The following is a 252,782-nucleotide window of genomic DNA, read 5'->3' as shown; positions in this document are numbered from 1 at the left end:
GCTAGGCAGAAGACAGACTGAGTCATAGAACCCCCAAACTTCTGCAGCCAGCTCGGTAATTTTCAAAGCGTCCGGTGGCCCAGTGACTCGGCCCAAGCTCTCCCGCCACCGTCTGTGCACAACCCAACCTCTGAGCGTCTGGATTGTAACTCTTGAGTAGAGAGGGGTCTTAGACTCACCGTGTGGGAAAGAAGAGAGGAGAAAAGTTTTACCCCTTAGACTGAAGTACACTAATCAGATTCATTGGAGAATTATAAATGAGTCAGGACTGTAGTTTATATCCTGTTAACAGTGGTTATACACTTAGGGAAGTTAGTGTAGGGAGAAGAATTGAATTTTTTCCCTATACATTTTTTTATCATGTAATTACACAGAGAATATATCCGTGTGTTCCTTATTTTAAAAACAAAGGAAGAAAATAAGAAAAAATAAAAGAAAGATGCTTCAGATATCAGTGCAGAAACAATGTAATTGGGAAGGGGGAAGGAGAGCCTCTTTGGGGAGAGAATTCTGAGAAGATCCCAGGGGTAAAGCTGGAGCTTCACTCCAATTGTGGCAGTTGGTGCCAATTGGGGCAGAGGAAGGAGGTTTGGCCATTGAGCTGGGCAGCATTCTACAGGTGAGTTCTTCTGAGATCTATCCCCATCCTCTTACTCTCCTCTAAATGGCTCTCAAAACCACCTGAAGAACCATGTTTAAGAATGACCAAGTCTTACCTACACACAATGGAGTACTTTGTAGCCATTAATATGAGGAATATTTCTGTGAACCAATATGGAGTTACTGCCAGGATGTATTTTTATGTGAAAAAAAAAAACAAGGTACAAAAGAATATATATACAGTATGCTATTTCTTGTGTAAGGAAAAGGAGAAAAAGATATGGTTGTGTTACCAGAGGTTCGGGGGATTCCATCAGAGCGTAAAAGAAACTTTCCACTCCAAACAAATGGACTGAAGGTATATTTTATTATACAGAGGATAGTAAAGGCGATAGTCCAGAAACAGATCCAAATAGGTCAAATATTAAGAGGGAAAAACATCAGCTCGACTGGAAAGGGAAAACATCCTCATCTCTTGAGATAGCAGCAGATTCGAATAGATCTTATAATGCAGGGGAAAAACATCAGATGGACTGGAAAGGGAAAACATCCACATCGACTGAAGGGAAATGACACAAATCAACTGGAAAGAGAAACACCAGGTTGACTGAAAACAGAACACATCAGATCAATTATTCACAACAAATTAATTACTTCACAACAAATCAATTACTCACAACATCCATGCCCCACTGCCAGGAGAGTCCTTTCAATCAACACGGCTGGGTGGGGATCACACGTCCTGGGCAAAGTGTCCCTTCCACAGGTGGAAATATCACCAGGCCTCAGTCTCCAGCAGTTTTTTGTAGCATCAATAATTCCCAAAGTAAGCAGTTACAGAGTTTTTTTCAGAGCAAGCATTCAGTGTTCCCAGGCACAAAACGGTTATCAGTGGCATACGTGCACTGAGTCTCCTGGCTATCGTCCCAGCCTGGCGGTTGTGTACATGCATTGTTTACCCTGGTTATCGTCCCAGCCCAGCACAGATGGCCAGTCTGCCCCGGGCTGCGGCACCTGAAGGGCCTTGAAATTTTTACACATTGCAACTATCTCCATGGGAGAAGGGCCAGTTCCCAGCACACAGAAAGCATCTTTTATATTTCTTTTTGTGCTGGTGGCTGTAGGTCAATGGAGCGGCCAAACATGGCTGTACTCATGTCAAGACAGGTTGTTTTGCAGATAAAAACATAATGAAAATGTTTTTATCTAGGGGTGCATGGGCATGGAGTCTAAGATATAGAGAAGGGAGAGGCTTTTCTAAGTGTATCTTAATATAGTTTTTTTTTTAAACCATATCAATGTTTTACATATTCAAAAAATGAAAACGCTAACCTTAAACCTGAAAAATAAAACCAGAACAAATGAATTTACTATATATCAAATGGTAAAATAACCACATAGAATATAATTAATTCAAGTAAATTTTGAAGGCAGTGTTTGTACACCCATAGTGGGGTATATCCTAAGGATATCTTGAACTTTACTTAGTAGTTTATTGTTGGTAGTGGAATTGGTACAATAATTCTGAAACTGTTTTGTGTGTATTGTCGGATAGATCAAATTAGTAAATGCGTTGATATTGTCAGGAACCAAAGCTATCAGTTTAAGAGGAGGACAAAAATATGAAATGGGAAAAGTTGAGGAAGAATCCTGCTGAGTTGGATTGGAATTAGAGATATCCATATCAACTCATCATACCCACTGATAAAGTTTAGAAGCAATGATACCCCATCATCAATGAGTGCATCTACTGCTTGGTTTCTAAATACCATTTCCCACTAAAAGAAACTAGGAGTCCTTATAGAAATGCCTGACTTGGGGTTGAGGAAGTAAAAGTGCAAGGTGAGCCTGGAACATCTTATTGTGCCCGAAGATTAATAGGGACATGTCAGAAGGCACAGACGCCAGCTTTAAGAGGTCCCCTGGTCAAATTGGAGACTATTGGAGCATCAAAAGAATAATGACTCTATTGTATTATAACATATTGAATAAGAAAGGAATCCATGTAATATACATGTATATATACACATGTAGTATAACCCATGTAGTATACTTAAAGAAAAGATGGAAGAGGGAAAACTGTATTACATAGAAGGATAGCAGCTAGTAAGTGTGGAAAGAATAATGAGATTGTTTCTGTTAGAGAAACGGGCTTACAGGAAACATTTAAGTTTTTATCTGTTGGAGGGACCAGAGCTAAATAGGATGACCTTGTTATTTTTTGCTTACCTCAGGTTTTAAATGCGTTTATTTTCTTGACTGTTGAGCATGGTGTACATGTTTATTCATAATGGCGGCAATGCAAAATGTCAATTTTACTACCCTAGTTCCGCTGTTAGTCAAATTTACACCCGTAAGGCGTGGTTTTATTCACCTAAGTGCTTAGCAATTTTCTGATTCAGTACCACTATTTTGAATTTTATTTTATTTGACAAGTTTTATTTTCATAGCTGAAAAAGAAGTATTGACTAATACCCATAAACATTCTTGTTAAAATATATTATTATAAATAGATACTAAGGCCGAGAGTTAACTTCTTTCTGGAAGCTTTGTAAAGCCTCTAGGGTTACAATTTATTTGGGGGGAGGGGTGCAAGAATTATTTTATCCTCTTATCAGCTTTACTGAGATCAAGAAATAGTAATCATCCAGACTGCCTTTACCAGGATTTACCTGCTGCATCTAAAACTGTATGGGTCCTTTTTCCCTAAGATCCCTATATTTGTTTATGTTGCTGGACTTAGGAAGGGACATCTTTTGGTATCTGTAAGTCTGGGATTCTATAAACCATACACCAGGTAAGAGGCCATTTTCCTGAGAGGACTTTGTAGGCATCATATCTATAGTGAAGTATGTTTGTTATTCCATAATAGTGGGCTTGCACACCAAATTTAACAAGATTTTTGGCATGGTTGTGGTTGTACTATGATATATCTAAATTATATTCTGGTAGAAAGAGTAAGGATTCTCACTGAATATTTGTAAGTAACTACAAGATCATGAAAAGTAAAGAAATTTCATAGAGGCACTTTGCATTATGTTTAATCATTCTTATATTGTGCTGAATAGTTTCATAGGCCAATAGGTATTATTTTCCATAGAATCATTATTCTTCAATCTTGATGATTAGTTTACAATCTATATTAAGATTTCCACAGGATGTTTTTTCACTAACCCAAAAACTCAGTTGACACAAAATGTCATTTAAACAATGTTTCATTCCAGTTTGTACACATAGACCCTGTTAAACTGAGGAGTCAGTATATTAAAAAGAAAAGGGGTTTTCTCATATGCCCAGTAAAAACAGAACTTTAACCACAATTTGATTAGTTCTTTTGGTCTATTTAGCCCTAATAATTAATTCATGTTTTATTGATCTTGAGGTAAATAATCTACTCCCACAATGTCCTCTGCTTTTGGGTAAGGGTCCTGGAAATCCTGTTGCAGTACTTGTACAGTCTGACAAATGTCCATCTGAGGTGATGATGTTAGGTTACACTGGGAAGTTGTACCCATGAGTCTATTTGCTGTACTATTAATAGTTAAGAATACTAGATACAGTCTTTTACTAAGGCCTTTTTGTTGCTTCTTTCATAAATCTCCATTTCTAATCTGTAGTTTGTAGAAGGGCTTTGTGTGAGGGAAAAGCAAAACTCACTGTGTGTGATGAGACTGAATGGCTCTGGATAATTCTGTATCATAACCAATAATCTTAGCATGGCTAAGAGTGAAATTCTCTATAGAAGTATACACAAAACAAATTAATAGTAATTTGACCAGTGATTACTCTGAGACTTATACCATTTAAGGCATTAAGTTATAAGTCATCCTTGCTGACATAGGGAGTTTGACAGCATGCATACTTGGGGACGTACAGATATAGTGGTGTTAAATCATTTATTTTCTCTCTCTCTGTCACACGCGCACACACACACACACACCTTCCTCATTAGCAGAGATTTGGTATAAATAGCATTAGGCATGTAGTAAATTACAGGCCAATAAATTCAACTGAACAGTTGTGAAATCTAATGTGCAAGAGCTTTTGAAAATTTAAGACTTAGTGATCCACAATGTATCCAACATATTTTCAACTGGTTAAACAGAGTATTTAGTTTCCTTCTTATTTCAACCTGCAAACTGATAAACTCTGTTTATTTGACTAGCTGCCCAAGGAACATATTTCATGTTGTTCTTTTCCATTTTTGTGCTTGCTTTTGGAGCAGAAACAATATGACTTGCATGCACTTAAGCCCAACAAAGTTCTCATGTTTTTGTTGAGTAGTTTCAATGCCTGTGCAAAATACTTTACTGAAAGGTCAAGATTTTCAAGTCTACATTGTTTATATTTAACTTCAGCATCCTAGATCTGACAATGTAAGTGTTGTGTGGATTTGTCACTATATGCTCCTCTAAACAAAAGGCTTTTTTTGCGTAGTTGTGTTCATTGACATACAATTCTGGAAGTTCATGCCATGCTTCTTGGTTCCCAAGAAACTGTTCTAAATACTCATTCATGTTAATCCTGAGCAGTTTCCACATTTCCCCTGGGGCGTTTTCAATGTCAGTCTTATGTTTTCTTGCAGTGGTATCAGTTGGATCTTCTAAAATAGGGTCACACAGCGGTATAGCATCATTGTATCTTTCCATGGCTTCAGATTTTGATTGACCCTGTGACTGCCAGAAACTTCAACTGCTGAAGGTAAAACAATGCCAAGGCATACTGACTATAGCCTAGGACTGATATCATCACCTGTTCACATATTATCCAAATATCATCTCCAAGCTTAGAAGTATGTTCATTAATTTACTCTTCAACTTCTACCATATGATGACTATTTCAGGAACTTTCTTCTTTCCTTTTTCTCATTTTATCTCACATTTCTTCCCAAATGACATCATAAACTCTGAGACCGTTGCCATCTTTCCAGAATCTAGTGCTTGCTATGTGAGAGGGTGAGGAGACCCATTTGTTCTTTCAGTGCCAAGGGCCAGTTATTGAAAATTTAATCATCATGAAGATGTCTTTTTGTTGGTGCACAGCATTGGCAGTGTTCTACCTTGAATTCATGCCCTGTTGTCTCACTGCCTGACATGAATTGTTTAAACTTCATCAAACCACAAGATAATGCTGGAATTAAAAGAAACTTTGTGGTCATCCACACACTATCCTCATTTTGTAGCTGAGAAAATTGAGGCCCACAGAGGAAAAGTGACTTGATCAAACTTGCACAATAATCTATGGCAGAAGTAATGCTAGAACCCTGGACTCTCGGTGCACAAAACCATCATCCCTTTTCCCTGTACCATGTACTTTGAAAATTATAATCTTGTGATCATTTTTGTTTCATGTCACCATTCTTAATGCCAGTCCTTTTATCCTGAATCATCACAAAATGGCTTGCCTGGCTTGAACTCTAAACAAACTTAGGTGTGTGATATTTTGGGCAAGTAAAATGCAGCTTTGTTCCCACATTCAAACCTACAATTGAACCATATAAAGATATTATGATGGATTATTTCCTTTATTTCCCAGAGTTACTGACCTGAAACACCAATCTTTCCCATGGTCTTGAGAATCTCTGATAGTGCAAAATATAGAATCTCCCTAATGCACAGCCCTACCTGTCAAGGAGTTATCATTGAGCTTTGCTTTCTACAGTCTGTGTCACAAAAATAGTGGAGTTTTTTCCTAACCATAAAATTATAGTATTGAATATCCTTTCTGAAACGATACACACACCTCTTTCTCTCTCTCCTCCACCCCAATATTGTTTCAATACTTGTCCTCTCTTCTCCCTTATTGAGAAACCCTGTCCTAGTTATTCTGTTCCCAATTCCTATGTTTCAAAACATTTTTCCTTGATGTCACACCAATCACTGTACTCCCTGTTCTGAGACTTTGGAATCCTGAGAAACATAATTTAGGGGCTGAGCTGATCACTGATCATCCATGAGATGATTCTTCAGATTTTGAACTAGCTATTTACTTTGCTTCTTCAGTGGTTATATAAGAATTACCTAGGAAATTTGTGGAAAAAAAAGGAAGATTCCTGTGCCCTATCCCTATGCCCAGATGTTCTTAACAAGTTCTTATGTGATTTTGGTGTAAGTGATCCCTAGATCTAAAGCCAGTGCACCAAGGATTGGAGGATGAGGAATTCACATTAATTGAGTGATTTCTCAGACACTGAGCTTAGTAGTCTGTCTCTGTCTCTCTTTATGTGTGTGTGTGTATATATATATATATATATATATATATATATATATATACACACACAGACACACACACACATTTAAAATCATCCAAAAGCTCTATATGTAATATTATATTCTCCCTTTTGTAACATAGGATAATGAGGCTCAAAGAGATTAAAGAATTTGTCTACTATTGCATATTTAGTTAAGTGGTGGATCTGGTATTCAAATCCAATAATGTCTTTTCCAAATCCATGGTTTTATTGCTTCAATCCAGCCCACTAAAGGATTTGGTGAGGAATACTCTTGGATCTAAGAAATATTGGTAAAAATTAGTTGCTTTTGGGGCTGGCCCAGTGGCACAAGCGGTTAAGTGCGCACATTCCGCTGCGGTGGCCCGGGGTTCACTGGTTCGGATCCCGGGTACGCACCAACGTACCGCTTGTCAGGCCATGCTGTGGTGGTGTCCCATAAAAAGTGGAGGAAGATGGGCATGGACGTTAGCCCAGGGCCAGTCTTCCTCAGCAAAAAGAGGAGGCTTGGCAGATGTTAGCTCAGGGCCGATCTTCCTCATACACACACAAAAAAAGTAAAAAAATAAAATACAAAAAAAAATAGTTGCTTATAATGACTTTTATTCATTCATTCAACAAGTATTTATTGACTGTTGTATGTGGCAGGGACTTGTGTAGTGGGGATATAGGGGGAATAAGACAGTCCCTACTCACATAAAGATTATCTTCTAACAGCCAAACATTATACAGATAATTACTAAATACATTGTAATTGTGATGAATGTTAATTATTACTTGCATGTTCCTTGGTCCAATTTCAACAGCTAGGGATTGAAAGCTGACTGAGCATAAAAAATAGACCTATAGAATCCATGAGAATATATTTTTCCTGGGCAAGAATCTTCCGATTTTTTGTCTTAAAAGTGAGAAGATCATTATTTTTTCACAGGCCCCAAACATTCTCTTAGGAGACTGTGTGGCACAGTGCAAAGAGCACCGACCTGGGAGTCTCGAGGCTCCCAAATTTGTAAAGGTAGCTCTGCCACCAACAAGCTGCAGGAGCTCTAGCCAGTTTCTTAATCTTTACAAGTCTCAGTTTCTTCCTCTATAAAATTACATTATTGTCCTTAATTTTTCTAGTCTTCCAAGTTTCCTATAAAGGAACAGCCCCACCATGATGCCCTGGAGACCTTGTATATATTCACATAGGCCACACAGGCAAAGGCTTGAATTGCAGCTAATCTGAGTCTTGGCAGAATGCCTTTTCATCCTCTGTAACACAAGAGGATGGAGGCTTGTGAGAAGTTGCCTTGAAGATCCCACTCACCTCCCTAATTTCCCTGATAGGCTGTCATGAGATAGGCTATCAACACCTACCAAATTTTGATGAGAATTAATGCTTTCTGCCTGCGCTGCTCAAGGTATGACTGAGACTATAAAACCATTTGGCTACAGTCTAGAATTGGCTCCTCAGCAATGGGTATTCTACAATTCATATTGCAGTCATCAGTCCCTTTTGTTTGGGTACTATACTTTTTGGTGTGTAAGACAATGGCCCAAGAAGCTGGCATATTTGGCTACTCTTCCTTTCACTATATAAGTAATAAACTGAATCTAAAAGTGGCTCGTTGTATTTTTGTCAGCTGAATCAGTCTGGCCTTGGCCTTGTCTTGTGTGCTTGACACTTCTTTCCTGCTCCAGTATTCTCTGATGAACTGAGGTGTGTGTTAAAGAGGCCATTAGGAATTGTAGCCAAAACCAGGCTGTAGTCCCTAGTGTATGTGTTTGCTGAATAAACATTGCGCTTAGCCTATGCCCTGAGAACACATAGCTGAGAGAGTAGTTGGAAGAGTGTCTGCAGGTTTAGAGAATGAGAACAACATGTAGAAGGATAAGCTGATGGTGCTGTCTTGGTAGCCAAAGGAGATGAGAATGAGGACAGTCTTCAGGCTAGGATCAGAAAGCTGGAGGGGAAACTAAGGGATGTCTACAACAACATCCATCTCCTTAAGGATCAACCTGATACTGAGCAGCGAGGACTGGGAGAGTAACTTACCCCACAATGAAATTGTACACCTGCTCAAGGAGGTCCACAAGATGAACCCAGGGGTCATCTATACTGCTGGGAAGCATCAACGCCAAGAGGAGGAGGATGTAACCATGAAGCTCTGCCGCACACCCCAGAACTCGACCTTAGGGCTGTCCTCACAGTAGATGCCCACCATAGAAGTGTTGGATTAGAAGGAATGAAAAATGCTTGAAGAAGTGTTGGAGAATTTTACCTTAATGGTTCTTCTCTTTAGGATCAGGAGGAGCTAAGGAAAAAAGACCATTGCATGTAAAGAAATAGCAATAATTATATTCTTCTGTACTTTCAGTTTACAAAGGGTTTTATACACTTTCTCTTGTGGATGTTTATTGAGTAATTAATTTTCCTGACCCCATGCTGGGTCCTGGAGGCACAAAGGTCAGTCAAGTTTTCCTTGAGGACCTCAAATTGGTAGGAAATAAGTGCTTAAAAACAGATACTTTATCAGGATGTGGCAACTGTCCTAACCTTTGGATATTATAGCAGCCTAGAGGAGGGACATGTAGTGCAAGACAAGAACTTCTCTTGCTAAAACGACAGTGAAACAGTGAGAATTTTCAAGGACAATCTCATTCTCATCAGAGCTCACCACAGGAGAATGTCCTAGAGAATGGTTGTTATAAGGCAAGGTCTTCTCTAAGGAAGGGCCTTTGCCACATCTTTGGAGAGTGCAGAGAATCCCTCAGAGGAATCTTGGGATAAGAAGGCAGGGAGCTAAAAGGCATCCAAATTGGAAAGAAAGAAATAAAATTATCTCTGTTCACAGATGACATAATCTTATATGTAGAAGACTCTAAAGATTCCACACACAAAATAGCTATTAGATCTAATAAACAAATTCAGCAAAGTGGCAGGATACAAAATCATCATGCAAAAATCAGTTGTGTTTCTATAACCTAACAATGAACAATTGAAAAAGGAAATTAAAACAATTCCATTTGCCTCAAAAAGTATAAAATACTTGGGAATTAACTAACTAAGGAAGTGAAGGCCTTGTACCATAAAAACTACAAAACATTGCTGAAAGAAATTAAAGAAGACATAAGTAAATGAAAAAATGGCTCATATTCCTGAATTGAAAGACTTAATATTGCTAAGATGTCTGTACTACCCAAAATGATCTACAGATCCAATGCAATCTCTATCAAAATCTCAACATTTTTTGCAAAAATAGAAAAATCCATCCTAAAATTCGTGTGGAATCTCAAGGGATCCTGAATAGCAAAAACAATCCTGAAAAAGAAGAACAAAGTTGGAAAACTCACACTTCCTGATTTCAAAACTTACTACAAAGCTACAGTAATCAAAACAGTGTGATATTGGCATAAAGACAGATATATAGACCAATGGAATAGAATAGAGAGCCCAGAAATAAACTCTTGCATATATAGTCAAATGATTTTCAACAAGGATGCCAAGATCATTCAATGGTTGAAAGGACAGTCTTCAACAAATGTTTCTGGGGAAAATGGGTATCCACCTGCAACAGAATGAATTTGGACTCTTATTTAACACTGTATATAAAAATTAACTCAAAATGGATCAAAGACCTAAATGTAAAAGCAAAAGCTATAAAATTCTTAGAATAAAACGTATGGGGAAAAGCTTCATGACACTGGATTTGGCAATGATTTCTTGTATTTGACACCAAAGGCACAGGCAACAAAAGAAAAAATAGATAAATTGGGATTCATCAAAATAAAAACTTTTGTGCATCAAAGGACTCTATCAGCAGAGTAAAACGGCAACCCACAGAAAAGGAGAAAATATTTGCAAATCATATATCTAATAAGGAAAGAATATCGAGAATATATAGAGAACTCCTAAAACTCAGCAACGAAAAACAAACAACCCAATTAAAAAATGGGCAAAGGACATGAATAGGCATTTCTCCAAAGAAGATATGCAAATGGCCAATAAGCACATGAAAAGATGTTGTCAACATGACTAATTATTAGGGGAATGCAAATCAAACCCACCGTGAGATACCACTTCACACCAATTAGGATGGATATTACCAAAATTTTAAAAACTCAAAAAATGACAAGGATGTAGAAAAATTGCAACTCTTGTGCACTGTTGGTTGGAATCTAAAATAGTGTAGTTACTAACCAAAATAGTATGGCAGTTTCTCAAAAATTAAAACTAGAATTACCATACAATCCAGCAATTCCACTTCTGGGTATATACCCAAAAGAATTAAAATCAGGGGAGTGATATCAGCATCATGGCGGAGTGAGCTTTCCCCATTGAACTCTCCCCCTCTAAGACACAACAAAAGGACATTCATATTCCAACAGAAGCTATTCACACAACACAGGGGATGTCTGAGGCACCCAGGCAGCCGTACACCCAAGGACTGAGGTGCTGGAATCTCCAGAGTAAGTGGAAGGAGCTGCTTCAGCTTGGCCTGTGTGCAGGCTCCAGCTGACTTGGCGCCAGCAACTTTGGCCCACTGCACTCCAGTTCCAGCTTCTTTGGCCCAGCGGCACTCCAGTTCCTCCTTCTTCAGCCCAGCACACTCCAGTTCCACCTTCTTTGGCCCAGCGCACTCAAGTTCTGGCTTCTTTGGCCCAGTGGTGCTCCAGCTCTCCCTTCTTTGGCCCAGCACACTCCCGTTCCAGCTTCTTCAGCCCAGTGGCACACGAGCTCCTCCTTCTTCAGCCCAGTGCACTCCAGTTCCACCTTCTTTGGCCCAGTGGCACTTCAGCTGCAGCTGCTTCAACCCACCCGCACCCGAGCCCCAGCTGCTTCAGCCTAGCTGTACTCCAGCTCCAGCTGTTTCCATGCTTCCCCCCCAGCAGCCTCCACTCAGCCACACTGCAGATCAGCTAGGGGCTGACAAGAGTGCCCAAGGATTGAGGCGGGCCAGAATACAGAGCCCTTGACCCCCACCCAGCATCAGCAAAAAAACTGCAACCATATATTTTCACTATACAGAAAGGTAAGCCAACACCAACAGGCAACATGCAAAAATATATTAAATCTCCAGACCAAAAAGACAATGACAAGCACCCAGAAGTCAACCCGGAAAGCACAGAAATGTATAACCTTAATGACAGAGAATTCAAAATAGCCATTATAAAAAAGCTTAATGAAATACAAGAAAACACAGATATACAATTCAGTGAAATCAGGAGTTTCTTCACAAAAGAGATTGAAACTATAAAAAAAAAATCAGAAATCTTAGAGATGAAAAACACAATAAAGGAAATAAAGACAAATCTGGAAGCCTTAAGCACCAGAGCTGACAATATGGAGGAAAGAATTAGGAATATTGAGGACAGCAATGCAGAAGTGCTCCAGATGGAGGAGGAAAGAGAACTAAGACTAAAAAGAAATGAAGAAATTCTCTGAAAAATATCTGACTCAATTAGGAAATCCAACATAAGGATTATAGGTATTCCAGAGGGACAAGAGAGGGAAAAAGGAGCAGAGAACTTGTTCAAAGAAATAATATCTGAGAACTTCCCAAACCTTGGGAAGGAGCTGGAAATACAAGTGAATGAAATCAATAGATCTCCTAAATATATCAACACAAAAAGACCCTCTCCAAGGCAAATAGTACTAAAGCTGGCAAAAGTCAACGACAAAGAAAAAATATTAAGGGCAACTAGACAAAAAAAAAAAATAACATACAAAGGATTTCCTATCAGGATCTCAGCCAATTTCTCGACAGAAACTTTACAGGCTAGGAGAGAGTGGAACGATATAGTCAAAATTCTAAAGGACAAAAACTGTCAGCCAAGAATACTCTATCCAGCAAAAATATCCTTCAGATATGATGGAGAAATAATAACTATCCCAGATAAACAAAAGCTAAGGGAGTTCATTGCCACAAGACCCCCACTACAAGAAGTGCTCAAGAAGGCCCTCATCCCTGAGGAAAAAAAGAGAAAGGGGATTCAAAGTTTTGAACAAGGAGGAAAATAGGTCAACAAAACCAGAAAAATTGCAGTCCTCTATTAAAATAGATTAGCAAACACTTAATTATAAAACCAAAGATCAAGGGAAGGTAAGGACCAAGCATAAATATAACCTCATAATGTTAAACACAAACTCCGAACACAAGAAGGAATAAGATGTGACAACAATAATATATAAGGAGAAGAGGAAAGGAATCGAATCGACTTGGTCTAAGGGAATAAGAGGCCATCAAAAAATGGACTATCACATCCATGAGATTTTCTATACTAACCTCATGGTAACCACTAACCAAATAATCAGAGAATCACACATGATAAAGAAAGAGAAAACTAAGAGAACCCTCATACAGAACTATCAAACTGCATTGGTAGTCTGAAACACATGGGACAAGAAAGAAAAGAAATGCAAAAGAACCAGAAAAAGAGTGATAAAATAACAATAACAAGCCCCCATATCTCAATAACTACCCTAAATATAAATGGACTGAACTCTCCAATCAAAAGACACAGAGTGGTGGGATGGATTAAAAAACAAAACCCAACAATATGCTGCCTCCAGGAAACACATCTCAGCTCTAAAGACAAACATGGGCTCAGAATGAAAGGATGGAAGACAATACTCCAAGCTAATGGCAAACGAAAGAAAGCAGGTGTTGCCATACTCATATCAGACAAAGTTGACTTCAAGATAAAACAGGTAATGAGAGACAATGAAGGGCATTATATAATGATAAAAGGGACACTCCACCAAGAAGACATATCACTTTTAAATATATATGCACCCAATACAGGAGCACCAAGGTACATAAAGCAACTATTAACAAACCTAAAAGGAGATATTAACAACAACACAATAATAGTAGGGGATCTTAACACCTCACTCTCATCAATGGACAGATCATCCAGACAGAAGATAAATAAGGAAATAATGGACCTAAGTGAAAAACTAGATGAGATGGACTTAATAGACATATGCAGAGCACTCCATCCAAACACAGCAGATTACACATTCTTCTCAAGCACGCATGGAACATTCTCAAGAATAGACCATATGTTGGAAAACAAGGCATGCTTATATAAATTTAAGAAGATTCAAATCATAACAAGCATCTTTTCAGACCATAATGCCATGAAGTTAGAAATCAACTATAAGGGAAAAACCAGGAAAGTGACAAAGCTGTGGAGACTCAACAACAAGCTACTAAACCACCAATGGATCATTGATGAAATTAAAGGAGAAATCAAAGCATACCTGGAGACAAATGAAAATGAAAATACACCGTACCAACTCATATGGGATGCAGCAAAAGTGGTCCTGAGATGGAAACTCATAGCAATACAGGCCCACCTTAACAAACAAGAAAAAGCCCAAATAAGCAACCTCAAACTACGCCTAAAAGAATTGGAAAAAGATGAACAAACAAAGCCTAAAGTTAGCAGAAGGAGGGAAAAAATGAGAATCCAAGCAGAAATAAATGAAATTAAAAAAAACAGTAGAAAGGATCAATGAAACAAAGAGCTGGTTCTTTGAGAAGATAAACAAAATTGACAAACCCTTAGCCAGACTCACCAAGAAAAAAAGAGAGAAGGCTCAAATACATAAAATTAGAAATGAAAAAGGAGAAATTACAACAGATACCACAGAAATACAAAAGATATTAGTATCTTCATCAATACTATGAAAAACAATATTCCAACAAATTGGACAATCTAGAAGAAATGGATAAATTCCTAGACTCTTACAACCTCCAAAAACTGAATCAAGAAGAAATAGAGAACCTGAATAGAGCAATCACAAGTAAAGAGATTGAAACAGTAATCAAAAACCTCCCAAAAAATAAAAGTCCAGGACCAGATGGCTTCTCTGGAGAATTTTACCAAACATTCAAAGAAGACTTAATACCTATCCTTCTCAAACTATTCCAAAAAATAGAGGAAGATGGAACACTTCCCAACACATTCTACGAGGCCAACATCACCCTGATACCAAAGCCAGGCAAAGACAATACTAAGAAGGAAAACTACTGACCAATATCCCTGATGAACATAGATGCAAAAATCCTCAACAAAATATTGGCAAACCAAATACAGCAATACATTAAAAAGATCATACCATGATCAAGTGGGATTTATACCAGGGACACAGGGATGGTTCAACATCTGCAAATCAATCAATGTGATACACCACATTAACAAAACGAGGAATAAAAACTATACGATCATCTCAATAGATGCAGAGAAGGCTTTTGACAAGATCCAACATCTATTTATGATAAAAAAAAAAAAAACTCTCAACAAAATAGGTATCGAAGGAAAGTACCTTAACATAATAAAGGCCATATATGACAAACTCACAGCCAGCATCATTCTCAATGGGGAAAAACTGAAAGCCATCCCTCTGAAAACAGGCATGAGACAAGGGTGCCCACTCTCGCCACTCTTATTCAACACAGTACTGGAGGTTCTGGCCAGAGCAATTAGGCAAGAGAAAAGAATAAAAGGAATCCAAATAGGCAATGAAGAAGTGAAACTCTCACTGTTTGCCAATGACATGATCTTATATATATAAAACCCTAAATAATCCATTGGAAAACTGTTAGAAATCATCAACAACTACAGCCAAGTGGCAGGGTACAAAATCAACTTACAGAAATCAGTTGCATTTCTATATACCAACAACGAACTAACAGAAAGAGAACTCAAAAAGACAATCCCATTTACAATTGCAACAAAAAGAATAAAATATCTAGGAGTAAATTTAACCAGGGAAGCGAAAGACCTATACAATGAAAACTATAAGACATTATTGAGCGAAATCAATGATGACATAAAGAAATGGAAAAATATTCCATGCACTTGGATTGGAAGAATAAACATAGTTAAAATGTTCTAAATACTACCTAAAGCAATCTACAGATTCAATGCAATGCCAATCAGAATCCCAAGGACATTCTTCACAGAAATAGAACAAAGAATACTAACATTCATATGGGGCAACAAAAGACTCCATATAGCTAAAGCAATCCTGAATAAGAAGCACAATGCTGGAGGCATCACAATCCCTGACTTCACAACATACTACAAAGCGATAGTAATTAAAACAGCATGGTACTGGTACAAAAACAGACACACAGATCAATGGAACAGAATTGAAAGTCCAGAAATAAAACCTCATATCTATGGGCAGCTAATCTTTGACAAAGGAGCTAAGGACATACACTGGAGAAACGAAAGTCTCTTCAACAAATGGTGCTGGGAAAACTGGACAGCCACTTGCAAAAGATTGAAAGTAGACCACCTTCTTTCGCCATACACAAATATTAACTCAAAATGGATCAAAGACCTGAAGGTGAGACTTGAAACTATAAAACTCCTGGAGGAAAATGTAGGTGGTACCCTACTCGCCATCAGCCATAAAGGGATCTTCTTGAATTCCATGTCTAACTCAGACAAGGGAAACAAAAGAAAAAATAAAAAAGTGGGACTTCATCAGATTAAAGAGCTTCTACAAGGCAAATGAAACCAGGATCAAAATGAATAGGGAACCCACCAGCTGGGAAAAAATATTTGCAAACCGTATATCTGACAAGGGATTAATCTCCATAATATATAAAGAACTCACACAACCAAATAACAAAAAAACATAAAACCCAATCAAAAAATGGGCAGAGGAAATGAACAGACACCTCTCCAAAGAAGATATACAGATGGCCAATAGGCACATGAAAAGATGCTCAACATCACTAGTCATCAGGGAAATGCAAATCAAAACCACACTAAGATATCACCTTACACCCGTTAGAATGGCTATAATCACCAAGACAAAAAGCAACAAATGCTGGAGAGGCTGTGGAGAAATGGGAACCCTAATCCACTGCTGGTGGGAATGCAAACTGGTGCAACCTCTATGGAAAACAGTATGGAGATTCCTCAAAAAAGTAAAAATAGAAATACATTATGATCCAGCTATCCCACTACTGGGTATCTACCCAACGAACCTGAAATCAACAATACAAAGAGGCTTATGCACCCCTATGTTCATTGCAGCATTATTCACTATAGCCAAGACATGGAAGCCACCCAAGTGTCCCTCGACTGATGAATGGATAAAGAAGATGTGGTATATATATACCACGGAATACTACTCAGCCATAAAGAAAGACAAAATGGCCCCATTTGCAACAACATGGATGGACCTGGAGGGTATTATGTTAAGTGAAATAAGCCAGAAAGAGAAAGGCAAACAGGGCATGATTTCACTCATATGTGGACGATAAACCAACACACACACAGATAGAACTGTATAGTGGTTACCAGGGGCTAGGAAGATGGGGGATGGGCACAAGGGTTGGAGGGATGCACTTATATGGTGACTGATAAACAATAATGTACAATAAAAATTTCGCAATAAAAAAAGAATTAAAATCAGGGACACAAACAGATATTTGTACACTGTGTTTATAGCAGCAATATTCACAATAGCCAAAAGATGGAAGCAACCCCAGTGTCCATTGATGAATGAGTAGATAAACAAAATGTGGAATATACATACAATGGAAAATTTTTCAGCTTTAAAAGGAAGGAAATTATGATACATGCTAAAATGTGGATGAATATTGAAGACATTACACGAAGTGAAATAAGCCAATCACAAAAGGACAAATACTGTATGATTCCACTCATGATGTACCTTGAGTAGTGAAATTCTTAGAGACAGAAAGCAGAATGGTGGTTTTCAAGGCCTAGGGGGAGGGGGAAATGAGGAGTTGTTTAATGGGAACAGAGTTTCCGTTCTGCAAGATGAAAAAAGTTCTGGAGATGGATGGGGTGATGGTGGCACAATAATATGAATGTAGTTAATTCCCCTAAACTGTACACTTAAAATGGTGAACACGGTCAATTTTATGTTATGTATAATTTTTAAAATGAATAATAAAAAAGAGGAGAAAAAGGTACTGTTTAAAACAAGCAAACAAACAAACAAGCATTATCCCAGCTCTTGAAGAGCTCTCAGTCTTGGAGCCATTATTTGAAAAATGGCATGAAAAGTGTTGTTAAAGAAACATGAATAAAAAATTGAGAGTTTGAAGTGGCCAGTGGTGTCTGGGGGATGACCTTTACTGACTCTCCTGATCCCCACACCTGCTTCTTCCAGTAGCTGAATGACCTGTCTCAGGCCAGTGACTCTGGGTCTCAGGCAGACTTCAGTCTCTCTAGAATTCCTCAGCACCTGCGCTCCCAGCTGGCTCAATGCAGACAAGACTGCCAAGATCTCCATGAGAAATTGCTGATGTCAGAAGCTAATGTATCTGCCCTGGCCAATCAGTGGAAGGAAAAAAGAGGCATATTTAGTGAGACTTGTAATTTCAGCATTCCTACAGTGATGAGTGATAATATATCTTCTTTCTGAGAAAATAACTGCTTTCCAGATTTCACTCTTATATTCCCAACATCAAAGTAAATGCAGTCTTGACCATTTTAGTAAGAAGGTAGATCTCAATTTTCGGATTAAAAAAAACTGAGGCACAAAAGAATAAAGCAACTTTCTCAAGAATGTAGGGTAGAATTGGGGTCAAAATCCAAGGTTACTGATTTCTACTACAGAAACTCAATTGCCTTACCTCTCTAAGGAACATAATCAGCTAATCACTCTTTCTGTTCTACTATTTACTGCATCCGATTTGACACACAATAGCATCTCTGCTGGTCTAGGTGTCTTGGGACTCTTAGAACTTAATTCAGGCATTTACTGAGGTCCTATAGGTAAAGTACTGTTCTAGTTACTTTGGGGGGACGCAGAGGTGACCTTATGCAAAGCCTGACTTAAAGGACCTTAAAAGTGCTTGTTTTCAACTGAGTCTATCTGTATGAGAACAGCAATGACAGGCTTATCCTGCTGGAGGGAAATCAAGATATCTGAAGAAAGTTATCTCTTCTCTCGTATGACTCCAAGAAGCCAACACTCTCTGGGTCTGACACTCCCCTGTTTCCTTATGGATCAGATTATGTGCTTCTGAGGTTGAGAGTGGTACCAAGAAAATTGTATACTCTGTAATACCCCCTCTATCTCTTCCTGAGCATGTATGTGAAGTTATTTTCTTATAGAATAGCCTCAAATTAAACAAAAATCTTTATGTTCTCAAAGACAGGGTTTTTTCTTACCTGGTCTAGCACTCTTAATCTTTTACTTGAAGATTTTAGTTCATTGAAATTTAATATGATTACTATTATAGCTGGGTTTATATCTACCACTTTATTACTTGGTTTCTATATGTACCATCTGTTTTATATTCCCCTTTCCTCTCCTTTGCTTTCTTTTAAATTAGACAAAAATGGATTATCCCATTCTTTGAGAGCTTACCTTAGGAATATCAACATGCATCTTTGATTTATTATATTCTTATTCAAATTATTACTTTCACAATATTGCTACAATCTTAGAAAATTGTAATTCTCTTTACCCACTTCTACTATTTGCATTGTTGTTGACAAACTATTGTTGTAAATTCCTGAAGTCATTAAATTTTTTTTGCCCACATGTCTACGATTTCCAGTATTCTTCATTCCATTTTGCATTGCCATGTTTCCAAATAGATTATTTTCATTCTTTCATAAAAATTACTTTTGGTGTATTTGTAATCTGCTTTGCTGGTGTTGAATTTCCTCAGGTTTTGTTGGCTAAAAACATATTTATTTCACTATCGTTTTTTACTTCTTAACATTTTTTCAGCTTTATTGAAGTATAATTAACATATAATTAACTACATATATTTAAAGTGCACACTTGATGTTTTGACATATATATACACCTGTGAAGCATCACCACAATCAAGATAATGAACATAACCATCATCTCCCAAAGTTTCATCCTGCTCTTTTGTAGTTTCTCCCTTTCTCCTATTCCTACCATTCATACCTTCATCCCTAGGTAATCATTGATCTGATTTCTGGATCATATGGTATATGCTCTTTTCTGTCTGGATTCTTTTATTCAGCATAATATTTCTGAGATTTAACCATGTTATTATGTTGTGATGGTTCATTTTATGTGTCAACTTAACTGGGGAAAGGGATGCCTGAATAGCCGGTAAAACATTATTTCTCTGTGTATCTGTGAGGATGTTTCTGGAAGAGATCACCATTTGATTCAGTAGACTGAGTAAAGAGATCCACCCTCACCAGGGCAGGTGGGCATCACCCAATCTGTCGAGGGCCCAAATGGAACAAAAAGGCGAAGAAAGGGAGAATTCACTCTCTCTTCTGGAGCTGAGACATCCATCTTTTCCAGCCCTCAGGCATCAGAGGTCCTAGTTCTTGGGCCTTTTGACTTGGACTGAATTGTATCACTAGCTTTCCTGGCTTTCTGGCATGCAGAGGGAAGACTATGGGACTTCTTCTTAGCCTCCATGACTGCATGAGCCAATTCCTATAATTTGTCTGTCTGTCTGCCTGTGTATCTATCTATCCGTCTGCCTGCCTATCTATCTATCTATCTATCTATCTATCTATCTATCTATCTATCTATCTATCTATCTATCTATCATCTCCCATTTGTTGTTTCTCCAGAGAATCCTGATTAATACCTACGTGAATCAGAAGTTTGTTTCTTTTTTTGGCTGAGTAGTATTTCATTGTATGGATATACCACAATTTTTTATCCATTCACTTATTGAGGGACATTTGGGTTTTTTCTAATTGTAGCTATTACTAAAAAAGTTGCTATGTGCAAGATTTTGTGTGAACATATGCTTTCGCTTATCTTGAGTAAATAGGAGTGGAATAGTTGGCCTATATAGTAGGTGTATGTTGAAATTTTCAAGAAATTGCCAAACTGTTTTCCAAAGTAGCTGTAACTTTTACATTCCTGCTAGCAGTGTATAAGAATTTCAGTTGTGGGCCAGCCCAGTGGCATAGCAGTTAACTTCACGTGCTCTGCTTTGGCAGCCCAGGGTTCATGGGTTCAGATCCCGGGCACGGACAGATGCACCACTTGTCAAGCCATGCTGTGGCAGCATCCCATATAAAGTAGAGGAAGATGGGTACGGACGTTAGCCCAGGGCCAATCTTCCTCAGCAAAAAGAGAAGGATTGGCAACAGATGTTAGTTCAGGGCTAATCTTCCTCACCGAAAAAAAAGAATTCCAGTTGTTCCCCATCCTCACCAACACCTGGTGTGGTCAGGTTTTTAAAATTCCAGCCATTCTAGTGGACATGTACTGCTATATCATTATGGTTTTAATTTCATTTTCTTAATGACTAGTGATGTTTAGCATTTTTCCATGTGCTTACTTCCCATAGTATACTTTCTTTGGTGAGGCATTTGTTTAAGTCTTGTGCCCTTTTTTATCTGTGTTATTTATATTCTTTATATTCTTATTATATACTGCAAGAGATATAAGAACTTTGTCAAATATATGTTTGGCAAATATTTTCTCCCAGTCTGGGATTTGCCTTTTCTTTTTCTTTCCTTTTTTTTTTTTTTTTTGCAGGGGAAGATTTACCCTGAGCTAACATCTGTTGCCAATCTTCCTCCTTTTTTTTTTTCTTCCTCAAAGCCCCAGTACATGGTTATATATCGTAGTTGTAAGTCATTCTAATTCTTCTATGTGAGCAGCTGCCACAGCATGGTAACTGACAGACGGGTAGTGTGGTTCCGTGACTGGGAAGCAGACCCATGCCACCAAAGTGGTGAGTGCCAAACTTTAACCACTAGGCCGTCAGGGGTGGCTCTGCCTTTTCATTTTCATAAAAATGTCCTCTTAAGAGCAAAAGTTTTTAATATTATGAAGTCCAATTTTTAATTTTTTTTCTTTCATAGTTTGTGTTTTTTGTGTCATATTTAAGAAATCCTTACCAAACCCAAGGTCACTAAGATTTTCTCCTATATTTTATTCTAGAAGTTTTATAGTTTTAGGACAATTAGTTCTATGAAAACTCTTGAGTTCATTTTTGTAAATGATATGAGGAAAGAGTTAGGTTTTGTTTGTTTTGTTTTCCATATGGCTGTCCAACTGTTTTAGTATCATTTGTTGAATAGATTATCCTTTTCCCCAATGAATTACCTTGACACCTTGTTGAAAATCAACTGACCATAGATGTGTGGGACTATTTCTGAACTCTTTATTATGTTCCACTGATCTATTTATCTATCTTTAGACCAATACCACACTGTCTTCTTGGTTTTTTGAGGTAACATTGGTTTATAACAGTATATAAATTTCAGGTGCACATCATTATATTTCACTTTCTGTGTAGATTACATCATGTTCACCACCCAAAGACTAATTACCATCCATTACCATACACATGTGCCCAGTTACCCCTTTCACCCTCCTCCTTCCCCACTTCCCCTCTGGTAACCACCAATCTAATCTCTGTATCTATGTGTTTCTTTGTTGTTGTTGTTGTTGTTATCTTTTATTTATGAGTGAGATCATGCAGTATTTAACTTTCTCCCTCTGACTTATTTTGCATAAAACTCTCAAGGTCCATCCATGTTGTCACAAATGGCAAGATTTCATCTTTTTTAGGGCTGAGTAGTATTCCATTGTGTATATATATATATATATACATCATCTTTATCCATTCATCCATTGATGGGCACTTAGGTTATATCCAAGTCTTGGCTATTGTGAATAATGCCGCAATGAACATATGGGTGCATATATCTTTATGCATTTGTGTTCTCATGTTCTTTGGATAAATACCCAGTAGTGGAATAGCTGGATTGTATGGTAGTTCTATTTTTAATTTTTTGAGGAATCTCCATACTATTTTAGTGGCTACACCAGTTTACATTCCCACCAGCAATGTATGAGAGTTCCCTCTTCTCTACATCCTCTCCAAGACTTGTTATTTCTTGTCATGTTAATTATAACTATTCTGACAGGCATGAGGTGATATCTCATTGTAGTTTTGATTTGCATTTCTCTAATAATTAGTAATGTTGAACTAATTTCATGTGCTTATTGGCCATCTGTATATCTTCTTTGGAAAAATGTCTGTTCAGATCTTTGCCCATTTTTAAATTGGGTTGTTTGTTTTTTTTGTTGTTGAGATGTATGAGTTCCTTATATATTTTGGATATTAACCCTTTATCAGATATATGGTTTGCAAATATCTTCTCCCAATTGTTAGGTTGTCTTTTCATTTTTTTGATGGTTTCCTTTGCTGTGGAGAAGATTTTTAGTTTGACGTAGTCCCATTCATTGATTTTTTCTTTTGTTTCCCTTGCCTGGTCAGACATGGTATTTGAAAATAGGCTGCTAAGACTGATGTTGAAGAGCATATTGCCTGTGTTTTCTTCTAGAAGTTTTATGGTTTCAGGTCTTACATTCTAGTCTTTAATCTATTTTGAGTTCATTTTGGTGTGTGATATAAGATAATGGTCTACTTTCATTCTTTTGCATGTCGCTGTCAAGTTTTCCCAGCACCATTTATTGAAGAGACTTTCCTTTCTCCATTGTATGTTCTTGGCTCCCGTGTCGAAAATTAGCTGTCCATAGATGTGTGGGTTTATTTCTGGGCTCTTGATCTGTGTGTCTGTTTTTGTGCCAGTACCATGCCGTTTTGATTCTATAGCTTTGTAGTATATTTTGAAATCAGGGAGTGTGATGCCTCCAGCTTTGTCTTTTTTTCTCAAGGATTCCTTTGGCTATTCAGTGTCTTTTGTGGTTCCATCTAAATTTTAGGATTCTTTGTTCTATTTCTGTGAAAAATGTCATAAGAACTTTGACAGGGATTGCATTGAATCTGTAGATTGCTTTAGGAAGTATGGACATTCTAACTATGTTAATTCTTTCAATCCAAATGGGTGGAATATCTCTCCATTTCTTTGTGTTTTCTTCAATTTCTTTCAACGATGTTTTATAGTTTTCAGTGTACAGGTATTTCACGTTTTTGGTTAAATTTATTCCTAGATATTCTTTTTGTTGCAATTGTAAATGGGGTTGCATTCTTAATTTCTCTTTCTGCTACTTCATCGTTGGTGTATAGAAACGCAACTGATTTTTTTATGTTGATTTTTATATCCTGGAAATTTACTGTATTCATTTATCACTTCTAAAAGTTTTTTGGTGGATTCTTTAGAGTTTTCTATATATAAAATCATGTCATCTGCAAATAGTGACAGTTTCACTTCTTCCTTTCCAATTGGGATCCCTTTTATTTCTTTTTATTGCCTGATTGCTCTGGCTAGGACTTCCAATACTAAGTTAAATAAGAGTGGTGAAAGTGGGCCTTTCTGTTCTTCAAGGGATAGCTTTCAGTTTTCCTCTGTTGAGTATGACATTAGCTGTGGGTTTGTCATATATGGCCTTTATGGTGTTGAGGTATTTTCCTTCTATACCCATTTTATTCAGAGTTTTTATCATAAATGGATGCTATATCTTGTCAAATGCTTTCTTTACATCAATTGAGATGATCATGTGATTTTTATTCTTCATTTTGTTAGTGTGGTGTATCACGATTGATTTGCAGATGTTGAACCTTCCCTGCATCCCTGGAATAAATCTCACTTGATCATGGTGTATTTTTAATGTATTGTATTTGATTTGCTAATATTTTGTTGAGGATTTTTCATTGATGTTCATCAGTGATATTGGCCTGTAATTTTCTTTTTTTTGTTTTGTCCTTGTCTGGTTTTGGTATCAGGGTAATGTCGGCTTCGTAGAATGAGTTAGGGAGCTTCCCCCTCTCCTCAATTTTTTGGAAGAGTTTGAGAAGGATAGGTGTTAAGTCTTTGAATGTTTGGTAGAATTCACTGGAGAAACCATCTGGTCCTGGACTTTTATTTTTGGAGAGGTTTTTGATTACTGTTTCAATCTCCTTACTGGTGATTGGTCTTGTCAAATTGTCTATTTCTTCTTGATTCAGTTTTGGAAGGTTGTATGATTTTATGAATTTATCCATTTCTTCTAGATTATGCAATATGCAATTTGTTGGCATATAGCTTTTCATAGTATTCTCTTATAATCTTTTGTATTTCTGAGCTGTCTGTTGTAATTGCTCCTCTTTCATTTCTGATTTTGTTTATTTGAGCTTCTCTCTTTTTTTCTTGGTGAGTCTGGCTAAAGGTTTATCAATTTTGTTTATCTTTTCAAAGAACCAGCTCTTAGTTTCATTGACTGTTTTCTATTGTTTTTTTGTCTCTATTTCATTTATTTCTGCTCTAATTTTTATTATTTCCTTTCTTCTACTGATTTGGAGCTTTGTTTGTTCTTCTTTTTCTAGTTCCTTTAGGTTCACTGTTAGATTATTTATCTGAGATTTTTCTTGTTTATTGAGGTAAGCCTGTATTGCTATAAACTTCCCTCTTAGAACTGCTTTTGCTGTATCCCATAGATTTTGGCATGTTGTATTTTCATTTTCATTTGTCTCCAGGTATTTTTTGATTCTCTTTTGATTTTTTTATTGACCCAACAGTTGTTCAGTAGCATTTTGTTTAATCTCCACATATTTGTGGCTTTTCCAATTTTCTTGCTGTACTTGATTTCTAGTTTCATACAGTTGTGGTCAGAAAAGATGCTTGGTATTATTTCAATCTTCTTTAAATTTATTGAGACTTGTTTTGTGTCCTAATATGTGATATATCCTGGAGAATGTTCCATGTGCATTCAAAAAGAATGTATATTCTGTGGTTTTTGAATGGAATGTTCTGTATATATCTAAGTCCATCTGGTCTAATGTGTCATTTAAGGCCAATTTTTCTTTATTGATCTTCTATTTGGATGATCTATCCATTGGTGTAAGTGGAGTGTTAAAGTCCCCTAGTATTATTGTGTTGCTGTCTATTTCTCCTTTTATGTCTGTTAATAATTGGTTTATATATTTAGGTGCTCCTATGTTGGGTGCATAGATATTTACAAGTGTTATATCCTCTTGTTAGATTGTTCCTTTATCATTATGTAGTGCCCTTCTTTGTCTCTTGTTACAGTTTTTGTTTTAAAGTCTATTTTGTCTGATATAAGTATTGCTACCCCAGGTTTCTTTTCAATGCCATTTGCATGAGTATCTTTTCCCATACTTTCACTTTCAGTTTGTGAGTGTCTTTAGGTCTGAAGTATGTCTCTTGTATGCAGCATATATTTGGAATACCACACTGTCTTGATCACCATAATTTTATAATATCTTGAAATCAGATAGTGTTAGTCCTCCAACTCTGTTCTTTTTCAAAGTTGATTCAGCCATTCTCGGTCCTTTGCATTTCCATATAAATTTTATAATCAGTTCATCACTTTCTCCAAAAACCTGCTTTTTAATTATTAGAAATTCACTTTAAATATAAAGGCACGTATAAATTAAAGTGTAAGGATGGAAAAAGATATACCATGCTAACACAAATAAAAAGAAAGCTGGAGTGGCTATATTAATATCTGAAAAAGTAGATTTCAGATCAAAAAATATTACCAGGATTAAAGATAGTCATTTCAAACTGATAATGGGGTCAATTTATTAAGAACCCATAAAAATTCTAACTCATTTGGCACTGAATAACAGAGCTTCAAAATACACAAAATAAAACTGATAAAACTGCAAAAAGAAAGAGAAATTCCACAATCAGAGAGATCTCAACAACCCTCTCTCAATAATTGGTTGAACAAGTAGACAGAATATCAGTAAGGACATAGAAGGCTTGAACAAAACTATCAACCAAAATTCCTAATTGTCATTTATGGAATACTACACTCAGAAGAGCAGAAAACGTATTCTTTTAAAGTACCCATGGAACATTTACCAGGTTAGACCATGTTTTGGGCCATAAAACAAGTCTCATTAAATCTAAAAGGATTCAAGTCATACAAAATATGTTTTATGACTGCAACAGAATTAAATTAGATATCAATAACAGAAGATATATGATACATGGAAAATCCTCAAATATTTGGAAACTAAATACAATGCTTCTCAATAACCCATGGATCAAAGAAGAAATTAGAAGGAAAAGTATAACTTTTTGAAACTGAATGAAAAGAAAACATAAAATATCAAACTTTGTAGAATCCAGTGATATTTTCACTGGCTATATCATTCTGGGTTGACAGTTGTTTTCTTTTAGCACTTGAAAAATGTGCCACTTCCTTCTGGCCTCCGTGGTTTCTAATGAGACATCTATTGTCAAATTGTTTTTCTTCTTTAGGTAAGATGTCATTTCTTTCACTGCTTTCAAGATTTTTTTCTTTTAGTTTTCAGAAGTTTGACTATGATATATCTTGCTGTGTATTTCTTTGGGTTTATCCTGTTTAGGGTTTGCACACATGCTTGAATCTGCAGATTTATGTATTTTGCCAAATTTGGGAAGTTTTCAGCCATTATTTCTTTGAGTACTTTTTAAGCCCCACACTCTTTCTTCTCTCCTGGGACTCCAGTGACAGGTATGTTAGATCTTTTGTTATAGACCCACAGTTCTCTGAGGCACTGTTCATTTCTTTTTAGTCTGTTTTCTCTCTCTTGTTCATACTGGGTAAGTTCTATTGTTCTGTCTTTCATTTCACTGATTCTTTCCTCTGTTTTCTCCAATCTGCTGTCTAGTCAATCCATTAAGATTTTATTTTGGTTATTGTATTTTTCAGTTCTAAAATTTCCATTTGGTTCTTCTTTACATCTTTTGTTCTTGGCTGAGATTTTCTATTTCTTTGATGAGACTTCCTATTTCTTCATTTGTTTTGAATGTGTTTGTAATTGCTCATTGGAGCATGTTTATGATGGCTGCTTTAAAATCCTTGTCAGATAATTCTAGCATCTGTGTCAATTTATTGTTGTCATGTATTAGTTATCTTTTCTCTTCAAGTTGAACTCTTCCTGGTCTTGGGACTTTTGATTGAAACCTGGACATTTTGGGCATTTTGTCATGAGACTCTGGATCTTATTTAAACCTATTTTAACTAGCTTCCTCTGATACAACTCCAGCAGGGGAAGTGAGGGTGTCAGTGAGGTAGAAGTCCAGGATCCCCACTCAGCTTCACTGACACTCAAGAGGGGCCTCCTTGTTAATTCTGGGCAGGGAAGGGAGTTCTAGCTCCCTACCAGGTCTCCACTGATATCCTCCACCCCTAGGCTGGGAGGGGTAAGTGTCTCCTTACTATTCCCTACATGGCCTCTATGTCTTGCTAGGTTGCCACTTTGCTGGTCTATGGATTAAAGAGAGTAGGGAACTCATTGCTGTCTCATTCCTTATGTCCTGAGGTCCCTCATCAGTCTGCCTTTTTCTATGTTTCAGTGTCTTCTTATGTTTATTTTGTAAATAACGTCCAGGGTTTTAGTTGTACTTAGTAGGAGGAATAGTAAAAAGTATGTCTATTTCATCTTCCCAGAAGCAGAAGTCACTCTTTCAGCTTTTTACTGTAAGAAAAAGTTCTTATTTCTCCTTCATATTTTGAAACATATTTTCAAGATAAATAATTCAAGGTGGCAGAGTGTTTTTCTTTCAATACTTTAAAGATCTTGCTCTGCTCTGTTCTAGCTTGCACTGTTTCCGATGACAAATCTGCTGTCATCTTTACCCTTGTTCCTTTGTGTATAACTAGTCTTTTTACTCCTCAGATTACTTTTACAATTTTCTCTTTATAACAGGCTTTGAGAGATTTAATTATGATTTGCCTTAGTTTAGCTTTCTTTCATGTTTCTTGTGCCTGGATCATTGAGCTACTTGGATCTGTGGCTTTATAGTTTTCATCAAATTTGGGAAAATTTTGCCACTGTTTCTTCAAATCTTTTTTCTGTCCCCCCTCCAATCTCTTTTGGGTACTCCAATTATTATGCCACTTAAAGTTTTTCCACAATTCACTGATGTGCTCTTTATTTTAAAAAGTCTTTTGGCACTGTTTTATTTTGTGTAGTTTCTATTTTTATGTCTTCAAGTTTATTCTTTCTTTTGCAATGTCTAATCTAACACTTTTCCCATCCAGTGTATTCTTCCTCTCAAAAACTTTCATCTCTAAAGGTCAATTTGTGTCTTTTTTTAATATCCTGAATGTCTCTACTTAACATGTTCAATCTTTTCTCTAGATTTTTGAACATGTGGAATAAAGGTACAATAATTGTTCCATTGTCCATTGTCTGCTATTTCTATCCTCTGTGTCAGTTCTGAGTCAATTTCAATTGATTGATTTTTTGTTTCTCATTATGGTTTGATCTTCCTGTTTCTTTAAATGCTTCTTTTTTTTTATTGGATGCAAGACATTTGTCTTTTTTGGTACTGAATATTTTTGTTTTCCTACAAATATGCTTGAGCTTTTTTCTTGGATGCAGTTAAGTTATTTGGAAATGGTTTGATCCTATGGCTTTTGCATTTAAGATGTTCAGTAAGACCATTGCAGTGTTGTATTAGTTTCTTATTGTGGCTGTGATGAATTACAACAAACTTCGTGGCTTAAAACAACACAAATTTATTATTTTACAGTTCTGCAGTTTATAAGTCCAAAATGGGTCTCACTGGGCTAAAATAAAGATGTCTGTGTTCCTTTCTGAAGCTCTATGGGAGAATCCATTTCCTTGTCTTTTCTAGCTCCTAGAGGCTACCCATATTCCTTGGCTCATGGTCTTCTTTTTCCACATTCAAAGCCAGCAACAGCAGGTCAAGTTCTTTTCACATCACATCATTCTGACTTCCCTCTTCCACTTATTAGATTGGGTCCACCTTAATAATCCAAGGTTAACTCCCCATCTCAAAGTCAGCTGATTAGCAACCTTAATTCCATCTGCAATCTTAGTTCTCCTTTGGCATGTAACCTAATGTATTCATAGATTCTAGGAATTAGGACATAGACATCTTTGGAGGGCCATTATTTTGCCTATCACAAGCATTTAGTCTTGAGATAATTATTCCCCACTACTAATGCAAGACTCTCTTGAGCACTGTGCTCATTATTCTGTAAATTATGAGCAAGAACAGGCGCAATTCCTGGCCCTGTGTGAGTTCTGAGCATTGTTCCCTCTGTCCTTTCTGAAGGTTCTTTATCCAGACTTAGAAAGTTTCCTTTATCACATGCATTGGTCAATACTCTGCTGAATACTCAAGCATAATCCTCTGCATATCTATTAAACTCTATCTCTGTGCAGCTCTCTCCTCCTTAGTACACTACCCTGTGCATTCTAGCAATGTTGGTCTTTGCAGACTCTTAGCTCCAGGTCCTCAACTCAGGCAGTTCACCAGCCTGAAAATTCTCAAGATAGTCAGCTTGGGCAATTAAAGGGTTCACCTCATTTGTTTCTCATGTTTCAGGGATCACTGTCCTTCATTGCTTGGTTTTTAATGTCTGAAAACCATTGTTTTATATATTTTGTCTGGATTATTAGTTGTTTTAGGTGGGAGAGTAAATCTAGTCCCTGTTATTCTATTTTGACCAGAAATAGAAGTCTTCTGGTAATTTTTGATTGGATGTCAAACATTGTGACTGTTTACCTTGTTGAACGCTGGATATTTTTGCATTCGTGTAGGTATTCTTGAGTTTTGTTTTGGTATGCAGGTATTTGGAAACCATTTGGCCCTTCAAGAATTTTCAGTATAGTTCTTTTGTGTCCTACCCCACATCACTCCAATACTTGACAAATGTCTTGGGACCATGTGCTTCAGTCAAGCCTCCTTGCTCTAGTTTAGTCTTCGTCACCTCAGCACCATGAGACTTTGAGTGATTTCATACTTTTTTTTTTTTTTTGGTGAGGAAGATTAGCCCTGAGCTAACATCCATTGCCAATCCCCCTCTTTTTGCTGAGGAAGATTGACCCTGAGCTAACATCTGTGCCCATCTTCCTCCATTTTATATGTGGGATGCCGCCACAGCATGGCTTGATAAGCAGTGTGTAGTTCCACACCTGGGATCTGAACCTGCGAACCCCAGGCTGCCAAAGCACAGTGTATGAACTTAACCACTACGCCATGGGGCCAGCCTCCACACAGCTTTTTATAAGCTTTTGTGTTAGCTTTTGAGCTTCTCATGCAGTCCAGACCTCAGTACGTGTTCTTTGGGGAAAACTAGCTGTGCATCTGAAGCCCCTCAAGTTTTCAACTCATCCCTCTATCAACACAACACTAAGGGCTTTGTTGGTTTCACTTTACCCCATCAGATAGCCTCTTCCTGGGCAAGGCTCAATCCTCATCTTATGCCTAGAATGAGCAAATGGCTACAGGGAATATGATGGCTAGTTCACTTGGGACAGTTCTACCTTCTCTCCTGAACTTTAAATTCATCTAGTCCTGGTTGCTGCCACAGTTCTCTGTTACATCTAAAAATAAGACACCACCTTCAGAAATCATTCTGAGCTCAGACTAGCTCTTGATCTGGTAGATACTTGGATTGTCAAACTCCTTTACTCCCTCCGCAGATATCCTAACTCTAAGTCACTCTCCCAGACAACCTATAGGAACTAACTCTGCTAATTGGGGGAGGAAAAGGAAACACCATCTTCAGGTTGGCACAAATGTTTCCATTTGTGGAAGATCCCTAACATTCAAAATATCCTCAGCCTGTCTCCTAACTCCATAAATATTTTCTGAGATCCTGTTGAATGCAATATCCATCCCACTACCCAATCCCAACACCTAACTTGTAATTGTGACTCAGAACTACTGTAATCAATAACTAAGATCCCTGAAAACAAGAACTAAGTTAGGACTGTAGGCCATAGTTTTGAGAATCAGTTGGCCTGGAGTTAAGACTTTTCCTCTTAAGATCCTGGTATACAGGTCTACAGTAATCTTCATGGCTCTTTCAGTTGCTTAATATTCTTACCTGATGTTCTCATCATAACTTATCACTTTCAGGACGGCTGTGGAAGCTGTAGTGAAGGGAAATTAGCTCAGGAGTAGTCGAAATGTCCGTGAAAACCAACTTTTGGTTTTAAAATATCTTACAGCATTTGGACCTTGGGTCTTCTCACCTCTGACAAAGAACCTTCCCTCCCCCCTAGGAAGTCAATAAAAAGAAAAAACTCTCAAGACAGGAGTCTCCTTCAGAGCACAACTAAGTACCTGAAGAATTTTAACTGGTAGGAGAGCAAGGAGAAGCTCATCTTCAGCCAGTGTAAGTGCTCTGGAGCCAGGAAATGGGTTAGACAAAGGGAGGTGGTACTCCAGACCTGCACATGTGCTGCTGGATGAACAGTGTCCAGATAGGCCAGAGAGGTGGGTAAGGAGAGAGACTCACTATGTCCCTGAAACACGTGTATCATGGGTAATTGCAGGGGAGGAGGGGGGTATGGAAGGGACACACAACAGATCCCAAGCCAAGTGGATCAGAAAGAAATGTGTTAGAAAGCACATGCCAATGCAAGTCTGGGCTTTCATAGAATTCTGGTGCCATTTTGTTGTTTCAGTGACCAAGGGACATGATGTGACCACTCTGCAAGAGAAGAATCCACATCACATCCACCACTCTACCTCTAGTCTGCAGGCAGTCTCTTGACCTGCTATTGAGGTTTGAGGTTAACTGTTTTGGTCCAGTTCTACTATCACAGTCTTCTTTATTCGTCCTTCTACTTTATATCTAGACTTCTTTCATCAACTCTCCCTATTTTTCTCACCCTCTAGTCACGCCCACAGTGTCATTCTCTTCTCTCTCTTAAGGAAATTTAACTCAGTTGAATCTTTAGTGCAGCATACATAGGGGAGCCTAGTTGTGTTGTTTTAGGAAATGCCCAGAAACCAGCTATGTTAAAATCCCGTGAAATAAAGGGATGAAAAACAAAAATCACATTACAATCATGGCCCTGAAAAAAGCCATCTGAGGTGAGTGATTTGCTGTCAGAATGAAGTATATAGTCTATTTTCATATATAATGTAGTATGTATCTACATTATACATGAATGATAAGTAGGGAGGGTCCACGATAGTGGTCCTCATCCCTCTTTGTATATTACAATTATCTGGGAGCTTAAAAAAATACAGATGCCTGGACTTCATACCAGAGATTTTCATTTAATTGGGGTGGAGGTAGTAGCCTGAGCATCAATATTTTTATAAAATCTGCACAGGTGATATGAATGTGCAGCCAGGGATGAAAACCATTAGTCTAGGCTCTCAGCTAATCCAGCACAGGATGATAGCTGAGTGTGCAGTTTACAGAAGTGCTGCAAATCAAATCACTAAGTTTGCATTCCTCTAGTTAATGCTGGCATAGCCTGGAACAAAACGAAGAGGAAAAGTGGCAGACGGAAAGACGACATCATTTGTGTCGCTACACCTATGACTTCTCTCTTTATTTACATTTACTAAAGAATTTACATTCTTTAGGTCCTGAGACTACTGAGGCAGATAGATCTTGATAATACAATCAATAATCAATGAAGAACTCAAATATTATTGCTGTATAATACTTTTATTCAACAGTTTTATGGAAAAAAACACAATTCTGTATGTGTTACATCACATAGTTTTCAGACAAGTCAGAGTCCAGTGACAAATTACACTTGGAGAAAACCTTTAAAATCCATTCTTGTATGCCACTCCTTCGTGAAATATTGAATAGCAGCTCTGTACCTCAGCACTAAAGGTTGCAAAAAGCACCATTTAAAGGAAGACTCTCACATATTTAATTCCCCTCAAATTAGAGTCTCATTCCCCCTTTATGACAGAGCTGCACTCATTCAAAATGCTTCAGTGTAATAACAACCAACATCTCCCAATTTACCAAAATTCAAACAAGTCTCACATATGGGGCCCAGTGTGGAGATTAGGACTAATCAACATCAGTGAGCTTTGGCTGTTCTAAACTCACACCCTGGGTAAGGTAAGTGTTCTGTAGATGGAAACAGAAAAGAAAATGATCAATATGTAATGTAATACTTACAGTAGGTATCCCTCAACTATTTAACTTGACTACAGAATCCAGAGCGTTTAGTATCTCACATCAATCTTGCTGCAAAACCACTGTGCTACACACAATTAGTTCAACTCCAACTAATGTTGAAACTAACAAAAAATTTAATTTTTAACAAAACTTATTCACTTCAAAGCACAATCAAGAAAAGCAAATCAAGACAAAGCCCACACTTGAATCCTAGAGGGATTCCATTGCTAAGACTTGGATTTCATAAGTATCGGACTCTTGAGTTTTTTTCCTTTCTTTCTTTTTTCTTATAACTTTAAAACAGATTTGGCCTTTTTACTCCAAGTTTGGGTTCATTGCAGAAATCACAGCCCTTCGACCTCCAACTGTGATTGGTGCTTAAGAAGAGACATATGCCTAGATCCAGAGTTTTAAAAGACCCTAACTCCTACCCCTCCCAGGTGCTCCATCCCATGGGTAATTGGAGTCAGCAGCCCCTGGCAGAAGACAGCAAGAACTTGGCTTTAAGGATGAGTCAGAACAATGTAAGAAGAAACTGAGTATCTTCTCAAGCTCATGCCCCAAATCACTAGAACGTGAGGATTTAGAAATCTCTGAGAATAGAATGTATTTCAAACACACACAACATAGACTATTGCATATCATTTTTAGTTGAGGTCAAAATTTTAAAAGCCCTATTTCCCCAATTAAAAGCAGGGGATTCTATCTTGAGTATGTCTCCTTCATTTATACCCAAAATTAATATAAGCCCAGTCTGGAGGTATCACTTCTTTCCAAACTTAACTTCATTTTAGCAGCATACATGGAATACCAACACTTTTCAAAGGTTTTAGCTCAGATCCATTAGGTCTGTAAGAGACTAGAAATAATGAGGGGGAAGTGAGCAGGCCTGGGTTTCTAGGATCCTCTCAGAAACTTCTCTTGGATTCTTCTTTTATAGGAGAGAATTGTTAAAAAGCCAACATTGTTAGAAAAAAGCCAACACTATTGAGGCCATGTATGCCTTTCATGGGTGTTGCCTACAATGATTAAATCCCATTCAATGGAAAGCTTAAAGCAAGCTAATAACCATGAGGCAGAAGCTCTCCATACCAGCAAGAGCACTAACACTTGTTTTAGGTAACGTTTGACTTGACGCCCGGGTAAAGTCTGCCTGGCAAATTTAAAGTTAAAAGTTAGAGTTAATGCAGCATATAGAAGAAACGGAAGAAAATAGGAACAAGAGAGAAAAGGAAGATGTTTTATACAGTAAGTTCTGTCTGATTTATTTTTAAAAAAAGGATATTCTTAGTTCTGAGTTATTTAAGCCTTTATTTTCCAGGTATCACTCCTCAGCTCAGCCACTCTTCTTTTTCCCACAACCCCAAAACCATGATGCAGTTCTTTAAGGATCAGCCCTCCCGAAGAGCTTTTTTCTTACTCTGCTAACTCTAACTCTGTGAAACGCCTATAGGCAAAAAAAAAAAAGCTAAAATAAATGTTTTGCCTTTATTCATTGTCAAAATCTGCCAGACTCTCTTCTGCAGCAAATACACTATCCCTTTAACCAATATAAAAGAATGAATAAGTTGTACTTTGGGCCACCTGCCTTCCTCCCTCTCTACCTTCTAGAACGGTTTCTTGGGGACAGAGTGTGATAGGGCTCCTCAGGGCCACAGGAAGTATTATCAGTACAGAGAAGGGACAGTGCTGAATGAGTCATCACCCAGTTCCTCTTACCCATCCCATACCAGCTGGTAGGCTTCCATTTCACATCTGGCTGAGAGATTACCTCAGAACTAGGGAAAGTGACACTCTCTGCACCTTTCCAGATTAGAAAGATCTGAAGGTCACCAGCACCCAAATCTACTGTCATTGGAGCCAGAGCCAGTTCACAGAAGCCTCTGGCCTGAGAGAAATGGAAAGGATCTCTTTTCCTGCCCCACTCTATTGATACATTTGTGTGGAGTAAAAATTTTAATACATGAACACATAATTATATTTCAATACTGTTGTCAAGAAATATGAGTACAACAAAATCCTCCATTAACAACCAAGATTTTGAATCCTCCTAAGTGGCCCACTTATTTCATGGGTATTCTAAATTCTAATATAACTGAAGACAATGTCAATCCTGAGAGTTGGTTATAATAGGTTTTGGCCTAGATTTTTCAAATGGCACACCATTCAAAAATTGGTTGGGACCATAAAAGGTTCTCCACAAAAGGCTTTTGCTGCAGAAGGTGGCCTTGAGTACTAAAGCAGTATTATTTTCAGCAATTAACCACCAAAGCACTTAGCAATTTGCATTCCCAGCAAAACCACAACCCCATATCCTATTACCTCACACCCAGGGTCTAAGAGGTCTATATACGAAGACAATTGTGTCATCAGCTTCGCATGGGAAAGACAGGAGGTAGCTAAACTGACCTGTAGGTGCCCTTTCAATGTGGCTGGGCTCATCTTAGCAGTCCAAGAGTCTCTTAAGCATCAAGTTTGAGATTCCTTCAGTTCAAAATTCCTCGAGTTTTGAATGTTTGACCTGCATTTATCTGTAATGGAACAGCCACAGATACTTGGAACAGCCACAGATACTTGGAAAAAAATGTTTTCTCTCTGAACCCCAAGAGTGGATTGAATAGCTACTTTTCATTCCATAAATGGAAATTACTGACTCCACTTCATCATCAAACACTTTTTTAAAAAAGAGGCAGAACAAAATGATCCTATTAGCACTTAGCGCAGGGAAGCAATATTTTTCATTTTGGGAACACCAAGGGTACTTTCTTGTTTCTTGGCCTAATGAATCTTTAAGTTGAGAGAACCTTTTAGGTGCATCAAATGAGCCTGAATGAATCCATATCTAGAGCAGTGTTTACTGTAATGATGTACACAGGGTTGGCCACATTAATGTAAGATCATATAGAACTAGACTAGGGAAGAAAGTCTCGGGAACCATTTATCAAGAGGCTTAAGTTTTCCTATGCAGTCTCTTAAAGACCAATGAAAAAGCATTTTTTAATTAAAGAAAAATGTTGACACATAAAAATCTTCCAAGGATAAAAGATACAAAAGTTTTCGCTGGTTCCACTCCCACCTTCAAAGCTGTCTGCTCTGCAAAAGAAAATATGGAAGCAGGGCCAGGCCAGGTGGGAAAACTTATGGGAATGTGCCAATACAGCCTAAGCTGTGGCACCAAACTAAAACAAGTAGACCTTGTGCATTCTGCGTCTCTTATAATGCTGAGCCATATTTTCTTTAGCAGAAGTTAAAACAAGCAGTAACCAAATGGCCAGCGCCTGTGCTAGGCTAAACAGGAAACTGTCTAGTAGCCCTAGTCTCTGAGGTGGGTCAGGTCTCACACAGCCTTTGAAAGGCGTCACTTACCCAATACATTTTGTGTTAGGGAAGGTTTGAGTATAGGATTTGAAGGAGGTTATCAAAGCAAGAATGTGAAATGAGGGGAAAAAGGGTTCTTGTGGAGCATCTGGTATCATATAAAAAACACAGATTGTGCCACATACTCTAGGAACACAGAGAACCCATGCAAGAAAAGCTGCCTTGCAAGGAGGCAGCTATAAGTAGGGCAGCAGTCTGGCACAAGTCCATCCCTTGGAACGCCAAGGTAGCAGTGACAGAATCTCCACCCAACAGGGATCCTGAGAGTTTGCTCTTCATTCATTTTAGGAAAAAAGCTTCCTGTAATGGTTCTTCCTGCAGCTCCCTTAAACACGTCTTGTTGAGTCCCCACAGGCAGAGAGAATACATCTAGATAGGAGGCTTCCATTAACCTTCCTCTCATATGCGTATATATATATATTTTTTTTCTTAAAATGAATTCCATGAACTCATAAGGCTCTCATCTGCAATAAAATGCAAAAGCAGAGCATCCTACTCAGAGGCTCTGAAACACACATATCAGCCTCAAAGCACATCGGCCTTCCAGTCTCAGGTAAGACTGGTCCAGTCCAGAAAGGCAAGGGAGATGCTTCTCCTGAATCCTGGGAGGCAGGAGGGGATCCCTTCAGATGGGCTTGTATAGCAGAGTGGTGACATACTTCTTCTTATAGCGATGGGTTGCACTAAGGACCATCACACTGTCCTGCAAGGGGAAGAAACATATGCAGCTAATTCAGTAGCTCAGGCGGTAGGCAGCTCTTCCAGCTATTAGTCCTTCACAGTCACTCACTTTGAACAGAGATAGTTTGATATTATAGAAAGAGGTTGGTTTTGGAGTCAAAGCAACATAAGTTCCAATTCTGACTCCTACTCTTACTCTATTTGTGGCCCTGAGTAATCTACTTAATGTCTGTCTTTTTTCTTATCATTACAAAGGATAATACCTGCCATTAAGGTGGCTCTGATGATTACATGAGAATATCTGGCACAGTATCTGATACATAATAGGTGCCTAAGAAATATTAGTCTCCTACCTCATTCCCTTCTGCACTTTAAATTAGAATACTTGACTTAAAACTAGCACAGAAGAGAAATATCCTGGCATCCATTTTTACAACAAAGTCTTGAATAAGAAAGAACAGTGATCCTTTTGAAAAACCATTTCCAAACACTGAAGCAAGTCTAATTTCCATTTAATACCAGGGGTGAACTTAGAAAAGTCCTCTCTGATCAAGAGAGGACTCAGGAATCCCCCTCTATCCTTAAACAAAGTGGACCCCAAAATACTCCTTGGAAAGACACTCAATCCAATGGATCAATTCCAAACAGTGTAAACAATCTGAGAGAACCAGGAATGAGTCAAGGCCAAGCTGAATCACAGCAATCAACACACTGACCTGAGTCAAAACCAGTATAAAAATTAAGAGGTACCATTTCCCAGGCTGTGTTACAGACCATGGGTATACCATAGGAGGAGAGACGGCAGGCCTGTGGACATCAACTGATAGCCAAAGAGCAGTTACAGGAGTCAAAATTCAGTTAGATCCCAAAGAACCCAAACAAATCCAATTGAGAAACCAGCGCATGTTCCTATTTTCTCCTATACTGTATTATCCACAATGACTGTTTCTCAGATTAACATTCTGTGACCAGAGTATGCTGATCATAGCCCAAACATGATAGAAGTAAGGCAGGTAAAAAATTCAACTCCAGGAAGGGTCTGGTAGAAATGAGGAGCAGGTGAGAGAAAGACCTACTTGGAAAGACCTGGCACAATGATCTCTAGGAAAGAACATGGAATGAGGACAAGGGGACTGGACCTCAGTCCTCTCTATGGTACTTACTGGCAATTTGACCTTCTCTGAGCCTTAGTTTCTTTATCTATAAAACAGGAGTTAAAAATAATACTTACCTCACAAGGTTATTATAAAAATTAAATTCAGTAACATTTTTAAAAAGTACCACATAATCTGTTAAAGCTGTATCAGGGACTTCCCTAATCTGGCTGCACATCTAAGAAATATAAGCAGCTTTAAAAAAATTACTGGGCCCCTCCTACATGCACTTACTCAGAATCTCTGGGGACAGAGCCTCTGATTCTGTATTTTTACAAACTTCCCCAGGTGATTCTGATGATGATCAGCCTAGTTTGGTAACTATAGAGCTATATAAAACTTTATTTCAACAGCCAAACCACAAAGACATGACAAGACTGATTGGATATTTTCAACCCAGACTCTAAAGCAGCAGAGAAAACAAGAAGGACTCTAAGAGTTGGAGGGGCTAGGGCAAATCTGGCCACATTTCTCCTTTACCCAGTGTATAGGAGAGATACAATCACTTGGGTGTATGTGACTGACGCACCTGAAAGCAGCTCGTGTCCACCTTTAAAAAAGTAGAAGCCTTACTATCACGTTCAAGCATTCTTTGAACTGGAAGCTAAACTTGCTTTTTCTGCGAATGAAATTCTAGTGCTATGAACTCAAATTTAAGTAGGTGGTACAAAGGTTATATGTACCCAAAAAGAAACCAGAAAGCAAAAACGTCCATTCAGTCACAGGGCAATTCAGCTAGCCAGAACATAGATATAGAGACTAAGATTTAAAACAGACAAAAAATCCAATCACTAGTTAAAAAAAAGAAAGTTCTTCTCCTATCATTTGACCATTACTGCCGCTTCAGCTTCAGCGAAGTAGCAGAGCAAGTAAACCACTGGAGAACATGTGTCACCTTTGTCTTCCCATTTTGGGGAGCTCTATGAAGAGCCAGGTCTACCACTTACCTTAATGGACAATGCATAGAGATGGTTCAGCATAACATGATTGGGCTCAGGGAGCAAGGCTGGGTCACACTAAGAAAAAAAAAATCACTAAATGGGATTAAATGCATAGTCTTAAATCAGACAGTTTACTCTTCTTCAGAGCTCTTCAGGACTATTGAGAAACTCTAAACTAGAATGTATTATTTCTTTTAAATAATGCACTCACTCTAGTATATATCAATAATACATTCTCATTACAGAGAATTAGGAAAATTCTGAGTCCAGGGCAGATACCCTAAGCCTCAGCATCTATTCATCTTCCTTAGTAGAGCTAAAACAAAAATCTTGCCCACAACACATACAGAAGATTTGTGTTAAGAGGTAAAATCATCTTAGTGGTAATCAAGTGAATTGACTAGAGATGTAAATTATATGCAAAAAAAAAAACCCCTTATACTTCTTTTGTATATCTCCAAATGATATATATTCCTTATCTTGTGTTGTAATAGAAGTCCCAGAAATTGATTCTAGCAATCCACAGCTCTGGGCCTGATTTATTAGGACTAGAAGACAACTATGAATTTTGATATCAGTACTTGGAAAAAGGAATCTGTAACACTACTGAGATGAATATGATTTATACTCTCAAACACATCTTTGTAATAATCTCAAACTCCAGGATTACTAAACTTTGGCTCAAATGGTCCCAGTGATCCCCAGATGTCCCAGCAGTACTCTCAGGATACTCACAGAAATATTCGTGTCCTTGTTAAGAATCACTTGGAGAAGGTGAGGAGGGAGGATAGGTGGGGATTTGAATCTCTCCTCGGATCGAAACACATACATTTCTTGACCATAAGGCCCTGGGGGTGAGCTGGAAAGGTCTGGAAGATATTTATCCAGATGTAAGGGAAAGTTGGAGCACTAGTAAAAATGCATGAAAATACTGTCAATACATGGCAGCTAACATTAAATATGGTAGAAGTCATGGATCATAAACTTGTGACCTGTTGGTTCTACAACTGTAAGGTAGACAAAGTAAAAGTATGAGTCATCGTGAACATAAACCATGAAGTTCCTCAATATGGCAACATGATGTGGAGGATAGAGGAGAAGATTAGGGGTAAAAGACATAGGTTAGGGGGAGAGCTACTCCATTTATCGGTTGTATGACCTGGGACAAATCCCTCCACTACGGTCAGTTTGCTCACTCATAAAATAAAAACAATAATCTCTGACCTATTTCACCATGTTTTTATAGGAATTAAATGAGATAATGGATGTGACAATGTCTTGTAAACTGTCAAACAATATGAAAAGATTAGATTTCTTCTTTTTTCCACCCAAGCAACAGACAACAAGGTTATAAAACTCTAAGACTACAGTCACGCACTGCATAACGACATTTTGGTCATTGATGGACTGCATATATGACGGCGGTCCCATAAGATTAGTACCATATAGCCTAGATGTGTAGTAGGCTATACCATCTAGGTTTGTGTAGGTACACTCTATGATGTTTGCACACTCTATGATGAAATTGCCCATTGACACATTTCTCAGAACATATGCCCATCATTAAGTGACACATAACTGTACTGATACTACAATGATTGCATCGATGAGGACAAAATTACTAACAACGTAGTTGTCATTAGGGAAATGCAAATCAAAACCACAATAAGATACCACTTCACACTCATTAAGATAGCTATAATAAAAGACAGACAGTAATTGTTGGCACGGATGTGGAGAAATCGAAACTTTTGTACTATTCCCATTGCTGGTGGGAACGTAAAACGGTGCAGCCACTTTGGAGAATAGTTTGGCAGTTCCTCCAAAAGCTAAACATAAAGTTACCACATGACCCAGCAATTACACTCCTGGGTATATATGTCCACACAAAAACTTGAACACAAATGTTCATATCAGCATTATTTATAATAGACAAAAGGTGGAATCAATCCAAATGCCTATCAACTAATGAATGGATAAATAAAATGGTACATCCATACAATGGAATTTTATTCAGCCATAAAAAGGAATTAAGTACTGATATATATTACAACATGGATGAACCCTGAAAACATTATGTTAAATGAAAGAAGCCAGACACAAAGGCCACATATTGCATGATCCCATTTATATAAAATGTCCCAAATAGGCATATCCACAGAGACACAAAGTAGATTTGTGGTTGCCAGGGGGACAGGGGAAGAGGGAATGGGAAGTGACCGCTAATGGGTATGGGGTTTCTTTTTGGGGTTATGAAAATACTCTGGAATTAGATAGTTGTGATGGCTGCACAACTCTGTAAATATACTAAAAATTACTGAATTGTACACTTTAAAAGGGTGAATTTTGTGCTTTGTGATATATCTAAAAAATGGAAAAAATGTATGCAGACAAGAGAATATACAGAAATGAAGAGAACTATACTTTTTTGCTTAAAAATGTTTAATAATGTTTTTATAGTCTCTAGTAAAAAAGATTTCAATTACCAATTCAGTATAAGAACTCAGATTTCAGTTAAATATACGTGAGGCAAAAGAGTAGTAATAATACTGTTCTATTAAACAATATCTTAAAAATACACAGAACTTGAAACTTCAAAGTACTCAGTTATTTTATCACATGATCTGCAAAACACCCTTAGGAAGTACATAGAACAGCTTTTATTTTCTTTTCATCAGGGAAAAAAAAAGTGGTTAAGTAATTTGCCCAAATTAAACCTTACCTCAGGGGCCTTAGATTTGCCAAATCTAAACCTTACCTCAGTGGGTCAAGAAATTGTGTAAAAGAGGGGAGAGAGAAATATCAAAAGTATGCTATTCTTCTAATTATGATTATCTATTCATTAGTCGCTTTGCCAGAATCATATAATACAAAAATTCAGAGTCACAAGTGGCCTCATCATTTAATTCAATATTTTTAAACCCTTTTTAATCACTGCCCCACCAGTCAAGAAGAATGTCCAGCTTTACTTTCTGAGCTTATATAATGAACACAATATTTTTAAAATTTTCTTAAACAGACAATTATTATACTATTGATGATTCTTTTAGAAACTGCATAAGCCTTGGCCCTGAGATTCTAATATGCCCCACTTAAGGTATTGTGTCTCCTCAGCTGAGAATCACTGCGAGTCTAAACCTCTGATTTTACTGAAAAGGAACTGAGAAACAAAAAGGTTGAAGGACTTGTCCATAATGGCAAAGCTATTCAGCGGCAGAGGAAGGCTCTGAACCCATAGTGGGGAAGTGTGCTCACTGGGAACACAGTGCACAGTTCTTTAGACAGTCACAGCCTTTACTGTAAAGTAACAAAATGGTAACTGTGAGTGCAGTTAGCAAATCACTCTTCTGGTGCTGTAGCATATGTAGTAAGGACAAAGGCCTTGGAAAAAATAATACTGGGAGAAACAAAAGGATACAGATCTTTTCCTCTACCAAGGATTTTTTTTTTACCAAAACTTACAAAATTTCATTTAACATACACACAAAAGAACTGTGAGGTTTTTTTTCCCCAAAGACTGCCACACTTGTAGGGCCCTATAAAATTGCAGAACTGACAACTGAGCTATCAAACTAGCAGGATTAAGCTGAGGCAGCTACGCAAGGCAAACCAGACACAACCAGCCTCTGCTGGGTGATACTGCCACAGGTCAGTGAAAAACCTGAAATATTGCTAGAAATAGCTTTTTAAACTATAGACCATAGCCCATTAGCGGCTTATAAAAGAAAGGATAAAATAGAAAATAAGAGTGCATCACATGTAATAAAGGTAGACATTGTGCCTGAGACTTGTGTTACAGTTTTGTGTGTGTGTATTGAGTTACAATGTAAAACTAATATCTTACTTAGATCCTGGTTAGAAAGTCTGAAATCAAATATACTAGAGTGAGATGTTTTTTGTCCTAGAGAAATTGACCTAAATGTTTTACAGGAGAAACATATATATATAGATTCCCAAGATTCCTGAGGATAAAATGAAAAAACAAATACCACTCTTGGGAAGGAACATGCATTATAAGAAAAACACAACAAAAGAGAGCAAATACTACAAAATTACCTCGACAAGATGTCTCTGAGCTTTCCATTGAATCTAGCTTTAAAGCATGAAACACCTCAAAATCAGATTTCTTGACATGGATCAAATTGTTAATCGTGCCAAGCTGACTGGTAACCACCGGCTGAAACAGTGAATGGAAAAAATTCATGAATCCCCATTTCAAATCCATCTCTTCCATCCAACTCTCCTCTTTTTAAAAATGATGATAGTTGGGGGGCCAGCCTGGTGGCATTGTGGTTAAGTTCGCGTGCTCTGCTTCAGCGGCCTGGGGGTTCATGGGTTCAGATCCTGGGCACAGACCTAAATTCCACTCATCAAGCCATGGTATGGCAGCAAGCCATATACAAAGTAGAGGAAGACTGGCATAGATGTTAGCTAAGAGACCATCTTCCTCAAGCAAAAAGAGGAAGATTGGCAACAGATAGCTCAGGGCCAATCTTCCCCACCAAAAAAAAGAAAGAAAGAAAGAAAGAAAGAAAAAGATGATACTCGGCACCTCCACCTTTTATCAAGAGAGAAATACTCCAGTGCAAGAGTCCATCAATCCTCACAGCAATGACATTTGACACCAAGAGGAATAATAACTAAAAGAAGACTGGTTAAGTCAATGATTACCCTTGGAGATCAAAGCCTTACCTCTGATGGATCATGAACCCACTGTCCATCCACAAAGAACTTGTACTGGTGCTCTCCCTCAGGGAGGTCCAAGATGGCAACAAAGTCATTATGGCTACAGAAGAAGACAGAAAGTTAAATAGGCCAAGTTCCTATCAGAAGACAATGCAAATGTAAAAAGCATGAGGCAATCACAGTATCATGCCAATGATCTCCCACACTCCTAAGCAATTGTACCCCCTGGAGCAAAAAATAATTTATAAACCCATTCTCCTTTTCTATATCACCTTTAGCATGTATTTGCCAGCCCCTCTCAATAACTTTAATTCTTAACTTATATCTAAAAAAGAATAATAAAGATGTTAATCCCCAAAAATGGTTCACCTTAGTACAACTACTTTGCTACAGCAGAACAGATCCCTCATAAGTGTAAATAAGATAGCAGGCAGGTTTAGGATACAGAAGTGTCTCAAGGTATCCTTTCCATATTTTGATGAGCATTTTCTGGAAAATTACCTACATACAAAGGGCTATTGACAACCAGTTAAATAATTCATTATTGCTCTGCAAGCAACAAATAACATTACTACCGAGAACTTCACAATATGTTTTGTTTTAGTGCAGAAGTCAGAGCAACTGGACTCAGCGAGTTACAGAACACTTCCCATAATCACAGAAAGGACCTGTATTAACAGAGTCCTAAGGAATGTACCCACAAAGCTGTTATAATAAGTCCCTCTGAGGCAATGATATTCTAAGTGGTAAAACATCTCTGACTATGACTTTAAAAAAAATGTTACACATATAGTTATTGGTCACAGAAAATGTTCTAGAGAGTCCCTAGCAGGTGGAAAGGTATAGTCCAACCAGGTCTCTCTCCTGAGAAAGAAAATCAGATCTCTACTCCTGGACCCTGTAGACTAAACCAAGACACTTGTCTTCACCTCTTAATCAGTGGAATCTTGGTGCTCCAATTGTTGAAGGACCCAGAGATGAAGACCTCCTTGCCTCCTTCAGACCAGCGGATAACAGTGGGCCGGGCCTGCTGTGTAGGCTTTACGGAGTCCTCCAAATCCTGCTGCCATGATACAAACTCTTTGTCCCCAGGGAGCTGTAAGAAGGATTAAGTCATCCCTAAATTGTGACCCAGGAATTCTTAAAAGGTCACTCCCCTCCCTAGGGCAGAGACAGGTGCTAGGTTTCTGCTAATGATCAATAATCCCAGAAATTAGCAGCTACGCGTGCTAGGTTTCTGCTAAGGATCAATAAGCTCAGAAATTAGCAACTACATCAGGTTTTGATCTGTAGAAAAAGAACTTATCTAGGACCAAAATGGTCAAATGGCTTATGCTCAAGGGCTGCCCAAATTACAGCCTAACTTCCAAGTCTGCAAACATCACTCACTCTTTCAGAGCCTTAGGATCTCCCTTAAAAAAAAGCTTACTCCCTGTTACCAGATTAACTCATAGGCAGGCATTTATGATATGCTTCTGAGTGCCACTTAAGAAAAAAAAATGAAAAGAAAGTATGGTTCTATAAAAAATAAGTTATCCATGTATTTTCCATATGCAAATATGAACAGCTCTCAACTATCAGTTGTAATGGAAGTTAGAGACACTGAAATTCATAATTCATAAACTCCATTTTAGCTAACAGCTTACAAAAGGAAATTAAAAATATAAAAATCAGATCCTTGGTTTCTTAAATTTTGAGAAGTGGTTATAAAATCTTACTTGCTCACCTATGCCAGGTTTATACTAATAATTTCAGGAGTAGGGATGAAAATCGGGAGCCTGAAGGAGCATGACATCAAAAACACAGCTTCAACAAAAGCAGTTCCAATATCAAATGAGGTCTGTAGGATTCTGAAAAAAACTGACTCCTTACTTAGTTTCTTTTCATTACCATCCTTTAGAACAGGAGTTGATGAACTATGGCCAGAGAGCCAGATGCTTTTATAAATAAAGTTTTATTGGAAAATAGCCACATTCATTCTTTTATTTATTATCTACAGCTGCTTTCATGCTACAGTAGCAGAACTGAGTAGCTGTGACAGAGACTGTATGGTCTGCAAAGTCTAAAATACTTACTATCTGGCCCTTTACAGAAAAAGTTTGCTGATCCCCACTTTAGATTGGCTAAAATGACTCTGCTAAATAAGACTGTGTACAATATCAAGTCAAAATATTACCAAATAAAATAATGAAGGTTAAAAAAAAGGGGGCTAGCTTCTTCATTTGGGCTTTATTTTCAAAATGGCTGAGGTAATCTACCTTCCATATTGTCTCTCAATATCCCTCAAAACTACACTATGAGACATCAGTAGCAGCATAATCCAAAGTACACGGAGAAAGAGAATTGAAGGGACTTTCACATTATGTAAGGAAGCGGCTTAAGAGAAAACCTTGACCTCCATATTCTTAAAGCAATGCAAGAGGCTTGACTGGCTCCATTAGAATTACAGAAATTTTCACATATGCCTAAGAATAACCCTCAGATTCTGATTTGGATATAGGACCTGGGAATCTATTTTTAAAAAGTTTCTCAGAAAAATAATACTGTGATTATTTTAAAATAAACAAAGAAAGAAACCTCATCTTTAGAGATATATCCTAAAATATTTATAGGTAAAATAATATTCAATGTCTGGAATTTGCTTCAAAATAATTGGTGGGGGAAGAATAGATTGGGGTATAGATGATATAAATTCATTCACAATTTGATCATTGTTTAAACTAAAAGTTTAAAAGTTTATTACACTTTCTCTCTACTTTGAAACATGGAAAATGTTTCAAATTTTCCATGAAGTGTTTAAACAAATTTAGGTAACTTTAATGTGCAATTGAGAACCATTGAACTAGTCCACTGAAGAAGGCTGGCAGTGGAAGCAATGTAGGCTCCACTGCCACTGTTTCTATCAGTTACTTTGATGATTTAGTATTTTCAGTTTAGAAGTTGAAAGCTACAAACTATTAATATGCCTAGCTTTGGAAGGAAGCCCTTCCACATATGACAGGACATTTCTGTGGTAGGCATGAGTGCAGCTGACTAGCAGAAAGATTGTTTACTCCAAGGTAAATAGTCAGCAAAATCATCAGGAAAAGAGACAAAACAATTAGAACTATAGTTTGAAAATGTTCAAATAAAACATTGAGGGAAGAAGTAAAGAAAGTAGATTGAGAACTACAAAATTTTAGATTTGGAAGAGACTTTAGGAATTATCTGAACTGATTTTCTTATTTCACAAACGGCAAGACTGAGGTAAGAGTAAGAATGATCCAAAAGAGGCTCCATTTCAGATAGAGCAACTTGGCTTTTATTCAGGACACTGATTACTGCGGTCACAGTTTGACAAATACACTATACTTAAATCCTGAGTCATCAATGTAGGAAAAGGGTAAAAATACAATGAGGTCGATCACCTTGAGAAAGTTCTGAAGAAGTAAATTCAGATGGCTGGGTAGACAGCCCAAATGATGAGGAAGTAGTCCTGAAGTGGGAGAAGGAAAAAGGAATGGAGAAGAAATACCAAGAAATGGTCCTTTCAATCACCCTCGCTTCTCTTTCTGTGATTATGTTCTCAATTGGGATCCAAGAAAACAAACAGAATCCAAAATCATGTGCTACCAACGAGGCAAATCATTCTCTATATACTTTCTAAAACCCAAGTTGGGTGCGAAGGGATGAAGTGACAAGAAACATCAAACACACCCCAATCTCCTCAATCTCTCCATTTTTCTACTTCATCCCAGTTGGACTACCTGGAGGAATTAATTTAATGCTGACAGCTCTAAAAGTGATGAGAAACATTCAGATGGTAATCACATTGTTGTTAGCTCCATCTATCCTTTCTTTAGGGTGAATACAAGTTGCCACTTTCCTGAAAGTCTTTGGAATTGAGAGCAAGGTCTTCAGGGCAGCTGTGGGTTGTCAGTTTTCAGCCATGTAACATTATGAAGTACTACTGAGAAGTGGAGAAATCCTGGAATCATTTGCTCTCCCACTTGAGGAGCAGCTGAGTGTGAAAGAAGCACAAGCTCAGCCACAACTATAAAGTATGGGATGAAAACGGAGCAGTCAGCGAAATGATGTCCTTTATTGTCCCCAAGATTAGGAGAAAGTATTCAAATAAGCAAGTGGTTGCTGCTCACTGCCATGCCAAAGGGGAAGAGGATCAGAAGTGCTGAGCTCCCAGTGGAGCAAAAAGGATACTGATACGTAGAAGTTGTCAGGAAAAAGAAATTCATTTAACCACCTCAGGGCAAATCTGAGACACTGCCGCCTACGGATAGCAACTCAGGCAACCTACCCTCTGAAGTTTTCCACCAGGGTTATAACCTATAAATTCACCAATAGTCTAGAAGTGAGCACCTGTATTCGAAGGGGGGGGGGGGTCCACTGTCCCCATCCTAAAAATGTGGCCAACAGATTAGTCGGAAAACAAGAACTCCGCCTCTATCCTATCTTAAGGCAGCACCGCAAGAGAATTACCATCCAACATCTCGTCTCCAAAAAATCCCTTTAATTCAAAAAACTGTAACCCAAGTCAGTGTGATAAGAAAGAACCAAGAAAGGGAGGAGGAGCCCTGACACCCAGCCCACTGCAGCATCGCCACCAACTGAAGGCGTGGGGACGCTCACCTTGGAGTCCGGCAGGCTGAAGACGCTGGGGTCGTCAGTGCTCCCCACCATAATCTTGTGCTCCTTGCCTGGAGCATGGCCGCCGGCGCCCTCGGCGCGCGCAGCCTTGGCGCCGTGGCGCTCCCCGGCCACCCTGTCGCTGGTGGTGTTTCCCATGGCTGCAGCTCGAGTCGGAGGCCACCTGCCGTAGGGAACGACAAGGAGCGGGGAACACCCCAGTGGCAGCGTCAGGGGCGCCCCCGGCCCCGCCCCTGGGGACCCAGGCAAGGGAATCCCCGCCCCAGGGCAGCGGCGCCCCGGGGTCCCCTCCCTCCCTTGGCCTCCAGTAGTGCCCGAAACCCCCGACTCCCTCGCTGCCCGCTGTTCAGGAAACCCGCTTTCGGCGACTCTCCTGCATCCCCGCGTTCCCGGCCCAGGGACGCCCCCACCCCCAATCACCTCCCGCGATGCGTGCCCTCCTCCCCCAGCCACTGGCGCGACGCCTGCTCTACGGATAACGCCACCAATAAAGTTATTAAAGTTGAAGCCGCGCCCCAGCTAGCAGACCGTGTGTCCTCCTAAAATGGCTACAAAGCCAGTGGCGCGGGGCCGCCCGGCGCGCGTACCCTGCGGCCGCGCCGCCGCGGCACCCGGGGCCCGCCGGCCTCTCTAGCCGCCGTCGCCTCGATGGTGGGCGGCCGCGCGCAGCCTCCAGCGTCAGGCGGGGGCGCCAGCTGCACAGTTAGCGGCGCGCCGGGCTGACCGGCAAGCCTGGCCAGCCTGCTCCAGGAGCCGTTCGTGTGTTGACCACTGGGCGCTCACTGCGGATTAGATGGCCTCGGAATGACGCTGGGGGCGGCCTCCCTGTGCTCGGGTGCCGGGTGCTCGGGTACCCGGAGGAGCAGCGCTGCTTTCTTCCCGGCCCCCTCCCTGGCCTCAGGTTCACCAGAACGTTTTCTGGGCAGCGTCCTTGTGATAGGCGACCGGAGAGGTGGGTTCCTATAGAGAATAAGAAAACAGACCTCCCACTGACGGCAGAAGGAAGTAGTGGTTAATTGCTCCAGGTTAAAACTAAGTGCTGGGGGAGCAGTCAGCCCTACTGGGGCCCCTGGGAAGAAGGAGTGATTAGGAGAGAAATTTTAGTCTAAGGAGAAGATGGAGAAAGCTATTTTAGGCTAAGAAACAGCATATGCAATGAGCAATCCCAAAAGAAGTACAATTCAAGAAAGAGAGCAACAACAAAAACATCAGAAGGAACACTAAAAGCGGAAAAGGGCAGACAGTCCTCTGGTTGGGACAGATCCAGGTTTTTACGCATAATTAATGGAACTTATGGTATTTACTAATTCTTACTTTGTAATAGGTGTAATTATATGCATGTTTCATTCCCTACTAGGTAAAGAAACAAGATGTTAGTCAATGCCAGCATAATTTTTCCCTTTAGACTCATTGCTGTTGCACCAACGTTCTATCTTTCCTTCCAGAGGGAAGGAAATGAAGGAGGTAATAGGCAAAGTAAGTGGTGGAAGATCTCTTGATGTTACCGTATCTCAGACATCATTGCCACTGGTCTCGGATCAGCCATTCTGCCTGATAGAGGAAAATAACAGAGAGCATGGGAGGCCTCACAGAACAATAAGCTTTTATGCACACTACTAAATGTATTCTACTTCCTCTGAGAGGTGAGGATGTGGGAATGGGGAAAGAGTATATTGGTGTTACAGAACTGGATGATAGGTTAGATTGGGCATCTGGAGGTTTACATTAATTACCATCTCCACTCTCCAGGTTCCATCCCCATTTGTGATCAGGGATGGGTATGACATCTCATCTTGGTGATTTACATTTCAAAAAACAATCTAATCTTTTTTATAAAGTTAAACATACATTTAAAATGCAGTTTAGTAATTTCACTCCTAGATATTTATTCAACTGAAATAAAGACAAGTTCACACAATCTGTACACAAATGTTTGTACAAAACACATGTGGCTTTATTCATATCTCCCTCAAAATGCACACAACACAAATGTCCTTCACCTGGTGCATCAATAAACAAAATATAGTATAGGCATAAATGGAATACTAAGCAATAAAAAGGATTAAACTCTTGATACACACAATAATGTGGATGAATCTCAAAGGCATTATGAGACGTGAAAAAAGCCAGACTCTATTTATATGACATTCTTGAAAAAGCAAGACTTAGGGTTAGAAAATAGATCAGTGCTTTCCAGGAGTTGAGGGCGAGAGGAAGGGTTGACTACGATGGGACAGGAGGGAATGTTGGAGGGGTTATGAAACAGTTCTATGTCTTGATTGTAGTGGTGTTATGTGTCTGTCAAAACTTACAGAACTGTGTACTAAAAAGGGTGAGTTTTATTGTATGAAAATTATACCTCAATGAAAAAATTAAAACAATTTTATAGTGTTTTAAAAAGTAGCTTTAGCAAGAGGAAAGATACAAGTTTATACACAAGACACTACTCAACCATTGCGGAAACTATTTTTGAAAACAAATACCATTGATTTTATTTTTAATTTTTTCTACGTTTATTGAGGTATAATTGACAAATAAAATTATATATATTTAAAGTGTACAATGTGATGATTTAATAAACACTGTGAAATGATTACCACAATCAAGTTAATTAATACATTTATCATTTCAAATAGTTACCTTTTTGTGTGTGGTGAAAACGCTTAAGATTTACCCTCTTAGCAAATTTCAACTATACAATACAGTATTATTAACTATAGTCACCGTGCTATACATTAGATCCTCAGAACTTATTCATCTTATAACTGAAAGTTCATACCCTTTGACTAACATCTCCCCATTTCCCCCACCTCCCAACTCTTAGCAACCATCATTCTACCCTCTGTTTCTCTGAGATCAACTTTATTTTAAATTCCATATATAAGTAATACCATACATTTGTCTTTCTCTGACTTATTTCACTTAGCATAATGCCCTCAAGATCCTTCCATCATGTCTCAAATGGCAGGATTTTATTCTTTCTCATGGCTGAATAATATTCCATTGTATCTTTATCCATTCATCTCTAGCCAGACACTTAGGTTGTTTCCATATCTTGACTATTGTGAATAATGATGCAATAAACATGGGAGTGCAGAAATCTCTTCGAGATTCTGATTTCATTTCCTTTGAATAAATACCCAGAAGTGAGATTGCTGGATCATGTGATAATTCTATTTTTAATTTTTTGAGGAGCCTCCATACTTGTTGGTATATTCCCACCAACAGTGTACAAGAATTCCCTTTTTTCCACATCCTCGCTAACACTTTTCTTTTTGATAATAGCCATTCTTATGGGAGTGAGGTGATATCTGTTCGTGGGGTTTTTTTTGTGTGTTTTTTTTTTTTTTTGTGAGGAGGACTAGCCCTGAGCTAACATCAGATGCCAATCCTCCCCTTTTTTCTTGAGGAAGATTGGCCCTGGGCTAACATCCATCCCCATCTTCCTCTACTTTATATGGGACGCCGCCACAGCATGGCTTAACAAGCTGTGCATCGGTGTGTGCCTGGGATCCAAACCTGCGAACCCTGGGCCGCCGAAGCCGAGCACGCGCACTTAACCACTGCGCCACCAGGCTGGCCCCTCTTTGTGGTTTTGATTTGTATTTCCCTAATAGTTAGTGATGTTGAGCATCTTTTCATGTGCCTCTTGGCCATCTATATGTCTTTGGAAAAATGTCTATTCAGATCCTCCACCCCTTTTTTTTGTAATCAAATAGCTTGATTTTTGTTATTGACTTGTGTGAGTTCTTTATACATTTTGGATATTAACTCCTTATTATATATATGATTTGCAAATATTTTCTCCCATTCAATAAGTTGCCTTTTCATTTTATTGATGGTTTCATTTACTATGCAGAAGCTTTTTAGCTTGATATAGTCTCATTTGTTTATTTTTGCTTTTGTTGCCCTTACCTTTGGAATCAAGTCCAAAAAAGCATCGTCTAGACCAGTGTCAATGAGCTTACTGCATATGTTTTCTCCTAGGAGATTTATGGTTTCAGGTCTTACGTTCAAGTCTTGAATACATTTCAAAGTAATTTCTGTGTGTAGTATAAGATAGTGGTCCTGTTTCATTCTTTTGCATGTGGCTGTTCAGTTTTCTCAACACCATTTATTGAAGAGACTGTCCTTTACCCATGTATATTCCTGCCACTTTTGTCATAAATTAATTGATCACATATGCATGGGTTTATTTCTGGGCTCTCTTCTGTTCCATTGATCTGTTTGTCTGTTTTTATGCCAGTACCATACTGTTTTGATTACTATAGCTTTGTAATATGGTTTGAAATCAGGGAGCATGATGTCTCCAGCTTTATTCTTCTTTCTCAAGATTGCTTTGGCTATTTGGGATCTTTTGTGGTCCCATACAAATTTTAGGATTGTTTGTTCTGTTTCTGTGAAAAATGCCAATGGAGTTTTGATAGGGATTGCATTGAATCTGTAGATTGCTTTGGGTAATATAGACATTTTAACAATATTAATGCTTCCAATCCATGAGCATGGAATATCTTTCCATTTATTTGTGTCTTCTTCAATTTCTTTCATCAGTGTCTTATAGTTTTCAGTGTACAAGTCTTTCACCTCCTTGGTTAAATCTATTCCTAGGTATTTCATTCTTTTTGATGCAATAGTAAATGGGATTGTTTGCTTAATTTCTCTGATAGTTTGTTAGTATATAAAAACACAACAGATTTTTGTATATTGACTTTGTATCCTGCAACTTTACTAAATTCATTTATTAGTTCTAATAGATTTTTGGTGGAGTCTTCAGGATTTTCTGTATATAAAATCATATCATCCACAGATAATGATAGTTTTACTTCTTCCTTTCCAATTTGGATGCCTTTTGTTTCTTTTTCCTGACTAATTGCTCTGGCTAGGACTTTGTACCATACTGCTTTGATTACTATAGCTTTGTAATATAGTTTGAAATGAAGAAGTGTAATACCTCCAGCTTTGTTCTTTCTCAAGATTTCTTTGGCTATTCAGGATCTTTCATGGTTTTTTATTTTTTATTGTTTTTTAATAGTTTTTATACAGGCTGAGAAGTGGTAGTGAAGTTCTTACATTCTGCCCACCCAAAGGAAAAGGGACCAGGGTCCAGCCCAGTGGCATAGTGGTTAAATTCACGCACTCTGCTTTGGCGGCCTGGGGTTCCCGGGTTTGCAGGTTTGGGTCCCGGGCACGGACCTGTACACCACTCATCAAGCCATGCTGTGGCAGCGTCCCATATATAAAGTAGAGGAAGATTGGCACAGGTGTTAGCTCAGTGACAATCTTCCTCAAGCACAAATAGGAGGATTGGCAACAGATGTTAGCTCAGGGCCAATCCTCCTCGCCAAAAAAAAAAAAAAAAAAAAAAGGAAGAGGGACTAAATTCAAGGGTCCAGAATTTTCCCCACATATTATCATAATTCTGTCTTTCATATTCCAAAGGATTTGCATATGAATTGTATCATGTTATACTCAAAACCACCCTGTAAGGGTAGGAGGAACAGATAATCATATCTCATTTTATAAATGAGGCTTAGCTTAAATATTTAGCCAGTATTTCCTGAAATGATATGTATAGTCCATTTATTTTAACAAACTTTGATGGCAGAACTGGTACTTGCTGGACCTATGTTAAGCAGCCCCTGCTCTGGAGTTGCTCACAATCTTGAAATCTCCAGGGAAACCACTATAACTCCAAATAGGTATGACCCCAAACCTGACACTTATAGATACATAAGTGTCTATAGTGACACTTATAACCTAACATTCACTGAAAATGTCTTTCTCCAAAATTATAGACTTACATTATTGGAAGAATTAGTATCTCAATTAGTATCTTAGTTAATATGCATTAATTGAGCACCTAGTATATATACAGCATCACCACATGAATATCGATTTGGTGCAAATAGATTGCTAACTGTAAATTGTTTGACTTAAGGCAAGTATCTTTATCTTTCTGATTATAAATTTTCTCATATGTAAAGTGAGAGGATTATGCATGTGATCACTAAATCCTAGATTAGAGTTGAAGACATCAGTATGAATTCATGTTTAGCTTAATATAGATACAGATGGATAAATATAGAAATAATTATAAATATGTGTGTATTCATGGGTTAGTATACACACACATATTTCCAAGCTCTGTGCTCTGAAGGGCATAGAAGCAATGACACTCCAGTAGCAACAAGCACACTAGCACCCAGTTTTTAGTTTCTGATACCATTCTCTAATAACTGGAACCAGGACTACTGGGAGAAATGGCTGCTTCTAGGCCTGGGACAGGGAATACACAAGATGAGTCTGGAGCATCTTGTAGTGCCAGAAAGTGAAGAAGTACTTAAAAAAAAAACCAAAGGGGGTATGTCAAAGGGACACGGGAACCAATGAAACAGCTCCTAATGGCTAAAGCTGGAATAATTTGAGCAATAAAATAAATAATGCAATATTGGATTATAACCCAACTTACAAATAAATATCCATGAGTCCATACTGATATAAATAAATGATTGAATAAACAAATAAACGGGGGAGATGGAGCATAATTCCCCACTCTTTAAGTGTGGTCTGAGCATAATAACTTCCTTCCAAAGAGTATAGGATGGAAAGGGGGAAAAAAATAAATTTACAGTGGAGAAAGCTGACAAATACTACCTCAGGTGATCAAGTTTAACATTATTAGTGATAAGTTATTAACAGGTTGTACCCTTGATATGTGATGAGAATGACACTTTACCTGTGTGGTCTTCCTCCTGAAAATCCATAGCCCCAGGCTAATCATGAGAAAAAATATCAGACAATCACAAATCAAGGGATAGTCAACAAAATACTTAACCAGTTCTCCTCAAAACCATGCAGATCATCAAAAACAAGGAAAGTCTGAGAAACTGGCACAGTCTAGATGAGAAATAATGTGGTTTCCTGAGTGGCATCCTGTGGCAGAAATAGAACATTAGGTATAAACTAAAAAAATCAGAATAAAGTATGAAACTTGGTTCTTTTAAAAAGTGTCAAGGTCCTGAAAGACAACAAAACACTGAGGAACTGACAAAGATTAGAGGAGATTAAGGGTACATAACAACTAAACGCAATACATGGGATCCTAGAGTTGTTCATGGAACAGAAAAAGGAAATTATGGGAAAAGTGGTGAAATTTGAATAAGGTCTATGGTTTAGTTAATAGTATTGTGTCAGTGTTCCTTGTTTTGATAATTGTTGTACATGATGTTATGTGAAGTGTTATCTTTAGGGAGCATGAGTAAAGGGTGTACAGGAACTCTGTATTATTTTTGCAACTTTTCTGAAAGACTGAAATAAGTTCAAAATAAGTTAAAAATATTACTAAAGTAATCAGAATAATAAAAGATATGAGGAGGTCCAGTGCCATAATTTACAGTCAAAAGACTCTTCAAATGAGAGAATCTGCACCCAAGGAATAGAGAAAAAAGAATGCTCTGAAGAGACCTTTAAAATAAGTTTATTTAAAATCCTCAGGGAAGGGAAGATGCTGGTTTGAATATACCCCAGCTCCACAGCATTCCTCACTCCAGCCCAATTTTCGTGAGTCAACAGCTGCTAATAGTACAGTAAAGACCTCAGGATCAGGGAAAGCAGGTACCGGTCCTCCTCATCTTTTGGCTAAATCAGTAGTTATCAAAATGGTTCTCAATGATGCAAATGTGGAAGATCAAAATTGGCCACCCTGAAATATGTCTCTTTACCTTGATTATTTTCTCTGACAGACATTTGACCTCCCCCACTAACTGCCTAAAGGAATTTAACTCTGGGTATGGACAGACTGGCAGGGTCCTCACTAAGCCCATTCTCATCCAAGTTCTGTTTCTAAACATTTACATTTGTAAAGGTATCTCCCTCTCTGTCCTGGGAAGAGGGGGGATGGCCTTATCTCTGGAAACTCTTTTCAGTTTGGAAGGAGAGGACTTAAATCTACATACTCTTATTTACTGTGCTTTTCTGGTAATATCCCATAACTGACTCCCTCCACCCCCAACATCCTCCTTTGTCTTTAGCTGAAGATAGTATTTAAGATGAGAAACTCTGCCATTTTGTTGAGAAACTCAGTTTCCCTGGTTTCTCCCATGTGTACATGTTATTAAACTTGGTATTATTTTCTCCTGCTAACCTGTCTTTTAATTATTTGGCCAGCCATAAGAGCCTTAAGGGGTGGAAGGGGATTGTTCCTCTTCCCCAACACAAACATACATCAGAATTACCTAAAGGGCTTATTTAAACACAGATCACTAGGCCATGTGCTCAGAGGTTCTGATTCAGTAAGTCTGGGGTGGCATCTGAGAATTTCTGTCAAGTTCCAGATGCTGCTGATGTTTTTGGTTCAAGGACCACAATTTGAGAAATGCTGGACTAGGCAAGAGCCTAGAGACCAGTATTGGAGACCCCTGATAAAAGGCAGTGTGCAGAAAAAGAGTTAGCTGACTCTTACAACTGTAATAATGCTTCCCATACCCCAAAAATAAAATAAAGAATTACAACCAACCAGGATGTGGGGGAACAAATCTCCTATGTAGAAGAATTCCAAATAATTTATGTAGATACTGCCCCTTTAAGAAGGTGGAGCAGGGGCCGGCCCCATAGTGAAGCAGTTAAGTGAGCGCCTCCGCTGCTGGCGGCCCGGTTCGGATCCCAGGCGCACATTGAGGCACCACTTGTCAGGCCATGCTGTGGCGGCATCCCATATAAAGTGGAGAAAGATAGGCACAGATGTTAGCCCAGGGCCAGTCTTCCTCAGCAAAAAGAGGCGGATTGGCATGGATGTTAGCTCAGGGCTGATCTTCCTCACAAAAAAAAAAAAAAAAGGTGGAGCATAACTCCAGGCCTGAAACTGCTTATCTTTAGAAAGGCCAGCTTCCAGGTTTGGCCCATGGCTGGTGTCTGGGAACTTGGATTTGGAGAGAGTTCTTACCATTCTAACTGATACAGGGCTTCAGTGCTTAAACTTTTTGTACAACCATGTGGTTTATGCTGAACGCCTGCTTTCCTTCCGGGAGTCTGGAATTTTGATATGTGCTAGGCAGAGGGTGCCTATGTGACTAGCCCCCATTAAAAAGTTTGGGCACTTGAGTGGAAAGATGTGAAAGTCTTCTGATTGCTTCTATTGGAGAAAAAAGAAGCAAGGTGATTAGCTGACTGTGAGGAGAGAGGACAGGTTTGAGTAGGTAGAAGGTATGAAATAACTAGGAGAGTAGAAGAGAGAATTGATTACAAAAATGAAGTGGGATTGGCAGGTAGCACTGAAAGCCCACTTGGGTTTGGTCATCATGAATTTAAGATGTTAAGTCAGCATAGTGGTATTTTTCTCTTGCCATGTTTAGCTGTTTTAGTGAAGGCACATAACCAAAGGTAAAGTTTAGCCAAGCAAGTATCAGAGGGGCAGGAGACAAAGAAGTTGAGAATGCATAGCAGGGTGTGATTATAATGTTGGACCATGGATTTTAAACCAGGTGGTCTGGGAAGTGAGGATAGAGAAGGTTGATGGAAGGTCCAGTGGAGTCAAAGAACTGTTGGAGTTGGAATGAATGAGCTGAAAAAATAAGAGATGGTTTGGAGAGTGGGATGCTTGAAATTGAAATTTTGGTGGTATTGGAGTTACTGGTAATGACAATGTCTTAGATATGACATTGTGTAGGTAGATAAGGTGAGGTAGATCATAAAATCACTGGAGTGAGAAGGTCATTGAACCGAGGTGGCAGAGAGTGTTAGAGGTTTACCTCAATACTCATAGTCATTCTCCCTCCTTAATAACAGAATCTTGATTTTTACCTGGGCACATTGCCTCTCTGTATAAAGACACATTTCTTAGCCTCCTGGTAGCTAGATGTATGTGACTAAGTTCTTCTAATGAGATCTAAATGGAAATATTATATGGAACTTCTAGTAAGTCTCCTTAAAAGAAAAGGGGTGTGCCTTTCTTCTACATTTCTCTTTCTTTCCATGTAGAATGCCCATATAACAACTAGAGCTCTAGCAGCCATCTAGGACCATGAGGTAGAAGCCACATGCTGATAGTGGAGCAGAAAGAGGAGCTGTTATGCCATCTCAGTACTATCTTCGTCCAGATTGTTTTATACAAGAGGGAAATAAATTTCAATTTTGTTTAAGCCATGGTTACTATGGGTTTTTCTACTATATGCAGCCTGAACCTAATTCTAATACATTGGATTGGTGAAAGTATTACCTACATTGATGTTAAAATCAACTATAGAAGTAGTTATCTATATATAGAGAGAAGCAGAGAACCTGGTGCTAAAACCTTCACTGAAGGAACAGAAGTAAACAGGAGGTCTGTAGATAACTTCAAACAGGAGAGGGAGTGGGTGCTTCAAAGAAGGTGGGGAATTTGGGAAAGCAGAAAGAAACAACAATGAGGATCAAGGCAGACATTTTTACCCCACCTTCTTTCCTGTGTTAAGATACTGATTTTTTAAATCTTGTGTTTGATTGAGGAAATAAATTATAGATGAAGCCGGGTACCTGAGGGTTACTGTAGATATTAAATCAATTTGCTGTTTTTCCTTTTAAGTTGAGAGGTGACTCAGGAGTCTAGAGGATTTGTGAGTTTGTTTTCCGAAGGATTTATAAGCTTGTTTTGCAGAAGAAAGAGAATGCCTTCGGGGAGATTGGCATCACCATGGCCCTCAGTAGCTCAGCAGCTGTAGAAGCCCAGAAGTCAGATTGCCCAGGGGCTTATCCAGAGTCACCCCTTTGTTTCCCTGAAGCTCCTCCTTAGCTCTATAAAACCCCCTGTTTTCTGTTCTTGGTGAGGTGGATTTGAGCGAACCCAGGCTCCTACCTACGTGTTTTGGCCAATTCAAATAAACCTTTCTCCATCTCCAAGCACCCATGTCTTAGTGTTTGGCTTGCTGTGCATCAGGCACACAAACTTTAGATTAAGAGGTTCGGTATCACAGACAGGACATATTATTTGTGTTTCAAACCAAACAGAACATTAGAGATGATATACTGACTCAGATCGATGATCTATTCCAGAATATTTTCTAGAATAACATGCTTGCTCCACAGACGTTTCAAAATGTTAAGCACTCCTGAATCTCCTTAATCACTATTTTTATAAAAGTATTATTCACTATTATTTATTTTTTTGAGGTATATGCACTATTTTATTTAATCCTTTAAAAACTCATTCATATTTTTATACCTCCCATGTTGAATTTATTCATTCAATTAATTATTAATTTACTGAGGTCTTACTACGTTTTAGGCAGCACTAGGAACATATAGATTAATTAGAAAGTATATTCCTCCAAGGAATTTACTGGTTTGAGGAGGAAACAGGTGAGAGAATCAATTGATATTATATAGTGTGACAAAGATATTCACCAAATATAATTGAGCAATATACCAGGTGCAGTGAGAGCACAAACGAAAGTCACCTATTTCAGGGGCCGGCCCCATGGCTTAGCAGTTAAGGGCACGCTCCGGCACTGGCGGCCCGGGTTTGGATCCCGCGCACACCAATGCACCGCTTCTCTGGCCATGCTGAAGCAGCATCCCACATACAGCAACTAGAAGGATGTGCAACTATGACATACAAATATCTACTAGTTCTTTGGGGAAAAAAAAAGGAAGAGGATTGGCAATAGTTGTTAGCTGAGAGCCGGTCTTCCTCAGCAAAAAGAGGAGGATTGGCATGGATGTTAGCTCAGGGCTGATGTTCCTCACAAAAAAAAAAAAAAAAAAAAAAAAAATTCACCTATTTCATACTGGAGATCAGGAAGAGATTCCTGAAAGATAACAAAGGAAGTAAATCTTTGAGGGTGAAATAGGTGGTAGCCAGCTGGGCAAGTGGAGAATTTACCAAGAGGAGGAGGGTACACCATGAGAATGTGTACAGAAGCATGGAAAAACCCAGCACTTTGGAAAATTCCAAGTAGGCAGTCTGGAGGATCATACTGTCGACGTGAATAATCATAATCAATCTATAAATCAAAATTGGGGTGAGTTTATTATGAGCCAACTTTTGAGGACCATGGCCCAGGACCTTCCTTCCCTAAGGTAGGGCACCGAAGAAGTGGGGTGTACAGAGCGGTTTTATACCGTCAAAGAGCATGTATCACATATGATTGCAATGTCCCTTTTACAATAGCCACAAGATCGCCCTGCCAGATTGCCCTGCCAGAATAGCTATTGATGGCCTTAAAGAAATGTCAAGGTGGAGGAAGTTGCATCCTTATCTTAAGGACATTTACTCTTCTCTTTGGGACATGGCAAAGCAGATACACATTGCAGGCGACAGGCCCTTTTGGAAAAACAAACTCAGGCCAAATTAGTTTTACCCCAAATGGCTTCCTCATATGCTCCAATATATCCTATTGCTTGCCATTTATTTATCATTTTCCCTCTTTTGATCTATAATCTTTCGATAGAAAGCATTGATGATCAAAATATTGTCCCTCGGCACCAGGGTGGTTGCTGCCTGCCCTGGGTCCATCATGTCCCTCAGTGCCAGGCTTTTATTTCATTTATTTGCCCAGTTGTCCACATTGGTGGGAATTAATTGGATATAGTGGAGAAGAAAAGAGGTATATATATATTAATAGAGGAAGCATTTCATGGGTTTTGGATTAATTTTAGGTTGTTGCACAAACATTGTATATGTGCTTTTTATGACTCCTTGTGTTTACACTATTCACAATTATAGAACAAGTACAGTAACGATAATAATTTAACATCTTTGAAAAGATTAGTTTAAAATGAGTTCTTAGGCATAGTCCTTATCGGAAAAGGAAATTTGTCCAGGGTTGTAAGATCAATCAACCATCTCAAGTTTCATCACTCTAGCTTACATGCCAGTCTTACAGCACTGAGTAAAGAAAACAGCAATTAGTTTAAATATTATGACTAATACAAGAATTCCAAGAAGTAATAGAGATAGGAATTGCAATCTGGATCGAAAAAGGGAACCAATACCAGAAGGGAGCCAACCAAACAACTCAAGACCAGGTGCAGGATCTCTTAAGGCATTCACCTGCTTTTTCATGTGCTTTAGCAGAGATGACACATTGGAAGACTCGTCAGGTATAAAAACACAGCATTCAGTTTGAATGATTGTACATGTACCACCTTGGGATGTAGTTAAAATATCTAAGGCCATTCTATTTTGAAGGACAGTCTTTTTTATTAAAGACATTTTAGTATTTAATAAGGCAATTTCTGCTTGACTGTAATTACGGGCTTCTGTATGTAATATGACATCTTTTAGCCTTAAAAAAGGAACAAATATAGCTAGTTGCTCGGTGGTCATACTAGTGAACACTGAGTGAGCCCGTGTGGGCTTAAGGAGAGGAAGGTTGGCAGCAGGTGTCACTGTGAATCCTTCCCTGCATTTAAGGGAAGCTTGGGGTGTAGTTGTTTCAGCCATGTGGCCGGTAGTCAAGGCCAGAGATTTGTTCTATATAACCATTAAGTTGTATTAGGAGTCACCCGATAAATGCCTGGACTTTAAGACCAGTCTGTTCCAAATCAATCACTTTCCTTAAGTATGATAGTATTCTGAAAATCTTAAATGTAACAATTATAAAATAGGTACACAGTTTAAGCATAACAAAGGTTTAAATGAGAGGATTTAAGGTTGGGAATACAGGCGTGGTCCGGAGTCATGGGACAGCTGTCTAGAACAGATGTCATCTTCTTCTTGTTCTGGTTTGGAGATATTCGTATTGGCCAGTTGAAGTCAGGTATCAGAAATAGGAACTGAAACCCACTCAGGTGGAAAAGCCTCTTTTAAAACGAGAAATGTGAATCTATGTCTTTTGATTTTGCAGCACATGAATTGGTTAAAAGTACCTAGTATGGTCCTTTCCAATAGGGCTGTAGAGTCTTTTATTTGATGTCTCTTCTGATGAATAAATTTTCCAGGTTATAATCCTTAAGGTCTGGGAGCTCTCTGTAAAAAGAATCGGCTACCAACTTCTCATATATATATATATTTTAAGTGTCTCAATAAGGCCTTGCCAATAATTAAGATATTTTCTTTAAGCAAAGTTGATTCATACATTTCTTTATCTAATTACATAGGCTGTCCAGTTATTATCTCAAAAGGAGACAGCTGATGTTTACCAAAGGGTGTAGATCTAAGGTTGAGGAGCATTAGCAGAAGAGCTTTTGGCCATAAGAGATTAAATGCTTCTGAAAGCTTTGTCAATTGAGTTTTGATTGTGCCATTAGTTCTTTCCACCAATCCTGAGGATTGGGGATGTTAAGCGCAGCAGAAATGCTGTCTCATTGGCCAGATATTACAAATAGACTTAATTATTTGTCCAGTGAAATGAGTTCCCTGGTTACTTTGTAACTCAGTAGGAATTCCCCAAACGGGAATTATTATCTCTAATAGTAATTTACCTACTATTAGAGCCGTTGCTCTTCTGTAAGGAAAGGCCTCAAACCAATGTGAGTCATTACATAGTCATTACAAGATATATTTATCCTTGAGATGGTGGTATTTGGACAAAGTCCAATTGCCATACCTCAAAGGGTCCCTTAGTAAAGGGAAAGTGGCCTTATGATTCATGTAGTAGTTTCCCTAGAGTATATTTTGGGCATATAACACAATGAGTATGGCTTTATGAGCCACTGTGGGAGAAGGTTTTTAAAAGCATTGCTTTTCCCGCAAAATTATCTTTTCAGGTGCCCAATGGGTTAATTGGTGTATATCCTGGAACAGTGGCGATTGTGCTCCAATAGGTACTATGGGTTTCTTACTGGGCACAAACCACATCTGTGAGGGGGTGTCAACAATTCCCCCTTTTGACTGCTATATCTGTTTCTCTTCTTCCATGGTGATTTCTTTTAAGCCTGTGGAAAGAAGTCTTTTACTGGGTTAGCAGAGTTAATAGGAATTAGCAGGCATTCTCGAGGCTGGACAGCATATCCAGCTTGGTAATGTCTTGCTTATCATTTAAGTAAGACCCATCTGTAAACCAAATTAAATAGAATGCAGTTGTGGTCCTTCCTCTTGTGATGTTGGAAGCAAGATAGCAGGGTTAAAATAGTAATATTTACCTATGCAGTATAACCTAAGAAGTTTTATCATTTACTTGACAATGCTTCCTGTGCAATTTAGCATACCAAACAAGCTTAATTAGTTTAGTATTTCCCTCTTTAGAGGAAATAAATTTCTTTGAGAATTGCCAGGGCCCTTTGAAAATTCTCAAAGAAAAAAGTTATAAGAAAGCCTTTATTCAGGATATGAATTTTGGGGAGCTTGTCAAAAATATCGAAGGGTTTTAAACACTTGGTCAGACAAGATCAAGGAGTTGCTGCTCTTGTCACAGTGAAACAATGCTTAGTTAACAAACAGCATTTAAACAGTCAAAAAGACCTTAATAGAGAGACCTCAGTCTTTTATTGTATTTATTTATTTATTTATTTATTTTTCGTGAGGAAGATCAGCCCTGAGCTAACATCCATGCTGATCCTCCTCTTTTTGCTGAGGAAGACCGGCTCTGAGCTAACATCCATTGCCAATCCTCCTCCTTTTTTTTTCCCCCAAAGCCCCAGTAGATAGTTGTATGTCATAGTTGCACATCCTTCTAGTTGCTGTATGTGGGACACGGCCTCAGCATGGCCAGAGAAGCGGTGCGTCGGTGCGCGCCCGGGATCCAAACCCGGGCCGCCAGTAGCGGAGCACATGCACTTAACCGCTAAGCCACGGGGCCGGCCCGAGACCTCAGTCTTTTGAACATAGGAAATTACCTTAACAAAACAGATCTCTGTCCATTAGATAAACTTAACTCAAAGGTAAAGAAAAACCTTTTTAGGTAGTAACCTCTATCAAGAGTAGATTAAAAGTAGAATAAAATTATCCTTTTAAAAGAAAGAAGACCAAATTTGAATTTTGTACCAGCTTACTTTTGATATTAAAACTCATTTACTTAACTGGATTTAGTTTAATCTTAGCCAACTTGACTGTATAAAACTCCTCAGGGTTTCTCTTCAACAAACCTTCTATAACTTTCTATTTACATTCAGAATTTGTCCCATGCCCTCCTTTTTTTTCCTTCTAGTACTTTGGGACAAATTTATCTTTCCGAACCAAACAAAAGTATTTCCATTTTTCATATCTTCTTAATGAAAACATACATCTTACTCTCCTTGAATACATACATATTTTTCTTAATTTTTAGTAGCATAATCACATATTAGAAATTTTTAACCCTTAGAAACCTTAATTTCTAAGTAAAAACTAAGCAATTATAAACTTTCTTTTACATTAGCATTTCGTGGCTTGACAAATTTATATGGACACTTTTTATAATTTCTGGAAACGTTACTTTATAGTACAATCTTTTAAATAAAACACAAGACATGTTTACCAATAGACCCAAAACACCTTTTAGTTTTTCTGTAATAAGCCAAAAGTAGATAAACCTATATTTAGCAATCAATGTCCAATATCTTATCTTGTTTGGAAATGATCTAGATACTCAATGAATTTTTATCATAAAATTTAGCAAAACTCTAAAGTTTTAAGTCACCAAAAAGAGTTTGGAAGCTATATACACTATAGCATATAACTATTGTTAAAAGTTCACTTAATACTCATCTTTTCCACATCTATTTAGTTACCTGTTCCCAATAATTATTTAGATCGCCTACACGACTTTATGAGACATTAGATAATATTAGCCATCACTTATTATTTTTGTTAACCAGTTTTGTAATAGAAATAACTTCAGTTTATTTGATGAATAAAGGTTCCACGTCTGCGTTATATCCAATGCTGAAAACTAACAAGCTTAAATAAGCTTTTATTTACCAAATATTATTTCATATCACATTAACTTGAAAAACATTTGGATTTAGAAATCTTTTGTAAGCGCTTACTTCAAGTTAATTGAATAGAGCTCTTAATTTTGACCATACCCTCTGGAGGTAAAATACTACACACACATAACATACATGTAGACACACACACATAAAGGACAGATGCAACAAAGATTTTATAGCCACTGTTTTGAAAATTTAGCAGTTTCCGTCTGCAAAAAGCTTCTTTCCCATTTTTTTTTCTTTCAGTCTTAGACCCCCTGCTGTTTAAGCACTTGCACAAGTCTCCGGAGTTCAGAGGCCAGGCCGCCTAGCCGGGAACTGGTTGAGCAAGCTCGATTTCCCACTTTTCTTTTAGTTTTATTTTGCTATAAAGTCTGAACAATTTCTAGGGACTGTTTAGTGGGTCAAAAGTGTGCTGCTTGTGAGTGTTACTCTCTAAAGAAAGGTTGTAATCACTCTCTTACGTGCCTCGGTTTCTCCCGCTCGCAGCCTAGGTACCACCGGGGTGGGGGGTTCGGTTTGGAGCGTGGGTGACCAACCCTCATGTGCGCATCCCCGGAGGAACCTGTCATTAATTAACGTGAATGATAGTGGAGCTCCCTATAGGAAGGACCACTACACATCATGAGGCTCGCCTCTGACACCCCTGCTGAGATTCTCAGTTGCCTGAGAATGCCCGAAAGGCCGGGAGGAGCGATGTCCCTTTTCTTCGGAGCTGAACAGATTCAGTCTCTCATTTCTCTATCAAGCAGTTTTGTTCAAACCTTATAAACACAATTCTTTCCAATTTTAAGCCAAATTAAAAAGGTCAGCCTGCCGCATTCACTCCAAAAGTTCCCCCTAGGACCCCCTGGCCTAGGACATTCCCCCTAGGTTTCTCTTTCCTAGGAAATCCCCCCTAGGTTCCTCTGACCTAGGGTATGTACCGGTACCCCCTTAAGACACCTAGTTTTAAGCCTTGAAATAAACTCTGGACTGTTGACTTAAGGAGGTCTGGGTTTCAGGAGAACTCACCAGGGTCACCTGAAGAATGCAGTGATCTGGGGGGCTTAATAGGCCCCTATTGGTACCGAATGCTGGTTCAGTGTAGATTACAGGTGGTCTCTGGTGGGTTTCTCTGAAATCCTGCCGCAACTACGCCAAGAAATGTCAACGTAAAGAATCCATAATCAACCTATAAATTAAAATTGGGGTGAGTTTATTATGAGCCAACTTTTGAGGACCATGGCCCGGGACCTTCCTTCCCTAGGGAAGGAAGGGCACCGAAGAAGTGGGGTGTACAGAGCAGTTATATACCGTCAAAGAGCATGTATCACATATGATCGCAATGTCCCTTTTACAATAGCCACAAGATCGCCCTGCCACATTGCCCTGCCAGAATAGCTATTGATGGACACAGTGGGGAGAAGGTCTGCTGTCTCGATGGGCGTGGCTGGTGTCAGGTCTGTTGTCTTGAGCTGGGTGGTCACAGGATGAGTGCAGCAGTCAAATCCTAGCCTAGGGAGAAATGCTTATCCTTAAGGAAATGTCAATGTGGAGGAACTTGCATCCTTATCTTAAGGGCATTTACTCTTCTCTTTGGGACATGACAAAGCAGATACACCTTGCAGGCGACAGGCCCTTTTAGAAAAACAAACTCAGGCCGAATTAGTTTTACCCCAAATGGCTTCCTCATATGCTCCAATATATCCTATTGCTTGCCATTTATTTATCAATACTATGATATATTGTATTCCTATTGCCAAAAGTATCAGGGAACAGACCCAGTATTAAGTAAAATGATCTCATTTATGAATGTACTTGCCATTAATATACCATAAATTTTGCTAGGAGACCATTGGCTCAATTTGCTCAGCCACAAGAAAGAACTTATACAAGTGATTTTAAGAAGATGTGTCTTTTGACCTTATATCACCATTTTCTCCACTCTGCAGTTGTAGTGTATACTTATTCAGCAAAGGAAACAAAATTACTTGAGTAAGTTATATTATGCTCTATTAGAACAACTTAATTTGTAGAGTAATCAAGGGAAAACATGGTAATTTAAATGAATGGTACTATCCAATATTCTTCCCCCCTGAGAAAATTCTACTAGATTGTGGTTCTGGGTCAAACCCTGAACCAAAAGAATACATTTCTTTTTTTTTTTCTAATTTTTAAATTTTAGATTAGTTTTAGATTTAAGAAAAGTTGCAAAGATAGTACAGAGTTCCCATATACCCCACACCCAATTTCCTTTATTGTTATGTTACATTACTGTGGTACATTTGTCACAACTAATAAACCAATATTGGTACATTGTTATTAACCCAAATCAATACTTTATTAATATTTCTTTAATTTTTACTTAACGTCCATTGTATGTTCCAGGATCCATCCAGGATGCATTACATTTACACATCAGGTCTCCTTAGACTCCTCTATGACAGTTTCTCAGACTTTCCTTGTTTTTGATGATCTTGGCAGGTTTGATATGGTCAGGTATTTTGTAAGATATTCCTGAACTAGAGTCTGTCTGATGTTTTTCTCATGATTACATAGGGTTATGGTTTTTGGGAGGAAGACCACAGAGGTAAAGTGCCCTTCTCATCACATCATATCAAGGGTACATACTACCAACATGACTTCACTGTTGATGTTAATCTTGATCACCCAACTGAGGTAGTATTTGTCCTGATTTCTCTGCTGTAAAGTTATTTTTCCCCCTTTCCATACTGTTCTCTTTGGAAGGAAGTCATCCTACTTAGCCTACACTTAAGGAGTGGGGAGTTATGTTCCACCTCCTTGAGGGCAAGGTATCTACATAAATTGTTTGGAATTGTCCTATATGGGAGATTTGTCTATTCTACCCCACTTATTAATTTATTCAATCATTTATTTATATCAGTATGGATTCATGGGTATTTTTTATACTTTATGATATAATCCAATACTAGATTATTGATTTTATTGCTCAAATTGTTCCTGCTTTGGCCATTGGGGCCACTTTCAGTTAGCTCCTGTGACCCTTTGACATACCCCCAACAGTTTGCTTTTTGAGCACTTCCTTACTTTCTGTCACTACAAGAATGCACTTTTTGTATAATATAATTGGGAAAATGATATAACCTTTTTTTTTTTTTTTTGATAAGATTAGCTTTGAGCTAACATCTGTTACCAATCCTCCTCTTTTTGCTGAGGAAGATTGGCTCTGGGCTAACATCCGTGCCCATTTTCCTCTACTTTATATGTGAGACACCTGCCACAGCATGGCTTGATAAGCAATGCATAGGTCTGTACCCAGGATCTGAGCCTGAGAACCCCAGGCCACTGAAGTGGAGTGCGCAAACTTAACCACTATGCCACCTGGCCGGCCCCGATATAACCTTTTAATATGATAAATAAATGAAAAGCAATAGGATATATTGGAGTATGTGAGAAAGTCATTCAGGTTAAAACTAATTTGGCCTGACTTTGTTTTTCCAAAAGGACCTGACGTGGCCTGTTGAGCATGCATTGTATATCTGCTTTAAATATTTACTATGTCTCGAAAACAAGAGCAATGCCCTTAAAGATAAGGATGTAACTTCCCCCACATCGGCATTTTTTAAAGATAAGCATCTCTGCCTAAACTAAGGATTAATTGCTCACCTGCTGCGATCACCTTATGACCACCCACATTGTGACCACCAACCTGCTGTGTTCACTGAATTGCTGTGTGGGCAAAGCAATCTCATGACTATTATAAAAGGGACATTCCTATCATATGTGATGTATGCTCTCTGTTCCAAGATGGTATATAACCACTCTGTACACCCCACTTCTTTGGTGCCCTTCCTTCCTTGAGAAAGGAAGGCCCTGGGCTAGTCCTCAGATCTCACTCACCCCAATTTTGATTTATAGATTGATTATGGATTATTTTCATTGACAAATATAATTTTAAAAGCAAGATATGCTAAATTGATCAATATTAGTACACATTCATTAGTAACAAAGGCTTTGTATCTTGAGTTGTTTTGAGTTCAATTTCCTATTCACATGTTACTTGTAGCTTGGTTTAGAAGTTAACCAATGATTTTTTTGTAACCTTGCATGTTATAAGTAGAATGAGAGAGTCAATGAATTTAGAATTACATGCTTTTTATTTAAGGAGGAAACTGGGGTACTTGTGCTGATAACTAGGAATTATATTATCAAAGGACTATTAATTCAACAAACTTAAATGCTAAAAGAAACAAATTTATATGTTAGAAGAAGGAAATGAAAAAGAAGCAAGCTACCTTCAATTTACTTTTGAACTAGAGTAATCTGCAGATTAAAAGATACTAGGTTCATTTTAATAGATGATAAATCCCCAATATCACAAGGATTAGGGAAGGAAAAAGACCTAAGAAGTAATACCAATTCTTAATTCTCTGATTTTCAAAAGGCATTTCCACAGGTAAATTAGGCCAAATGGCAGGCAATTGTGCAAACAGTTACATGATTAGGAGGAAGTTGTAGTTCTCACATTTCTGGTTCTCTTACAAGTATTTATATTAGGAAAGATAATAATTTCTAATTTTGTTCTTCTAGTTGTTCAAATTTATCCTTTTTTAAAGTAATAGGCCGCAATCCCAAAATGTATTGCACAAAAGCTTATTTATGAACATACACCTGGCTGGTACATCCAGTACCTTCTTCATGAAATTCAGTGTGGTGGACCCCTAACACTTAGTTAACTTCTCTGTGAGACAAGAACAGAGCAAAACTTCTACAGATGAGAAAACAGAATCAACAACAGCATCAGGACATAAACTGGAGTCCCTGCTTTTCATTTCATTTGCTCTGTCTTCCAGAAATACACTGTATGACATAAGAACTTTTATAAGCAGAATGCCCCCATATTTAGTTATTATCAATCCTAATTTAATACATAAATGACCTCTTCAAGTACTTATTACTTAGACTTTATGTGTGGGTGGGAGTGGAGGGGAGAAAGCAGGAGTAGGGGGAGACAAATCAAATCATATTTATAGGCTACACTATAACAGTTGGCAGCTAGTTATCATATTTCCTAAGGTAAAGTCTTGTTGGATCCTAATATGGGAACTAAGAGATCAAAAAGACAGGACAGCTCATTTAAAATCCCAAGTTTTTCAACCAACTCGAACCTACTGGCAGATGCTAGATTATTAGAACGACCCATGAGCCTAGAAAGTTGACGGTAGTTTCTTCACTGAGAAAATAAAGATGTGTTGCTTAGGGGAAAAGAGTAAAAGTGACGTGGTCTTAGATACACTAGTGAAACAAAATGTTTAAGTATCTACATATCTTATCTTAGATGCATACAACTGTTATAAGACCATTTTTTTCTCTTACTTCTCAGGAAACATACATTTAGTTAGAATATTAAAAACAAACAAAAGATTGGGCTTCTAATAGAAAACCAAATGCTATCAGAAGCAGAGTTACATGGAATCACCCATTTCTTATACAGATATTGACTTATGCTCCCCACCATAATATTTGGTAAATGACAGTCAACATTTATTAAGCACCTACCACAGGTCAAGAACTCTGCTAAGGACATACAAAGATGACTGAATGGGTACCTGAGCTCACAGTCCAGGGATTGCTTTAAGGAAAACGTGATAAGTCATTAGAGGAAGGAAGGTAAGCCAATATGAATGAAAAGCTGGGATTTCACTGTAGGGAAAAGAGGAAAGAGGATTAATGCTTTAGAAAGACAAAAAATAGATTTCTAAGCAATGTGAAGCTGAGAGTTGTTCAATCTCATCAGATTCTGAAGGCATCTCTAAATCCAGCTTCCCAAAGAAAACTAGGGCAATGACAATGGAACAGCTAAAAATAGGTGATAATCATAGCAAAGAAAACAACAGCCAGCATAAACCTGGCCATTGTTATTGTCGAAGTGGTGGAACTTTTGCTTTCAATTACTCTTGTCATCATAGGCTTCCTGATACGATCTTTTGTGGTGAGGATAGCTTTTCGAGCTCCATCCCACTTTCCTGGGCCCTGTAGACGATACTGGATTGGAGTACATGGTCCCACGAATAACTGTAATGCCAGTTTGGGGTCAGTGAAGGCCAGAGACAGCAGATTAGGCCTGACGCCCACCAGATCAGCAAGCTCTTCCATCGTATCTATATAGTCTCCTTGAATGGTATGACGTTGGCTCTCCACATACCTGAAGCAGAGAAGACAGAAGCCATGGCCTATCAACAATTCAATCAATTAATCAATGCTTTATTTTTTTTTGCTGAGGAAGACCAGCTCTGAGCTAACATCTATTGCCAATCCTCCTCCTTTTTTTTTTCCCCAAAGCCCCAGTAGCTAGTTGTATGTCATAGTTGCACATCCTTCTAGTTGCTGTATGTGGGATGCTGCCCCAGCATGGCTGGACAAGTGGTGCATCAGTGCGCGCCCGGGATCTGAACCCAGGCTGCCAGTAGCAGAGCACGTGCACTTAACTGCTAAGCCACGGGGCCAGCCCCTTATCAATGCTTTCTGAGTGCCTGTTATTGGCTCAGTATTGGGCTAGGAGCTGTGGAAAATAGAGAAGAAAGAAAAGACATTGTCTCTATCCTTAAGGACCTTATAATCTACTAGAGTAGATAAGATAGATACACATGAAGCAGAGAAAAATATAAGACTTGGTAAATCATGTGGTTTTAGACTGCTAAATAGAAATGTAGAAAAGGGTAGTTAAAACAGAGCTATAATAAATCCTTGAAGGATGTCAAAGATATAGATAAGCAGAGAACAAAGAGGAAAGTATTACAAGTCAGGGGAATAGCAGAGTGAAAGAACAAAGCAGGAATGAGTGTAGAATATGAACATAGAATATCTGTGGGTACTACCTACAGTAGAGAAGGCATGTTGTGGAAAACAAGGCTGGATATAGAGAGGCAAATAGAGCAGGTCTGATACAGAGGACTCTGATGTTATCAGAAAGAGAGAACCCACCACAAAAATTCTCAAGTTTGGGATCCTCAGTTGTTTTCTGAGGGCAGTGGTGGTGGGGTCCCCAGAGCAGGACTTCCCAGGGCCAATGTTAACTGGGAATCCTGAAAGGAGCAGGGAGGATGACTCATCCCACAAGAGGAAGTGGCCCTCCAAACAGAGCCAGATGGAATGATTACACCAAGTGCAGACTTGAAGAGCTAAAAGGACTTTTTAAAGGGAAAATGTGCTAACAGTGACACCTGTGGAAGGAGCGGGATTTAGAGAGCTAACTGGTGACTTTCTCTTTTTACTTTCTATAATGAAAATAAAGAACAATGGGACAGAAAGGAAGTAAGAGAATAGCCAAGTCAGGCTACTTGAGATTAGAGGTGCTTACTAGAGAAATCCAAAAACAAGGACAGGAAAAAATGATAGAAAATAAATTTGAGGTAGAATTGATGAGATGGAATTCCACAGGAACAGATAGCTGGTCAAATAGGAATTTATTGAAATGAGACTAAAGTTTAGAAGAGAAGAAGATAAGACAGGAAAACATTTGAGAGCTTTTCCGCAAGACAGGAAATTATTTGAGAGCTTTTCCGCATGGATGTTTTGTTGGCTCAACGGTTTGTAGGCATGCATTTATCCTATAGTAGAAGGTCAAGATCTATAGCATTCATGCAAGTTTCACAAAAGAGATTCACTAATATCTGCCTGGTGGGGTTGTTAGGAGGATTAAATAAACTCATACATATAAAACAGTGTGTGTACATAATTAACTCTCAATAAAGTTTAAATTATATCCTTGGGGACTGCTCATGATCAGAAGGTAGTTAGACAAAAATAAGTCAAAGGAAAGAGAGGAGGGAAGTTGAAATAGAATAGTTTAGTGCCAGAAAAGCAAGAAAAGAAAGCACTCCAAGAAGGAAGAGATGTGTAAAAGCACCGAACTCAGTGCTGAGAAGAAGGAAAATTAAGTTGGTCACGGATGATCTTCAAGAGAGCAGTTGCAGAAATAAGGATGGAAGTTACAATGCAGGGGGCTTAGGAGGGAGAAAAGGGTGAGAATTTAGAGCATATACTATAGAATATTCATTGTAGAAGTTTGGCAGTGAAAGAAAGGAGGAAAATAGGAGAGCACCTGGCAAGGGTATCAGAGTTAAATAAAAACTCTCCTCTCAGATAGGGAAGAGTTATGCTAGTATAGGCAATTGCAGAAAACCACCTCTTTGGACTTGGAATGATTGTGCCTCTGATTTTTCCACAAAAATTTAGGAATATACCATCAACTTGCATTTTGTCCAAATAAAAAATCACCCAGTAAATAAGCTCAAGTTCTGAAATTCGGACTTCTAAATTACTGTGTTCACCCAAGCACTAAGCCACTGGCTGATGTTACCACCTTCCCAAATCACAGAGACTATTCATACCATGAGCCGCTGTGACCTGAGTGTGCTGTCATATGATGACAGCCAGCCAAGTGGCCTCTGTAGATTTGTAAATCTACCTACAGATTTGTAATTCGACCCTATCTACTGTGCTTTAATTCATTGTCGCTTTTCCTTTCCCTGGCAGCTCTGCTAGCACTTCAACTAATCCTTTCAAAAACAATATACCTGATTTTCTCTCCAGATGCTTTTTCCTACTTGACTTCTCTTTTAGGCCCTAAACATAAGATTTTAAATTCTTTTTTTTTTTTTTGAGGAAGATCAGCCCTGAGCTAACATCCATGCTAATCCTCCTCTTTTTTGCTGAGGAAGACTGGCTCTGAGCTAACATCTATTGCCAATCCTCCTCATTTTTTTTTTTTTCTCCCAAGGCCCCAGTAGATAGTTGTATGTCATAGTTGCACATCCTTCTAGTTGCTGTATGTGGGATGCAGCCTCAGCATGGCCGGAGAAGCGGTGCGCTGGTGCACGCCTGGGATCCGAACCCAGGCCGCCAGTAGCGGAGCACGCGCACTCAACCACCAAGCCACGGGGCCGGCCCCTTTAAATTCTTTTCTTAGGTTTTTCTCTCCTTTCCCATCCATATTCAAACCACTTAGTGCTATTTCTTCATTCTATTGTCACAAAGTATTATTTCCTTTTTCTTCAAAATATAATCTAAATCCTTAACCTAACATGAGGAAGGTAAATACGGTACAATATTGCTCTTATTAAGAACTAAATAAGTAGAAAAATTAACCACATTATCTTCCTGGGAGAATTTCTTACCTTTTTGCCATTTCCTCTTGAGCCTTAGCTATATCTGTTGTCATTTCACTTTGTGAGGGCAATGTCTTTAGCCCTAAAGAGAAAAATCAAAATTTTAAGTGTAAAATTACCTCAGTAGGAACAATAATCCTATTAACAATTACTATGCTATGGAGAATTCAGAGAAATACAGGCTTGTTTTCTGTACTCAAGGAGGTTATGCCTTCACTAGATCACATTCACCCTACCACCACCACGATATAATGATATTAACATCAGTAGCTTACTCTGTTCTACTTTGTCTTTAGAAGATATTTCTCCTACTCTGCCTTCCAGCCAATAACTGCTTCCTTTCTAACATAGTCTTTCACTTGGGAAATGAAATATAGACATGAAGAAATGATAAATGGCCTTAAAAGTGTATGGAAAATGAGGTACAAAGTAAAAGGGCAGGGGCGAGGGTGGGAAACACACCCACACTCGTACTCTTAATAACAAAGAGGATTTATATCGCAGGAGAAGGAAGTAAAAATCAATTCTCAATCCCATTTGCCTCAAGTCCTACGGAAGATAAGACTCACCTTCTAAACTTTTTTATGTGGTGCGAGTGGGGGGTAAGGTCAAGAGCAACTCATAATACCCAATCTTGACAGATAAATTTAAGCACTAATGCACAAACACAGTTCCAGCAGTAGGAATTTAACACCAAGGACATGGCTAGACAAAGGTAGAATAGTATTTAAGTTGACGTAACTCTAAGCTTAAATGATTATCTTTATGCCCAGATTTACAGGCGCCACGCCATGTAGAAAATTTTAGCCACACCCAACTCTAAGATGTTACTCCATAAAATTCTGGAATGTATAATTTTACAATGGGAATATATCTTACCTAACATAAGCCTTCTCTCTATAAATACTCTAATCAAATGGTTATCTCATTCTTCCTTAAGCATCTCTGGTGATGAGGATCTCATTACCTTCTAAGGAGATGATTTGATTATTCAGCTGCTCTAGTTGCTGGAACATTATTCTTTCTCCTGACCCCAAAATTTGCCTCCATGCAACTTGCACCATTGGACTTAGCTCTGCCTTCTGGAGCCAAGGGGTCTAATCTTAACAAATGACAGCCCTTGTAACATTTGAAAACAACTGTCATAACTTCTTTAAGTCTTATTATTAGCCTAAACACTACTAGTTCCCCATATAACAGGTTTCACATTCTCTGCCATGTTGGTTGCCCTTCTCTGGACACACTCTAGTCACTATTCTAGGGTGTCCCTCTTAAAATTTGAGAGACATATTTCCCTCCCACTGGATCAGGGGGCCAACCCAGTGATGCAGTGGTCAAGTTTGCATGCTCTGCTTCGGCGGCTCAGGGTTCATGGGTTTGGATTGCAGGTGCAGACCTACACACCGCTCATTAAACCATGCTGTGACAGTGTCCCACATACAAAATAGAGGAAGATTGGCACAGATGTTGGCTCAGAGACAATCTTCCTCAAGCCAAAAGAGTAAGATTGGCAACAGATGTTAGCTCAGAGCCAATCTTCCTCACCCCCCCCCCCAAAAAAAGACTCAGAAATTCAACACTCAATAAATAGCCTTATATGTTTTCTCCTTTTAGCCTTGGAAATTATTGCTTATATTCATAAGTCAATGAGGAAACACTGAAATGCTTCATTTGAGATTAGTCACAGGTCTCTTAAGATGCTCATAGAACACATTTTGAGAGTTGATTTCCAAATTATTTCTCATAGCACAACCGTAACTTTTACTTCTATTAATGAGAAACATTATGGAGGAGGAGGTCTATTTCTTGCCTGTGAGAGGCAGCCAATTCATTAAAAAAAGACAAACAAAAACCCTACTATAGATTAGATAGATAGATAGATAGGAATGTAGGAAGATACATATAATATCCTATGGTGCAGTTGTTTCTTAATTCATTAATACTGTTCTTGCAGTGTTTCCTTGTTCAGACACATTGTTTTTTACCATATTTCTTATCTCCCTCCTTCCTATCTTGCCCTCCCTCCTTATATTACCAATTTAAATCAATGGCCACAGCACCTGAGCAGATTATTTTCTTGCTTTCATTTCCAGCACACATTCCATCACCAAATCTCAAATTCACCAATGAAATTTCATTCAAATATGTCTCCTCCTATTCTTTTACGTAGGTTTAAAGCCCTCATCGTCTTACTTGGACTTTTGCCACAGGCTTTTAAGCGACCTACTTCCTATTTCTCTCCCCTCTAACACATCTTCTGAATTACAAATCTGATTTGACTTCCCCTCACACAAGTAAAATCCTTCAATGTTTCTCTATTGCCTGCATTGAATGCAAACTTCTTGCATGGCACCAAAGGGTTTTTCTTGTTTTTGCCTCTATAAATATCTCTAGCTTCATTTTCCTTAATTCCTATGACACTTTATCTTCCAGAATTCTGAACTACTTGCAGTTCTCAGAACTTGGTTTATTCTGTCATTTTTCTCTAACTTTGTATAAATATTACTGTTTCTCTGTTATGGTCAAGATTTCCTGGTCCTTTTAGTAAACTTTTACTCATCCTTTACAATGGATTTGTAGTTGTAGGAAGAATTGGGTACTTATTCCTCACTGCTCCCATAACAACTCCTCTACATTCCTATTAGAGCACTTGTTTAGAATATAGTAAATATCTGCTGAGTGAATGAACACATTAAGTGTCTGTTTACTTGTCTATCTTCCTTGCTTGACTCAGTTCCATAAAGATAGGAATTTTCTGTTTGGTCATATTTGCATCTCCAGTACCTAGCAGAGAGCCTGGCACATACTAAAAGGTCAGTAAATGTTAGCTGAAGAATGTCATTGAAGAACAGTGAGGAACTGAAGTTCAGAGATTTTCCAAGGGTCTCAAGACAACATGGGAAAGAAGTGAGCCTGAATTACAATTCTATGGAACTAGGTCTTTCAGTCTGCTCTCAGGCCTAAGGCAGTTTGTATTTATGTAATCCTGACTTGTCCCTGCACTGTAAGTGTAAAGATAATGTTACAGGAGAAAAGAGATGTGGCTGCCATCCTGCTCTTTTAGTCCAGTCCAGCCTTTTAACATGCCCGGAAATTGGCTGAGGTCATCATAAACTGAGATCCTCAGATAACAAGTTTCTACTGTAGAGTTTAGAACTTCGTTTACCTCCAAAGCTAAACTGGTGTTCGTTTGAATTACCTCCTCTGTGCTAGGAACTGGTCTAGGCTTGAAATACAAAGACAAATAAACAGGATTATTTTATTTAAAGAGCTTTCAGTTACTACTAAGGGAGAGAGGAGATATACCTAGGCTTTTCTATCCAAGTGAGGAGTAAAGGGAGGGCATACCAAGCAGAGAGGACAGCGGAAGCAAAGGCACAGGGTACAAGAGTTCCTGCTGTGTTTGCTGCTTAGTTCGTTTGTCATTTAGGCATTTAGAAGATTGTAGAATGTATGATCAAGACTAGTGGAAGATGGGCCTGAAAAAGCAGGCTGTATCCAGTTTGTGGAGAAACTTGAATGCCATGCTATGACATAATATCTTCTTGTGATCCAGATAATTGGTATAATTTCACATGGTTTTCAAGGAAAGAAAGCTGCTGAGTGGAAGCAGAGCACTTGCAATGGCTTTGAGAGGGCTGCAAAAGAGGCAAAGAAAAAAGAAAACTAGATGTCAGTCAAGGCAAGGAAGTGGGTTCAGTGTCTAGAAAAGGGTGGAATATTTTTTTGACAAGAGAACAGTAATTCCAGAGAACACAGGAAGAAGGAAAATGGGGCTTGGTAGAGAAAGGACAGGCCAGGGAACTGGACTGAGTTGTGCAGGCATGAAAGAATGGGAGAAACTAGCTAACCTTAAGAGTTTAAAATTGGCAAAGTGAAGGCAGAATTCAAGGATGAGAAAAGCAAGAATTTCATAGGTAGACAGGAGGGCTATAGGTAGAACAAAAACCTCAGGGTTCCTGTTGGAAGTTTGATAAAGTTATAGGGATTCTTCTGATAAGTCCTTCCTTCTAGTGTTAGAAGAAAGCTGGAGGAATTAGCACTAGGCTTCTGCTAGTATAGGAAGCTGGGCTTTCTGTGCATTTCCCCTAAAATCCCCTAATCCCATAGCTGTAATGCAGACTTATTCAAATACTTATTTTTCCTGTTCCTCTCAACAGTTCACTTAGTCCTGGTAAAGTCTCAGTTGTTTAAAGTATAGTACTAAGATGCTGTGGCTTATTTTAATGCAACTTTTTCCCCTTACTTAATTAACCTAATTAAAAGATCAATTTACTATGACTGGAATTAATCCAACTTAATGGGTTACTTGCATTTGATTGCTGGTCTAGTGCTCTCAAGGAGTACATGATCTACTGGATAGAAATAAAAGGAATTAAGAAATAATACAATTTTGGGGAAATTTGGAAAGGTTTTTGATCTATCAACTCTTAACACCATTGCTTCATTTTTCTCTGCTACCATGAGGACCTTTACTAGGGAGGAGGAAGCTATAATTCCAACAAGAACTCTGAATACTTTTAATTAAACATTAGTAATACTAGCAAATTTTATTATAACAACCATAGAATCAAAGAATTTCTTCATTAGAAGGAACCTTAAAGGTCATCTGATTTCTCCCTGTTCTGAGGCTTAAATCTACTCCATGTTGCCTTGGCCAAATGGCCATCCAGCCATTTTCATCCTTTTCCTGTTCTGCTTGGATTCCTTACAAGTTCAGAGGCAGCCCATTTCATCCTGAAATGGCACCAGCTGATAGAAAAAAAGTTTGTTTTTAATGTTAAGCCGATATAACGCTAAGCTGCAACCCTCAAAGTTTCACTCCTTGGTTCTGGTTCAACCCTTTGAAATGATAGAGAGCAAATCAAATCCTTCTGTCATGGGACATCTCTTCAAATATTTGAATAGAACGTTCATATTCCCTGAATCTTATCTTCTCCAGGCTAAACCTCTCCACCTCCTTCAGTTGTATTTCAAATGGCACGTTTTCAAATGTCTTAACCATTCTTGTCTCTCTCCTTTTAAAGCACTCCAGTTTCACGTTTACAATATGTCTTCGGGTGTGGTCTGACCAGTTTAGAGAAGAACAACTGTAAGTTCTAGGGCATTATAATTTTTTTAATGAGGCTAGATATAATTAAGCCTTTTGGAAGCCATATCATTCTGCTGATTCATATTGAGCCTACTATTCCAAACCCTAAAGTTTTTTCTTATGTTCTCCTAGCCAAACCTAAAAGAAGGAATATAAAGGAGGGAAAGTAAGAATTTGAGAGGTTGAATCTTCTACATTCTGAACTAGTCTTTAACCAGGTCTTAATTTGTGGCTGAAATCAAATCACACAATTTCTATATTTGACTTTCTTTGTCTATAATGAAAGAAGATGAAATTCTTTTACTTCATAAATATATATCAGTTGTCTAAAATCTAGATGAGTGGATTCTAATCTGGAGTGCACACTGAAATCAGCTGGGGAACTGTTTTCTCAAAGATTTTATGGCTGTCCCACCCCAGATTTATTGAATAAACACCACCAGGCAAATCATGCCTACTTGGGGAAGATTTCTCAGGAAATTCTAATATACGTCCATGGTTATAAATTACTACTTTATATTCACTTAAAAATTAATTTTTTGAGCACTAATTTTGTGCCAGGCACTTTTGCAATCATACATACTATCTCAGCTATTTAAAAGCAAGGACATAAACATAATCAAACATACCACCAAGTAATTAAGCAATTAACTTGCATGGTCACTTACCTTTAAATACTTGAGTGGCCCAGCGTCCTTGGAGCTCTGAGATGGGCATAATGGCACCCAAGGGTTGGATCAAGCCTATGAATGCAAGAGTTGGCTTTTCCAGGTTAGGAGGGAAGACCTTTTTATACAGGGATATCTTGTTTTTGACTACTTTGACAGACTCTTCAAGAAAAGGAAAGGCAAAGCTATAGCCTGTGGCAAAGATAACAGCATCAATGTCATCCTCCCTGGAGCCATCTTCAAATATGGCAGCTGTTTCTGTGAATTCCTTCACATTTCCTTTCACCTTCACCAAGCCAGAAATTATACGATTTGGCAGGTCATCATTTACTGTTGGATGCTGATTCAGAGGTCTGTGAGTGGTAATCAAGACCAAAAGAAGAAGAAATGAGAGAGAGAGAGAGAAAGAGAGGAATCAGTAATATGTAAGTAAACAAGTGGATAAACAATATGCCAATGGCTCCCTCTTGGTCTATCCATGAAATTTAGGAAAGGTCTAATGTATACCAGCTTGGCACCAATCAGGGTCTCAGAGTAGAAGTTGGAACCCAGATGGCACTGAAGGGGAAGATGGAGAAGTGAAGGAAAAATGGTCTTATTTGAAGAATGCATGCATGGTTTCTCAAGGAATAGTAATGTTCTCAGTGATATGATAAGGCCACAGGACAATGGTTTCCATCCATATATCAAGAAGTCTACAGAACTGGACTATCAGCATTCTGTTGAGTCTCATTTCCACTTTCAAAGGCCCAAGAGCTAGACTTAGACCGTGATTTTCCAAACTGTATAATAAATTACATGTGTATAGTAATTTACAGTTATAAATTGATTTTATATACATTAACTTGAGTCTCACACAAACCCAGTGAAGGAAGCAGGACAAGTGTCATCATCCAGGTTTTAGAGATGAGGAAATTGAGGTCTAAAGAAGTTAAGTGGCTTGCCCAAGGTTACACAGCCTAGGATTTTAGAATTTATATCAAAATGGTTTTCTATGAACTCTTTTGGGATCCTCTGGGCCTGTTAAGTAGTATTTCCTAGAGACAGCAGAGGATAAGGGTGCCAAAAAAATAAGGCAGGGTTTCCAGCATCTTGGACCTTTCTAAAAAGCAGTCTGAATGCTTGGATCCTAAGTTAACAGGCTCTGAGAATCCTCAGCTGATCATGTTCAGACCAAGCTGGCCTAGACTCAGCAACATGATATGTTTAAACAACTATTGCTGGTTTGCTGCGTTTAGTTATGCTTTGACTCTAACCTTTAGGTACAGATTCTGTCCTCATTCTGACCTCATGATTTCATCTTTTGCCTCAAGTTTACTCCTTTTCACTAACAGTACCACCATCCACATAGTTGCCCAAGCCACAAAACTGTGAGTCACATCTGTCCACCATTTTCCCTTTCTCCTCTAACATCCTCAGAATAATTTTATCTATTCTCCATCTCACCTGTACTATTACGATTGTCTTTAGGGCCTCCTGCTGCATCCCCCTTCAATCTATCTTCTACATCATTTTTAGAGTGGTTGTTCCAAAATGTATTTATTATTATGTCATTCTCTTGCTTAAAATCTTTCAATGGCTCTGGACTGTCTTCATTCCAAACCATTTTTATTTAGCAGAGCATACAAAGGTTTTCATGTACCTGCGCAATGAACCTGGAGATGTACTCAATCACTCTTCCGTCTTTGCCAAATAGTCCAGCCAAACCAGACTATGTGCAAGTCCCAGAGCATAATGTAATTTCTGCTATTCCAAGACCTTGTATTTATAATTAGAATGCTACTTCCTTACCCTATTTGTTTGACTATCTTCTATTATTCCATAAAGCCTCAATTTATTTTATAATCACCAAATTTATGTATGCTACAATTTCCATAATTGGGTGAGATAAATTGGTGAAATGTTGTTGGGGGACACACTCCTACAGTATCACCCCACTGACTAATTTCAAAGGAAAAAAATATCTTTACAAAGGAGAAACCTGGTAGTTACCACCTTATCTAAGTGATCAAATTTAGCATCATTAACATGGGATAAACTGATATCATTGGCTCCTGATGTGGTCCACCAGGAAGGGACAACATAACCTATGAGTATTTGTGCTAAAAATGTTTAACCTGAATATAATAAAGGAAGAACAACTATGCAAGTCCAAATTTAGAGACTTTCTGCAAAACAATTGGCTTGGATTCTTCAAAAAAGATGTTCATGTCAAGAAAAATGGAGAATTATTTCAGATTAAGAGGGATTAAAGAGACGTGACAACTAAATGCAATCAATGGTGTAATACCTGACAGGATCTTGGATTTAAAAATAAAAAAGCTATAAAGAATATCATTGGGACAACTTGGGAAATTTGAATATGCAATATATTAGATAAGGATATTTTTTCAATGTTAAATTTCCCAAGTGTGGTAACCGTATTATGTTTATGTAGGAGAAAGCCCTTTTCTTAGGCAGTATATCCTGCAGAATCATGGGTAAAGTGTCTTAATGACTGCAAGTTACTCTCAAATGGTTCAGAAAAAATCAAGCATGTATGCATGTTTGTATGTATATATACTATATATGTATGGATCTATCTATCTCCAGAGATAGTGAGAGAGAGAAAGCAAACAGTAAACTGTTAATAGGTGAATCTAAGGGAAGGGTATATGAGTGCTCATTGCATTTACTATTTTGTAGTAAGTAAATCTGAACATTTAAAAAAATAAAAAGTTGGAGGGGAAAAAGGCATTTAAAATCAGCCTCTAGAAATGCTTTCACATTCTATCTCCTTGGCTGGGCGAGGACTCTCATCCTTCATACACTCATAGCACTCTATGCATTTCTTTATCATATTCTATTGTTTGTCTTCTCATTAGAGTATTTAAGGTCAGATCCATTTTTTGAGTCTGCCATTTATTACCTGTGTGATCTTGGGCAAATTAGTTTCTCCAAGTGTCAATTTATTTTTATACCTGAAAAATGGAGATAAAGCACCAACCTATTGGCTGTTGCGAGAATTAAATGAGATACTGCATGTAACTCATTTAGCAGTATGCTTGTCTTGTGTTAAGTCCTCAAAAACGGAAGGTGTTACTATTTGTATTATTATTACTATTAGGTCTTTATTCTCTGTATTCTCATGTCCAGTAGAATGCTTGGCTCATAAGAGGTGCTCAATGTTTGTTAGATGAGTGAATGAATGATGCATTGCTTTCTACTACCATTTTGTTGTTGTTGCTGGGCATCATGTAAAAATAACCAGTACCTTGGGGAATGATAAAATGGCTAATGTTAAGGAGAATCATAGACTAAAGATTACAGACCAGTAGATCTTGGACTTCTGGGGGGTCAAGGTAGAACTCTGATCTCAGATTCTTTGGATTTTCTTAATGTACATGCACAGATAGCTCTACTAATAGCCTATGTAAACAGTCCTTAGTCTTGTGCCTTGGCCATTACCTCCCCACTCCCACGCTGGGAACATACCTGTGTTTAGGCTTTAGGCCATACATTTCATGGTCAAACCTTTGGTTCACCTTTTTTTCCATATATGTGTTTACTAATGATTCACCACAAATCTTTGCCAAAAAACGTTTAAGTCGAGAAAGGAACAACACATCAAAAGGAAGGCCATTGTCTCCTACACGATTCAGGATCCAAGCCCCTCTCCTGGTGCTGAGGAATACCTGGGGCACAGGAAAAAATTGTTTGCTTTTACCATTCTCTGGCTCATAATCCTTTAAAAGCATCCCATTTTCTTCAAGATTAAGTTTAAACTCATTAGTCTGATTTTTTAGCCCCTGAACAATCTTTTTTTATTTCCTGCCATTTTCCTTCTCAAAAACTAAGCTTACAATTAAATTGGTGTATTCACTGACCAAGAATATGTCTTACTCTGAACCACCATTGCATTTCTATTTAACGTCATTATGGCTCCCTGAAAAGCCCCCTATCCTTTTAATTCTCCAAAACCTATTCATTTTTAAGATCTGGATCAAGTCTGCCTCCTCCATGAAGACACCATTGACTGTTCTGGCTGACAATTTTCTCTCTATCCGCTGATCTTCTCTAGCACTTATCACCTGTCTAGCCCATTTAAAATCATGGAATGGTAACGCTGAAAGCAACTGGAGATCATTCAATCCAAAACCCTCAGTCTTTTTTGCCTTTGACATTGTTTGCATTATTACAAAGAAAACTTATCACTTATATTGATATTAAATGTTTTACACTCTTATTTTCTGTCTCTCCAAATGCGTTTTCTCCAGGGTAGGAGATATAGCATACAATCTTTTAGTCTCCCCAACACATCATCATCATCACTTCCATTTATTGAGAATTGTGACCTGTAAGCCACTGTGCTGGGTCCTTTATCTATATTCTTATTTAATCAATACAACAACCTCTTGAGGTAGGTATTAGTATCCCCATTTTATGGATGAGAGGCATGGAGAGGATGAATAACTTGCCTGAGATTATACAGCTAGTAAGTGGCAGAGCTGAATTTCCAACCCAGGTCTGACTCCAAAGCCTGCGCTTAAGAAATGTCCCCTTGCTTATTTAATGGGAAAACTGAAGATTGCTAGTAGAACAACAGGAAGCTGGGCAGTCTTTCTATGTTCTCTGCTCTCTAAAGTCCACATTCAGAGCTAATAACATTTGATATTCAATTACCTGGCAAAAGCATCACATTCTCTACATTACAAAACTCTCTGGAGATAGTTTCCAGAGTTGTAAGGTTTATAAGTACATTGCTTTATGGTCTTTTGTCTAAGTTCTCACGTAAAAAGGTGACCTTTCTACAGAGGGATGATCATGTAATTCATTCATATATTCTCACTGATGGTGACCTTAAGCACTATCATAATTAAGCTCTTTTACATGTCACAGTAAAAGAGCATGCATGGTCTTAGGAATCGAACGGTTTTGTGCACAGTCTATATAACTTTTGCTATACAAGTATATGAGTAATATAAATGCTCAGATCCTAAAGCAAAAGGTCCCCTATATAGAAATAGTGACAATAATACATACATCACAAGGCTGTTGTGAGAATTAAATAGTGTTTTTGTAAAAGGTGTGGCCTACAGTAAACACTTGATAAATGCTTAATGGCATCATACATCTTATTTCAGTTTCCCATCTATACTTTGTTTTAAGCAAATAGCATATTTACAAATCTGGATTTATAGGGAAAAAAAGTAAGGAAAATTTTCTTACAAGAAAAGGATGTTTTCTCTTCATGAAAGCATTATACCACACGAATTATTATACCAAAACTTCCATGATACAACTGAAATTTATAGATTCATTTAAAATTTTTGATTTACAAACAACTTCTCATAAATACAATTTACTATGTAAAGCAAAAAGTTAGAACGCAGCAATTGAGTTTCTTCAGCTTGTATTAGTGGTGTGATGGTGCTGCCCCTGCTATGAGTTTTCCCAGACACAGCCACCTTATCTCTACTCATTCTGGATGCTTTGTTCTTTGGCAATTTACAATTCCACAATGCAGGTAAGGCCCAGCTCCCTCCTAACTGACCATTGGACAAGCCAATGATGTTAAAGAAGGCTAATGCCATGGGTCCCCACCACATACCTTGCATATTCTTCTATCATAACATCCACACACATTTTTACTCTTTCTTATTTATATACCTATTTCCTGATAAGTGCTTGATGAATTAATTCATGGAGTAACATATGAAATCACTTTTGTGATGATAAATGGGGTAGTACTAAGAAGTATTATTGAATGAAGTTTCTGGATAAGGGTCATTTAACAAAGTTGTGGCATTAAGCTTCTATTTTTTTTTAAATAATTTAAAACATATTTGTGGAGAAGCACAGCTTAATTAAAGTTACTGAAGAACAATCAGGCATTTACCTATTGCCAATAAAGTTAAGATTCAATAAAGACATGAATAACAAAATATAACAATAACATGTCTTTTTCTAGGAATTTATCATGAAGACACTTCTCAATTCAAAATATGTGATACAAAAAACAAAACAAACAGGGGCCGGCCCCGTGGCTTAGCGGTTAAGTGCGCGCGCTCCGCTACTGGTGGCCTGGGTTCGGGTCCCGGGCGCGCACCAACACACCGCTTGTCTGGCCATGCTGAGGCGGCGTCCCACATACAGCAACTAGAAGGATGTACAACTATGACATACAACTATCTACTGGGGCTTTGGGGAGGAAAAAAAGGAGGAGGATTGGCATGGATGTTAGCTCAGGGCTGATCTTCCTCACACAAAAAAATAAATAAATAAAGAGTGAGGACCAAATTCACTCACCATCCTGTGAGTGAGAAGTTTTCAATGACCCAGTGTGCTTTCCTTCACGTAAGAGCGTGGTACTTCTGCCGGCCAGCAGAAGATCCACACTCTGAATGCTGCATTCTAACAAGCTTTCCCAGCAATTACTTGGTCTTCTTCAAAGCCAGAGGCACACTCTGAGGAGAAGACAGCTGATTGGGATTATCAGCACAGTCTGTGGTCATAAACTAATTCCTAAGTATGAGGCCAACTGAATGATGGAAATCTAACTGGTAACCTTGGCTCCATCACATCATCAATCACGATGTTGCCAAATGAGGCAATGAAATGAACCCTACATTTGCCACTGGCACTGATGGGCTATGTGCAGGTATCCATACTCTCTATTGGGTTCACCTGCAGCTTCCTTGGTGAAGAAAAGTAAATAATTTACTGATTCCAACCTGCTTGGCTGTATGGCTAATCTCCACAGCAAGATCCCCTCCAGAATTCCCAATGCCAATTACAATGACTCTCTTTCCAGTGAAACTCTCTGGGTTCTTATAGTTTCGACTATGGAAGTACTGTCCTTTGAACTTCTCAATTCCTGCAAGAGAATGGAAAATAATTATTGGGTGATGGTTTATCTGATATCATTTGTGAAATCATTCATTCATTTTTTTTGCAGTGTGTAGCATCTATTCTCCATATGTTCTCATTTTACTCAGCTGCATTCTTGCATTTCTGAATATTTTTGCCTATTTTCTTTTCCCATAGCTTCAGAACAGAACCTTGTGATTGCCTATCCGAAGTAGTCTCCTTAACTCAGTATCTGTTTGCATTTTGGAATTGTAGACTTACAAATCCAAACTGCTTCAGAAAACCTCCATTCTCTTTTGTCTTTTCATCCTCTTTAAATACCTACTGTCATTTCAATTGGAGTATATATGTTTATACTCTATACAGTGCTTTTTTTTTTTTAAATGAAAATCCTGGCCAAAGACTGTAATTATATTCTATCTTTAAGTTTTGTGTGTGCGTGAGGAAGATCAGCCCTGAGCTAACATCCATGCTAATCCTCCTCTTTTTGCTGAGGAAGACCGGCTCTGAGCTAACATCTGTTGCCAATCCTCCTCCTTCTTTTCCCCAAAGCCCCAGTAGATAGTTGTATGTCGTAGCTGCACATCCTTCTAGTTGCTGTATGTGGGACGCAGCCTCAGCATGGCCGGAGAAGCGGTGCGTCGGTGCGCGCCTGGGATCCGAACCGGGGCCGCCAGTAGCAGAGCACGCGCACTTAACCGCTAAGCCGCGGGGCCGGCCCTATCTTTAAGTTTTAATTTCTTCCTTAGAAACTCAGTATTTCTGTTTGGTTCCTCGATTGCTGAAAAAGCCCTCATTCAACCTAATGCGGATCAACTCCACATTCTTTCTTCTGATCCTTAGAAAAATCAAAGCCATTGTGAAATTAAACATAGAGCCCTCTAATTTTCCTCTAGTCTCCAAAATTACCATTATCTCTGTCCCCCAAATGGCAGTCATAAAAGTTACCCCAACATCTTTCAGGGGAACATGCAGAATTAGAGTAAGCCTTATTTCATCCCAAGGTAGGATCACTCAGACCACAATCCTTCCATTCCTCAGAACTCAGGTCACAGGGATGGTTCAAAGGTCTTCCTTCCTGGTAGGCTACTCACCAGGGAAGCTTTCCAAGGGTAAGTTAGCATTGGTGTGATGGCCAGTGCAAACCATGACTCCATCGAAGACATTCACCTCCTTTTTCCCTTCAGATTCCGTGACCACCTCCCATTGGCCTGAAGTGGAGAAATCAGGTTGCTTCTTCACACTGCACACAGTGGTCTGAAAAGCAAAGTGATAGCCATAGGGGACTGTAACCACAGCTCTACAGTGGACATCTTCACTGACATGACTCTCCTTGCAGAGTGTTACACAAAGGGCTGATACTGCATAATAGGGCTCATACAGGGATATTTTATTTTCATACTCCACAAATAATAACTCTTTTGTTTGGGGCTGTGGTCAGAGTGAGAAAACTTTCATGAGGCAGGCTAAATATAATCGAGTTGGTGGGCTAATGTTGCACTCTCCTCTGCTTCTAGAAAAGTGCAATTAAGGCAGTGCAACATGTGAATAAAGCTTGGGCTTCTCTTGTGCTTCTAAGACACTGCATGCACTAAATGCCTATTCCTCCCCTGACCTCCAGACATCCTGAGACCCTCTGATGCCTTCTTACCCCAAATCCTGTTCTCACTGTCTAGCCTTAAACTTGTGACTGAGCTATAGGGCTCCCTTTCCTAGTAGAGTACAAAAACATCTCAGTGGCTCATATTTTATGTAAATGAACCTCTCTTTGGCTCCCATAAACGCCCATTTTACAAGTAACTATAAAGAAAGAGGCTGTGAGATGGGATAGTCAGTGGTATAATTTTTAGCTTTTTTAAAAAAAATAAATAATAAATAAAGGTTACTCTACCCAGCCTAAGGAAACATTAAGAATGTGGTCCTCTGTGCTTCTAGGTTCTATGGCCATATATCTTGGTGGACTAATAGAGACACCACCTCTGTATACCCTAGCCATCCTGCACTATTTATAGTTCCTCTCTATCATGTTCTTGCTTTTACAGCTGATGCTTCTGCCTGGATCATCCTTTTATTATTTTTTCATTTGGCAGATTCTAACTCACCCTTCAACGTTCAGCTTGGATATTATCTCCTCTAAGAAAACTTCCCTGGTGCCCGATGCCTCATGCCCTGATGGGTTAAGCATCCCTCCTCTGAGCTGCAATATGTAGATCTCTATGGAATTTACCACGCTGTAACACTTTGTTTTTATTAGTTATATTTATAATAAAATTTTCTTCATTTTTCTATCTCCCTAACTAGACTATGAAATCGCTGATTTTTTTATCTTTGTATCTTTACTGCTTAGTATGATAACAAACTTGTTCAATAAGTGTTTAAACAAGTGAAGGGAAGTACCACTGGGCTGTAAATGACTGACTTTGTAAGTTGTCACTGGATATTACCATTTTATTATTGTTGTTAAACAGAAAAGGCGTGATTCAGCAGAATGATCAGAAGGTAGAAGCGGGGTGGGGGTAGGGGAATTGGATGAAGGAGGTCAAAAGTCACAAACTTCCAGTTATAAGATAAATAAGTACAGGGATGTAATGTATAACATGATGACTATAGTTAACACTGCTGTATGGTATATTTGAAAGTTAAGACAAGAGATCCTAAGAGTTCTCATCACAAGGAAAAACAAAAAAGGTAGAAGATTTGGGCTATTTGCCAGCTGTCAGAAATATCTGTTCTTTTATGGCCATGGCTAAAAATAAGAAAAATTATGGGAGACTTTACAGCAAGAAGAAACCATTGAAGTGATCTAGTACAATCATCTTGTTTTCCAAACAAGAAAATTAAGACACATCAAAGTTGAGGAACTTACTTATCTGAGGTCACAAGTTCATTAGTGGTAGAGCAAAGACTAGAACTCAAGTTTTTGTTCCCCAACTCAGTATTCTTTCTTCTACACCAGACTTAACTTCTTTGCCTCCTCAATAACTTCTCAATAACTGCTTCACTGTGTTGTTGTGATCACATAAAATAATACATTGGAAAGTACTTCAGAAAGTATAAAAGGGCTAAGCAGTAATGGACAAGTTGTGAACCAGAAGTTTTAAAGTTCCTATACCTGTCAGTTCCCCTCATTTGTTGTATTGCAATCAAATAGTATAAAAGGAAGGCAATGAAAACATTCTGGCAGGTGGCTTCCTGGACCTGCAGCCAAAATATACAGAAGAGGGACGTTTCCATGAATATTTTTCAGGCACAGAGAAGACAAAGAGTGGAGTCTTTGGATAGGATAGATACATGTGCATATCAAACCAATCTTTACATGTAAGCACTGGTAAATGAAGCCACGTTGTTCATTTACTTGACAAACAACTTCAAACACAAAGATACCCACAAACTTCCCTACCTTCAATCGAATATACTTTAGAAGGTCAAATTCTTTGGCATACATCCTGAAATACTCCATGATCTGAGAGTTATGCATGAAGTTGGGATAATGATCTGGGATGGGATAGTCACTGAAGCACATCATCTCCTTAGAAGTGTTGATGATCACTGATTTGTAAATACTGGCCCTTCCTTCTTCAGGATTTTCCTGCAGTAAAGAAGCAGCATTCATAGCAACACGAGCATTACCTTTATGGTCTATAAACAGCCAATAAACATTTGAAAAAGTTTTCTGAAAGAAATGCCAATTAAAAGAAATTATACATACACACATATACCCCTCCACATCTCCCAGTATTTGCACCCTTGTGTAGTCTCTTCTCCTTGTTTCTGAATTGTCTTTATGACTTGCTTTTGACCAACAGCATGCAGTTGGAATGATACCGAATGGCTTCCAAGACTAAGTCATAAGTAATCTTGCAGCTTCTGCCTAGGTCTCTTAGAAAGCTTGCTTGGATGGAAGTTAGCAGCCATGAGAGAAGTCCAACTACCCTGACACCACCATACTATGAGGAAGCCCAAGCTAGCCACAGGAAGAGAATGTTTGGGATACAGAGATGTGTAGCCAGCCCCCAGAAATTCTAGTTATCCCAGTTGAAGTTCTACACATGAGAGCAAAGAGGCCATGGCAGATGTCCAGTCTCAGCTGTCACCTGATTGCAATGATATGAGACTCCAAGTGAGAACTGCCCATCTGAATAATATAGTCTTTTAAATATTTTATATATTCCAAAGCCTAGGTAAGTTTCAAAGGTTTTCAAATACTTGTGAGACTGCTTTCCAGGAAATATTGTTCTTATATTCTGTCCAGTATATGTCCCCATTTTACCTCATTTTTACTAACTTAGAAGACTTACTCAGTGTTAGCAAAAGTGGGGTGGAAATGGGAACTTATGCTAGAGAGAGTGTAAGTTAGTACAATGTTTTCTGGAGAGCAATGAGGCAAGTATATGAAAACCCTTGCAACTTACTTAGCCTTTTGAAGAAATATTCAGCATTGTAGACAAAGATTTATGTTAAAGGATGTTAATGGTAGCATTATATATAATATAAAAAGGAAATAAGCTAAACACCTGCAATATTGTGATTTATAAGAAATACACATTTGGTCATTCAGATGACCAAAATATACTTCCCCTATGTATTTGGTCTTTGTCTACAGTTTTTAGGTCATAGCTCCCCAAACTCTTGGAAGTTTCCAAGTGTTGGGAGTGACAAGGGTGTCTTTTTTTATGTCAGTGAGATGACTTTTGGAAAGCACCTAAGGATGGGGGCTAGTTGCCAATGGAGCCACCATGTGATTAGAGGGTTGGAACTTTCAGTCTCCCTCACTGACCTCCGGGGAGGGGAAAGGGGCTGGAGGTTGCATCAGTTGTCAATGACCAATGATTTAATCACTCATGCCTATGTAATGAAGCCTCCATAAAAACGCAAAAGGATGGGGTTCGGGGTGCTTCCAGGTTGGTAAATCCACAAAGACTGGGGAGGGTGGCATGCTTGGAGAGGGCATGGAAGGTCCACGCCCTTTCCCCATACCTTGCCTTATGCACCTCTTCCATCTGGCTGTTCCTGAGTTATATCCTTTTATAATAATGCAGTAATCTAGTGAGCAAACACGTTTCCTGAGTTCTGTGAACTACTCCAGCAAATTAAGTGAACCCAAGGAGGAGGTCATGGGAACCTCTGATTTATAGCTGGTCTTAGCAACCTGGACCTACAACTGACGTCTGAAGTCCGAAGTCCAAGGAGTGGGTCCTTGGAACCTCCAGTCTGTAGCTGGTGGGTCAGAAGCAAAACTAATAAACTGGGTTTGTGACTGGAGTCTGAAGTGGGGCTGGGGGGCAGTCTTGTAGTACTGAGCCCTCAACCTGTGGAATCTATGCTTTCTCTAGGTAGATAGGCATCAGAATTGAGCTGAAATCTCAGACACCTACAAGGTGTCTGGTCTCAAATCCATTTTAATGCACTAAAAAATACACTGAAATTTGAGAAGCACTGCTCTAGATCCTTGCTACCTAAAGTATGATCTGTGGACCAGCAGCAGTGGCATCACTTGGGAGATTGTTAGAAATGCAGAATCTCAGGCTCCACCCCAGACCTACTGAATCAGAACCTGCCTCTTAGCAAAACCTTCAAGTGATTCAGATGCATCTGAAAGCTGAAAAGCATTGCTCTAGATGACATGAATCCCCAATTCAGTGTTCTTCCCCCTACCAAGGTTAACTCATTTACTTCCTCAAAAACTTTCTAATAACTACCTCATGAGGTTGTTGTAGTGATCACATAAAATAATGCAATATCTACTCAGACTATTAGTCTGTCACTAAGATGTTACAAATGATGCCTTTTCAAATCTATTACATTTTTAAAAATTGTTTTGATTATAGAAAATCACCTTAACCATTTTGAAGCTCCCTTCCCTTTTTATTCCTGAAACGAGCAGATATTTGGATGCCGGGTATTACTGGCCGTTAAGTGTCCACAAAGGAGAATGTTCATTGACTTTGCCCACATTAGAGATAATTTTCCTCCCATTTGTATAGAAGAATTTTTCAGTCTAGGAATCTTGAATTGATCATTTTCATTTGTCTGCCCCAAACTCCAATATCTCATTCCCTTTGGCTGCTAATAACATTTTCACAAGTCTCTTTTCAAGTCTCTCCTTCTAATTTATCCTACCTGTTTCAACCAAAGCATTCTTTCTAGAGTATGGCTGTATCTCTGCCCTAATTACAATTTTGGATTGCCTCATTATCTATAGTTTATATTTTTCAGTTTAGGATTGAAAGACCTCCAAAATGTCTTACAGTATATTCTTTATCTCCCCCATTAGATTGTAAGCCCCTTGAATTGTATTCATAGTTTTTGACACAGCTTCTAAAATTACAAATAGAACTTAGTAAATATTTAATAGATGTATGTTGAACGGTATTCAGAAAGGCACATATATAAAAAGGAAGTAAACTGCACATAATGCATAACAAACTAATGAAATACATCAAAAATTTATTTAAAAAAGAGTTGAATAAGATATATTTATCTTATTACCAAAAATTTGTTATAAGGAAAATTGAAAAGTACTATAAAAGTCAAATCATAAAGATATCCATTTTGTATTATTTAAAATAGCAATTAATTAGAAACCACTTAAAACGCCCCCAACGTAGGTGAAAGGTATAGTAAGTTATGGTATCTCAATGTGATGAGAATTTATCTTCCACATTACTCCATAAATATCCTGCTAAATACAATGCCGATCCTGTCACTCCACTGCTTAATGGCTTCTACTGATTCCATCTGGAAAACCAAATTCCTTATTTTGAAACTCAGCATGTTTCACAATCTAGCGAAATCTATTTTTTAATCTTCATTTAGTGCTCTCCTCAATTAATTTCAAGTTTCTGAGCCATTAAATTGTTGCTGAAACTTTCTGTGCTCTTTCATAACTTTAAACTTTTGTACATATTACTGCTTCTTCATTTGGAAAATTCCTCTCTATCATTCAAGAGTCATGTCAAATGTCACTTCTTTGGAGAAGACTTTCCTGTTCTCCTCACAAAGTTGGATGTCCTATTCAACATCCAAGCTGCCAAAACTCTCTGCTCATATTGCCATTAAGGCAACTTTAACACACTATATTTTTCTGCATTTGTTTCTTTTTTTTTTTTTTTAATTTTTTGTTTATTGCAGTAACATTGGTTTATAACATTGTATAAATTTCAGGTGTACATCATTATACTTCTATTTCTGCATAGATTACATCATGTTCATCACCAAAATACTAATTACAACCCATCACCACACACATGTACCGAATTATCCCTTTCACCCTCCTCCCTCCCCCCTTCCCCTCTGGTAACCACCAATCCGATCTCTGTCCCTATGTGTTTGTTTATTGTTGTTATTATCTACTACTTAATGAAGGAAATCATACGGTATTTGACCTTCTCCCTCTGACTTATTTCACTTTGCATTATACCCTCAATGTCCATCCATGTTGTCACAAATGGCTGGATTTCATCGTTTCTTACGGCTGAGTAGTAAAGAAGATATACAGATGGCCAACAGACACATGAAAAGATGTTCAAAATCACTAACTATCAGGGAAATGCAAATCAAAACTACAATGAGATATCACCTGACGCCCGTCAGAATGGCTATAATTAACAAGACAGGAAACAACATGTGTTGGAGAGGATGTGGAGAGAAGGGAACTCTCATACACTGCTGGTGGGAGTGCAAACTGGTGCAGCCACTATGGAAAACAGTATGGAGATTCCTCACAAAATCAAGGATAGAACTACCATATGATCCGGCTATTCCTCTGCATTTGTTTCTATGACTTACCTGAGAGTAGGATCTCTGTCTTATTCTTCTTTGTATCTCTATCATCAACACAGTACCTGATATATAGTGGATGCTCAATAAATGCTTTGAAATGAATTAATGAATGAGTTATGGAGAATGAATTTGGAGACACCTAAAACTATGATTTTGAAATCAATACAGGAACATTGAAAAGGCATATGGTATAACTTTAAGTGAAAAAGTAATATTAAAAAATTAAATTCACATTCTAATCACCAAATATATAATATTTGTATGCATAGTGCAATTGTATACCTAAGTCTACTCATGTTTATATAATTATACATTGTATACCTAAGTCTATCCATGTTTATATAATTACACATTGTATAATCTCTTCCCTGTTAGATGGATATCTTTGACTATATTTTATTTATTTTAAATCAATAAGACTTGAAAATAGGAAAACCAAGTTGATTTATTAAGGAGGTAGGATTTTTTTCTTTTATTTTTGTGGAAATGTTTGTACAACACTCATTCATAATAAAAACCTTCAGCAAACTAGGAATAGAGGGAAACTTCTTCAATTTGATAACGAACATCTACAAAACACCTACAGCTAGCATCATACTTAATAGTGAGAAAACAGACAATTTCCCCCTAATATCAGGAACAAGGCAAGGATATCCTCTCTCACCACTCCTATTCAACACTGTACTAGAAGTGTGACTCCAAGTATTAAGGAACCAGGAGATTTACCTGGAACCTCCAGAGCCCTCCGATGTCATCAGTCCTTTCAAAGCAGATGGGCTCCAAGCCTTCTTCCAGGCAGCACTTGATAGACGAGAGCCCGCTCACACCTGCACCAATCACAGCAATTCTTTTCTTGGTCATCGTTTCCAGAGATCTTCACCGGGCCGGGTCACTGTAACCCGTCCTAAAGAAAGGATGACAAAGACAGAAAGCACACATCAGTTAACGCTTTTCAACGAAGACCTTGGCCATAGCATCCAAATAAATGCTGCAACAACAGGTGCCTTTGGGGAAGCCCGAGTCTGCTGTCCTCTTAGCCTTAAGGAAGCGCTACGCCAGCCACCGGAGAGCCCTGGGCCTGAAAGACGCAGAGCCTAGACCCAGAGCTGAGAGCTCTGCTGTGCTACCAGACCTCACTGCCTTTCTTGCAGCACCGAAGCACCCAGCAGATCCTTCAGCTGCGAGCTGGAGGCTACTCTGCACTTGCAAAGAAATCTAGAGCAACCAAGTGCAAACATCAGCCAGTAGGACGGGGCTGCTCCACTCCACCTCCTTTCAGCCAACACCCCGCCCACTCAGCGGCAAGCACTCCCTTCCCCATCGGGAATAAAACTCGGGCCAAACTTATTTTGGGTAGAAAAAAATTAATCCTACAGCCTATCTATTTTCCCGCTGCAGTTGCCCTAACTCTCAGCTACTCTCTCTGGAGACTGAGCGGCCTGTGTCTCTATCCCTCCCCACCCACTTTTAACTTCCTGGTATTTCTTTAAAGTGACAAACTCCTACTGGTGAAGTGAAACTTGTCAACAACCCCAAAGCAAGTCCTGCTACAAAAGCATAAGCGAAGAACACCTACCTTTCGGGACATCTGTTAAAATAGACCCTGGCCTCTTCTTCCACTTCCCCACCACAGCCCCCACCTCACAGTTTGGATCTTTGGTTCTAGGTTACTGGTAGAAATTGACTTCAATGGAGATTCCTCCAAAAATTAAGGATAGAACTACCATATGATCCAGCTATTCCACTGCTGGGTATTTATCCAAAGAACTTGAAAACACCAGTGCAAAGATACATGCACCCCTGTGTTCATTGCAGCGTTATTCACAATAGCCAAGACTTGGAAGCAACCTAAGTGCCCATCAAGGGAGGAATGGATAAGGAAGATGTGGTATATATACACAATGGAATACTACTCAGCCATAAGAAACGATGAAATCCAGCCATTTGTGACAACATGGATGGACACTGAGGGTATTATGCAAAGTGAAATAAGTCAGAGGGCGAAAGTCAAGTACCGTATGATCTCACTCATTAAGTAGTAGATAACAACAACAACAAACAAACACAGAGACAGAGATTGGATTGGTGGTTACCAGAGGGGAAGAGGGGAGGGAGGAGGGCGAAAGGGATAATTCGGCACATGTGTGTGGTGATGGGTTGTAATTAGTATTTTGGTGGTGAACATGATGTAATCTCTGCAGAAATAGAAGTACAATGATGTACACCTGAAATTTATACAATGTTATAAACCAATGTTACTGCAATAAACAAAAAATTAAAAAAAAAAAGAAATTTACTTTAAAATACCTATGCACTGAGCTAGGTGCTGGGGTATGGTGAGGAATGGATTACGTTCCCTACTTAGAGGAGATTACAGTTTAATGAAGAAAACCAAAAGACAAACAGGTAACTTCAATAAAATAAAAATACTTTTTAGGGGCCGGCCGGTAGCGCAAGCTGTTAAGTGCGGGCGCTCTGCTGCCGCCGCCGAGGTGTTTCGCCGGTTTGGATCCCAGGAGCGCGCAGATGCACTGCTTGTCGAGCCATGCTGTGGCGGCGTCCCATATAAAGTAGAGAAAGATGGGCACGGATGTTAGCTCAGGGCCAGTCTTCCTCAGAAAAAAGAGGAGGATTGGCAGCAGATGATAGCTCAGGGCTGATCTTCCTCACAAAAAAATAAAAACTACTTTTTAATAGTGCTTTCTCTCACACAATTACATGTGTTAAGTAGAAACACAAAATATCCATAACATAAAATGTAACTTAAAATTTTCAAATATAAAATCATTGGCAGAAAAGGCCAGTGTAACAGACATAGTACTTCACACACTGAGTCAGAATCAGGGCCTATCCAACCTAGTCTATTGTGACAGACGTAAAAAGTGGGAGAGGTAGCTTGTGGGTGATGCCATCCATCTTTGTTTACCTTCTACCACTCCCTGAGTCAACTTTGCGCAAGATGATTCGATGCCAATAACGCCAGGCCTGAGTTTTGACATACTGGCTTCACCCTAAAAGACTGACCTTCACAGGCCAATGATTATCATTTCTCAACAGCTTACCTTGGATGGTTCAAAAGGCTTAATGGGAATGGACCCACATGTAATCCTCTCAGCAACCCCGTGAGGCAGGTACTATCATCACCCCAATTTTGCAAGTAAATGGAAAGGCAAGGAGGTAAACTAGGCAGTCTGGCTTCAGGCCTGGGCTTTCAATTGCTATATATAATACTACTCCTTTATGAGGATATTTTTACTTCTTATTTAGCCACAAGTCCTTCTTCCGTTTCTCATCTCTCTATTACATCCCTTTTCTTTTTGCCTAACTCCTGCCTTTACATTTTACACTTTAGTTGAATTGCTTTTAGCTGAGCTATAGCTTGCCTTATTTCAACCACTTTAAAATGTTTAAAAATCATTTGACTCCATCAGGAAGATGCGTGCTCAATATATGGTCTGAATTCTATGAAAATATAGTAAACACACACTCAGTGAGGAACATATGACATCAACATATCCTAATGGGAGAATAAAGGGGAAGAGGCTCAAGGATGGAGTTTTATATATATTTTTCAGTAATTAAAAACATGTTTTTGCTTTTTGATGTGATTCTTATTTATTAAAATGTCATTAATCTCTCAATAGTCACATCAAGATGACCTAATCAAAAAGTTATTAAAAAAAAGCTGCTGTTTACTTTTGCTCTGGATTATCTTCTCACTTTGCTCCAGAAATCCTTTATTTAACTAGTGTCCTCACAGATTACCAGCAAATAGAATGCCTTTGGTCACCAAATATCTTTCCTTCTGTCTAATGCTACTTTCTCCTAGAAAGAAAAAGCAGGATTTTCTTCAGTTACCTAAATGTATCTCCCTTGAGATTTCAGAAAAATTAGCTTCTCATTCTATTCCTACCCAAGATTTATGGTAGTGAAAGGGCCAAGGGACACTTAAGAACAAGAACATCTCATATAATGATCCTGTTTCTATTAGACCATGGTTTATTGGATATTGGAGAACTTAAATGACTTCCTTTCAGTTAATGAGTTGCTGGACCACAAGGCGCCACATCTTTTTTTTTTTTTTAATCTTTTCCGCCCCCCTCCCCCAAAGCCCCAGTAGATAGTTGTACATCATAGTTTCACATCCTTCCAGTTGCTGTACGTGGGACTCGGCCCCAGCATGGCCGGAGAAGCAGTGCATCGGTGCGCGCCCGGGATCCAAACCCGGGCCGCCAGCAGCGGAGCGCGCACACCTAACCGCTAAGCCACGGGGCCGGCCCAAGGAGCCACATCTGAATCTGAGGGAGACCACTGCAAGTCACCTAGAGATCTCAGAACTTGAGCTGGGTTTAGTAACTCGATGGGATTTGGAGTTGTTTCCCTTGGCATGGGAATGACTATATCAGGAGAAGGATGAACATCTGTTGCCAGTCTTCCTCTTTTTTTCCTTTTTTTTCTCCCTGAAGTCCTAGTACATAGTTGTGTATCTTAGTTGTGCGTCCTTCTAGTTCTTCTATGTGGGACGCCGCCTCAGCATGGCTTGATGGGTGGTGAGTAGGTCTGCACCCAGTATCTGAACCGGCGAACCCTGGGCCGCTGCCAAAGCAGAGCACACGAACTTAACCGCTATGCCACCAGGCAGGCCCCTTGTGTTGTTTTTAAATTACTTGTAAAATATTTTGAAACTTGCCTCAAATTTTCCCTCTTTTTAGGCTAACTGCCAATTTGCAACTGAGTCAGTTTCTTCATTGGGCTGTAGCAATACATGCAAATTAATATACAGGCTCAACTCAGTTATCCTATTGGGAAAGAGCAATAATACAAGTGATTGATAACAGTAACTAGTGCCAAGGTAATATATATGAGGCTTTTGACGGACTGTGTGTGTGTGCATGTGTGTGCATATATGATTATGTTTACAGAGGAGTTTCTGCAAAGGTCTAACCCAGAATGCTCGAGCATAGCCTCACCTCTACTCAGATGTTCTCCCATTTTCTAATTCTTTCTGTTGTCTGCATTTTGCTTACATTCATTCAACTAATATTGCCCTTTGGAGGCCACTTCTTTTAAGATGGCAGCTTTATATGATAGAAGGAGCTTGGATCTTGTTTGAAGGAGAACTGCAAAGCAAAGCTGCCTGACAAGCTTGGGACTGTGACATGAGTAAGAAATATACTTTCGTTGAATTAACATGTGGAGATTTATTTGTTACCGTAGTAAAGCTTGTATCAGTCAATCCTAACTAGTGCAGCAGTTACTTACAGCATAGCATCTATTCTATACCTGCTACGTGCTAGGTATTTTGTTAGGCACAGAGGAGGGAGGGAAAAGGCATGTGGAAAGGAAATGAAGAGATAAATCATGGGCGTTATGTAGGCTGAAAGCACGGCCCCCAAAGAAATCCATGTTCTAATCCAAAGAACCTGTGAATTTTACCTTACGTGGCAAAAGGGACTTGGCAGATACAATTAAAGTAAGGATCTTCAGATCGGGAGATTTTCCTGGATTATCCGGGTGGACCTATTGTAATCACAAGCATCCTTATAAAAGGGAGAGTGAGGGAGATTTGACTGTAGAGACAGTCAAACAAGTGAAGCAAGATGCTATGCTGCTGGCTTGAAGAGGGAGGAAGGGTTCTAGGAACCTAGGAATGCAGCTCTGGAAGCTGGAAAAGGCAAGGAAACAGGTTCTCCCCTAGAACCTCTGGACGGAGCACAGCCCTGCAGACACTGTGATTTTAGCCCAGAGAAACCCATTTGGACTTCTCGTCTCCAGAAATGTAAGAGAATAAATTCGTATTGTTTTAAGTCACTAAGTTTGTGGTAATTTGTTAGAGCAGCCACAAGAAGCTAATACAGATATGATAAGCACTTGCACAAAATGAGGATACAGGGATTTGTTCAAAAGTAAGCTAATCTGAAAGATAAGTTCTATGAATCAGCTTATTTGAGATGAAATGTCAGTCAAGCAGCCATGCTGATTGTGCTTCCTGTGGGTCCAATGCTGCATGCCGTGCTCTCACACACAAAAACAAGCAATGGAAGAAACTGCCCTTCATGATTTTCAAAGACGATTGGAAACCCAAAATACAAACCCATTAAAAAGATTTAAAGACACTTAAAAAACCATAAAAAACAAGAGGAAAATCTCCGATGAGAAATGATTGAGTTCTAAAAAGTTAGTTTTAATCAATTGTTGAACATCAAAATACGTTTTCCCATAGAAACAATGTCGTATTCTGTGGTTAAGTCACCAGAAGTCATAAAAACCTATTGAATATTTAAAATAGCACAAAAGAAAATAAATTCAAGTTAAAATCCTGGATGACTAGAGAATGAAAGTTTTGTGGATGGCTCTGACTCATTCACATATAAGAACAACACTCATATCCGATGAGTCTCTGGGGGCTCTTGTCCTCCCATTCTCTCCTCAGGCAAAGGGTCCTTCTGGCATGCACATCAGAGACAGCCAAGATTTGGACTAGGGTGGGGACAGTGGAGATCATGAGAAGTAGATGATTCTGGGTGTGGTTCAGAGGTAGAATAATGGATACGGAGCAGCGGTGTCATACAGAGAGTTTTCTTGCGCACTTTCCCAGCCAATACCTACCTCCAGAGGTAAGCATTATTATTTATATCACTATATGTTATTTTTGTTTCTTTTTTTATTATTGAGGTATAATTGACATAACGTTATATTAGCTTCAGGTGTACAACATAATAATTCAATATATTTGTATATATTGTGATATGATCAACACAGTAAATCTAGTTAAAATCTGGTAGTTTTGTTTGTTCTTGAACTTCATATAAACAGAATTATGTTTGAACTTATTAATATGAACTTCATGTAAACAGTATGTACACTCTCTGCTTGGAATCATTGTACAACTTAATGTTTTTAAGATTTATCTGGGAAGTTGCATGTATCAGTAGTTTGCTCTTTTTTATTGTTTGAATATACAACTTGTTTATCCCTTCTCCTATTGATGAGTATTTGGGTTATATCCACTTTTTGATATTATAGAGAAAGCTTTTTATTCTTGTACAAGTTTTTTTTGTGGATGTATGCTCTCATTTTTCTTGCGTGCCTAAGAGTGGAATTGCTGGGTGATAGGGTAGGTATACGTTTAACTTAGTTGAAACTGCCAAAAGGTTTTCAACAGAGGTTGTACCATTTTACACACCCACCAGCAATATATGGAAGTTCCAGTAGCTCCACAGCCTCTCAACCCTTGGTAGTGGTAGCCATCGTTGTGGGTGTGTGTTATATTCTTATGCTATTTTTTAAATTTCCCTTGATGACTAATGATGTTGAACCTCTTTTCACTTAATTTCTTGGCCATTTATATATCTTTTTTGCAAAGTGTTTGTGAAAATCTTTTGCCCATTTTTTTAAAGCTTGGTTGTCTCTTATTATGATTTGTGAGAATTCTTTATATAACCTAGTGACAAATCCTTTGCAGATATATGTATTTCAAATATTTTCTTCCAGTCTATGACTTAAATTTTCACTTTCTTAATTGTCTTTTGATGAGTGGAAGTTTTAAATTTTGATGAATTCTGCTTTATCATTTTTTCCTTAATGGTTAGTACTTTTTACTCTTAAGAAATCTTTGCCTACCCCAAGCTCATATAGTCTCCTGTGTTTCTAGCTAGATTTATCATTTTAGTTTTCACATTTAGATTTATGATCCATTTAAAATTAGCTTTTATGACTGATGTGAGTGTAAAGGTCAAGGTTCATTTTTTTCTATCTGGGTATTGCGTTCTTCCAACCTTCCAGACCTTTCTTTCCCCTTGAATTGCATTGGTGTCTTTGTCATTGGTCAAGTAACCATACATGTGTGAGCCTACATCTAGACTCTATTGTGTTCCATTGATCTATTTGTTTATCCTTATGCCTATACCATACTCTATTAGTTACTTATCTTTATAGCAAAATTTGAAAACAGTATAAATCCTCCATCTTTGTGCTTATTTTAAAGATGGTTTGACTATTCTAGGTTTTTTTGCAATTACATATCAATTTTAAAATTAGCCTGTCAATTTCTACCAAAAAAGCCCCTGGGATTTCAATTAGGATTGCATTGAATGTATAGACCAATTTGAGGAGAACTGACATCTTTATTTTTTTGGTGAGGAAGATCAGCCCTGAGCTAACATCCATGCCAATCCTACTCTTTTTGCTGAGAAGACTGGCCCTGGGCTAACATCTGTGCCTATCTTCCTCCACTTTATACCGGACACCGTCACAGCACGGCCTGACAAGCGGTGCATCAGTGCGTGCCTGGGATCCGAACTCCAGCCACCAGCAGTGGAGCGCTCGCACTTAACTGCTGCGCCACGGAGCCGGCCAGAGAACTGACATCTTAACAATTAAATTTTTCAATCTGTGAAATAGACTATTTCTCCTTTTATTAGATCTTTGATTTTTCTGTGTTGTCATATTTTTCAGTGTAGAATCTTGCACATTTTATTTAGTCATTGTGTATTTTATTTTTTAAATCCTATAAGTGGTGGTGTTTTTACATTTTCATTTTCCAATTGTTTGTTGCAAGTATAAAGAAATACAATTGATATTTTTATATTGACTTTGTATTACATGGCATTGCTAAATTCACTTATTACTTCCAGTAGTTTGTAGATGCCTTGGATATTCTATGTACACAATCATGTCATTTATGAATAGAAGTAGTTTTACTATTTCCTTTCCAATTTTTAGATTTTTAATCCAACACAATGCTGAATAGAAGTGGTAACAGACATTCTTGTCTTGTTAGGGGGAAGCATTCACTATTTCACCATTAAGTGTGATGTTATTTGTATGTTTTAGGTAAATAATCTTGTCAAATTGAAGTTTCTCTCTATTCTTAGTCAATTAAGAATTTTTATTATAAATGAGTGTTGAATTTTATAAAATGCTTTTTCTCTATCTTTTAAGAAGATTATATTGTTAAAATTTTACTGAATGATTTTTTTAATGTTAAGCTATGTCTTTCTAGAATAAATTCACATGACTATGATGTGTATATAACACTGTATTTGATTAATATTCCATTTATAATTTTTTTCCATCTATATTCTTAAGGGATATTGCTCTGTAATTTTTTTTCTTGTAATGTCCTTGACAGATTTTGGTATTAAGGTTATGCTGGGCTCTCTGAAAAATTTTGCATAGAATTGTTAATCTTTCTCCTTAAAAGTTTGGTAGCATTTGCCAGTGTAGCCATCTGGATGTGGTATTTTTGTTATTGGAACGTTTTAAATCATAGATTTAATTTCATTTAAAAATATAAGGTTATTCAAAATATTTTTCTCATTTTTTGCCAGTTCTGTAAGTTGTGTTTTTCTAGAAAGTTGCCCATTTCATCCAAGTCATCAAATTTATTGGCATAAATTTATTCATGACATCTTCATATTATTCTTTTAATCTGTGTAGCATCTATAGTGATGCTGCCTCTCTCATTCCTGATATTAGGTATTTCTGTTTTCTCTCTCACTCTTTTTTCCCCTTGATCAATTTTGTCAATTTTACTAATCTTTTCAAAGAACCATCTTTTGTCTTCATTGACTTTCTCCATTTTATATTTTATTAACTTCTGACTTTATGTTTATTATTCCCTTCTTTTTACCTTCTTTTTTTTCTAGCTAGTTTAGATAGATAATTAATTCATCAAATTTTCATCTGAGAACTACTATAGCTGCATCCCACAAATTTTGATATGTTGAATTTTCATTACTGTTACTTCCACAATATTTTCTAATTTCTATTGTAATTTCATGTTTGATGAATGGGTTATTTAGAAGTAAGTTACTTAATTTCCAAATAATTTGGTATTTTCTAGATATCTTATTATTACTGATTTCTAGTTTAATTTTGTTGTGGTTCGAGAACATATTTTGTATGATTTAATCCTTTGAAATTGATTACTAATTTTATGGCTCAGCATATGATATATTTTGTTCAACATTCCATATGCACTTCAAAAGGCTGTGTAACCTGCAGCTGTTGAGTATAGTGTTCTACAGGTGTCAATTAGGTTAAGTTGCTTGGTATTGCTGCTCAAATGTTTTATATCCTTACTAATGTTTTTCTGCCTGTTCTATTGATTACCAAGAAGGTATGTTAAAATCTCCAACTATCACTCTAGATTTCTCTTTCTCATAAAATTCTATCAATTGTTTACATCATAAATTTTGAGGTTATAAAATTGGATGCATACACATTTAGGATTATGTCTTCCTCCTATGGAATTGATCTTCTAATTATTATGAATTTCCTTATTTTTTCTCTATTCTTCCTTAAATTTACTTTGACAGTTATTAATATAGACACATCAGTTTTCTTATGGTTACTGTTTGCACGGAATATCTTTTCCCATTGTTTTACTTCCTATTACTTATATTTAAATCAATTACTTATATTTAAAGTGTGTCTCTTGTAGGCAGGATATTGTTGGGTCTCTCTCTTTTTTTTTTTCGTGAGGAATATTGGCCCTGAGCTAACATCTGTTGCCAATCTTTCTCTTTTTGCCGCCACAGCATGGCTCGATGAGTAGTGTATAGGTCTGCGCCCGGGATCCGAACTGCAAACCCAGGCCACTGAAGCAGATGGCACAAACTTAACCACTATGCCACTGGGCTGGCCCCACTGTTGAGTCTGTTTTAAAAATAGTCTGACAATCTTTTTCTTTTAAAGACTGATTAGTCCATTTAAATTTATTGTGATTACTGATCTGGTTAGCTTTAAGTACACCATATTTTCAAATTTGTTCCATCTGTTCTTGTTTCTTTGTTCCTCCTTTCTTGCTTTCTTTCAGATTAATCAAGTATGTTTTAGTTCTCCATTTTTCCTCTTTTATTGTCCTTTTAGATATATTTCTTGTATTTTTAGTGGTTATCCTAATGATTACAGTATGCATCCTTAATTTATTACTATCTATCTTGAATTAGTATTTAACTGCTCCATAAACAATGTAAGAGCCTTACGACAGTATAATTATAATTTTATTTCCCCTGAATTTTGTGTTATTATTGTCATATATTTTACTTCAACATATTATAAACCCTCTAATACATTGATAGTATTATTTTAAACAGCATATAGTTTTTTAAAAAGAGTTTGAAATGAAAATTTTAAAAATACCATTTACATCACACCAAACTATCAAATTCCTGGGAATAAATCTAACAAAATATGTACAAGTCTTCTATGCAGAAAGTGGAGGAAAAAATATTGTAAGAAATTAAAGAGACCTAAATTAATGGAGTGAGATACCAAATTTATGAGTTATAAGAGTCAATATTGTAAAGATGTCACTTGACTGCAATTTAGTGTTCAGATTCAATGCAATGCCAATCAAAATCTCAACATGTAGGAGTGTGTGTGTGTGTGTGTGTGTGTGTGTTTGTGCATGTGTGTGAAGCTGATTTTAAAATCTTAGCCAAGACACCTGAAAAAGAACAAGGCTCACCAAAGAAGATATACAGATAGCAAGTAAGCATATGACAAGATATTCCACATTTGTCATCAGATAAATGCAAATTAAAACGACAATGAAATAACACTACATACCTATTAGAAGGGTCAAAATCCAGAACACTGATGACACCAAATGCTGGTGAGACTGTGGAGCAACAGGAACTCTCATTCATTGCTGATGGGAAGGCAAAATGGTACAGCCACTTTGGAAAACAGTTGGCAGTTTCTTACAAACTATACACACTCTTACCATACATCCAGCAATCATGATTCTTGGTATTTACCCAAAGTGGCTGAAAATGAATGTCCACACAAAAACTGCACATGGATTTTTTTCCTCCCAGCTTAACTGATGTATAATTAACAAACAAAACTATATATATTTATAATTTTATTTATTTATTTATTTATTTTCCCCCAAAGCCCCAGTAGATAGTTGTATGTCATAGTTGCACATCCTTCTAGTTGCTGTATATGGGACGCGGCCTCAGCATGGCCGGAGAAGCAGTGCGTCAGTGCGTGCCCGGGATCCGAACCTGGGCCGCCAGCAGCGGAGCGCGCGCACTTAACCACTAAGCCACCGGGCCGGCCCCAAAACTATATATATTTAAAGTGCACAGCATAATGATTTTCTATATGTACGTATTATGAAATCATTACCACAATCAAGTTAACACACCTGTCACTTCATATAGTTAACTTTTGTGTGTGCGTGTGTGTGTGATGAGAACGCTTAAGATTTACTCCCTTAGCAAATTTCAAGTATCCAATACAGTATTATTAACTATATTCACCATGCTGTACATTAGATCCTTGGAACTTATTCATTTTATAATTAAAAGCTTATATCCTTTGACCAACATCTCCTCATTTCCTACACCTTCTAGAACCTGGTAACCACCATTCTACTCTCTGCTTCTGTGTGTTCAACTTTTTTTTTTTTAATATTCCACATATAAATGATATCATACAGTATTTGTCTTTCCCTGACTTATTTCACTTAGCATAATGCCTTCTAGGTTCATCCATGTTGTCACAAATGACAGGATTTCCTTGTTTTTTATGGCTGAATAATATTATATTGTATGTGTATATACCACAGTTCATTTATCTATCTGTTGAAAGACACTCGGGTTGTTTCCATATCTTGACTATTGGTGAATAATGCTGCAATGAACATGGGAGTACAGATATCTCTTTGAGATCTTGATTTCGCTTCCTTCAGATATATACCCACAAGTGGGATTTCTGGATCATATCATAGTTCTATTTTTGATTTCATTTTCCATAATGGTTGTACGAATTTACATCCCCACCAACAATGTACAAGAGTTCCCTTTCTTCCACACCCTTGCCAACATTTATCTCTCATCTTTTGATAATAGCCATTCTAACAGGTGTGAGGTGATATCTCATTGTGGTTTTGATTTGCATTTTCCTGGTGATATAGATGTTGAGCATCTTTTCATGTACCTGTTGGCCATTTGTGTATCTTCTTTGGAAAAATTCTATTCAGGTTCTTTGCCCATTTTTTAATTGGATTATTTGTTTTCTTGCTATTGAGTTGCATGAGTTACTAATGCATTTTAGATATTAACCCATTACCAGATATATAGTTTGCAAATATTTTCTCCCATTGCATAGGTTTCCTTTTCATCTTTTTGATTGTTTGCTTTGCAGAAGCTTTTTAGTTTGATGAAGTCCCACTTGTTTATTTTTGCTTTTGTTGCTTTTGCATTTGGTGTCATCCCAAAAAATCATTGCCGAGATCCATGTCAAGGAGCGTCTCTCTATGCTTTCTTGTAAGAGTTTTATGGTTTCAGGTCTTACATTTCAGTCTTTAATCTATCTCGAGTTAGTTTTTGTGACTGATATAAGACAGGGGTCCAATTTCATTCTTTTTTTTTTTTTTAATTTTATTTATTTATTTTCCCCCAAAGCCCCAGTAGATAGTTGTATATCACAGTTTCACATCCTTCTAGTTGCTGTACATGGGACGCGGCCTCAGCATGGCCGGAGAAGTGGTGCGTCGGTGCGCGCCCAGGATCCGAACCCGGGCCGCCAGCAGCGGAGCGCGCCCACTTAACCGCTAAGCCACGGGGCCGGCCCCAATTTCATTCTTTTGCATGTGGATATACAGTTTTCCCAACACCATTTATTGAAGAGACTATCCTTTTCCCATTTTGTGTTCTTGGCACCCTTGTCAAAGATTAGTTGACTATATGTATATGTGTGGGTTTATTTCTGGGCTCTCTATTCTGTTCCATTGGTCGATGTGTCTGTTTTTATGCCGGTGCATTAGAGTTTTGATTACTATAACTTTGTCATGTAGTTTGAAATCTGGAAGTATAATGCCTCCAGCTTTGTTGTTTTTTCTCAAGATTGTTTTGGCTAGTTGAAGTCTTGTGGACAGAGAGGTTTATAGCAGCATTATTCATAATTGCCCAAATTTGAAGGCAACCAAGATGTCTTTCAGTAGGCAAATGGGCAAATAAACTGTGGTACATCTGGACAGTGGAATATTATTCAGTGTTAAGAAGAAATGAGCTACCAAGCCATGAAAAGACATGGAGAAAACTTAAATGCATATTACTAAGTGAAAGAAAATAAAATGAAAAGGCTGCGTGATGGTTAATTTTATGTGTCAACTTGACTGGGCTATGGAATGCTCAGGTAGCTGGTAAAACATTATTTCTGAGTGTGTCTGTAAGGGTGTTTCCAGAAGAGATTGGCATTTGAATTTATAGACTGAGTAAAGAAGATCACCCTCACCAATGTGGGTGGGCATTATCAAATCCATTGAGGGCATGTATAGAACAAAAAGGGTGAATTTGTTCTCTACTTCAGCTTCTATTCAGAAGACACCCATCTTCTCTTGCCCTCCAACATGGCCACTCCTGGTTCTTGTGCCTTTGGACTTGGACGGAGACCTAAACCATTGGCTTCCCTAAAGCATTTCTCAGTCTTTCAAATTTGGATTGGAACTACATGACTGGCTTTCCTTTGCCTCCAGCTGGCAGATGGCAGATCATTGGATTTCTCAGCTTCCATAATCAGTGAGCTAATCCCTCATAATAAATCTCTTTCTATATATCTATATATATATATATTGCATTAGTTCTGTTTCTCTGGAGAACCGTGACTAACTCAGCTATATTCTGGAAAAGGCAGAACTATGGAGACAGTATTATGGTCAGTGGTTGCCAGGGATTAGAGGGGAAGAGGATGAATAGGTGAAACGCAGAAGATTCTCAGGGTAGTGACAATACTCAATATGATACTATAATGATGGATACGTGTCATTATACATTTGTTCAAGCCCATGGAATGTACAACACTGAGAGTGAGCCCTAATGTAAATTATGGACTTTGGTGATAATGATGTGTCAATGTAGGTTCCGTGATTATAACAAATGTACCACTCTGGTGGAGGATGTTGATAATGGGGGAGGCTATGCATATGTAGGGGCTGGGAGTATATGAGAAATCTCTGTACCTTCCTCTCAGTGTAGCTGTGAACCTAAAACTGCTCTAAAAAATTTTTTTTTAATGGAATTTAAAAAAAGTTTTTAATAAATTTCTCTTCATAAAAAAAAAGCAAGGTGAAAAACTTGTTATACTAAGCTAGAATTGTGTTGTATTGGTGTAAGAATAGTCAAATAGATGAATAGGACACTATAGAGAACCCAGAAATTGGTCCAGGTACATAACAATATTTGATTTATGATGACGTTGTCACTGCAAAGCAGTGGGAGAAATAGCTTTTTAATAAATGGTGCTAGGTGGAAAAAAACCACTAAACTTGATTCTTAATATCCCACATAAAAGTTAATTCCAGTTTGATTATAAATGTACTGGAAGTCCTGGACAGTGTAATAAGATAAGATAAAGAAATAAGAGGTATTCAGATTGGAAAGGAAGAAATAAAACTATCCCTATTGGCAGAGAACACATTTGTCCATATAGAGGATTCCAAGGAACCTACACAAAAAGCTACTGGGACTAATAAGTGATTTAGCAAGGTCACAGTATACAAGGTCAACATACAAAAATCATCTTGAATTTCTACACACTAGCAATAAACAATTGGAATCCAAAAGTTAAAAACAGTACCACTTATAATAGCTCTTCAGAAATGAAACACTAAGTATAATCACAATAGGATATGCAAGATCCGTATTTTTAAAATTAAAAAATGCTGATGAAAGAAACCTAAGAAGACCTAAATACATGGTGAGACATACTCTTTTCATGGATTGGAAAATTCAATATAGTTAAGATGTCAATTCTCTGTAAGTTGAGATAAAGATTTAATGCAATCCCAATGAAAATCCCAGCAGAATTCCTTGCAGATATAGACAAGCTAATTCTAAAATTCATATGGAAATGCAGAGAAACTAAAGTAGCCAAAACAATTTTGAAAAACAAGAACAACGTTGAAGGACTCACAGTATACATTTTTAAGACGTGTAATAAGCTACAGTAAAGAAGACAGTGTGGTATTGGTGAAAGGATAGACACATAGATCAGTGGAATAGAATAGAGTCCAGACATAGACCTTCATAAATTCAGTCAATGGATTATTAATAAAGATACAAAGGCAATTCAATGGAGAAAGGACAGTCTTTTCAACAAATCTTGGAAAATTAGACATCCATGTGCAAAAAAAATGAACCTTGACCTACATCTCATACCATATAAAAAATTAATTCAAAATGGATAATAGACCTAAGTATAAAATGTAAAACTATAAAAGTCTTAGAAGGAAATATGGGAGAAAATCTTCATGACCTTGGGTAGGGCAAAGATTTCTTGGATATAAAACCAAAAGCATGATCCATAAAAGAACAAATTGATAAATTAGACTTTGTCAAAATTTAAAACTTTTGCTCCTCAAAAGGCGTTGTTAAGAGAATGAAAAGAAAAGCCATGGACAAAGAAAAGTTTACTAATCATATATCTGACAAAGAACTTGTACCTAGAATATATAAAGAACTCTTAAAACTTGAAAAGAAAAACACCCAATTTTTAAAATGTGGGAAAAAGATTTGAACAGACACTTCACCAAAGAAGATATTTGGATGACAAAAGCCACATGACTAATGTACTCAGTCATTAGAGAAATGAAAATTAAAACCAAATGGGAAACTATTACACACCTATTAGAATGGCTAAAATAAAAAATACTGACAATACCCAGTTCTGGTAAGAATCTAGAGCAACTGAAACTCTCATATGTTGCTGGTGAAAATGCAAAATGGAACAGTTGTTCTGGAAAACAGTTTGGTAGTTTTTTTATAAAGTTAAACAAACACCTACCATGTGACCGAGCAATCCTACTTGTATATATTTAGTCTAGAGAAATCAGCACATATGTCTACACAAAAACTTGTACACAAAGGTTCATAGTAGTATTATTCATAACCACCAAAAACTGAAAACAACCCAAATATCCTTCAACAGATGAATGGATAAACAACTTTCATGTATCCATCCACTAGAATGCCACTCAGGAATAAAAAGGAGTAAACTATTAATACAAAAACAACATGGATGAATCTGAAATGCATTATGCTAAGTGAAAGAAGCCAGTCTCAAAATGTTATATACTGTATATTTCCATTTATGTGACATTCTGGAAAAGATAAAACTGTAATGATAGCGAACAGATCAATGGTTTCTAGGAGTTAGGGATGGGTTGAGAGACTGATTAAAGAGTGTTGGAATTGTTCTCTATCCTATTTGTGATGGTGATTATAAGAATCTAAGTATATTAAAGCTCATGGAACAGTAAACCAAAAAAGAAAAAAAAAAAGAAAAAGGAATTTGCTGTGTGTAAATTTTAAAATAATAAGTTGAGATATATTAGAGGTTGGACTCATCATCTTGGGTCAAACTGAAGGTCCACATAGCCTACAATTCTATGGCTAGTAGTGCCATAAAATAAGATGGTTGCTATTTATCCTCTCTGGCCCCATATACACCAGCATCTTTTAATGGTTCTGTTAGGCATAACTGACTCATTCTCACTCTGAAAACATATTTATTTTACCTTTTTAAACCATAGACTGTAGATCACAGTAACATGCAGTAATATTTTTTTATAAGTGGAAATTTTTAAAAAACCCAAAAGAATCAACTGAATAACTTTCTACTAAAAAGAGAGTTCAATAAAGAAGCAGAATATAAGAACATACACAAATCAATGTCTTTTCTATATACCAATTAGAAAAAGTAACAGAATAAAGGAGTCCATTAACCAAAGGAAACCTAAACATTTCCTAAGAATAAACAAAAAAGTAATGTGCAAGACCTATATGAAGAAAACAATAAAACCTGACTGAAAGACATAAAATATGACTTGAATAAATATCTTGTTCCCAGATAGGGAATCTTAGCATTGGAGAGATTATTAAGTTTCCCAGTCTCCCAACATTCATTGATAATGTCAAAGCAATCCAATCAAAATTCCAGTTGAATTTTTTATGGACCTTGACAAGTTGATTCTCAAATTAATTTGAATACTGGAAAAGAAAATGTATTAGGCGCCGGCCCCATGGCGTAGTGGTTAAGTGCACGCGCTCTGCTGCTGGCGGCCCGGGTTAGGATCCTGGGCACGCACCGGACGCACCGCTTGTCAGGCCATGCTGTGGCAGCGTCCCACATAAAGTGGAGGAAGATCGGCACAGATGTTAGCTCAGGGCCAGTCTTCCTCAGCAAAAAGAGGAGGATTGGCATGGATGTTAGCTCAGGGCTGATCTTCCTCACAAAAAAAAAAAAAGAAAGAAAGTGTATTAAAAAATTAAAAGGAAGACAAAAATTGAAAAGAAATAATTCAAAACAAATCGTCACATTATAATGATTGAAACAGTATAGTATTTTTGTGAAAAAAGATAGTTTCATGTATATAAAGGAATTTAGTTTGCAATAAAGATGCTACTTCAAATCATTTGAAGAAAGGATGAATTATCAATAAATGATGTTTTCTTATTTATTTAAGGAAAAAAAGTCAGGTCCTGACTTTGCATTGTACAGAAAAACAAATTCCAGAGATAAATGTAAAAAATGAAACTAGATAAATACTAGGAGAAAACATAGGAATATATTTATATAATCTGGGCGAAAAGGAAGGCATTTCTAAGACAAAATCTAAGAACAGTGAAGGGAAAGTTTTACTCATGGAAACTCAAAACTTCTGTACATAAATAATACTAAACAAGGAATAAAGAAAGGCTATAAGCAGGAGAACATATTTGCAACATATTCAACAAAAGATTAAAATTCAAAATGTCTGAAGAGCTTCCACACAACTATAAGAAAAAGACAAAGAATACAATAGAAAAATAAGCAAAGAATATGAACAGGCCATTCAAAAAAGAAGAAATTAAAAATGGCCAATTAGTCTATGAAATGATCTTCAACAGGATGTGTAACCAAAGAAATTTTAGGCAATGAGATATCTGTTTTCCTCTTCAGATTGGAAAACAAAACAAAATAAAAAGATTGGTCATATTCAGAACTGGAGAGGGGTTGGAAATGGGCATGCTCATCCACAGTAGGTGGAAGATAAATTGATTAAGCCTTCATGTGGAACAATTTTATCGAAATTTTAAATTCCTTTGATCCACCAATTACTTTGCAGGATTTCCTACAGAAATAGTTGCACATGTGTATAGACAAAAATGTTTACTGCAGCATTGTTTGGGTATAGCTTTGGTGCTAGAGCCAGATTATGTGGACTCCGTCACTAACTAGTTTTCTGACCTTAAGCAAGTTAACATTTTTTGTCTCAGTTTTCTCATCTGTAAAATGAGGAATAGGATATTACCTACCCCATAAGGTAGTTGTGAGGAACAAAGAAGATAATACATGTAAAGTGCTCCGCACATGGCCTGGCACATAGAGTTCGACAAGTATTAGCTGGCATTAATAGTGAAAACTGTTAAATAACTTCATAAATATTCATCAAGATGGAAAAGAACTCTATTATGGGATTTCATACTATGGATTAATATATATATTTTATAATATAAATGTATTTTAAAAATTTATTTTTAATAAGATGAATTTATACTGACATGGAAAGATTGGGAAAGATTTGAACCAGCACAGCCCCTATTTGGTTTGTATAGTTCTCATGGCAAAGTGTAGGAACAGTCTAAGCAAGCACATTTATAGCTTTAGCTCATATACTGGAGTATATCACATCTACTTGCATTCCATTGGCTAAAGCAAATCATATGGACTCTGCCTGTCGGGAGGCACTGAAGCCACATGGCTAAGAGCATGGATGCACAATCATCTTATAGGCGAGAAAGTGAATAGTTGGGAACAGTAATACAATCTACCAAAGCTGGCTATCCACGACCCCACCATTGAGTAGATATCCCACACTGTGTGTGTGTGTGTGTTTTCTGTTTACCTTCAGAACTTGTATCTATGGGCCATACATATAAGAAAAACAGTAGGGAATATTTGCTTGTGGATTTCCCAAGCAAATGAGGTTATGATGGGACCTCAACAATGAGGGATAACTCCCAATTTCTTGTGTTTCCACTAGTGAGATGTAGATACTTGGGTGATCATCAGGCTCATTTCCAACTTAAGTTTTTCACAATACCCTGGACATTCAAATTTGTGTTTAGTTCCTTGTAAAAAAAATTATTTCATTTAATTTTCACATCATTATAGGGTAGCTATTATTATCCTCATTATAAATTATATGTATCAGAGGCCTTCCAGAAGCACTCTCTGATTGTTAAAACTCTTTGATTACGAAGATTAATTGTGCATGACAATTTTGAGCACTCCTGGGGGATGGAGGTAGGAGAACTTCCTTGCATCAAAGTTACAACAGTGCCTCAAGAATACAGATATGTGGTCAACAAATGTGCTCATTTTTCAAACTTATGACCCAGGCTTTGTGGAGTTGGGGCGTAAGATGGCTTTGGGCTCTTGTCAACGAGAGTAGAAGAGAATTGTTAGAATTGTAGCCTCTGGTAGCAAGATCACATTATCTAAAAATACTTCAGTGTAGGCTGAATCACGAGAAATATTTTGGCTTCATGGGTTTATTATTGAGATGTCCTATTCCTTCTATGGAACTATGTCACAAAAGTTAAATTCCAGAGTTGGCAAATTCAAAAGTTTTGTGGGAATAGCTAGGTGGACTGCATAAACATTATACTGCTGGGTAGAGAACAGAAAGAATGAGATTGCCTGTGACTAATTTGATGACAAGGCATGACAGTCAAAAGGCATTCAATTAAAAAGGAAAACAAATGCAACCCTGTCAAACAGAAAACCTGTGGGCGGATTTTGGTGCAGAGCTGCCGGTTTACAATCTCTAGACTTTGTCCTCAAAGATTTATTTGATTACATCCCAGTGTTATGCCCTTACCTTTGGTATTAAAGAGGAAGGGCAGTTTTCTGAAGTGACTGGGCAAGAGTCCTATAAAGCAGATTTACTTTGTTGATATACTTAAATGTGCGCTCTCTTTACTATATTTCCCCTGAATTTCTGGGTTTTAAATTTATTATGTGCTATTTGATGCCAAAGATGTATGATTACATCAAAAGTGAAAATACAGTTTTTCCTTTCTTAGGAGAAGGAAAAGTCAGGTCTCTTTCATCCCAGTAGAGTGATTTTTCCACTTAATCTAATCCTAACCTGAGTCCAGAGGTCTAAGTCTGTGTATTCAAGAAGTCTGTACAAATTGTCACCTATGGTCACAGCTGTTACTCAAGCTCCATATCTGACTCACTAGATGCTGCCAACTCGTGTCCTGTTGTTAACCAACAGGGATATAATGGACAACAAACACAACTTGTTTGCTAACCTGTACTTGATCATGCTTGTTTTGCCAGGGTTGACAGATTCTAAAGCTCATCACGGGCATGATTTGGTCACCATTAATCCCATTAAGTTGCTGTTGCTGAAGGTATACTCTCTCTGTGGAATAATAAAAAAGAATTAATGTGAACCCCATGATTATATAACCTGAGCAATGATTGAAAAAGGAGTTGGGGTTAGACTTTATTCTGGCAGTTAACATTGACTCACCAGAAAACAGACGAGTTGCCTAAACTTTCTGTGCCTTAGTTTGCCTCTTGGTGAAATGTCCTCTCTGTACCTCAAGGTAATAACAATTATAAGTCCTGGATTTTAGAATTGTTCTATAGGCACCTCATTCAAACATTCAATATTACTTATTGAGTGCATAGTATGTGCCAGGCACTGTTCTAGGTACAAATTTAACATATCCTAAAAGTGAAATCATTATCTTCCCTTCCTCAAATCAGCTTTTATCTCCTATATTCTGTCTCAGGGGTGGCATCAATATCCACCCAGTTATCCAAGGCAGAAGCCCCTGGGAGTCAATCTTAACATTTCTCCCTCCTTCAGCCCTATATCCAACCAATGACCAAGTCCCTTCAAGTGTACCCTCACCAATTTAAAAAATCTGCTGCTCCATTGATAACCCTGCCCAATATCTTTGCCCTTGTGGTCTATCTGCCTTAAATACTCTTCTTCCTGATTTCACATAGCTGGCTTCCCATCATTCAGATCTTGGTTCAAATGCCATCTTCTTAGTGACATGCTCTTCAGCCTATCCTATCCAGAGCTGCTCCCCAGCCCTACTCTTTCTGTTTTACTATCTTAGCACTAATACTACCTGATAACTTATTATCCCTCTCCCCCTTTTCATCTGTCTGCATCACTAGAATCTAAGCTCCATAAGTGCTGGGACCTTTTCTGCCTTGTTCACTTCTATTCTAGACACTGGGGATATGGCCAGTATAATCACTCTCCGTTGTACTCATCTGGCAAAAATGCTACCCTGGTAAAATCCAATTCTCTAACTTTTCCCCACCTGCACCCAACACACACCATGCTGACTGGGCTCATGACCATAAACCTCAAGTGTCCCTCGCTGCTGCTTGGCAATGCTACCACATTTCTTTAGTCAATTCACTTTCTACTTCCCCATATGACTATTTCACACCTTTCCCTCCTCAAACGTCCAAAACCCCCTTCTTCCTCCTTAAGCTCATCTGATGACCTTGTTTCTTATTTCGCTTAAACAACAGAAACAATCAGAAGAGCTCTTCCACAGGCTCTCACACCAGATCTGTCCATATACTGTGCCTCTGCCTGTTCCAGTGCATAAACTGTCTATGCTCCTATCTAGGCCAACCCGTCTCCTTGTGCGTTGGGTTCCCCCTCCTTTCACTCTAGGACATCACTCCGGCAGCATTGGTTTTTCTGTCCACTGGGTTGTTCCCATCAGCATTCAACATGCTCTAATATCACCCATTTAAAAACAAACAACCCTCCCCTTGACCCATAACCCCTTTCAGTTACTGTTCCCAGTTTTCTGCTCCACTTTACAGCAAAACTCTTTGAGAGAGGTGTGAGACATTTTGTCTCCACTTTCTTTCCTCCTATTCTTTTTAAAACCCACTCCAATCAGGCTTTTGACTCCACAATATACAGAAATCATTCTTGTCAAGGTCATCAGTGACCAGTATATAGCCCAATCCAGCAGTTATTTCTCTCTCTTATCTTTACTCCACCTCTCAGCTGCATTTGACACAATCACTCCCTTCTTCTTCTTCTTTTTTTTTTTTTTGAGGAAGATCAGCCCTGAGCTAACATCCATGCTAATCCTCCTCTTTTTACTGAGGAAGAACGCCTCTGAGCTAACATCTATTGCCAATCCTCCTCCTTTTTTTTCCCCCTAAAGCCCCAGTAGATAGTTGTATGTCATAGCTGCACATCCTTCCAGTTGCTGTATGTGGGACGCTGCCTCAGCATGGCCAGAGAAGCCGTGCGTCGGTGCGCGCCCAGGGTCCGCACCCGGGGGCCGCCAGTAGCGGAGCGCGCACTTAACCGCTAAGCCACAGGGCCGGCCCCTCCCTTCTTCTTGAAACTCCTCTTCATTTGGCTTCAGGGACACCATGCTCTTAGTTCTCATACTATCTCAGGCTGCTCTTCTTAACCTCTTCTACTCATTCCTCCTCATCTTCTCAACTTCTAAATATTAGTTGTCCAAGGCGTAGTCTCTTATATAGTTCCAGTCATCCTCTAGGGAGACCCATCCAGTACCAAAGCTTAAGGTCCATCCTAAAATGATGACTTCCATATTTTCATATTCAGTTCCAACCTCTCCCCTGAACTCCAGACTAATCTGATTATCTATTCAAAACCTGTACTTGAATATCTAATAACCATTTCATGCTACTCCGTCCAAAAATGAATTCTTGATGTTCCTCAAACCTCATTGTCAGTCTTTCCCCCCTCCATAAGTGTAAACTCCCTTCTATCATTTGCTCCAGCCAAATCCCTGCAAACATCCTTTATTCCTCTATTTTTCTCAGATGCTCAGTCAGTGTATCTTATAGGCTCTACCTTTTCAATATATCTAGTATCTGACCACTACTCACCACTCCACTGCCACCATACTGGCCCAACAACTATTGTCTCTTGCCCAGATTGCTGCAGTAGTCTCCTAACTGGTCTCCCTGCTTACACCCTGCCCACTTCTACAGACTCGTTTCATGCAGCATCCAGAGTAAAGCTTTTATAGGCATCATCTCACTAGCTGATTTGAAGTCTCTCAGCTACCCTTCTTAGCTGTATTTTAGATACCAGAGTCAATATACCTACAGAACATTTAGCTTATAGCTAGGACCCTATCTCTAGTATTGTGCCAAAACAAATATACTTTATGTTAAAAATAAAAAACAGCCTTTTGAGTGGCAGGTGGTTGGTATTGCTGCTTTAATGAACGTCTACCCACTGAGCCCAAAGGGGAAGAAATAAGTCAAACACAGAGACCAGGATGCAAAAACCACTCACAAGCAGCCACAAAGGACAGAAGCTCCTCCAGAGAAGCCAGCAAAGGATACAAATCTATCTGAAGTTTCTGAGAAAACACCCAAGTAGGAAATCAATGCAGCCCCATTATGTAACTCTAATTCTCTTTCAGCTTAACATTGACCACTACCTGATTTTTATTTGCTAATTTCCTGTCTCCTCCTTTTAAAATATAAGCTTAACTTTAAATATAAGCTTAATACAAATTTAACTTACTTAAACGTCCTATCGATGAGACTAGTGGCCTCTGTCTCCAGTGCTAAACGAGTGCTTGGCACATGGTAGGTGCTCAGTCAGTATTTACAGAAGGACTCAGGACACAGAATTAGCTTCACAAAACATTGCTTGGAGTTTTATGAATAAACCAACCTGAAGTCAATCTCTTTTGTAGCTCACAACCAATTTCTCCCTTTTGTTAATGGTAGGTAAGGATGGGGAGAAATGCAACTTTAATCTGCGGTTACTGAAGATGGAAGCACCAAGATTAACCTAAATGAGAATAGTATTCTGATGACGTTACCCAGAGGAGAATATGATGCCTGTTGCAGCTTTGCCAATTACCGAGTTGCAGTTCCCTCATCTGTAATGTGGGGACAATTGTAGTACCTATTTATAGGGTTACAACTGTGAGGGTTAAATGAGAAAACAAATACTTGTAAAGTCATTAGGGCAGCACTTGTAATGCATCAACGAAAGCAGCTATTTGGGTGTTGTTATAATATTTCTATTAGCAGTACACTACTAATCATAAATTACTGCATCATAAATCCACTCAAAGCGGATGTTGAGTCACGGTGACCCCAATCTAACACACTGCTTCAATTTGCTCCCCTTCATTCACTTGAGAAACCCATTGCGGAAACGACACCTTTCGTGATTTTAATTTACTACCATTCAGAGGTTCCTTATTTTGGCCTGCAACCAGCAGGAAGTAAGAGGATTTCAGGGCCTAAACGAATTTATTACCAGTGTAAACTGAACTGAGCACGCTGTCCTTTGCAATCTTGCTGTGAATCTCTGGAGGGCAGGGACGATGTCTTATCGAATTTTATAACCCCAGAGCCCAGCAGACTACCCGGCACGTGACAGTCAATGCTGATTAAATAAGTGAATGACTAGCACAGGCCGACCCCCTGACCAGATTTCAGGCCATCAGTCCTCTAGAGCGGGCATAAGCACAACCAGAAACACAAGGAGTGAGACTCAAGCGACCCTACGTGCGGCTGACCGCCAGAAATCCCGCATGTGCCTGAAGGGTAACTCAGAGCGTCGCTCGCGCGCAGAACTCCGTGCAGGGCGCGCCCTCTGGCGGCGGCTGCGCCCGCGGAGTCGGGCCGTGCGCGGCAGGAAGGAAGCGCGCGGGGCGGCGGAGGCGGAGCCTCTTCCGGCTCCATGGAGCGCGCGGGCGCCGCCACCCGCGAGGGCGACATGCCCGGCTTCTTGCTGGCTCTTCAGACCAAGAGCCGAGCCGAGGCGCCGCGGGCGCGGGTGCAGGAGCAGGACTTAAAGCAGTGGGGCCTGACAGGTCAGTGGCCCCGGGCGAACTTACGCCCGGCCGGCCAGCTCTTTGGGACTCCCCTCTCCCGGACCGGGACCCCGCGCCAGGAACGGTGCCGAGGCGCTGCGTGTGGACCGTCCTGTGGGTTTTTAACTTACGGGAAACAGGGTCTTCCTTTCCCGCCCCTGCGGTGGGGCTGGGCGGAGAGGAACCCGGCCTGGGGCCGGGGGGCCATTTTACCCACCTGCGCAGCGCGCGGGGCCGCGTACTCTGGATGAATGGGATTCGGGGCGGGAAGCGAGGCCTGCCCGCCGACCCGACATACTGGCCCGGGGCAGGGGGAGCTTGGTGAGACCCTTGTCCCAAAGGTAAGACGTTCTCTCTGAAGAAGCGGAGGACGTCCTGGCCCCAAGGGTGTGGCTTTCAAGTTTCTGTTCTGGTAGGTTTGGAGGCCTGGCGTGGGTGGGGTTTCATTGGTTGCTTCTGTGAAACTATCAGAACTTGTCTTCAAGCTTCAGTTGTTTTCGTTTACCGTTCATATGCAGTTCTGTGATAATTCCCCACTGGTTAATTCTCTCCCTATGATCTATTTTAAAATATGCACCTAAGCAAAGTTTATCAGCTCATCGCCAGACGTAACTTTTATTTATACTAGCCCTTTCTTGGAATCTTTGAAGCACGAAACTTGGATTCCTCTGAGGTCTGCAGGCAGCGAGGCCACCACATTTCCTGTGGATGGAGAGACCCAGGCCCTATTGCCCTTTTTCTGGCCTGCGCTTGACTCCCCACCTAACATCTACCGTCCTTGTTTTCTTTATTTATAAAATGGGGAACGCAGTGCGTGCCTTAACTGTATGACGGAAACTTGGATCAATAGTAATCAGTGATGTAGTCGTTAATTCATTGTTTATGGAGTGCCACTGAGAGCCACAAACTGTAAGGTTTGGTACAGAGATGAGTAAAATAAATATGGGCTCTGCCCTCCTAGAATTTCTACACTAGGTCATGCGAGTGCTTTCAAAAGTATAAAGAAGTATTTATTGAACTCATACTATATGCTAAATATCAAGGAAGTGTGAGGTTTTGTTATTCTCGAAATAAAACAAAAGATGCAGTTCTATGTGCAGCTTAGAAGAGGGATGGATAATGATGAATGGATAGGATACAGACATGAAAGAGAAAGACCTTTCCCTTCTTGAGTCTGAGTGTATACCAATGTGTTTCTGTGTCTGTAAGGAGTGCATGAATTTGTGGACTGATGTTTATATGTTTGATGTATCTCGACTAAAGTTTATATGTTTGTGTGTTTGCTTATTTCCTTACATGTGTTTTTAGGTATGATACTTTGAGAACATGTGTCAGAGAGGGTTAAAGTGTGCACATTGATGTTAGATTGTAAATAATACACCCAGAGAAATGTACACATGGATGTGTGCTGATTTAGTGAAAATGAGTAGATAGATGAGAGGCTGCAAGTTTTTGTGGATGAGTTAGAGTGAGTGAATGAAAAAGTAAATAGACAAATGTGGAAACTTGGTAGTGGGAATAGATAAGTTGGTAGTGGGGAGAAAGAAAGAAACAGAAAATAGGTATATTGAGAGGAATAACCATTGAATATTATGATTTAAAATTCCTATTTCTATTTACCAGAATAAATTAACATTCTGAGAAACTATGTGAGTCGGTTAAAAATACTTACTGATTTTTTCTTCTGATTACAGAAGTATTACATGTTCTCTGTAAAACAGGGTGATTTTCTATGCGTAAAGAAAAAAAATTTAATCTCCATAATCCTCTTACTGTTAACATGTTATTATCTATCCTGCTAGTCGTTGGTCTACGCATGTGTCAGGTAAGAGGGAGAATCCCCCTCCGCCCTTTCCTTTAAGGTTCTTATGGCTGGCCAAATAATTAAAAGACAGGTTAGCAGGAAAAAATAATACCAAATTTAATAACATGTATACATGGGAGAAAGCAGGGAAACTGAGTTTCTCAATACAATAGCAGAGATTCTCCTCTTAAATACCATCTTCAGCTAAAGACAAAGGCCGTTGTTGGGGGTGGGGAGGGAGACAGAAATCACGGTAATCAAGGGTATGTAGATTTAAGGCCTTATCCTCCACCCTGATAAGTTTCTAGAGAGGCCATCCCCCCTTCCCCCCAGAGTGGGAGATACCTTTACAAATGGAGATTTCCCTTATAAATGTAAATGTTTGTCTGGCAACTCCTTGCAGGGCCACCTAGAGAATGTGGCCAGAGAGACAGGAATTATAGTAATCAAGAGTATGTACATTTAAGTCTTCTTCTTTCGTCCTGATAAGAGTTTTCACAGATAAGGTCATCCCCCCCCTTCCCACTACACAGAGGGAGATACCTTTACAAATGTAAATATTTGGTAAACAGAACTTTGTTAAGAATGGGCTTAGCGAGGACCCTGCCAATCTGTCTACACCCAGAGTTAAATTCCTTTAGGCAGTTTGGGGGAGGTCAAATGTCTGTCAGAGAAAATAATCAAGGTAAAGAGATATATTTCAGGGTGGCCAATTTTGATCTCCCACAGTCCCGCCTTTGAAACTTAAAGTTTCACAGTCCTTTTGAAACTTAAAGAAGTTTCATAGTCCAGAAGCTGAGTTGGTAGATTGTTCCATCTCACTGAACACATTTCTTAGTCCTGATAATAGATCAGTTCAATTAAGTTCATTTTAAAAGGTGATGATGCAGGTGGGCTCCTAAAGTTAGGCCTTACATACTGTGGAAGTAAGCAATCAAGTATTTAATAAGAAGCATTTCTATGGAAACAAAAATAAAAACAAGGTTAATGGTTGGAGCAAATTGTAAATCGGTTTCTGAGTTCAGAGGACAGCCAGTTAAGATTTTTAGATGTCAGTGTCAAAGCATCTTTTGTAGTTTAAAATGTCTCTGATGATGTCATCGGGTAATCTCTCAGGCTTATATCAGTTCCATCAGCTTCAGTTTGTAAGGCTTGAGGAAAAGGGGCAGGTTCAGTTTTCAATGATTCCAAATGAAAATGATGGAAAAAGAAATCAAAATCGTTAGTTTGGAGATCTGTAGCCAGATATTTTAGGAGACTAGAAGAAATCAGGATCCAGTCCAGTCAACAGATACAAAATAAAAACCTCAAAAGACAATTAACAAAACTAGGATCTAATAGCCACAAATGTATATTATAGTTTCCATTGAAATAATTTCTCTCTAGAATCACCCTCATTTTTATCAAAGATAGCCAAATTAAGACTAGCTAGTTTGCAATATAAGTTTAGTTCTAATAAATTTTGCCCAATTATTTACATAAGTACAGCAGGAATAGCCATTGATCATATAGGCTCCTTTAAATCTGCCTTGCTAGAACTTTTTATAAGGAATCTCACATTGAACTTCAAAGGCCTCTGGAGGCCAGGAAAGCCAAGCCAGGGATTTTGTCATCAGACTTCGCCTGCAATACCTACAGATTTGGGTGAATTCCTCTCTTCTTAAGGTTTCCCCAAAATATTTCGAGGTTCCTTGTACCTGCCAGATAAGTAACATTCTTTACTTATCCAGTAAGTGCTGCTTGGAACATAAGGTACCAGGGCAATATTTACATGTGGCTTTAATCCATAAAGTCCAATCTTGGTTCCTCAAAAGCTGTATGGTTATATTGCAAATATGATGTTCCAGTCACAGCCTTGGTACTATAACCAATGTTTCCAATTGTGTCCTGTTATAAGGAGAACAGATTCTTATTGAACTTATGCAAATAACTATATTGCCATGAAAATAACAATACTCACTAAGAGTTTCCAAATTTTGGAGGGATCAGGTAGAGAGAAAAAGGTAAATATTTTAATTTTACTTACAAAGGTATCGTTTACCAAATTGTTATGTCATAGCTAGCTCAGGAGAAAAGAGAAAAAGTTCTACTTAAATCTGAAAAAACAAAACATTAAAAATTCAACAATACTTCAAATGAAAAATCATAAAAATTGTAATCATCCTTATCAGTTCATTCAGTCCTGTGTAATCAATTCTTGATCCCAATCTTTTTGTTAGCAGCTTCATGAAGTCATCAGTCTCTCCATCAGAGTTTTGTAATTTCTTACCAAGTTCGGTTTTATGATCAGAAAGTTTGTCAGAAACCTATATTCCAGAGTAAATGTTAGAGTCCTTTCCACGGACTTTTCTGAAGATGAACACATTTTGTAAAAGCATTAGAGCAAAGAAAAATAAGTCTGTAAACAAGAAGATCTCAAACGGCAATTGACAAATTTGGTGACATACAACACTTTAATAATAACCAGAATTGTGACTGATAACCAGGATGGATCAGAATTTCAGTAATGTTATACAATTTTAAAACACCTATATCAATAACATTTACCCAGACAATATCATCTAAGAAGGTTTATCATAAAGATCAAGTATGAAAACAATGTTCACTATGAAATAGTTGTGGGAGATCAAGATTTGGCCACCCTGAAATATATGTCTTTACCTTGATTTTTTTCTCTGACGGGCATTTGACCTCCCCCACTAACTGCCTAAAGAATTTGACATAGAAGATCTGTTCCAAGAAGGAGTTACTATCTGATGGCTGAATATAATGTAAAATAGGTGTTACAATAGGAAAGGCACCAACAAGCCCATCTTATCAAAAATTCTGTCTCTCTGGCCACATTCTCTAGATGGCCCTGCAAGGAGTTGCCAGACAAACATTTGCATTTATAAGGGAAATCTCCATTTGTAAAGGTATCTCCCTCTCTGTATTGGGAAGAGGGGGGGATGACCTCATTTCTAGACACTTACCAATGTGGAAGGTGAGGCCTTAAATCTGCATAATAACCTTACTATTGTTTACTGTGCTTTAGTGGTAATCTCCTGTAACTGACTCCCCCCACCCCCAGCATCCTCCTTTGTCTTTAGCTGGAGATGGTATTTAAGACTAGAATCTCTGCTATTGTGTTGAGAAACTCAGTGTCCCTGGTTTCTCCCATGTATACATGTTATTAAACTTGGTATTATTTTCTCCTGCTAACCTGTCTTGTTAATTATTTGGCCAGCCATAAGAACCTTAAGGGAAAGGGCAGAGGGGAATTCTCCCTCTTCCCCCAACATAGTCAAGGGGAGCAAGAGAGTTAAAACAGCAAAAAAAAAAAAAAAAAAAAAACACCCTTAATAGAGAGACCTCAGTCCTTTGAACATAGAAAATTATTTTACCAAAACATAGATTTTCTGTTTTTTAGGTAGACTTACTCAAAGGTAAAGAAAAACCTTTTATAGCTTCTTTATCAAGTGCAAGAAAATTATCCTTTTAAGAGAAAGAAGACCAAATTTTAATTTTGTACCAGCTTACTTCTGATATTAAAACTCATTTACTTAATTGGATTTACTTTAATCCCAGCCAACTTGACCATGCATAAAACTCCTTTCCCATAATTTCTCTTCCACAAACCTTTTATAACTTTCCTTGTATACAGAGCTGTTTTCCTTATTAATTTTTAGTAACTTTAATCACATATACTAATTAGAAATTTTAACCCTTAGAAACCTTAATTTCTAAGTAAAAACTCAGTAAGCAATTACAAACTTTCTTTTACATTGGCATTCCGTGGTTTGGAAAATTTATAAACACTTCATAATTTCTGGAAACATTACTTTATAGTACAATCTCTTAATAAAACATATGACATGTTTACCAATAGACCCAAAACACCTTTTAGTTTTCTTGCATTAAGAAGCCAAAAGTAGACAAACCTATATTTAGCAATCAACGTTTAATATCTTATCTTATTTGAAAATGATCTAGATACTCAACGAATTTTTATCATAAAATTTAGCAAAACTCTAAAGTTTTAAGTCACCAAAAAGAATTTGGAAGCTATATATATCAAAACAAATAATTATTGTTAAAAGTTCACCCAACATTTATCTCTTTCACATCTATTTAGTTACTTGTTCCCAATAATTATTTAGATTGCTTACAAGATTTCATGAGACATTAGATAATATTAGCCATCACTTAAGTTATTATTTTTGTTAACCAGTTTTGTAATAGAAATAACATCAGTTTATTCGACAAATAAAGGCTGCATGTCTGCATTATATCCAATGCTGAAACCAACAAACTTAAGTTATCACGTTGACTCGAAAAACATTTGGGTTAGTTGCATTTAGAAATCATTTACTTTAAGCCAATTAAACAGAGCTCTTGTTTTTTTTTAAAGATTTTATTTATTTATTTTTTCCCCCCAAAGCCCCAGTAGATAGTTGTATGTCATAGCTGCACATCCTTCTAGTTGCTGTATGTGGGACTCGGCCTCAGCATGGCCGGAGAAGTGGTGCGTCGGTGCGCAACCGGGATCCGAACCCGGGCCACCAGCAGCGGAGCGCGCTCACCTAACCACTAAGCCATGGGGCTGGCCCCTAAACAGAGCTCTTAACTTTAGTCCTACCATCCGGAGGTAAAATATCACACAAATAAACAACAGACAGATGTAACAAAGATTTTGTAGCCTCTGTTAAAAATTTTAGCAGTTTTTGTCTGCAAAACTTAAACATACTCAGGCAAAGTTGATATAACCTCTTTATATAAAGTTAGCTCAAACATTCCAACTTTTATAATCTTACACTTTTACATTTTCTCAATTGTAACCTGAGTCAGGGTCTTAAGGCTAGTCAAATTTTTCTTTTTCTTTTTCTGGCCTTTTCTTAGGTACCAATTAAACAATTATGTGAGAGCTCTCAAAAAAATTTTTTCCCCCAATTTAGAAGTTTGTCCAATTTAAATGATTCATCCTCTGGCCACATTGATGAGTAGGATCTTAACCTTAACAGCGGCTCATCCCAAGCTTTAACTATGGACGCAAGAGGCGTCCCCAAAAGAGATCCAGAGAATTCACTCCCCAAAATAAGAAAGCACAAGAGTGACAAAGGCCTCATAAAGCAAATGGGACCCCTTATGACAGACTTCCCTGAGAGCAGGCACAGCAGGACAAAGAGAGTTTCTCGGAACCTCAGTCTGTACGACTGGCCGCCGAGGATGCACGCCAGTACGTACATTTTCCGGATGGCGGAGACGAGAAAGGTCACAAAGCCAAGCTCACAAGACATAGAACAAGACAAAAGCCCAGACGACAGGCTTATAGAGATGCCTGTGTAAATCGCAAAAAGAGACAGAGAAAAAGACTGTTTCTGGGAGGAAAAGGATCAATTATCCAATGGGTACCCAACCAGATGCTAGAGTTGCTGAGTCCAAGAAGCTAGCTTCACCAGTATTTTCTCCTGCTAATCTAAATTTAGAAAGAGAAAACTCACCACTCTCACTTCCATTGGACCCTGCAGGCAGAGATCTGAGAGACTGACATGGTAAGAAGTCTCACCTCCTACCGGCTCTTGTCAGTGTCTGAGATCTCTCCTCTGCAGTAGTCCAGGAGCGAGCAGTGTCCAGCCAGTGAAATTTTTGCCCCATGTTGGGAGCCAAAACTGTCAGGGAAGAGGGAGAATCCTCAGCCCTTTCCCTTAAGGTTCTTCTGGCTAGCCAAATAATTAAAAGACAGGTTAGCAGGAGAAAATAATGCCAAGTTTAATAACGTGTACATGGGAGAAACTCAGTTTCCCTGGTTTCTCCGGGAAAACTGGAGAAATTTGGCCAACCAGAAGAACCTTAAGGGAAAGAGCAGAGGGGGATTCTCTCTCTTTCCTGACACATGCATATGTGTGTGTGTAATTTCTTTTTTTTTTCTTCCTGTGTGAGGCAGGGTGGGGAGCAAAAGAGAGGTGCAGAAATGGGGTTTCATGTATGTACTTTTTTGGAAACCATAATTTTTTTCTTTATTATCATTTGTTCTTCTTCAATATCATATTTAGTGGGTATAGAATATTTCACTGTATGGATGTGCCATAATTTAGCCAGCCTCTCTGCTTAGGTATTTAGGTTCTTACGTTTTTTGCTGTTATAAATAATACTAATAAATATCATTGTAATCAAATATTTGTTATATTTATGAATTTTTAATACCTCAAAAGCAACATTTTAAGACAGAGTATGCAAAATTTTTGCTCATTTCTCCACACTCTCTCCAACACTGATATTCTTTAATTTGAGAATTTAAAAATGCTGTTTTATTGTTTTATTTAATGTTTGTTTACTTGTATTGCTGGACACTTGGATATTCATCTTTCTTTTGTTCCTTGTCTATTTTTGCTCCTTGCCCTTTTTTTTTTTAGTGAGGAAGATTGTCCCTGAGCTAACATCTGTGTGCCAGTCTTCCTCTGTTTTGTATGTGGGATGCTGCTACAGCATGGCTTGATGAGCAGTGTGTATGTCCACGCCCAGCATCCAAACCTGTGAACCCTGGGCTTCTGAAGCAGAGTGCACAAACTTAACCACTATGCCACCGGGCTGGCCTCAGCCTTGCCCATTTTTTAATTGAAGTGTTTGTCTTTTGCTTTGTAGGATCTTTCTTGCATTGAAAGTATTAAATATTTGTCACATGTGTTGGGAATATGGTTTCTAGTTTGTTACTTGCCTTTTGACTTTGTTGTGTGTGTGTATTTCAGTGGTGAAATTGAAGAATTCTATGTAGTCAAATCTTTCAGCCTTCTCCTATGTGATTTTTTTTAATTGAGGTAACATTGGTTTACAACATTGCGTGTAGATTTCAGGCGTACAGCATTATAATTCGATGTCTGTGTATACTACAGTGTGCTCACCACCAAAAGTATAGTTTCCATCTGTCACCATATAATTGACCCCCTTTACCCATTTCGCCCTCCCTCTACCTCCTTTCCCCTCTGGTAACCACCAATCTGTTGTTTGCTTCTTTGAGTTTGTTTTTGTTTTGTTTGGTTTGGTTGGTTGCTTTTTTATATTCCATATATGAGTGAAATCGTATGGTATTTTTCTTTCTTCATGTGATTTATTTCACTTAGCATAATACCCTCAAAGTCTATCCATGTTGCAAATGGCAAGATTTCATCTCTTTTTATGGCTGAATAGTATTCCATTGTGTGTGTGTGTATATATATATATATATATATATTACATCTTATCCATTCATCTGTCAGTGGGCACTTAGGTTGTTTCCATATCTTGACTGTTGTAAATAATGCTGCAGTGAATGTAGGGGTACATATATCTTTTCAAATTAGTGTTTTCCTGTTCTTCAGATAAATGCCCAGAGGTGGAATAGGTGGATCATATGGTAGTTCTATTCTTAATTTCTTGAGGAATCTCCATATGTTTTCCATAGTGGCTGCACCAGTTTACATTCCCATCAGCAGTGTACGAGGGTTCCCTTTTGTCCACATCCTCTCCAACACTTGTTTCTTTTTGATAACAGCCATTCTAACAGATGTGAGGTGATATCTCATTGTAGTTTTGATTTGTATTTCCCTAATAATTAATTATGTTGAACATCTTTTCATGTGCCTGTTGGCCATCTGTATGTCTTCTATGGAAAAATGTCTATTCAGATTCTCTTCTCATTTTTCAATCAGGTTGTTTGTTTTTTCGTTATTGAATTGTATGAGTGCTTTATATATTTTGGATATTAACCCCTTATCAGATATATGATTTGCAGTGTCTTCTCCTGTTTGGTAGGTTGTCTTTTCATTTTGTTGGTGGTTTCCTTTGCTATGCAGAAGCTTTTTAGTTTGATGTAGTCCCATATTTTCTTTCTTTTTTTTGTAAGGAAGATCAGCCTTGAGATAACATCCATGCCAATCCTCTTTTTGCTGAGGAAGACTGGCCCTGAGCTAATATCCATGCCCATCTTCCTCCACTTTATGTGGGACGCCGCCACAGCATGGCCTGACAAGCGGTGTGTCAGTGCACGCCCGGGATCTGAACCAGGGCCGCCAGCAGTGGAGCAGGCACACTTAACTGCTACGCCACAGGGCCGGCCGCTGTAGTCCCATTTTTTATTTTTTATTTTGTTTCCCTTGCCTGAGGAAACATATCCAAAAAGATATTGCTAAGACAGATGTCAATGAGCATACTATGTTTTCTTCTAGGAGTTTGATGGTTCCAGATCTTATATTTAAGTCTTCAATCTATTTTGAGTTAATTTTTGTGTGTGGTGTAAGATAGTGGTCTAGTTTAATTCTCTTGCATGTGGCTGTCCAGTTTTCCCAACACCGTTATGGAAGAGACTTTCTTTTCTCCACTGTATGGTCTTGGCACCTTTGTTGTATATTAGCTGTCCATATATGTATGGGTTTATTTCTGGGCTCTCATTTCTGTTCCATTGATCTGTGTGTCTGTTTTTCTGCCAGTACCATACTGTTTTGGTTACTGTAGCTTTGTAGTATAGTATGAAATCAGGGAGTGTGATACCTCTGGCTTTGTTCTTTTCTCTCAGGATTCCTTTGGCTATTCAGGGTCTTCTGTGGTTTCATATACATTTTAGAGTTTTTTGTTCTGTTTCTGTGAAAAATGCAGTTTGGATTTTAATAGGGATTGCATTGAATCTGTAGATTGCTTTAGGTGATATGGACATTTTAACTATGTTCATTTTTCCAATCCATGAGCATGGCATATCTTTCCATTTCTTGTGTCTTTTTCAATTTCTTTCAGTAATGTCTTATAGTTTTCAGTGTAAAGATCTTTCACATCCTTGGTTAAATTTATTCTGAGGTATTTTATTCTTTTTGTTGCACTTGTAAACGGGATTATTTTCTTAATTTCTCTCTCTGATAGTTTGTTGTTAGCATATAGAAATGCAACTGATTTTTGTATGTTGATTTTATATGCTGCAACTTTACTGTTTATTATTTCTAATACTTTTTTGGTGGAGTCTTTAGGGTTTTTCTATATATAAAATCATATTCTCCACAAATAGTGACAGTTTTACTTCTTCCTTCCAATTTGGATACCTTTTATTTTTTTTTCTTACCTAATTCCTCTGGTTAGGACTTAGAGTAATATGTTGAATAAAAGTGATGAGAGTGGGCCTCCTTGTCTTGTTCCTGATCTTAGAGGGAAAGCTTTCAGCTTTTCACCATTGAGTATGTTGTTAGCTGTGGGTTTGTCATATTTGGCCTTTATTATGTTGAGGTACTTTTCTTCTATACCCATTATATTGAGAGTTTTTTTTTTTTATCGTAAATGATGTTAAATCTTATCAGTTGCTTTCTCTGCGTCTATTAAGATGTTTGTATGATTTTTTTCATTTAATTTGTTAATGTGATATACATTGATTCATTTGCAGATGTTGAACCATGCTTGCATCCCTGGAATAGATCCCACTTGATCATGATGTATGATCCTTTTAATGTGTTGTTGAATTTGTTTTGCTAATATTTTGTTGAGAATTTTTGCATCTATGTTCCTCAGAGGTATTGGCCTGTAATTTTCCTTTTTTGTGTTGTTTTTGTCTGGTTTTGCTATCAGGGTAATGTTGGCCTCATAAAATGAGTTAGGAAGCATTCTCTCCTCTTCAGTCTTTTGGAAGACCTTGAGAAAGATAGGTATTAAGTTTTTGAGTATTTAATAGAATTCACCAATGCAGCCATCTGGTCCTGGACTTTTGTGTTTTGGAAGGTTTTTGATTACTGTTTCAATATCCTTACTAGTAATCAGTCTATTCAGATTTTCTCTTTCTTCAGGGTTCAGTCTTGGAAGATTGTATGATTCTAAGAATTTATCCATTTCTTCTAGATTTTCTTTTTTTTTTTTTAAAGATTTTATTTATTTATTTTTCCCCCAAAGCCCCAGTACATAGTTGCCCGTCATAGCCGCACATCCTTCTAGCTGCTGTATGTGGGACGCGGCCCCAGCATGGCTGGAGGAGTGGTGCCTCGGTGCGCACCCGGGATCCGAACCCGGGCCGCCGGCAGCGGAGCGCACGCACTTAACCGCTAAGCCACGGGGCCGGCCCTCTTCTAGATTTTCTAATTTGTTGGCATATAGCTGTTTATAGTAGTTTCTTATGATCCTTTTTATTTCTGTGGTATCTGTTGTAACTTCTCCACTTTCGTTTCTGATTTTTTAATTTTTTCAAAGAAGCAGCTCTTAGTTTCATTGTTTCTATTGTCTTTTTCATCCCTATTTCATTTATTTCCACTCTGATTTTTATTATTTCCTCCTTCTCCTGACTTTGGCCTTCATTTGTTCTTCTTTCACTAGTTCCTTTAGGTGTAAAGTTAGATTGTTTATTTGAGATTTTTCTTGTTTCTTGAGGTAGGCCTGTAATGCGATAAACTTCCCTCTTAGTACTACTTTTGCTGCATCCCATAGATTTTGGTATGTTGTATTTTCATTTGTCTCTGTGTAGTTTTTGATTCTTTGATTTCTTTGTTGACCCAGTAGTTGTTCAGTAGCATGTTGTTTACTCTCCACATATTTGTGGTTTTTCCAGTTTTCTCCTTGTAGTTGATTTCTGGCTTCATAACGTTGTGATCAGAAAAGATGCTTGATATGATTTGAATTTTAAATTTATTGAGACTTCTTTGTGTCCTGACATATGGTCTATCCTTGAGAATGTTTCATGAGCACTTGAGAAAAATGTGTACTCTGCTGCTTTTGGGTGGAATGTTCTGTATCTATCTATTAAGTCCATCTGGTCTAATGTGTCATTTAAGGCTGATGTTTCCTTGTTGACTTTCTGTTTGGATGATCTATCCATTGATGTAAGTGGGGTGTTAAAGTCCCCTACTATTATTGTGTTGCTGTCAATTTCTCCCTTTAGGTCTGTTAATAGTTGCTTTATATATTTTGGTGCTCCTATGTTGGGTGCATGTATATCAATAAGTGTTATGTCTTCTTGAGGGATATTTCCCTTTATCATTATATAATGTCCCTCTTTGTCTTTTGTTACCTTTTTTGGCTTGAAGTCTATTTTTTCTGATATAAATGTGGCTACACCTGCTTTCTTTTGGTTGCCATTTACTTGGAGTTTCACCTTCCACCCCTTCACTTTGAGCCTATATTTGTATTTAGAACTGAGATTAGTCTCCTGAAGGCAGCATATTGTTGGCTCTTGTTTTTTTAATCCATCCAGCCACTCTGTGCCGTTTGATTGGTGACTTCAATTCATTTACATTTAGGGTGATTATTGATATATGAGAACTTACTACTGCCATTTTATTTTATTTTTTTAAAATTTTTTATTTATTGCAGTAACATTGGTTTATAACATTGTATAAATTTCAGGTGTACATCATTATACTTCTATTTCTGCATAGATTACCTCATGTTCACCACCCAAATACTAATTACAACCCATCACCACACACATGTGCCAAATTATCCCTTTCGCTCTCCCCCGTCCCCCCTTCCCCTCTGGTAACCACCAATCCAATCTCTGTCTCTATGTGTTTGTTTATTGTTGTTATTATCTACTACTTAATGAAGGAAATCATATGGTATTTGACCTTCTCCCTCTGGCTTATTTCGCTTTGCATAATACCCGAAATGTCCATCCATGTTGTCACAAATGGCTGGATTTCATCATTTCTTATGGCTAAGTAGTATCCCATTGTGTATATATACCACATCTTCTTTATCCATTCGTCCCTTGATGGGCACTTAGGTTGCTTCTAAGTCTTGGCTATTGTGAATAACGCTGCAATGAACACAAGGGTGCATGTATCTTTACACACTGGTGTTTTCAAGTTCTTTGGATAAATACCCAGCAGTGGAATAGCTGGATCATATGGTAGTTCTATCCTTGATTTTTTGAGGAATCTCCATACTGTTTTCCATAGTGGCTGCACCAGTTTGCACTCCCACCAGCAGTGTATGAGAGTTCCCTTCTCTCCACATCCTCTCCAACATACGTTGTTTCCTGTCTTGTTAATTATAGCTATTCTGACGGACGTGAGGTGATATCTCATTGTAGTTTTGATTTGCATTTCCCTGATAGTTAGTGATTTTGAACATCTTTTCATGTGTGTGTTGGCCATCTGTATACTTCTTTGGAGAAATGTCTGTTCAGATCTTTGCCCATTTTTTAATTGGGTTGTTAGTTTTTTTGTTGTTGACTACTGCCATTTTATTATTTGTTTTCTGACTGTACTATATATCCATTGTTTCTTTTCTCTTGTGTTTCTGTCTGCCATTTTAGTTTGGTGGTTTTTTGTAATGTTTTTCTCTCTCTCTTTTTTTTTTTTTTTTTTTTGGTGAGGAAGACCAGCCATGAGCTAACATCTGCTTCCAAGCCTCCTCTTTTTGCTGAGGAAGACTGGGCCTGGGCTAACTTCCATGCCCATCTTCCTCTACTTTATATGTGGGATGCCTGCCACAGCATGGCTTGATAAGCAGTGTGTAGGTCTGTGCCTGGGATCTGAACGCGTGAACCCCAGGCCACCGAAGTGGAGCATGTGAACTTAACCACTATGCCACCGGGCCGGCCCTTCTCACTTTTTTTCTTTTGTTTGTTTTGTTTTGTGTCTCTGCTCTAGATTTTTGTTTTGTGGTTACCATGAGGTTTGTATACAACATCTCATAGATAAAATAGTCCTTTTTCTGCTGATAGCATCTGATCTCCATTTGCATATACAGGTTCCATTCTTTTCCTCCTCTTTTCCTCCTCCCCTTTTATGTTTTTGTTGTCACCAATTGTCTTTTTATGTTGTGAATTCATTACTGTATTGAAGTAGCTTTAGTTATTTTTAATGCTTTTTTACCCCTTTAACCTTTATGCTGTAATTAAGTATTTAACACCTTATTCTGTAATAGCTTTGCAATTTTCTGTTTCTGTCTATTTATCACCTTACTCAAAGTTTTGTGTACTTTTGCCTTTTTGTTTCTGGTAGAAGAGCTCCTTTTAACATTTCTTGTAAGGCAGATCTAGTAGTAGTGAACTCCCTCAGCTTTTGTTTGTCTGGGAAAGCCTTTGTTTCTCCTTCATATCTGAAAGATAACTTTGCTGGATAGAGTATTCTTGGGTGACAGTTTTTATCTTTCAGTATTTTGAATGTCATTTCACTCTCTCCTGGCCTATAGAGTTTCTGCTGAGTAATCTGCTGATAGCCTAATGGGGATTCTGTTGTAGGTTACTGTCTTTTTTTCCCTGGCTACCTTTAAAAGTCTTTCTTTGTCATTGACTTTTGACAGTTTTAATATAATGTGTCTGAGAGAAGGTCTTTTTGCGTTGAGATAGTTAGGTGTTCTATTAGCTTCATGTACTTGTACATCCAGTTCCTTCCCCAGATTTGGGAAGTTCTCAGCTATTATTTCTTTAAATAAGCTCTCTGCTCCCTTCTCCCTCTCTTCTTCTGGAATACCCATTATCCTTATATTACTTTTTCTAATGGAGTTGGATATTTTTGTAGAATTTCTTCATTTTTAAAAAATCTTAGTTCTCTCTTCCACCTGAATTATTTCTAGTTTTCTATGTTTGAGCTCACTAATTCTCTCTTCCATATGGTCTGTTCTATTTTTAATGCTTTCTACTGTTATATTGAGTTCTTCAGCTCCAGAATTTCTGTTTGGTTCTTTTTTAGAGTTTCAGTCTCTTTGGTGAAATACTCCTTTTGTTCATTTATTGTATTCCTGATTTCATCAACCTGTCTTTCTGAATTTTCTTGTATCTCATTGAGTTTCTTCACAGCTATTTTGAATTCTTTATCAGTTAGATCACAATCTTCTGTGACTTCTGGTTTGGTTTCTGGAGAATTGTCATTTTCTTTTTATGCTACTGTGTTACTGTAGTTCTTCGTGGTGCTTGATGAATTGTTCCTCTGCCAGCTCATTTGTGGTAGCAAACACCTTTTTTATTTGGGTAAGGCTTTGGTTACTTTGATTCTGAGCTGTTTCTGGTTGTATTTGAGAGCCAGTGCTTTCCACCTTCCACTGCCTCTCCCAGAGGTGTCGTCACTGCCCTTGTCGTGCTGCTTGTGCCTCTGAGGTTGCTGGTGCCTTGGTGCTACTGGAGTCGCTGCAGTCACAGGCATCACCACCAGGGTCACTTGGCTGCTGAGCACCTCTGTTGCTTTTGGGGTTACCTGGGTTGTAAGTTCCCCCACTGTGGCAGGGGGATAGGGAGGGTGGGGTGGGGGCTGAATCATGCACGCCTCTGCCATGCTGGGATTGTTGGGTCTTCAGGCATCACTGCCACAGGTTGGGAGGCTGGGGTTGCAGGCACCACTGCAGCTGGGGAGACCAGAGTTACAGGCTCTACTGCCCCTGGTACGCAGCTCTCCAAAGCCTTGGGTGCCTGAGTCACGTGTGCCACCTCCACTGCTGCTCCCAGGTTTTCTGAGGATGCTGGCACTTCCGCTGCCAGGGGCAGTGGGTTCGTGGGTGTCACTGCCACTGCTGAGGGAGGCTGGGGTTGTGGGTGCCACCACCATAGGGTAGGGGAGTACCTGTGTCATAGGCACCACTGCAGTTCCTGGAGCCTCTAGTTATAGGTGCCACTGTGGTTCCTGGAAGCTAGGGGCACTGGGGTCTTGGATGCAGCCTCCGCTGCTGGGAGGGTGGGGTCGCAGTGCCTCCACCACTGCTGGGTGGGTGGTGGAGGGGGTCGAGGGTGCCACCGCAGTTCCTGGAGCCTCTGGTCATGGGTGCTGCCTTGACTCCTGGGACTTATGTTTGCCCATATTGCTGCAGTTCCTGGAGTCTCTAGTCTCAGAAGCTGCCACCACTGCTCTCCTGGTTCTGCAGCCTCCATGAGTTCCAGTCCACCCACCTTCAAATGTATAGATACATGGATCTCTCAGGCTTTCTGGTGTGCTGTGCAGAGGATCCTTTGTTGGTCTATGGATGTCCTACTGGTTGCAACTTAGAGGGGAGAGATAAAGGGAGCAACTTATGCTGCCATGGTGCTGATGTCACTCTTTTCCTGTATGATTTTTGTCTTTAGTGTTCTGCTTAGAAGGGACTTTACTACTCTGAATTTATCATTATTGGCCTAATACTTTTCTTCAAGTACAATTATGATTTCTTTATATTTTAACTTTTATTTCCCCAGAAATTTATCAGGAAGGAACTTGATTCCTTTTTTTCCCCTCTCAAAATAAGTATTTTGTTCTGTAGTATTTTCCCCAGTGATTCAAAAACTTTCCACTAGGTCTTCCTACCCTTAATAGTGTCATAGATCTATCCCCTACATTCCAGTGAACTTCAGAAACCCAAAATACATTGGAGTGTAAAGGTATGTTAGGACTGCTTTGGTTTTGGAATATGCAGACCTATTACTTCTTGCTGGTTTTGGCTGCTTTTTCACTACTTGCCATCCACCTGAGAGGTGGGCAAGAGAATTAAAACAACTGTGTGATGGATATTACAGAAGGGCACTCTCAAATTTATTCCTTCCCCAACCCCTAAGCCTGCCTTATTGCATCCTAGAAGCTAGAAAGCAAAAGACTACATTCCCCAGACTCCCCTGTAGTTTTCTTGTGCATGTGACTTGGCTTTGGCCAAACAGATGATATGGGAGATTTGGAAGGGGAAAGTGAGGGAGAGACCACAGTCTGGGAGGAATTTGGGTTTTTTACATTTCACTAGGCAACTTGTCCTAATTTCAGGAGGGTTAGGTGAGTACTGAGCATCCATTTAGCAGTCACGGATTGGGGCTGAGGCAGAAGGGTCCTGGAGCTGACAGTCGGGGTAATGACCCCCTAGTTTTTCTACTCTAGGTAACTCATATCATTTTCCCCTGGCTGTTTTGAAGATGTTTTCTTTGTCTTTAGTTTTTAGAAGCTTAATTATGATGTGTCTTGGTGGATATTTCTTTGGGTTTATTCTCTTTAAAGTTCACTCAACTTCTTGAATCTGTAGGTCTTTTGCCAAATTTGGGAATTTTTCAGCCATTGTTTTTTTGAGTACTTTTTCGGCCCCAACTCCTTTCTCCTCTCTTTCTGGGATGCCAGTGAATGAATGTAGATTTTTTGTTAGAGTCCTGCAGTTCCCTCAGGTTCTGTTCATTTGTTTTCAGTTTATTTTCTCTCTGTTTTTCAGATGAGTAATTTCTATGGTTCTATCTTCCAGTTCACTAATTCTTTCCTCTCTTCCCTCCATTCTGCTGTTGAGCCCATCCTCTGAGCTTTTTATTTTGATTATTGTATTTTTCAGAGTTAAAATTTCCATGTGGTTCTTTTTTATATTTTCTGTTTCTTTACTGAGGCTTTCTATTTTTTCAGTTGTTTCAAGTTCATAATTGCTTGTTGAAGCATTTTTGTCACTGCTGCTTTAAAATCTGTAATAATTCTAACATCTGTGTCATCTGGATGTTGGCATCTATTTGTTGTCTTTTTTCATGCTGTTTGAAAGCTTCCTGGTTCTTGGTATTCATGATGAGTGATTTTAGATTGAAACCTAGACATTTTTGTATTATGTTGTGAGACTCCGGATCTTACTTAAATCTTCTATTTAACTGTCTTTTTTTCATGCTGCTCTTGGAAAGGAAGTGGGTTGCTGTCTTTTTACTGCCAGATGGAGATAGAAGTCCAAGCTCCCCCTCTCGGTCTCTGTTGACACCTGGGGATAGGGAGGGGGCTCCTCCTTACCCCTGGGTGAGAGTGAGAGTACTGGCTCTCCACGTGGTCACCACTGACACTGCCGGAGGGGTGGTCTCATCACCTCTGGGCAATGATAAAAGTCCTGCATCTCCACTAGGCCTCCTGTGATACCACTTGTGTGAGGGTGGTGGAGGGAGTGCATTATGATCTAGTAGGAGTGGAATACAGGCATTTCTGTGTTGCCAGTTTCTTTACCTCCAAGTCTGGGATATATGAGGCAAAAAGAAACCCAGGGAACTTATCACCTTGTTATTCCTCAGCTCCCGAAGTCACTAACAGGTCTGCCTTCTTTGCTCCACCTTTTCAAAGTTGTCTTATGTCTGTTTTATTTGTAATATTCAGGATTTTTACTTGTATTAGCAAGTGGAATGGGGAAAAGAACGTCTCCATCTTCCCAGAAGCAGAAGTCTCCAGATTTCACATTTTAATCTTCTTTGATTGTCTGAATTTTCTAATCTACAATGTGGGGATAATACCAAGTGCATTGGATTGTTATCTGTATTAAATGAGTTATGTAAAGTGTTCACTGCTCTCCCTGGTATTTAGTAAGTGCTTAAATAAAAATAACTTGTTAATCTTTTTAATGTTCTACAGTTATTATATATTGATTAGTTTCTTTTTAAAGGTTATGAGTTCAAACTAGAAAGTTATATTTTTGTTAGTAGTTCTTGTATATAGTATATTTGGTGTCTTCCTTCTCCCCATGATATGACTATTTTCTGAATTTGGATTTTTTTTCAAGGGAGAAAGAAAAGAGAGGCAGCAGAAGCTCCATGTGGATTTCAGACATTTTCCTCTGTCCTTTGTGCACTGTTAAACACCTTTTATGCAACATCATTTCAATTCTTAACAACACTGCTTCTCTATCGAAGCATAATTTAATCTAGTCCTGTCGTGGTTTTTTCCTTTAGCACCCATGGCAAATTTAAATGGTTGCAGTTAAGCAGACACATGCACAATCCATGTGTTGTTGTTTGTTGTTGTGTTGCATCAGTAATGCCTCATATCCTAGAATGGACACTGGCATGAGATTCAGGCAGTATAGAGGCCAAATCCCAGGTTGACTTTCTCATCTTTCAAGTGGATACCGTAACACTAACAGGCTGTTTTAAGGCTTTGAATATAATGGTGACTAAGTCTGCTCAAAAAGTAGTTTGGAAGTCAGCAAATATTTACATCTTCATAACGTCCCAGCAAAGGCTATGGCCAGTAAGGTTTGGGAGTATGGGAATTTAGGCTGCTTTCTTCAGTCGAAGTCTTAGAACATAGCCTGTGTATGTGCTGAAATGTCTACTCCTTGGACAAATAAAATTTTTTATTTCTAGAGATTCATCTACGCTCTTATCAAGTGGAGGGAGTCAACTGGCTAGCCCAGCGCTTCCATTGTCAGAATGGCTGCATCCTGGGAGATGAGATGGGCCTGGGTAAGACCTGCCAGGTATGTTACTCTGGAGTGACCACTGTTCACCTCCACTGAGATACCTCCTTACAACTGATTACTATCTTTAGCTGCTAGGTACTGGTATGTATTTTTATACTAGGAGGTGAAATGCCTGAACCTTTATTAAGAAATCATACATAACCTTGGAGTTGACTTTTCTAGTCATGGGTATGGTTTTGTACTGTGTCGCTACACTTATCTAGCCCTTGACATATAGAATTGCAATTAATGGGCAGGGTTTGTCTCTATGTAAAGCCAATATATACCTGTTCCAGGGATCAAATTGACTCTGAACTCCTTAGCAATACTTTATCTAGTTAAGTTAACTGGATCACTTTTAATATTAATTTCTCTTCCTTGGTGGGTAGTGGGGCTACTTCCCATTTCTCTAACATCCTAGAGAAGTACAGAGGAAGTACTGTTTGTTTTCCAAAATGCCTTTGTCAGCAAATGGTAGGATACAGTCTAGATACCTGGAGAATCAGATATGACCTCCTTAGGCATTGATAAGCAGGTGGTGTATTGATAGTTGCTTCTGGTAGGTTGATCACCAGTATAGCCCTGTGTTGACAGATGTCTGTGGTAGGATTGAATCGATGGAAATTCCAGGCGTAGATACCCCTTGCGTTAATCACTCAAAGTTTACTCATCTATAGGATACCAAAGAAAGTCAGTGCAGTCAGGATATACAGCAGAGGCAATTTGATTGGAAACCATGGAAGTATAATTTTCTCAATACCAAAAAGTTTTCACCAGTGAACACACAGAAAGAGTGAAGGCCTCATCAGTCCTTTTAGAAGCTCAACTGCCTCCTCCAAGTCTATCCTTACATACATAAACATCAGGCTGGAGCAGTTATGCACATAAGCTAGTCTGAGCATGTGTTGGAAACTACTTTATTTAAGCCAGGTATACCTCATTAGTCTTGGGCTATTCAGAATACAGTATGACCGCTAAGTATGGTACTCGGAGGTACCTCATTTGTCATCCTCAGATTTCTCAGGCAAATAAACCTGGTTCTAGTACATTCCTGAAGTGAGAGCTGTGGAACTAGAACAAAGGTAGTTTTCCCAGATGTCTCTGGGAGCCAGGCTAACAAACTCTTGGACAAATTACAGAGCCTTCTTTGCAGTCTCCTTTGCCTCAGACATTGGAATTGCCCTGACTTCATTCAGAGCCAGCGAATTCTGCTTGTTCTTTGCCTTTCCCCAGGGTGTTTATATAGCTCTACTTTAAGTGCCCTAAAAATATCAGACCTCCAAATTCATCTTGCTAAAATTTTGTTTAGAATTTTTACATCTATGCTTATGAAAGATATTGGTCTGTAGTTTCCTTTTCTTGTAATATCTTTGTGTGGTTTTGGTATTGGGGTAAAGCTGCCGTCATAGAATGTGTTGAGAAATGTTCCTTCCTCTTCAGTTTTCTGGAAAAGTTTGTGTAGAATTGGTATTGTTTCTTCCTTAAATGTTTGGTAGAATTCACTAGTGAATCCAAATTTATTTTTTCCATGTATTTGGTTTACAGTAATAAAAGATAAATTTTCTCTAAATAGCATCCTCAGCAAAAGCTAGAAGAATGGTTTTAATCCAAGAAGCACTTATTGGGTGGTTGCTCTGGGTGCAGTCTGGGCTGGGAAGCCAAGGATCGTTAAAAAAGAAAATTATTTCCATTATAAAATTAATGTAATCTCTGTTAAAAAAAAATAACTGCCACCCCCTAACCACAGCAGTCTAATTGTAGCGATGAATGGCAATGTATGTTTTACATGGTTAAAATTATAATGCACACATAGTTTGTATTTTATTAATCTAACACTATCATTGTATTTTCTTTTTTTTTTTTTTTTTTTTGTGAGGAAGATCAGCCCTGAGCTAGCATCCATGCTAATCCTCCTCTTTTTGCTGAGGAAGACTGCCTCTGAGCTAACATCTATTGCCAATGCTCCTCCTTTTTTTCCCCAAAGCCCCAGTAGATAGTTGTATGTCATAGTTGCACATCCCTCTAGTTGCTGTATGTGGGACGCGGCCTCAGCATGGCCAGAGAAGTGGTGTGTCGGTTCACGCCCGGATCTGAACCCGGGCCGCCAGTAGCTGAGCGCGTGCACTTCACCATTAAGCCACGGGGCCGGCCCTCATTGTATTTTCCAATTTATTATATTCTTCCCAGTCATTATTTTCTACTGGCTGTGTAATATTCCATCAGGAGAATTGATCATAATTTACTTAAATGTTCTACAGATGAGGAATGGCACGTTCTCCTCTTGTGCTATTTAAATCAACCCTGATGCAAACATCTTTGGGCGTATAGCTTTCTCAGGATTTTCGATTGTATCTTTAGGATAGCTTTTCTGAGAAACGGTTCAGCATTTGGGGCTGGGGGCTCCTCGGACTTTTTGTTTTATTAAAGAATGCTGTTTTCTCTGTATATCACAGCAAGCTTTTAAAGAGATTTTTCTGGTTAAAAGTGTACACAGCCATATCCTCAAGGAGGCCTATTTTGCTTTACAAAGATTTCCATTTTATACCACGACTTAAGCTTAAGAAGCATTATTTATTGTTTTCCTCACTGGGTATGCTCCAGGAGAGGTAGGAGTTTGTCTGTTTTTTCACTATTATATACCAGAGCTCAGAACAGTTTTTAGCGAATAGAAGGTGTTCTATAAATGCACATAGGAGGGAGGAAGTTAGGAAGGAAGGAAATCATCACCTCTCAGGAGAGCCTGGCAAGCAGCAGAGGCCACCACGTGGTTGGTCATCTTTATAGTTGCATCTTGGCACTTCTTCCCTTATGTTCACAGAGTATCTTGTGCATTATTTGTGTTGTTTTCATTGATTTCTATTGTCTTTCTTCATTTTTTTTCTTTGCATGAGAGGTTCAGTTACCTAAATATTGAGCACCATCACTTGTTAAAGATTGATGTAATTGAGTAACATAAATTTCTTTGGCAATTATATTGAGGCTTCCATGATTTCACTCTGGGAATGGATAACCCTCCTAATATGTGGAAGATTGTACATTATCTTTTTGTAAACCAAGTCTTCTATAAGAGTTTGTGTTCCCTACAAGGTTGTGGGAACTTTGTGGTTGTTTCTCACTTGGAAGTATGATCAAAACTGCCTTCTTTTTCTGTATTCCAGACTATTGCTCTCTTCATTTACTTGGCAGGAAGATTGAATGATGAAGGACCGTTCCTGATTCTTTGTCCCTTATCTGTTTTGAGCAACTGGAAAGAAGAGATGGAGAGGTACAGAGTAGATGTAGATGAAATTTTATTTTTTGCATTGATTAAGATTTTTTTTCTGGTTGATATGTGAAATATGATAAAACAACATATTGTCCTAAGCAGTGAGTTTATTTCTTCCAGAAAACTCTGACCTGAGGCAATATAGATAGAGACTGAGGATCTGATGGGGGGAGGGTCCACTGGGTGTTATTATTACGATTTGGCAATTTGAAGGTCAGTACTCATTTTTAGTAAGTTTTGCTGAACTAAAGGAGAAAACATCTTTCAAAGTGACGTAGGAAGAAACCAACATGGAAAAAATATTTTCTTTTTAGAGTCAGCCCAGGCCCTTTTACATGTTCATCTGACTCTTCCTCCTATTCACATAGGGACTTACTCTTAGATTTGCCTATTGCTCTAGATAAGATTCCAGAGTCCCAGGACTCTTTCTGGTTACAGGGTATCCTGAGGTCTGCTCGTCTGCAGTCCTTCCATGAAATGTAATTTTCCAGATATGCACACCCTTTCTCATGTCTCTGCATTTGTGTTCATCTGCCTGTTTTCTTGGATTCAGATTTGCTCCAGGTCTTTCCTGTGTAACATATGCAGGTGACAAGGAGGAGAGAGCTCACCTACAGCAAGACCTGAAACAGGAGTCACGTTTTCATGTGCTGCTAACTACCTACGAGGTATCCATTTGTTTCTCTATAGCAAGAACTCTTAACCTGGGACCTTAGAAATTGTAGAATCCACTGGAATTATATTTAATTTTTTTGAGAGCACATATTTTTCTGGGAAGAAAGTCTGCTTCCATTAGATTCTCAGAGTGGGGCTGTGACCAAAGGAAGTGAAGGACCACTGTGCTCCAAATTAGTTAGATATCTCTCCTTCTCTTTCCTGGTGGATCAAGGGGGAAGGCTTCCCAGGGAGGTGGCACTTGAACTGCCTCTTGGTTGATGAATAGAAGGAGACAGGTAAGCAGGGGAAAGAGTTTTGTGGGCTGAGGCATCGTCTCCGTCACTAGAGAATGGGAATGGAGGACACTTAGTTCCAGTCTCGTTTGAAGTCCTTGTTCTTCAAGCTAAGACTGTTTGGGTCACTGTAAGCAAAACCTTCCACTTAATCATGCCTCTCTTTTGTTTGTCTGTAAGATAATGCTACTTAGAAATTATGCTCAGAACTTTTTTTTACTTAGTGAGTGAAGAAGACTTAGCTAAGTCCTGTAGTTGAGGAGAGTTAACAAGAAATTAGCTTATTAATACCATAGTTATATTAATATCAGCTTTTATAACGTGTCTTCCTTAATTTTTCAGATTTGCTTGAAAGATGCATCATTTCTAAAATCGTGAGTATGTTGCATTACTTCAGAAATTATGTGGAATGTGTCATGAAAGTGGTGTCTTTCCTTCACATTTTAGTGCTTTGCTTCTTTCCTGGTATGTCTTCCACGAGTCTCATTTACAGATAGGAGGCATGGCAGGAGTCCTACAATCTAACCTCCCCCCACACACACACCCCGGCCCCATAAGCTGTGTGCCCTTGATTAGTTACTGAATCTCCGTGAGCCTCAGCTTCTTCACCTGTAAAATGGGGATAATTAAATCTTACTTTGGATGGCTGTTATAAGGATTAAATGAGATAAGGTATACGTGGTGGGTGGTTGATATTAGATTCTTTACGTTGCAACTTGCGTAGACACCTTTCAAGGCTGCTGTTTGGAGATTTTACTACAATATATGAAGTGAGTTATTTCAGCTTTTTCCTGGAAATATCCTAAAGTAGCAATCAGTGCTATAAAATTAACTTTTTAGAAGGGAAGTTTTAAGTGTACTTAATTAATTATCTTTCAGGCCTCGTATCAGCTCATGAAGTACAGGAAACTTAGATCTAACTCTTAGTACCACCTGATAATAGGGATGACGTATTATAGTAGATGGTCAAGACAATGGTTACAATGTAAACTAAACAAAAGCTAGACTCTAGGTAGATGTGCTGACAGCTTCGTTCTCCATAGCATGTGTAGTTATGACATGGTCAGGTGGGGATTTGTATCTCTAATGTTCAGAGATTTTTGTTTTCAAAGTACTTTTTGAATATTTTAAATGCTATTTCTCATCCAGCTTCTTCTGAGTTGGATTTCTGTTTTCATCTTATTTTGAAATGCTAAAGGCTCAGTAGGATTTCATGACTCCCATCCAGTATTTTATTTCGCTTAAGTTTCATTTAAGTGAACATATTACCTTTTCTTAAGAAGAGGATATGCTTTTCCTCTCTTTTTCTTTTTTATGGTTAATATCCAATTTAATATTTGTTGAAGATCTCTCCGCTGGAAAGACATTGTCCTGGGAGTATCAGCAAATACCAGGAAGAAAACCATAGAGCTACCCTAAGAGGACATAAACTGCAATAGAGGGATAAGAAGTATACAGATATCCACGTTACAAGGCAATATATGGGAAGTCTCAAAAGATGAGATGATTGGGATGTAAATGTTATTGGGTCCTTTACATAAATTATCCTATTTAATCTTCATGAAAACCCTAGTAGGCAGCTATTATCATCCCTTTTATAGATGAGGAAAGTGAGAGATGAGGTAACCCATTCCAGGGTACGTTGCTAGTAGATGGTAAAGCAGACATCCAAACCCAGCACACAGTGCTGTGGAACTTCTTTTTAAGAGAGCTTCTCAAAGTATCTAGGTGCACTGGAGTTTCACATTATTCAGCAGAAGTACAGTCTTTCCATATCAGATCATCTATCTTGAATCCATTCCAGCTGAATTTAAGAACCTAAATAATAAAGGGACATTTATCTTGTTGACTCATAGTGTGAATCCCAAGATCACAGAGTATTCTTTCGATACATGTGGCAAGGTTATATTGTGTATTACTGTATTGCACACTCTGAGAACAGCCAGGAAGTGTAATGTAATCTCTGCCCTAACGAAGCTTATTGTGGAGAGTTAAGGCTGTGCACATAACAATTTGAAAAATATGAAATTTTTTTTATAATAACCAATAAACTTATAAAATCTTTGGATCAGAGGATTAGAAATTGCCTCATCCCGCTCTCCAGTCAGTGCTGGAATTCCCTCCACCTCTTCCTTTACAGGGAGCGTCCTTTAGAGTATCCTTTGATGAGTGAATCAACCTACTTCCTTTCCCTGAGCCAAAGTCCACCTCCCTGTAGCCTGTTTCATTGAACAAGCTTTTGTTAGATGCTTGCTGTGTGTAAGAACCTATAAATATCTAGTTCTCCACAAGGGAATAAGACCTAATCTGTTTTGAATGCTAATCCACACAGGGACCAGGCACTGTACTCCAGCCACTTTCACACTTATCTCATGACCAGTGTCCAACTTCAGCTGAATCCTTATTCCTTGTAATCCTTAACAGCACGCCCTGCTCATGCTACCCAGTAGGAATGATCCCAATTCCTGCGCTCTCTTTGGACTCCAGGTCTCCCTCTACCTGTAACATTCTTAATAGGTGAATGGTACTAGGTATCCACTTCTGTACCCATTTTCTGGATTTTCTCTGTAGCCTCAGAGGAAGAGAGCTTTTTCCTTATAAGGCCAACCCCTGCTCATGATCTTTAATTCTAGAAGGATTTTTATTTCCATACCCACTATCTTTCCAATATTCTGTTTTACTTATATATACATTTAGTTTTTTAAGTATAAAAATAATGGGATTACAGAATGTTTACAAACAAAATAAAAAGTTAAAAATCATCTGACTTTCACTTTATTATCTTTTGCATGGTTTTCACATTTGTGAAAAAGGATTTATAATATTTATCTCTTTTAGTTATAGGCCTTTTTTATTACAACATAATCATATTTACCATTTAAAATGCTATTTAATATTTCCTTACCTATAATTAGACCTATTATTATTATTTTTAGTTTTTTGCTGTTTTATATAATGCAGCTGGGAACATATTCATCCGTATGTATTTTTCCATATTTTGAATTGATTTTTTCTTTTGGAACAGCTTCCCAGGAGTGTTCATCAAAGGATATGCTTTTATGACTGAAACTTTTTTTTTTTTTAAATTTTATTTATTTATTTATTTTTCCCTCAAAGCCCCAGTAGATAGTTGTATGTCATAGCTGCACATCCTTCTAGTTGCTGTATGTGGGACGCGGCCTCAGCATGGCTGGAGAAGCGGTGTGTCGGTGCGCACCTGGGATCCGAACCCGGGCCGCCAGTAGCGGAGCGCGCGCACCCAACCGCTAAGCCACGGGGCCGGCCCTATGACTGAAACTTCTTGACAAATTGTTGCTGTAACCTACTGTGCTATAAAACATGCTCTACCAACAGCCACCAATGACTTCCATTTTAACAAATCCAATGGATGTATCCTCCTGGACATCTATAATATTTGGTCCTATTCAACACTCCCCCATTTCAAAGTCATACTTTTTTAGTTCCTGAGACACTACTGTCTCTTGATTTTTCTTCTGGGTTTGAATCTCAGCTCTATCTCATACTAGCTTTGTAACCTTGACCAAGTCACCTAACCTTTCTGTGCTTTAGTTTCCTTCTTGGTAAAATGAGCACAATAGTATCTACTCACTCTATTCTTTTGGATTAAATAATATACATAAAGCCCCTAGCTCCATGTCTGGCATGTAGTAGGTGGTCATAAATGTTTCTTTTTGCTTTCTGTCTCTGGCTTCTTTCTTTCTGCCATCAATGCATAGGTCTTCCCATCTTGGAAAAAAAATTCCCTTAATTTTACTACTGTATCCAGATATTGTCTTATGTACATGGTAGGCTCTCAGATAAGAAGGAAATCTGAGTGTGTTTCTTATAGAATGGACTTAATATTAGTCTTCCCCCAAACAGTCACAGTTTTGTAGTAAGATTGTTGGTTGTGAGATAGGTGTTTGAGTTACACAAAACTGAAAGTTTGAATTTTTCTCTCACAGCTTCCCTTGGAGTGTTCTTGTTGTGGATGAAGCTCACAGGTTGAAAAACCAAAGCTCTTTGCTGCATAAGACACTTTCAGAGGTAAACTCACAGGATAGTCTTAATTTTTATATAACTCCCTTTAAAAATATAGTAGTTTAGGCCTGCATAGGGTCACTTAAGGTGACCTTATTTTTTCAGTCAGATTTCTGCAGGGCTAAGTGAACGTTTTGTGGGTGACAGAAGTAGTACTTAATATGGCCTAACTTCTCCTTGTTTTCTCTCATCTTTTACACGGGAGATAACATTTACTAAAGTCTGGTTATCAAATCAAAAGACTCTATACCATAAAATACATTGTATTTTTGGAAATGTTTCAACTGTTATCTTTTCCAAAGGGACAATTTCTTTATAAAGTAATTTTATTATAATTCTTCTGTCTGCAATAGCAGATATATCTGACATTGTACCTCTCCCCTCATTGACCTGTTTAAAAAATTTGATAGTTCACATGGAGTCAAAAAGAGACTGATTTCATGTCGTTAAGTATTACCTCCAATCTCTCTTGTCTTTGTCCTACTTTTGAGTTTGACGCCTTTGATCTCATTCCCTTCTCTTGATCTCTGACATCATTCTGGCAAAGTAGATAAGTGTCATTGAGGCCCTAGATTTGCCCTCTCCTCTGAGGAGCTTGTGAATATGAAGTGCCCTTCTCCTTGTTGACCTAGTAAAGGCTTGTTCATTCATGAGACCATGTGTGCAAATTTCTGTGACCATCATTGACCATCCTTTCCTATAATAAATCAATTAATACATTTAGAGGTCATTTTGAGGAAAGTCTTAGTTCTGAATTCTATATTTACAGGCTAAAAGTTGTAATATTTTGTTTTAACGTAGATATGGTGACTGTCTATTATTAGCCCAGTCTCAAAGATTGCTGTCCACTGCTGGGCGCCCTTTGCTCTGTGGTGTCTCTTGCCTTCTTTTTAGGGACTCTTTACAGTGTATCTTTCCCAAGAGGTTGTCATATCCTGGTGCCTAACCTTATAAGAGACTGTTTCATAAACTACCATGCCAGTTTCCTAATTTACAATGGGAAGAGAGAAGCAGGTGTTGTGGAAGAACCCTGGCTTTGGAGCAGGGAAACTAAGTTCTGTTGCTGGCATCAGAGCCTTTTCTTTTTATTCATGAGGAAACTAAGGCTCAAAGGGATTAAGTGAGGAAATTTTCTGCATCATTTCCTTTGTAGGTGAGGTTTGAATTGCAGGCAACTAGTTGGTTGGAAAGAAAGGCTCACATGTATTCGGCTGAGAGGTGGGGAGAAAGGCACTGCCTTTTTTTCCCTTCCTAATATTGTTTTCAGGTTGTTTGTAAAAGTTGGAAGCAACCTAAAGTGAAACATAGGGAATTAGTTATACAATTTGTGCCACACTTATACAGTATATTTATAGAGTAAGGCTGCCATGAAAAATTATGCAGAAGAATATTTAATAACATGAGAAATGTTTGCAAAATATTTTACACAGAAAACGTTTACAAAATATTATACACAAACAGATATCATCTCTTGATTTTTTTTTACCCAATTTATAAGTTTTAATGCCAAAATGGACACCACTTTCAATAAAAATCTTATGTGATGGTGTAAGTTGATTGTAGAGACCAACAACCTTGATTATCTTGTGACCTCATATTCTTTGGTCACCTCAGCTCTTTGCTTGGTGAACACATACTGTTGAAAATGTGAGTCTGTTATTTGAAACATTTATTTTTGACAGTTCTCATACTTGAAATACTATGAAAACATTGCCCTACAAGCAGAGCAGTCATGAATGGGTGGACATTGATTAGACAATCAGACAAAAAAGGAAGATTGCCAAAAAAAAAAAAAAAGATTTTCAAATCAGTTTTAATTGTGTCGTTTCATTTATTACCTTTTCTCGATATAAAAGTATATATTCTTCTAACTCCCTCCCAAATCAAAGTATAGAAACACAAGAAGAAAAGTAAAATCACCAATAATCCTACTCCCCTGCATACATTAACATTTGGTGTTGGTTATGGATATGTTGCCATATCCTTTGCTGTGCATATGTACACTCAAACATATAAATACGTATATATATTATTTAAAAAATCAAAATATATTATTTGAAATATCTAAATATCGAAATACAGTATGTATGTATATGTATTTTGATATTTAAAATAACATACATACACAGGATATGGCTTTCCCTTTTTGCTGTATTATGTAACTCAAATAGTGTAAGTTCTTGTTCATGTCAGTTTAGAGTTGTCCTTTGCTTGACCTAATATCTGTTGTTATTGTTTTTCCTAACCTCTTACTTGCTTAGTTTCTTATTCTTGGTGCTCTCACTTGTTGCTCAAAATTTAAAAACTTTCTTTCCCTTTTGGGCTGTATATGGCCCAGAAACATCCAGAAGCCTTGAAGTCTTGCATGTGATACGCTGTAAAGCTTTACAAAATGACATTCTTTTAGTACGGGTCTTCTTGCTTGTAGTGATGGGGCCTGCTGCTATAGCTTTGGGCTTCTCAAACTGTGTGAGTATCTACTGTGTGCCTCTGTAGACTCCCTGGTACTCTGCTGGTACTCGGTAGACTCCCTCACGTAGGTAATGACACATACCTGGAATCCCCACCTAGACTGAATAACAGTAACCATATTGAATACTCATGCAGTACTTCAGAGTTCACAAAGTGATTTTACTTACATCCTTATAATGGTATCTCCTTCACAGGATTATTATCCCCTTCTTATAGTTGAAACTGAAGAGGTATATTTCCTACATCAAACAACTAGTATACAGCTTGAACATGAGCCTTCTGATTTCATGTGCCCATGGTCATTCCATTAAATCACGCCTCTTTTTGTATGGGTCAAGGTTGTGATGGGTAATTCAGTCTTGCTTTCCAGTATTATGGATTTTTTACTTTACTTATTTATGTATTTGAGTTCTCAGTAGTCTTCAGTCTCCTGTTGACCGGAACTCCCATCCAGAACAGCCTCCAAGAGCTCTACTCTCTGCTCAGTTTTGTGGAGCCTGATCTCTTTTGCAAGGAGCAGGTGGAAGATTTTGTTCAGCGTTACCAGGATATTGAGAAAGAGTCCGAGTCAGGCAAGTTCCCTTCCTACAAATCATGCCCCAGAGGTCTGGGCCGAGAAACTGCCCTAGTGCATAATAGATAGTGGTTATAGATAGAAAAGAAAGAATTGATAACTAGAGGACACCTTCCAGGGAGATAAGGAGCCACACAAAAATAAGGTGATGTTAGATCCCTCATGTTGTTCCCAGTTGTCTGCTATTCATGAGTCTTTTATTTGTTACATGATTCTACAATAGGCTTATTTGGGTTATTTTTGGAAGAAATAGAAAGGATCTACTGATTTTCAGACTTTTTTTTTATCCAACATGTAATTTCTATAAGGATTTTGTTAACTTTTTATGCTACTTCCTGAGGCATAAAATTACGTGGGTGCTATAGCCCCAAACTGCTGTTCAGCATTCACAGCACTGATGTCAAAACCAAAAGTCTAGGATGGATGGGTGGTAGAGTGAAGGAAGGAAGCCATCCTTATTCATTCAGCTGCCAGTTGTAGCCTTCTTCCTCTCATACCGTTGCCCCTCACCTCAAAGAATTACCTGTCTATCTCTGTAGTATTATCCCAAGATGATTATTCAACACAAATGGAAGGCATGCCTGCTAGTGGGTATGTATGTACTAGGTGAATATGAATTGAAGGGCTTCTCACAGCAAAAATCCCCGTACCACAGGCTGAGGGTTACCTGGGGAACCTGCTCTGATTGCTCCCAACACCCAGTAAAATATTACATGGGACATACTTGTATTAAAAATTGTTATTTATCTGAAATTCAATTTTAACTGGGCTCTTATATTTTTATTTGTTGTATCTGGCAACCCTCCATGCAGTGTAATTCCAATTTAGGTTAGTTTTTGAAGTTCACAGCACCTAGGGAAGGAACAAGGGAGTTGAAGTCGAAAGACCTAAGTTTGAATAATAGCAACATTAGCGTCTCGCTGTGTGACTTTGGATAAGGTGCTTAATTTCTCTGATCCTCACTTAGCAGTAAAAATGGGGACAATAATACTTACTTGCCCTACGTTTCTAAGCTGTTATGCTGGTCAATGAGATTAAATGCAAAAGTATCTTGGAAACAGAAAAGCTCATGCAATTGAGATTATTAGCAAGAATCTAGTTCTTTGAATGTTCCTAGTTCTTGAGTTAAGAGCCAGTAATGATTTCAGGAGTTGGGAAGAAGAACCTAATGGAGGAAGAAGTACTATGAAAAATTACCATCGTGACCTAGAGTGCAGAATTGCCATGAAAATTAGAAGCGAAAATAAATTGCTGTATGTTCTCTAGTAGTTCAATGCCTTGGTCTTGCTTTAGCCCCACACTACTTGTGTTTTTTTTTTTTTTTTCTTCTACAGCAAGTGAACTACACAAACTCCTGCAGCCATTTCTGCTGAGGCGAGTGAAAGCTGAGGTAGCTACAGAGCTTCCCAAGAAGACAGAAGTAGTGATATACCACGGCATGTCAGCGTTGCAGAAAAAGTACTACAAGGCCATTTTGATGAAAGACCTAGGTAATCAGAGGACACTTGTCCATTTAGAAACTAAATGAGGATGTGATTTTCATGGAGGGGAATATTTTATAATCATACTCGCTTTATATAGTAAGAATATGGGATGGAGTTTTGTATTCTAAATAATATTCAGGTCAGTGAAACTGTGGCAGAGTATCTTTAATATAACTCAGACTTTACTGGTTGTTGTGCTTGTGAAATTTCCCCCCCTCACCTCTCCACCAGTTTTCCTTATTGTCCCTAGTTAAGCAAACACTTCTAGGCATCCCAGTCATGCCTTTCATCTTCCTACCCTGTCAGATGTGTAACACACTGCAAAACTTTTGTGTTGAATCAAATTCAGTGGGAGGAATTGTGTGTGCGAAGGGAGAGATAAGAGTGGAACAGTCTCTCAGTTTGCATTATTTTTTCCTTTGGCTCCACAACAGCAATTAAAGAAGGAAATTTAGAATTTTCCAAAAGAGTAACAAAGTACTCCTGAGTTAATTTATAGTTAGGCTTCCTTAAAACAAAGTGATGGTTAAGAAAACTTCATATGGATGTGCTATTAATTCTTAATGCAATTCAGTGAAATTTGGGAGGTTAATACAGGTTTGAAAGATATATTATTGAAATGAGTAAGGTTATTTGTGGAGACTTGGAGGTTTTCTTGTTGTTGTTGTTCAATAGTCCATCTCTCTCTCTCTCTTTTTAAAATTTCAGACGCATTTGAAAATGAGACAGCAAAGAAAGTTAAACTTCAGAACGTCTTGTCCCAGCTTCGAAAGTGTGTGGATCACCCATACTTGTTTGATGGTGAGGCGGTGCCCTTTTTTCTCACATTACTTTTCATTAACATTTCTGTGGCCAACGTCATAGCAGAATTCTTCAAAAGAATTGCCTATATTTACTGTCTATTTTTCCTCCATTTTCTCTTGTTAATTTTTTATATTGATGTTATCTAATATATTGTTCATATTCATATTTCTTAAGTTGTCCCCTTAATGTTCCTTATGGCTTTGTTTTTCTTTTCTCTTTTTAAACCCAAGATCGAGTCATAGATCCTGCATTGCATTTGTCATGTCTCTCTATTCTCCTATAATCTAGAAACGTTCCTCAGCTCTTTTTGGGGGGGCAGGAGGGGGCTTTTTTTTTTTTTTTAATCTTTCATGAAATTGACAGTTTTGAAGAATCAAGGCTGGTCATTTTGTGAGGTGTCTCATGATCTGGATTTATCTGATCTTTTTTCTTTGATTAGATGTCTCTTTGTCTTGAACTCACTCAGTCAGCGTTTCATCACTACCCTTCCTAGTTCACCAGTGATCTCTATGTTGCCCGACCAATGGTTGTTAGTTCGCATTTTAATTAACCTCTCAAAACATTTGACACAGTTGCTCACTTTCTTCTTGAAACACTTTCTTCCTTTGGCATCTGGAGCAACACTTTCTCTTGCTTCTCCACCTGCCTTACATCTACTCCTCTGCCTCCTTTGCTGCTTTCCCTTCATCTTACAGATGTCTGTAACTTTCCAAGTGCTGCTTTAGCTGTATTCTACACACTTTGATGTGTAGTGTTTTCATTTTCCTTCAAACTGGCGATTTTTTGATTCACTCTGATTGTTCACTGATGATTCACTCTGATTGAGCCTTTGGGACAGTTCTAGGACTTTTGTGACTGTGGGGGCTCTAGTATGGATAGGAGCAATGCAGAGAGTTTGCTGTAGTCAAGGGAGTCTTTGCCAAGTAGCATTATGAATGATTTTAAAATGTCACAGAATCTTGATTAGGTGCATATGAGAACTTCTTTTTTTTTTTTGTAAGGGAGGGGCCGTTGGGAACATGTAGATTTTGAAAGAAGCCCTCTAGGTTATTCTGAACACCATCCCCCACCTTGAGAATTACTAGTTTATACATCTAAGTCTGTTTCTTGATTTGTTTTCTCGAATGAGAGCCTCAAGATTTAGATTTTGGGTTTCTTTGGCCTTTAGCATCTCCCTGTGCCTCAGTTTCTTAAAGAGTGGGTTTATCCCTTGGATAAGCATTTATTTGGCATATTGAGTGTGCCAGGCTCTGTGATGGATGTTAAGCAGCACTGAGATCATCATGCAACCAAATAATTGTAAAATGCCTCAAAGAGAGATGAGACTTGGGCCCATTATCAATTGGAAGGAGCTTGGCCTCTCGCTGTAACCTAGCCATTGGCTGCTCCATTCAGGGAGTCTACCCTGATGGAGGACTCGTCACTGGGAGTGGGTTCTTTCTTTTCCAGGTGTGGAACCAGAGCCTTTTGAAATTGGAGACCACCTGATTGAGGCAAGTGGGAAACTTCACCTGCTGGATAACCTGCTGGCATTCCTGTATTCCAGGTAGGTGGTATGCTTACATTTTCTGCTCTGAGCTGGTGACTCTTAAAACCAGAATAATGAGCAACTCACTGATCTCTTGAGACTAATTCCAGTTTTCCTTTTTTCAAGACCCTGATTCAGGTTCCACCTTCTCTGCAACTATACTCTCCACCCCGTTCCATCCCATCCTACCCCATCCCCTCTATAATCATCCTTTCCTTTCCTCAATTCCTGCAGCACTTAGGATCCTAACCAGCACTTGGCAATGCACGGCCTTAATCTGCTCTGTGGTTAATTGGTGTGTGTTAACTGTAACACTCCAGCTGTATTGTTCAGTTCCATAAGGACAGAGATAACATCAAGCATTTATTTTTTAATTGCCTGCTGGTACCTTGCATTGAATTGGCACATAATAAGAGCTTAGTTAATCTTCACTTTTGTTAACCTGTGGGGTTTGGTTTGCACTCAGGGAGAGCTTGGGGGACTCTTTCCCAGAGACATGAGATGGGTGTTGGAAAACCAAGTCACTTCTGGAGCCTCTAAAGGTTCAGCTGAGTGTTCAGTGGCCTGGTGTCCAGCCTATACCTGATCCTCCTAGTCTCAGAGAGACAGGGGAGTCTAGAAAAAGCCCAACTTCCCAAGGATTTCAAAGTTGTTCCTTTGGGACAACTGCCTGAACCAACCTAAAACCTGATTTGGCAAAACCGCCCAACGTTAGGAATGTGCAAGTCAAATAATTCCATGTATTATATATTTTATTAGCTCTGATAAATCTACTATAAGTGTGTTAGAGTTGGAGAAGGACCCATAAGTTGCTTTCTCCAACCTTTTCATTTCACAGGTGTTGAAACAGGCCCAGAGAGGTTGTGTGACTTGTCTGGAGGTCACACAGGCAGCAGATGACATAGGATTAGAATTGGGATCTTCAACTTCCAGTTCAATGCCTTTTCGACCCATATGGGGCTAGAGTTTTGAAGGAGTTCTTCGTAATTGTTCCTCTTATGCCCATTGCAAGCTCAGATTAACTTAGTATTCCTAAGGAGACTATTGTTTTGACAGTGCTGTGCTTCTTTGTTTATGCAAACTTAAAATGATGGCTGATAGCATGGAGCTCTAGGCGTGACTTTGTTCTACTGAATCCATTTTGCCTCCTCCTTTCCTCTCTCCTCTCCCTATACACAAGTTTTCTCACATATCCTATGGCATATAAGATGGCACCTGCCCCTTGCTTTTCTAAAGTGATGCTTCTCAAACTTTTCAGCCAATATAGCTGTTGATGAGAGGATAGTGACTTTACACCCCCAAGTAGAGAATAACTGTAGATGGCTGACTGCAAGCTCTTCATGGATTATAAAGGTGACATTCCTTGACCACTGTTGGGTTTCCAGTTTTTGGGTTTTTGTGTGCATTTGAATTTTGCGTTTTACTCTTCACATATGCTGTTAAAATAAAAGTGTATGTTTCTTTCAATTTAGTAAATTACCATTCCAGAAAGAGATACCTTGGTTATCCTAGGGCTTCCTATACCCACTGGTACATTGACACATGCTCCTGGGAATATCCCCACTCGAGACTGAGAACTACTGCTTTGAAGGATTCAGTACGTGTGGAGCTGTATCCTTACGTAAAGCATTTAGCATTTCTGAGGAGGTCTCTGCAAGTGATTAGGATATTTCTATTTCTGCTTCAGTATTTCATTTATTTATAAACTTGTATTCTTTGGTAAGTTTCATCTGAGAGAAACTCACCTAAATACTACCAGAGTTGGCAGTTTTTCCTTTTCTTTTTCTTGCCAGGGGCCATCGAGTTTTACTTTTCTCCCAGATGACCCAGATGTTGGATATTCTCCAAGACTACATGGATTATAAAGGTGACATTCCTTGGCCACTACATTGCCCCAGCCATTTTTAGACTTAACAGTCCAGTAGGTCCATGGAGAGTGATCTGGGGTGTGGGGATGTTATGGAGGAAAGCAGTAAAAGAACATTATGCAGAACCAAAAGAAGAATGAAAGTGAGGAGAGAGGTATGTGACGCAAGGATTGACAGCAGCGTAGGGACACATGGACAGAAATAAGCGTACATATTCCCATTGGTGATTCATTTAAAATTATGGGTACTGGAGAAAATGTGTGTTGCAGAAATGTTGAGTGTCTTTGAACATGTACGATAAAGCGAGTTTCAGTGACAAGAGCTTTCAGTGTTTTGAAACATTCAACTCAGCGGTTGAGTACTTGTTCAGGATCAGTAGAAAAGCTGAATATTGAAATGGTAGAGATCCCACATATCAACCAAGAGAAAGGGAGAGCAAATTTTTCTCTCTATAGACAATAGGGAGTCTAAGTTCTTACCTGGGACTCTGTTTAATATATAGTAAAATTTATGTGAGATGATGGGAAAAGGCTGTAACATTGGTTGATCTTGAGATCAGTGGTAAAGACTTACTATTTAAAAAATGAATCCAGAGTGGGTCTCTCAGAGCCACTTGATGCCCCTCAAGTACTACAATATGCCTGTTCCGTTGGATACTTGGAGGAAACGGCACTGGCACATTGAGAAATCCAGTTTCACAAATTTGGCTTGAGCATATAATTCCCCTTTCTGACATGGGTCTGTGGTGACGGGTGGAGAACCCTGAAGCTTCATTGCAAGGCAGCTGCTGGGCTGTCCAGCAGGCTCCCTCACCAGTTCCCAAGTACTTGTCCTACTGATTGCTGAAGTCAGAGTTGTGTCTTAGCAAAATCAGAAACTACCACACAGTGTGGTCTACAGTGTGCTTCAGGGTTGTTTGGGTTGGTCAGAATGGAATATTGACTCCACGAATGCCAAATACATCAACTACATGTATTTTAAAAACCCAGAGGAGTATATTATGGTGAAGTCTTTTGTAAAACAGTGAAATGTCCCCTAAATTTAGATAGTTCCCATGGGATTTGCTTAAATTAGGAGCATGCCTGTATATGGAATGGGACAAAATTAGCATTTGATTTTGAGCTGACAGTGTTTCATTCCCTAAAGAGTGCTTGAATAGGGTTAATATTTCTGTTTCCTTTCTCTGTATGAAGGCTATAGCTACGAGCGTGTGGATGGTTCTGTGAGAGGAGAAGAGAGACACCTAGCCATTAAGAACTTTGGACAGAAGCCCATTTTTATTTTTCTTCTCAGTACCAGAGCAGGTAAGCCGCATAGACGTTGACAAAAGGAGACAAATAAAGGGTGATGCAGTACTTTTACATCCCAACCATTAGTGTGTTTTTCCTTAATTCTCTGAAAGGTGATATCATTACTTAAGAGTATAAAAAAGGGGGAGTTGAGGTAGTTGACGTAAGTTTATCAAGGAACTGGACTTTGAGCGTGGTGTTCTTTTCTGTCCAACCTATCTTAAGCAGTCATCTTGTCAAAGAAGTAAGGCTGAAATCTGGGGGTTTGGGAAAGTAATTCTAATCTGCCTTGACCATTGACTTGGGATTGTCCTGAAAGATTTGTAGAGTTTTGTGAAAAGTTTTATTCACATTCAGTGGAGTTAGCTCTCCTTGCCAACCACGGATTTGGGAATTGAGATAACGACCTGTCTGCTAGTTGTCCCTCCTTCATATTAGCTCTGGAATAGTGTTGTAAAAGCTTAAAATACTCGTTTTTTTTTTTAAAATTGTGATTATAATGAAATTGCCAGCTGTTTAGAATTATTTGTAACATTGTCTATATATGACTTCAGTCATAAATATTATGTATGACATTTGTAGTGCTTTACCAGTTACAGAGTGCTTTCACATACTCTTAAGTAATTTGATATCAGTTCTTGAAGATTAAATTATTCTTATGTCACGGAGCATGCAGACCTTAAATTAGTTTTGAACTCAAAGAATCTTACTTTCATTATCTTATTTTTTGTAGATGTAAATCTTGATGGAATAGATGCAGGAACACTAAAGGGATGTATGTCCTCTATTAGAGATCAATATCTTTATAAAAATAGAGTTTGGTGTTATTTAGAAAGCATTTTTTAAGTGCCTAGTACTCTAAGGGTATATAAAAGAAGTGTTAGATGTAATCCTTGACCATAAGGAGATTGTTTTACCTGTGTATGTCTTATCTCTGTATTACAGAGATATAATCGGATTCTTTTGGTCTCACTCACGTCTAAGATCATAGACTGCACCCTGAGTCTCAGCCATTTTTTTCATGTCATAGTTGTATCAGGAGTTATCTTAGGAGAAACTGGAAGGATCAGGGCATATACATGATCAGCGTTGGAAAAACAACTCTATTTATGCTTTACTGATTTCATCATCTTCATATTCAGAGAGCAGCATTATGTTTGAAATGTCTAAAATTAAGAAGAAAGAGATCTCTGCTTTTCAGCTAGTCTCCTTGGAGTACTCAGAATCAGTCAAAACAGAGCAATCTTTTAGGAGCCAAAGCAGTCCTGGACATGAGCCTTTTCCAAACACTAACTGTCATATTTGCTATCATTTTTATCTGTAGATTTGCAATATTATTGTTTATTTAACAGATTTCCCTCCAATTTTCAAGTATTTCTGTGATTGAGTCGTATTGCCACCAGGTGGCAGTGATAGCTCATGAAAATGTCCCAAACTAGAATGGATATAGCTTATTTATAAAGTATCACCCCTTAACGAAGAAGAGCTGAACATAGACAACAATAACCCAAGAAGAAGATAATTTTTTGTGTGTGAGGAAGATCAGCCCTGAGCTAACATTTGATGCCAATCCTCCTCTTTTTATTTATTTATTTTTTTGTGGAGGAAGATTTGCCCTGGGCTAACATCCGTGCCCATCTTCCTCTACTTTATATGGGATGCTGCCACAGCATGGCTTGGCAAGCGGTGCACTGGTGCACACCTGGGATCCGAAGCTGCAAACCCCAGGCCGCTGAAGAGGAATGCACGCACTTAACTGCTGCGCCACTGGGCCGGCCCAGAAGAAGATAATTTTTATGGAGCACACTTTAAAGAAATAAATGCCTGGGAGGTGTTATGGTATAGAGGGTAAAAGCATAGACCATGTGGGTCTGAATCCTGGCTCTTTTGCTTTCTAGCTGTGCAACATCTGATAAGTCCCTTAACTTCTCTGTGCTTCCATTTCAACATCTATAAAAATGAGGGTAATAATAGGTAATTACTCATATGGTTGTTAGGAGGAAGAAAAGAGTTTATATATGTAAAGTGCTTAGAATAGTGCCTGGCAAGTGGTAAGCCTAGTACAAGAGTAGCTGGCATTATTATAAGGTATAATTTAGCATCTCTCAGTAATCAGTCTTTATTATCTCTTTATTCCAACTTTAATTTTATATGAAGGTTTTAATTAGAATATTCTTGCCTGACTTGTCTTGAGATCCAGCTTGGAGTCAGTCGCCCATCTCAAAAGTTCATCCTCAATTCAGGCTCTCGGAACAAGCCCTTTCAGGCTTGCTTGTTTCAGCAAAGAGCTGTAACGACCCTGGCAAGAGGGAGTCCGTTTTGTACTTGTTTCCACATTAATCAAAGAGAAGGCTGTAATTTGCCTTCATCGTTCTCTTAATTGATTCCCGTAGTCCAGGAAGCCTCCTCATCCCTTTTCCTGCAGCGCCGAAGAAAGACCGGAAAGTTGTCCCGTGGGGTGTTCTTGTCCTCTAGTTGGTTTTGTTACCTTCTCTTTGATTAATGTGAAAACAAGTACAGAAAAGACCTACTAAGGTTTCCTCCAGTCAGAGGGAGGTAATTTCCCTCTCTGCTTAGGAGTGTAATGAGTGTCATCCCCTCCTCTCGCTAACCCATGTCAGGAATCTTGCCGCTTAGTTGTAACTTGCAATGGATGTTAAGAGCTCTCCTCTTAACGGTGCCTACAGCAGGAGACCTCTCTCATATTTAAAACTATTTTCTGAAAGAGCATGTGTCCTTTTCCACAGACTCTTCTAAACAAAATCCGATCAAGATTTTTAAACAGAAGAGATGTAAAATGGCTTCCTGGCACTAACTTAAGTATGCACTTTTGCTGTATACCCCTGCTCCCCTCATTCTGTTACTTTCGGTAGTTAAATTTTCCCAAGTCAGGCAAAAGAGCTCAGGTAGCACTTTTAACCACGAGAAGGCTCTGGAGTTGGGGATGGGGTGTCAGTTTGAAGGACGAAGCCAATTGTTTTGACTGATCTCAGTTTATTTTTCTGACCACTGTAGCCTTGCGTCTTTATTTTCTAGTCCCTAGTCCACATGCTGCTGATCACATCCCTTTTTGCCTCGTTTTCAGGTGGAGTTGGCATGAACTTAACAGCAGCAGATACCGTTATTTTTGTTGACAGTGATTTCAATCCTCAGAATGACTTGCAAGCAGCTGCCAGGGCTCACCGAATTGGCCAGAACAAGTGAGAGATTTAAGCATCAGCACTTTTCAACTTCCTGGGCTCCTCAGCAGTTCTGGGTTGGAGAGGACGGTGAAGAATGCAGTCCTGGTGACAGTCCTGGACTGGAGGCGAGAGACCACTAGGTTTTAGCCCAGCCTTGCTGCTGACTTCTAGAGTAGTGCTGGGCAGGGCACGTTCTCATTTCAGACTTGCTTTGTTAAAAAGAACACAATCACATTGTTGAAAGGACTGGAAGGAACCTTTAGATGTTGTTTAACTGATTCTTCCTGAGTTAAGTTCTAATTCGGTTAAAAAAATAAAGTTATGCAGTTATGGAGCTAAGCTAAAAAGATAGGTCTTAACCCTTTGACCTGAGGATGGGTTAGATGTTCCTGAGATTTTCCTCCACCACAGATAAGAATCTCAATTATGGCCACTTCGTCACCCCTTCCTTGACTCTTTTGGAAAGGTTCAATGAGAAGTTGAGGCCAAACCTCTCTGACAAATGCTCAGGTCCACATACTACAATCTCCCTTTAGTTGTACCCCGAGCATGGCGTTTTGGGTTTGTTTCCTTTTAGGTGTATCAGCCTCGCATGCTTGTGCCCATCTTTTCAGACCTTACAGCACACCACTCTCCCTTTGACTTCTCACAGGTCTGTTAAAGTCATTCGGCTGATTGGCCGAGACACTGTGGAAGAAATAGTCTGTAGGAAAGCAGCCTCCAAACTGCAGCTCACCAACACCATCATAGAAGGAGGCCATTTCACTCTGGGAGCCCAGAAACCTGCAACCGATGCTGACCTCCAGGTATAATATATTGTTCTTCACTTTAGAATATGTCATGGTTTGTAGTCTGTGCTCTCTGTTGATTAGAAAGTAAATGAAAAGACATAGCATTAACCACCCACTCTCCCCAACTACACGTTTGTTCCCTGGCCAAACATACCTGCCGTAGGATCTACTGCATGCAAGCAAGGAGCTAAAAATGAATAGGATACATAAAAGCAACAGAATACAGAATAACGAGGATGGGCTTTGGATTGCTCTGACTTGGATTCAGATCCAAGCCTTGTCATTTTTTGACTGTGTAGCTTTGAGCAGATATCTTAACCTCTCGGATTGACTCTGTTTGCTTTTCTAAAAGTGAGGATACTGCAAGTTACCTCAGAGGGCCATTAAGAGAATTAGATGAAATAAAGAATTCAGATAGTAAATGATGACTAATCCCATATCTCCGCCTTAACCCCAGATCCTTTTATCAGTGATCTTCATACTCAGAGGAGGGTGAATGAGATAAGGAATTAAAAATTATGCCATAGGAAAAATGGATGAAAGAACTAGAGTTAATTGCTTGAAGAAGGGAATATTGGATAGGAAACAAATGTTGGCTTGGAAGACTTTAGAGAAAGCTCTCTTCTGGAAGAGGGCTTAGAGTTATTCTATAGTGGCCTTCGGGTTAAAATTATAATACCCAAATTATAATATATCCCAGGTTATTCCACTTTGCACTAGGGATCAGATTCACCAAAACAATTGGAAAGAAGCACTTCAGATAACACTTAACACACAGTAAACATTCCATAAATGTTTCCTACATCTGTATCTGCCTCTCTCTGTTTCTGCTGTGTTCTCCCTCTTTCAGGATCCTATACCTCTTAGATTTACCAAACCATAACCACATCTTGTATTACTGGATTCTTTTTATTTTACAAAAAGAACCAAACTGCCGCCTTCTGAGACAAGGGCATTGGGTTGTTATCTTTGTTTTTGGCAACCAAAGAGATAACTCATATAGTCTGGATGGGGAAGAGATACAGACATTAGAGCCAGAACGTAACCTTCCAGTAACCTTGAGCTGGGCAAGAAGTCCAACAGAGCCCTCTCAAACAGCCAGTGATCCATGTTCTCACTAGTATTTGGCTCACAAAGTAGACCATCTAAAGATAATTGACCCAGCCTGGAAGGACAAGATACGAACTAGGAGCCAAGATGTGAATCCAGCTTGGTTCAGAATCTCAGAGTTAGTGCTTAGGGAGGTGCAAAGCTGGAAGTAGGAAGCTAAAGGCAGGAAAATGATCTGAACTTTTTGGGTGGTTCCTGTAACCCCAGAGAATAGGCTAAGGGTATGTTAGAGAGAGATAAGGGAAGAGAAGCGGGACAGTGCAGTGCCAGAGAAATACCCAGAAAGAGTGGAATTGAGAAATGGCTTTCAGATCTAGTGATCAGGAGTTGTTACTGGTCTTTGCAAAGGTGATTTCCATAGAGCACTGTGGTAGGCAGCCAAATTGCCAAAGGAAAGAAGTCAGTTAATGGTGGAAGTGAAGTACCTTCTCTTGGTAGAAGTGTAGCCTTCTCTTTCCAAGAAGTTTGGCAGTGGGAGAGGTGAGAGAGTAGCCATCTGGGTCTCTGACTTGTCATGTGGCTGCTGGGAATGCCTATGAAAAAGACTGTGAGAAGTGCGAGAGATAATGTAGGAAATTACTGTTATACTTCAAAAAAAAATGGAGGCTAATAAATTTTTTTTGTTAATGAGAATTGTCAAAGCCAGCATCTCTGATCAATATTTATTACATCTCTGCTTACCCATCATCCAGCTACTGAATGGCCCTGTTGGTATCATCTACCATGGGGAGAGAAGAAACCCTGACCATCAGGGAAGGAATGTGTCTGGTGTCGTTAAGCCACCTAGCAAATCACTGATATTCCAATGTTTGATTTTAGGAGAACTAACTGGACTTTTTTGTTTTCTCCAATCAAGTTGAGTGAGATACTCAAATTCGGTTTGGATAAACTGCTGTCCTCTGAGGGGAGCACCGTGGATGAAATAAACCTGGAGTCTATCCTGGGAGAAACAAAAGATGGCCAGTGGATCTCTGATGCCTTGCCTACAACAGAAGAAAGAAGCAGAGAGCAAGAGGAAGGAAGTAAGTCGGGGGTGAGAGTGGAGCCAATGGCACACCTGCCCCAAGCCAGAACACCAGGGAGGTGGGTCCCCACGGAAAGTCCTGGATACTGTTCCCTGGGACATCTTTTTCCTGTGCAGCCCTATTCTTATTTGGGTACACTGTTTAAGACTTACTTGGTCCAAGAACTCTTCCTAGACTGACTGGAAATTGGCTGACTTTTCCCTTGTAGCTGAACTTTGAACCAAATTGATGATGTTGGATTTGTTATCCTTGTTGATCTGTATAGTTTTTATAGGATATGTGAAAAGATTGAAATTTAGGCAGCTGGCATTATTCTACAGGACACTGCTCTTTGACTTTTCTCGTATTTTATTCTTTAAATTTTTTTTTTGGTGAAGAAGATTAGCCCTGAGCTAACATTTGTTGCCAATCCTCCTCTTTTTGCTGAGGAAGATTGTTCCTGGGCTAACATCCATGCCCATCTTCCTGTACTTAATATGTAGGACGCCTGCCACAGCATGGCTTGATCAGCAGTGCCTAGGTCCACGCCCGGGATCCAAACCCACGAACCTTGGGCTGCCAAAGCGGAGCGTGTGAACTCAACCACTATGCCACCAGGCCAGCCCCTTAAATATTTTAATATTGGTATCCTGTGTTTATTCTTCAGTATTCTTTCTTGTTCTCTGCTTTTTAATTGTATCTTGTTCTCATTTCAGGGATATAATATCCTCTCTGAGGATATTTAATATAACTTTTAAAAAATATCCTAGGGTGGATATTTATTATATCTTTCTAAAAAGTATCCTCTGGGGGCCGGCCCCATAGCTTAGCGGTTAAGTGTGTGCGATCGGCTACTGGTGGCCCGGGTTCGGATCCCGGCGTGTGCTGACACACTGCTTGTCTGGCCATGCTGAGGCTGCGTCCCACATACAGCAACTAGAAGGATGTGCAACTATGACATACAACTATCTACTGGGGCTTTGGGGAGAAAAAGGGGAAAAAAAAGGAGGAGGATTGGCAATAGATGTTAGCTCAGGGCCAGTCTTCCTCAGCAAAAAGAGGAGGATTGGCATGGATGTTAGCTCAGGACTGATCTTCCTCACACACACAAAAAAGTATTTCTCTGCCCCTGGCATTGTCTCTGTTTCCTCCTATTGCTGCTGCTTCTTCCTTTTTAAAAGTTTGTTTTGGAATCTCATTCTTGTTGATAGTTTTCCTGAACTATCTGGTGTCCTCTGGCTGTCTGATCACGTGTGCCAGTGAAGTGCCAAAGCTGACGGGCTGCTTGACCTGAGCAGGTATATGGGCTCTTTGTCCTTATTCCAGCATCACTGGCTGGTGAGCCTGCTTTCGCATAGAGGGGACCTTCCCAGATGTCTGTATTTTTGTAGTCTTTTTGCTAGGCAACTCAGTTTCTCCAAAGATGAATCCTTTAGTATCTTTCTTAGAAGAAGTGGGCTAGGGGTTGGAATAAACCTGTTTGCTCAAATTGAAGAGAAAACATGAGTCAGGTGTTCCTGGTGCTCCCATTATTTGGTGTGCAGAATTTCTCTCAGTTACCCTATCCTGAGGTACCTTGTCCTTGTGAGTCCTAAGCTTTTGAAGGATTGAAAGGGTCTCTATTCTCAATAATCACTCTTGACTAGGCATCTGTGTTTTACTTCCACTGTTCTTAATCTTTATTAGTCCAGCCACTTTCCGTTTTCTAAAGAGTTATTGAACTTTTCATCCACTGTTGCCTCATATATCTTTTTAAAATCCCTTTACTGCCATTCAGTGGTTTTAGATGGGAGAAGAAATAAATGCATGTGGTCCTATTTTTAAGTTACATTTTGATTACAGTAAATACTGAAGCTTGCACCTATTTCGGCACTTGTCTAGATTAATTTCAGCCCATTTTCATGACGTTTACTAAAACAAAATAAAATTTCACTATTTTCCAAAAAGATAATTATAATTTTTTTTGGCGGTTGGACTGACTGAGAAATATACTTTTTCAAGCAGTCCAGCTGCCAGAAAAGATTTCCCAGTTGTATTAAAACCTGGAATTTTGTCTTTGATCAATGAGAACCTATGTTCACTCTGTGGTAGATGGTTCCACTGGCGGGACGTAGATGAGGGTCTAGGCCTGTGGTCTCCGACTTCCTCTTGACTGCAGAGTGAAGACAGGGAGCACAATTAAAAAGAATATAAGTGAATGTGAAAGACTGGTAATTAAAGTAGCCCCAATCAAAATTAAATAAAAAACTGCATTGCTTTATCTTGAATGCCAGGATTTTTTTAAAAAAAGTATGTTTGTAAGTTGAGCATTGCATGCAATATGAAGCTACATATGTTGATTGTATTTGACACTTCTCAGCTCTTTATTTTTTTCCACTTGTTGATAGAACACCTCATTGAAAGCCCCCTGCTGATTTAATTAGCAGATGCCAATTAGAATTACAGCTGGTTGGATTTGGGTATAAGTGTGAAGCAATTGATCTCTTGAGAATGAAAATGTTTTGCTTTCGTTCTCTCTAGAGAAAACATACTTATAGCTGATTTCATAATGCTGTGAAAATATATCTTTTGGTGACATGTGCTATTAAATACACTTCACTTTAGAATCATTCTCTCACCTCTCTGTGGTTGCTAGTATTGGCTTGTCATGGTTTCTCTTTTTCACTGATTCCTGATTTTGGCAGATCACCCAACCTCTTGAGCCCTCATCTGTAAAATGGTCCTGTTAATGTCTGCTTTATTCTTTTAAATAGTTGCAAAAATCAAATGTGATAAGAGATGTGTAAGTGCTCTGATAGCAGAAAATGCTTTACAAGATTACACTATTGTCATTATTGTTGACAATAATGACAGTAATAATTATTACTATAATTATTTGCTGGCCTGTTATCTCTCCATCCTTCTATATACACAGTAATATACTGAAAAGAGCACACTGGCCTTAAAGTCAGAAAATCCTGCCTTCTTGATTTATTAGCAATCAGCATTGGGGAGTCCCTTAATCCCTGTCTGAGCCTCAGTTTTCCCTTTCTTAAGTGGGGTTTGTTATACCAGGATTGTGGTGAGGCTCATGAAGCTGGTTCATGAGATCTGTAAAGAATATTGTAAATTTAAGGGATTATTTTTGTGATTCTCATTTTCTCATGGATTTGCTGCTTGTTCCTTTAATATTACAGAAAAGCAGGGAAAGAGTCAAGTATTAAAAGTGTGTTTGGAATAAAGAAGTATATTTTCAGTTACCTTTTATTAGGTAATCTTAATGTCAGTGAGATTTATGCTGAGGAATAGTGTGGAATGAATGAGTGATCCAAGAGTCAGCAGGGTGGAGGTATCCAGCAGAGACTCCCAGACCATAGAGAGAGGGACCAAAAGGGCTTTAGCTTTGCTCTGTCCTTTGAAAAGTAAATGTGTGAGATCCCCATGTGGATCCCAAACCCAGCAGTGTCAGTGGGATCGGAAATACAATACCTTCTTCACAAGCAAGTCTTAGCCCATTTAAAATACAGCCTGTTCTCGTTTGCCCTGGTTATTGCTTTGAATAGAATTAATACATTTTTCTTTAGTATCTAACATTTCTCTTTTTGTGTTTTATGTTCTTAGAAAACCATATGTACTTATTTGAAGGTAAAGATTATTCTAAGGAGCCTAGTAAAGAAGACAGAAAATCATTTGAGCAACTGCTAAATCTTCAGAAAACACTTTTGCAGGAAACTACTCAAGAAGGCCGGTTACTCCGAAATAAAGGCAATGTAAGAACTATTTATTTGTATAAAAGAATAAATTCTTCCAAACTGTCATCCTAAGAGAACAAAAAATGATGCTGGGAGTGATTTATAAGAAATAAGTGTTTAAGTATTTGTTGAAATGTAAATATAATTAACTGTACCCTAGTATAAAAACTATGTAAAAGGTTGCCAGAAAAAACATTACGAGGAGAGAGTACTTTATCATTTAATGCAGGTGAAAGCAGCCGTGTCCGTCTAAGCCACCCCTGAAGGGATCACTATATTATCACAAAAATACCATACCCTGCTGCTAATAATCATGACCCCATGGCACGCAAGAGGATGGCAGTCATAAAGGATATATGTAATGTCCACACTATTTGGTACTTAGTAGTGCTCGTTAAATGCCAGCTGTCGTTAAGATAATAATGACGTTGAAATATTCTGTTTAAGAAAGAATTATATAATACATTGTAGGAGGATTTCCATTAAAAATGGTTAAACCTAAAACGGCATTCTGCAGGGTATGCTTTCAGTTAAAAAAAAGTTATTTTTCTGAAGTACCTTATTCCTAATGAAATTAATCAAAATGACATATTGCTGTACCAACCATGCCAGTGCTTTGGTTGAGTTCAGAGCACAGTATCCTGGTCAACAGGGCTATGACATATATAATATGAACAGTAAATTGAAGTGTCTTGCGACCACTTCCTACCATACAAGGTGGCATGGAGATGCAGTGTTTTGTGAAATATTCAGCATGTTGCCTCCGTACAGATTGTGTTTTAGGGACAAATGAAACTCATGAAGGAACAGGCAGCCCCCAACCTTCCTGGTTATGGATCTTATTCTTCCTACAGGTTCTCATCCCAGGCCTTGTGGAGGGGTCTGCCAAGAGGAAGCGGATTCTGAGCCCAGAAGAGCTGGAGGACAGAAGAAAGAAAAAACGAGAAGCAGCAGCCAAGAGAAAGAGACTAATAGAGGAGAGGAAAAGGAAAAAGGAAGAAGAGGAACATAAGAAAAAGTATGTTTGATCAAAAAAGTGTTATTTGATTGTATTATTAATAAAGCTGAGGGTCACAGTTGGTAAAGGAATCATTCTTGTATAGTGAGTCCACAGTTGTACATCACTTTAAAATTCCAGAAAACTTCTATAAAGCTGGTAGTTCCTACTGGTAATAGAAAAGTTTTTTAAAGATTAAACTTTAACCTTAGCAGTTAGTCTGCTTAAGTGAAAAATCTTGAGTGCCTAAGGCAGAGAAGATGCATTCAGTTGAAGCAAGAAAATTTTAAGATTTTATTGTAGGTGTCTGACAAAGAGTGGTTTACTTGAATAGTACCTTTTAGTCACGTTCTTAAAAACAGGGGCGTCTGATGGCTGCTCATTACTGAAGTATAGTTAGGCAGTTAGGCTAATCAGTGGGACTTCTTGTTTATTTGCAAATAGGCAGAAAACCTCAAGTCAGAGTGAGCTTCTGACTGCATTTCCACTTGACACTTACTGTTTGTGAATAGCAGTACAAAATGCGTTCCAAGGGAAATTGGGATAGGCCTGGTTAATTTCCTTTTCTCTCTGGCCTATTGAAGGATGGCCTGGTGGGAGTCCAACAATTACCACTCCTTCTGCCTGCCTTCCGAGGAGAGCGAACCAGAGGACCTAGAGGATGGGGAAGATGAGAGCTCTGCGCGTCTCGATTATGAAGACCCAGACTCGACCTCCATCAAGTATGTTAGCGGTGATGTCACTCACCCACAGGCTGGGGCAGAGGATGCTGTCATCGTGCACTGCGTAGGTAGGAGAAGTGGTACAGGCCTGGGGTGGGTGCCTCAATCTTTATGGTGCCAAAAACTAGGGGAAGATGAGGCAGAACGCTGACCTAGGGGGGACTGATGGGCTCAGTGCAGCCTTGTGTGGTTAAAAAAAAGTGAATTTTAGAATTAGGAGACTTGGATTTGACTCTTGGCTTTCTTGTTTAGCTGGTTGAGTAACCCAGCCTCCCTGGACCTCAACTTCCATATTCGTATAGTGGGATAGTATCTGCCCTATTCTCTGCACAAGGTTTTTAAGAGGGTGAAAGGAGGCAGCATCTATAAGACAAATGAATCCTTTGAGAAAAAGCAAAACTCCAAGCATCTTCCCCCCCCATGACCTTTGCACTTTTTACTTCCTCTGCCTAGAACCCTCTTTTCTCAAGCATTGTTCAAATGCCTGCCTCTCAGAGAGGTCTCCCCTGATTACCTCAAATAAAACAGACCCATCCGCATGCCTCTATTACTCTCTATTCCTTTTCTCTATCCCTTTTCCTACCTTATTTTACTTTATTACACACATTATATACTGACATATTATGTATGTATTTGTTTATTTGACTGTCTCATTGCACTAGAAAATAAGCTTCATGAAAGCAGGGATTTTTTTTTTTTTGTCCACTGCTATAACCCTAGTGCCTAGAACAGTGCCTGACAAGTAATACATGCTAACAAATATTTGTAGTATGATTGAATGAATGAATGACCATAAATAAAAGGTGCTCCCCAGCTATGTTAGTACCAACTTAAACACATCATTTAACCTTTCCTCTTCTTCATCTGTACACAGTTGTGTGCTGTTGTATTACCAGTGCTTCAACTCTCTCTGTTATGTTACATCTTTTCTCCATCCTTCTACAGTCATCCCCCAAGAACTGCAGAAGTACCACAGAGATTTTGCTCTTTTAGAACACTCATTTTTTTGATGCTTTCCTGTTATGATGGCCAGGTATATTCCAGGAAACCTAAAAATATTTGAGAAGTTCAGCCTATGATATTCCTAGGAGATTAGATAGTTTTTTCTTTCCTTTGAAAAATCATTCCTCTATAAGTCTATTTGGTGTACCTTTGTTCTTTTAGACTGTGGACTGGACTTTGCCTCCTATAGATGAAAATTTTCTCTTTCTTTTATCAGATGATTCTGGCCGCTGGGGCAGAGGTGGTTTATTCACAGCTCTGGAAACACGATCCGCTGAGCCAAGAAAAATATATGAGCTGGCTGGGAAAATGAAAGGTAAGAAGCAAAGCAGAGAGAAGGGTTAGGGATGGAATAAGAGAGGAGAGGACACTTAGGACAGGTATCATGTGAGTTAAAAAGCACTAGATAATAAGGAGTTGGAGGAGCTGGTTGGAGTCTGAATTCTGTCATCAATTACTTAGTTGTTACGTGGCTTTGAGGCAGTCCCTTACCCTCCTTGTGCCTGTTTTCTCATTACTAATTTGTGAGTAATATTTATTCCACCTGTTTCATGGGACTGTAATGAGGATAATGAACGTGCAAGTATTTTGATAAATGTCCATCTTTGCATGCATGTTAAAGTATTGGCATGAAGGTCATTTCATTGTTTACCCAACTCACCCCATCTTTGTAAGGAAATGTCTCATGAAAATGTCAAACCTGTGGGAGAGAAATCAGACACACCATTAAAATGCTAACAAGAGCTCAGGTCGGGTGCTGAGGGGAAGGAGGTTGTATTATGAAGTTAGCACAGGCTGGGGTACAGCACTCCCTGGAGACAGAAGTAAAGCTGTTCAGGGTTGGGGAAACTTGGGAGGCTGGACAGTGGTCTCCCTCAGCATAGAGCAGGGGAAAGGGCACCTTCTTTTATGTGTAGAAATCAAAAAGTGGCAGGAGGAGTAAAATTATTGTGATCATTTCCTGGGGACTTTAGAGGCCAAAGGACCTTGTCCAGGAGAGAAGGGCCCTTCAGACTTCTTAGAGATTGGTTTTTCCTAATTCTTCTGCCCAGTTCTCTACAGTGGAAAGGGACTAAGGACTTAGAGTGAATACTCTTTCTACTAAAACAGATTACTGAAAGGTTTAATATGTGTTAAAATAATTAACTCAGATCTAAATATTGATTGGGCTGTTGGAAAAGCAGAGAATTCAGGAGAGGTCAGAGCTAGAGATGCAGACTGAGGAATCCCTGTTTGGATCCTTTTTGGAAACTGTGAGGGAGATAGGACAGAGAACAGAACATGGAAAACACTTCCGCTTAGGAGCAAAGGCAAGAAGGGGAGACAGAAGGAATTGCCAGATAAATAAGAGAACCTTGAGAATGTAATATTTTGAGGTACAAGGGGGGAGAGGGTATCAAGAAGTGATCTGCATTGTCAGACACTGAGGTGAGGATGAGAATTAGGAAAAGGCCATTGGATTTGCCCTAAGGGCAGTCACATGACCTTGGAGCACTTTGAGGAGAGTGTGAAAACTAAACCTTGATTGCACAGAGTAAAGTATAAGTGATCAGTAAGGAAACAGAGATGGGAGTGGGTACTCTTCTCTGAAGAAGGATTGAAATAGGAGAGCAGGGTAGATGAAAGTATGGGCTAGAATTACCAGGGAGGGCTTCATGGAGGTGGTGAAAGTTGGCCCTGGAAAGATGGGTTGAATTTAAGTAGGTGGAGAGAAATGGCAAGAGGATCCCTAATCACATCTCTTTCTTTCTAGTATTCCCACAACTCCGACCATTCCCAGTACAGGGTATTGAATGACCCAGGCAGTTACACAGCGAATGTGTTTGGGGGGTGGTACAAAGGCCAGGCAGGCCAGAGTAGAGGGTTTAGGCTGAGGACTAGAGGAGAGTTAGATTTTAAAGAGAGATTTGTGCCACATCATAGAAGACTTTATGTGGCTTGTCCACAGAGATTCTAAGCAGCACATTATCCGAGGGTAATGGCTAGTCATTTGGGAGATTTGAGTAGAAGAATGGCATAGCAGAGCCAATATTTTAGAATGACTTAAGAGATTGGGGGGTATAGGATGGATTAAGAGGACAAAAGGTTCAAACTGAAGTGTGTAAAGCCATAGAATTATTTTAGCACATTTTTCTAGAGCATCAGTTTGATTTGATTTGGATGAGGTAAGTGTACAAGTAGATATAGTAGAATACAATATTTGAATGGTTTAAGACAATCATAAGACTTCTAAAGGAATTTAGCTTCATAGCTCTCCCTTTCCCATCCCCCAGACTCCACTGGGTTTTGCATTCACTCTCCGATGCCTGCAGGAGTACCTCCCAGGTAACATTTAAGGGGCATTGAATTAGGAGATCATAAAAATTCAGGAGTGAAGGGCATGACACCAGCAACATGGCAATGTAAGACATTCCTCCTTTTTATCCCTCTTTTTAATCAACAAATTAAATATCCATACACAAACAAAAGCACCTTGGTGGGTCTTTTGGGACCCTTACTCCAAGGGACCTGAGAGGAGTCTCACCCTCCAGCTCAGCCAGTAAGAGACAGATAAACCTCCATATGGGCTGCAAAGCCAGTGAAACTCCCTCTCGCCACTGTCAGGCAAAAATCGGGTGAGTGCTGACCTGGGCAGGTACTCACACCTGAGACAGAAGTTGTAGAAGTCTAGCCTTCCCAAAGGGAAACTCCAGCCTATCATTGGAGGAAAAAAAGAAAATAATATGAGTTTGGTCACAGTGGAGATGATAAGAGAAACTTTCCCAGTGCCACCCCTCCCCCGAAGGAAACACTGAACAGGGCTGATTTATCTGGTGGAGGTGACGTCTCCCATGGGGAACAGGAAAGTGGTGAGTGAGCACCCAGCTATCCTAGCCAGGCAGGACACAATTGGAGAAACCCATTTCTCTCCACCAGCACCCAGAGTAGTAATACAAAGGTGAGAGGTCTGTGACTGGGGAGAGCAAGGATATTGGGAAAAAGGGAGATCCCTTTCAAATGGCATCAAAGGGATTGTGCTCAGCAGGAAGTTCACCCACGAGCCTCTGGGAGTACTACCCCTGGAGAGCTCCTTACTGGGCCCACGGGCACCCCAAGTGCACTGAATGTTAAACCCACACCTCCCCTGAGTCTGCTGTCAGCTCCTGAGTGTGTCTGTGTGAGCGAGCTCTGGTAGACAGGAAGCATGCTCAGAAAACAGGCCATGGTTGGTGGGCAAGGAATAAACCACAAATGTGAGCTATAGCACCAACTACTGGAAGGCAAAAGAGAGGTTTCCAATGGCCAGCCTGGTGAATTGTAACAACCAGAGAAGACACAAAAGCTTAAAAATTTGGCCACAAGAGAGAGCAAGAAGAGTGGAACACCTCACAATAACAATGCCATAGAACACAACACCCCTTTGCAGAAAGCAGTAAGCACAGAGTAAGGAGGTGTCTGCTACTTCAAATGTGAAAGGACCAGCGTGTAACTATGAGGAATCTGGAAAAATCAAGAAAATGACAGTTTTCCAGCAACCGAGTTCCAAGGCACAGAATATTGCGACTTAACTGATGAAGAATTCAAAATAGCAGTTATGAAGAAACTTGAGTTACAAGAAAACTCAGAAAGGCAATTCATTAAAATCAGGAATATATGAACAAAATGAGTTCTTTTCCAAAGAGATTGAAATTATTAAAAAAAATTCTGGAGCTGAAGTATTCGATGAATGAGACGAAGAATGCAATAGAGAACAGCTATTAATAGGGCAGATGATATGGAAGAAAGAATAAGTGACTTGGAAGATAGGAATTTTGAAATAACACAGAAGAGATGAAAGAATAGAGATTTAGAAAGAGCAAAGAAAGCCTGCATAAGTATGGGATTGGATCAAAAAGACAAATATCAGAATAAGCAGGCTTCTAGAAGGAGCAGAGAGGGAGAAGGGGGCAAAGAATTTATTTAAAGAAATATTTGCTGAGAACTTTCCAAAACTGGGGAAAGACTTGGACATACAAGGTCATGAAACTAATAAATTACCTTATTATCTCAATGCAAAAAGACCTTCCCCAAGACACAGTATAATGAAACTGTCAAAAATCAATGATAAAGAATCTTAAAGGAAGCCAGCCAGGGGCAAAAAAAAACATAACCTACAAAGGAACCCGCATTAGGCTATCAGATTTCTCAGCAGAAATTTGATAGGTCAGGAGAGAGTGGAATGACATATTCAAAGTTTTGAAAGATAAAAATTGCCAACCATGAATACTATATCTGGCAAAGTTATCCTTCAGCTATGAAGGAGCAATAAAGACTTTTCCAGACAGACAAAAGCTGAAGGAGTTTATCACCACTAGATCTGCCATGCAAGATGTTGAAAGGAGTTTTTCAAGCCAAAATGAAAAGTCAGTAATCAGTGATATGAAAAGATATGAAGGTATACAACACACTAGTAAAGGTGAAAAATAGACTTAGAAAACTGTAACTGTATATTAGTATGGTGCATTAGCCACTCAACTATAGTATAAAGGTTAAAAGAAAAGAGTAGTAAAAATAACTATAGCCACTATAAATTGTTAATGAATACACAACATAAAAATGGGTAAACTGTGACATCAATAATATAAAAGGGAGGAATAAGGGGGGGGGCCTTTATCTATAGGCGATTGAACATAAGTTGCTATCAGCCTAAAATGGACTGTTTTGTCTGTAAGATGTTTTACGTAAGCCCTATGGTAACTGCAAAGCAAAAACCTAGAGCAGATCCACAAGAGACAAAGAAAGGGAAACAGAGAATACCACCACAGAAAATAACCAATTTGCCAAGGTAGGCAGAAACAGAGGGAAAAAGAAACAATGGAAATACAAAACTAGAAAGCAATTAATAACATGACATTTGTAAGTACATATATATTAATAATTACTCTAAATGTAAATAGATTGAATTCATCAAGCAAAAGGTGTGGAGTGGCTAGATGGATAAAAAGATCCAACTATTTGCTGCCTACAAGAGATCAACTTGAGCCTTAAAGACACACATAGATACCAAGTGAAGGGATGGAAAAAGATACTCCATGCAAGTAGAAACCAAAAGAAAGTGGGGGTAGCTATATTTATAAGACAAAACAGACATTAAGCCAAAAATGGTAACAAGAGACAAGGAAGGTCGTTATATAATGATAAAGAGATCAATCAATCAAGAAGATATAGCAATAGTTTTTAAGCTTCTGATGTTGGAGCACCTAGGTATATTAAGCAAATAGTAACAGATATAAAGGGATAAATAAGCAATACAATAATAGTAGAGGACTTTATACCCCACTTTCAGCAATGGGTAGATCATCCAGACAGAAAAGCAATAGGAAATGATAGACTTGGACTAAATATTACACCAAGTCAGCCTAACTGATAGCTATAAAACATTCCATCCAACAGCAGCAGAATACACCTTCTTAAGTGCACGTGGAACATTTTCAAGGATAGATCATATGATAGGGCATAAAACAAGTCATAGCAAAATAAGAAGATTGAAATCATACCAAGTATCTTTTCTGACCACAATGGTATGAAACTAGAAATCAACAACATGAGGAAAGCTGGCAAACCTACAAATACTTGGAAACTAATCAGCACACAGCACACTCCTGAACAAGTAGTGGGTCAAAGAAGAAGTCAAAAGGGAAACCAAAGAATATCTTGAAATAAATGGAAATGGAAATACAACGTACCAAAACTTATGGGATCCTGCAAAAGCAGTTCTGAGAGGGAAGTTTATAGTGATAAATACATATAAGAAATCAGAAAGATCTCAAACAACCTAACTTTACACCTCAAGGAACTAGAAAAAGAAGAGCAAATGAAGCCCAAAGTTAGCAGAAGGAAGGAAATAAATATCAGAGGTGAGCTAAATGAAATAGAGACCAGAAAAACAGAAGAACAATGAAAACGAAGAGCTAGTTTTTCAAAAAAAAAATGAAATTGACAAACCTTTATCAAGACTAAGAAAAAAAGAGGACTCAAATAAAATCAGAAATTAAAGAGGAGAAATTACAACTGATGCTACAGAAATACATAGGATTATGAGACTACTATGAACAATTATACAGCAACAGATTAGATAACCTAGAAGAAATGGATAAGTTTGTCGAATTATACAAACCTACCGAGACTGAACCAGGAAGAAACAGAAAGTCCGAACAGACCAATAATAAGTAAGGAGATTGACTCAGTAATTAAAAACTTCCCAGCACAGAGGACCAGCTGGCTTCGTGGGCAAATTCTACCAAACATGTAAAGAATTAATACCAATCCTTCTGAAACTCTTCCAAAAAATTGAAGAGGAGGGAACCCTTCCAAACTCATTCTGTGAGACCAGTAGTACCCTAATACCAAAGCCAGATAAAGACACTACAACAAAACTGTAGACCAATATTCCTGATGAACACAGATGCAGAAATTTTCAAAAACATATTAGCAAACTGAATTCAAGAACTCATTAAAGGGATTACACACCATGACCAAGTGAGATTTCTCCCTGGGATGCATGGATTGTTCAACATGTGCAAATCAACAAATGTGATACACGCCATTAATAGAATGAAAGATAAAAGTCATATGATCCTCTCAACAGATGCAGAAAAAGCATTTAACAAAATACTGATTATAAAAACTCTCAACAGAATAGGTATAGAAGGAACATACCTTAACATAATAAAGTCCACATATGATACCCATAGCTAACATTATAGTCAATGGAGAAAAATTGGAAGCTTTTCCTCTAAGATCAGGAACAAGACAAGGGTGCCCACTCTCACTACTCTTATTCAACATAGTACTGGAAGTTCTAACTACTAGGCAAGACAAAGAAATTAAAGGGCGTCCAAATCAGAAAGGAAGAGGTAAAACTGTCATTATTTGCAGATGATATGATCTTATATAAAATCCCAAATTCTTAACTAAAAACCTATCCAGTAATTTTTTAGTTGAGAATTCTAATCAATGAATTCAGTAATGTTGTAGTATATAAAATCCATACACAAGAATCAACATCAAACACAACAAAATACCTAGGAATAAATTTAACCAAAGAAGTGAAAGATCTGGACAATGAAAACTACAAGATTTTGATGAAAGAAATTGAAGAAGATACAGACAATTTGAAGGACATCCATGTTCGTGGATTAGAAGAGTTAATATCATTAAAAATGTCCACATTACCCAAAGCCATCAATAGATTCAACGCAATCCCTATCAAAATTCCAATGGCATTTTTCAGAGAAATAGAAAAAACAATCCTAAAATTTGTATGGAACCACGAAAGACCCCAAATAGCCAAAGCAGTCATGAGAAGGAAGAACAAAGCCAGAGGCATCACACTTCCTGATTTCAAACTATACTACAAAGCTATAGTAATTAAAACAGTATGGTACTGGCATAAAAATAGACACATAGGCCAGTGGAACAGAATAGAAAGCCCAGAATTAAACCTCTGAATACACTGACAACTAATATTTGATAAGGGAGCCAAGAACATCCAGTGGTGAAAGAATAGTCCCTTTAGCAAATGATGTTGGGAAAACTGGATAAGTACATGCAGAAAAATGAAATTGGATCTCTATTTTATACTACTCACAAAAAATAACTCAAAATGGATCAAAGACTTAAACATAAGGTCTGATACCATAAAACTCCTAGAAGAAGGGAATAAGCTCCTCGACTTTGGTCTTGGTAATAATTTTTTGGATATGAAACCGAAAGCACAAACAACAAAGGAAAAAGCAACAAGTGAGACTACATCAAACTTAAAAGCTTCTACACTGCAAAATATAGTCAACAAAATGAAAAGGCAACCTACACAATGGGAAAGAATATTTGAAAACCATATATCAGATAAGGGGTTAATATTCAACATTTATAAAGAACTCAGACAACTCAATAACAAACCCCACAGTGTGATCTTTTTAACAATTTGATTAAAAAATGAGCAGAGGCAGGGCCTGCGCAGTGGGTGGCATAGTGCTTAAGTTCGCACACTCTGCTTTGGCAGCCCAAGGTTCACGGATTCAGATCCCAGGCACAGACCTACACACCACTCATCAAGCTATGCTATGGCGGCATACCACATACACAATAGAGGAAAATTGGCACAGATGTTAGCTCAGGGACAATATTCCTCAAGCAAAAAGAGGAAGATTGGCAACAGATGTTAGCTCAGGGCCAATCTTCCTCACCAAAAAAAAAAGGAGCAGAGGAACTGGATAGACATTTTTACAAAGAAGACATACAAATGGCCAACTGGTATATGAAAAGATGTTCAACATCAGTAATCATCAGGGAAATGCAACTCAAAACCACAATGAGATATTACCTCTCACCCGTTAGAATGGGTATCATCAAGAAGACAAGAGCTAACGAGTGTTGGCGAGGATGTGGAGAAAAGGGAACCCTTGTACACTGTTGGTCGGATTGTAAACTGGTTCAGCCACTATAGAGAACAATATGGAGGATCCTCAAAAAATTAAAAATAGAACTACTTCTGGATATATATCTAAAGGAAATGAAATCCAGTTATTGAAGAGAGATATGTACTCTCATGTTTATTTCAGCATTATTCACAATAACCAAAACAACCTGTCAACAGATGAATGGATAAAGAAGGTATAGTATCTATACACAGTGGAATACTATTCAGCCATAAGAGAAAAGGAAATTCTACCATTTGTGACAACGTGGATGTACCTTGAGGACGTTATGCTAAGTGAGATAAGTCAGACAGAAGGACAGATGCTGTGTGATATCCCTTATATGTGGAATCTAAAAAAACCAAACTCAAAAAAACAGAGTGAAATGGTGGTTACTAGGCCCTGAGGGGTGGGGGAATGGGAGAGATGTTGTTGAAGGGTACATACTTGCAACTAGTAGATAAATACACAGTACAGGAACTACAGACAACAGAACTTGTGTTATAAACCTTCAAATTGCTAAGAGACTAGATCTTAGTTGTTCCCACTATTAGAAGGAATGATAATTATGTGACACAATTGAGATGTTAGCTAATGCTACAGTGGCAATCGTATTGCAATATAAATGTGTCAAATTAGTATGTTGTTTGTCTTAAACTTATACAATATTATGTGTCAATTATATCTCAATAAAAACATAGAAAATAATAAATGTTGATGAGGATGTGGAGAAATTGGAACACTTGTACACCGACAGTGAGAATGTCAAATGGTGCAGCCACTATGGAAAACAGTATGGCGTTTCCTTAAAAAATTAAAAATAAAATTACTGTATGATCCAGCAATCCCACTTATCGGTATATATCCAAAAGAATTGAAAGCAGGGACTCGAGCAAATATTTGTACACCCATGTTCATATCAGCATTATTCACAATGGCCAAAAGGTGGAAGCAAGTGTCCATTGATGGATGAATGGATAAACAAATGTGGTATATATATAATAGAATTTTATTCAGCCTTACAAAGGAGAAAACTTCTGATAACGTGCTACAGCATGGAGGAACCTTGAGGACACTATGCTAAGTGAAATAAGTCAGTCACAAAAAGACAAGTATATGATTCCACTTATATGGAGTAACTACAGTAGTCAAATTCATAGAGACAGAAAGAGGAATGGTGGTTGTAGGGGGAATGAAGAGATGATGTTTAATGGATATAGAGTTTCAGTTTTGCAAGATGAAAAGAGTTGTAGAGATTGATTGCACAATAGTGTGAATGTACTTAAACACTACTGAACTGTACACTTAAAAATGATTAAGATAGTAAATTTTATGTTCTGTGTATTTTACCACAGCTAAACATTTAAAAATTGTTGAGCGAAAAAAAAAAAAATCAGGAGTGAAGCAAGTGAGTACCTGGCTAAGGCAATGACTGAGGCCAGGAGAGTGAGGAAACATGGTTTTGAAACCTGATTGGATGTGGAAAAGGCAAAGTATAAGGAGGATTCAGATAGTCCTGTTCAGGGGTCTCAGTCCGTAGTAAACTTAATGTTCTTTCTGTTGCTCCTTTTTACTTTACCCTAGACTTGAGTTTGGGAGGTGTCCTTTTATTTCCTATTGATGATAAAGAGTCAAGAAACAAAGGGCAAGACTTGGTAAGTAGAAAAACCACATCTCTTATCAGAACTAAAGTTTGGCTCACATCACCTCCTCTTGAAACCTCTCTGTTCCCTCTGGCCTCTCTAACAGCATATTAGTTTGCTAGGGCTGCCATAACAAAATACCACAGACTGGGTGGCTTAAAAAACAGAAATTTATTTTCTCACGGTTCTGGGGACTACACGTCCAAGATTAAGGTGCCAGCAGGGTTGGTTTCCTCTGAGACCTTGGCTTGCAAGTAGTCACCTTCTCTCTGTGTCCTCGTGTGGTCTTTCCTCTGTGTGCATGCATCCCTGGTATCTCTGAGTGTCCAGGTATCTTCTTATAAGGACACCTGTCACATTGGATTAGGCCCCACCCTAATGGCCTCATTTTAAAATAATCCTCTTTAAAGGCCGTATCTCCAGTCACATTCTGAAATAGTGAGGGTTAGGGCTTCAACATAGGAATTCTGGGGGACACAATCCAGCCCATGACAAGCAAGTTGGGCCTCGTCTCCGCTGCAGCTGCCATCCATCACACCCCCTGGAACGCTGTCCTCTACTTCCTTGTTCCCTCCACTGACCTAGACAGCAGTCTCCTCCTAAATGATCAGACTCTTATTTTCTCTTTATCCTCAACACCTCATGCAATTCTGGCTCATAGGAAATGCTCAGTAAACATTTACTGAGTGAATAAGAAAACATGACTCAAAATGCTGAGGATTTCATCATTTATTATATGAAAAGTTCTATAAAAGATTGTGTTTTCTAGCCAGCCATAAGTGGAGGAGAGGAACCAATTCATATTTCCTCTGGCTGCATTAAAACTCTCCTTTTTGGGGCTCACCTCATGGTGTAGTGGTTGAGTCTGGTGCGCTCTGCTTTGGTGGCCCAGGTTTGCAGTTCGGATCCTGGTGTGGACCTACACCACTCATCAAGCCATGCTGTGGCAGTGACCCACATGCAAAATAGAGGAAGATTGGCACAAATGTGAGCTCAGAGTGAATCTTCCTCACCAAAACAAACAAACAAAAAAAACTTTCCTTTTGCATCTTACGTGCCTCCCACTTGACTGTCATTTGGAATTCCTGTAAGATGGTTTATTTTCTACACCTACCTAGCTTTCTCCAAGGCCTGAATTCATATTCAAATTTCAAACCAAATCTTATTGACTTAGAAAAGAAGAAATTTAGAAATCAGGCTGAAAGAGAGGCATGTTTTCTCGAGGTTGGTGGCCTACATGGCTAACAACAAAGTGGTTTCTGCTTCTTCAGTCATTCATTCAGTCATTTCTAAAATGCTAAAAAAACAGAATGACACGGTGTTTGTGCATAAGAAGCTCCAAATCCAGTGACTCTGGTGTTTACAGTGAGTAGAACACCATGACTATGATGTGACTAGTGATGTCAGCCTCAGATGTTCCCTTGACACTCTCTCCAGCTCTACCCCACTTATAGGACAGGGTGGGAGATATTTGGCATTTTGTCCTCACGGGAATTGTTGTGAACAGAGAGCGAATGACTGCTTATCCTAGGGGTTGTGGAGCTGACTCGAGCATCAGCTAGGGGGCTGGAAAACAAGAACCTTTAAAGTCCTTTCTGCTCCTAAGGTTCTGAAACATTCTGTACCCTCTAGAGCACTGAGAAAGGATAGCATGTTTTGAACTCAGGTTTTAACGTATCCTAAAAAGAGGAAGAAAAGCTTATATAAAGTTACCACAACATAAGGTAAAAGAATTACAATGGGGTGTGAAGTCATAGATTGGGCAGGACATGGCTGTTTAGTCAGAGCATTCAAAAGAGATGAAGCAAAGTCAGGTGACCCATAAAGGGCTGTGCCTGTCGGGGGACTGTTGCACCTGCTCCATGGGCAGGTCACTCAGTTGACAGTGTAGCCATCTCATGTTATGTTGACTATTTAATGACTGTTCCTCCTAGTTGGCCTTGATTGTGGCTCAGCATCGTGATCGCTTCAATGTCCTGTCTGGCATTAAGATGGCAGCCCTAGAAGAGGGCCTGAAGAAGATATTTTTAGCAGCAAAGAAAAAGAAAGGTAAGCTCTTCCATTTGTGCTCAGAAGTAAATGAATTTCTGTTTCCAGGCATGTGATGTGATTTTTAAAGGGAATGAGAAATGTCAAGATCCCATTCACTATACATGGTAAAGGTAAGCCCCAGTATAAGAGACCACAGATGTAACCACCTCATCATCTTGTATCTGTAAAGCCCTTTTTCCTTTCCAAATCACTTTGGTATCTATTATCACTGTGGACCATCTGCATCCACTTGGGTATTTGTATCATGATTTCACAGATGAGAAAGCAGAGGACCAGAGATGAAGTAAACTGGTCACATGCAGTTGGGAAATGCTGTTTATCATATCTCCTCTTGGAGAGTCACAGTCCACATTAGCAGACAGTTCTCTGCCAAAAACCAGAGTTGAGTTTTGTTTCCAAACCCAGTGTGACTCAATTTGTGAACTGAGTTACTTGCTAAAGAATCTTTGCTTATTTTAATTACTTCTCAGCCATCAATCATATTCTCTTTCCATTGTACCTACTTATTTCCAGAGCCTGTAGGTTCTTGTGTTTAATAGAATTATTTAATTTTTCCCTATTACACTCCCTCCCCAGAATATTTTTTTGTGTGTGAGGAAGATTAGCCCTCAGCTAACATCCAGTGCCAGTCCTCCTCTTTTTGCTGTGGAAGATTGGCCCTGGGCTAACATCCATGCCCATCTTCCTCCACTTTGTATGGGACGCCACCACAGCATGGCCTGACAAGCGGTGTGTCGGTGTGCACCCGAGATCTGAACCTGTGAACCCTGGGCCGCTGAAGCAGAGCACGCACATTTAATCTACGCCACCCGGCCGGTACCCCACCCCAAAATATTTTTGACATAATTGTATGCTTTGAGTGGGATACTCCATGATTATATATACTTTGTCCATTGGAAACCACAAAGTGACTCTGAGAGTATAGATTATTTTTTCCTTTGTATATATTATACCCAATCAATTTTTGAATAATAAAGACATCATGATCTGATCTGTTCTTTTGTTTTTTGACAGCAAGTGTCCATCTTCCACGCATTGGACACGCCACGAAAGATTTTAACTGGTATGGTACTGAGCGACTTATTCGGAAACACTTGGCTGCAAAAGGCATCCCAACTTATATGTATCCTTTTGTTATCCTAATAGTGTGCTCACCCCAGCTCAAAAGGGAAAATGTCTTGCATTTTCTGGTATCACTATTTAATCCAAGGCCAAGCCCTCTTCTGGCACGTTTGTCACTCTGGCCCTCTTCAATGAGACAAAAGCTATGAAGCACTTTCTAACTTGTATATCCAAGGAGATAAATACACCCAAGCAATTCTGAGTGCCAACAGCTAGATTAAAAGATATATGAAGGGGGGGAATTAATTGACCAAGTGTCAATTAACATATTGAATCTTTTTTACATCACTTCTCTAGAGATCCTTCAGGCCTGTAGACCAAGTCCTAATTCAAAGAACTTCACTCCATTCGCTAAAATAAATAATTAAACAAGCAAACTAACAAGTAAACTATTTTATATCTGAACCTGTTGAATGTATTCCTAAAGAGCAGTGGGAAATTCATTTTGAGCATTAGGATATAATCTAGTTTTGCTAGACTAATTTTCTTCTAATGCCCTCCTTGCTATAGAAGTTAGCATTGTTTGAACTATTATACTGAGTCCAAAATCACTAGAAGAAGCTGAATTGACCCCCAAGTGCTATAATCATACAGAAACTCCCATCTTTTTACTTTAGATACTTACTGAAATTAATTCACTTATTGGTGGTTTTCAAGATATTTAAATCACTATAAAAACTTAGCAGAGTATGGAGATTCCTCAAAAAATAAGAATACCTTATGATCCAGCTATCCCACTACTGGGTATTTATCCAAAGAAACTGAAATCAACAATCCAAACAGGCCTATGCACCCCTGTGTTCATTGCAGCATTATTTACCATAGCCGAGAAGTGGAAGCAACCCAAGTCTCTCTCGACGGATGATTGGATAAAGAAGATGTGGTACATATATACAATGGAATATTAGCCATAAAGAAAGACAAAATCGGGGGCCAGCCCCATGGCTTAGCAGTTAAGTGCACACGCTCTGCTACTGGTGGCCCAGGTTCAGATCCCAGGTGTGCACCGACGCACCGCTTGTCGGGCCATGCTGAGGCAGCGTCCCACATACAGCAACTAGAAGGATGTGCAACTATGACATACAACTATCTACTGGGGCTTTGGGGAGAAAAAGGGGAAAAAAAAAGGAGGTGGATTGGCAATAGATGTTAGCTCAGGGCCGGTCTTCCTCAGCAAAAAGAGGAGGATTGGCATGGATATTAGCTCAGGGCTGATGTTCCTCACAAAAAAAAAAAAAAGACAAAATCGTCCCATTTGCGGCAACATGGATGGACCTGGAGGGTGTCATGTTAAGCAAAATAAGCAAGAAAGCAAAAGACAAACACCACATGATTTCACTTATATGTGAAATATAAACTAACACACAGAACAGTTTGGTAGTTACCAGGGGGAAGGAGGGGTGGGGTGTGGAAACAAGGTGTGCAGGGATGCATTTTTATGGTGACTGACAATAATGTACAACTAAAATTTCACAATGTTATGAACTATTGTGACAAAAAAAATTGAAAAACAACCACAAAAACTAAGCAGAGAAATCATATTTTATATGCTTACACAGAAGTACATCAGATAACAATAGCAATAATAAGTACTAACATATTGGAAAGATTTATGATATGGTGAACAGGAATTAAGGCATACTACTTCGGTAGTGGTTATTTCTTTTTTTTTTTTTTTTTTTGTGAGGAACCTCAGCCTTGAGCTAACATTCATGCCAATCTTCCTCTTTTTGCTGAGGAAGACTGGCTCTGAGCTAACATCTATTGCCAATTCTCCTCCTTTTTTTCCCTTTTGCTTCCCAAAGCCCCAGTAGATAGTTGTATGTCATAGTTGCACATCCTTCTAGTTGCTGTATGTGGGATGCCACCTCAGCATGGCCGGACAAGAGGTGCGTCAGTGTGCACCCGCTATCCAAACCCGGGCCGCCAGTAGCAGAGCACGTGCACTTAACCGCTAAGCCACAGGGCTGGCCCCTGTAGTGGTTATTTCAATAATTGCTGAACTAGAAAACTAGTAGTTTTAGCAAAGTTGATTTTAAAGTGATGAAATATATCTTCCTTGACCATCCTTATCAGATATTACTTTCCTAGAAACAAGGCTGCCATTTTTCATTCACAGTCTTCATATTCCCCCTCAGGACAGCTGATGCCTTAACAATTGGTCCAGCATCAGCTCCAGCCTTCAGCAACCAACTAAGAAGATATTTGCCCAGAGCCGCTGTAATAGAGTATTTCAAAAAGGTATCAGGATCTGGTGGGCCTCTGAGATGCTGTTTTCTGAATTCTAATTTTGTTCTGGATATGTTACTCTGATTCGGTACCTGTAATACAGGGATGCACAACTTATTTAGAAAAGTCCATTGGCAGCTTGCCAGGGTCCCAGTTTGCATAGCTATTTGCATAATAATAAATTTTCTATCTCTAATGGTTTCATTGCTTTCTTTCCCCTCCATCAGACTGATTTCCTTAGAGAGGGAGGGGCTTTATGGATTAAGGAGAAATGAAAGATAATAGGAGACTAGAGTGGCTCTGGGAAAAGAAGCACCTTCAGCCAGTTCATGCCTTGGAAAGACAGTGCTCTGAGGGGCAGAGGCTGAGAATTGAGAGTCCTGATCCAGACAAGTGGAGCCCCTCCTGCCCTTCTTGTTGCACTGCTCAGCATCAAGATCTGGAAGAACACACATTGGCCTAGAGGCCTGTCAGATGTGACTTGAGACAAACCAGGGGATCTCCTTTCCCCTTCTCACCAAATTCAGTTCGTCCTCAAGAAATAAGGGAATTGTGGAAATAGCGGAAAGCTGAGACAGAATGTCAGATTGGGGAGGGCAGGGGGCTGAGAACCACGAGAGAAGGAGTCATGGGAGGAGACACTATGTAAGCTGTGGCTTCTCACGCTTTTGTACGTGAAGTCTCAGTCTTGGCCGACTGTCCTCAACCAGCCTGATTGCTGCTTTGAGGCCCTCAACAGCCAGAGTGCTGCAGAGGCCTCTTCAGAAGCCTCAGCTCTGGGCCCTTGATTCAGGGAACCCTGGCTAGTGAGGGCCTCAGAGCCCAAACCATGACCTTCTAAGGAAGGTGGTACCTTTAGCACCTGGGTTGTACTGTTCTATTTGACTCCCTCCCTAGCACCTTCACCCTTCAACAATTGAGCATCTGTGTTGAAACCCTATTAGACCCTAAATTCATGATTCCTTAATTTTTTTTCCTCCTAAAACTTCTTACTTTCATTTTTACTGCCTCCTATCTGCTACGCTTACCACCAGCCCTTGACACATAGGTTATTCCAGTTACTTTAACCTCTTGACTGGCATCTTAAGTCTCTTCTACAACTGGAAGCAAATTGGAACTCCAAAAAGGGGGAAGGTAGTGAAACCTAACCTAATGCACAGGTAAATTGCCGTGCCTTCAAAAGCAGCCAAAGTCCAAATAGGTGGGATATTATCAAATGCAAAGAAAACTTGATTGTCCAAAGCTGTACTCACTTCTGATAGCAAAGAGTACAGGGCTAGCTGTGGGTGTTTGAACATCAGAGAAGCCTCAGAGCAGGGAACTCACTCCCAAAAGGAGCACAGCTGACCTTTTCAGGGGCACAGTTCTTTTAAGGAGAGAAGGCCTTCTCGGTCCCGATGCTCCAGCCACGTGAGCTTTTCCTCTGAGTGAAGGCCCTGGGCCATGAACCTCTGTCTCCTGGTAAGCTGAACAAAACAACACAGAAGGAGATCAGAAAACTCACATAGCACATTCTCCCTTGAACGTGGGGTTACCTGTTAGTGGCAGCCCCCTACTTTCCTTGTCTACCTCTCAGCTCTTCAGAGTCAAAAACACTGCCCTACTATATCTCCGAAGTCTTTCCTATCTTCTATAATCCCTTCACTCTTCCCATCCAAGGGCTGTCATTCTCTGGGAAGGAAGAATGAGAGAAGCCACCTACTTTATTTATAACAAGGGGTTTGTTCTGTTACTTCCACAGCAGCGCTCCCCTCTCAGGAGGCTATGATGGAGCCAAGAAGACAATACAAGATTTTATTCACTGATGAACTTTTGTGGAGAAGTTTGTACCCTAAACACCAATATAAAACCCTGCTTATTGAGATAGTGAGGAACTTAAGTCTGTTGGAATTTTTCTATATATACAATTTTATATATTTTCTTGATTTTTAATAAACTTTACATTGTAACTGGCTATAAGTTGTTTAATTTTTTGTCCAATCAGTCTAAACTACATTCTATTAAGTTAATTAACCGTCTTCAAGGATAGTTTGAATCAGCCATTTCAGAACCCCAAACCATCTCTAGGCCATTGCATTGCCTGTGTTTTGCTGTCTACTAACTGAAGTATAAACTCACTCGAGCATTACTTACCTTCCACTGTAGTCTACTTTGTTTCCCAAAGATATCCTACAGTTTCTCACTCGGCCTTTGCTCCTGCCGGTGCCTCTCCCTGGACTGCCTTGCTCCTCTGAACCCCTTCCCCTACCTCCAACCCCCTATTGTCCCCTATCAAATCTGATCTTCTTTAAGAATCCAGAAAAACGTAATCTCTCTGTGCTTGAACTATTTATGATAATTGGCTTTTTGAAGCACTTAATTTGTTGCACCTCATATTATATTCATTGGTATATTTACTCAACCCTTGCCTAAATACTAAGGTCTTCAAGAAAGATGATTTCTCATTTATTTTTCATATCACACAAAGCAATTAGTAGGTACTTGACTATTGAAATGGTATGAGAATAACTGGCTAGCACTTTGGGAAAAGTATTAGACTTCCTGTGTATCTCATAAACTCTAGATGGCTTAAGTACTTAAATATAAAACTTGAGAATACGGAAGGAGACTTGTCATTTTATGGTGTCTGACTAGCAACTGCCCTTTGAAGCTTCCTCCAACTCTCACTAAAATACCAATGGCATTAATGTGAAGACTCATAACCACACTGAAATTAGATGACCGACCAACTGAATGCCAGAATGTGAGATGGAATGACACTAGTTACAAGGCGAAGTTGAACTGAGATTTCATTTTAGGATGCAAACACTGCTTAAAAACCTAAGACATTCACCACCAGAAGATGAGCAACCATTCCTCTATCCTTTCCTTCTCTTATGTTAACATAAAGGTCAACCCCCCTGAATCTCTACCTTCTCAAGAGTGTTACTCTACCAATTACTCCTCTTATATATTCAATTTCTTCCTTTAGATTAGAACATTTCCGTTGACTTATAAACAAGGCCAAGTCTCTCCCATTAAAAAGAACTCTAATTCCTTATTCTCTCCCCTGTCATAGCCAAACCTTAAGAGTTGTCCATAATTACTGTTTTCATTTCCTCACCTCTCACTCACTGTTTAACCTACACCATTCTGACTTTCTGCCCTATCACTCCACCAAGAGAGTCTGTGTTAAGAATACCAACAACCTCCAAGTCACTAAATCCAAAGACTATACTTTCAGGGATCATTTCTATAGTTCGTTACCTCCAAGTCACTAAATACAGGGAAAATTTTCAGTTCTCATCTTGACTTAGCTGAGTTCAACACTGTTGACCACTTCCCGCTTCTTGAAACACTCTTGCCTTGGCTTCTGTGACAAGATGCTCTTCTATGACAAAGTAATTTCCAAGAGCTTATCTTTGCACAATTTTTTTCCACAGTCTTTTTTTTACCCAGTGTATTAGTTTGCTAGGGCTGCCATAACAAAATACCACAGACTGGGTGGCCTAAAAAACAGAAATTTATTTTCTCACAGTTCTGGAAGCTTGAAGTCCAAAATGAAGATGTCAGCAGGTTTTGTGTCTTCTGAGGCCACTCTCCTTGGCTTGTAGATGGCCGCCTTCTCGCTATATTCTCACCTGGTCTTTCCTCTGTGCACGTGCCTCTGGTGTTTCTGTGTGTCCAAATTTCCTCTTATAAGGACACCTGTCAGATTGGATTAGACCCTACCCTAATGGCCTCACTTTAACTTAATGCCTCTTTAAAGGCACTGTCTACAAATACAGTCACATTCTGACTCTAAGGAGTTAAGGCTTCAACATATGTATTATGGAGGACACAATTTTGCCCATAACACACAGCCATTAAATGTTGGAGTTCCTTAAGTCTCATTCCCAGGTTGCCCACTGCTCCTCTTGGTCTGAACTCTCTCTCAAGGCTATTTCATCCATTTATAAATGTGTGACATCTCATATCTCTAGCTCGTCTTCTCTGAACTTGAAGCCTATGTATACTCAGCTACCTACTTGACATCTCTTCTATTTCAAAGGCACCACAAAATTACATGCCCCAAATTAAGTTAATATCAATCCCTTCCCATTCTCCCAAACAAAATAAATGTATTTATTCAGTTATGCAAGTCCACAATGTAAGAGTTGTCTTTGATATTTCTCTCATCCCCCATAAATTCAACCTATCATCAAGATCCAGCAATTTAACTTGCTGAATTCATCCACTTGTCTCCATCTCCACCATTACTTTAGCATAGTCCACCATTATATTTCACCTGGACAACCACAAGAACTTTCTAACTCTGTGCTTGTACTGACTCTGGCTCCCCTGCAATATTGTTGCCAAATTGCAGCCAAAGTAGTCTTCTCAAAGTCTATCCTGTCATCACCCATTTTGAAATCTTCAATGGCTTCTCATTGTTCTCAGGGTAGAAACCAAAATCCTTCATATAACTTTTATTTTCTGCATCCTTCAACTGCATGTTCCAAACAATTTGGACTGAAAATAGAGAAGACATTCCCTGCCAAGATGTCAAATTAACATGGGTTCCTTCCTCCAAAATCACCCTGGAGGAACTAAAAATAGAAGCATGGAATCTAAGAAATAACAACATAAACATGAAAAGTCACAGGGGAGATGGAAAATATTTTGAACTGGTGTGTGGGGTAATTGGTGGCTGGCGTGGCTGTTCAAGAAGAGCTGTTCTAATCATGCCACACACAACCTCCCCCCACACACTTTCCTTTGGATTCATTATTGCCTGCCACTTTGGGACAGAAATTTAAGACAAGAGCCCAGATACCCAAGGGCTAAAATCAGGGCAGGACAAAACCTCCTGGGGCCAACAGACTGGGAAGGAGCAGCCCCAGGCATCTACTCCTCCACCCTTTCCCTTCAAATCCTGAGGGCTGGTAGATGACAATCTAGGGAGTGCCTCTCTCCCCTACACTGTTTTTCCACATGAGACTTCAAAAGTGAAGCTCAGATCTAAGGAATTGCTAGTTAGGGTAATTAAAAAAAAAAAAAAAGAAGACAGTGGATCTGTGGTCCCTGAGGCTTTCTGCCCTAGGGCTCCTCCCCTTCCTCTGTTCTGAAGCTTACCGGAGCCGAGGATCTGAACATTTGGACTGGGATCTGGATATCTACTCTTTTCCAATGCACATTAACAGTGCAGTCAAATATCCCCAGGGGAATATATCTTATAACAAGACGCCTGAGTATTAAAACTGCCTCAATAGAAAAAGTTAACAGTTACATTTAAAAAAAGCAGATATATTAGAACAGAAAAACTAAAAATTTACAATAAGTAAAATCAATATACTAAAAGACTTAAGGGAGTATATCAGAAATGTGAAATTAAAATTATATAAAAAAAGAACCAAGTGGGGGCCAGCCCGGTGGCATAGTGGTTAAGTTCGCACATTCTTCTTCAGCGGTACGGGGTTCTCTGGTTCGGGTCCAGGGCACAGACCTACTCACTGCTCATCAAGCCATGCTGAGGCAGCATCCCACATAGAGGAACTAGAAGGACCTACAACTAGGATATACAACTATGTACTGCAGCTTTGGTGAGAAAAAAGAAAAAGATTGGCGACAGATGTTAACTCAGGACCAATCGTCCTCAAAAAAAAAAAAAAACTTGCTTGAAATGGGAATCAATTAGCTGCGCAAAATTCAGTCTTTGAGGTAGATAAGTAATTTAAAAGAAAAAGAACCAAATGGAAATATTAGGTATGAAAAACAGGTGAAAAAAACCTTCAAGAGATGGAATAAATAGTGAAATAGATATAGCAGAAGAATGAATTAGAGAGTTAAAAAATTAGACAGTTAGACTGAGGAACTCTACGAAAAGGAAATGGAGGAATAAAGAAATAGAAGAGATGAAAAAAAAGTAAATTATGTATATATATTTTAATTATATATATACACACACACACAATTTCTCCTAATTAAAGAAAGATGAACTACTTGAGATTGATAGTGTTCATAGTGTACTAAATAGAAGAGATAAGAAGAACTCACATCTTAGAAGAGATAAGAACACCCCTATACCTAGATACATTATGATATAATCTCCAAAAGTCTCAGAAGGTTTGTCACAAAAAGGCCCATTTTAAAAACACTTTTGAAGGAACTATTCAAATAAGAGGAATAAAACCAGCAGATGCTGCCTGGACAACATACTACCTTGCTAATATGTCTCACTTCCTCATCCCACTTGAGGAACTTAATATGGATGAACATCTTTTTATTATTCATATACATTTGAATGACTTTTTGGCTAAATATGAAATTTGTTTCAAAGTTCTTTCCTTCAATATTTAAAAAATAGTACCACGTTGTCTTCTTGCATATACTGTTTTGGTTGAGAAGTGGGGGGTGTGGTGAGGATGAAACCAAGAAGTGGTTTCCCTTTTTAAAGAGAAGATATAAATACCAATTTAACAACCAAAAAAGAAAGAAAGAAAATCAAGAAAGAAGGAAGAAAACTGACACAGATTGACATAAAAAAGTAAAACATGGAGTGACGTCAGCATCATGGCGGAGTGAGCTTTCCCGTGAATTCTTCCCCCACAAGATACAACAAAAGCAACAGCCACAGACCAACAATGGAATCCCAGACAGTGAAAACCTAGAGCGGAGGGATCCACACTGCCGCACATCTGAGAGCGGAACATGCTGGGCCCCCAGAGGAAGCGGGGAGAGGTAAGGAGAACTCCGCTCCCTCCCCATCAGATCAGCGATCCCGGTCCGCGCGGCTCCCAGAGAGGAGGGAGGGGCGGCCCTCGGCGGGAAAACTGTAGCTCTTCGGGCTCTCTCAGCCAGTGGGAAACTCCCGCACAGAGGACTCAGAGGAGGCACAGGGCTACCATCAACATCTGAGCACCCCAGAGAGTGGATAAAGAGGGGCAAACGAGAAGCCTCCCACGTCAGAGACCCAGAGGGCAAAAGAGAGAGCTCCCCCTCCCCGCAACCCGGAGTCTGCAGCTCGACCAGACCTAGCGATCCGAGGCAGACCTGAACAAACTGGACTGGACCCGTGGATCGCAGCGGGAAAAAAACAAAACAAAACAAAACTGCGGATCGCAGCAGAAAAACTGGGGCAGAGCACAGGGGGCTTAGACTACACAGCCCTTTACCACCAGACAGTGGCGGCAGGTGGAAATTGCAACCAGAGACTTCCAGGATGAGGAAAATCAAAACCAACACAGGAACCACAATGCAAAAATATATGAAATCACCAGACCAGAAACAAAATGACAAGCACCCAGAAATCAACCCCAAAGACACAGAAATCCATAAACTAAATGACAGAGATTTCAAAATAGCTATCATAAAAACACTCAACGAAATACGAGACAACACTGACAAACAATTCAATGAGATTAGGAGTTTCTTCACAAAAGAGATTGAAATCATAAAGAAAAACCAATCAGTGCTGATGGAGATGAAGAACACAATGGAGGAGATAAAGGAGAATCTGGAATCTTTAAAGAACAGAGCTGACAATATGGAGGAAAGAATTAGTACTTTAGAGGATAGGAATACAGATATATCCAGATGGAAGAAGAGAGAGAACTAAGACTAAAAAGAAATGAAGAAAGACTCCGAGAAATATCTGACTCTATTAGAAAATGTAACATAAGAATTATAGGTATTCCTGAGGGAGAGGAGAGGGAAAGAGGAACAGAGAGCCTATTCAAGGAAATAATAGCTGAAAATTTCCCAAATCTGGGGAAGGACCAGGAAATACCAGTAAGCGAAGCCAACAGGACACCTATATATATTAACAGACAAAGGCCTTCACCACGACACCTAGTGGTAAGGCTAGCCAGGGTCAACCACAAAGAAACAATATTAAGGGCAGCTAGACAAAAACAAAAAATAACGTACAAAGGAACTCCCATCAGGCTCTCAGCGGATTTCTCAACAGAAACTTTTCAGGCTAGAAGAGACTGGAATGATATATTCAAAATACTAAAAGACAAAAACTTTCAGCCAAGAATACTCTATCCAGCAAAAATATCCTTCAAATATGATGGAGAAATAGTAACTCTCCCAGATAAACAAAAGCTAAGGAGTTCATGGCCACGAGACCCCCACTACAAGAAATACTCAAGAAGGCCCTCAGGCCTGAAAAAAGAAGAGAAAGGGAACACAAAGCTTGGAGTAAGGAGAAAAGTAGGTAGACAAAATCAGAGAAATAGTAGATCTTTACCGGAATAGGTTAGCAACCACTTAAATACTAAACTCAAAGATCAAAGGAAGAAATTCACCAAAAATAAATTTAACCTCATCACTGTAAACACACAGCCACAACACAAGATAGAATAAGGTATAACAAGAGCAACTTAGAAGGGGAAGAGGAAAGTGACTGAATTGACTTAGTATAAGGAAATAGGAGGCTATCAGATAATGGACTATCTCATACACAAGATTTTTGCCCAAACCTCAAGGTAACCACTAAACAAATAATCAAAGCAAAACCACATATGATAAACAAAGAGAAAACTAGAAGAATCATAAGACAGAACAACCAAACTGAATTGGCAGTCCAAAACAAATGGGACAAGAAACAAAGGAAATGCAAAGGAACCAGAAAATAAGTGACAAAACAGCAACATTCAGCCCTCATATTTCAATAATTACCCTAAATGTAAATGGATTGAACTCTCCAATCAAAAGATACAGAGTGGCAGGATGGATTAAAAAGCAAGACCCAACAATATGCTGCCTTCAGGAAACACATCTTAGCACTAAAGACAAGCACAGGCTCAGAGTGAAAGGATGGAAGACAATACTCCAAGCTAATGGCAAACAAAAGAAAGCAGGTGTTGCCATACTCATATCAGACAAAGTAGACTTCAAGATAAAACAGGTTAAGAAAGACAAAGAAGGGAAATATATAATGATAAAAGGGACACTCCATCAAGAAGACATATCACTTATAAATATATATGCACCCAACATAGGAGCACCAATGTACATAAAACAACTATTAACAAACCCAAAAGGAGAAATCAACAACAACACAATAATAGTAGGGGATCTTAACACCCCACTTACAGCAATGGATAGATCATCCAGACAAAAAGTTAATAAAGAAATATCAGACTTAAATGAAAAACTGGACGAGATGGACCTAGTAGACATATACAGAGCACTCCACCCAAAAACAGCTGACTACACATTCTTCTCAAGCGCGCATGGAACATTCTCTAGGATAGACCATATGTTGGGAAACAAAGCAAGCCTCAATAAATTTAAGAAGACTGAAATCATAACAAGCATCTTTTCAGACCATAAGGCTAGGAAACTGAAATGAACCATGAAAAAAAAACTGGGAAAGTGACAAAAATGTGGAGATTAAACAACATGCTACTGAACAACCAATGGATCATTGATGAAATTAAAGGAGAAATCAAAAACTATCTGGAAACAAACGAAAATGATAACATGCCATATCAAACCATATGGGATGCAGCAAAAGCGGTCCTGAGAGGGAAACTCATAGCGATACAAGCCCACCTTAACAAACAAGAAAAAGCCCTAATAGGCAACCTTAAATTACACCTAACAGAACTAGAAAAAGAAGAACAAACAAAGCCCAAAGCCAGCAGAAGGAGAGAAATAATAAAAATCAGAGCAGAAATAAATGATATTGAGACCAAAAAAACAGTAGAAAGGAATAATGAAACAAAGAGTTGGTTCTTGAGAAGATAAACAAAATAGACAAACCCTTAGCCAGGCTTACTAAGAAAAAAGAGAACACGCTCAAGTCATTAAAATTAGAAATGAAAGAGGAGAAATTACAACGGATACCATGGAAATACAGAGGATTATAAGAGAATACTATGAGAAATTATATGCCAACAAATTGGACAATCTAGAAGAAATGGATAAATTCTTAGACTTATACAACCTCCCAAAATTGAACCAAGAAGAAATGGAGAATCTGAATAGACCAATAACAAGTAAAGAGGTTGAAATAGTAATCAAAAACCTCCCAAAAATAAAAGTCCAGGACCAGATGGCTTCTCCAGTGAATTTTACCAAACATTCAAAGAAGATTTAATACCCATCCTCCTCAAACTATTCCAAAAAATAGAGGAAGATGGAACACTTCCTGAATCATTCTATGAGGCCAACATCACCCTGATACCAAAACCAGACAAAGACAATACAAAGAAAGAAAATTACAGGCCAATATCGCTGATGAACATTGATGCAAAAATCCTCAACAAAATACTGGCAAACCGAATACAACAATATAATAAAAGATCATACACCATGATCAAGTGGGATTTATACCAGAGACGCATGGGATGGTTCAACATCCATAAATCAATCAACGTGATACATCACATCAACAAAACAAAGAATAAAAACCACATGATCGTCTCAATAGACGCAGAGAAGGCATTTGACAAGATACAACATCCATTTATGATAAAAACTCTCAATAAAATGGGAATAGAAGGAAAGTACCTCAACATAATAAAGGCTATTTATGACAAACCCACAGCTAACATCATACTCAACGGGGAAAGACTGAAAGCCATTCCTCTGAGAACAGGAACGAGGCAGCGCTGCCCACTCTCACCACTCCTGTTCAACATAGTACTGGAGGTTCTGGCCAGAGCAATTAGGCAAGAAAAAGGAATAAAAGGAATCCAAATAGGTAACGAAGAAGTGAAACTCTCACTATTTGCAGATGACATGATTGTATATATAGAAAACCCTAAAGAATCTGTTGGAAAACTGTTAGAAACAATCAACAACTACAGCAAAGTTGCAGGGTACAAAATCAATCTACAAAAATCAGTTGCATTTCTGTATGCTAATAATGAACTAACAGAAAGAGAGCTCAAAAAGATAATACCATTTACAATTGCATCAAAAAGAATAAAATACCTAGGAATAAATCTTACCAAGGAGGTGAAGGACCTATACAATGAGAACTACAAGACATTATTGAGGGAAATCCACGATGACATAAAGAAATGGAAAGATATCCCATGCACGTGGATTGGAAGAATAAACATAGTTAAAATGTCTATATTACCTAAAGCAATCTACAGATTCAATGCAATCCCAATCAGAATCCCAATGACATGCTTCACGGAAATAGAAAAAAGAATACTAAAATTTATATGGGGCAACAAAAGACCCCGAATAGCTAAAGAAATCCTAAAGAAAAAGAACAAAGCAGGAGGCATCACAATCTCTGACTTCAAAACATACTACAAAGCAATAGTAATCAAAATAGCATGGTACTGGTACAAAAACAGACACACAGATCAATGGAACAGAATTGAAAGCCCAGAAATAAAACCACACATATACGGACAGCTAATTTTCGACAAAGGTGCTGAGAACATGCAATGGAGAAAGGAAAGTCTCTTCAATAAATGGTGTTGGGAAAACTGGACAGACACATGCAAAAGAATGAAAGTGGACCATGTGCTATCGCCATTCACAAAAATTAACTCAAAATGGATCAAAGACCTGAAGGTGAGACCTGAAACTATAAAACTCATCGAAGAAAATATAGGCAACACACTATTTGACATTGGTTTTAAAGGAATCTTTTCGGATGACCTGCCTACCCAGACTAGGGAAACTAAAGAAAAAATAAACAAGTGGGACTTTATCAGATTAAAGAGCTTTTATAAGACAAATGAAACCAGAATCAAGACGAACAGACAACCAACCAGCTGGGAGAGAATATTTGCAAAACATACATCTGACAAGGGGTTGATCTCCATAATATATAAAGAACTCACACAATTGAACAACAAAAAACCAAACAACCCGATCAAAAAATGGGCAGAGGAAATGAACAGACACTTCTCCAAGGAAGATATACAGATGGCCAATAGGCACATGAAAAGATGCTCAACATCACTAATCATCAGGGAAATGTAAATCAAAACAACACTAAGATACCACCTCACGCCCGTTAGAATGGCTATAATCACCAAGACAAAAAACAACAAATGTTGGAGAGGATGTGGAGAAACAGGAACCCTCATACACAGCTGGTGGGAATGCAAATTGGTGCAGCCTCTATGGAAAACGGTATGGAGATTCCTCAAAGAATTAAAAATAGAGATGCTCCATGATCCAGCCATCCCACTACTGGGAATCTATCCAACGCACCTGAAATCAACAATCCAAAGAGGCTTATGCACCCCTATGTTCATTGCAGCATTATTCACCATAGCCAAGAAGTGGAAGCAACCTAAGTGTCTCTCGACTGACGACTGGATTAAGAAAATGTGGTATATATATACAATGGAATACTACTCAGCCATAAAAAAAGACAAAATCGTCCCATTTGCAACAACATGGATGGGCCTGGAGCGTATTATGTTAAGTGAAATAAGCCAGAAAGAGAAAGACAAACACGGCATGATCTCACTCGTATGTGGAATATAAACCAACACATGGACAGAGAAAACTGGACTGTGGTTACCAGGACAGTGGGGGTGGGGGGTGGGCACAAGGGGTGAAGGGAGTCATATATGTGGTGATGGACAAACAAAAATGTACAACCCAAAATTTCACAATGTTAGAAACCATTAAAACATCAATAAAAAAACAAACAAACAAACAAACAAAAAAGTAAAACAGTAGAAGCAAATCAGTACGTGATTAATCAGTAAATGTAAATGAGCTGATTAAATGTAAAAGAGCTGTAAATTGCCAGTTAAAACACTAAACTCATCAGATTGCATAAAATAAAACAAACAAAACAAAAAAATGTGTAGTTATATACTTAAGACTCCAAATATGTATCATTCCCTGCTTAAAATTTTTCAGTAACTCTCATCATGATAGGATTAACAGCATCACACACACAATTCACTCTGTGACTTGGAGTCTGCCAACCAACCTTTCCAGCCTCATTTCCTCTCATCTCCTTTATTTAATTTGTTCCAATAACAGTCAACTGCTCCTAGTTCACTGCATACACCATTATGTTTCAGGGTTTTGTGCCTTTATTTATACTCTTTTCTCTTGACACACCTAATCCCTTCTTAAGAGTATTAATTCATCCTACAAGACTTACTTTAGTTATCATTTCTTCTGGGAGTCATCCCCTAACTCTAAAGAATATATCAAATACCCATCTTTTATGTTCCCCAAGGAACCTTGTACAATTCCCCTATGATTCTTCTTACCTTGAAAGATCAGGAGTAACAAACAGCAGAATTAGACCTTCCAGGCTTTAGATCAGAATTATCAGAAATAAAATATTAAAAGTATATTTACAACGTTTGTAGAAATGAGTGAATTGAAAATACAACCAAGAAATGAGAGGTTATAATAAATGACCAGGCAGACTAGAAAACAGCAAATAAACTTTTAGAAATGAGATATGAAATCACTGAAATTAATGCAGTGGATGGGTAGGCAGAATAATGGTCCCCCAAAGATGTTCATGTCCTAATCCCTGAAACCTATGAATATGTTATGTTACATGATAACAGGGATTAAGTTTGCAGATGGAATTAAATTCGCTAATCAGCTGACCTTAATAAAGGGAAATTATCCTGGATTATCTGGGGCAGTCCAGTGTAATCACAAGGGTGCTTAAAGATGGAAGACAGAGGCAAAAATGTCAGTGTCAGAGTGATGGAAGTGATTTCTCAAAATAGAGGAAGCAAGCCATCAGCCAAGAAATGTGAACACTTTCTAGACGCTGGAAAGGGCAAGGAAAAAGATTCTTCTTTAGAGCCTCTGGAAAGGAATGGAACCTTTGATTTTAGCTCAGAGACCCGTTTAGAAACTCTGAACTACAGAACTGTAAGATCATAAGTTTGTGTTGTTTTAAGCATTAAGTTTGTGGTAATTTGTTAGAGCAGCAATAGGAAACTAATACAGTGGGTTAATTAGATTAGACACGATGAAAAAAGAATTAATGGAATGGAATATAGCCTTCCATTTGCTGTAATGTAGTATAGAGGAACAAAGAGACAGAAAATGTGAAAGAAGAGAATAGGGAGAATGGGCGAGGTATAATATTCAATTAGCTGAAAATGCAATGGCTGAAAATTTTCTAAAATTTATGAAAGATATTAAAACTTAAGAATCAGGAAGCAATGACTCCCAAGCAGGTTAAATAAAAAAAAATCCCCACCTAAACATATCATACTAAAACTTCACGGCACCAAAGACAAAGAGACAATCTTAAAATAGACAAACAGAAAAAAAATCAACAAAACAACCAACCAACCAGGTAACATACAAGGAATAAAATTTATACTGAGAACTGATTTCTCAATAGAAAATGGAAGGCTAAAAATAATAGAATAATATCTTCAAATTGCTGAAAGAAAATAACCTAGAATTGTTTACTTGGTTAAAATATCATTTAAGAAGTAGAACAGGGGAGGGTGGCATCAGCATCGTGGTGGAGTGAGTTGTTCCCTTTGTCTCTCTCCTCTAAGTTACAACCAGTAGGATATCACTGAGCAAAACACAACTCCCTGCACAGCACACCAGAACACCTGAGAGATCCATACATCTATACATCTGAAGGTGGGTGGACTGCACCTCCAGAAGTCAGTGGAACTAGGAGAGTACCCCTTTCCCCCTCCCCCAGCAGTGGTGACTCCAACACCAGCCCTCCCAGAAGTGGGGGTTGCATCCAAAACTTGGTTACCTCTGGTAGTGACAGTGGTGCTCTGACTTGAGGTTTTAAAAATCACACTGGAGCTGGAGACCAGAAGCTGCAGGAGTTGCAGTGGTGCTCACAGCTCAGTCTCTCCCCCTCCCCTAGCAGTAGCAGATGGTGCCGGTAACCTGAGGCACCAGGAAACACAGTGGAACTTGTGGCTTAGCCCCTACCCCTCTGTCAGCAGTGGCACTTGTGACCTGAGGCTTCAAGAGCCACAGCAATACTCATGACCTAGCTCCCTGTGGCAGCACCCCCAAAACCAACCCTACCAGCAGTAGGGGCTGCATATAAGACCCCAGGCCCCTGGCAGCAGCAATGACACCTGTGAACCCAGCACCCCAGGCAGCAGTGCTGCCAGCACTCCCAGATAATCCAGGAGCAGCAGCACAGGTGGTGCTCATGACAGCAGCATCTAAGCCCCTAGAGAGCTTGTGGAAAGCCAGTGGGGAACAGAAAACCTGGGCTATCCTGGTGCTTGCAGCCTGGTAGAAACACCAGTAACATTGAAGGCAGCAAGGTAGCAGAAACCTCAGAGGCACAAGCAGTACAACGAGGGCAATGATGATGCTTCTGGTAGAGGCAGTGGAAGGTGGAAAGTGCAGGCTCTCAAATACAATCAGAAGCAGCTCAGAACCAAAGTAATCCAAGACTTACCCAAATAAGAAAGGTGTTTACTGCCACAAATGTGCCAGCAGAAGATCAATTTATCAAACACCATGAAGAACTACAGTAATATGGTAACACAGAAAGAAAATGACAACTCTCCAGAAACCAAACTTGAAGTCACAGAAGATTGCAATCTCACTGACAGAGAGTTCAAAATAACTGTGATGAAGAAACTCAACTAGTTACAAGAAAAATCAGACAGACAGTTCGATGAGCTCAGGAATAAAATTAATGAACAGAAGGAGTACTGCACCAATGAGATTGACTCTAAAGAAAAAAAGAAAACCTGGAAATTCTGGAGATGAAGAACACAATTAATGAGATGAAAAATAAAGTAGAAAGCATTGGAAATAGAGCAGACCATATGGAAGAGAGAATTAGTGAGCTCGAAGATAGAAATCTAGAAATGATTCAGGTGGAAGAGGAGAGAGAACTAAGATTTTTAAAAAACGAAGACATTCTACAGGAAATATCTAGCTCAATTAGGAAAAGGAACATAAGAATAAGGGGTATCTCAGAAGGAGAAGAGAGGGAGAAATGACCAGAGAACTTATTTAAGGAGATAATAGCTGAGGACTTCCCAAACCTGGGAAAGGAACTGGATATAGAAGTACACGAAGCTACTAAAACTCCTAATTACATCAACGCAAAAAGGCCTTCTCCAAGGCACACTAAAACTGTCAAAAGTCAGTGACAAAGAAAGAATATTAAGGGCAGGCAGAGAGAAGAAAATAAATTACAAGGGAATCCCCATCCAGTTATCAGCAGTTTTCTCAGCAGAAACTCTACAGGCTAGGAAAGTGGAATGATATATTCAAAATACTGTAAGACAAAAACTATCAGCCAAGAATACTCTATCCAGTAAAGTTATCCTTCGGATATAAAGGAGAAATAAAGGCTTTCCCAGACAAACAAAAGCTGAGGGAGTTCATCATCATTAGACCTGCCTTACAAGAAATGTTGAAAGGAGCCCTGCTACCTGAAACAAAAAGGCAAAGGTATGCAAAGCTTTGAGCAAGGTGATAAATAGGCAGACTGAACAAGAAAATTGCAGCTCTATGTCAGAATAGGTTGGTAAACACTTAACTACAAAATAAAGGCTAAAAGGAAAGAAAGCATCAAAAAATAACTATAAACACTTGAATTTGGTAACAAACTCACAATAAAAAAAGGATAATTTGTGACAATAAAAACATAGAAGGAGAAGAGGAAAAGGACAGAACCTACATAGGCTAATGGAGATAAGATGCTATCTGCAGAAAAAAGACTATTTCATCTATGAGATCTTTTATACAAATCTCATGGTAACCACAAAACAGAAAAATCAGAGCAGAGTCACAAAACATAAAAAAAGAGGAAACTGAGAAACACATCACAGAGAACCACCAAACTGAAATAGCAAAGAGAAATACAAGGAAAAAGAAACAATGGAAATATAGAACAACCAGAAAACAAAGGATAAAATGGCAGTATTAAGCCCTCACATATCAATAATCACTCTAAATGTAAATGGATTGAATTCACCAATCAAGAGACACAGAGTAGCTGGATGGATTAAAAAACAGGACTCACCAATATGCTGCCTCCAGGAGACCCATCTCAGCTCTAAAGACAAACATAGGCTTAGAGAGAAGGGATGGAAGATGATACTTCAAGCAAATGGCAACCAAAAGAAAATGGATGTAGTCATACTTATATCAGACAAAACAAACTCTAACACAAAAAAGATAACAAGAGACAAAGATGGATATTACATAATGATAAAAGGGACATTCCACTAAGAAGACATAACACTGATTAATATATATGCACCTAACATAGGAGCACTAAAGTATATAAAGCAACTATTAACAGACCTAAAGGGAGAAATTGACAGCAACAAAATAATAGCAGGGGACTTTAATATCCCCTCTTACAGCAGTGGGCAGATCATCCAGACAGAAAGTCAATAAGGAAAAATTAGCCTTAAATGAAACACTAGACCAGATGGACTTAATAGATATATATAGACCATTACATCCAAAAACAGCAGAATACACATTCTTCTCAAGTGTACATGAAACATTCTCAGAGATAGACCATACATTGGGATACCAAACAAGCTTCAATAAATTTAATAAGATTGAAATTATATCAAGCATCTTTTCCAACCACAATGCTATGAAACTAGAAATCAACTACAAGAAAAGAGCTGGAAAAGTCACAAATATGTGAAGATTAAACAACATGCTACTGAACAACTATTGGATCAACGAAGAAATAAAAAAATACCTGGAGACAAACGAAAATGAAATCACAACATACCAAAATCTATGGGATGCAGCAAAAGTGGTACTAAGAGGGAAGTTGATAGCAATACTGGCCTACCTCAAGAAAGAAAAAAAAATCTCGAATAAACAATCTAACATTATACCTAAAGAACTAGGAAAAAAAAAAGAACAAACAAATCCCAAAGTCAGTAGAAGGAAGAAAATAATAAAAATCAGAGTAGAAATAAATGAAATAGAGACTAAAAAGACAATAGAAAATATTAATGAAACTAAGAGCTGGTTCTTTGAAAAGATCAACAAAATTGACAAACCCTTAGCCAGACTCACTAAGAAAAAAAGAGAGAAGGCTCAAATAAATAAAATCAGAAATGAAAGACGAGAAATTACAATGGATACCACAGAAATATGAAGGATTATAAGAGAATACTATGAAAAGGTATATGCCAACAAAATGGACAACCTAGAGGAAATGGATAAATTCTTAGAATCATACAACATCCCAAAACTGAATCAAGAAGAAATAGCAATCTGAAAATAAACCAATCACAAGTAAAGAGATTGAAACAGTAATCAAAAACCTCCCCAAAAACAAAAGTCCAGGACCAAATAGCTTCTCTGGTGAATTCTACCAAACATTCAAAGAAGATTTAATACCTATCCTTCTCAAACCCTTCCAAAAAAATTGAAGAGGACAGGACACTTCCTAACTCATTTTATAAGGCCAACATGACCCTGATACCAAAACCAGACAAGGACAACACAAAAAAGGAAAATCACAGGCCAATATTACTGATGAACATCGATGCAAAAATCCTCAACATAACATTAGCAAATTGAAAACAACAATACATTAAAAGGATCATAAACCATGATCAAATGGGATTGAGTCCAGGCTTGCAGAAATGGTTCAACATCTGCAAATCAACCAACATGATACACCACATTAACAAAATTAAGAATAAAAATCACATGATCACCTCAACAGATGTAGAAAGCACTTGACAAGATTTAGATCCATTTATGATAAAAACTCAATAAAATGGGTATGGAAGGAAAGTATGTCAACATAACAAAGGCCACATATGACAAACCCAGGACCAGCATCATACACAACAGTGAAAAACTGAAAGCTAGTCCCCTAAGAACAGGAACAAGACAAGGATGCCCACTCTCACCACTCTCATTTAATATAGTATTGGAAATCCTAGCCTGAGCAACTAGGCAAGGGAAAGAAATAAAACGTATCCAAATTGGAATGGAAGAAGTAAAACTGTCACTATTTGCAGATGTCATGACTCTATATATAGAAAACCCTAAAGAATCAACCAGAAAACTATTAGAAATAATAAACTAATATGGTAAAGTTCCAGGGTATAAAATGAACATACAAAAAATCATTTGTATACACTAAAAACAAATCAGCAGGAAGATAAATTAAAAATACAATTTCATTTACAATCACAACAGAATGAATAAAATATCTAGAAATAAATTTAACTAAGGAGATGAAAGACCTATACACTGAAAACTATAAGACATTAGTGAAAGAAACTGAAAACAACAAAGAAATGGAAAGATATTCTATGCTCTTGGATTGGAATAATTAACATAGTTAAAAAGTCCATATAACCTAAAGCAATCTACAGATTCAATGCAATCCCAATCAGCAACCCAAAGACATGTTTCACAGAAGTAGAACAAAGAATCCTAAACTTTATATGGAACAACAAATGACCCTGAATAGTCAAAGCAATCATGAGAAAAAAGAACAAAGCTGGAGTTATCACAATCCACGATTTCAAAATATATTACAAAGCTATAGTAATAAAACAGCATGGTACTGGCAGAAAAACAGACACACAGATCAATGGAACAGAACTGAGTGCCCAGAAATAAACCTTACACCTATAGGAATGGCTATAATTAAAAAGACAAGAAATAATAAGTGTTAGGGAGAGGATTTGGAGAAAAGGAAACCCTCATACACTGCTGGTGGGAATGCAAACTGGAGCAGCCACTATGGAAAACAGTATGGAGGTTTCTAAAAAAAATTAAAAATAGAAATACAATATGATCCAGATATTCCACTACTGGGTATTTATCCAAAGAACATGAAATCAATAATTCAAAAAGATTTATGTACCCCTGTCTTCATTGTAGCATTATTCACGATAGCCAAGATGTGGAGGCAACCAAAGTGCCCATCAACTGATGAATGGATAAAGAAGACGTGGTATGGAATACTTCTCAGCCATAAAAAAAAGAAAAAATCTTGCCATTTGCAACAACAGGGATGGACCTTGAGGGTATTCTGCTAGGCAAAATAATTCAGACAGAGAAAGACAAATACTGTATGATTTCACTCATATATAGAAGATAAACAAACATATAGATTAGGAGAATCTATTGATGAGGGCATGGTGAGGGTGAAAGGTATAACGGGGCACATGTGTATGGTGATGGACAGAAACCAGACTTTAGGTGGTGAACACAACACAGCCTATATAGAAGTCGAAATACAATGATGTACAGTTAAAATTTATATAATGTTATAAACCAATGTGACCTCAATAATTTTTTGTGTGTGTGAGGAAGATTGACCCTGAGCTAACATCCACTGCCAGTCTTCCTCTTTTTGCTGAGGAAGATTAGCCCCAAGCTAACATTTGTGCCCATCTTCCTCTGTTTTGTATGTGGGATGCCGCCACAGCATGGCTTGATGAGTGGTGTGTAGGTCTGTGCCCAGGATCCAAACCCACAAACCTCAGGCCACCAAAGTAGAGTGCATAAACTTAACCACTAAGCCACCAGGCTGGCCCCTCAATAAAATAATTTAAAAAAGAATTAGAACAAGATAGACATTTTTAAGCAAATGAACACTGAAACACCAGGCCCAAAACACTGTATAGAGAAATTCTACCAAATAACCCAGAAGATCATTCCCTTTCTGTATATATATATTCTACCCAGAGGATAGATAAAGGGTAAGTGTCCCTGATTCATTTCATTGGGCTAGTATAACCTTAATAAAACAAAGCTGATACAAGCCAGGAAAATGATAGGCTATTCTTCCTATGCACATAAATGCAAAAATTCTAAACAACAGAAAAACAAATCAAATCCAACAGTGTGTATGGATCAATTTGGGTTAAACTGACTTTGTATTTAACAGATTTATATTAGCAAAATCTATTCTCATAACTTACCAAGTGAAAGAACTTAAGACATATCTGCCAACTGAGTGCCTTGCCCTAAATTTTTTAAATGATTTTTTCCTCAACCTTTCACAGTTATCTCGTCCAAACATAATTTGATAGCAATTTTTTGGTGACCCATCTTTAGTGAATATTTCCAAAGTCACAAACTTTTTCCACACACTTTATCACTTAACATTTCTGATATAACTGATGGGAGCAGAGGTGCTGATTCTCACCTGGTGCTCACTGTAGAAGAGCACCACTTGCTAACATTGAAAAACTTCCAAACTAGTCAGTAAAGAGAAATTCTCTACTTATTAACATTACAAGCTGGAAAGTGACATTAGCAACATGGCAGCATAAGACATTCTTCCTTTTTATCCCCCTTTTTAATCAACCAATTGGACATCCGTACACCAACAAGAGCACTTTAGTGGGGGTTTCCAGATTTTGCACCTTGCTTCAAGGGACCCAAGAGGATGCTCGTTCACAGTGCAGCTGGTAGGAGACAGACAAACCTCCATACAGCCTGTGGAGCCAGCAGACCAAGTGAGACTTCCTGGACCCCTCTTGCCACTGTTGGGCAAGTACTGGGTGAGTGGTGAATTGCGCAGGCACTCACCTACAAGAAAGAACTTGCAGAATTCCGGGCCTCCCAAAGGGAGAATACAATAGACCATTGGGGGAAAAAAAAAAAGAAAATATATAAGAGTTTGGTCACAGGGGAAGTGTGAGAGAAACTATCCCTGCGCTACCTCACCCCCAAGAAGGCCCTGACTGGGGCTGATTTATCAGGCAGAGGGGGACACCTCTAGATCACCTTGCTCTGGTGGCCAGTGGGGCTTATATTCAGGGTCCCACAGAACCATAACAAATGGAGAAAGCATTCTTAACTGGCTACCACTCAATCCCCAGTCTTTCTGTGAAACAAGTCTATTAGCTTATCTTCATAGCTGTGGCCTGAAGGGCAGGCTTCTAATCAAAACACACATTAGTAGAGGAGGGAAATAAAGATCAGAGTGGAAATAAATAAAATAGAGTCTAAAAAGACAATGGAAAAGATGAGTGAAACTAAAAGCTGGTTTTTTGAAAAGGTAAACAAAATAGACAAACCTTTAGCTAGACTCATCAAGAAAAAAAGAGAGAAGACTGCAATAAATAAAATTAGAAAAGAAAGAGGAGATATTGCAATTGATACCATAGAAATACAAAAGGTCATAAGAGACTACTATGAACAATTATATGCTAACAGATTGGACAACCTAGAAGAAGTGGGAAAATTCCCAGAAACGTACAACCTGTCAAGACTGGATTATGAAGAAATAGAAAATTTAAACAGATCAATTACTAGTAAGGAGACTGAATTAGTAATCAAAAACCTCACAATAAATGAAAGTCCAGGACCTGATGGCTTCACTGGTGAATTCTACCAACATTTAAAGAAAAATTAATAAAAAAGAAATAATTAATCCTTCTCAAATTCTTCAAAAAAACAGAAGAGGAAGAAACACTTCCAAATGCATTTTATGAGGCCTCAGTTACAAACTCTGATACCAAAACCAGACAAAGACACAACAAGAAAAGAAAATTACAGGCCAATATTCCTGATGAACATAGATGCAAAAATCCTCAACAAAATATTAGCAAACCAAATTCAACAATTATTCTAGGGACGCAAGAATGGTTCAACATCTACAGTTCAACCAACGTGATACACCACATTAATGAAATGAAGGATAAAAATCATATGATCATCTCAATAAATGCAGAAAAAGAATTTTACAAAATTCAACACTCATTCATGATAAAAACTCTCAATAAAGTGGTATAGAGAGAACATACCTCAACATAATAAATGCCATATATGATAAGCCCACAGCTAACATCATACTCAATGGTGAAAAGCTGACAGATTTTCCTCTCCTAAGATCAGGAGCAAGACAAGGATGGCCCCTCTCACCATTTTTATTCAGCATAGTAGTGGAAGTCTTAGCCAGAGCAGTTAGGCAAGAAAAAGAAATAATAGGCATCCAAACTGGAAAGGGAGAAGTAAAACTGTCTCTATTTGCAGATGACATAATAGTATATATAGAAAGGCCTAAAGACTCCACCAAAACACTGTTAGAATTAATAAACAAATTCAGTAAAGTTCCAGGATACAAAATCAATACACAAAAATTGGTTGCATGTCTGTACACTAATAACAAACTCACAGAAAGAGGAATGAAGAAAACAATCCCATTTACAATTGCATCAAAAAGAATAAAATACCTAAGAATAAATTTAACCAAGAAGGTGAAAGACATGTACACTAAAACCTATAAGACACTGATGAAAGAAATTGAAAATACAAATAAATGGAAAGATATCCTGAGCTCATGGATTAGAAGAATTAATACTGTTACCGTGGCCACACTACCCAAAGCAATCTACAAATTCAATGCAATCCCGATGAAAATTTCAATGACATTTTTCACAGAAATAGAAAAACAATCCTAAAATTTGTATGGAACCACAGAAGACCTCAAATAGCCAAAGCAATCTGGAGTAAAAATGAACAAAGCTGAAAGCATCACACTTCCTGATTTCAAACTATATTACAAAGCTATAGTAATCAAAACAGTATCATATTGTCAGAAAAATGGACATGTAGATCAATGGAACAAAATATCCCAGCAATAAATCCATACATATACGGTCAATTAACGTGCGACAAAGGAGCCAAGAATATACAATAGGGAAAGGACAGTCTCGTCAGTAAATGGTGCTGGTAAAACTGGACAGCCACATGCAAAAGAATGAAACTGGACTCCCAACTTATGCCATACACTAAAATCAACTCAAAATAGATTAAGACTTGCATAAAACCTGAAATCATAAAACTCCTAGAAGAAAACATGAGCAGTAAGCTCATTGATATCAGTCTAGGAAATATTTTGGATTTTACACCAAAAACATAGGCAACAAGAGCAAAAATCAGCAAGTGGGACTACATCAAATGAAAAAGCTTCTGCAGAGCAAAGGAAACCATCAATAAAATGAAAAGGCAACCTACAGAGTGGGATAAAATTTTTGTAAATCATATATCTGACAAGGGGTTAATATCCAAAAAGTATAAAAAACTCATACAACTCAATACCAAAAATATCCAAACAATCCAATTAAAAAATGGGCAGAGGAACTGAATAGACATTTTTCCAAAGAAGACATACAAATGGCTAAATGGTTTATGAAAAGGTGCTCAATATCACTAATCATTAGGGAAATGCAAATCAAAACCATAATGAGATATTACCTCACATCTGATAGAATGGCTATCATCAAGAAAACAAGATGTGTTGGCAAGGGTGTGGAGAACAGGGAACCCTTGTGCACTGTTGGTGAGAATGTAAATCGGTGCAGCCACTATGGAAAACAATATGAAATTTCCTCAAAAACTTAAAAATAGAACTACCATATGATCCAGCAATCCCATTTCTGGATATAAATTTCCAGGGGATATTTCCAAAGGAAATAAATACAGGATATTGAAGAGATATCTGTAATCCCATGTTCATTGCAGTATTAGTCACACGAGCCAAGATATTGAACAACCTAAGTGCCTGTCAATGGATGAATGGATGAAGATGTGGTGTATATATATTATATTATATTATATTATATTATATTATATTATATTATATTATATTATATTGTTTTATTTTATTTTATTTTATTTTATTTTATATTAATTATACACACAAACATACACAGTGGAATATTATGCAGCCATAAAAAAGAGGGAATCCCAACATTACAACAACATGGATTGACATTGAGGGCATTATGCTAAGTAAAATAAGCCTGATAAAGAAAGACTAACACTGCATGGTATCACTTACATGTGGAATCTTAAAAGAAAAAAAAGCCAAACTCAGAAACAGAGAGTAGAAAAGTGGTTGCCAAGGGGTAGGGAGTACGGGAAATAGGGAGAGGTTGGTAAAGGGGTATAAACTTTCAGCTACCAGATGAATAAGATCTGAGGATATAATGTAAAACATGGTCACTGTAGTTGATAACACTATATTGTACAATTGAAATTTGCTAAGTGAGTAAAACTTAAATGTTCTCACCAAAAAAAAATAAAAAAGGTAAATATGTGGGGTATTGAATATGTTAATTGACTAGGTGGGGGGAATCCTTTCATAATGTATACATATATCAAATCACCACAACATACACTTAAAATATCTTACCATTTTATATATCAATTATACCTCAATAAAGCCTAAATTAAAAAAAAAAAAAAGAGGATAAACTTCAGTCGCCTGGAATAAGATTAAATCTATCTACCTCAATAGAAGAGTAATGGGGACTTAGAATATAAAATTTATATTTGTATATAAAGAACTGTTAAAAATTGGGATAGAGGGGCTGGCCCCGTGGCGTAGCGGTTAAGTGCATGTGCTCCGCCGCTGGTGGCCCGGGTTCGGATCCTGGGTGCGCACCGATGCACAGCTTGTCAGGCCATGCTGTGGCAGGGTCCCATATAAAGTGGAGGAAGATGGGCACAGATGTCAGCCCAGATCCAGTCTTCCTCAGCAAAAAGAGGAGGATTGGCATGTATGTTAGCTCAGGGCTTATCTTCCTCACACGCACAAAAATAAATAAATAAAAATTGGGATAGAAATGAATACAAGTCAGATAGAAAGACAGACAAAGACATGAGCCGGCAATTTTCCAATGCATTAAAACAGCCCTAAAAGATATTCAACTTCACTCATGATTAGTGAAACTCAAAACTACCATTATAAGTCATTTCTCACTTATCAGATTGGCAAAAATTCACAAGTTTGACAACAAATTTTTTAGAGAGACATGAGTAAAAAGGCACTCTCATTATATTGCTGGTGGGAACACAAATTCCACTGTAGGGGAATATCTAACACAACTGCACATTCATTTACTCTTTGACTCATTAATCCCTCTTCTAGAAATTTACCCTGAAGATACATCTCTAATAAGAACATATAAATACATAAGATTATTTATATGGCATTATTTTCAATTGCAAAATATTGAAGCTACCTAACCACTCATACATAGGGTATTGGTTGAAAAACTATGGCACAACCACACAATAGACCACTTTGCAGCTGTTAAAAAAAAAAAAATTGTGAGAAAAATCTCTGTGATTGATATGGAGTGATTTCTAGCATATACTGTAAAGTGAAAAAAGAGTGTGTATGAAAAAATAAAAGTGCAGAAGAGTATGTATGATACTGGAAGACAGGACTGGTATCAGTCGGGTTCAATTCAAGAAGCAGAAGCAGAATGAGCTGAGGAATTGCTGGACTGGAGGGCTGAGTCCTCTCCACACTCAAGACTGGGAAAGCTTAAGGAAAGCAAAAATAGAGGCTTCTTCATAGTATCTTGACTGGAACCAGACAACAACCTGCCTCACTGACCCACAGGGGCAGAGACTCTAATGCCTTCTACTACTTGGGGTGAATCTTCCCCCGCTTAAGGCAGATGAACACAAGCCAGTTTTAAGGCCATAAGAGAAATCACAGTGCACCTATGTGGGACCAGCAGCCAGAGAGAAGAATGAGTAAACAAATATTCAGAATAAGCCCTTTAGTAACTACAAACAGCTGGAAGAAACAGACAACAATTTGAATGCAAAAATAATTAGAACATCCCTAAAACAATTCCTGGAACTAACAGCATGGTTTTTTGAATTAAAATTTACAATAAATAAATTTTAGGATAGGATGAAACTAAAGGATAGGATGGCCTGGAAGATCAAGTGAAAGAAATATCCCCAAACTCAGAGGTATTATATTAAAATCTGGCATACATTCTAGTAAAATTATTGAATTCCCGAGACAAAGATATATCTTATAAACTCCCAAAGAGAAAGATCAAGTTATTCTCAAAGGGAAAAGACTGAGACTTGTGTCACACTTCTCATCTGTAACATTGGAAGCTAGAGGACAGTGGAATAGCATTGACAGTCAACTAAGAGGACTGTGACCTAAGAATCTTAAACCCAATCAACATATCATTTACTTGTCAGAGTGAAAGAAAGATATTTGCAAATACCCAGGATTTCAAAGATCACATTACCCACATAACAGATTTAATAAAATTACTTGAGGAAAAGTTCTAAACCAAAGAACAAAGGAATCAAACAGATTTCAAAATAAAGTATGATGAAGATGAAGCAGAAAGAAAAGGGTGCACAATAAATTTTCATCTCTGTTTCTTTCCCTCTCCTTATCCATCCCCCTCCCACATACATGTAAATTTAAATCTAAATGGATTGTGATAGTCTCTGGGAAGGTACTGCTGTCAGTGACATAAAGACAGGCTACTTCTGTACATTTTTGATGGAAACGAAGTATTACAGCCTTTTTTAAAAAGCCATCTGACAATATTTGTTAAAACTTATAGTGCACATACCCTTCTACTGCATGTTCCCAATCCTTGGAATCTATTACATGATATAGGAGCACAAATATGTAAGGATATGTTTACACATATGTACGTATAGCTGATTTTCATCACTGAATACCAGAAAGACCATACCATTTGTGTACAGCTAGTATCTGTTCTATTTGAGATAGTGAAACTTCTGGCTGGTTGGGTTCCATGTCACACTGAATGCTAGTATTTCTGCTAGTGCTATACTCCGGTATATGATAGATATGTGTGTATGTAAGTATGTATATGTATGGGGGTGTGTGTGTGTATATTTATATATTTACTGCCAGAAATTAGAGTGATAATATCAACTGCTAGAAGTGTATGTGTGTGTGTGTGATACTCTAATATAGAATGAGAAGTAATATTGTTACTTTAATTTGCATCTTTAACTACTAGTGACATATACAGACTTTTTAAATACAGTCATCCATCGCTTAATGACAGGGATACGTTCTGAGAAGTGAATCATTAGGTGATTTTGTCATGCAAACATCAGAGAGTGCACTTACACAAACCTAAATGATATAGCCTATTATACACCTAGTCTATGTGGTACTTATCTTATAGGACCACTGTTGTATATGCTGTCCTTTGTTGACTGAAAGATCATTATACTGTTCTCGACTGTATTTACTAACCATCTGGACTTGCTCTTTTTTCCATTTACTCCTTTTTCTATTGGCCTATTCTTTTTTTTTAAACCAAATCACTGAGCGGTAACCAGCCAGGAGTGGGAACTTACTCTCTGATTCCTTTTTTTTTTTTTTTTTTTGTGAGGAAGATCAGCCCTGAGCTAACATCCATGCCAATCCTCCTCTTTTTGCTGAGGAAGACCGGCCCTGAGCTAACATCTATTGCCAATCCTCCTCCTTTTTTTTCCCCCGAAGCCCCGGAAGATTGTTGTATGTCATAGTTGCACAACCTTCTAGTTGCTGTATGTGGGACGCGGCGTCAGCATGGCCGGAGAAGCAGTGCGTCAGTGTGCACCTGGGATCCGAACCCGGGCCGCCAGTAGCGGAGCACACGCGCTTAACTGCTAAGCCATGGGGCCAGCCCTCTATTGGCCTATTCTTATTTATTCTAGCTTTTAACTACTTTCTTTATAGGTCAAGGATTTGGTAATTAATATTTTCATGAAAATCATCCATTTCCTTTGTTGCTGTACATTTGGATGCTAATATCATATATATATATATGAAAGAGAATATGTACGTATATATAGGTTTGTAGTGGCAAAAAGAAAAAAACTGCGGAAAAGTTAAATGTCCATTAACAGAGGAGGAATGGTCAAATAAACGATACACCATGTTGTAAAACATTTTGTAGTCATTTAAAAGTTTTATACTATTGATAAAAACAAGATAAAGAGTTGTAACAGAAACTGCTTGTTGCCAACACGATATTCATTCTTCCATGTAACAGAATACTGTGTTTATTGCTGTGTGTGTGTATAATGTATCTAATTAAACAATTACATATTCCAGCTTCCTTTGCAATTAGAAGTGGCCATGTCACAAAGTTCTGGCTAATGATAATGTAAGTGGAAGTTGTTGGATGGGCTTTATGAGAAATAGCTCCAAAAATTGTGAGGCATCTTCTGCTTCTGGCCATGAGTGAGTACAAGTTCAGAATTATGCTCCCATCATAGACAATTAGAAAACTGGACAAAATATAGGGAAAAAAAAAGGTTTCAGACATTGGACAAGAGGAAGCTCAGATCCAGGACCCCTGAAAGAACAGATATAAACAAGGTGAATCCTACCACAACTAAGCTTTCTTCTTGGAGACAATTTACGGACTATGGTACAGAGAGGGAACCCAAACAAAGTGTGGGAAATTGCTGACTTAAAGAAAAAAGTTCAAGGAGTCTTGAATTTTTGAATAGAGTACCTGAGAGGAAGGAGACACACAGAGGAAGAGTTATAGAAATATGCATATTGGGCCCCATGAATCAATAGCTGAATAGAAATCTGTGTATGGTAGAGTAAACCTCCACAAGCCTGGGAAAGAACAGATTCCAGGCAAAGAGCAGTGGCTATGAAGAAGACAAACAAAAAGATACTACAGTTCACAGAGGGCTCGAGAATATTACAGCCAGCGTGGAAATATAGAGAAACCTCACTGAGTACACAGGGCATTCAGTAGAGACCTCAAAAAAGCCAGCCCTTAGAAATGGGACCAAGTTAGCTCTAGAGCAAAGATTACTATAGACTTTCTCTGAAATAAGTTAAAAAACAAGCCTCAAAAGAATCAAACTAAACATAAGTAACTTAATCACTGGTGAGAATAAAGTTCAACAATCTTTAGAAACAAAATTCAACAACCAACAATGTATAATTCACAAAGTCCAGCTTCTGATAAAAAGTATTATACTTAGGGCACAGGAGCCAGCCCTGATGGCTTAGCAGTTAAAGTTCAGCGCACTCCACTTTGGCAGCCTAGGTTCAGTTCCTGGGCATGCAACCACACCACTCATCTGTCAGTTGCCATGCTGTGGTGGTGGCTCACATAGAAGAACCAGAAAAACTTACAACTATACACGACTATGTACTGGGGCTTTGAGGGGGAAAAAAGGAGGAAGACTGGCAACAGATGTTAGCTTAGGGTGAATCTTCCCCTGCAAAAAAAAAAAAAAAGTATTATAGGTAGGGCAGGAAAATATGACCCATAACCAGAAGAAAAATCAGATAATAGAAACAAACTCAGAAATGAAAGAGATGATGGAATTAGTAGGAAAAGACTTTAAAACAGATATTATAAATATGCTCATATGTTTAAAAATGTAAAAGAAACATGAGCACAATAAGGAGAGAAATGGAAAATATATGTATGAATGGAACTCCTAGAGATGACAAATAAAATGTCAGAAATGGAAATTCGACTGGATATGGTTAACAGGTCAGAGACTGCAGAAGGAAATACCATTAAAGTTGAGGACACAGAAATAGAATTTATCCAAAATGAATCAGAGAAAAAAAGACTGAAAAAAATAAAGTCTCAGTGACTTGTGGGATGATGTTAAAATAAAACAGTATATGCAAAATTATTGTCTCAGAAAAAGATAAAAGAGAATCTGGGGCAGAAAAATAAAGAAATAATGGCTCAATAGTTTCTAACTTTTTGGAAAGATAAACACACAGAATGAAGAATCTCAATGAACTCTAAGCAAGATACACATACACACAAAACCATCCCAAAGCATACCACAATCAAATTATTGAAAACTAGAAAACTGACCAACTAGAAAAAAGACATTATACGTATATATGAACAACTAGAAAAAAGACATTTCAACATGTATAGGAAAAAGATAAAAAGTTTTACAGACTTCTTATCAGAAACTATAAAGACAATGGAATAACAACTTCATGTGCTGAAAGGAAAAAACCAAACAAAGTCAAAAACACTTTCTACCAAAATTTTCTGTCTAGGGAAGTTATTCTCCAAAAATGAAGACTAAATAAAAACTTTTTTTTTCCAGATAAACAAAAGCTGAGAGAATTCAGCAGCAGCAGATCTGCACTACCAGAAATATGACAGGAAATGTGATGTTACTTGTTAACCTGTGTATACACAAAGAAATGAAGAGTGCTCAAAATAGTAGATATGTGAGTATTTAAAAAAGACTTACTTTCTCCCTTTATTTTTATAATTTTATTTATTTTTTCCCCCAAAGCCGCAGTAGATAGTTGTATGTCATAGCTGTACTTCCTTCTAGTTGCTGTATGTGGGACACGGCCTCAGCATGGCCTGAGAAGCAGTGCGTCGGTGCGTGCCCAGGATCCGAACCCGGGCCGCCAGCAGTGGAGTGCGTGCACCCAACCGCTAAGCCACAGGGCCAGCCCTCTCCCTTTATTTTTAATGTCTTTAATAGATAATTGACTACTAAGAGCAAAAGAATTTAGTATGTTGTCCACAAAATATAGAAGTAAAATATATGACAGCAAGTAATACAAGGAACAGAAGAGAAAAATAGAAATATGACACTTTAAGAGTTTCAAATTACATGTGCAGTGTTATTCTTTAAAGGTAGACTGTAATAAGTAAAAGATGCATATTTTAAACTATAGATCAGTGCTGGCAAATGAAAAGGTCAATGCAAATAACCAATAACCATTCTATAGATAAGAGAGAGAAGGTGAGTTTTATTTGAGCCAAGCTGAGGACTGGCCCAGGAGTGCAGTCTCCACAAAGGAAGATAGTGTTCCAGAGAAGTATGGTTTTCAGTATAGTTTTATACCTTTTGAGAACAAAGAATATACATCAAACATGTCCAGGATACATATTCATCAGAGTTTCAAAGAGATATTTTGTTACAGATTAGCAGGTCAACATGACCCTGTTGTCCAGGAAAGGAAATTGATCTTCAGGAGTGCTGATACTGGTGTCATAGGAAAAGAAGTATGCATTCTTATCTTCAAAGAGTGCATTCTTTTACCTCGAGATAATGTTTAATGCATTCTTTACTTTAACGGTTAAAGCAGATGTACAATGTATATTTGACAGGCCATAAATCAGGCTTTGTTACTTCAGGCCAAATCAGGTTTAAACCAGATTTGCTACCCCATATACCTCAATATGTGAAAATTTCTTATCAGAACTATGTGAGCCAGATATATGTAAGCTGAAATTTTCTAGTAGCCACATTAAAAATCTAAAAAGAAACAGAAAACAAAATCTTAAAAATTTTAATACATTTTTATTTAACCTAGTGTATTCAAAATATTATCATTTCAATATGTAATCAACAGAAAGAATTATTAATGAGATTTTACATTCTTTTTTCATACTAAGACTTTGAAATCTGGTGTGTATTTTACACTTGCAGCACATCTCAATTTGAATGGTAAATCTCCATTGTAATTAATAAAATTCCAATTCTCTATTTGGATTTAATAAAATTTACAGTTGAAAAATAGATTCCTATACCCAAATTGTTCCAAACATACTTAAAATTTTCCAATAACAGAGTCAGATCTCAGTTTTTAAACTTAATTAAAATTCACTACATTAGACTTGCAGTTTCAGATCTGAAAAAGACAAGAAAAAAGATTCAGAGCTCAGAAATTGGTCTCATTATTGTAATCAAATCAAAGCTAAACAAATCAGTGAAAATCAGTGACTTATCTTGGACCCACTGTAGAATTGAGGTTGCAGGTGTGGGAGATCAAGATTTGTCCACCCTGAAATTTATCTCTTTACCTTGATTGTTTTCTCTGAGGGACATTTGACCTCCCCCACTAACTGCCTAAAGAATGTGACATGGTGGCTCCTTCCTGGAACAGATCTTCTATCATGATGGCTGTAAAGATAATGTAGGATAGAGGTTAAAATAGGAAAGGCACCAAGCCCCTTTTATCAAAAACTCTGTCTCTCCCTGACCACATTATCTATAGATGACCCTGAAAAGAATTGTCTTCCTGCCCTCTGAAGTCCCAGACCACTACCCACCCCCAACACCTTCCTCGCCTTTAGCTACAATACTTAAGTGGGCAACTTAGACAGAGGGACGAGTTGCTCATTTCTGAGTTTCTCCCATGTATACATGTTATTAAACTTGGTATTATTTTCTCCTGCTAACGTGTCTTATTAATTATTTGGCCAGCCATAAGAACCTTAAGGAAAAGGGCAGAGGGAGATTCTCCCTCTCTCCTGACACAGGAAAAACTGCCACACTGAAATGCGGAGAGACAGGCAAATACAGAGAATCACAGCCAAGATCTGCTGCTTGGAGCAAAAGCCTTTGCAGCCATAACTGGGAGGAACAACTAAATGGTAATTTTGATGAACTGATAGAGGCTGAGTGTGATCTAGTGTGAGAATGAGAAACTCCTGGGGAAAACAGTCTTAGAGGTGTCTCGACATTTCCATGGGTTTTTCCTCCAGAAACCCCACCAGGTCTTCATGATGCAGAACCAAGAAAAAAATTTTCTCAAGCCTCTGGCAGGGGAAGGGGAAAAGCAAGGATTTGAAATATGCCCTGAGCATTCTCCATAATAAAGGACTACTCTCCAAGGACAAAGACTTTATCAGAGTCTTATCCCACTTAGAGAAAAGGACATTTACCCAACTTCAGCCACCTTTAGCCTTCCTGTATCGCCTAAGGGGAAGATGAAAAACACTTGTGGAGGTCACAGCCTGGAAACAGTGGCCCACTAAAAGTCAGATTTAATCACAAGATTATAGAATGCTTCTCTTCCCCTATACCTTACCACCACAGCAATAGGGCTTCAGAATAATAACAGCAGATTACAGTTGAAAGAGCTGCAAGGTGTAGTCAATATTTAAGGAGGAGACAAAAACAAGGACAGAGGAATTTGAAGCTTCTGGCACTGTAACTACAGCAAACGTTAAGCAGCCCAACTCCTGGCTAGATTAACATAAAACCTCACACTAAAGGCCTTTTACCTCAGTTCCTATTACCCAATACATATGTCTGGCTTTCTACAAAAATTACAAGGCACACTAAAAGACAAAACAAAAAAAATTTTTAAAACAGTCTGAAGAGACAAAGCATGCATCATAACCAGGCTCAGACATGACACAGATTTTAGAATTATCAAAGAGGGAATTTAAAATAACTATGATTAATAGGTTAAGGACTCTAATGGAAAAAGTAGAAAATATGCAAGAACAGATGGGTAATGTAAGCGGAGAGAAAGAAACTCTAAGAAAGAATCAAAAGGAAATGCTAGAAATCAAAAACACTAACAGAAATGAAGAGTGCCTTTTATGGGCTGATCAGTAAACTGGATGCTGCTGGGGATAGAATCAGTGAGCTTTAAGAGAAGTCAGTGTGCACCCATAAAGCTCTGATATTTAAGATAGTTATAGTATGCACTCAATGTAAATATAATTTCTAGGCAATTTTTAAGTCTCTAGGGCCCTTGATATAAGCATATTCTATACTTATAAAATAAATAATAACTAATTCATAAAAGCTACTAGCGAAATATTTACAGCACCAGGTATGTTTTGTTCCTTTCAAATCTGTTATCACCAGGTTCTTCCTTCAGAAAATGGATGGATAAGGTGTCACACATTTTGCCTAAGTGGTTCACAAACAAAATGTTTCAAGTGCTAGTAATATAAAGGGATCAGGGTTAGGTTATTCTAGATCAGAACCACGCCATTTCTCATCTGCCTTTGCTTACTCCGTTAGCACTCTGGGCCCTTCCAGTTTCTTTTCTTTTGTATACGTCAGCTAGAGAGAAATGTAAAGGGTTAAACAAAAAGCAACATATGTTGATTATAGTAAACAGAGAAAATAAAACACAAGAGATGGAAGGGAGGAATTGGGAATACTCTGTTATGAGGTACCTGTACTACACATAAAAAAGTAGACATATTAATTATAAATGTGTATTGCAAACCATAGAGCAACCACTAAAAAACTGACAAAGGAAGCATAATTGATATGCTAACAGAGGAGATAAAATAGAATCATATAAGATGTTCAATTAAAACCAAGGAAGGCAGAAAAAGAAGGGAAGATTAAAAAAACAAGTGCAATGAATAAAAAATAATTACAAACATAGTAGATATTAATCCGATATCAATAATCATGAATGGTATAAATGCATCAATTAAAAGACAGAGATTGTCAGAGTGGATTAAAAACAAGATTCAACTGCCATATTTGAATATAGATGTTACTCCCAGACCGCCTTAAGACAACTAGTTACTGATCTTTGTCATTTGGTTTCCTTTTAAAGCTGATTGACTTCCCTAACTGGTATATCCAGAGAGTATGAGTTCAAAAGAGGGTAGCTTTTAGCAGAATGGTGGCGGACAGAGTATAAGGGAGTAATAGTGGTGAACCAGGAGACGTGAAACTGCAGTAAAGTAATCTCACCTTCTGAATCCAAGTGCCTTTAAGGAACTGAACTTATTTCTATTCTCTGTCATCCTTGGGAAGCAGGGATTATTACTTCTAGTTTACATTTTGTGAAAACTTAAAATAAGGGCCTCCAGTGCACTCCAGACAGGAAATCCAGTCCTGTTCCACATGGCTCTGCACTTACTCCACGGATCACCTCTACTCTGCCCCCACGGATTTGCTAGTACCCTCTCCCTTGTCCTCTTCCAATCCCACTGCAGTTTTGTAGGAAAATGGGGCATTGTTCCCTAAAGCTGAGAATTGTGCATCTTTCTTTGGCTTTAAAATGTCAGGCATGTAATAATAAAAATCCAGCAAACCACTGAAAGGAAATGGCACCTAAGGAAATCTTCAGTGGCTCTGTCTTTTCCTCTTTCTTGGTCCTGCTCAGAGTTGTCTCGTTGGCAGGCAGCCGCCTGTGAAATGTGCACATTTTAAAGCAAATGGCTCCAGGAGCTCATAATTGCTGCCAAATGTGTGCGGATTTTAATAGCCCATTTTCATTAGCTTTGTGTGAAATCACCTGTCTCTGTGTTGTTACCCAACTTAATTGTCAATTATGGTGATTAAGCTTGGCTTTCACTACCATCGCTGGTAATCATTAGTATTATCTCTGAAGCTGCATGAAGGGAAAAAAAATCATGCCAGAAAAAAATCATTTTGCAGGTGAAGGCGAATATTTTGGTGTCAGTGAATGAGGTGGCATTTTTCTTTATTCAGGCTGAACCAAACTTGAGTCTAGCTGTCATTTCCAACCTGCCTTTAAATGTCTTGGGACAAAACACCTCTCTTTTGTCACTTGGTTTCCTGTCATCAAGGAGGAGTTCCTGATACCCATCTCCTCCATTTCTCCAGAGATGTGCCCCGTAGCTAATTAGGTATGTGGGTAAGATAATTAATACCTTTAAAGTGCTTTCAGCAATGTTGATGATTCTAAGTATAATAGGTAGAGCCCTAGAAACATTTTAGGGGCAGCAAAGAAAGTGCTGCCAACGGGAAACTTGAGATTCTGATTGTTTTTTTCTACTTTCATCTGCCCTGTTAAATTTTGAACACCTTGCCTCGGCTTCCCCTATAGAATCATCTAATTATATGAGTCTTGACTAATAGTTTACTTTTTCCCTGAATTTGGAATGAACAATAATGAAAATCAAGGAAACCATCATTCCTTTTCCTCCTTCTTTACAAATTTTAATTTAGTAAAATTCCCAAGCCCATTTCTGTTATGCTTTTATGGGATTTCAGGACATGGCAAAATAATGAAAGATATTTTTAAAAATTATATTATTAGACATCATCTCTAGTGTTTGAATGCCATGTGTGTCCCCAAGGTTTATAACACTCTTAAGACTTGATTTCCATGATCTTTCCAAAACACTTAGAGGAAACTAATAAGAGATTTTTTATTGTAGTTTAATGGGAAGAAAGAAAGTAAGTAATGCAACCTTAAGGGATATACAGAGTGAATCAGTAACTGTTTGCTGCCTTCTGGGGTAGAGAGGGGAAAAGGCTCTATCCCAGGTTAATAAAAACACTTAAGTCCATAACCTAGCAAAGACCATCTGGCGAGTCTGGACTGAGGCTGAGAAGAATTATAAAGGAACTAGCTTTCTGGACAGTTTCCCTTCTCTTTCAGCTTTCCCATTCCCATTTAGTGTTGTTTTGAGTTTTTGGTTTTGGTTTTTTAAAAAAAGGTCTGAGTATAACAGACACTTTTCTTCATCACTTGGCTTCTAAACTCTTTGTACTCAAAATTAAGGAAAGAGTGTCCTCTTAAGCTTCATGGTCATCTACCCAGACACAGTGGAGTACTGGAATCTGAACTGTTATGGGATTTCCTAATTTCTATGAATATGTGTTTGTCTTGTGATATATGTTATTTTTAATTTCCCAAATAGGAGAATATGATTTAAAATATCACTTAGTAGTAGACGAGGAAGACAAAGTACAGCCCAAATATTTTCTCTTCTGTGAAGCTTTTGCCAGCCTTTCCTCTCCCAAGGCCCTAGGACAAGTAAATTGCCCCCTTCCCGTGTTCCCATTGTACTTTGTCCTTACATGAGTTACAGTGTGACCACATTTTATTATAGTTTTTTGTTGTATAGCCTAAACTTTTTGTCCTCAAATTGTGGTCAAGGGAGAGCTTCTTTTTTTACCTGCTGGATAGGTATAGATAAGGATGATGAAGGAAAGAGAAAATTCAAAGACCATGAACTGTGAAGGATGAGTCCCTTATAGGTGAACTTATGGGGGAGCTACTGCCTCACTGCGAACTGATTCAAAAGAGAATGAACTGCTTTGGTACCTTGGAGGTGCTATGCCAGCTGAGTGGTTTGTTTATTAGACGGCATTCCCCGAATTCATGGAGATCCCATGTAGGCTTGCAGATGCTTGTGGTTTGTGATAGAAACGCCTCTGGAAGAGCTGTCTGAAGTCTAATTCGAAACTTTTTGTTTTCCCCTGGTGTGTACGTATCTCCCGTTAGGACAGATTCTATATTGTATTCATTCTTTTCCGTCACCTAGCACAGAGTCTGGCACAAAATGGCTAGCAACAGATATTTGCTAAAAAGGCTTCAACTATCACACATCACCCCCATAACTCCATAAATCGGTTTTGATATTACAGTTAAGGAAGAAATAATGTCATATATTCATTTTCTTCCTTTAAAGTTTGTGCTTTTAATGTGTATTCAAAGCAATGAATGAAACAAGGCATAATAATGTCTTTTGATACCAGGATCTCAAATTCCAGCTGACTTCTACCTCTATCTTTTCATAGAATCTGTGACTTCCCTCAAGAAGCTGGCAGGACAAGAGACTGCTGTTTCTAGAGCTGCCTTTGAGATTTCAGCCCCCAGTACCAAGCGCTCCCAGAAATTCCCTGCAAAAGTTCCCTGATTCAGCCGTCTCTGCCAGTTGGGGTTTCTGAGGAAATGAACCAAAGCCCACAGTGGTTGCCATGGTGATCAAGTCTCTATGGAGTGAAGTCAGGGGAGCATCCATTTGAGGGAATGGGGGAGCCATATTCTAGTAGAATGGCCATCTGCTAAGAATGAAGTGGTCCTGGAGAAGGAGTGAAGTCAGAGCGGGGGGTCTTAAAGAGTATAGAAAAAATCAGAATAGACACTGTGAGGGATGTATCAGAGAGTCAACAGCGATGAGTAAAGTGATTGCCTGAACAGCAGTGCGAGTCCAGCCCAGGAGAGATTGCATGTATCAGAGTGGACCCAGGAGTACAGCTTTGTGGTTACTCACAGAAATTCTCAGCAGCCTGGGAGTGGCAGCAGAGAAAACAGACATAAAGAATTACCTAAGGATAGGCATTGGCAAAGAGGATACATGAAATATGTGTAAATCAAACACACCGGTGAAGCATAAACACACCTCAGATTACTAAGAACTATACTCTCACAAGTTTTTGCTTAAATAAACAGTTTGCCACAGAATGAACATAAGTATGTTTGTGTGAATCTTAAGCACGATGGAAAGCAAAATCTTTTACTATTCTAGTAATAATCCCTAAATCACAGGATTATTATGAGAATAAATTTTATAATTTATTAGTAGGTGCTGACAGAGTGCCTATTACATAGTTTATGTTCAGTAAATTCTTGTCTAGATATTCCAAAAAATTATTCTCTCAGATTCAAACCAATGTTCAGTCTCATGCCAAAGCACAGTTAACATTTCTTCAAAGAGCTCATAGCCCTTAAAAAGAAGTGATGAACATGCCAAATAGTCCCATAAGGTAACTTAGAAACAGGCATTATTAACTTCATAATATAAAAGAGCAATGTTGACCTCTAGAAGAAAATCAAAGCACCCTCTTGGCCTCTCACATCCAACACTTCCCTACTCCTGCCCTCTCACAGGAGGATTTGGGATCCAGAAGAAGTCTCTCCCCTAAGGAGGAGTCCAGATTTGGATTGGCCAGTTACCAGCAAGTGAAGATTTCAAAGAAAACAGCCTCAGCATACACGAATGTGGTGTTCCCTCTTCCCTCCTTTTGCTTCCTTCCAGGGACAGCCCCAGCCATCTTTCTTTCTCTTCTCCCACATGATGGCAGGATCTAGTGCTCAGAATTGAGAAGACTCAAGGTAGGCATCAGCGGCCAAGTCCATGTGAGGACTGAAACAGGGACTTGTCTTTTCCTTCTTGACCATTATAGTTGCAGGATCTGGGATAAGGATTTGGGTTTGTGGAAGGTACAAAGAACGGGCCTAACAGCCTGCTTTGTTCCAGGCCACTCAAGGCAACCTAACTTAGAGATAGTACTTCTCTCAGGGGTACAGCCTAGGCCACTGGAATTTGGGGACTAATCTACAGATGTTGTACAATGTTACTTTGCCTTTCTTTGGTTTACTTTGTCCTCTGTCTATAAACATCAGAATCTTTTAAAAGGAGAGGTTATGGGGCAGGGGCAGGGTTTGATCATCTCTGAAACTCCTGAATAAAATACCACTTTAATACAATATCAAAGTCACCCCTTACTAGGATCTCCATTTTATGTGCAACACCGGGTCCCAATATTCATCCTATCACCACAATCACAATTCTTTCATCAGTAAATGAAGCTACAAAGATATTAATTGTCTCTAGTCTCAGCTATAAAAGGGGAGTTTAAACTATGCATTATTATATTTATTTTTTAACCTGTGTTTTTATCCACTAGTTGGTAAATAATTTGAAGGCAAGAATCATGCCTTGTTTATTTTTTGTGCTTCAAAACACCGATTTAGTGTCTCTTGCATAGTAGCTTTCTAATACATGTTTGTCTCACCAGAATAATAAGTTCTCAAAGTTGGAAGAGATCTGAGAGGTCACAGGACACAACCCCACATCCAGAGATAAATCTCCTCCCAAACCTCCAGGGCAAGTGGTATTCAGCCTCTCCATGGATGCTTCCAGGGATGGGGAGCCTGCTGCCACACACAGTGGTCCATCCTGTTGCTGGACAACCCTCGCTGTTGGAAAGTGCTTCCTTAACTTGTGTTGAAATTTGTCTCCCTGTGAGGTTCACCTGTTGTGCCTCTTGCTGCTCTCCGAGCCACACATAGTCCCTTCCTGAGTCCATCTTATAGCTCTTCAAGTATTCAAATCAACTTTCATGTTATCTGGGTTTGAACATCCTCCATTCCTTTATATGTTTTTCAGAGGAAATGTCTTTCAAGATCCTGTCTCTCTCTTTTGGGGATCTAGTTGGCCAAAATTTCTCATAAATTGTGAAGCCTAGAAGGAACGCCACACAACAGTGAGGTAAAACCAACAGAGAATAGAGTGGACAAAGCTTCTGTTCATGTACTTATGAACACTTTGCTTTTCTGGCAGTGGTTCCATTGACTCCTATTTAACTTATAGTCAAGAGAAACATACATATCGTCTCATATAAACTGCTGTGGAGTACAATCTTACCCATCTCAAACTTGTGCAGATGGGCCTGGAGACCAGGTAAGTGGCTTTATATTAATCCCTGTTAATTGACTGTCCCCATTGATAAAGCCTATTGAGATGCTTTTTAAGTCCGGGTTCCACTAGGAATAATGTTCTCTTCCTCAAGTGTTATTGTGAAGATTACATGAAATAATGCATGTAACACACTTAGAATACCCCACACATAGTAGATACTTAATAAATAGTAGTTCATATTATTTCAGCCAACTTAATGATAGATTGAATTGATAAACTCTAACTTCTCTACCAGTTCAGACATTCTTGGATTTTATTATATTTTAGGATGAACAGGTAATTTGTAACTCCTGGTTCTCAGTTTAATACTCAACCTAACATTTTTATTTGTTGTATGTTTTTATACCCTGCCTCTAACCTAAAGGGAGTAGAAGTAACAGGTCAGAAGGCAAAACATTTCTTATCCTGCCTCCACAACTGTGTTAGCCACGTGATGTAAACACTAAGATCATCAAATGAATACCTGTCACCAGCAGTAAGTTCTTTACTAAGGGCAAAGAGTTTGCTGAGAAAATACAGTCAGAAACATTCATCAAGAATGATTAAGAAGCAGCAATTTCGATGCTGGGAGTGAAATTGGGAAATATAAATTAAACATGATGCCAAAAAAGATGTTTTTGTATTTAATGCAAATTTAAATAACTTGATGTCTGTAGCTATATAAAATGAATTAAATATAGCTTTAAGGAGTAAGTTTCAGCTGGTTGCATTATCAGGGCCCTGAAGGTTGTCATCAAGCTGGTAGGGCCAAATTTCTCAAACTGTGATTCAAGGACTTTGTGCATCAGAATCACATGAGGTCCTTGTTTAAAATGAAGATTCCTAGATATTGTCCCAAACCACAGAGTTGGAATTGCTAGAGACTGGGCCTGGGAATCTGAATTTTACCAAGCTTTCCAGTTCATTCTCATGTATACAAAGGATTGAGAACCTCTGCAGTATAGTGGGTGCCTGGAGGGCAAAGGGCAGTGACTGCATGGAGGAAAGAGAGGGAACTTCACACCTACCTTCACACATATCTACCCTCGGCCTCAAGTCACCCTCTTGGAAGCTATGTACTTTGAGAGTCTCATTAATTCTGGACCATAGGGGCACCATACAGAGAAATAGGGGTCCTCAAGCCATCAGACCTCTGAAATGCCTCATAACCTACCCAGGAGTTAGCTAATTTCTGAAAGGCCAGAGAACCCTCCACCATTGCCAACCCAGTATATCCAAAAGCACTTGTAAGGATTAATTATCTGAGTGCATAGGAGTTAATTTCCTGGATCACAATTTGGGACAGTGCTACTGACCCACTGGAGTTTAGGGCTAGGTGTCATGTTTGTCTCATGTGACTCTGCTGTCTTGGCCAATAGGAATAGGGATGGACACCTGCCCAGGCTGTGACAATCAGATCTTCTCTCCTGGGATTTTGGAATTGGGTCTGAAGTTGGTTGCCATTTGCTAACTCATTTGGTTAGAAATATGACAGGAAAATTTGAGATCTGTGGCCAAAGACGCAGAGAAAACTAGTTGTATATAGAGATAAGAAGGAAGTAAATGGGCAGAGAGAAGCAAAGAAATAATAGTTCTTGCTTCTAGTTTCTTCCTCAGGTCTAGCTGCCTTCTTAACTTTGGTTCCATGAGAGATCTCTGTATCCTTCTACCAAATTCCTCTGCACTCCTTTTTTAAAATATACTGATCTAATGAACTTTCTATTACTTTCAACTAAAAGGATCCTAATTAGCTAAGCCCATTTTGCCACATAACTATTTATCCTTTCTCACCACCCACTGTGTGATCTCTTCCTGTTTTCTACCCCTCCACTCACAATCTCATGTCCTACTGTTGCCCTCCCACCCAAAGTTTCCATGGAATCTGTCCTATGGTTGATAAATTCTCCTCCATCTTGAATTGATTATTCTGCCTCCTTCAGGCTTTAATTGAAGTCCAGTCCTCTCCAGAGGCTAACAGTTCCCTGTGGCCCTCTCAAGGGGAGGCTACTCTTTTCATATGCCTACTAACAGACCCATTATTGGTCAAGAGAGGAACGAGATTACTAAGAATAGTTTAGCCAATCATGATTATTCTGTAGGCTGTGGTAAAGCCCTATTTCCCTGAGATTAAAGAATGTCCACTGGGGGTTTATCTGGGAAAAAGTGGGAGACTGGCTACTGGATAGGCAATGGTTTATGTCTGAGACGCCTCCCACTCTCCCCTCCCACCTCATATCTCATACACACACACACACGTTCCATTCTCTAGTCACACTGGAGTTCTTTCACCTTTGGGCTTTTTCATATGCTGTTCCCACTGCCTGATAATCTTTTTACCTTCTCTTCACCAGACTAACTCCTACTCACCCCTTAGGTCTCACTAAAATGTCCCTTAGTCTGGGAAGTTTTCTCTGATACCCCTTCCCCTTGCTGTGTTCTCCCATTCCAGTGCACTTCCCCTATCTTCACATTTATGCACCTTACAGTACTGCTGGTTTAATCGTCAGTCTTTCCTACAGATTTGCAGCCCCATGAAAGCAGGGGCTTCGTAGTTCTTGCTCACTCTTTCCCAGGATGTGTGATAGAGAGAACTTTGTATTCCCAGTAGCTGCAACAGTTCTGGGTCCGTCATGGCAGCAATTCCATAAACATTCGTTGAGTAAATGAACAGTCTTCCTCTGAGCTGGGCTTAGAATATATTGACCTCCAGCTTTGCATAATATGGGGACACATTTGAAATCCTGAGCGATAAAGAGGCCTCAATAGATGCCAAAAGAGATATGAAGGAGTTTTGCAGTTACAATAGCACAACACATTGTTTTGCAATGAGGTGATTGTAGAACTTAGGAAATTTCCTGGGTGAGAGTCTGCCTCCTGACCTGAATGTATGGGACAGACCCAGCAAATGTCCAGGCAGTGTGACAGGAGCTAACATGGCTGTGCTTATCTGTGCCATCCAGATGGACAAGCCCCGTCCTTGCCTTCCCCTTCTCTTCTTCCTGTGTGGATCTTCATATCTGGAGGCAGGGAATGCAGAGAGCATGGTTCCGGCCTTTTAAATTTGTCTTCTAGTCTTAAAATCCTCTTCCCTCTCTCCTTATGTCTCACCACTTACTCCAGGACAAACACTGGTGGCTTTTCTTTTTTCTGCATATATTAGACAAGAAATTGAATTTAGTCAAGGCAGGAAGCTTTGGGTTAGATTTCTACATGGTAATGCTATGAAATACGGCATAAGATAATAAGGGGCAAATACCTAAATATCTAGAGAGTGTTACCAATCAACATTGGCCCCTTTCAAAGAGAAAGCAATGTAACAACTGCTTTCTGAAACTTTCCTTCACACTCATAACTTTGTAATTATTATCTCGTGGTCCAAACAGTCAGGTAACCCTGAGTACAGGTAACGGAAAGAGAAACATTGGCAAGATTTCTATTATATTGTTCTTCATTTTAAAAACAAAAGCAAAGTTTCTTATTTAAATAGCCAACACTAAACACAATCATTTAAAATATTACAAGTATGTGAAAAATGCAAGATTCAAATAAGTCAAACACCTGGCTAAAATCAGGAATCTTTCTCACATTATCTATCTCTGCTCAATCGAACCCTGATACATATTCTCAGGCTGTGATAAAGGTTTCATTCGAACTCATCTAAGTTCTTATATTGCTTTCATTCCTGGAATATTTTATTTGGATAAATAAGGGATTTCAGGAGATCTTGGTATCAAAAGTTTACCCGTCTGCGCAACTTCCCTTGGTCATGGCCACTAGTGATTTCTTTACCCTGCTTTACTATTAGGACTAAATATAGAACTGCACTGCCTTGCCCTCTGGCTCATCTGCTCCTGTTTCTTCTACTTCTCCTATAAACAGCATAAGTGGAAAGAGAACAATTAGTCCTGTTAGTTGTTTGTATCAGTAGTGTGAGCCTCTGTGACTATCTTTTTCATGATAAGGGAATAATATTCTATCCTCCTCAGAGAAAGAATAGGAGCTATTCCTTTTTGAAGCAGTTTTTCCTCACCAGGAAGCCCTTAAGTTTGCATGAAATGATTTCTCAGAGCAGTTGCTCTATGAAGTTGTTGCAGAAACAAAGTGCTTCCAGTTAAGGGAAACATGTGCCTTTTCCTATAAGACGAGATTTAAGGAAAAAAAGCAACACATGCACATTGAAAATTTAGCAATGCTTTACAACAACTATGCTCAGTAATTCCATCTTACAACAATCATCCGGGAAGAAAGTCAGACAAACACTCCTGCGCCGTGATCACATTGCAGCATTTCTTTTGATCCCTAATGTCATTTTTCTCCCCAACTCCAAAAAGTGCAGAAATACCAAAGGCTGCAGTAAAATGTCTAGGTGAGCCATTGAGTCAATGAGTCCTGGATCTACCCTTGGGAGACCATGACCAGCCTCCTCTACAACCAGGATCATTCACGGGAGCCGAGTGCCATGTGAGAAGCCTCCATTTTCCACTCTCCTACATTCAACATTCTTCCCTCGGAGTTCCTACGTCCTATGTGTATCACATGATGAGTCAGAGGAGGACACGACCCATAGGTTCTCCATGGTCACTTGTACCTGCCTTGTGGGTTATTAAACTGAGCCAAATGATTCCAGAGGAAGTGAATTCCAGAAAGAAAACCTTTTCTTTTCATTAATTCAATAGAACTCCGTATTTTCAGAATGGAGTTAAAAGTTATGAGTAAAGACCCATGCTTTTTCTAGTGATTTATATTTGTCACTTGATATTCTAAACTAGTAACTCAGTCTCTTTCCCCATACATTTATGTAGGGGGAAACTTAGGTAAGGAGAGATAGTAATATCAACAACAATAGCTAATATTTACTGAGTACTCTATGTCCCAAACTCCATGCATTATCTCATTTAATCCTCTAATATTCCTGTAGATTAAATACTATTGTTATCTCTATTATACAGATGAGGAATCTGAGGCTTAAAAAGTTAGTACCCCACCCAAAGTCAAGTCGTAATTAGAACTGGGGTATAGACCCAGGATAAGACCCTTACTCTAGCCCTGCTCAGCTCTTTCCCAGCTCCTGGCTGGCATAACCCAAGAGGATATGGCCAGGGGTAGGGTGGGAGCTCTGGTTCTGCCCCACAATATTCAGCTCTGATGAATGGAGAGGAGCCTTCTTTGGCTACTAGGAGAAGGTGAGAGTTCTGCTCTTTTATCTAAAGGTCAGTAAGGCAATGAAAGAAACCAGGAAGAGAGAAGGGGTTCCTTACCCAAAGCCAGCAGTTTCAGTCATACTTTTCCACTTACTCTTTAGGGTGTAGGGAGTGTTTAAAGATTATTGTTAATTTTGCGTTTTTGTTTATTTTTGGTTTTGTTTTTTGCAGAGATCTTATGCATGATGTGCTCTTCAAACCCCCTATTCAATTGAAGGCTTCAAAGGAGTATGATGTTGTTTTATGTTTATAAAACATATCAGTGACAAGAGCAACATGAAAATTACCCAATCCTAAATCCTTACAGGAATAGTCTTTTTCTCTCACTTTGTAGGTGGGGATTAACTGGTATAACATGGAAGGCAAGGTGGAAAAGTATGTTTCAACTACACACTGCTATAGGAAAGCAAATGCTATGCCAGCGATGCTGATTCACTGCCAAGTTGCACAATTCTGAAAGGAATCAATTGAGTTATCCTGGGTGCAATCTTTAACCAGCCCTCCCCCCTTTTCATACATACATATTCATCACTTTTATCAGAAGATAATCCATTCTGGAAAGGCAGCTGCTTTCTAAATAAATTGCTGTTCCTTAACAGCTGAATCCAACAGGCTGTTTTTCTCACTTCAGTTAATTTGTTCCGACAACAGTGCCTGCCAGTCATTTGCTCTTTTCCTTTCATGATTTGGTTTTATTATTAATTTATTCATTATGTTTATTGGCTCTGTCCATTATTTGAGAGCCTCAGTGCATATTTACAAGTGCAATAAAAAGAGACAGCCTCAGCCATTATAGCTTAGAATCTAATAGGCAGTCAAGACATAAAATTATCCTTCTCTCTTCTACCTCTGACTAAACCGTGGGGCTATCGTGTTGAGTGACCAAAATGACTAGCTAATACAGTATGATCCAGCCGAATAACTAGATAATGTAACCAAGTAAGTGGTTTGCTTGAATTTTCTCCCACCTAATTCAAATTCAGGGGTTGTTAATTGTTCTTTGAAAAAATTATTGAGAAATAATTCACATACTATAAAATTTACGCTTTTAAAGTGTAGAATTCAGTGGTTTTTAGTTTATTCACAAAGTTGTGTAGCCATTAAAACTACCTAATTCCAGAACATTTTCACCACTCGGAAAAAATAACCCTTTCCCATAGCAGTCACTCTCCTTCCCCCCAGCCCCTGGCAACTACAAATTTACTTTCTATGTCTACAGGTTTGCTTATTCTGGACATTTTATATAATGAATAATACAATATGTAGCCTTTTATGTCTGGCTTCTTTCAATAAGTATGATGTTTTCAAGGTTCATCTATGTTGTAGCATGTATTGGTACTTCAATCCTTTATTATTATTATTATTAAAGACTTTACTTTTTAGAGCAGTTTTAGGTTCACAGCAAAATTAAGAGGAAGGGATAGAGATTTCCCATATACTGCCTGATCCCACACATGTGTAGCCTCCCCCATTACCAGCATTCCCCACCAGAGTGGTACATTTGTTAAAATGGATGAACCTACATTGACACATCATAATCACCCAAAGTCCATAGTTTACGTTAGAATTCACTCTTGGTGTTGTACGCTCTATGGGTTTGGACAAAATGTATAATGACACGTATCTATCATTATAGTATCACACAGAGTATTTTCACTGCCCCTCAACTCCTGGCAACCACTGATCTTTTTACTGTTTTTATAGTTTTGCCTTTTCCAGAATGCCATATAGTTGGAATCGTATAGCATGCAGCCTTTTCAGATTGGCTTCTTTCACTTAGAAATATGCATTTAAGTTTCCTCCACGTCTTTTCATGGCTTGATAGCTCATTTATTTTTAGCTCTGAATAATATTTTATTATTATAAAACAGTGGATGTACCACTGTTTATTTACCCATTCACCTGCTGAAGGACATCTTGGATGATTACAAGTTTTGGCAATTATAAATAAAGCTGCTAGAGACATCCATGTGCAAGCTTTTGTGTAGACATATGTTTTCAGCTCCTTTGGGTAAATACTAAGAAGCATGAGTGCTGGATCATATGGGAAGAGTATGTTTAGCTCTATAAAAAGTGCCAAACTCTTTCAAAGTGGCTATACCATTTTACATTCACATGAGCAGTGTATGAGCTTTCCTGTTGCTCCACAATCCTCACCAACATTTGGTGTTGTCAGTGTTTGGGATTTTGACCATTCTAATAGGTGTGTAGTGGTATCTCATTGTTGTTTTAATTTGCATTTCCCTGATGACATATGATGTGGAGCACCTTTTCATATGCTTATTTGCCATCTGTATCTCTTCTTTGGTGAGGTATTGGTTAAGATCTTTGGCCCATTTTTTAATCAGGTATTTTCTTTTTGTTGAGTTTTAAGAGTTCTTTGTATATTTTGGATAAGTCCTTTATCAGATGTGTCTTTTGCAAATATTTTCTCCCAGTCTGTGGCTTGTCTCCTCATTCTCTTGACATTGTCTTTCACAGAGCAGAAGTTATTAATTTTAATGAAGTCCAACTTATCAATTATTTCTTTCATGGATCATGCCTTTGGAGTTGTATTTAAAAGTCGTTACCATACCCAAGGTGATCTAGGTTTTCTTCTATGTTATCTTCTAGGAGTTTTATAGTCTTGCATTTTACATTTAAGTCTTTGATCCATTTTCAGTTAATTTTTGTGAAGGGTATGTAAGGGCTGTGTCTAGATTCATTTTTTTTGCATGTTGATGTCCAGCTGTTCTAGCACCATTTATTGAAGAGACTATCTTTTCTCGATTGCATTGCCTTTGCTGCTGTATTGAAAATCAGTTGACTATATTTATGTGGATCTATTTTATAGGCTTTCTGTTCTGTTCCATTGATCTATTTGTCTGTTCATTCACCAATACCACACTGTTTTGATTACTATAGCTTAATAGTAAGTCTTGAAGTCAGGTCATGCCATTCCTCCAACTTTGTTTTTCTTCTTCAATGTAGTGTTGGCTATTCTGGGTCTTTTGCCTCTCCATATAATCTTTGGAATCGTTTGTCAATATCCACAAATTAACTTGCTGAGATTTTGATTGGTTTGCATGGAATTTATAGTTGGAGTTGGGAAGAACTAACATCTTGACAATATTGAGTCTTCCTATCCAAGAACATGGAATTTCTCTCCATTTATTTATATCTTCTTTGATTTTGTTCATCAGAGTTTTGTAGTTTTTCTCATATAGATTTTGTACATATTTTGTTAGATTTATACCTAATTATTTCATTTTTGGAGATGCTAACATAAATGGTATTGTGTTTTTAATCTCAAATTGCACTTGTTAATTACTGGTGTATAGGAAAGCAATTGACTTTTTATTAATTACAATTAACCTTGTACCCTGCAACCTTCTATGATCACTTATTAGTTCCAGGAGTTTTTTTTTGTCAATTCTTTTGGGTTTTCTGTATAGACAATCATGTCATCTGCAAACAAAGACAGTTTTAATTCTTCCTTCCCAATCTATACATTTTATTTCCTTTTCTTGTCTTATTATATTAGCTAGTACTTCTAGTATGATGTTGAAAAGGTGTGATGAGAAGGGACATCTTTGCCTTGTTCTTGCTTAGCAGGACAGCTTCAAGTTTCTCACCATTAAGAATGATGTTAACTGTAGGTCTTTTGTAGATATTTTTAATCAAGTTGAGGAAGTTCACCTCTATTCCTAGTTTACTGAGCTTGGTTTTTTTTTTTTTTTTTTTTACATGAATGGGTGTTGGATTTTGTCAAATGCTTTTTCTGCATCTATTGCTATGATTATGTAATTTTTTAAAGTTTATTGGTGTGTTGGATGAAATTAATTGATTTTTGAATGTTGAACCAGCCTTGCATACCTGGGATAAATCCCATTTGGTTGTGGTATATTATTCTTCCTATGCATTGTTGGATTTGACTTGCTAATATTTTATTGAGGATTTTTGCATCTATGTTCATGAGAGATATCGGTCTGAGGTTTTCTTTTCTTGTGATGTCTTTGTCTGGTTTTGGTATTAGGGTAATGCTGGCCTCATAGAATGAGTTGGAAGTATTCCCTCTGCTTCTATCCTCTCAAAGAGATTTTAGAAAATTGGTATACTTTCTTCCTTAAATGTTTGGTAGAATTCACCAGTGAACCCATCTGAGCTTGGTGCTTTCTGTTTGGTAAAATAATTAGTTATTGATTCAATTTTTAAAATAGATATAGGCCTATTCAGATTGTCTATTCCTTCTTGTGTGAGTTTTGATAGCTTCTGTCTTTCAAGTAATTGGTCTGATTCATCTAGGTTATCAAATATGTGGGTATAGAGTTATTCATAGTATTCCTTATTATCCATTTAATGCCATAGGATCTGTAGTGATGTCACTTATTTCATTTCTGATATTAGTAATTTGTGTCCTCTCTTTTTCTTAGCCTGGCTAGAAGCTTATTGATTTTATCAATCTTTTCAAAAAACCAGCTTTTGGTTTTGTTGATTTTGGTGGATTTTATCTATTAATTTCCTGTTTTCAATTTCATTGATTTGTGTTCTAATTCATATTATTTCTTTTATTCTGCTTACTTTGGATTTGATTTCTCTTCTTTTTCTAGTTTTTTAAGGTGGAAACTTGGATTATTGATTTTAGATCTTTCTCTTTTTCTACTATATGCATTCAGTGCTATGTTTTCCATAAATCACTATTTTCACTGCATTACACAAATCTTGATAAGTTGGTTTTCATTTTCACATAATTCAAAATATTTTAAAATTTTTCTTGAGTTTTCTCCTTTGACCTATGTGTTACTTACTTTTTGATAATTGTATTTATTTATTTATTTATTTATTTATTTATTTATTTATTTATTTATTTATTTATTTTGGTGAGGAAGATTGGCCCTGAGCTGACATCTGTTGCCAATCTTCCTGTTTTTGCTTGAGGGAGATTGTTGCTGAGCTAACATCTGTGCCAATCTTTCTCTATTTTGTACGTGGGGTGCCACCACAGCATGGTTTGATGAGTGATATGTAGGTCCGCAGCTGGGATCTGAACCTGTGAACCCCAGGCTGCTGAAGCAGGGTGCGTGAACTTAACCACTATGCCACCTGGCTGGCGCCCCCATGTGTTATTTACAAATGTATTGTTTAATCTCCACGTAATTTGGGATTTTCCATTTAGCTTCTGTTACTGATTTCTAATTAATTCCATTGTGGTCTGAGAACAGACATTGTATAATTTCTATTCTTTTAAATTTGTTAAGCCATGTTTTATGGCCCAGAATATGGTCTTTCTTGGTGAATGTTTTCACCAAGAATGTGTATTCTGCTGTTGTTGGATGATACAATCTCTCTCTCTTCTGGACCCAAACCACATTTCTCAGACAACTTTTAACAGTGTCTTCCATTGTCTTCCAGAAATCTTTTAGGCACTTACAAGTACCCCTCTCTCTACATCTTGTATTATCAGTGTTGAGGAACTTGCTTTATCTTCTCTATCAGTGATTGATAGAGATTGAAGTCAGGATCTGCAAGTGATTCAACATTGTATCCCCCTCAGTACTTATCCCAGGGCTTTGTGCCTAGTAGGAGCTCAGTACATTTTTGTAAAGAGAATGAGTCACCTCTTCCTACTTCCACTCAAACTGAAGCTCTTGTCAAGGTTGTATAGAACTTAGCATCCGTACCAGAGGCTCATCCCAGCAGAGATGACGCCTTGGTGCAAGATACTATCACCAATTGTCAATTGGAGATATTACTCCCCATTAAAGAATGGCTAACAGATAACATATTCTCCTAATTTCTTTTGCACTCCTTCTTTCCAAACCAACTTCCAAAGAAATATAGGCATAATTTCTTTGAAAAAAATCTATCCAATGCAAGCTGTATAGATCTCTGGCCACCTGATATTTTTGGTATGAGGCTCATCTTAACCTTAATGTGTTTAATGTCACTGACAATCCCCAGGTAAAAGGACTAAAGAGTAGTAAGTCTCATTATGTTAGTTTTATCATAAAACTGTTATTGAGGAGGAGATGGAAATAACAGGATACTTTATGAGAGCTCTGGGCTTCTTGAGTTCTCTCATGGCTCCTAATGAGAGCATAATCACAAAATTATTACAGCAAATTTTTTTCTTCAACCAATAAAAATGACACATTTTTCTGAGTCTGAACTAGAAAACAACTTTTGCATGTCCCTGCTGTCATTTACCTGCACATGGTACAAGCACTTATTTTTGGTTCTTAATGAAGGCACGAAGCTTCTAATTATTTAGGGATGTGATTAAATGAGTTTTCCAGTGACTTGGTGTCGCAGGAGAAATCTTTTAATTTGCACACTCCTACCACTGATATATCTTGCAAACAGTGACTATTTAACAATCCCCATTGCCACTCATTTGCCACTGCTACTCCAACTCATTGACTTTGAAAGTTTTAATAGTGCCCAATGAAACTTTTAATTGCCACTGATTAGTGTTTAGGCTTCCTGAGGCAGGCTGTTAGGGGATACATCTAGGCCACACAAAGAATTGACTGCAGAGGTCGTGGATGAAGATCATATGAAGAACAAAGAGTTCCCTCATCTCTGTCTCCTCCCTACCCCCATTTTTGTCATGAAGGGCTCAATATCTATTTTTGAAGCTCTGCCTGACTTATTTTTGATCTTTATTTATTCTCATCTCAGATGCTGTTAGAAATCCATAAACCAGAGCAGAAAAGCACAAGAACGTAATAATTTCAATCTAAATTCTGACACTATATTTATAGTTTAAAATTTTAAACCTCGACTTCATCATGCCCCATTCTCAGCAGTCTTGATTTGCCTCTCACCTATTTCAGTGCCAGGCCTTCAATGGGTTCCACAGCTAATATCAGAATATGAAAGTTGCTGCATCCCCCATACAAAATCTTGTTATATAATCTATATTTGATTTAGAACAATTGTGGGTAATAAGACTAACAATCAGAATGGATTTTAGGAAAATTGTAGGCTGTGTTAATGGAGCAGGAAATAAGTGGGAAAAGGGGTGGGGCCTGTGTTTCCTTGACGAACCACAGGTGAAGCTCCAGATTCAGCAAATTTCTCAGCATCAAGGAAAGATTGGAGAAACTGGAAAGATGAGCATGTCAAAAATAAATTTAGGCAGGATCTGTGGATACAGGGAAGTGGGAAAATGAGTTAAGTTGCTGCTGTTTTATAGAGAGCTTGACTGAATATAGATATGACCACTGCACTGATCACATTTGGGGTTCTGTCAATTTTTTATGGTGATGTTTCTATCATGTTTTTCTGAATAATTAATTAGTTTTGCTCTGCATTCTTTTTCATTTGTCCTTTAAGAGAGCTAGAAATGATTTAATGAAGACATTTTGGTGAAGTTCAGTATGTTTATCTGAAACTATGAATCAAAAATTCATCTGCCATTTTTCATTCGTCATTTAGTTGCTTCATTAATTAATTTCAATGAATGTTTAGGGAGTCACTGGTTATACATTTGCTGAACATGGAAACCTTCTGGTTAATGGTAGCATTTGGGGGGTACTATTTGGAACAAATCTTTTTCAATATTTCAGACCTTGGCCTATCAATTTGTTGCAATTAATAATAGTGTCCTTTACAAATCAGTTTGCCTCCAGCCTGTCATGTACCACATGCATTTTTTTCTTTTAGCCCCAAACCCATCTGGTTCATGGAATGATTTTAACTGTGCTAGGTCAATTTTTCTGGGCTGGAGGCCCCCTGTTGTTCTCCTTTTTCACCTTCACTTTTACATTTGCCTTTCTTTTACTTTACAAGGAGGGACATACTTCTCACCCACTCCAAATCTAAATGAGCTCATTGCCTCAGGGTACTAAACAAAGGGACAATTTAAAATCTTGACTTAGGCAAGTCCTACTTTTCAAGGCACGTCATGTGACTGCCTGTCTTTCCCAGTCTTTCACATATTTCTGGTAAGGGAGAAGCTTCACATTAGAAACTGTCATTTTGACTCATATTAGGTGTTATAAATTCGGATCTGTATCTGTCATGATCATTTTTAGCTGAGACAAAATTAATCTTAAGTAAATTTTAAGTAATTCTAATGAGTCTGCTCTAGTGTGTTACTGAGTTAGGAGACATGATTTCAAATCTTGGCTTGATCCCTCATTAGCAGCGTGATCCAAGGATAGTATAGTGTTTATATTATAGACTGCAGCAGAAGTGATAACAATTTTTCTTCAACATGATCCCTCCTCTTCTATTCCCTGACCAAGAACTCACCTTTCCTGAGGGCTGCTCCTGTGAGAATAAACAAAGAGAGCATCAGTAAGAAATAGTGAAGGCAGCAAGGCCTTGTTTAATTCTTAGAAAGTCTATATTTTGTGTATTTGTCTATTTATCTATTTTAGAATAAAAATCAGTAGGTGGTTGACTGTCATGAGGATGCACCATAAGAAGATTATTGGAATCAAAAAAATGAAATCACATTTTTTTTCTGATTTGGCTGATTGATTTGACATTGAGAACTGGCTTTGTCACTTAGATTATGAAGTGGATATTTACCATAAATTGAATGAGGTGGGTATCAAATCACAGGTCCAAGACTCTGATAAAAGCACATGACAAAATAAAAGTATTTTATTAAAAAAATTGCAAAGATGTATTAAAATGAACAGTAATTTGATTTCTGAACCCTTTCTGAGTTTATGGAGTAAAACAAATACCTCTAAGTGGAAGAGGAATGGGCATAGTTAATAGTAATTTGACAAGTCTTGATAAAGCCGTTTTGGGATACTTCCAAGAAAATGGGAAAGTGAATGACTGTATTAAATGGACAATAAATCATTTTGTAAGTCAGGTGATTTCCAATTCTTTGCTTTCAACCAAAGTTAAGTATTAGCTGATATACTTTAATATAATTGCTTATACAGTACTATGTGATGTTGGCAAATAGTTCAGAAGGAGTTAAAAGAATTGAGTGACAGTGATATAACAAAACGCTCCCATTTCCAGCTACTTATTTACTTGACCTTAGTTGCTTAGCACTAAACGTTATGAAAAAAAAAATAGAAGTAGAATTGATAGTAAACCCTATTTCATTCTAGCAATAAGTAATATTGGATACATGAACCAACTTTTTTTAAAAAGTCCCATTTCCAATGAAATTTTACTTCTTTATGTTTAAAAATATATTTCAAAATTTGAAATGAATTCATGTTGTTTTGACCAAATGTCTACTGCTATTATTTTTGATAATAACTCAGTCCAGAAGAAATTTTTTAATAGTTAGAGCTTTATGGTAAGGGAAATTTTAAAAATTTAATTTCAATTTATATACTTCAGAGCATAAACTGTGTTACATTTAGATAAAATTCTTGTAAAATGCAAGATAAGAAAATTAAATGATATAAATTTCCAACTCTTAAAGAAGAGCGTGTTCATGTAGTTTTAAAAATGGGTGATGGTAGCAATCAATTTACTAATGCCATCTTATTAATTTCTTTCTGGCTGTTTTATAGTTTCCTTGCTGCTTTACTCCTCTGTCTTCCTTCGTGAACCGGTGATTTTCCATAGTGGTATGCTCTGATTCCCTTCTCTTTATACTTTGTGAATATACTCTAAGTTGTGCTTTGTGGTTACCAGGAGGCTTTCATAAAACATCTTGGTGATGTAATAGTCTATTTTATGCTGATAGCAACTTATATCACTCATATACTAAACCATATTCCTTTACTCCCCCTTTTGTGTTTTTAATGTCATAAATTATGTTTTTTATATTGTGTATTTGTTAACAAATTATAGTAGCTATAGTTATTTTTAATATTCTGATCCTTTAACTTTTATACTACAGTTAAGTTATTAGCACTCCATCATATTACAGTATTAGAGTTCTGAATTTGACTATATGTTTACCTTTACAAGTGTGTTGTATATTTTTGTATGTTTTTATGTTAATAATTAGTGTCTTTTTATTTCAGCTTGAAGAAATCCTTTCAGCATTTCTCATAAGGCAGGTCTAGTGGTGATGAACTCCCTCAGCTTTTGTTTTTCTGGGAAAATCTATTTCTCATTCATTTCTAAAGGATAACATTGCTGGAAAGAGTATTCTTGGCTGGCAATTTTTTTCTTTCAGCACTTTGGATATATCATCCCACTCTCTCCTGGCCTGTAAGATTTTTGCTGTAAGAAATCTGCTGATAGCTTAATGTGGGTTCCTTTGTAGGCTACAATCTTTTTTTCTCTTTCTGCTTTTAGGATTCTCTATTTGTCTTTGATTTTTGACATATTTATTATAATGTGGCTTGGAGAAGATCATTTTGGATTTAAATAATGGGGTAATCTATTTGCTTCATGAACTTGAATGCCCAAATCTCTCTCCAGGTTTGGGAAGTTCTCAGCCATTATTTCTTTGAATAAGCTTTCTGCCCACTTCTCCCTCTCTTCTCCTTCTGGAACTCCAGTGATTTGTATATTGTTTCTTTTGATAGTGTTCCATAGATCGCATACACTTTCTTCATCTCATTCTTTTTTCTTCTTTCTTCTTTGTTCTCCACTGAGTGGATTATTTCAAAGTTCTTATTCTCTAACTCGATTCTTTCTTCTGTTTGATCTATTCTGCTGTTGATGCTATCTATTGCATTTTTAATTCCATTTATTGAATTCTTCAGCTCTAGAATTTCTGCTTGAATCTTTTTATGATTTCTATCTCTGTTAAATTTCTTATTTTGTTCATGTATTGTTTTCCTGATTTTACTGAATTGTCTTTGTGTATTTTCCTTTAGCTCATTGAGTTTCCTTAAAATAGCTGTTTTGAATTCTTTATCAGATCTCCATGTCTTTGGGTTTGGTTACTGGAGGATTATTGTGAACTTTGGTGATGTCACTTTTTCTCAATTTTTCACATTCCTTGGAGTTTTACATTGCTGTTTTTGCGTTAGAACTAGCAGTCACCTCCTCCAATCTTTACTAACTGCTTTTGGATGAGACATACTTTTTGTCAGCCCAGCTATAGATTCTGGGGCTTTCTCTGACCTTGTATGGATACACCTGCTCCATGCTTCCTGTTCCCTCTTGTGGCAGAATTCTTAAGTTCGTGTGTCTTTTCTCAGTTCTCAATCCCACAACACATCACGCTGCCCACTGATAACCTCTCTTTTTTTTTCATTGATGTCATAATAGTTTATAACATTGTGAAATTTCAGTTGTACATTATTATTTGTCAGTCACCATATAAATGTGCCCCTTCCCCCTAGTAATCACCAAACTGTTCTATCCGTCTGTGTGTTAGTTTATCTTCTACATATGAGAGAAATTATATGGTGTTTGTCTTTCTCTGTCTTGCTTATTTCTCTTAACATAATATCCTCCAGATCCATCCATGTTGCAAATGGGATGATCTTGAATTTTTTTATGGCTGAGTAGTATTCCATTGTATATATATACCACATCTTCTTTATCCAATCCTCAGTCAATGGACACTTGAGTTGCTTCCACTTCTTGGCTATAGTGAGTAATGCTGTAATGAACATAGGGGTGCATAAGCCTCTTTGGATTGTTGATGTCAAGTTCTTTGGATAAATACTCAGTAGTGGGATAGCTGGATCATAAGGTAGTTCTATTTTTAATTTTTTGAGAGATCTCCATACTGTTTTCAATAGAGGCTGCACCAATTTGCATTCCCACCAGCAGTGAATGAGGGTTCCCTTTTCTCCACAACCTTTCCAACATTTATTATTTTTTAATTAATTTTTTTATTGCAGTAACATTGGTTTGTAACATTGTATAAATTTCAGGCATACATCATTATACTTCTATTTCTGCATTGGTTACATCATGTTCACCACCAAAATACTAATTAAAATGCATCACCACACACATGTGCCTAATAATCCCCCAACATTTGTTTTTTTTTGTCTTGGTGATTATAGCCATTCTAACAGGTATAAGGTGATATCTTAGTGTAGTTTTGATTTGCATTTGCCTGATGATTAGTGATGTTGAACATCTTTTCATGTGCCTATTGGCCATCAGTATATCTTCCTTGAAAAAATGTCTGTTCATATCCTCTGCCCATTTTTTGATAGGGTTGTTTGTTTTCTTGTTGTTCAGTGTGTGATTTCTTTATATATTATGGAAATTAACCCCTTGTATATGATTTGCAAATATTTTCTCCCAGCTGATGTGTTGTCTTTTCATTTTGATCCTGGTTTCCTTTGCCTTGCAGAAGCTCTTTAGTCTGATGAAATCCCACTAGTTTACTTTTTCTTTTGTTTCTCTTGTCTGAGTAGACATGGAATTTGAAAAGATCCCTCGAAGATCAATGTCAAAGAGTGTACTGCCTATGTTTTCTTCTAGGGGTTTTATAGTTTCAAGTCTTACCTTCAAGTCTTTGATCCATTTTGAGTTAATCTTTATGAATGGTGAAAGCAACTGGTCTACTTTCATTCTTTTTCATGTGGCTGTCCAGTTTTCCCAGCACCATTTATTGAAGAGACTTTCCTTTCTCCATTGTATGTTCTTAGCTCCTTTGTCAAAGATTAGCTGTCCGTAGATGTGTGGTTTTATTTCTGGGCTTTCAATTCTGTTCCATTGATCCATGTGTCTGTTTTTGTACCAGTACCATGCTGTTTTGATTATTATAGCTTTGTAGTATATTCTGAAGTCAGGGATTGTGATGTCTCCAGCTTTGTTTTCACTCAGGATTGCTGTAGCTATTTGGGGTCTTTTGTTGCCCCATATGAATTTTAGGATTCTTTGTTATATTTCCATGAAGAATATCATTGGGATTCTGATTGGGATTGCATTGAACCTGTAGATTGCTTTAGGTAGTATGGACACTTTAACTATGTTTATTCTTCCAATCCATGTGGATGGGATATCTTTCCATTTCTTTATGTCATCATCAGTTTCTTTCAATAATGCAGTTTTCGTTGTATATATTGTTCACCTCCTTGGTTAAATTTATTCCTAAATATTTTCTTCTTTTTCTTGCAATAGTAAATGGGATTATGTTCTTGAGTTCTCTTTCTGTTAGTTCATTCTTAGGGTATATATTTTTGTAAGTTGATTTTGTACCAGGCAACTTTGCTGTAGTTGTTATTTCTAATAGTTTTCCAATGGATTCTTTAGGGTTTTCTATATATAAAATCATGTCACCTGCAAACAGCGAGAGTTTCACTTCTTCATTACCTATTTGGATTCCTTTTATTCCCTTTTCTTGCCTAATTGCAAGAACAGTTTGCAATTACAGTTTTTATTGTAAATGGATGTTGGATATTGTCAAATTCTTTCTCCGCATCTCTTGAGATGATCGTGTGGTTTTTTTTTTTTGTTTTTTTTTTTTTTTGTTTTTTTGTGAGGAAGATCAGCTCTGAGCTAACATCCATACTAATCCTCCTCTTTTTGCTGAGGAAGACCAGCCCTGAGCTAACATCTATTGCCAATCTTCCTCCTTTTTTTCCCCAAAGCCCCAGTGGATAGTTGTATGTTATAGTTACACATCCTTCTAGTTGCTGTATGTGGGATGCGGCCTCAGCATGGCCGGAGAAGCGGTGTGTCGGTGCGTGCCCAGGATCCGAACCCAGGCTGCCAGTAGTGGAGCACATGCACTTAACCGCTAAGGCACGAGGCCAGCCCGATCATGTGGTTTTTTATTCCTCGTTCTGTTAATGTGGTATATCGCATTGATTGATTTGCAGATGATGAACCATCCCTGTGTCCATGGTATAAATCCCACTTGATCATGGTGTATGATCTTTTTAATGTATTGCTGTATTCCGGTTGCCAATATTTTGTTGAAGATTTTTGCATCTGTGTTCATCAGTGATATTGGCCTGTAATTTTCTTTCTTTGTATTGTCCATGTCTGGCTTTGGTATCGGGGTGATGTTGGTCTTGTAGAATGTGTTAGAAAGTATTCCATCTTCCTCTATATTTTGGAATAGTTTGAGAAGGATAGATATTCAATCTTCTTTGAATGTATGGTAGAATTCTCCAGAGAAGTCATCTGGTCCTGGACCTTTATATTTGGGGAGGTTTTCAATTACTGTTTCAATCTCTTTACTTGTGATTGGTCTATTTAGATTCTCTATTTCTCTTGATTCAGTTTTGTGAGGTTGTATGAATCTAAGAACTCATCCATTTCTTCTATAATATTTTTCCCCCAAAGCCCCAGTAGATAGTTGCATGTCACAGTTGCACATCCTTCCAGCCGCTACATGTGGGACGCAGCCCCAGCATGGCCAGAGAAGCGGTGCGCCGGTGCACACCCGGGATCCGAACCCAGGCTGCCAGCAGCGGAGTGCGTGCATCTAACCGCCAAGCCACGGGGCTGGCCCTATCCATTTCTTCTAGATTGTCCAATTTGTTGGCATACAGTTGTTTTTCACAGTATTCTCTTATAATCCTTTGTATTTCTGTGGTATCCATTGCAATTTCTCCTCTTTCATTTCCAAATTTATTTGAGCCTTCTCTCATTTTTTCTTCGTGAGTCTGGCTAAGAGTTTGTCAATTTTGTTTATCTTCTCAAATAACCAGCTCTTGGTTTCATTGATCCTTTCTACCATTTTGTTGTTGTTGTTGTTTCAATTTCATTTATTTCTACCCTGATTTTTATTATTTCCCTCCTTCTGCTGACTTTGGGCTTTGTTTGTTCTTCTTTTTCTAATTCTGTTAGGTGTGGTTTAAGATTGCTTATTTGAGATTTTTCTTGTTTGTTAGGGTGGGCCTCTATTGCTCTGAATTTCCCTCTCAGGACTTCTTTTGCAGCATCCCATATGAGTTGCTATGGTGTATTATCATTTTCATTTGTCTCCAGGTATTTTTTGATTTCTCCTTTAATTTTATCAATGATCCATAGGTTGTTCAGTAACATGTTGTTTAGTCTCCACATCTTTGTCACTTTCCCAGCTTTTTTCTTGTGGTTGATTTCTAGTTTCATAGCGTTATGTTCAGAAAAGATGCTTGTTATGATTTCAATATTCTCAAATTTATAGAGGCTTGCCTTGTTTCCCAACATATGGTCTTTCCTTCAGAATATTCCATGTGCACTTATGAAGAATGTGTATTCTGCTCTGTTTAATGGTGTGCTCTATATATATCTATTAAATCCACTTGGTCTAGTTTTTCATTTAAGTCCACTATTTCCTTATTGAATTTCTGTCTGGATGATGTATCCATTGATGTAAATGGAGTGTTAAAGTCCCCTACTATTACTGTGTTGTTGTTAATATCTCCTTTTAGGTTTGTTAATAGTTGCTTTATGTATTTTGTGCTCCTGTGTTGGGTGCATATATATTTATAAGTGATATGTCTTCTTTGTGGAGTGTCCCTTTTATGATTATATATTGTCCCTCTTTGTCTCTCATTATCTGTTTTATCTTGAATCTACTTTGTCTGGTATAAGTATGGCGATACTTGCTTCCTTCTGTTTGCCATTAGCTTGGAGTATCATCTTCCATCTCTTCTCTCTGAGCCTATGTTTGTCTTTAGAGCTGAGATATGTTTCCTGAAGGCAGCATATTGTTGGTTCTTGTTTTTTAATCCATCCCACCATTCTGTGTCTTTTGATTGGGGAATTCAATCCATTTACATTTAGAGTGATTATTGATATATGAGGGCTTAATGCTGCTATTTTATCACTCCTTTTCAAGTTCTTCTGCATTTCCTTTGTTTCTCCTCCCATTTGTTTCTGACTACCAATTCAGTTTAATAGTTCTGTATGACCTTTTTCTTAGTTTTTTCTTTATTTATCATATGTGTCTCTTTTCTGATTATTTGTTTAGTGGTTACCATGGGTTTATGTAAAAGATCTCATAGATGAGACAGTCCATTTTCTGATAGCCTCTTATTTCCTTAGACTAAGTCGATTCCACCCTTTTCTTCTTTCCCTTCTATGGTATCATCGTCACAACTTATTCCATCTTGTGTTGTGAGTTTGTGGTTAAAGTGATGAGGTTATATTTATTTTTGGTGTTTTCCATCCCTTTATCTTTGATGTTACAATTAAGTGTTTGCTAACATATTCTTGTAGAGAGCTGCAATATTCTGATTTTATCTGTCTATTTATCTCCTTGCTCAAAACTTTGTATCCCCTTTCTCTTTTTTTTTCAGCTATGAGGGCCTTCTTGAGCAGGCGACTTGTGGCAATGAACTCCCTTAGCTTTTGTTTATCTGGGAAAGTTTTTATTTCTCCATCATATCTGAAGGATATATTTGCTGGATAGAGTATTCCTGGCTGAAAGTTTTTGTCTTTCAGAATCTTGAGTATATCATTCCACTCTCTCCTAGCCTGTAAGATTTCTGCTGAGAAATCTGCTGAGAGCCTGATAGGAGTTCTTTTGTATGTTTTTTTTTCTGTCTTGCTGCCCTTAATATTTTTTCTTTGTCATTGACTTTTTCCAGTTTTACTACTATGTGCCTTGGAGAGGGTCTTTTTATGTTGATATAGTTAGGAGATCTATTGACTTCATTTACTTGTATTTCCAGCTCCTTCCCTAGGTTTGGGAAGTTCTCAGCTATTACTTCTTTGAACAACCTCTCTGCTCCTTTTCCCCTCTCTTCTCCCTCTGGAATACCTGTAACCCTCATGTTGCATTTCCTAATGGAGTCAGATATTTCTTGGAGAATATCTTCATTTCTTTTTAGTCTTAGTTCTCTCTCCTCCTCCACCTGGAGCATTTCTGCATTCCTATCCTCTAGATTGCTAATTCTATCCTCCATATTGTCAGGTCTGTTCTTTAAAGATTCAATATTTTTCTTTATCTCCTCCATTGTGTTTTTCATCTCCAACATTTCTGATTGGTTTTTCTTTATAATGTCAATCTCTTTTGTGAAGAAGTTCCTGACTTCATTGAACTGTCCAGCTGTATTTTCTTGTAACACGTTGAGATTTTTTATGGTAGCTATTTTGAATTCTCTGTCATTTAGATTATAAATTTCTGTGCCTTCAGGATGGATTCCTGGGTGTTTATCATTTTCCTTCTGGTCTGGAGATTTAATATATTTTTTCATACTGTTTGACGGCATGGATTTGTTTTTCCATTTAGTGATAATATCTGGTCCCAGCTTCCACCTGCTGCCACTGGGTGGGGGCCAAGAGCTGTGTATTCTGAGCCCGCCATGATTCATGGTTGCTCTGGCTGACTGGCTGTGCTGGAGAGCTGGGCGGGGGGAGTGGCACTTTCTTTCACCTGCCTGATTCTCGGGGCTTCTCGGTATTCCGTTGCTATCTGCTCTCCTGGGGTACTAGCTTGATGAAGACACCCTGGCAACAGTTCAGTCACCTCCGTGTGGGAGTTTCCTACAGGCTGTGAGGAAACTTGGAGAGCGACAGGTTTCCTGCAGAGGCCCATACTCCTCCCCCTCTAGAGCCTCATGGTCCCAGTGTTATTGCCATTAGGGGGGATAAGAGTTCTCCTTACCTCCCACCACTTCCTCCAGGAGGTCCAGCACCTCCACCTTCAGACATATGGCTTCATGGGTCTCTCAGATGTCTTTTTTGTTGTGTGAATGTCCTCTGTTGGTATATGAATGTCCTTTTTGTTGTATATTATGGAGAGTGTCTAAGGGCAGAGCTCACTCCACCATGATGCTGATGTCACTGAGATAGCCTCTCTTTTGTTTTCCCAAAGGTGGTGCTGTAGCTCAAGTTTGTGGTTTCTCTCTTGTCCCCAGACCCTGGCCTGTTTCCTGTGCTGCATCCTGTCTGCTCGAGCTTACTCTCCCTGCTGCTCTCAAGAGCATGCACAGGGAGCCAGCAGCAGAATGGGGGGAGATGTGAGATTGTCATTCAGGGCATTGGAGGAGCTCAAGAGTCAGTTGGGGGATTCTCTGATGAGGTTTTCTCAGTAGCTTGTGGGCAGGGTTCTTGCTGGAGTCCAGAATGCAGTCAGCAGGAACCACATCCCTTTAATGTACTCTGATGTTCTTATCTGCCTCTTTCCTGATCTTCTCCCTCCCACTAGTCATGGAGCTCCTGACTTAATTTTCTGGATACCGAAGAAGAGGAATTAGTTTCTTTAGAAGTATCCTGCATAGCTGGGGATGGTGTGCACTCACTCACCACTCTCCCTTTCCCCTGCAAAAGAGATACCTGGTCAGCTAGTTTAACTCTAAGCTGTGCCACCTTTGGGAAGGAGTGATGCTAGCAAAATAAAGTTGTTCCTCTTACCCACTCCAATGCATCCAAACTCGCATTTTCTTTTCCTCCAACAGAGTGCTGGAACTTCCCCTCTGGAAACATGGACTTTCACAAAGGCTCTCTTGTCCATTGGTGTCTGTCCAAGTCTGTGATATCCAATTGCTCCTGGACCTTGCCTGAGTGGGCTGGAGCCAGTTCACAGGCCCATGACAGTTCCACAGCCTGTGCCAAGGTCAGTCTGCATTTAAATAGCATAAAATATGTGACCTCATCCATCTCAGTTTCTGAAGGACAAAGAACTTGGTGATAAGAGACTTTAAAGGAACAAAATAAACATTGTGCTGTAAGCATTTTGTTAGCAGCATTATAAATCAATATTATTTACTTTACAAGCATAGAATATGCTTATAAAACAAGGCCCTAGAGACTTAGAAATCATCTATAAATTATATTATACTTACATTGAATGCATACTATAATTTTCTTAAATGGCAGAAATTTATAGGTAACACATCATCAAAGAAGACTAACTGTATAAACTAATGGTTTTGGATTATATATGTACTTATTGAAAAATAAGGGAATGATGGTACATATTTTTTTATTAGTTTTAATATTGAAAAGTTACTTTCACAAGAAAAACACATATATACATAGTTAGTAAAAGTTTAAACATGAAGATAAGTTTGTCAGAGATTCATAAAAACCCCGCATCACAAAAATTCCAGAAATTGTAATGCTCTGGATGTCATGGTTTCTTCAGAATCAATTGTAGTGGCTTTCAAATATGTCTGCAGTAAAAAAAAATACATTCCACTAAAATATATTCAGAAAATTTGTCATACGATTTTATTGTATTTGGTGAAAACGTCTGCAATTTATGATGGTTTAGGATTTTCAAGCTCCCCCTAGGTGCAGAGTTCATACCTCTAACCTTTGTGGCATTATATATTCCTGCATCTAAACTGTAGATTCTAAATAAACAATGATCAATGATAGTATTGATCATTGATAATTGGTTATCGTAAAGACCAAAAAACCAACAAGAACTTGAGTTCTTCCTCCCCAAAGGAACCTGTGTGTATAACTTGCATTTCTTTTAATTAACTGTCATGTGGAATACAATGTTTATTAAAGGATAAGTAATAAAAAATGCTACCTTAAGCTTAATATATATATCATTAAAACTCAATAGTAACTGCAGTGGTTATTTGAATTATTAGACCCACAATGATTTTTTTTCCAGATAGGTGTATTTTATCACTGACATTGTTATTATCCCTGTAACATGATGATGAGAGCAGACCAATATCTATTGGTTTTATAACTATTTTAAATTCTCTGTAGTCAACACAGCCTCTTATTGCCTACCTCCAGGGTGAACTGCTCTCACTG

At 38.4% G+C, this 252,782-nt stretch overlaps 3 protein-coding genes and 2 pseudogenes across 8 annotated transcripts; 2 read left to right on the top strand and 3 right to left on the bottom strand.

The window, feature by feature from the left end:
* Positions 1 to 4,652: 4,652 nt before the first annotated feature.
* Positions 4,653 to 5,481, bottom strand: LOC101392139 (ER membrane protein complex subunit 2 pseudogene; annotated as a pseudogene).
* A 27,637-nt stretch (positions 5,482 to 33,118) lies between these two features.
* On the bottom strand, positions 33,119 to 49,659 carry PRKAB2 (protein kinase AMP-activated non-catalytic subunit beta 2). Of its 3 annotated transcripts, XM_087444512.1 has the most exons (9): positions 49,513 to 49,659; positions 49,075 to 49,255; positions 45,378 to 45,544; positions 44,455 to 44,548; positions 43,819 to 43,939; positions 40,498 to 40,631; positions 39,769 to 39,837; positions 38,831 to 38,867; positions 33,119 to 37,689 (listed from the first exon to the last, which is right to left on the bottom strand). In XM_087444512.1, exons 2-9 carry the CDS (start codon positions 49,228 to 49,230, stop codon positions 37,670 to 37,672), a joined length of 798 nt encoding a protein of 265 aa, XP_087300638.1. In that variant the 5' UTR covers positions 49,231 to 49,255; positions 49,513 to 49,659; the 3' UTR covers positions 33,119 to 37,669. The 3 variants fall into 3 exon arrangements, with proteins under 3 accessions (XP_087300638.1, XP_004420647.1, XP_014635439.1); XM_004420590.3 differs by lacking the exon at positions 38,831 to 38,867; XM_014779953.2 differs by lacking the exons at positions 38,831 to 38,867; positions 49,513 to 49,659 and having other exon boundaries at positions 49,075 to 49,348.
* Positions 49,660 to 69,946: 20,287 nt separating this feature from the next.
* FMO5 (flavin containing dimethylaniline monoxygenase 5) lies at positions 69,947 to 121,628 on the bottom strand. 2 transcript variants are annotated; one of them, XM_004420589.3, is made up of 9 exons: positions 121,548 to 121,628; positions 96,168 to 96,345; positions 91,060 to 91,248; positions 88,754 to 88,916; positions 87,524 to 87,666; positions 84,285 to 84,484; positions 80,811 to 81,163; positions 75,060 to 75,132; positions 69,947 to 72,085 (listed from the first exon to the last, which is right to left on the bottom strand). In XM_004420589.3, exons 2-9 carry the CDS (start codon positions 96,300 to 96,302, stop codon positions 71,740 to 71,742), a joined length of 1,602 nt encoding a protein of 533 aa, XP_004420646.1. In that variant the 5' UTR covers positions 96,303 to 96,345; positions 121,548 to 121,628; the 3' UTR covers positions 69,947 to 71,739. The 2 variants fall into 2 exon arrangements, with proteins under 2 accessions (XP_004420646.1, XP_087300620.1); XM_087444494.1 differs by lacking the exon at positions 121,548 to 121,628 and adding an exon at positions 96,816 to 96,891.
* On the top strand, positions 121,193 to 189,436 carry CHD1L (chromodomain helicase DNA binding protein 1 like). Of its 3 annotated transcripts, XR_015555417.1 has the most exons (24): positions 121,193 to 121,330; positions 141,091 to 141,203; positions 144,344 to 144,450; positions 145,004 to 145,118; positions 145,743 to 145,774; positions 149,366 to 149,447; positions 152,323 to 152,485; positions 153,822 to 153,977; positions 154,680 to 154,772; positions 156,225 to 156,321; positions 158,097 to 158,170; positions 159,365 to 159,475; positions 162,546 to 162,660; positions 163,295 to 163,448; positions 165,400 to 165,565; positions 169,148 to 169,296; positions 170,133 to 170,296; positions 170,860 to 171,065; positions 172,217 to 172,315; positions 182,022 to 182,092; positions 184,015 to 184,129; positions 185,147 to 185,255; positions 187,331 to 187,495; positions 189,225 to 189,436. XR_015555417.1 is itself a non-coding variant. In XM_004420584.3 (23 exons), the coding sequence occupies exons 1-23, from the start codon at positions 121,198 to 121,200 to the stop codon at positions 187,407 to 187,409; spliced, it is 2,703 nt and encodes a 900-aa protein (XP_004420641.1). In that variant the 5' UTR covers positions 121,193 to 121,197; the 3' UTR covers positions 187,410 to 187,679. The 3 variants fall into 3 exon arrangements, 2 of the variants coding, with proteins under 2 accessions (XP_004420641.1, XP_087300607.1); XM_004420584.3 differs by lacking the exon at positions 189,225 to 189,436 and having other exon boundaries at positions 187,331 to 187,679; XM_087444481.1 differs by lacking the exons at positions 121,193 to 121,330; positions 189,225 to 189,436 and adding an exon at positions 121,617 to 121,742 and having other exon boundaries at positions 187,331 to 187,679.
* A 1,254-nt stretch (positions 189,437 to 190,690) lies between these two features.
* LOC147918001 (small nucleolar RNA U3) lies at positions 190,691 to 190,763 on the top strand (annotated as a pseudogene).
* Positions 190,764 to 252,782: the final 62,019 nt, after the last annotated feature.

Source organism: Ceratotherium simum, chromosome 2 (genome assembly GCF_057802395.1).
Source record: "Ceratotherium simum simum isolate JZ-2026a chromosome 2, ASM5780239v1, whole genome shotgun sequence".
NCBI lineage: Eukaryota > Metazoa > Chordata > Mammalia > Perissodactyla > Rhinocerotidae > Ceratotherium > Ceratotherium simum.
This window is presented reverse-complemented; position numbering and strand designations above follow the sequence as displayed.

Bases quoted from the DNA above. Each gene is read 5' to 3' on its own strand.
- PRKAB2 (XM_004420590.3), bottom strand. From the start codon at position 49,230: ATGGGAAACACCACCAGCGACAGGGTGGCCGGGGAGCGCCACGGCGCC. The intron at 45,545-49,074 runs GTGAGCGTCCCC...TCCTTCTTACAG, and splicing joins TCAGCCTGCCGGACTCCAAG to CTCCCTGGGGACAAAGAGTT. The intron at 39,838-40,497 runs GTGAGTATCCTG...TTTTTTTCTTAG, and splicing joins ACAAGGACACGAATATTTCT to TGTGACCCAGCCTTGCTCCC.
- FMO5 (XM_004420589.3), bottom strand. From the start codon at position 96,302: ATGACCAAGAAAAGAATTGCTGTGATTGGTGCAGGTGTGAGCGGGCTC. The intron at 91,249-96,167 runs GTAAATCTCCTG...TCTTTACTGCAG, and splicing joins GAGGGCTCTGGAGGTTCCAG to GAAAATCCTGAAGAAGGAAG. The intron at 72,086-75,059 runs GTAAGAAATTCT...TCTCTGCTTCAG, and splicing joins CAAGAGGAAATGGCAAAAAG to GTATGTGGAGAGCCAACGTC.
- CHD1L (XM_004420584.3), top strand. From the start codon at position 121,198: ATGGAGCGCGCGGGCGCCGCCACCCGCGAGGGCGACATGCCCGGCTTC. The intron at 154,773-156,224 runs GTGAGGCGGTGC...TTTCTTTTCCAG, and splicing joins TCACCCATACTTGTTTGATG to GTGTGGAACCAGAGCCTTTT. The intron at 172,316-182,021 runs GTAAGAAGCAAA...ACTTTACCCTAG, and splicing joins GCTGGCTGGGAAAATGAAAG to ACTTGAGTTTGGGAGGTGTC.